Raw genomic sequence first — 266328 nt, forward strand, 5'->3', positions numbered from 1 at the left:
AACACACACACACACACACACACACACACACACACACACACACACACACAGAGAGAGAGAGAGAGAGAGAGAGAGAGAGAGAGAGAGAGAGAGAGAGAGAGAGAGAGAGAGAGAGAGGTGACCTAGCTAAAAAGACTGACTGACATATGGCAATACATTAACATGAAGTTAGGCTTATTCTATATCATGTATCAAGGAGTTTGTCTATAACAGTTGATTGACTAAATGTATCTTCCTTAAGTGCAGGATGAATCCTCAAAACATTTAAACATTGGACAGAGAGAAAAAAGGGATTTTGAGGTATGGATACTCATTCAAAAAGAGGAAACAGAACTTTATAATTACAATTTATATCGACTCAATTTGCTACAAAACAAAGTATAAAAATAGGAAAAGAAGAATGATAAATTGGATGATGTAAGTCAAATCCAGAATGAGCTGTATTAATGCAAGAACGGAGGTGATTGAATCCCTATGAGTCAGTGTGAGTGTGACTAAAGGGCTTGCTGCCATATGCACCACTATCTCCCCTCAGCGTCCAGGTAGCTGGAGGTGGCAGCTCCTCCGCCCCCGAGCGCTGGGCCCGTCTGATCAGCTTCCAGACGCCCACTCCCCCCCCAGGAGCGACGAGTCAGCCTCCGCCACCGCGCCTGATTTAGCCACCGCTAACGCTGGCGTAGTGGGGGAGAGCAGCCGGTCCTCTGGAGCTTTTACAGGCTTTCTCCATCAAAGGCTGGATGACAACCTGAAAGCCACAGAAGAGAGTGTGTGTGTGAATGTGTGCGCGCAGATTGTGGGAGAGGACCAATGTATGTATGGGTGAGAGAGAAGGAGATGGAAATGTGGAGGACAAGGGACTGTGGAGGAAAGTGGGTGAGAGAGATTTGTCTATGCCATTACAAGAGCAAATGTGACTGATGCAGTTTTTAAAGGTAAACAGAACAAGCTGGAATTTTCCCCCAGACTCTGAAAGTGACTGTTTTTACCAGAGATGTGTCACTGTCAATGCAGGGAGGCTTCACAAGTGACATTTGGACACTAAAACTCTTGATTGGAAGTCAAACAAGATTGCTTTTAGGTTGGCAGCCTCCAGATGTGATGATGCATTTTGGGAGACATGTATTTTGTACTTATTAAACATATTTTAGATTTGTACCTAAAGAAACCATTCTTCTGCCACTTTAACATATTTTTTAAGGTGTTCTCTTTGATGTTTTGTAACTCTCCATGACAATTATTTTCACTTTGGTGCAAAACCATAACTGAACTTGCAATTTGATTATTATTGACAAACTCATCAATTTTGAAGCCAGTTGTTACTGCAGCAGAAACACAAAAATTAATCTCGATTAGATCTTTTAGTAAAGATGCAGTTTGATCTGGCCCAAGAGGCAATTCATCTTATGAAAAAGGGCAACTCAGACATATGAAAACTGGTAACTCAAATACAAAAACTCAGAAATAAAAGAAAAGCAGTTACCTGCCATTGCTGACAAGAAAAGAACACAATGTTGCACTTTCCAAGAGAAATGGATTTGTTGAAATTTAATATTTGGTGGTGTAGTGAGTAAAAACGCCAATCTCAGCATCATCACAGATGGAAACATGCAGCTAAGCTGGACGCTTCAAGGACAAATACTCTTGAATAAAGTTTACACCCTGAGGTGGAGTTTGATGCAGCTTTTACAACACCACATTCTGACAGAGACAATATTATAGTTTTGTGGTGGATGAGCTAATAGCTGATAACGCTGAAACCTCATTCGGAGGTAAAATATGTGTAGGAACCTTGTTGTCGCTACAGATTTGTTGTTAACACATCTTAACAACCAACTACGCTATACAGAGGTGTCAACAACTATGACCCTCTTTTACATTCTTTTCAGCTGTGCGAACGCCAATGCGTCCTGGGGTGCTCTCTTCTCTCTCCACTGACACACACACAAACATTGTTATCAGACACATCTGTAAACTCAGACTGGGGGACAAACATCATTTGGTCATCAATAATACATGATGTATGTGATTATTTGCATATAAAGCAGGCCAGTGTGACACATTCAGGACGCATTGAAATGTCAGGTGCCAACAGACAAACTTAGCGTCCACTTGTTATCACATATATCAAGATGGATGTTTATACTAGGTCTGAAAAGGGCCTACGTTACTCTACAGAAGTTAACACCAACAAGCATAGAACATGCAGGGCACAGGACATGGCTCTCCCTGGACTTTGACACTCAGACTGTGGATGTAACCAAACCACCCGGACTATACAACATCTGTGCAGTACAGAAACAAACATTTCTAGGACTGCAACATTGACAGTCTCATTTGTCAGTGAAAATCATTCACACAATTCTTCAACCACTGTTGCACAGGATGTGAGGCATTTCAAATATTCCTGGGTTTATTGACTATTTGAGAATCCACATTTTTTGAAAGGGAAGACATGGATGAAAGCATAAAAACTGTTCTATTATTATCGGTAAGTGCCCTGTGAATAGACAAGTATAGTTCAAAGCTGAAGTTGGATGGAGCTCTGCAATAGATGTGAATAACCACTGTAACACTTCCCTTATTTTCATATACTCATAAGCGCTTAAGATGACTGAAGTGTGGATTTGTGCGGGAAAGTAATATATAAGTCCAACCTGCACTAAATCACATAGACATTTACAGCCAACATTTCTGTCTAGGTTCTGTTGAAATCCCTCCGGCAAACTTGACAAGAGAGACACAGAAAATGTCATTTGAGCCCGAGTACATCCTGCTCTGTGAGAAGTGTTCAGAACAGAATGGGGCCAAAAACAGGATTAAAGTCAAGCAGCTCTAAAGCCGCCATGTCTGAACAGCTAAAAGAAGATGGCATTACAGACATACTGGCATGAGTGGTTATTTCCTAAAGGGATGTTGTCGCTGCTTTTTAGTCATCAACAAACATGACTAGAGCGTAGGAGCAAACAGGTTGGCAGACAATCAAACCAAGGTCCTTTCTCTCCTGACATATACATTTGTTCTACACCTCTCATGGATTTAGAAGCACTGGATCAGTTTGAGTGTGGGCTCCGAACAATGCACCAATCCACCGTTTTTTTTAAAATCCATAATGAACGGACTGAAGGGATTGTGTTAGGTACCCAATTCAGATGGTTGTGTCATTTTAGCTGGCAAATCCAAAGCTGGCATCGTCTGCGAGGGTGTCTGGATAGCAAATTCTTTGATGTCCTTGGTTATCTTCAGCAGGCTGGCGCACTGTGTCAATGTTTGAGAGACATCGGGCATTTGGATGCCAACTGATATCTGCAGGACCCTTCTCCTTTCACCGAAAAACATCCAAGCCCATTTATACATAGTGTAAACACAAGTACTGCTTATTGGATTATTTTGGTTTGCTACAATTTTCAGTTCTATCAGTTGGTTTAACATTGTTAGCTGGTATAACATCTGTCTGATCATCAGACAAGTTATAAACAAGACACTAGCCAACAGCAAAATGATCAGAAACACATAGCCCACCCAAAAAACTATAATTTCCGAGGAAATATTTCCGTCCAAAACTACAGTAGGTACACAAGTTGAAACAGGAAGTGGTAATACAGTGGAAACCATTTATGGTGATCATGTTTGTCCAGAGCCAAAATGATCACTATCCATATTAACTGTTGATCACTATATCTGTGATCACTATAAGCAACTGCAATTGTTTACAGCAACAATTTGGGTAATTTATTTTTAGCTTGTCTTTTCACTCACGTCAATTGGCACCAATTTCCTTTCCATGTGCCACTCTTGGAAACAAATTTGAAAGATGAGTGTCAGCGCAGGGGACATACTATCAGTGCTGTGTCTAAAGAGTCAATGCCTCGTGAGTGTAAGTACTAGGATCCTGTATAAAAGACTGAACAAATGATGTAATCAGACAATATCAGCTCTCTGTGAAGAGCAGAACAAAAACCTCTCACAGTGTTGACTTTAATGAGGTCAAATGTCATCTAGCCAGAGATATCAAGGGAGATTCACATTTGATCATGCCAGAGATCCTGTTCAAAGACAGGGGCTAATATTTCCCCCATGAATGCCCACCTGTCATGTGGCCAAAGTTTTTATTCTCATTGCCCTGACAACTGAACAAATTCCAACTGCTGATAAAGACCATGACATGGGGTTAAGAGTTAGAGGTAAAGTAAGAGGACTTAGAGGTAAAGATTGTATGCAGATTACTCTTCGACAGAATCAAGTAAATCATGGTTTAACATGTTCAGAAGTCATCTGTGGGCTGTAGTATGAAGCAGGGTTTTAACTCAGAGCTTTCAGTCTTACGAAGCTCTTTCACTTTTTATCAGGGTAAATCACCATGGTAACTTATGCTGACCAGCTAACCTGCTCTGGGGCAGGTTAAGGTCCAGATAAGACATCAACCCGTACAAAACCACTGCCCACTGACCAATCAAAGCATGTCATCACCATTCTTAGAGGATCCCGTTTAGCTCAGTGTGGATAGATAAAGGGTCTCTGAGGAGGGCAAGGGTCTTCAGAGACCGACAAAATCATTTTGCCTGCCCCAATTAGTATCTAAATGAAAGGGAATTGTCTACCATCATGTTCAGCTGCTGGAGCTGAACATGATGAACCCAACACATAGGATCAATGCACTCACAGTACCACAGACTAACTTGTTACCTGTTTACTGTGGGGGATGCAGAGAAGCTCAACAAAAACACTGTACGCGTTGAAGTTTTTTCCATTATACACGTTAATAGCAATGTCTTTTCTTTAGTTTAATTTTTTATAGTTATTTTTATTAATTTATTTGTTCCCATTTGGCATCTGACTTGATAAGAAACCTCATTCTGCATTTGTATACTGATATTAATATAGAGTAGAAATTGAACAAAAGTGTTGAAACGGTTGTATTTTAAAGTTATGAAAATCAGCCTAGTTACTTCTTAAGAGTATATTTTTTTGTTTATTTTTTATTTACTCCTATAGGTATCCTTGAACCCACCAGGTTTGCACCTGAAATAATAAAACTTTCATAGTTACAATGAGAATACATATAAATTACACATTAATATAATGGACACATGAGAGAACAGTTTTACTATAAAAACATTGACTTATACACATTCACACACTTTAGCAGCTGTAAATGTGTTTCTTTTAGCCTGGATAATGTGTTTTTACTCCTCGTAATTTTGTAATATAATAATGTGATCCTTGTCGATGTTGGCGATTGGTCAAATGAAGTAAACACCGCCCCTTTGGTTGACTTATCGAGTTGATAACCCACATTTTGTGGCTGCTTAGCCTGATTGCAAGTGTAGGGTTAAGTCAAGCAGGATAACGGAAAGATGTCCAGGGTAAGTGGAACTTGCTTCGTAGTACAGACCCATGGTTGTGTTCTTCTTCTTTTGTATCCATTTCCAATCATCACCCTGCAGACGGGCTTCTCTTTTGTCTGTCACCTGTTGTCTTCCTCTCTTCCTCTGACTGCAGTCGTGCTTCAGCTCCAAATACAGAGTCCTGAATGACCTCCAAGATGTCACCTCCCTCCACCATTACTGATGCGCCACCTGTCATAGACAAACAGAATTCAATGTCTAATCAAGACCATTCACTGTCTCCCCCGTGCCTCATACTGAAAAAAAACACATTTCAAACCCCCTTTTTTCTACACTGACTGTGAATTTCATAAAACTCCTCATTAACAGCCCTCGAGTGCAAGCTGGAAACTCAGCAGATCCAGTCAAAGCATTTGGATGAGAGAAGACAGCTCGCTCTTGCTCTCTCTCTCTCCTTGGCTTTCAGTCAGGGCGCCCTCAAGGTTAGCAGATTAGCATACAACATCAGATGTGGGAATTCAGAGGCGTCCAGGAGACTGCTCGGGTCCCATCTCGTGCATTCACTGTACAGGTGCTATTAGCATGCAAGGCAGTTATCCACCTGACAAAATGGGTTATGTCATGTTGTGTCATGCTGCGGTACGAAGTTATCACATCATGATACACTGTGTAGCTGCCAGTGAGAATCACAGTCAATGTAGTGTCACTCTGTGTCAGGAAGGAAAAATGTATACACTTTATTCAGAGCATTGTTACACATGATGATGAAGCTGAGAGGAAACCCGACAAGCTGTGGAAGGTGACCTTGAGTGCTCTTAAAAAGTGCTTTTAAATTGTGGTTTTCTACCACACAGTCAAATCACAGACTTCAAAGTGGAATTCATGTTTTGGGGGTTTGTGGGAGACCAAAAAGTTTCTTCTAGGGATTTGGTGTGACATGGTGTTAGAGGGTCTGTTGGCGTCACCGTGAATTAAATTGCCATTAAATGTTATTCAGTAATGAAGTCACCTGCAGTGTCAGGTCCTGACTCCACTATAAGAAAGAACTCAGCTGATTGTCAGCTTTAGAGGAAGGAATATTTGCGGTAAAATGTATCAACTGGGAAACAGGTCAGGGGAGCGTGGCTGGGTAATGGTGGGGCTGGGGGTGAATATCTGCTATTGCAAAAAAAAACGTCATCTGTTCAGAGCACATTATCACTGCATTTCATGTGTTCATGTACAGCCTTTGTGGCTGACAAAATCGAGAAGCACAAGTCTTGTAGATCAGCAGAAAAACTATTTGCACGGTGAAGAAAACCTTTTCATGACTGCACAGCAAGGCCAGGCTGCAGTTCACAAAAACACACTTCTCTGTTGCTAGGTTTTATGTTTAGTCTCCACTTTGCCACTTCGCAATTTGAAAAGCATCCTCCCTCTCACACACAAACACATTAAGGCCTCTGTGACAGTCACATTGACCATCGTTACCACCAGCAGAAATCCCGACCATGTTAGTGCCTCATTAAATCGTCTGTAAGGTTTTTAGTGTCCTGGCTATGTCGGTGTGCAGGGTACAAATGGTAAATCTAGAGTGTCTTGCACTGTTCAGGAGACACACAGCTGTATAACCAAAGCATAGCTGGTTCTGCTTGAACAGGATATAATGTCCATACTGTTGTGTACAGTCTTTATAGACTGAGCTCTGTTGTATAGGTCATATTTTGTCACCACCACATCTGTCAAACATGGTGCTGACAGAAACAACAAGATGAATGCAGATGGCTTCAGGAGCATTCTGTGCTCATGTTCAGTCAAATGCATCTCATCATTCAGCAGGACAATGGTCCTCAACATACAACCAAAGCAACCAAGGATCTTTTCATGGTGACAGAGAGGGATATCCATGACTGGCTGAGTCAGTCACCTGATCTAAGTCTGTTTGAGCAGCGTTCCACTTGGTGAAGTCCAGGCTAAAAGGCAGAGAGAGTCCACAACAACAGGGGCTGAAGAAGACTGGGAGAGCATCACAAGGGAAGTTTCTGTATCTGCTGATGTTTGTGGACCAGCAGGTTTATCTTTTTTTATGTTTAAATTAAAGTTATATGAAAACACTGATATTTTCAGTGACAGTATCTCACAGAGACACCTTCATGTCTCACTTCAGTCAGAGAAAAAAAACGGAGATTTCATCATATCTCTATCATACAGGAGCAGGCCCACAATGGAAACTACAGGTTATACTGATTGGTCTTAAGCATAAACCTACAGCTTACATACAGTACACTGATGTCCTATGGGCATACTCATGTTATACTGTTGTTTTTGAAGTACAAGTAACAGCATGAAAAGTCGAGAGTTGATGAAGCTGCAATTTCTCTGCAGTGAGCAGATGAGCACAGGTGCCGCAGACATTAGCACTCATGATAAGCAATGATGATCCGAGGAGGAGACTGTAAAACAATAGGGACTGAAGAAACGAGAGGGAAGATCGATAACCAAGGCATGGGAGGGCCTGGGTTGGGGGGGTTGTGTCCTTGCTGACAGCAGTCATTACCATGAAGCGCCAACAGAATGAAGTGTCAACGGCTGCCAGGAGCCTAATTTGGGCAATTTACACCCTTGTCAAGTCTGTGCAGATTCCAACGAATGAGGCGGTGCAGAACTACCCACCTGACACCTTCCATGTGCACATGTACCCCTAACTGCACAGTGTAGCACATACATATCCATACACACAGAGAAATATATGCTCTATATTAACATACTGTTGGCAGGCAAACACTCTACAATACTGTACTACCCCTATGGGCATACAGCACATGCATGTACCCACAATGCAAACAGTATCCATTCCCCCGATAGCACATATCCTCAGCGGGGAATGAGCACAACTCCTTTTTATAAAGGGTTCACTCATCCATTCTACCGAGGCTGTGGACGAGGCCTGTCCCAGCATGTATTAAGCAGAGGACAGATGGACAGGTTGTTAATCTACAGTAAACATCCCTGATATATTGTACTGTATAGGCCTAACTAGAGGCCACTAGCAGAATGTGGTCCAGGTCCAGGTAAGATGGGCAGCTGGGTCTGGATCCAGACGGTCTGCCTATCAGTGACCGCCATAATAGGTTCCAGTGGTTCATATTCTCAAAATGCTTCCTATCTTATCTCCTTAAGCAAAGGAAACAATGGACCATCCATTACAAAAGTAAAGGAGAATGCTGTCCCATAATTCATTGCAGCAGCAACATTTAAAGCAATACAACATCTTTGTTGCACCTGGGCAGACACATATAAATATATAAAACAGAACAGCTGTTCTATTCTTGTGACAAGATCCAAAACTGATAACCCTCAGATGATCGTCTGATCTACTGATTTCTTCTCTGTCACATCTGTCAAGTCACAATATCATAATCAGAACTAAATATAAATATAAATAAGAATGTTCAAAAGTAAATACAAATATAAATTTCAATCCTGTTTGTTTTTTCGTATTTTTTTTTTCAATAAAATCTATTTAGCTGTTACTTATTGTGAGTAAATGATGGTTAAATGTTCCTTATGTATAAACTGAAAATATATTTTATTAGGATGTGTCATTCTGTTTAAAACAGGAAACTTTTCTTGAATTGCAGACGCACAGCAAAGAGTTCACTTTATCGAAAGCATGGTGCTGGTCTGTATCTTCTCTTATAAATGGAGTTGGTTTTTAAAAAAAAATTACTTCAGGTGAGGATTTGTTGGAGGAGGTTGTTTTGGCTAAAATTAGCTGTGAGCATGATGATGATGATGACGATGATGATGATGATCATCATCATCACAACCATCTGACATCACCAAAGAGAAGCAGTTCCACTCAGCGTATCAAAGAGGTTATTGTGATTTGTGTGTTAAATAACTTGGTATGGCTCCTTAATGTTATAAAAATGTAATTGGACCTTGATAGGGAAAAGGCTCCCCACCCCTAGCATCAACTGGCTTGAGATCTGATATCTGTGAACGCAATGATTTACATTGTTTTCATCTTCATCAAATAAATTATGCACAGCCGGAAGAATCCAAATTCATGTTTCTTTCTCATCCAGGGGTTTCCTTTAATTTTTAATTTCCTCTGTTATGTTATAGATAGAAGAAAGTATAGCATTGTGTCCCTCAGTCTAACCCTATTCTATCACTATCAGTTCATCCACAACCTGCCAAGAAGATGCCACATCAATTGACATCCCAGAGCCCTCCTCCCTCCTCCTCCCATTTACCCACCTGCCCCAGTGTCCTCCAGGGACCTCACCTATCCGCATTAGATTATATCCAAACCTATAGATGTCCCTAGATGTGGATGTCAATGCATAGTGGTTCTACCCAATGCATTCAGGCACTGTGATATCTGTCTCCAGCCACTCCCACCTCCTCCTCCCTGTCCTCCTCCCCCTCGCTGCCACTCTTCACACTTTCATCCCTCCCAGGGGGCCATCAATAATGCAATGTGGAGATTCTTGAGCAGCATATGCACACAGCCAAAGCAAGAAGACGCATAAACAAGGTCCAAATACACAGTCTTGAAAATACATGCACACATATAGAAGGTTCTGTTCGCTTGGTGTCCCCTGGGTGATTCATAGAAGGGCACTATAAGGGGCTCCCCTCCAGTGGAGGCTATTATCATGCAGGCAGGCACATCTGCAGACATCAATAAGTAACGCAGGGGGCCGAGGGGTTCCCAGGGTCAACCCTGTATGGTGCCCCTAGTGTCAGCAGGATCCCCTTTAGACTGTCACATCCTTTCACGAGGGGCTTCAACAACAAACAGCACCTCCTCCTTGTTGTTCCACTGCGCCTGTCAGTCAGACTGCTGGCAGTTGTGGAAAAGAGCAAGGGGCCTCTGTAGGACATGTGTATTAACAGGAGCAAGGCCAAAGAGCAGCAAGACATATGCACAGAGGCTAAGTCCAAGAACATAGTGAGGACCAATCTGTTTCCTGCCATATGACCACAAACCCCACCTTAGAGAAAAGCTGAAAGCCACATGTTTCATGGATCTTCAAGGTGGGAAACAGATTGAGAAAAGTTTAACTTTTCAACTATCAGCAGTCCATGATGTTCAAGCTTGACTTTGAAACCAGCGTTGGCCTGGAATCAAAGAGGTGCTGAGAATGGAGGGATTGAACATCTACAACTCTGATTTAAACAGGCCCAAAATGTTTTATTTAAATAAAACATTTTTTATTCATGTGAAATTCACAATTTTGCCTTTTATAAGATTTTCTGCAGGAATTTGAGGTTTTCATGGGACACAATGGCTCAAAATGTCAACATAGTAGCCAGAGGTGAGATTATCAATAAGAAGGCCACAATAGTAGTCACCCACTGGTTCTGTTTTCAGGCTTAGTAAAGTGTCCACAGGTCCATTCTTTGAATAGGCCTCAATAGGACCATTTTATGATGTGAGTATTGATTGTGAAGTTGTGAATTATGGGTAAATGACATTCACTGCTGCTCTTTATTGGGAGAGAATCAAGCTGCTCCCTATCTACTTTTGTCACTTTTTGCGCATGTGCACACACAAACAAGAACAAATCAGGAATATTGTCCTGAAGTGTGAGCCATTACTCCCTTTTGTACAATTCATCACGTCCTGTCCCTCTTTATAAGAGGAGGCTTTTCTTCCCACCTTTGAGTGTGGCAGTTTGGACCTGCTATAAACACTTGAGCCTTCAGATGTGTTTGGGGACACACATCAAACTAGTTTGTTTCAAGCAGCTCCTCCGTCTTCTGTCTTTGGTTCTCGCCCCTTGTGTTAAAAGAGCGAGCACTCCACTGAAATGTCCTTGAGCAAATCCCTGAATCCCTTTCCAGCTTCAGAGCTGCTGACCTCTAACCTCCCTGTAGAGGAATAAAACCCCATCATCATTATATATGCGCATACCTGCTGAAGATCTAACACAGATCATATTATTCATTTTCATATAAAAATAATATTCTGTGGTTATTAAGAAGCAAAATACCAACTGCACGTCCATTAAGAAGTTTGGAGTCAAAGGGAGTCCATTGAAAAGCAGGAAGCAACTTCCCTGAATGACTAAGTGAGAGCTGTACTTCAGTTAAACTGCTGTAGTCTGCACATCATTTGTACTGTAAGTGAACCATGCGTGTGTGTTCATGCCTTTTTCCGCTCCCGTGTGAAGCAGAGAGTAAAAAATGGGTGTTGCGGAAAGACGAGAAGAAAGAGAATGAGACGGCATGCAGGAAAATGAATGGGGGGGTTAAAAAGAAAGAGACTGTCAAAGTCAAACAAATTCAGAGGGATCAATGTGCAGACTTCGCCTGGCATATCCAAGGGAGCACCAGACTCAAAGCTCTTCAAGCCTGCAGTTCAAAGTGGTGACACGTCCATTAGAATTTATAATTCTGATCGCATCGACAGGCCTACGGCTACAGCGCAGGCAGAGGACGCGCTGAAAGGAATCTAGGCCAGTGCTCAGAGAGAGAGGGAAGGAGAGAGATTACTGTATACTGTTCCTTCTTTATTCCTTTATTATTTAAAAGTCTACACGCTTTATCAGTGAATCCTAAAAAGTTCAAGCATACCCTGGAAATATTATTTTATTATTCCTTAACAGTTCATCAATTATTAATTCATTCACATCTTTTCTGAAACAGCATAAGCCGGTCTATGACCAAATGGACGCTTTCTTGCTTTAGAGTTATATTTAGATTTGTTTCCATTATATTCAACTGTTTTAATTTCAAAGCATCTTAAAACAAAACATGAACAGAGTTTTTCGTCTGGTGGAAACTTTGCTCTTCTACTAATGATAACGAACAGTAGGATATTTATGCATTGAGTTATTCTCAGTGTTACAGTAGATGGTTAAACTTGCATCTCAATGTGGCAAATGAGGAATTCAGATGTATATCACAGATAAAGACAGGCAAGCCATGTAAAAGCAAGGTTTATTGTTTAAATAATTCAAGGCATTGATTGGTAACAAAACATAAGTAATGGTGCGTTCACTCCCAACGCGATGCCAATTTGTCACACCTCCAGATAACATACAAAATCAATGCAAAGACCTGATCAGACGGGAATTTTGCATCTCTTGTCCTGGGCAATGTGAATGATATGTTTGGTATGGCATGTTGGACTTGATTCTCTGCATCTATCGAAAAACTTGAATTTATAAAATTTGCTTTGCGAAAGCCAATCAGCGCTGAGAACGAAGCTTACCGGACTCAGTCCTGGCACTGACCTGCGCTAGAGGAGGATCAAACCAGTCACTGCTCAGCCTCAGGTATGGAATTCATTAAGACACAGCTCCTGGAAGAGCCGGTGAAAGTCCATGAGCTGCGTGCTCCTCTGAATGGGCTTGTGGACCCACACACTTCTCTGTTTCCATAACTCGTACACCACAGCAGTTGTAGTAAATTCAGCCTGTACTTTTCCTCTCTTCCACTGGCTTCCCCCGGTGTTTCCTCGACATGTTTATCACAGCAACTAGTCACTTCAGCCTGTAATCCTCCTCTTTTCCTGAGGAGAACAGGCGATTACTCACCAATAATGCCCAAGTAACACCAGTAAACACAAATGATCCCCCGGCGCGGATCACATATTCATTGATGAACGCAGACTTAGAACAGGCTAAGCAAACAGCGGAGCAAGGCTGATATCAACCAATATTAGCTTGTTGCAGATATATCAATATATGTTTATGTGTTGACCAACAGAGTGCTGCAGGGATGAGGTGGGTGATGACATACGCCAACCTGGAAGTTAGTGTCACCCTGGTTCCCTCGACAAAAAGCGAATGGGATTTTCTGTTGGCTTTTGGAATATTGCAGAAACTAAGTTCTGTGGCCCTAAATATAATCATCTGAAGTAAAAAGCTTAGATCATCTACAAACAACACCACAACTTCACACAACTTCAGCATCTCCATCACCAAGTTTCCAGCCTATAAATGAATTTGTTGCTTTGTGCCGACCTCTTCTACAAAAGCATCACCTCTCAGAAATGTATAAATTTTGTAAGAGCGTTTGTAAAAAACACAACAAGGCTGTAAAGGCGACTTTGCGGACTCTGTAGTCTCCTCCAGCAACTTTTTAGCAACTGTCTTAAAACATAAAATGAAGAGTAATAATTTGAACTCCTTTCCAGGTTTTAGGACCTGTTACAAGAAAATGCAGTACAGAAATACCAGGTCTGAAACACCGTGAGACCCACTGCCGTAAAATATCCTGCTCCCTCTGCAACAGCTGACCAGGCTGAAAATAGGGGAGTGAGAGGAAAGTGCAGGTCTATATGTTGAAGAGCTGTGTGAACAGATGTGCATGTGGAAGTCAACAAACCTTTTCCCCAGCAGACATTTTGACTTGTCACAGCAGGAAAAGCACAGGTGAGACACGTTTTCTATGGCTCAAGAGTCCCAGTGACGCAATTCCTACCACCAACAAGGCCAACGGTGGTCTCAACGTACTTCAAGAAAATGCCATTTTGTGACCTTTGTTCTTTTTATTATCAAACTGTGTAGTAGTGGTGTATTCAGGTCCATAAACGTCAATTGGCTGTCCTGTGTGTTGCCTTTAATGAATTCTAATGAAATTCTCTTTAATACAGGGACACTGTTTGGTACTCAGCGGGGGATCCAGAGAAAATGAACTGAAATTAAACCATTCTCACAACCAACAGCAACCTGTTTTGTTGCTTATTTAAATTGGAACCAAATTCCCTGAATTTCAAGTTTCATCCAGGAATCTAGAGGATACCTGTCCTGATTTAGGAAAAAAAACAGAAGCAAATATTTCAAACTGCAGCTGAATGTGCCCCATCAGGCCTCTGGAAACCCCCCAAAAAACCAACAAAACAAAACCTTTTTGTGTCTTAATATTAGGGTTCAGACTTCACGACTGACTGACTGAATTAATAAACGTCATCCACACCCTCATGTCAGCGTTCAGATACATTAATAAGCTTTTAATTGTGGAGGAGAGACGGTGTGTCTGCTGGTGTGTGGATGGGGTGGAGGGGATACAGAGGCGGGGGGATGTTGCAGGAAATCTGTGGGATATAAAGCCTAATCTGCTTAGGCACTTCCCCGTCGGCCGAGCTGCAGACTGTGGCTGAGAGGAGTATGTGCTGGCTTAGTGCAGCTGTCAGGAGCTGCCTGCCACCAAATCAATACCGGTCTTTTTCTCCTCCACCTTCCTGCGTCTCTCTCATGCCTCCACCCCCTGCCGCCTCAGTCCCAGCCTCAGCCATCAGCTTCTCCTGCCAGGGCTGAAATCAATGACTCCTGAAGCTGATTAGCAGGTTCAAGTACAGGTCGTTTCACACAGTTTTTTTACCAATGAACATACTAATAGTAACTGTTTTGTAGCTGTTACCATGTAGGTTACAAGAATGTGGTGGCTATTTGCTCATTTAAACACGTTACTCACCTTTACAATACAGAACTTCTTGTTTTCCACTGTTCACATCTTTGTGAATATGGGCTATACAAATACAATTTGATTGATTGATTAATTGATAACATTGAAAGACTTCAATAATGAAAAATGCTGCTTCTGGGCTTTTTAGTGGTATAAGAGAAGCGACCACATTACACCAATCCTTGATGCTCCAGTCTATATACGTGACTTGCTAACCCCCCATCAGTCTGAACACTGCCTCAGATCCTCCAACACGGCCCTACCCAAAATCTCGACTGGCTACTAAAGGTGACCGGGCCCTTGCTATCCGGGCCCCACAACTTTGGAAGGTCTATCTTCTTTTAAATCTCTCACATTTATGCTTATATTTTAAAAGTTATTATTATTATTGATTTTGAGAGTGTTGCCTGAAAACTTTCCTCAACCCCACAATCTAGTGTAATCTTCCTAATACTGATGGGGGGACCTTAAAGTCACAGAGAAACGTAAGATCACATTTTTTTTAAATCTTCAGATTTTCAGTAACATGTTGCATTTCCATGTGAAACATTAAACGGAGGTCGGGGTTTAGAAATTACTGTGGAGTGATAAAATATAAAACACATACTGCTTGTTCAAAATAGCAAATTTGCACCTGTCACACCTCACCTGTGATGCTGAATCTCTGCACAAGCCACTGGTCAGTTAGACAGTCACATTTGACAAAATAGAATTATGTGACTCTCAGAGTGCAGCATCAGTCCCTGTAAAAAATACCAGGTTTGCAGGGGGAAAAGAAAAGAGGTAATTTTCTGTTGAATATTTAATATGTAACATAAAATAAAACAGGATTCTACATTAGTAGACAAGACAGGAGATATAAGAGGGCATCTGCCTAAGCACCCTCATCAGTTTATATAACATTGAGCTTTCATGCATTTTCCAAACTGATTTTTTATTAAATCAACTTACTACAAACAAACTCACAGATGAGTCTGGGGGCTTCAGGGCCCCTGAGGGTGAGACCGTGGCATTCTCCTGCGCTCTCTGGATGTCAAGTCAGCCTTGTACTCTTATCTTATTTACTGCACCATCACTGGTGTCAACAACTACTGAATTATATCAGCACAGCAACTTGTATGCAGCAGCCTTTAACTCAAGTATATGTAAATAATTAACCCAATCTAATAATGGAGGTGGTGCAGCTTCTGTTAGTCCACTTGATGCATATGGAGAGGGAAGGTTTACACTCATCATATTATCAATGAAGTGGCCATGGGACACACGATCTTCAGGCCAAAATAAATCCAACAGTACCTCCAAGTGGTCACATGGGTGTATTGCAAGCTGTGCAATGGAATGTGACACATGCATAGTGGAACATACAACAGATGTATATTGAGTGTGTATTCATACAGGAGCGAGTACATTTATATGTGAAAATAATTTATGGACAGCCCAATATCAAAATCACAAGGGGTTTAACAATCTGAACAGCAGCATTATCCTCTCCACTTCAAATCAGACAGAAATGACCCCCTCAAAAACAAATGAAGATATATATGGTAATATTTTGTTTGTTTTTTAAATTTCAGCTGCCATACAGAGGTATTTAAGGACTTTTACCATTAGCACCAGGAAGCCTGGAAACAAAAGGTTACAAAAATCCAGGCTAGAGGACAAAAAGGTGTGAATTGGGTCCTTATACGAAGGACAGACTGAGACTGGGACCACAAACATAACAACTGCGACTTTTAAAGTTGATAGATTGTGTTCTTGAGGCCATAGTAGCCTGTGCCTGCAACATTTGCCCTGACGTATTTACCTGGTCTGACATTTGTAACAAAGGAAAACATCAACCTATGACAAGAATCATGTCAGGGGTGATACCACTGCTACAAGTAGGTCCACACCCTAGGCTGTAAATAAAGATGTAAGAGGCATCTACACTCCCTACCACTAGAAAATTAGGCCAATATATCTCGGATGCAAACAAATCTCTGCTCTCAATCATTACGTTTTACCTCATTTTAAAGAATCAAATAATTAGAGCCAAACTTAGCAGGAAAAAAATGAACACTGTGATAGAATTACCTAAAATGATATAAACTATCTTTGAGAAAAATCAATCCACTAACATGGAGGAGGCAGGGTTTATAACCTATACTGCAGCCAGCCACCAGGGGCTGATGGAGATACTGTGGCTTCCCTTTTGGGGATCGGTCATGTCATCCATCATTATATTCAGTCCATGGTTCACACACAAAGTGGGGAGGGGTATCAGGAGTATCTGTGAACCAAAAAGGTTTCAAGGATCACAGGCTCTAATCATGTAAATAATGAAATCAGAATGAAGTCAATTCTTCAAAACAACTGTGAGTAAAGGCCCAGTGGATTCAAGCAATTCATTGTTACTTTCTACTTAATACAAGAATCACAACAGAAAATACATTTGTAGATTGAGGTAACACTCTCACGTTTTTAGTCATAGTGTGGTCATTGGTTAAAGGTTCAGTGTGAACAGCTGAATACCCCTCACCTCACCCTCCCCTTCCAAACATTAAAGAGAACCTATTCAGTTTTCAGTTGTAATAAAAACTCAAAAGGTGGTTCGGCTTTTTGATTGTCTCACACTGAGAATTTCCGTATTGAGTAGATACCATATATTAAGTACACTTGCAGACTCATGTTCATTCTGGCTTTCTTTTTAGCTTATTTTGTCATCTCAGACTGGCTTTGTCGGAGCTTGATGATTTTGTGAATTCTTGACCGGCAAAACCAAAACCATGTGCAAAATATGCCAAACAGCTAGAAACCAGGGGAATTACAGTTGCTGATAATTCTGTGGGTTCAATGAGCAACACCTTTCACGTTACACAGTATTCCATCAATGCTCATATGAAAATATAGCTTTAGATGTGAAATCTGAGGTTTTGTTTAACGTTTTTTGGGAAATATACCTCATAGCTTGCATATCAGTAATGATGCCGTCTTCTTGTCTTTCATATTGTTGTCTCTGAAGTTTAACTGAAAAGAAAAGGAAACCAAACAATTTTGGAGATTTATTTGTAACATTGAAGCAAATACAAACAGTCAAAGACTCAATCTCAAGAAGAGATGTATGTTTATTAGTCAGTGAGAAGTCGACATCTAACAAGAAGTCTGTTGACTAATATGTAGAGCTGTTAGTTGATAATATGTCCTATGTGGTCACTGAGCCTTTCCAAAAAAGTATAAAACAAACTGAATGGCCGCGCAACATGAAGCTGTTACTTCAGAAAGTCTGCCGCTACCTTATCAAAAGCTAACGTGTACACTTTTCCTTTAAGCTTTGCTTTTGTCAGGGCTGTCATGCTCTGCACTCGCTCCTCCGCTGCCAAACCTCCGGTTCAGCTCTGCTGTCAGCTCCGAGCAGCATGATTTCTGTGAAAGAAAAGGCGAAAAAAGTAAGCAATACAATTAGTCCATGTGTGATCACGCTGTGGGATACCCTTCCCTACCTTGCCATCCTTAGCTTGGTTGCGGGCCCTGGACAAGAGTTCCAGCAGGGCCAGCAATAGCCCCACGCCCAGTCCCAGGCCCAGGAGGAGGAAGACACCTCTCAAATCATGGGGCTGCAGGGCCTCTGAGGTGTGGGCCCTGTCGGCCCCCAAGCAGCTGCTGGCCCACCACTTTTGCCGCAGGAACGTTAATGTGCCGGACTCGCTGAGCATGAGGATAGCCACAGTTAGGTTTTTGACAAGCGAGGAACCTGTGGGAGTAAAGAGTGATGATGTGGTAAAATGTAAGCAGTTGAACAAACTCCCTCCAGAACCATTAACCTGCTGCTCCAACAGCCTCCACTCTTTTGGTTTTTCATCCAATGCTAAACACGCTGCAGGGATTTGCATTCAGCTAAAAGAGCATTAATGCTGTCCAACACAGATGCTGGCGAATAAGGTCGGGCTCACAGTCTGGATTGTTGTTAGTTTTGTTACATTAACTAGGTAACAAAACTTGATTTTCATTTTCTTTTTTGCACTGACTTTTGTCTCTCAGGCAACTTACGAGCTTCTCCTGTTGCTGGTCCTTCGATCTGGATGCAGCCTGTGAGGAAAACCTAAAAAGATCCCAACTCTGGATTGTAAGGTAAATTCTCTTTAGCTTTTTTATGTTTTTACAGAAACCAATAACATGTAGGCAAGATTTTTTTTAGGGCTATTTTTAGTCTCACTGTGATGAAGGTACAAAAGGGGGAAACTGTTACTCTCCTGGAAGCGCTAGTGGTGGTTAAGAATAATACAAAAAAAGAGCTTGAGAAAGAAGTTCAAAGCAGTTTTTAACAATCCATAGAAACTGCCTGAAGCAGCCATACCCCCTGGTTCAAGTAAAGAGTTTTGATGGAGGTGTTTCAGAGGCAATTTGGATTCTGACGAGTGCTTAATTTGAAGCATATAGAAACATCTGCAGAAAATTCAACATGTACATCTGATCTATTTGACCATGGAGCAAAAGGCTGGAAGCAACACATGAGGTGAATCAATTAAATTCACCTCACCCTTATCCCTAGAATCTGCAATGGAAATATAACCCAAAGCACATAACACTTTCAGTGAGGTGACACACATCTTCCCAAATAAAAGAAAACATCCTTATACGGCCAAAGGACTCACCCAGTGGTGCTGCGATGGCGTAGCCTCTCATACCGATGACCTCCTCTGATCGGACCAGTTTACAGTAACGAGCCACTGCCAAGTCCAAGGACACTGCTTCACCAATGAAAGCAAAGTTTCCCTCCTGGGCACGGCGGAGACCTTCCTCCATGTTGGACACGAAGCTCTTCTTACGCTCCATGTTGTGGTAGATACGTTCGAACAGAGGATTCTTGGAACTCTGGGAAAGAAAAGAATGAAAGATCAAACAGAATATTTGTAGAGCACAACAGGATTATTATGAGTGCACAAGATTTCAGCAGCACACGTTATTGGCTGGAATGACAATGGTGCAGCACGACGTCCTGGAATGTTCCTGATGCAGGTGCACCATTAGTCTGTTGAGTGTTGAAGATGCGTCATTGGCTCTCAAAATATTTTTTCTATTATCAGAAACCTTTTGTCAATCAATCAAATTAATTGTGTATAGCCCATATTGACAAATCACAGTTTGTCTTGTAACTCACTTTTAGTACCATAATTACATCTATAAATATCACTCTGATCATTTTCATTATGACAACCAGTCTGAGAGCTAGAATATGATGGCTACAATGGTTCCTGGTCTCTCGCTCTCTTTTCTCCCCACCTCTTCTCTCTCCCCCATTTTTTCATTGCTCACCCCAACCAGTTGCCCATATCGAGTCTGGTTCTAGAGGTTTCTCCTTTTTTCTCTCCACGGTCGTCAGTGTTTGTTTATTGTGGGAACTGTTTGGTTTCTCTTTCATTCTTAAGGTCTCAAACTTAGTATGTAAAGTGCCTTGAGATAATCTATGTTCTGATTTGGCACCGTACAAATTTTATTGAATTGAATTGAATTTTTAAAAAGCATCTGGAGAAAAATCATTCGTCCCCTTAGATTTCACAAACCTTGGCTATTTCATGTAAGACAGTTGCAGCACTGAAAAAGTCCCACCTCCATCTGCATCTACCCAAAAAGAGGTTGTGTGCTGTGACATCTGACATTATGAATATACTAATCAAGGTAATGTGGTTCCACAGCAGTTTTAAACTATTTTGCACATTGACCATACACAGTCCAGCCAAATACTAGGTTTAGACGTGGTCCATTTATCAAACTATCTCAGTGAAGCTGCAATGACTCTGATCATTTGGAAAGTTAAGAGTAACTGAATGTACCTTAAAGAAAAACGTGGTGGATCCAGATTCAATTGTGCCATAATCGATCACATCCTGGTTGGCGAGGTCTTCAAAGCTCCTGATGGAGCCGTGTTTGCTGTTGGAGTGCAACATGGAGTTGAAGTTGCCAAAATAGCAGGCCAGCAGCATTAGAGCAAATAGCCACCAGATGGCGCTGACTACACGTCCAGAGAGGCCTTTAGGGTGAGGACCAGCACCTGAGAGGACACAGGCAGCGGTCGGTGAGAAGAGCCCAATTTGTTAAAGGAATAGTTTGAACTATCCCTTTAAAGCCAAAATATAATATTCATGCTCCGTTCTAAACAATCCAGACAGACATGGTTACGTCATGATAACACCTCCCTGAATGATGTATAATGTCAACAGGATACAGTATTGTATTATTTTAAGATGGCTCAGACTCAGTTCATGATATAGTACTCAGCTCAGCTCATACAGAATTTAAAAAAAAAGACAACTGGATCAAAGGCAGTGAGACACTATGCTTCATCTTTATCAAAGCAACACAACACTGTATATGTTCAGCACTGGATTCCAATTATTGTTGCATCTTTTTTAATAATGTTGTCAAGAAGGTATTTTCTTTTAGATTGCAGCTCTGAAACCAAAATGTATGCAGTTTTATTAATATATACACTACCGTTCAAAAGTTTGGGGTCACCCAGACAATTTTGTGTTTTCCATGAAAACTCACACTTTTATTTATCAAATGAGTTGCAAAATGAATAGAAAATATAGTCAAGACATTGACAAGGTTAGAAATAATGATTTCTATTTGAAATATTAATTTTGTTCTTCAAACTTTGATTTCGTCAAAGAATGCTCCATTTGCAGCAATTACAGCATTGCAGACCTTTGGCATTCTAGCTGTTAATTTGTTGAGGTAATCTGTAGAAATTTCCCCCCCACGCTTCCTGAAGCACCTCCCACAAGTTGGATTGGCTTGATGGGCACTTCTTGCGTACCATACGGTCAAGCTGCTCCCACAACAGCTCAATGGGGTTGAGATCTGGTGACTGCGCTGGCCACTCCATTACAGACAGCATACCAGCTGCCTGCTTCTTCCCTAAATAGTTCTTGCATAATTTGGAGGTGTGCTTTGGGTCATTGTCCTGTTGTAGGAGGAAATTGGCTCCAATCAAGCGCTGTCCACAGGGTATGGCATGGCGTTGCAAAATGGAGTGATAGCCTTCCTTATTTAAAATCCCTTTTACCTTGTACAAATCTCCCACTTTACCAGCACCAAAGCAGCCCCAGACCATCACATTACCTCCACCATGCTTGACAGATGGCGTCAGGCACTCTTCCAGCATCTTTTCACCTGTTCTGCGTCTCACAAATGTTCTTCTGTGTGATCCAAACACCTCAAACTTTGATTTGTCTGTCCATAACACTTTTTTCCAATCTTCCTCTGTCCAATGTCTGTGTTCTTTTGCCCATATCAATCTTTTCTTTTTATTGGCCAGTCTCAGATATGGCTTTTTCTTTGCCACTCTGCCTAGAAGGCCAGCATCCCGGAGTCGCCTCTTCACTGTAGACGTTGACACTGGCGTTTTCGGGTACCATTTAAAGAAGCTGCCAGTTGAGGACCTGTGAGGCGTCTATTTCTCAAACTAGAGACTCTAATATACTTGTCTTCTTGCTGAGTTGTGCACCGGGGCCTCCCACTTCTCTTTCTACTCTGGTTAGAGCCCGTTTGTGCTGTCCTCTGAAGGTAGTACCACACCGTTGTAGGAAATTTTCAGTTTCTTCGCAATTTCTCGCATGGAATAGCCTTCATTTCTAAGAACAAGAATAGACTGGCGAGTTTCACATGAAAGTTCTCTTTTTCTGGCCATTTTGAGAGTATAATCGAACCCACAAATGTGATGCTCCAGATACTCAACTAGCTCAAAGGAAGGCCAGTTTTATAGCTTCTCTCACCAGCAAAACAGTTTTCAGCTGTGCTAACATCATTGCACAAGGGTTTTCAAGGGTTTTCTAATCATCCATTAGTCTTCTAAGGCGATTAGCAAACACAATGTACCATTAGAACACTGGAGTGATAGTTGCTGGAAATGGGCCTCTATACACCTATGTAGATATTTCATTAAAAACCAGACGTTTCCACCTAGAATAGTCATTTACCACATTAACAATGTATAGAGTGTATTTCTGATTAACTTAATGTTATCTTCATTGAAAAAAACAGTGCTTTTCTTTGAAAAATAAGGACATTTCTAAGTGACCCCAAACTTTTGAACGGTAGTGTATATATAGTATGTACTTTAAGGTGAAATTACGTTCTGTACCTCACACAAATAATGAGTTTTTAACCATCTCATCACCACCATTGTAACACTCTGTCCAACAATATGTTAGCAGAGTAGTGTGTGTGTATTCTGACAGTTCAGACAGATGCAGCCAGCAGCAGTGGGTTTCTCAGGCTGTGGATGTGTTGGCTGCTGGGTTACCTTGTAAGGTGAGAGCTCCTGTGATGTACCAGAAGCTGTGCAGCAAAGTGAAGTCGTGCTGCTCTGTGTCCGGCTCGGCCCATTCACTGGGACTGATCCTGCACAATGATAGAAGACATCATAACCAGCACCGTTAAAGCAGCAGGATTCTGTTTACTGAAATATAACTTTATGTGCGAAGAGGGTGGCAGTTAAGGAGCTTTTACCAAAGCCAAGAAATCTTATACATTTGTTGTTATCTAGTCATGATAATAGACAAGGCACGAGAAGACAAGACACAAGAGGGCAAGACATGACTCGACATGAAAGGACACATCAAGACACGACAACACATGACACGAGAAGACAAGACATGACACGTCAAGATAAACAACACATGACATGTGAAGACAAGACATGAGGACACGACAACACATGACATGAGAAGACAAGACATGAGAGGACAAGTCACGACACAAGAAGACATGAGAGAACACGTCAAGACACGTCATTACATGACACAAGAAGACAAGACATAAGGACACGTTAACACATGACATGAGAAGAGAAGACAAGACATGAGGACACGTCAAGATTTGACAACACGTGACATGAGAAGATAAGAAATGAGGACATGACAACACATGACACGAGAAGACAAGACGTGAGGACACGTCATGAAACACAACTTTACATGACACGAGGACGTGTCAAATCACGACAACACGCGACATGAGAAGATAAGAAATGAGGACACGTCAAGACACAACACGCTACATGAGAAGATAAGAAATGAGGACACGTCAAGACACGACAACACGCAACATGAGAAGACAAGAAATGAGGACACGAGATGACAAACTTTATTGTCCCAGTGTAAAATTTGCCTTGAACATGAGCTGTGTGTCCTGGTTTCTACAGCATTTGCAGACATTATATCAGTCAACGGTTTCTGTGTTGACCCTCTGAAACGTACCTGCCCACCAGGAATATGCAGAGACCTGTTAGCAGGAAGGCAACGAGGATGCCTATCCACATGTTGGTGGAGAAGGGCGCCAGCAGGCTGAGGGTGCTCTCCTCAGAGGCCACGTCCTTACGCAGGATGAAGCCGATTCCTGTATGCATGAAGGGGGTGGTCATATCCACATGTTGCTCTCTGACAGCAGTGAGGGTCAGCGGGGCCACAGCCAGGTCAGCGTCCTGATGGACCACGGAGGCACACACACACATTCACATGTACAACAGTGTACTAACATGGTTACACAATACTGTAGTGTTAAGCAGCAGATCCATTTCACTGTTGTTTTGATATAATTTATACATTATTTGTTATATAATAAAAACTAACCCAAAAAGCATGTAATTATTTGATTGTTATACCTCAACTAATTTATTATCTTTATACAAAATATGTGAGACATGGCAATAGTGAGCTAATTTATAAAAGTATAAAAAAATATTGTTTCATTGATAAATTTCACTCCATTTATATATATATATATATATACACATATATATATATATATACATATATACATATAGTTATTTTACAAATAAATGTGTTTTTGAATTTCCAACACTTTGGGTTGGAGCACCTAGATATACAATTTCAGATCTTTGTTTTTACTGATCTCAGCTTCGTTAATATAAAGCGGCTTAAAATTTTGTAACTGTACATTTTATTACCTAATAGTATATCACACAATTTTTACTCTAACATTCTGTACATGAACTGTGATGTGACAGGCCTCTGACTTACCCCTCTGATGATCTCACCGATCATGCCGTTCCAGTTGCTGCTGGCGTCCATGACTCCGTAGCGGTTATCCTTCACCAGGTGCACATTGTACTTGAGGCCCAGTGTCTTCGACAGTTCTGCGAGCAGGTCCATGCAGAAGCCCTCCAGCTCAGAGCCTCTGCTCATGGTGTACGGGTCCTCCTGGACAAACAGCGCAAACAGCCTCATTTTACTGGGTGTAATGGATCACTGAGGGAGAACTGGTGATACAATGGCATCTCTTTGCAAAGCTTTGATTAAAATAAGAAAATCTCAGGATATGAACGATTATTTGAGGATTACTCTGCAGTCTTCAGAGGATGACAGGTGCAACTCATGTGAAGTGATAAGAGGTGAGAAATGTAATTCTGCAACAAATAAGTCAGCAAGGACAAGAAACACAGGGAGTCAGACAACCACTTATAATCAAACCAAGTGTTTATTCACATGATCTGAATCACTTTATTAAGTTATCGAACTGAAAGTGAGCCCACCTAATGTATTGATGATGATGTTACAGTATAGGATGAAAGTAGAATTTGAAAGTCAGACTGTAAACCTTTAGCTGAGGGGGATTAAAAAGTACATCCACTAGACAGGATGTGCATCAGGAAACAGGGAGAGATTGAGATGTACTGTGTGTGTTGGCGGCGGAGTTCGACTTAACCAACCAGACACTGTTTTTAAACTTCCCTTATCCTTCCCTTCAAGGAGAGAGGCCACCGCACAACAGTGTAGTGTCACTGAGGGCTGACTGTTCGAGTCTCAGAGAGAGAGAGGGGAGGGAGGGGTGGAGGCTGTCACAAGGTAAATCTGTAAACTATCTATGCCCCCTTTTCAAGTAAATATTTAATTTCATAGGATAAAGCTACTTAAAGGACAGGATAGAAGTATTAAAATATGTCTGGTTAACCCACCGCTGACACATCCAGTACATCAATATCAGTAACTCCTACACGTAAAGAACAGTATATCAATGTTGACAGTCTGTGGTTCTATTTGGCTCCAGCAGCTGACAAAGGTTTATCATCCCCTCTGATGAGAATCTATATCTTTCAATAAGATAGTAATCGTCTCTGAAGACCCTTGTCCTCCCCAGAGACCCTTTAACAGCTCCACGGGATCCTTTAAGAACGCTGATGTCATGTTTCAAAGGAATTGATTGGTCAGTGGGTGGAAGTTTCGAAGTGAACAAGTCTTATTGGACTGAAACCATGAACTAAACCTGAAGTTACTCCGATAACAGCAAATCCTGCTTCATAGTACAGGCCTTTGGCAAGTTTCACTGAAATCATTTCAACGTTTAAAAAAATGTTCAGGGGTTGAAATATATGTCGCCAAAATAAAAACTGAACCAATTTCAGGTTGAGACGTCAATATCGTGTCAATATGCATTAACTTTTGGACAATTTTACGATGCATGATGCAAACATAACTTTAAGGTTGCATTGTTCTTTATATACAAATTCTGCTAGGACCTCCTACAGCAAGGTCTCTTAGTTCCCATCATCGCTTGGTTTGCTCAAAGTCTTTATTTATTCATTTGTTTGTTTGGTCATTTTTTGTTTATTTGACAGAAACAATGCACTGCTCCTTAGCAGTACCAGGGTTAGCTATAAGCTAATTTTCATCTGTGGTCCCGGGGCAGGAAACAGAGTGTAACATCTCTGCCAAATGTGACCTCATATCCTGATTCTCTGCCCCTATGAACATAACTTTATCTGTACAACAAGTCATGCAGAGCCATCACTCATATTTACTAATATCTACATCAAACCAACCAAAACTAAGTATATCTGAGACTTAAACTCTGAGGATTGTTAATGGTGGAAAATCTGGATAAAAGTTGTAAAGTGTCTATTACTGATAAAAATGCTGTTAAAACTACAAAAGTAAGAGATTGTGGGTAGTAGAGAAGAATGATTCTATTTACATCTGCACAGCCCCACTTTGGCTTTTCTCATCCAGAGAGTACAAGAAAGAAACAATACCTTTATAGTAGTGATGGATAACTCTTTGGCATCTAAATGGAAACAAAAAAAAAAACAAGCAGCACAATAAATTCTGGATTGTAATGAAGCAAGTCAACGTAATCAAGCATCAGCACAGAGATGAGAGAATTTAGTCTGAGCCACTTGTTTGGCTGATTAGTGGTTTGGTTCCATGTCCACAGGCTTATAGGCAGAGCAGCTCCTGATTCTTAATGAGGCATATTGTTGCTTTGAGTCCCCTTCATGTGTTTTTCTCTCAGCCGCGGCAGTGAATAACCAGACAGCCACTGGAGGACAATGGCCGGCTTGTTGTCGGCTGTTTTTCAGGAGATCTGAGAATAGGCCTCCACACTGAGTGGACAGTTGCAAGGTACACCCGGGGAGTATCTGGGCCCCTGGAGGGGGGGATCAAGGATGTTTTTCTTTTGCCGCCGTTTTTTTTACCGTCCACCCCCCACCAGAGTCTCTGACTCTGCCCATGACACTCGGAGTTGTTTTCCTTGTGCGGTAACTGTGACCAATGGCATTCGCAGCGTTCCTAACATGCCCTGCCAGGGTCCATCAGAGAAGGGAGGGGGGGGTGAGCGGAGGTGCCAGGGGTGCTAGTTTTTCATTATTGCATTTGATAACAAAAACAGGGTCCGGTTTGTTCACATAAAGCCAATGACACCACGTCAGTCTCCCCTAGAGACGATGGCAGGACCTACGATCTGCGGAGATGCCTGTCAGTTCAGCGCCTGCCTGCAGAGCCCCCCCATACGATTAATTGATTTATCACAGTGCTTTCTGGACCACAGCAAGGCAGTGGCCCCTCCACTGGTGAGAAATGGTGCGGCTGCCACAGTGGATGATGCCCCCTCTATGGTTTGATAGGACTCCAGCAGTGTAGAGGGCCAAGCGGGGGAAAGTGTCAAGTGTGAGGGATGATTTGGGAGCGTGACCCCCGTCTCATAGGTTGGCCAGAGCTCACAGAGCTGAGCATCAACTTCGCAGACCGAGGCTGGCTCTGGAGGAGGAGATGATCTCATTGGCTGAGTGAAACCTTATTGGCTCCACCCACAAAGCACCCAGCTTTACAGAATGTAATGTAAAAAATGACAGAAACATAATTTAGTCAACACATTGAAATAGAGCATTTCAGGGAGACAGGGTCGACAGAAGCTGCACATTTATACTTCACATTTCGAACAGAAAATACATAAGGAACGCAACCACATTTTTTTCTCAGAATGTGCTGAGGATATATGCTGCTTCAAACATTTGTCAAGTATTTAGCAAATATGTTCATAATGAATATATCACTAAAATGTTGAAAGAGAACATCTTTAATTAGGTTGGGGAAAGGCCGTGTTCTGTTTTGATACAGAAAAGAAAGTTCAGAGTGAATAAGACACAAACTGTTTAAATTTGAAAACTTCTTTCACATCTATCCAAAGATCCATCCACCTATCCATCTATCTTTATCTAACCTGAGCCATCGTGACTCTGGATTTGAACTCTAATATAAAAGTCATGTGCCTTGTACCCTCGCATTGTCCACCGCTGCCATTCATAGAGTTGCCCGTCAGCAAAATCCAGCCACAGTATATGTTTCTTTGCTGTTGCAGTTCAGTTTTTTTTGCATAGAAATGGAATTACATGGAGAGAGGGTTGTGACAGCTGGTGGGATGCAAAAGAAGTAAGATAAGTTTTTTAAAAAGGTAAAAAATCCACTCTGACACTGAACAAGCCCTATGACTGAAACAACCTGCTTGGCACTACTATTAAACGCAACCCACAGAGGTGTCAGCGTACCCGGCCGTCATTGTCATACAAACAATGATAGACCTGTGGTTACGGTTGTGGTAAAGTCACAGGTTTGGTTGGTTTTAGGAAAAGAACTAGGTAAAATACAATTTTTTTTTAAGCATAGAGGTCGTTTGTTTGTGGTAAAAATCATGAACTGGCGACTGAGGTTGTTGAACGACCTTGGATGAAAGAAACAAGGGAAACTGGTTGTCCACAGGTGATACACACACTTAGCAATTATGATCATACGTAATCAAATTTTTCATTTTTAGATCATGAAATTCATATTTGTTACTATTTCAGATCTAGTTTATCTCCATAAAAAAGGTCCACTTTGCCTGGATGGAACAAAGGCAACACAAAGCAAGGGTATGTTTCCCTCATATTCCTTTTAGACCACTCCAAGGCAGCCAGTTCAAATAGGTTCAAGATTTTATTTTTCTCTTTGGCAAACAACACTGAGCAATGCAGTGAACAATGAGCCGTTTTTCCATGACGAGATGAGGAAGAAAAGGTCAACATGAAGAGCATCATGGGCCACTCTTTGGATCTTCATCCATCCCATCAAGTCGGGCAACGACTACTGAATGAGAACTGTGCTCTGCCTCAAAAACATTTATGTCCTGTGACCCTGCTCTAAACTAAACACTACGCCCACTCACATATTCTACCATTACTGGCAATAACTCCTCCATTTCAATTGTCATTGCTGCCCCCTTAATCTTTATCAGACATTTTCTTATGTACAAATACTTCAAACATTGACACACCTTTTCATTATGTTAAAAACAGTTTATTCTAATCAATGTTGTAAATACTCTTATTTTGTTGATGTGTTCAGCTACGTGCTGCATCTATTTCAATTCTGTTTGTTCTGGGATGTGGCTCTCTGAGGTTTCCAGGTTTTTTTCCCCCTGTTAATGGTTTTTTTTGTAGTTTTTCCTTACTCTTGTTGAGGGTTAAGGACAGAGGATGTCACACTTAGTTAAGCCCTGTGAGACAAATTCAAATTTGTGAATATGGGCAACACAAATACAATTTGATGATTGATTGAACACTCCAACATGTTTTGCAGTGCAAGGTTGTGTGTTCAACTCACCTGCAGTGACTGTCCCTGCACTGATGGCTGCCACACAGAGGAGCAAAACTGTGAAGCGTTTCATGTTGCCACAACCTGAAAATGACACAAATTTAAATATTTCTTCAAACACAATTTACCCAAACCATAACATTTATAATGAGAAACGCTTGATATCAAATACATTCTACCTTGAAACACCAATCAGATAATAGAAAAACACCTCTAGACATGTGTGTTAAAAAAAAAAAAAACTCCTTACCCCCGTTATCTGCAGTGTGGAATAAAACCTCGACTTCAACGCAAGGGACGACTCCACGAAAAAACGTGTAAAGAAATTCACAAGTTTTGCAAATGGGCCGTTGGCAGGGTTGTGTGCTGCAGAATGTAGTGGGGGTTTATATGGGGGAGCACAGGCAGGGAGGGAGGAGATATGAGCTCAGAGGGGGAATAGACCTGTGACTGCTGGACTGAGGTTTTGGCAGAATGAAAACTGAAAAAGGGAGGTGGGGTTGTGGGGTGGTGGTTTACTGTAGGGGGGTGTCAGAGGAAGGAGTTTAACTCCTGACCAACCTTGAGGGACTCTTCAACGTGAGCACAATGTCTGCTTTACTACAGTGCTGACAACACCCGATCATGTGAAGTAGCCTTCACACATTTAGAGCTAAAGGTGCTTAAATCAAAAAGGAATTCACACCACCTCTGATATCTAACCCCCCACATTTAAAAAGAACATTGATTCCATCAATATTCATTCAAATTTATATTTTAGTTTCCACAAAACCCCATCCCGTTTCATAGCCTAAAAAACGACACAAACAAGATTCATCTGCACAAAACCTTTTTCAAAAACACTTATCTTGAAAGGAGGAACTGAATCACTCTCAGACAAAAACATTCTCTCCAAGTCTGAAGTGCTAGACAGAGCTCGGAGGTTTCATTTGAGAGGCCAGGCCATGCCAAATTGTGTAGATAAATACAGCTTTAAAAGGAACTGCAGTTTTCTTGGAATCCTAATGAAGCCGTCTTTTGTTTGTGTGCTGGCTGAAGCAGAGTCTGTGGTGCTAAAATGAGCATGTCGCGCTTCACAAAGTCTGACAGAGCTGAGGAAGAGGCCTGGCAGTGTCTGACAGCTCGCCAGAGGTGGCTGTCAGCTTTGGAAACCAGAATTAACAGTGGACAAACCTCTGAGTGAAAAATCTGTGTCCATGGAGGGCTGCATGGATTCTCAGATATGACTTGGGGTTTGGCTTTCAAGCCCAAAGCACTTTTAAGTTTAGGTCAATTTCAGCCAGTCAAAGTTGTCCACATTAGATTGCGTCAATATTGACCAGTATCAAAGAGGTTGTCGAAGTAAATGGATTATAACACATTTTCTTTTGCGCCAGCAAAGGTAGAGAATCTATCCATTTCCTGCATACTGTCAGGGTCTAAATAAAGTTTATTCCATGAACAGCGTCACATTTGTGGGTGAAAAAAGTCTGTGTAATAGTTTTGTAGCCTTAAAAAAATTTGAACTTGTTTGGCAAGTGATACTAAAAAGATGTTTTTCTCTCCTTTAATGTCTGGTTGGGCTTGTAGTCTCTTGTGCCGCCTCAAGTCTTTGTTCTGGAACATTGTCCCTTCCTACAGGGGGTCTGGGGTCTCCGCCAGAGAGGTTGAGAGAGGTGAGGTCTGGTAAACACAGAACCAAGCGGAGTCCATAATTAGAGCAGCAAGCAGACCGTGCCAAAACCAAGGCCAAAGGCTTTTACATGTCAGCTTGGATAAGGCTCAGTTTAAATGGTCTGTTAACAGAGGCAGCTGTTGATGGATAAAGTGTAAATAAAATAAATGAGCTGTGAAACGTTCAATAATATTCATTTGAGATTTATTTGGGTCTTAATTACACAATTGTTTCAATTAAATATTATCCCTAAGATTTTGCACAAAGAACTGTCATGGCAGTGCAAACCATACAGCAGGTCGAAAAATAAACATGCTTTTATACAGATCATTTCCATCTTGTTTTAGTGCTACAGACTGATGAGAACAGGGTTTTGGACACGATGCTCTTGTGACCACCATCATACCATCAAAACAAATGAGTTTGGAATATTACCAAATCTTAAAAAAAACTTTGTAAAATAGTGAAGGGTAACTCCTCTTGCTATATTGTAAGCAGTGTTAAATTTGATCATCATTTCTGATTCCTCACTTGTTTGATTTGCCGCTGAAACGCTGCTCTGCCAGCAATGCACCTGTCACGGCACAAGATGTGCTTTTTAGAAAAGTTGTGCTTTTTTAGGGTTTCAACACTGAATGCTGATGTCACACTCTTTGCAGTAAATGCAAGGAATCGAGTTGCTCGGTTTTTTTCATAGCGCAGCTATGGAAACTGCTCAAGCCATTCCTTTCGAAAGGCATAGTTTTAAATGTTCCTGTTTTTAGTAGGCTCTGGATCATGACCTGGCTCTGAATCGGATGAAGCCATCTCCACGGAAGATGGTAAATCATGATTAGGTGCGGAGGCAGGTGTAACAACTGGAATGACATCCGTCGACAAAAAAATAATCAATTGTTCTCTTGATTGTGAATATATACTCTCTTTTTTTTGTGTTTGTCCTCTCGTTTTGTGTGTTCTGTTTGCCTACAAGGAATGTGCCCTTTAGTAACGCACATTGCGCATGGGCTCACATTAAGCGTGCAATGGCTGTCCGTGTGTGTGTACATAAAATCCCCTCTATACGCTGACAAAATAATCATTATTAATCAATCACTTTAATGTTTGTCAAAGGCAAATGTCCATAGACCCAGTTGTTTTTTATTAAAAACTATTTTGGGGACAAGATCAATTTCAGGCGCACTGGGGCAACCAATTAAAATATTTAGTCTAAAATGGTCGCACTCTGGAGCCCTGTTAGCATCGTGCTCCCATTACTACCCATTGATATCATTATCAGTTTGTGCATTTCAAAAATATGTGAAAATAAAGCAGAAAATGGATTACAAAACCCAACCAAACCCCAGAGGTGTGACGAAGCAGGCTGGTGGGATAAGAAAGAGTGATGGGTGAAGGGAAGGTGTGAAGGTTGTATTTTAAGGCTGCATGCATTCAGCAGTTTACCTGGCTCTGGTCATCCCCTCAATTCTGCACTAGGAACAGAGAGAGCGTGCAAAAGGGACAGAGGAATGGGCTTGTATAGAACAGCTGGTGTTGAGCAGGAACTGAACTCCCCTGAAATATATCATGTGACGGAGGACAAGGAGTTTTCAGCTGGACGCACACCAGTGTTGGGATCGAGCCCAGGACAAAGGAGAGGCCTACATCACATTTGAGAAGCCTGACCTAGAGTTGTTTCTCTGACCATGAGGCCAGAAAACCCCCAGAATTCCCTTGGGGCCTCCATGTTTTTTTGACCGCCGCCCGAGGTCAAACTCGGGCCTTCCATTGGCTGAGAGCCAACAGACCCCACGGCCCCCCCTGGAGGGAGGCCGGACACCTCTCAGGTAATAAATACAGAGAACCCCCTCAATTCATTGCTTTTTCCCGTGCGCTGAAGATAGGACCAGAACCTCTCCCGGTTCCTCCAGATGATCCAGACACTTAAAGGGAGCAACCAATCCAAACGTTTGTATTTTGATTTTTACCTTAAGTTCATTCCCTTTTATTTTTGTGAACTTCCCTTTTTACCTGAGCTTTATTTTTTAAACGACCGTGGCAAAGTCTTCCACTCGCAGGCCGAGTCCACCGACTTTTTCTGGATCCACAACCACAGCTGCTCCTCAGCTGTTCATACCTGCAGAAGGGCAAGAACCATTCACCATGAAGGGCAAGACACATTCGCCAAGGAGAACGAGACGAATTCTCTCCTATCCGGCCCAGCTCAATCCCCGCTGCCACCGCGCGAATCAGCTGTTCTAGAGGCCACGAACACAATTCACTTGTCTTCCCGGAACGCGCCGCTCGCGCATCAACGAACCGTGGACCAGCAACAAGTAAGAGGCTTATGTCTGGGCAGAGACTAGTTTAAACATTAGCGTGTTATTATTTGAGTGTATATTTCTGTAGGACCGCCGAGTCCCTTTGTTTTGTGCCAGCGTCGTGACGAATCTGCATTTCCGGCCACGCTGCCGTACTGTGTGATCGTCAGACCTATTTTGCGGAGATTTTAACCCATTAAAAGATCGGTACACAGCTGGACGGATCCCAGTTCGTCCGCTTGGGTACCGAGTGGTATAGTCCCCGCAAAACTGTCTCTGGCGGTGTTTGAGATCTCCTCTGATCATTCTTTGCATGTTTCCTTTTCTCTCTCTCTCTTTTCTCCTAAACCCGCCTGCACACACGTTCCGACCTGCATCCACATAATTCACGTGTTATACCCGTTCGGGGACTTGGATAGTGCGATCGCATCTCGACGCCATTCGGCGCTTTGAACCACGAGATAAACCAAAGCATCCCTTTGTTCTCCATTTCCTGTTGGTCAAACCACGAGTTTATACCGCCATCTTGAATTCGATCCTACGTCAAATCACGTGGTTAGACCGCCATCTTGAATTCAGTAACACGACACCACGCGGTTAGACCGCCATCTTGAATTCAGTAATATGACGTCATCCCCCGTGACTTCCTACGCCATCTTGACTCCCCCTCCTCTCTCGCACGCACGCACACACACACACACACACACACACACACACACACACACACACACACAGGTATTGCATGTGTGTTATAAATCGTGATGGTGTTTGTGGTTTTATCTTTGATATAGTGGTTCTTGTTAGGATAGTAGTCATTAATTAACATTGATGTTATTATCTTAAATAAATTCTATTGTATTTAAAGTATTTTGTATTTATGTATTTTTTTTGTGATTATTTGTGCATATGTATGTGACTACAGCTGGATTATGATAGCCAGTGCTTGAACTTAAAACCTTCACTGTTCAATATATAATCAATAGTAAATATTGAGATTTCTAATGGAACTTTTTCAGATTATGAGACTGATCTTTACAGATTGATTGTTGGTCCCTGATACCAGGGTGGTGCCCCGTCTTTTGTAAATTATAATTACAGATTTTATTATTCATAATTTATCATTTTATTGTTTTTCATTAATAATTTGTATTCTTAATTGATAACTTTATCGTTTTTAATTAATAATTGTATTATTTTTAATAAATACATTTATTATTTTAATAATCATATTTTATGATTATTAATAATTAGCCAACATCAAGTCTACCTATTATTGCACAACACCAGACATCAGTGCCTTGTGACTTCCAGAGCTAAAGCAGTTTTAGTAGGACAAACAATGTCCAACTGATGTTAAACTACTTATTGATATAACTGATTTGTAATGGTGTAATTGTCATTTAGAGCTAAAGGTGCTTAAATCAAAAAGGAATTCACACCACCTATGATATCTAACCCCCCACATTTAAAAAGAACATTGATTCCATCAATATTCATTCAAATTTATATTTTAGTTTCCACAAAACCCCATCCCGTTTCATAGCCTAAAAAACGACACAAACAAGATTTATCTGCACAAAACCTTTTTCAAAAACACTTATCTTGAAAGGAGGAACTGAATCACTCTCAGACAAAAACATTCTCTCCAAGTCTGAAGTGCTAGACAGAGCTCGGAGGTTTCATTTGAGAGGCCAGGCCATGCCAAATTGTGTAGATAAATACAGCTTTAAAAGGAACTGCAGTTTTCTTGGAATCCTAATGAAGCCGTCTTTTGTTTGTGTGCTGGCTGAAGCAGAGTCTGTGGCGCTAAAATGAGCATGTCGCGCTTCACAAAGTCTGACAGAGCTGAGGAAGAGGCCTGGCAGTGTCTGACAGCTCGCCAGAGGTGGCTGTCAGCTTTGGAAACCAGAATTAACAGTGGACAAACCTCTGAGTGAAAAATCTGTGTCCATGGAGGGCTGCATGGATTCTCAGATATGACTTGGGGTTTGGCTTTCAAGCCCAAAGCACTTTTAAGTTTAGGTCAATTTCAGCCAGTCAAAGTTGTCCACATTAGATTGCGTCAATATTGACCAGTATCAAAGAGGTTGTCGAATAAATGGATTATAACACATTTTCTTTTGCGCCAGCAAGGTAGAGAATCTATCCATTTCCTGCATACTGTCAGGGTCTAAATAAAGTTTATTCCATGAACAGCGTCACATTTGTGGGTGAAAAAAGTCTGTGTAATAGTTTTGTAGCCTTAAAAAAATTTGAACTTGTTTGGCAAGTGATACTAAAAAGATGTTTTTCTCTCCTTTAATGTCTGGTTGGGCTTGTAGTCTCTTGTGCCGCCTCAAGTCTTTGTTCTGGAACATTGTCCCTTCCTACAGGGGGTCTGGGGTCTCCGCCAGAGAGGTTGAGAGAGGTGAGGTCTGGTAAACACAGAACCAAGCGGAGTCCATAATTAGAGCAGCAAGCAGACCGTGCCAAAACCAAGGCCAAAGGCTTTTACATGTCAGCTTGGATAAGGCTCAGTTTAAATGGTCTGTTAACAGAGGCAGCTGTTGATGGATAAAGTGTAAATAAAATAAATGAGCTGTGAAACGTTCAATAATATTCATTTGAGATTTATTTGGGTCTTAATTACACAATTGTTTCAATTAAATATTATCCCTAAGATTTTGCACAAAGAACTGTCATGGCAGTGCAAACCATACAGCAGGTCGAAAAATAAACATGCTTTTATACAGATCATTTCCATCTTGTTTTAGTGCTACAGACTGATGAGAACAGGGTTTTGGACACGATGCTCTTGTGACCACCATCATACCATCAAAACAAATGAGTTTGGAATATTACCAAATCTTAAAAAAAACTTTGTAAAATAAAGCACAGCCTTAGGTTAAACATTACAGTGCATATAAGACATGCAGTCAACTAAAAAAGGGCTAAACTCTGTGCCTACCACTGCTTTAAAGTACAGGAGCTCAGTGCTGTGACATGCCACAGATCAGAAAAGTTAGCAAAATATTGGCAGCTGAGTCAAATTACAATGTAACTACTACACAAAGATACTTAAAAGACTTTCGTCACGATTGTAGGGATGATTCCTTACCATTTTTTCAAAGACATGAGAGAAGCCTCAGCTTTTAGCATCGAACTGTACATTATCTCTTAAATATGATACCATGCCATTATTTTCAAAATATTGCAAGTGGATGCATGGGCTGATAAACTGTTTGACATCAACTATTAATCTTCAGCTTAAAGTATATCATACCATTCGAGTAAATAAAAAAAGTATTTAAAATGGTCTCCTCTGATTATGATCTGTTGGTGCTGGATGTATGTAATGTTAATAAAAAAATCTCCAACATGAGAGTAGATCACAGTCAACATAAACAGACACAAAAACTTCTGGTAGTTTTTCACAAAATACATTCTGACAATTATCTAACATTTGGTGCAAACAGATGAGAGAGCTGCAGTAGTTGCTTGTAAATGAACCCCCCACTATCTTCAAGACAGTGATTTTTGACTGCACAGGTAAAAAAAAAAAAGACGCACAAAGTCAAGGCGAGGGAGTGATGGGTCACTAATATAGGAGATTCCATTTTTCTGTGAGATGCTGAAATGATCTGCATTACCAGTTTTCTGCAAGACATGCTGCAAGAAACGCAACTTTCTCTAAAAAAAGATATTAAAATGAGAAAAACTGGACTGTATTCCCAAAAAGTTTCTAACTGTGTGTCACACTCAGTTCCAAGTCAGCCAGTTCTTAGAGTTTGAGCATAAAAAAGACTTCACTGTTTTCAGGGTTTGGGGAGGACTCGGGCTGTCTTGAAGAGGACGATCCCAGGGGGGTAAGTTGACTCAGCAGGTCCAGGCTGGTGCAGGGACTGCGGGCCACGCAACACGCCCCTTCAGGGTTTCCCCGCTCCTCAATGGGGCTAGCACTACTTCCACTGCCAATGTTACCAGCAAGGCTAAAACTTGCACTTCTGCCCTGGACCAGGCCCTGGAGCCTCTGCCTTTCCTGGGCCTTCTTGGCCCTGTTTGCAATGTACCGCACTCTGCTTTGGCTCCTCGAGGAGGTCCTTCGCACCAAGGTCTCATCCACAGTCTCCTCGTGTGACTCTCTAGGCCTGTTTTCTGAGGCAAAGTCACTTGCAGTCAGTGGCTCCACATCAGTCAATTTCCGTAGTTGCTCTGTCAGGTTGTTGGATGGACGAGACTTCTGTAGGCTGCCCTTGCGCAGCTGGTCCCTAGTTGGCCTAACAATAAAGCTGCGGCTGATGCTTCGGTACTTGCTGTCAAAGTTACAGGAAATGTCATCAGAGGTCAGATCACCAAGGCTTTTGGACATGGAAGTTGTATCTGTTGGGGTTGTGGTTGCAGAGGAAGACCTGTTGGCTGATGACTGCTTGAGCCCTTCCATGTAGAGCCGACTCCAGGTGTGCCTCCTTTGAGTCAGTCTGCTTGGTGAGTCCATACAAGCTTCCTGTGGGGGCTGCAGGGGTCGGGGATTAAGCTCATCTACGGAGCCGTGACTTTGCTGAAGATTGGGGTTTGACTTGCTCTTGCTGACTGGCAGGGTATCATAGGAGAGTAATGCTGAATGACGGCAGTTGACCCAGGGAGGGCTGCAGGTGCTGCTGGCTGTGGGCAGGCTGGTGAGGCTTTTCCTGGCCAGGTTAGGCAGGGACAGGTCAATGACTGTGTCGCTGGAAGAAATGCTAGAAGAGGAGGACATGCTGTCTCGGTGGCTGCTTGGTTCCAGCTTTCTCCAAAGGCGGTCATTCATGGTTGCATCAGTGCAAACCTCTGGTATGGCTGACTGGGCCTGTCCAGCTGCAGCTACATCCACCCGAACATGACCCACGCTTTTTGTTCTTCTTACTGGTGGGTGTGATGGCAGACTATTAAAAAGTGCTCTCCTGGCCTGGGCTTTCTGAGGTGCTGGGACTGCAGGGGTTCCAGTGAACACTGATGCAGCAGGAGCCTTCGCTCTGTGGTCAGACTTGAATTCTGCCCTATCATCTGTCTTCTCTGTCAGAGTTTCTTGGTTGAATGAATAAGTACGTCTGTTGGTCTGGGTGTCTTGACTGCACTGGGACAGGACAGTATTCTCAGCAGGCTTTGTCATGGAGAGTGACAGGGTTCTGGAAAGGGTGGGAAACGTCACGTTGTCACTCATCTTGATGGGGCTGTCCATCAGCCCATTTGAAGCAACAGCCAATGGGGAGTCTGCATTTATTGCTGTGGATGCTGAGTGCAGTAGTCTAGATGAAGCACAATGTGATACAAGCCTCTCTTTTGGAGAACGGATGGAATGTGGGTTCCTGGGGTCTTCAGAGTTCAGCACAGGAAATGGAAGCGGGGGAGCTGGTCTCTGCACTGTAGAACAGACTGTGGAGAGAAAAACAAAAAATAACTCATTACCTTCAATCAATTGTGGCCTTTTGTCTGTAAAGTGAAACATTATGTACCTGGAACTAGGAATGAACTAATCTGATGGTTTGGTATCAGCCCTGATACTGACCTTATTAAACTAATATCTGCAAAATGTGACCAATTCACATAGTTCACTATTTTGTGGTGAGCAAAATTAAATGCTTAAAACAGATACTGCGATGTAGCTTTTATTGATGCGCTTCGTAATCGATGCATTTGATGTGAAGGTCGTGGAAGTCCTGTTACTGTGAAATCAGAGGTGTACACAGCGCCCCCTGGCACAGTAAACAAAGACCTAACTTTTAGGGGTTAATAACAGTCAACATTTAACAGGTTGGTATTTAATTAAAGAATAAACCTTCACTTTGTTACACAAAAAGCAGGAGAAAATAAGTCAATGACAGGATAATAATTGGTCAATGGTACAAAATAAAGGTACACAATGAATCAAAGGTGTTGCAGGACATTTTAGACAGAGATCTGCTGCAAAAAAGTAAATAAATATACCTCATTCTTTTATTCAGCCATTAAACATCTGTGTGGTGCGTATGGGAAATGCAATTCTTAAGCTACCTTTGGCAAATGAGAATCAGTTCTATAGAGAGAACCTTGGAGGATTTAAATTTGGACTTATTCTGATGGAGCTACTTCTAATTCCCAAATTTGACAAAGTAAACTTGAGACCAGGTCCAATTGTTTTCATTTACTGAGGCTTTTACCTGCATCTCATGTCCAGTTGTGCTCTGTATTGTCTTGGTGTGATATTTTGTGTGTAATTTGTTGTCAGGTCTTTACTATCGTGAATTTCTGAATGTATTAATGTATCACACACTTTAATTAGTGTCTTATAATAACACAGTCCTTTCTAGATCTACAACTACTTAAATTAAAGCTGAGACTTTAAAAATAGTGTCCATTATTTAAATTCTAAACGAATGTTTTGAGCCCGATAAAAAGTGAAACTGTCGAAATACTTATTGACTGGATTGTAAGGCGTAAGTTGTAAATCAATCAAATAAACTTTAAGACTGAATACATTGAACACTGAAAAGTGATTCTGTGCAAACTTCAGTTGAATGAATGGCATTTTCCAGTGAGGGTCTCTGTCTGGACATGCACCTCTGTTCAGTGATGTCAACAGAAAAAAAAGCTAGCACAGGGCTCCAGACTAACTTTTTCCTTGGTTGCACTGGTGCGCCTAACCTTTTCATTTAGTTGCACCACCACACGCTCTGTCGTTGGCGTAGGTCGGGTTGACATTTAACCCGTTCTTTTTCATGAGGACTATCACTGATTTTCATTTAGTGAAGGGTAACTCCTCTTGCTATATTGTAAGCAGTGTTAAATTTGATCACACTCTTTGCAGTAAATGCAAGGAATCGAGTTGCTCGTTTTTTTTCATAGCGCAGCTATGGAAACTGCTCAAGCCATTCCTTTCGAAAGGCATAGTTTTAAATGTTCCTGTTTTTAGTAGGCTCTGGATCATGACCTGGCTCTGAATCGGATGAAGCCATCTCCACGGAAGATGGTAAATCATGATTAGGTGCGGAGGCAGGTGTAACAACTGGAATGACATCCGTCGACAAAAAAATAATCAATTGTTCTCTTGATTGTGAATATATACTCTCTTTTTTTTTGTTTGTCCTCTCGTTTTGTGTGTTCTGTTTGCCTACAAGGAATGTGCCCTTTAGTAACGCACATTGCGCATGGGCTCACATTAAGCGTGCAATGGCTGTCCGTGTGTGTGTACATAAAATCCCCTCTATACGCTGACAAAATAATCATTATTAATCAATCACTTTAATGTTTGTCAAAGGCAAATGTCCATAGACCCAGTTGTTTTTATTAAAACTATTTTGGGGACAAGATCAATTTCAGGCGCACTGGGGCAACCAATTAAAATATTTAGTCTAAAATGGTCGCACTCTGGAGCCCTGTTAGCATCGTGCTCCCATTACTACCCATTGATATCATTATCAGTTTGTGCATTTCAAAAATATGTGAAAATAAAGCAGAAAATGGATTACAAAACCCAACCAAACCCCAGAGGTGTGACGAAGCAGGCTGGTGGGATAAGAAAGAGTGATGGGTGAAGGGAAGGTGTGAAGGTTGTATTTTAAGGCTGCATGCATTCAGCAGTTTACCTGGCTCTGGTCATCCCCTCAATTCTGCACTAGGAACAGAGAGAGCGTGCAAAAGGGACAGAGAGGAAAAAGGAGTTAGCAAAAGTGGAAAGAAGAGAGGGGGGAATGGAGGAAAGGAATCAGTTCACAGGACAGAGAAAGCATCTTAACAAGAGATGTTATTGCAGATCAATCACTAAATAAACAAACAGCTTTTGTTTTACACTGGAAAGGAAGAAAGACGAGGTAAAGCTGTGGAGAGAAACCCATCACATGATTTGATAAAAAGTACAGCATCAGCCAGCGATGTACGACTAACAATTGTAAGCACACATCCGCTGTAGACACAGGGCCATAAAACTGACTCCCTAAAGAGGAATGGGCTTGTATAGAACAGCTGGTGTTGAGCAGGAACTGAACTCCCCTGAAATATATCATGTGACGGAGGACAAGGAGTTTTCAGCTGGACGCACACCAGACATCAGTGCCTTGTGACTTCCAGAGCTAAAGCAGTTTTAGTAGGACAAACAATGTCCAACTGATGTTAAACTACTTATTGATATAACTGATTTGTAATGGTGGATTAGACTGCATGCGTTAAAAGGTTTTGGTTTAGCTTCTGCCAACATACTGTAAAAAAGAGACTAAATGTTCAAATTCAATTTTAGTAGGACGTAGTATTAAAAACCTGTGTTACAGTAAAAAGATGATAAGGTCATCAGTAATAAACACAGTTTGATGCAGCAATAAATACTGAACTTTTTCTATTCAAATAAAATCATTTTGCTTTTCTCCTCATTTCAAATAATTAAAGAAAAACACATTATTCAATACATTTGTCACCCCGTACTAAGCGTGATCAGTAATTCAATGCTATAAAAACCGGCTGGGACGTCATGATTCAGACGTCAGACTGACTTGCATGTATCAGCAGGAGCTTGATACTGGGGCTCCATTCTGAGATCACGACTGTGTGGACTCTGGCTCCAAATAACGTTCTCAACACAAGATGGCAGCACCTGTATCAGGGACATTTTGCCTTCTTTTTGTAAAAATGGGAATATAGAGTAATTCGAATAAAGTTTCAGTTTTTGAAAATTGGATTTGTAATTAGTATAGTGTAAATTAGGTTATATATGCTCAGATGAAACCCAATTATGGGTTTAACAAGCGAGGAAAAGATAGTGACAATGTTTTTTTTAGACTAGCGACCTGTCCAGGCTGTGTCCTGCCTATAAGTGGTACATATAGTTAATGGATGATTTTTTTAAGATGTTTCTCTCTAGCAATCACTGTGCATTTATGCCTAAGGAGTTTACAGAGAACCATAGAGTAGCAGGACTTGCTAATCTTAACAGACAACCGTCAACGTTCCATGTGGACCTCACACCTTTGAATAAACAAACACAAGCGTAGGACTGGCCTGAATAAATGTGTTATTGTAAATCAAAACAGCTTGTACGAAAATGTCTGGAACACTGTTGCACCATTAGGAGGGGCAGCCAGCTGCAGCCTGGTGAACGGGAGTAAAAGGGGGAGACGATGTGCTTGGAGCTTTCTGTATTTATGTAACTTTAGACTACATGCATCAAAGTCACTAGATTGAACATAACTACCTCCATTCATTTTAGGTTGTAACTTACCACTTTTCTCATCTGCCAAAAAGGTCGGTGGTATCAGGGAAAGTATTTTAAGGCAAAGAAAGGCAAAAAATGGGAATTAATCAGCCAAAATGTAATTCAGTGAAAATAACCCAAAAATCAACTCTAAATTAGAAAAAAATTCTTCAAACTATCAGGAAAACATGGGCTATCAACGTGAGTCTTACCTACAGGTACACAGCAGGGGTTTCTAACAGGTTTCTAACAACACAATATACCAAACATTTATGCTCTTGGTACGTATGGAGGCTAACCAAAAGTCTACATTACACTGTAGATTCTACAGTATGTAAGAGGTCCACTACAACCACTACACTGAAGCTACTGGGTTATTACCAAGACTGTCTCAGGGACATCTTACCAGCAAAGAACATGGGGGACTTATTGCGCAACTCTTCCATTTTCAGAGCAAAAAGGGCGTTCATCTCACGCTGCAGGGTGCCTACAGCCCTCTTTCGGCTGTCGAGGACCGAACATGGAGGAAGCATCGGAGGAGACTCAAAGCTGCTCACACTGTGCAAGCTGTCACAGCTGCTACTGTCACTGAGCAAGAGAGCTTCATTTGCAGGAAATGGGATGAGCATTGAGCGACAAACCGCACCATAGCTGGGGGGTGTTGCCTGCTGCCAACAGAGATTGGTCCTGCAGTCTGGTGTGAGGCTTTGCGCGGGTGTTACAGTGTTGGCAGGGTGTCTACGGGGAACACTGCAGGACCGGATGTTCCTCTGTGATGAGTGAGGCTGAGGACGGATGTGCTGGGTACCCAGAGTCTGCCTGGCTTTGGACTTGGGAAAGGGGACGGGTTGGAGGAGAGCCTGGGGTAAGTATTGAAACTGGGGCTCCATGCAGGACTTGAGTTCGGGAGAAGACTGCTGTAACTCTGGCTGGGCAGCTAGGGGCTGGGGCTTGGCTACAGGCTCTGGCTTAACCTGTCTCTTGATTGACGAGAAGCCATTACTTCCCTCCTGTCTCTCCCCTGCAGCCATTTTGGATTTGCATCTCGGTCTTTCCTCAACCTGGCCCTTTCTTTCAGCCTCTGGACTCTCCTTGGAGCCGATCACACATGTGATGCAGTTGGAGGACACCCCCACCCGGCCTGAGCTGTTAAGTGCAACACGCGCAAAAACCCCTGGTTTCATGTCCGATGAGTCGTGAAAGCGGAGCCGACTGGCTCGTTTCGGAGGCTCACTCATGGGTCGTCGCTTAGCAAAAAGTGGGCTCTTACCTTTACCCTCCTCAGGGTGAAAAGCCCCATTGGTGTCAGGATGGTCCCTGGGCGCCTTGGTGGCTTGGTGGGATGCCAGTGAATCCCCAGTCTGGTGTTGTGGTGGCGTGGGCTGTTGAGAGGCGGCAGCCGAGGCCTTGTCCCGGTCTTCAGACTCTCGATCCTCACTAGCGCCCTCTGAGCTGTAGTCTTTGGTGTCGATGGTGATCTCTGGGTAGCCCTTCTTGATTTTGGGCTGGCCTTTGGTTGGTGCACTGGCAGTGCGGCGCAGGAGGTGGGCACCAAACGGGTGCTTACGGCTGTGCTGTGCAACAGCATGGCTGTCCAGGGAAGCTTGCTTTGGGTTTCTGTGAAACAGCCCTTTTATGCCGCTGGCTGCTCTGGCCTGAAAAAAACACAATGAAATATTATTGTCAAACAAACAAGAAAGCTTAAAGTAAATCACAGAGAGGTCGTGCAGGAAAACATTTGTTTTAATGCAGGTGGCACTAGTCCACACTGCATTATTTCAAAAGCACATGGATAGTTGTACAGTGAGCATGCGTACAAAAAGGAAATCAATATACTCTGTAATGATCACTAATAGTTTTGAATATGATCATTCAGATACAATCCATGCTGACTAGCTTTGAATTCCACTTAGATTCAAAGTGTTAGGCTGTTATACATTTTGAGCACCACACATCTGTATAAATATAATAACTAAATATTAGTAGACAAACACTTTATTGAAACTACCAGTCAAAACACACAGTGCACCTCAAGCCGTGTTTACCTCTACAACTAAATAGGGTGATGTGAAACTACTGTGTGCTGGGATTCAGTAGTGGGACCACAAAGACTCTGTGGATACATCTGAAAAATACAATACTGCAGTCATGTGTTAGCAGTGGGTACATAGACTGCACCAATGTTCATGTAGGCTGCCTCATTTTTCTATATAGAAATTACACTAATCTAATAAACTGAACTAATTAAAAACGCTCATGAAACTGCCATTATCACAGATTAAACAAATTGTAGCTTTATATAGAAAATTCTGATTCGTAAGATCATTATATTTTGTATAATTAATCAAAAGAGGGAAGTCAAAATGATCAGAAGCAAAGCCTGCCTTCAAGCTATTTTCCTATTTTCTTTACTTGAGATTACACATAATATAAATTATAATTCTGCTCGACACTGGTCAGAAGTCACAATGACGGGGAGTCAAATCCTACAAACATGAAAACATTTAGACAATGAAACCGATGACCGATGTTAAAATCACAGACAGAAATGCCAAACCAAATGGAACAGTATAGGAACAAGACACAGTTAATATGTTATGTAACCTACAGTTGTTGTTATCATTTGTCTTGTTAAAAAAGTTTAGACAACGTGAAAGAAGTAGATCCAAGTAGTCTGACCACGGGTGAAAGAATTACTGAACATCTGACAACGGGAAAGCGACAAAAAAGACAAAAAGACAAGACAATATAGAAAAAAGCTTTTGGCTGAGAGAAAAACAGGAAATGTAGACTGAGCTGCACATGATGATTATCTAGCTACCAGGAGAGAAAATCATGCCAGAGGAGCCTTTGACCTGAATTTCTGCAAATAATAATATATAGTATACATATTATACAGTACTCCAACATGATGTGGTTATTGTTATTATACCAATTTTCATCTAGTACTGAGAAAAGTCCAGACATGCTTTACTTTCTCAAAATGTTAAAAGCTGGAAGCAGGGTGTCAACAGCTCCAGTGAATACTTTGTACCAAATTTTTGAGCAATCTCTCCAAACTTTGTGAAAATATTTGATTTGATTTTTTTTTTGTTACATGTTGGCCCAAGAGACTCAAGGACCACATCTAGTGCCACACAGTTTAACATAAAATCACAGTCATCTTGGGGTTTCAGAGCCATTTCCAAGCAAATATCTATCATCAACCAATTACATTTCCATCTACTGTATTTGTTGCCAGGCATTCTCTAAAGTTGCTTTCAGACATGTACCAAACTCAAGAGTTCAGTACATGTGAGTTCTAAAAAAATGTAATGTATACAATTACAAAAGAGAAGTGCCCTCAAAGGCAGTGGAACTGTATACCCCTGCAGTGCACCACTCTGAAAAACTCCTGAGATAAGAGGAAAAAATGCTCTCTGCAAAACACAGCACAGAGAAGTCACTGCAGCCTGGCAGATTCCTGACTTACATCTTTGGCCGCTCTATGCAGCCTTTTAACTGGGCAGCTTGATGACATTGGATCTACTTGAGGGTCAATGAAGATGCAGGCAGGTCAAGCCATCATAACTCATGTGAGACATGAGTTAGCCTAATATTTTCAATGCTTAAAATTGGCTGATAAAAGGGGGTGTGAACGGGGGGGTGTCACTTAGGTGGCAAGAGGGTGGAGTGCGGCTCATGCAAGATGCTGACTGGGTCTCACTACACCTGAGTTCTGAGCGGCAGCTTCAGGGCTCCTAAAAATGTCTTGCCTCTAAATGGTGCATTTGGAAAAAGAGGGGTCCACTGGAATCACAAACAGACACAGGAAGAGAGCGAAAATCAGAGACGGGGATGATGAAAGAAAGAAAGAAAATAATGGGTGGGGGGGGGAATAAGAGAGAAATCACAACAGGAGGCACATGGCAACAGCTGAGAAAGAGGAAGTTCAAAGCAAGGACAATGAACAACAGAGAGGTAATTTACATTTGTCTGGAGACACGGCTGAGTGCAGTGAAACTAAAGGGTTAACAGGAGATAGTGACACCTACATTATTTATAACCTAAGAATAAAACTTTAAAAAAGAAACAGGGTATTATTCATGTGACCAGAAACTGCCGCAGCACCACTTTCAATGTAGTGAAAGTAAATGGTTCAGCTGAAATTATGAATATTTTACAATAAAGCTTTGTATTCTACCTGCATGAATATAATGACTGCAGGAGACTGCAAGCTGAAAAATATCATATAATGTGAGGCAGTAAGGTCTCATAGTGGGTGGTACTTTGCATCTTGAAGCTGTTGGATGGGGTTTAGGTCATCCACAGCTGAGTGGGAAAAACGTTTTATGGAGCAGGCTTTGTGTATGGGGGCACTTTCATGTTCAACAGAAAATAAACAAAATATTGACACAAAGATGACAGGAAACCATCGTCTAAAATATCACTATATGCTAGCTGTCTGAAGGAGTTCCTTTCCACTGGACGTAAAGAGCAAAATAAAACTGGCCCAAAAGATACACTTCAGTAAGGGCAAAGGGGGGCACATTTTTTGGGCATACAAATCAGAAAAATATCAATATTTTCATATAAGTCCATCACACCATGTATGACATCAGTGGTAATGGTTGTTTACAATGTGCGGAGTTTGACTATGTCTGGGGTTGTTTTAACTGTGCGTGTTCAGTTTTTCACCAAAGCTGCACAGCACTTTTTTCTAAATAATGTTAATCTATTTCAGCCAGCAATAAGGTTTGACTTTAATGTTATTGTTAATCTTAATAAATATGATATAATATAATAATAAAAGCTCTCTAAATATTATGAAAATACAAATCTGTTTAAACATATAGCAGCAATGGAAACAAATTCTTAAAGTATGACCAACATCGTTCTGAAGATCAAACAATAGCCCTGCAGCAACCAGTGAACATGTCCCACACACACAATGCAACTGGTCTGCTGATCATTCTTGAACAATTCTGAATTATTATTAATATCATCATCCTTTTTCTAAGTTTGCCTTTGATTGAGGATCCCCCTTCAAAAAGGTTTTGTTGTTAAGTTATTGGCTGAAATATTATAAATCTCAACATAAAATATTGATAAAATATGCATACACAAATCTATTGTGATTGGTTTTCTGCATTAAACTCTTACACAGGGAGTCTCACAAATTGGAGATGAGTCAATGTAACAGATAATACATTTTTTATTGTTTTCAGCTGGTTTTCATTGAAGTACTTACCTTACCAGTGATGTCATTCACAGCTACATGAACAAAGATTGACGCCTCCTCCATACCTTCCAAGTACACATGGCGATAACCTAATACAGACACATCGGAGAAACAGGCACATTATCAGTCAGTCAAACACATGGCTTTAGATAAATGTGTGTCGTATCAATCACATTTATGTGCCACAAAGGCCAATCCACATGATACTTTTTTTCTGATGTTTATGTTCTACTTCTAGCCAATGATTTGAATCAAACTCCTCACTAGCATCATGGATCAGATACATTTACTGGATTTTGAGAGGCCATAACATAGTATATTGAGGTATAGATCTTATCTAACAAAATCAATAACAGATACCCTCAATACTTTATGGTATGGTGTCCCTCTAGAACCTATACTTGGCCCAGTACCATTCTGTTTATATGCTTCTGCTGGATGGTCAAATTTGCGGCTTCCAGCATTAAGTTCCACATAGGTCTGGGCGATAAAAGGATAGAGATAATTATTGCGATATAACTTTTATATCGCAATAATCGACATGGTCACTTAAAGTTTTATATACGACATGGTCGATATAACGTCGATAGAACTCTACCATCTATGTTTTAGCAGACAACACGAACAGCCAATGATAATGAGAATAGCGCTGTGCTGAACCAATCACGTGAAAGGAATAGAGTTACAGCCACGTCATGTTAGGTTGACACACATACTAATGTTTGGGCTCCTGCATTGAGGTCGACGACTCTGCATCCATGCAGTGACTGATCAAAATCGATTAATGTTTTCATTCATTGTTTTAGCGAGTTTAACACCGCTGCTTCAGGACAGACGCTCACTAAAGGTCCGGTCGTCCTGTGTCTCTGTCGGAGTCGGTTTCCTTATCACTCCCTCTCTGACCTGCACTCACTTCACACTTTAACAATAAACACCATCACTGATCAGAAGTTATTAGGTCACATTTTTTTATTAATATCGCGATATACATCGATATCCACTAATATGAAAAAAATTATTGTGATAAGATGTTTTTCCATATCGCCCAACCCTAGTTCCACCTCTACGTAGATGACACTGAGCTCTCTGTTTCCAATCATGCTAATAAGGTCTCCAACTACACCTGCTGTTTAGTCTGGTCTTCTAGTTGTAAAAACCTTTTATAAGAAAAATATGCTATTAATGTATTTGATCAGTAAATTATATTGTGCCATCTCATCATTGAGCCAGTTCTTGACAGTGATCACAGTTTTTTGGCTGCTCCCTTCACCAAGTCGTAGCTGGGAACTCTACTATAGTTGGAGATGCTACAAAAGAGTGCCGGGCAGATTTATAAAATGTTTTACTTTTACTTTAATCTTTCTGTTTATGAATTAGGGAAGTCCTGGGTTTTCTGTCCACAGTTTCCATTCCTTAATATTGACTATTTGCAAAAATGTGTCCAATTAAATACATCTATTAGCCCATATGAAACAGCTGCCTATGGTGCATTTAAGTTAATGTAATCTGTGCAATGATTATCAGTTGAGTCGGCATGCGACATCTCTTGTATGGGTTAAATAATTGAAAAAGAGACATTATTTTCAGTGGTTTTGTCAGGTGTATTTTCTAACCTTTGGCATAGCCAGCTAGCCTCTAATCTTTATGCTAAGCTAGCCTAACCACATTCATTCTCCAGCAATGTACTTAATATCCCTCTTCCCATCTCATTCTCTCAAAGAACCAGAATTCGCTAATTTTACAAAATGTCAATCTATTCTGTTAATAAACTCTGCTAAAGTGATTCTTAACAACATAGTATACCAAACAGCAATTGGCAGAATCAGTACAAAAGACCAGAGTAGCACTGATCATTTTAAATACATATATTATTTCAAAATGTCATGATATGAGAGCGCAGCCATGCTCATGCCTGATTTTCACATCTTTACCATAACAGCTAATTTCTTTAATGAAATAGAATTTCCATGTAAACATGAGAAACAAAAACTAAATCAAAGCTTTTAGAGGTCAGCATAGAAACATGATCTGCATAAGCAGTTCCATCTTAAATGAGGTGCTGCATCATGTCTTACCTGGCATCATGCTGTTGAAGGCGATGGTGCGCTGGCCGATGAAGTCCTGGCCAATGGGGTCATGATCCCACACAAGGAAACGCACCAGGGCCAGCTCTGGCATGTTGATCGTAAACACCAGAGTCTCCTCCCACATTGGGTTGAACCCTTCATGAGACCGCCCCGAGGAAGCAAGGGTGCAGGAGGACGATGGAGGGGCGGAGGGGAATGGAAAAGATGGAAGAAAAAAATGAGACAGGACATAAAAAGAGTGTGAGCAAATAAAAAAATCAGAGAGAAAGTAATAGAGATGGAGGACAGAGAGAATGGATGGTTCAGGACAAAGTTAGAGAGCGAGCTCAGCACTCATCAATTATTCAGTGTGTGTGTGTGTGTGTGTGTGTGTGTGTGTGTGTGTTTGTGTGTGTGTGTGTGTTGACAGAGAGGTGCTGGCTGTGCATGTCTCCACTCTTGCTGAGCTAATCAATTACAGATCAGAACGCATTCAGACAGCTCCAACCGCACATACACTAACAGTAATCGTATGACAAAGGTATACTACACCAAACCACAGATCCCCTCAAACAAACACCGGGGCATCATGTGTGGCTCAGTTCACAAATCCCAGCAGTGAGAAGCACTGTAGTAGAACAGAGCATCCACAGGAAACTGGTCAGTAGTTAATGACTTATCTTGAACTATATCGGGGGGGGGGGGGCAATTTATCCAGCCTGTGAGTCAATTCATGTACAAAAAAGCAACTCAGATAAGAAGAAAAAGATCAGGACAGCAATTAATTGTATGGTGCAGTGTAAAATGGCCAATTCTCAGCTAATTAAAGGCGTATTTCAACTCTGATTGTATGATTTAAATCAAAACCGGGATTTTGGGCATGAAGGCTGCAGCTCAGTTTGCTCTTGTTGTTCCTTTCATGTTTCATTGCCGACAAGCATTATGACGACTGTACTGTCAAGTTGTTCCTTTTTTTCCAATTCAGCACCACATTAAACTCCTTTATCAGCCTGTATCACATGTTCCACCTGCACTGTCAGCAGCTGCAGGAGTGACATAGTGAACTATATGAGCAGGACACACACTTTAGCTTTCTCTGACTGGGTGGAAATCTGATGTTTTCACATGACAGATAGATGATGAAGAAAGGCATTAATAAGAGAGAAAGGAGAAATGTGCATGCTGTTCATCAGACAGACCACTCGTGATAGAATCCCCCACAATAAACACGTACATCACCCCGTTTGCAAAGATGAAAGGTGAGTTGATCTTGGTCTATTACTCCACAGTTTCACAGAGTAACTTAACAACAGGATGAAAAGCAATGTTTCACTGCCCTCTGGTTCAAAACTTCACAGCCGTTTGGCCTCTGGCAAGTGTGGTCAGAAATGTTATGTATAAAGATTTAATAGGGTTTACCCAACAACTGTGTATTTATTGACAAGTCGCAATAATTCAAGATATCGGCAATTCCACTGCAGCCATTAAAGGTAACAATTCAAGATTCATCCAAACAGATTTTGATATTTAATGAAATCATAACATTATTGATATCCATTCTACCTCTATGACCAGTCAAATTGTTATTTTAAGATATCTTTAATAATAGTTTGACAAGTAAGAAATCAGCATCTGCTTGGATTGGCAACAATGATTTTCATATTGGTGTTATAATATCATTATCAGTGATCTTTTTAAATAGTTAGGCTGTCATTTAGGTCGGAACAGGATCAGGAGCAAATTAATTTAAAATGCAGGTAATGTTCAATATCACCCTCTGACTCACATTGTTGAGAGTTTTAACTTTCCAAGTTGAAGAAAATATTTGTATCCTAAGAATGGAGGACCCTGTATGCTCAGCTTAAAAAAGGGAAAACAAACTGCCACACAACCATTGTGTGACAAAGTAACTCTAATTTAAGTCCACTTGCAAGTAGAGCTGGCACATCAGGTCAGGTTGACGCACACAGCACGTGTTAATGGTTGGGCTCCTGCAGAAAGGTGGACGACTGCAGAGACTGAATATAAACATGTTCCGCAACATAGTTTTAGCGGGTTTCCACCGCTGAATAATTATAACACTGCTGCTTCAGGAAAGACTCTCTTTAAAAAGGACGTTCTTTGACAAAGGCTCGGCCGGAGTCTGCTTCCTCCTCAGTCCCCCTCTGACCTGCACTCACTTTACACTTTAACAATAAACACCAACACTGATCATGAGTTATTAGGACACGTACAGGGCCGATGTTTACTTTGTCTTAGTTTGATTCGCTCTAGAGTTTATGAGACACATGTTTAAACCTGCTACACAACACGAGACGTAACGTGACGCGCACAGTCAGGTCATCAGGGTTAAAGTGAGAGGAACGATCCGGAGACATCATCGAATAATTAATTTATACTGACTTATTATTTTGCTGCTTTCGAGTTTGTACTGTAACATGCAGAGAAGGGGTGGTATGGTCGAAGCTGCCTCTGAGCACACTAGGTTTAGCTTTAGATTATTGTAGACTTACATATAAAATCATATAGGAACATCACAAGTTTAAAAAAGGTATATAGTATCAAATAGTTTGGAAAGATGGATGAACCAGAAAAATTCAACTGTTCATCTACTCACCATTATCATCCACCACTCTGGTCTGCTCCTTGCAGCAGTCCACTGGAAGGCCAATGATCTCCACCTCCACGAAGGGATCAATGATCTGACAGAAAGACGTTTCACAGCATTAAGGTTGCAGAGTTCCAAGAACGTTCAAAGACGAGGTAAATTCCACCGTGTTTTAAGCCTAAAAGTACACCAGAGGTGGCTAAGCTAGCGGACGTTAGCATTTCTGATGCTCCCTGAATGCACCTTTTCATTTCTGGGTGAACTATCCCTTTAAGTATACTTAACCAATAAAAAGTATTGGTTCTGGCACCAATTAGGCCCCGGACCTGCTTTAAAAAGGTATTAATTTATCAGGTATCAGGTAAAACCAGAATAATACCTAACCCTATTTATCACAGGCAAGAATCCATCTTTCCAGTCTCACAGCTGTTTGCTTGTGGCCAAACCATGGAAGTTTGGACCAATTATCGTCCTATGAGGCAGGAACTTAAGGCAGAGACAGGCATGGTGTGATGACAGCAAGAAGCGATTGTTTTATTAACAACATTTTCGAGGATGTTAGCGTCGATGCTGCTGGAGCATAAGTTATATCAGAATTGGAGATTATTGCTTCATTGAAAGAAGAACAAAGAACGACACTGAACATTTTTCTCCTGACTGACTTTGACAGCAGTGATATATAGTGATAAACAGAAACTTCATCCTATCGCCTACCAGACATTTTTTAAAAGTGTCTTTTGCCTCAGTTTTTAAAGAAACGTTCACAGATGGTTCTGTATAACAAGCCATCTGGCTTGTCAATTTAGCTTTCCCTAGAGAGAGTACTCACCTGAGTTATCACCACACTCTTCTAACACTGTCTAACTCACAACTGACATTTAAAAAAAATGGGGAAATAAGTCAGCAGTGGTGCACAAAGCTGTATGGTACATTGGTGGTGTTACTTTTTAACCGCATTGATAAACAAAAGAATTATTTAACAGCAAAAATCAAACCTATTGATTTGAGATTATTTAAAACAGGGAACATTTTACAGGCATATACTGACTGAAATGCTTTCAGCAAACAAATATATTTTTTGGGCATTTATATATTTGAGTGTATGTGTAATTAACTTAGAACAAAGGAGACTAGATGTGTACAGGTGTCCTACCTCTCCCCTGTCCCCTAACATAGAGTCTTTGGGTTTGGGCAGCTGTTGTCCGCTGATGATCTTCAACACCAGCTGTTTCTTCATCTGACCTGGCAGCGGGTCCTCCAGGTTGGGGTTAAAGGCACCTGCAGAGCATAGAAGGAAGTACACAGGTTATTCGTAATGATTCACTTACTCAATTTAACAGGTCATTCCAAAATTAAATATTTTAACATTTTGAATTGAAAAATCTTATAGAATTGAAAAATCTTATAGAACAATAAATGATTCACTGAAATGTAAAATTTGGGATTTAAGAAAGGCCTTTGAAACAAACTGTAAAGCATAAAAAACATTTCAAACCAATTCTTAATAAAACTTATTTAAACATCTCTTTAACATAATTGTGTTTTTGTCTGAAATATAAACTACAGATTATATGTGCTACAAATTACACAAGCCCCACAGCATGGTGTATGTATTCAGAATTACTCTTCTTATGATTCATAATGACAACTCTGACTGTTGTATTAATGCTCCTAATGCTCACATATAACCAAAATGAGCAGTGACAGTGCAAAGATGAAATTACAGAATGAAGAAACCCATGAGGTCTAGTTTTTATCTACTGACCTTCACACATGCAGACAGGCTTTAGGATGTAGCCACAGTTGCCGTTGCTATAGAACTTGGCTCTGTTGAGCTGCAGGACCCGGCCCTCTGACTGGTAGTTGAGTGCAACTGAAATCAAAGTAGTTCTCGTATTTATTGTTGGGTATTTTACTTCCATGCGCAGGCTAACAGTCATTTTCTGTTGAGCAGCTGCAGTGTTGGTGACCCTTTTGCTCTTACCACAGCAGCTGCTCAACAGAAAACGACTGTTCACCAAAGTCTTGACAAACAGCCTGAATATATAATGACAGTGGGAGCAGTGTTTGAATCTTGAAAACACGGTGCACATGGGGAGTCGGGTTAAGCTCATACCGAGCTGGCAGCCTGCGTTCCAGAAGGGCTGAGGGTTGAAGTTGGAGGAGTCCACACGATAAGAGGACGGGTAGATGCGGGAGAGCTGCCGCTGGTTGAAGTGGATGAAGGACGTAGCTTTCTGCTGCATCACCTGATGGGCTTTGGTCTCACTGAGCGACGACACCTGCCAGGTGCAGTTGGCTGCCAGGAACACAAAGACATCTTTGGTTTCTGCATTAGGCTCATACATTTCCATTCAGTTCAAACGTAGGATTCAACAAACAGGGATTTCATATGAAGTTTGAAAAGTTTGAATATCATCACAATGGACCCCATGAGCTCATTTATTTGAGTAAGTAAAGTGAACAACTGTTCAGAGAGCTGCTCACCTTCTGCTTCAATGTCATAGAGACCAACCGACCTCGTGTATTTAACCAGATCAGACAGAGCTCTAGATAACTTCATGGTCTTCTTCTTTCTGTGAGGGAAACATAGAAATTACAACAGATTACAAAAGTGCACACACACACACGGCTAGTGGGCTAGTAGCATTAAGGGCCTTGCCTAAAGGCCCACTCTGAATATGCCACATCCTGACCACCAAAAGAATCCCGGAGTCGAAATGTTTATATTAAAGCTGATGACAACTCATTTATGTTGTTTAAGCCATTTAGAGCGGATGTAACATATGTGTGTATAAGACTGGGTGCTTCTCCCTTTAGTGCATCCCTACACGAGTCTCATTCACGATGTCATTGTTTTCAGGACAAATTAAATACAATATGATTTGCTAAAAATACTTGCGGTGAAGGCGGGGCTCATTATGGGATATGTAGTGTTTTTGTAAGGCTTTAGCCTGCAAAAAAGTTTTTAATGTTTCAGACAATTTCAGACGGCAGCGATATTGAAGCCGATAACAGCAGAGTTTCATTAACGAAAACATCAATTAAAATCACAATGACATGGGAGTGGTTGTTTTCAAATGGTCCTGAGGTTTAAGAGTTTTTATTCTGTGCCCTTAGTCTTAATGGGTTAATGGATGATCTACCGCACTGCAAGATGTTTGTGTGTGTGTCTGTGTGTAGCATACTTGCTGTGGTGCAGGGGGACACGGGAAGCACTACTTGTGCTCTCTTGATCAGTATCTGTGTCTTCAAAACTCGATGTCTTCTTCAGCTTGGTCATTTTTTTCTGCAGAAACAATAAAAAAAGGGCTAAACAAAATGAGGGACCAAAGAAAATTTGTGAGTCCCTTTTTTATGTGTATCAGGTTTTGATTATAAGTGAAGGTTAAAGTTTAAAGCTGTCAATGTATATGGGCGTATCCCATGTGGGAGCATATGCCTTAAGCAGCAGGTTCCTAGTTTAGCTACCTGCTGGCTGGACCATTCACTAAAGGTCATTTCCATGCTCTCTTACAGTTTCCTCTCTCTTTTTCACTGACTCTATAAAATAAACACCAAAGGCCAAAACATATTTTTTAAAAAGTCAATGTATCCCTTCTGAAAAGATTCAAAAGGGAAAATAAAAGTGTTGGGGTTAGGTGTATATTTTTGAAACACTAAAATTGGAGACCCAGGTCTGATGGGAACCTGAGAAAAGCAATTAGAGCACAGACACAAAATTAAGTCAAGTTAAAGCCTTTGATACATTTTTTTTAGTTTATACATTTGTATATAGTTTTTGAAAAAATACAAAAAGATGTGATTTTAGATGAATTTAACATTGTTTTCTGACCATATAAATGTGTCAGATAACAAGGAGACAGTTTCTTCACATCGCAGAAGATGGAGGATTGAGGAGATATACAGGAGGAGGATTATGCAGAAAACAGAACATGGCAGAGAGAGAAGTAAAAAAGAAAAAAGCCAACCTTGCGTTTTGAAAAGCTCCCGATGAAGGAACGGCTTGAATGCTTGTTGCTGCTGGGATTAGCCTCGTCCGCTGTGTCCGTCCCATCCTCACTTTTACCCTGACAGCAGAGGATAACCTTAGCATGATGTGTAAGGAAACATTTTTTAAAATGGTAACTGAAAATGGGAAAAGGGTATTTGTTTATCTTTAAGATTATGCCACATTTTTCGCACGTATTCTACTAAACTAAGACTTGTTTGGGAGGATTAAGTCTACTGAATTCAAACTGGTTGCTCCGAGAAAGAAATCAGTCCAAGTGCTCTGGAACACTTGTCTTTGATTCCCCACTTAATCTGAATTCAAAACAAGACAATAGTCATCACAAACATGACAGCAATAAGAATTTCAACAAACACGGAAGCAACAGTAGAAATGATTCTACTTGCATGTCAACAATTCTATTTGAGCATGAGCGATTTTTCTAAAAGGTTGAGGACTGAAAATGATAGAAATATAACTAGGTGTAATAGTTATTGAAGGAAATACTCCACTGTCATTCTATTGATATTTTTCAGCTGCTCACAAAACATGTTTTAACCTTGCAATCAAACAATAATCGAGGATCTGTATTTCAACTCTATTTCCAAATAAAAGCTGTGGAAGTTGGATGGGGAGATACAAGTCAGAACAAATCACTGGGCAGTGAGCCTTGATTTCCTCTCTCTGAATACTGGAGAAGAGTTGGTTCCAAGTGTATGTGATAACAATAAGATTCTAAAAAGCTCTCTTGGTCAATTGGTGTGCACATTTGAGATACCACTCAGTGTGCTAAGCTTAAATATCTGATCATGAGTGAAAACTATAGTGAGTAAACGAGTCAAACTACTGCATCTGCAAACTTATTTTTCTCAAGTTACACTACCATGGCAGAAGAACAATGGGTCAGTGGGTCAGTAATACTGTGAAAGGATGTTTTCATGTTAAAACAACATGAAAACTTATCACATTATGTCCCCCCTATACCTACAGATCCAGGGCTGAATGTATTCTCCAGTCCGCCCTGTACAGTAGATATATGCATACTATACATGCTATTGTTGGGACATGGAATTTGTGAATAAAGTTCAGCCTATATGTGCAGTCAAAAGCCTGAAGCCGCATGTCCCTTTGTTCTGGAGAAAACCAGACCCTCAAGAACTCAGTCTCCCAGGGGGCCTCAACGTCACACAGAAGTGTGAAAACCCCCCAGGGACAAAAGTTTCAACTCCTATTGGTCACTCTGGGCCCCATGACCTGTGAGGTCACTGGGCCAATATAAGGCCTGTTCCCCCTCTCTTCTCTCTTTTCTACAATCCCTCCGAGGGGAGAAGGCTGTCCAGCCTCTTTCCATTCACCTCTTCGAGAGGAGCACACCGGCCTTCCACGAATCCTCTCAGAGGAGAAGGGCGACGGTCCAGCTCACTCTTTCAACTCAAATCAACTTCATGGAGGAGAGTTGCAGCTTCCAGCTCATCTCACCAAGGAAACCTCCTCGCAATCCAAGCTCTACCAACCTTTAAAGGGGACATAGCATGCCCATTTTACCACAAGTTGATATGGTTCCTTGGGGTCTTAATGAAATGTCTGTAACATACTTTGGTCAAAATACCACAAGGATCATTTAAAACAGCACCCTTTTTACCCTGTATAAAACAGCCCTCCACAGAGTGACCTGTTTTGAGTGCCTGTTCCTTTAAATGCTAATGAGCCCCCCCTCCCCCTCTCCCCCAGGATTTTAAACGATATAAATTACATATTTTATATGATATAAATTATCAAATATGCATCCCATACTTTGTATCCCCTTCTGTTGTCCTGGGATTTTAATTTTCCCAATCACATAATTAAATGTCCCCTCTGCCCATCCACTACAAGCACACAAGCAGACAGACAGAGAGAAAGAGAGGGGGGCTATGAAGACCATCATTTACCCCGAACCCGACATTCAACGGGTACAACAACAAGCGGAGAAAGCAGAATCGCGGGCTGACCTTATATATACAGTCTATGGGGCTGACCAGCGGAGAAATGCTCGTCCCGTGTGAACAGCCAGGCGGCTGCGTGCTGGAGAACGGCGCTGCGCTGCCTCGCAGCCTCGCTGCGTCCGGTGTAAACCCGGCGTAACGAGTGGGGGGGCTCTGTTTGTTTGTGCCAGTGTAACAGTAGTGCTGAACACCGCGGAAGTCTTCCACACTGCTGGCTGTGTGGCGTTGACACAAATTCCAGCTCACGCATGCAGTGGGGCTGACCAGCGGAGAAATGCTCGTCCCGTGTGAACAGCCAGGCGGCTGCGTGCTTGGGAACGGCGCAGGAGCCACAAACCAGCAAGACGACTTCACAGAACTGCGAACTGCACAGCAACTTCTTTTTTCCCCTTTCCACGGACGGGTAACACAACTGGGCTTAATACTTATACTAGGCTAAGCAAAGACTGTTTATTCGATTCTGTGTGATGTTTATAAGTTTGATTTGTGTTGCTGTGATATTGTGGTTACAAGTTATTTGAAAGTTAATGTTAGTTATGCTCTTCAGTCTTTCCTTGCATGCATCTAGTAACTTTCTCTAATTTGGCACACACACAGACACACGAATATCGCAGCACCTAATTATCTCTGACCCCTGCTACATGTCATAAAACATTCCAAAGGGGGGAGGGTGTTATCTCTTTGGCCAGCCGCCATTTTGGAAGCACGCTGACTCACACAGACACACACACATGCATACTCACATACCTATCTTTGTTTAGTAAGTACACCGTTAGTAATTTGTGTTTTTTTTATACTTTATTATATTCATAATAAATGTTTTTCTTTCACAAATGTTTTTTCATTAATGTTGCATAAGTGAATTTTGCCAACCTCTACACTGCCAAGAGCTCCAGATCCTTCGACTTAGCTAACTATCTATATGGTAATTTTGGTTATAGTTATTAATTTAATTGTTAAAGAGTTCCAAATTTGTAGTTAGTACTTTATGAGACTTAATCAATAAATTGGCTATCTTTTCCCTTCCTTTGAAGGGTGGTGCCCCGAGGTAACTTTAATCAATTAAAGTTATTATTTAATATGAATATTTTTAATATTAATATTCAATATTTTATTTTGATAACCAAATTTATTGAATGCCGAAAGGCACACCATTTTATGGTATCACGTTTAATGCATTATTGCACCACATTATATACTTCTATACTTTTTCACCCCATTTCATGTTTTTTTACAGACAGAGCAGCTGTAGAACCTCAGCCATTCACAGCATCAGTTACAGTAAAGTCCTCAAACTACAATAAAGAACTTCATGCCATTTTCTATTGTTTACATTTTTTTTGTCTGTTCCTACTGTAGAGGTTTTTTTGGGAAAAGTCTCAGGTCTCAAGAGGTCAAGAGATAAAAAACATTGAGCAAGATCCTGAACTCAAGTTCACTGAGGTTCAAACAGGATGCAGTACATTATGTTGAATAAACCTCCCACTACATTCAAGGAATGGCTGCTTCAGTCCTGTAGCCCATCCCACATGTGAGAGTATGACAGTGTATGATGTATATGTTACATGCCAGGCACTGAAGTGCCTCTTCCTCATTGAAACAAACTGCCTTATTAATTGATATATATATATAGACAATTAATGAGGCAGTTTAACCATATCACCTCTACTTAAAAAATCATTCAAATGAAAACTGTTTGCGTTCTGTGGATTATTCCGATTTTTCCAGTCCGCACTGGGCAGTACAGAGGGTTCACTCTTAAAGATAATTATATTTTATTTATATAACATAATCGTTCATTAATTGTAATCAAGGTAAAAGTTTGAAATAATTATATACTGATTTTAAGTCATATTGCTCAATCCTAATACAAGCTGGTTAAAATGATATATGTTATATACATTATCATTAGGAACGAGACTTGGACTAATTTTCCTTTTTAGAAAACTAATTTTTCTCACAATATCATCCGCCATGTTAAGAATATGAAAGAGCCATATTCCTTGATTTAGCATTTGCACATCTCTTCATATTTCACACATGGTTAACGTGAGACATATTTTCACTACAATTTAATATTGCAAATTATCACAATATGCTATATATTGTTACAAGAAAGGTTTCTTCTGAAAATATCTTGCTATTGAGTGAAATATGACAATAGATTTTTCCCGTTATACTGGTCTGTTTTTGTTTTTCTGGTGTGGCTGTGATATGCTTTCACAGAGGATAACCCACCCTGAATGTACGAATATTTAACTTTTTAAGCTTATCATACATATCATTCAGTGAAACTGCACCATGAAAGTCTGCATTAGATATGAGCAGCTTCACTTTTCACTGTAACCATGTGTGACACTGACTGGCTGAGGGTGAAGTCTCAATCAGATCATCTGAGTTCTCCTGGTTCACTCTAATGCCTTACAGGCAGCAATGGAGAACCCTGGAGGGGAGACTGGGAGGAACTGAAATGCATTTATATAACCACCATTCACACACAGTCAGCAGTTCGGGGATCAGTGTCTATCCCAAGAACACTAAGATGATGAGAAGCCAGTTTGAGCGTGGTGTGGTTGGTACCAAAACAAACCAGGGCCTGAGATGGATAACTGCACTGTAGTCGGATCATGGGATCTGCAGCCGAATGCCTGGGACACTTGGGTGAAGAGAGGAGCAGAGCTGTCAAGTGATGACTACTGGAGTTTTTTTACTTTTTATGGCAGAGAGAGAGAGAGCGAGAGATTAGTGTTACTAATCCATCAGTCAGTGTCACAGCTCGCTCAGGGATTTGAACTGGCATCTGTCTGGTGCAGACCCTGTTTCTGTCAAATGGGGATTTCAGGAGAAAGTTTGTTTTAATGAGGAAGAGACAGTTGAGTGCTTTGCTCACTTTTACCCCCTGCAGCAGTCCAAACCTGAAATGTATTTAAATATATAAATTTGTTTTTTCCGTGTGTTTGCAGTACCTTTGAATTAAAGCATGGTGTTTTTCCTCCAGCTACAATTCTATCAAATTCTGTCATTCCTCTTTTCCGTCTCCATGCTGTGTGCTTTTGACTTGAACTTGTGTTTACCTTCGAGCCAGTCTTCTCCGAGGGCTTCCCAGCTGGAGGGAGGGCTGTGATGGTGAAGCTGTCTGGGTCTTCTCTGTCTCGAATCTTTGACTCCTTCATCAGGTTGTCAAGCTTTTTCTTGGCCATGTTCTCCACCTGCTTTCTGTTGGCAGATGTCTGGAGGATGAACAGTTACACAGAGACAGTTACACACATGATAAAGGAGGGTAACCTCAACAGCTCCTATATACACAAACTGCTCCAAAAAAAGGGAACACTTAAATCACAAATCGGATCTTGGTGAACAAATTATTCAAGTTGAAAATCTTTACTGAGGTCCCACTAGAGGACGTCGGGCCCTCATACCAGTCTCATGGAGTCTATTTCTGACAGTTTGGTCAGGCACATGCACACCAGTAGCCTGCTGGAGGTCATTCTGTAGGGCTCTGGCAGTGCTCCTCCTGTCCCCTCTGTTCCTGTCCTTGAGACTGTGCTGGGAGACACAGCAAACCTTCTTCCTGTTTAACTGACTGGGTGTTATACTGTGACGATTTAATGTTCCCTTAATTTTTTTGACCAGTGTGTATATATATATATATATTTATAAGCGTACAATGTTGATTAACAGTTATTAGTTTGTAAAAGTGGACATATTAAGATGACATCATGACATTAGTTGAGGCGAGGAAGGATGGAGGCCTACTACAATGTTTGACAAAAAATGGATAATCTAATAATCATTGATGTCATTATTAAGCCAATATGCCCAAAAGTATTAGTTTCCTGAGAACAAGATTGTTTTTCTCAGACGTCACATGAGATTGCAATGGTCCTTTTCCACCCCATTTCCTGATGTTTTGTAAGCTCAAAATGACCAAAAGACTGATGAACTGATGAATGCTGGATCCATGAAATTTTTACTTTGAATAATGACAGTGGATATGTCAGTGTGATAATGCTCAAAAAGTATTCAAAGTAAGGAATGCAAAGATAAATGTGCAAAACCCTCAGTCACACTGGAAATGAAGCAGAATTACCGGCAGAGCAGCTGTAGAACCTCAGCTAGTCCACCTTGGTAGTAACAATAAAGAACTTCATGCCATTTGCTATTGTTTACTGTCTTGGCAATTTTCTATTAATCAAACACAAAGTCATACAGTTGTCTTTCGGTAAGTTTAATTCTACATCTGCAGATGGACTCAATGTACAATCATCAGAAGGACATTATACAAAGAGCCAAGAACACTCCTCAGCGCTGTGTTCTTATAGCTCATAGCCCCCTCCCACTAGCTAAAGAGAAGTTACTCATCAGCTTCTTTGATGTTTCATTACGGTGGGGGACGTCCTGGCTTCATCTCTGGCCCAGACCCCTGGAGTGACCCCTGGGGTGAAATCCCAACACCAGATGTCCGAGACACCATCAACTTTCAGGCCTTCCGAGGCAATAAAAGTAAAGTCCCTCGAGTGATAATCGCAAACCTAACATTAACTCACCGCTGACCTTTTAGATAAACACATCTGTTTATCACATCCTATACATACATGTCTGTTCTTCCATTAAACATTACCCAAATGCAGAAATTTGCATCACATTACAATTGCTTTTTCTGTTCCCACTGTAGAGGATTTTTGAAAAAGTCTCTGGTCCCACGAGACAAAGAGAGAAAACACATTGAGCAAGATCCTGAAGTCAAGCTCACTGAGGTTGAAACCGGATACAGTACATTATGTTGAATAAACTTCCCACACCATTGAAGGAATGGCTGCTTCAGTCCCGTAACTCATCCCACATGTGAGAGTATGACAGTGTATGATGTATATGTACGGTATCCTAACAATATATATATATATCCTAACAATATATATAATTTTTTTTTTTGGAATTAATAAGGCAGTTTACCCACATCACCTCTAATTAAAAAATCATTCAAATGAAAACTGTTCGCAGTGTGTTCTGCGGATTATTCAGAGGAAATACTCGTCCTGAGGTGGAAGAAGACCAAAACACAAATGATTAGCATGGTGCAGACCACTAGAGATAGAAGAGGAAAACATATGTCATGTGTATTTATAATCTAGGTAAACTAGCCCTTTGAGTCCACAGGCTTCACCAGAGCTCTTACTGTAAAGTTATGTTCTTTTACATCAAGCAGAATCCAAAAAGAATATACATTTCATAAGGAGCAAAGATGAAGCAATACCACCCCAGAGGGGTTGATCAATGGAAACTTCAGAAATGTAAGCATTTCCAGATGTTACAGCATGACATCCTTTATGTTATCCTTTATGCACATGCTCAATTCAGCCACATGGTGGCAGAGTGAATCCAAAAACCTCCCTGATTTGTATCAGACCACAGGCAGCATTTCTTGATCCACAGAGGGATTAAGTATTTTGAGTGTTGTCCAATAAGTGCTGTCTATATATGATGAATGTAATTGGGGCTATATTCTGTATCTTTTACATAAACCTTTTTCAAACATTGCTGAATTTTGTTGAACTATAATAATAAAATTATATTTTTTAACATCTTTTTTTTAACATACTTACTTTTCTCTTTTAAATAAAAACCTATATTTGAAAAATACTGTAATGGTACTGTGCAAATGTTTTTGGCACTGAACCTTAAGAGAGAATGCTTTTAAAATAAGCACGATGATGGGTTTCTATCAATGCAAAGAAAAAAAACAACAACACTATTTTCCTATAAAGCAGCAGCAGCAGTTCTCCTCAGTTCACCTGCACAGTGCTTAAGGTTATTGTCAAGTTGCTTGTTCAGAGCATCTTGGAGACGTTTCCACAGTTGTTCAGTGGATTCAGTCTGTCTCAGTGTTTCTGTGTCTTCATGTGATCACACACTGACTCCATGATGCTGAGATAAGGTCTCTGTAGGGACCAGGCCATCTGCTGCATGACTCCTTGTTCTTCATGTCTATGAGGATAATTAACTGAGCCAAGAAGATTATGTTTTAATTGCTATTTAACTTAACAATTATGCAAAAAAAAAATTGGTGGAAGGGTGTGGTATATGCCATGAAAGTTGTGAATGTTGGTGTCTATCTGGACAAAGGGACAGATGCAGTATTTTTTTTAATCACTTTCTTTAACATTAATTGACATTTTCATAAATTATTCAGAGAATCATGTATTTTACTGAAAAAAATCTACCATATTTAGGGGACAGCTATATGACTGTGTGCAATTTGGTGCAACTTGATTTCAACTGAAGGTGACTTTGGGGCTTGGGCCGGACTATGCATCTCTGCCAAGGAGGTTATGTTTTTGACTGCATTTGTTTATTAGTTTTAAATAATCCCATTAAAATTTGGTGCAGACGTGGATAAGGAAGTGGATCCAGGATTTGCTTTTCCACTTTCTTTATATATATATATATATATATATATATATATATATATAGCGCAGTACTGTTATCACAGCCATTGAATACTATTTTTTTCAAAGATTTTATTAAAGTTTGAACTTAAATATTATTTTCCATTGCATTTGTTGAGTAAAGTTAGTAGAATATTTACACAGGCTGCCAACATTTGAAGTAAACATAAATAATGTTGTGTCTTGAAATAACCAAGTCCTAGTATTCCTGATGTGTTATTCACTAGCTTCATCGGCCCATCAGAGAATATCAGAATATCGATATGATTATTTTCAGAACTATCTCTGTTCTCACAAATCGGAGACTATTCCAATTCTTAAAAAAATGTCCAAGCATTGCTTCAGATAAAGACTCCTTCCACAACACATGTGGATATACCTATTTAAACTTTCACAGAAAGGATGAATAAGAAAATATGGCACATGACTTGGTGAGATTTCTGAGGTGGTTGAGAATGAGCTTTTATACAGTACCTTCCACTTTGAAAGAAGCAAGCAATAGTTGAAGAGAAGAAAAAGAAGAAGAGACAAACAGGGAAAGAGAAGAGCAGGAAATGAGAACAATAGCCACACAGAGAGAAAGACAGGAGCAAACAGCACAGATACAGGAGATCAACAAAAGGAACAAGGACCAGGTAGGAGAGGAGAGCACTCCATTACCACTGCTTAAAGTTTTAACATGAACCATCAAGTACAAACAAAATAGACGCACATATCACATTTAATCTGCTGGAAACAAGTATACAAGCCCACAAGTAACTGTTAGAAAGAAGAATTAAATGTGGTGCATGGAGGAAAACAAAGAGGGAACATACATCTCCGTTCATCAGCTTGCAGTCGTCCTCCATCTCATCAGCACTGTCCTCGTCTGACACGTCTCCTTCCTCTGCGTTCTCATCAATGTTGGGAGGCAGTTTCTTCCCCTGGAGGAGCAAAGAACAAGTCAGAGCTTCACACTATAATTACAAACAGCACCATTCATTTAATCATTGTATCCAGCGAGGGACCGCCCTCCCAGTCCGCCCTCCTTGGCACTGTGTAATCAAGGCTAAGTGCGCTGCAAAAACATGAGCTGAGATTTGAACTTTGCCCACAAAAGGAGCAACTGTTATTAAGTGGCTGAAACTGAAATATGAATCTGTGTAGCTTTTGCTTTCAGTATTGATGTTGTGCTATGAATTAGCCAGTGCTAATCAATGTGTCTAATGTATAAAATACTACAAATGTCCATTAAAGTTGATAAATTGTTTTTGATTAGTGAGCTACGGTATGACTCTGGATGACATGTAATTTGTTGTTAGTACATTGTCAAGCATTCTTTATCAAATGATCTGATTTATTTATCAGGGAATTGTTTCTAACATAGTCAGCGTTCATGTTTTATCTGCCTAGCCCTCTTTACTTGGTCAATCGTCCTGAACATCAGTTTGGCAAAGTCTCAGAGGATTTAGTGTCTGATAAAGCTGTGGGTCAACAACGTCCATTCAGAGTATATTTGGACTTTCTATTATTGTCATTGACAGGCCTCAAGGGGGGAGATTTGTAGCAGAGATTCGACAGTGAAGAATGTACGGGTTCAAAAGGTACAGGTATCTCTCTAATTCACTCTCACTGCCTGCTCCATGGATTTTTCATTAACAAGTGAGGTCTTTGTCCTGTGGTTTCGCAATCATTCTCCATCCCAGTTTCATAGATGTGGAGGCCTGCAGCAGCACTATGTGGGTGATAAGAGTCTGACCCACAGTGAGTGCTGGGGGCTGCAGGCTGGGAAAGCCAAAGTGCTACATATCAGTGGTCCTCGCAGTGCTCGTACACTGGTGCCATCACCAGATAGTAATGCTGCTGTAACAGCTGGCAGAGCAGCACTTAGTGTGCCAGGTATTGGCTAAGTGCCTCATCTTTAGTGAAAGCATCTGGTGTCAATACAGACTCATTAACCTGAATACTGTTCCCTCCCCTGCTAACAGACGGCTGCTGCTGCTCCTCAACATGCTCCCCTGCTTCTGTTGGTTAAAGCCAGGTGTGAAGCCAACTGTGCTGCAACCCTTTATACAGATTGCAGTTACCACATTATGCCGTGCTCTTTATCACAACTATAACTGCACTGAGACCAAGGGAAGTTGAGGTTTTAGCAGTGATCACAGTGAGGCTGGGGGTGTTTATGTATAGTAAAACTTTAGAGCCATGTCCTGCTTGAGCTTTCACAGATTTTCACCTGTAGTATCTTAACAAACTCCACCAGTCGCTCTGTGGACAAGTTTGTGGAAGTAAATTTGGCTGCTACCTAGAGTAGATCACACACATCGACTGTGACCTATGGGTTCCATGGTGTAATGGTCAGCACTCTGGACATTGAATCCAGTGATCCGAGTTCAAGTCTTGGTGGAACCTCAGGCTGCGGAGGCTCAACATGGATGCCAGGATTCTCTGCAACTTCTACAGGTGCACCATAGAGAGCATCCTGACTGGCTGCATCACCGCCTGGTACGGCAGCTGCACCGCCCTCAACCGTAAGGCTTTACAGAGGGTGGTGAAGTCTGAATCCGTGAAGTCTGGTGAAGAAGGACGGAGCTACCATCCATGGAGGACCTCTACACCCAGTGGTGTAGAAAGATCATTAAAGACCCCCATCACCCCAGCCATAAACTGTTCTGCCTGCTGCCGTCTGGCCGACGGTACCGCACCATCCGGGCCCGCACCACCAGGCTCAGAGACAGTTTCATCCCCCAGGCCATAAGACTTTTAATCTGCACCTTAGCATATTTGCACTATTGTTTTTCTTTTTTCTTTAGGTGTATATATATATTTTAAATCTTAAATTTTGATTGAGCATTGTTATAAGAGAGCCTGTGACCCAAGCATTTCATTGCAAGCGACTGCTTAATGTTATCGTTGTGCATATGACAATAAACTCTTGAATCTTGAGATGTTTGTTCACCAGTCAGGTTTGTCCAGGCCCTCACTGGTATTTGAGGAGAGGAATCTTTTCAGAGACTCCCACCACACACTCACACAAATAATGCAATCAACCCTGTCCAACATTCAACAACCGGATAAAACATTCAACACACAGACTCACACTACAAGTGCAATCTTAATAACTGGGCAATATTTCACAAGTATTCCACCTTTGACTGTTTTCTGTATTTATTTGTTCTTATGAACTGAGTATTCTGAGTTCATTATTGTATACTCGGTTTTTTCTCATTATTGGTTCAATCTTTATAACTTAACTACCCTTTACTGAATGATGCTTCCCAGAAAACGTTTTTCACACAGTTGTACTGGTATGATCGGTGTGACAGTAAACATCTTGAGCTTGAGTGGTCAGTGTGTTTTAAAATTGTTAATATTAAACAAGATAACAAAAAATAATAATAATGCAGACTAAACTGACAAACAACCACCAGAAAATCGAACCAAAAAATAACTTTGGGAAAAGGAGGTAGATTGGGCATGAGTCGGATAAGGAGTAACAATGGCACTAAAAAAGATGTTGCTAAAATTTCCATAACATCAGACCAGTGTATCCAGATAATGGGCCTGCAGTCAGCTCTTACTGCACACAAATAGTCCAAAAAAATCTTAAGCTTTTTATTCAATCTTTCAATCAACATATTTTTCCTGCTCTTCTCCTGCACTTGTCATATTCAAACACTCTAATCACATCTCTTCAATCTGTCGAATAGCTCCTGCCTTTGATGTCATTTCTTTGAGCCTCAAACTCCAGGTAATAAAACGGTGAGTTGAGATAATCGCCTGAGGACAGACTTCTCTCAGACTGTTCTCCTGAACACTTCACGCTGCACCCACACTTTGACGATACCTTAACGAGGATCTTGCCCTTGAGCATTTCTGGTGACGGCAGTCGTCCAGACTCATCTGCTTTGATGTGGGCCAGGTCCAGTTTGTCCCCCAGGATCTCAACAAGGTACTGGGCCATCTTCTTTTGCTGAGGGACACTGCAGTGGTTCTCGATGGACAGGATGACTGGGTAGCTGAGGGATAATCACACACAACAGATTGGAGTTACAGGGATGAAAGGTCGAGGAGGACACACAGTTTCTTTTCTCTGTGAATATCGTCAGACGCTTCTCACAGCAGAGGGGAAAGTGTATGAAGTCATGACTTAAGATTCAGTGTCAGCTCTTTTCTTCACTAGAACAGACAGCATACACTGTTCAGTCCAGTAATGGCATCACACCTAAAGCACCAACACAGGATAACAACTAAAATCAAGGTGAAACATTTTCCAAGAAGGCCACAAATAAAAATGTCTCGTCTTAAATGTTGTAATTTGGCAGTTTTTCTTTTTGCTATTAACTGTGCATTTTTACATTTAAAACTTTGTTGTGTCTGAAGTCATATCATCTCTGGTTTGACGGAATTGTTTGGATTTGTTAATGAGCTGATTGGATCTTTATTAACCAGTAGCTTATATTTTATCTACTAATTTAGCAGCTGACTAGGTAGGCATCGGAGACTCATCTCACAGTGAGCAGCTACTTTAAGGGATACAATTATTTGTGAATTATTCTCAGATCCCTGACTCCTCTTAATTTTTTACCACGCTTATGCAGTGGCTCTAAATCAAATTAATATTTTTTTGGGGGGGCCTTTCATTCAAAGCTGCAATACAATGTGACTATTAGTATAATGGAAATGGAAAATATACAAAGAAGATACATGAGGAAATGATAAATAATTAAGATTGAATTAAATGAAATAATAATAAATCAATCAAACAAAAAATTCTATAGATTCAGAGAATAAGCTAAATATGTTAAGGTAGAGCCTATTTTAAAATTTACTATAAAAAGGTGTAAAATATTGGGATGAGGCTGTTGCACTAAATGTGTATTTCATTGTCCTCACCCTGGGAGGAGCTGGGTGATCCACAGGGAGAGAACATGAAAATCATGTCTGACAAGTGTGCAGGTGCTCGTCTCCTGATGGATTTGTACACCAATACAAGCATATATTTATAAACTGACAGGCAGCTACTGGGTGGGGCTTTAAAACAAAATTAACTCTAACTAAAATAGGACTCAGAGGGATGGTAATATTGGTCTGTTGCTCAGACATCCACCAATTTGGAGAAGAAATATCCCAACACCTATCAGATGAATTGCCATAAAATTTTATGTGCAGACATTTATGTTTCCTACAGGATGAATTACATTTGGTAGAATCATCCATTCCCCCCAGAGGATCTCATTCCAAAGCTTCTCAGCTGGACTTTGCCAAGTCAAGTGCTAATTAGTAATCATTTTATCTGCAAAGAATAAGAATGTTATCATGCCAGCAATGCTTATTAGTGTAAGCTTTTCATATGTGAGCTCAGATACAGTCTCACAGAGAATATGGCACACAACAGCAGTGACTGGTGGAAAATCCAATGATATTTTTTTAAATGTTTATTTTACACTTAGTATTAGTTTAAGTGTTTAAATTTAAAAATAAGATTTTTGGCAGTTTGAGTTGTGATGTGCTGCTCTGCTCTTATTTTACCACCACAACTCACATTTATCTCTTGCCGGTCATAAAAAAAAACAAATACACCATCTGATATATTAGGGACGTATGCTAAAACGGGCAGCTTTAAAATCGGCCTCTGAAAATGACTGCAAATTTAAACCTGTCTGACTTTATCCTCACAATAATTCAGATATTACTGACAGGAGTAATAAGGAGTAGAATTGCCAGAGAGGGGAGGCTGAGACATACTGCCCTCTCTCTTCTCATCCATCTGCCATTTTTCTTCCTGTCAATGCCGCAAGCGCAAAGCATGATGGTAGATATTGCTGAGTTAATGACCATTGTTTGTACACTACTTTTCATGATGTACCCTACCCATGATACAATGAGTTCATGGGTAGGGTATAAAAATTGTACTTAACATTCGGACAGCACTACAAAATTCTGTTAGCTCGAGTAAGATGTTTCATTACATTCGGCATTTGGTGTTGAGAAATGTCACATTAATTAGTAACCCAAGACACTTTGCATGGAATTTAAAAAACAACAAAGATAAAACCTAACATAATTTTACACTGAGAGAAAGAGTTCCAGGGGTAGGGGGCAGTTATAGAGAAGGGTCTGTCAACATTTACATCCATACAGACACTTATTTCATTTATTTTTATTACTTAGAAATAATTTGCAACATGTTTTAGGACATGTTCGGCATGAACACAACAACTTTCCCAGGTATATTTAAGGCACACTTATATCCTATCAGGTCACATGTCAGTGGGATTTCAATAAACCTTTTCTAAAGGTTTTCCCTGTGGTTCAGCTCCACTGAATAAAATAAACAACAACCTACAAACTTAAGTGTCTGCTGCTCTAAAAGAGGACTCCTCAGAGCCAACCGTTTTTATGATTTTTATCATCACTTTTAACACCTAAAAAGACTCATGACCATGAAGGTTGTTCTATCTGTGGATAAAAATAAAGAAATCTTCCACAGCATCTGTGGTGTAGCATGTAAAACAAGCCTTAAAAATCAGCTTCATTCAGAAGCGGATTCCTCATCCCAACATATTGACTGTGTTGATTCCCATTGAAGCCTTTCATCCCAATTTTGTCCCCGTCAGCCGTCTACAGAGCCTGATTTTATTCAGCGTCCTGGAAAATCTGATTGCTCTTTGATGTTGAACGCAGCCTTTCACCCTGCTCCTTCGCAGCCAATTATCTCTGGAATATGGTGGCCATGATTGTGTTTTCTAAATCACACACTGAAGGTGAACATGCACACAAAGCAAGTGTTTCTCCTTCATTTTACTTGAAGAGATGGGATCTAAAAATAGAGATTTTCTCTGCATCCTCTAATGTGATGCGTGTCGATGGGGTTATCACCCTCTGATGCTGTGAGGAGGAAGGTGTCTGTGTGTAAGCTCTCTTTTCTCTATGTGCTGCACAGGTTGCTTTATATACCTGTGTATTGTCTGTAGATACAATTAAAAGGAAATTAAAGGTTCTATGCAGGACAAGGACTAACTGAATGGTGACGTGAATCACATGCTGTTGCCTTCACAGTTACCAGATCTCAACTCAACTTATCATCTATGAGAAACTGTTGGCTGACGTGTTACAGATTGTTCGCACATACAGAGGAAGTTGGAACAGCCTTAGGCAGCTATTCATTTTGAATGGGACCTGGATCTGTGACCCTGCGATGCCCCTGAGCAACAGAGATTTATAAAGGAGCTCAGCTGAATTACAGGGGAGAGTTAAGGTAAGCTTAAATGTCCTATTATGCAATTTAAGCGCCAAACAAGGGAGAGCACTTGTGCTCATTTGCTGCATTTTGGTAGACAATCGTGGAAGACAGGCACAATGTGGTTTCCTTCCACATTTTACAAGAGGAGGGACCTAGTACTATTGTACTAGAAAACAAATTGTGCAACTTGAGAATATAAATATAAAGGACACATTAATCAAAAGATCTTGTTGCAGCTACAATATCAACCCTGTGTTTTTTCTCCATGTGCATATATTCTACATTCTAGCCTATGCTTAAATGATAGAAATCACATCAAGATTTTACTCAAACAAAGATATAAAATCCATCCCATCTGGAAATTGTATTCAAGCCTCTCTTTCTCTAATTGTCTCCATGTTTTACAATCCAACAGCCCGGGTAATGCAACGCTGCCACATGTACTTCAGTATACATGTCCATATGCTGCTGGAGCTATTTGCACAGTTACACATGCTTTATGGTTTGACAGCTACCATTATAGCATAACAATGAAACATGGAAGTAATCCATGGAAGCATGTGATTCATAGAATTAAACATATGAATGGAAAACTGAGAACATATTAAAAGGGAAAATGTGTGTGTGTGTGTGAGTAAACATACTCATTCTTGACGAAGGCGTACTTGTTGATGGTCTCAATGACATCTTTGAAAAGAATCTTGGAAGTGAGGGTGTAGCCGTGATGGACGATGGGCTCACCATCTTGACCATCCCAGCAGTCCACTGTAGACACAAGAGAAAAAGACAACAGGATCAGAATGCCGTCTAAACTTAAAAATATATATATTGTCAAAGCCAAATCTCACGTGTAGACCCAAACCAGGAACTAAAGCATCATAGCAGGTGCTGCGTGTGTATCCAAAGATCCTATTCCTCTTTGTCATAGAACTACATTCTGCTACACAAAGGCAAAACACTATAGTTGACTTATAATAGGTATCTGACTTCATCAGATCGGTTTTTCCATGAAAACAGCTTTTGATATTTGCACTAATTACCAGACACAGTATGTCCACTTTGGCTGTGTAATTTGTGCTTTGTGCACCATGAGAACTAAACATGCAGCTTTAACAAATCTCTCAGCAGTTGACCTTCATTCAAGCCTACATGCACTATATGTTGCATTGAGCTCAGTGCACATAGATTTCTGCTGGCCTCAGTCCTCGGGCAGAGACAGCAGTGGAGTGGGTGGTGACCTTTTTACAGAAGATAATGCCAGACTTCCCCCACCATGTTTTCCTCTATTCTTAATTCACCACAACATTTATTATATTAAATTGTGTGGCACGCAAAGACATGTCTGAACATATTTAATTAAATGATTTTATGTTTTTATTTCAAAGCTCCACTATTTTCACATTTTAAACATAAATGCAAGACAATGAAGATAGACACAAAAGCTAGAGAGTGTAGTTATTTCCTCCTGATGGACGAAGAATTAGCAATACACACTAACAAGGTACATTAATACTGTAGGAACACGGAGCCTGGGACCATTCAGCCACTAGTGGTGTCATGTCATGGGCTACACCTATGATGTAGCAGGTGTCGTGGAGAAAAAGAAACGTGCACGCACTGAGGAATCATGCAGTTAAATAGATTGCCAATGAGAATGGCACAGGATCATAATGTTTTTGTACTGGACAACATTACCTGACACCTGTGTTCAGTGTTCTAAATGTATGTATCAGTATAACTCTAATGAACTATAGGTAGTAACTATGAAACGTCAGTCAGTCACTTCCCTATTTAACTATGTGGTGACTAAGAACCTGGTTAAAGAGACAAGTTGTGTGTGTGTGTGTGCGTGTGTGTTGTTCCACAGTGTTCTGTGACCCCCTCAGATTCTGTGACATGTAGTCCGAGAACATGTTGCCTCAAGATAACATTCGGGCCATCACTCCAAACAGAATTTAAAAAGATTTGATGAGGGATTTGTAAGAATTTAGATTTAATTTAAAGACACCAAAGCAGATTCCTGATGGAGAGGGGATGTCGATTATTTGTTTTATCAGGCAGAATACTGCACGTCACCCAAACAAGTGAGCTACACACATATGATCATATATCAGCGCTGCTTCTTACCTTTATTCCATTGTTAAACTGAGCCTATACACTGGAAGTGTATGCACCTTGTGTGTATATGTTTCATATGTCTAAGCTGACCTTCTACACAGCGACAGCCCGCCTGCAGCACCCAGGCATACATGTCCACCCGAGACTGTGACATCAGCTGGTCACCCATCAGATATGTGTTGTGTGAGGAGGCGATGAAGTAGTTGCACAACGGCTGGTTCATGTCCTGGTTCAGATTGTAGTGTTCTGGGTTGAAGATGTCCCCTGCTGGGCTGCGCGTGTAATTTGTAAAACCTGAAAGAAAGATCAAACAGACAGCTCTTTACAGCAGGTGTGGGGTTGATCCCATGTGTGAATCCAGTGTGAAAATGGAATAAGACTATTTAAACCCAACAATGATTCTATGTTCACTTTCATCAAAGACTCAAACTGCAACATTTCACCCACATTTGTTGATTTATTGAAATGTAACTGTCAAGGTAAGAACTTATTCAGTTTTATCTTTTAGGTGGTGTTGTTATTATTTTAAAATATATTTAATGTGAATATAATTTGTTACAAAGCAAACTTTACAATTACATTTTCTATTTGTGTCAACAGGAGGCAGTGTCTCAATTCTCATTGCAACACAGGAGTGAGGAAAAATAAGGTCAGGTTTACTATACAAGCAGTAGATGGATATTGTCAATACTTCAAACCACCTTAATTTTATTTACACTGTAAATTTACATCATTATGGAATGCATACTAGAGCTTTTGTTGAATGTTACCTACACACAAACAGTACTAATACTACTCCATGAGTACTACATCGCTATACATTACAGATTGTACTCTTTTCAATGACACTTCAAGAAGTATGACAACACTGCACTGTGCCAGTGATCATGCTATTATTGTGAGTGCCTCTCTACAAAAGCATCTGCCCTTATGAATCTGGGAAAATGATCTGATTCTTCAAAACAGAACTGATGAGTCCAGTTGTTGCCGACTGACAACTGGCAGCAACCGATTGGACTGGCTACACTTTCAACACAAACACTGTAATTCTGTACTAATGGGAAACTCTTTGTGGCACGACATATCACAGCATTTGATATGTGTTAAACATTTCTCCAGAAAAAAATGAACAATGTTCAGTTAGATGCAAACACAAGAGAACTGGATGATGACTTGAAATCAAAGTGGACTTACCATCAATTCCCAAAACGCCTTCTCTCTGGTTTTCAGAACACGGCTCAAATTTGTTGACGATTTCCAGACAGTGGTCCTTGGGCGCCTTGGTCATCTACAAAGTATGGAAATGTGGGTCAAGCAACAATATTTAGCATGTGCTAAAAACAGAAGAATACCCAGCATCAGGAGGGATGTAGGATGACTGAACTCCCTACATGACATTTCTCTCCCCATCCTGACAGCAGAATCCAGCTGTGTGTCTGGTGGCTGCCCCTGTATGCCATCTGATTGGTCAATCACATTCCCATTAATGTTAATCATTGAAATGGGGTGTGACATACCACGTCTCTCCCCACAGCAGGGACTGTATGCGTGACACTTTAAAGTGTGAGAGAACAAGGCTTCAGCTCTGTGAAATGGTGGGACATCATTTCCTCAGGGTTATTTCCATAACAGAAAAAGTGTTTCTCCTCCCCACTTCTGCAGCTCTAAGCCGAGTGAGTGCCCAGCACTGTGTTAAATTGGGTACACTTGAGAATGCTGTGGAGAGTAAATACTCAGCAGTGGTACGTCCATAAGCATTGTTGCTGAGCACGCACGCACGCACAGTAAATCGACAGATACAGATGAAGTATAATATTCATTCTTTCGACTCTACCTGACTTTAAATGCCAACGCTTGACTCTCAACTGGGCTAATACGTTCATGAACAATCACTAAATCATCTAGTAGTGAAATGTTCAATAACTTATTGAATTGTGTGCACTATGTATTAAAATGTCTGTCTCCAACAAAGTTGTATTAATAATGATGTTAACTGACTCAACTCAAAACTGAGACATTAACTTCCTGAGAATTGGCTCCAGACTTTCTGCAGAGTTTCCCTTTCACACGTTAACAACACAGCAGGAGATTTGCTCTTGACATCGTTGTCCGTAACTTCTACGTGGGCAACACCATTTTTCCATCCTGAGATATTTGTACTCTTAGTTTTTTTTCCATTGTTGGATCTGTCGCTTGGTAGAAACATGATCGACATTAGCGCTCTCACATTCAGTCTCTCCGTTACAGGGGGTTCTGCAGAGTACACATGTGAAAGCAGCTTTGGTTTTGCATCATGGCAGGCCAACATTTGCTCATTTGCCTAATGTACAGGTGAGGATGATGCTTATGTCATTAGTTTTGAAATGATTTGGTCATAAACCAAATAAGGTACAACATGAATGTCTAAAGAGCAATCAGCATGGAATGACCCTGCTGTTGCACTAGTTGTTTCACCAGGTCAGCCATCAGAGCAAAATCGTGTCCTCTTACAACCCCACAATCATTTTTGACAGGCCTTTAACAGGCTTGAGGGTGTATTACTAAAGTTGCTGTCTTGACTCAATACCAGCTTTTATTTCAAAATTCATACTTGTGTGTAAGCCTAATTAAATCTAACACAAGTGAAATCTGATATTTTGTAGGGTTTGTCAAATAAAAACAAATTTACAGGATTTATTGTGGATATAGTCGATTTTCACTAATAATGAAAGATAGTAATGTATAATGGATCTAATCATCTGCACGTTGCAATACTGTCATTAGTCGATGGAAAAATGTTGGCCAATTAACTTCATTGTTTGCTCTGCACCACTGAAACCAAACCTTCAGCTTTGGGAACACAGTTTACTTTGGGCTGTGTGCGAACAGATGCTGGCTGTTTGCTGAGAAATACAGTAAGATATGTAGTTGATAACAACAGTCAAACAAACACATGGTCTTATTTTTCTATTTTGAGTACAAAGAAACAGATGCCAACAGTTTGTAGCAACACATCTTGGCATCATGTTAAACAACCCGCTTTACAATACCAGGAGGAATAAAGCTGTCTTATTCACAGCACCAGGACTAAACACTGGATATAACTCAAATAGACTAAACCTCTGAGTGGAGCTGATATCAAGCTATCCAAACAGAGCCTTTGCTTTTGAAATATTGGTATCAGCAGATTCAAATACCCTGGTGGAGACATAATTGGCCATAGGAGCACACACGTTTTTATAAAAAAAATTAAATATGAGCTGTTTTTAACATTAGCTGATTTCCCTTTACCAGGCAATGGTATCATTGCCTGGTAAAGATGTTCTTCATCCTAAAACCCTTTACCACTGCATCTTAGGTACTATGACGATACTAAAGCCAATACTCCCGTAGGGTGCTCAATGTCAGTATTGTTTATTGCAACACAGGGGCCCAATCTGGACTCGGTTCATCTTTTGACCTCTCCTATCCCTGGTTCACTTTTCAGAAAACACCTTTTTAGGACCTTGTAGAGTATTCATCCACAACTGAATAGATCTATTTGATAAATCTGGACAACAACCGGAATATCAACATTTGGGTGGATAATAATGTCAGATAGACGAATATATCTCACAGTTATGTTTTGAAGCAATTTCTTCACGAATAATAGTGCCTCAATCAACCCAGTGCCTTTGATTGTAGCCTATTGCCAGATACAGTCGATGAGTTTTCTGGTCTTTGGGAGGTTATGATGGCACCAAAGCTCTCAACCTGACAACAAGACAAGCATGGCAACACTTCACCATCTGCCAACTAAGTCAAAGCATAGTTCCAACATATAACTGAAACCAGAAACTGCTTTGCCATCCTGTTTGTATATGGATTAAACACACTTGGTAAAAACCTATCCCTTCCATGTGGGGTATAGTGTATGCTGACATTTGTCTCATCTTAAGGACCCCTACAGATTAACATCATCCTGATGGCACGCTCTATAACCAGTGTCTCTACAAGGTCAGAATTCAGCAGAAACCAGTCACCGCCATAATGACATGCGAGTGGATGCAGAAAGCACTGGCAGACAGGTGAAGAGAAAATAATGGGATACGTTGCAGAGTAAAACAATGGAAAGAGTCTGCATCACACATGACATTCATTTCTTGTGTGGACTTTACAATTTCCCCAGTCTGGGCAGGTAATGCTCTCATAGATGAGGACAATAGCCCAGTGAATAAGGCAGCACCAGTCATCAGATTGTAATCAGCATCATAAAGGGGGTAATAATTTTCAGCAGATTTGGCATACAGTCCGTTGAACACTATTCAGTAAACTGTGCCAGAACAACTTACCATTGCTCTGATTGCTGACGGTTTTGGAACAGCTCCAGACAAGCAACTACAGATTTTACAGGCCCACTTGGCCGCTGATCCAAATTAACTGTAGGTTGTAAAAATAATGCAGTAGAAATGAACATTAACAACAATACATTTCCCATCATGTCCCATCACACTACCTCATTCTGTGTACCAGTTGATACTGCTCCCAGTGATGAGTGATCCAGCCTAGGCTACATCGCTTCAAGGCCGGAACAACACACCTACCTACCTCTCAAACTAAACAGCCAGTTGTCGAGTTGCATCGTGGGTAATGTAGGTTAAAGGTTTTGACAAGGAATACAAACAAAGATAACTGTGGTGCATCGATTTTGATTCACTGTTGAAGGAGCACAATGTTAAATCAGTGGAGTCACTTCTAGCTGCAGATCTGACAAGACACTGAATAAGAAAAATGCACACACACTGTGTACCTTTTGCTCAGTCTCCAGGTAACGGGCCAGGTCATCGGTGTTGAGGTGGTCTTTGTGATTGCTGTAGGTGAGCATGAGGAGGTACAGGTCCCTGCGGGTTGACATCATCTTGTAGAAGGAGCAGAACTCCTCAAAGCCAAGTGTCCCCTGGTTGTCATCTGTGTCAGCCTCCTACACACCAGGTACAAGAGATTTAGGTTTGGTTCATTTTCTGAACACAGCTATAATATAAAATTCCCAGATTCTTCACAGACTTTCAACACAAGCACAAACTAAAAACATGAATTGCAGTTGATTCAGGGTGTACTGTCTGTTTTGTGGGGAGATACTTTCTGTTATACTGTATCCATTTAAAAATGATTTGTAAAAATTAGGGCTTCATGATATTAGAAAAACGTGCGATAACGTCACTGGCTACGGACACAGACACCACGGGCAGCTCCACAGCCGGGAGATGGCACACAGCCCGGCTACAGTGCCACCAAGGCCAGGACAGACACCAGGGAGCCATGCACAGCTCCACGAAGTCCACTTACAGTGTTAATGTGGGGTCTTTTCATACATGTTTGTATGAATGCATATACTAAGTTTACCAGACTGTACCCGATCACACTGTGTGTGTGTGTGTGTGTGTGTGTGTGTGTGTGTGTGTGTGTGTGTGTGTGTGTGTGTGTGTGTGTGTGTGTGTGTGAGAGAGAGCGAGAGAAAAGAGCGAGCAAGCGGCTGATGATGCGCGCTGCTCTGAAGAAAGACTTAACTCATTAATAAAAGTATCGATCAGCTGTTATTTTGAAGTGGGTACGCTTCAGGAAGTGTTGCAAACATTTATTGGACAGATTGTTTTGTGCTGAAAGATCATTTGCTGTGTCTACTCTCATGTGAACTGCGAGCAGAGCCCAGAAAAAAATCTGCACGACCTAGAATCTCTAGAAGTATGACAGCTCCAATCTGTTAACATAGGCGTGGAAATGAAGAGGAAGCCGTTGGCATGGGGATTAGACCTCACAGTTTCAGCTGCAGTTGTGGCAATAATGCAGTTCCATCTTTCACATGAGAACTTATCTTTCACTCTCTAGTCTGTGTACCTGTCACTCAGAATCTATTGCACATGAGTGACCTTTTTCCACATGCACCAGTGTGAACACCATAGATTCAATTGATTCTGTGGGAAACAGTGATTTATTTGACATTAATAATATGTACTCTGTGATGTTCAATGTCTACTTTAAGATTGGAATTGAAAAAAAGTCTGTACTTTTATGTTTTCTTTATAAGTCACTGAAATTGTATTCAATTATATGTCTATTCATTTAGTCGACCCTTATTTCTTGTTAACATCTTACAAAGTCCTTCAATCACAAATTATGATATTTTGACAACATTGTCATTGGAAACACTAGTTTGGAGATTAGATTTTAACCATGATCTTTACATTGCAGCAACTCTTCTCAGCTCATATTTCAACAATAGGTGTGGTTTTAGACAGGCAATGTGCTTAAAACCCACACGGGTTGCTACACTCTGGTTGTGTACTGGAACAAGGCTAACTAGACCACTGCAGTATGTCACACCATGACCTGTGTAATCCTTGCCTCAGTTGAATGAGGCCGTCTGTGAGCGGCACCATATGCCAAGCAGCACCGGAGGCAGCCACTCACTGTAGGGCGATGACGTCTGTGCTAGTCGGATCTTGGCCTCTGAGCAGCTCAGTTCACACTGGCCTTTTAAAAAAGTATCGTAGATCTAAAATGAGTTTCTCTTTTGACAGTAGGTAAATACAATTCTAAAGGCACTTTATTTTTTGACTGTGGATGTCTTTACAGATAATTTGAGCATGGTTTTACTTTAACAAAGATCGTCAAATGAAAATGTCTTGATTTCAGTTTAATTTTGTTTCATCATGCTTTTGGGAGGAGATGCATCTCTGAGTTCTCTGATAGATTAAGTGTTGTATTGGATCCCTAGCTTGTAGAGTTACCTACCTTCCCAATGACAAATCATTTCATTAGTTTAGCTTTTAAAGCAAAGGATTTACCCATAAAGTAAATCACCAGGAATTTAATGGAAGACAACTTTGGGGCGGTGCCCTGCCATGACGAAAAAAATAAAAGGTAATTTAAGTGGACCCTGTTTTGAATTTGGCAAGGTTTAAATTCTATTGAATGTGGAACAGTCACATCTGGTTGACACTTACTGAGGTGAATATCAGTACAAATACTAATTCACTGAAATTGATCTGTACATCTCGAGAAAAGAATTCACAGGTTTACAGTTTTAAAGAGTCTCAAGAGAGCTTCTCTGGTCTTCTTGTTGTAGATTTGTCTACAGTGCAAATCGCAGAGGTGCAACTTTTTCTGGGAAAAGGTCCAAGCAGAACATATCATCAATAGCTGCCACAGAGAAGAAGCTGTGCAGTCGAGAGCACAGACCACACTAAAGCCATTGATCTCATCTGCTAACCTGCAGACTTGGTGGTAAAAGTACTTTAGCCTCCAAACTTTCACCACCACGATCAATTGACAGAGTTCCTAATGACTCAGACACACAAGGCAAACACTTCACATGACCAGACTCAACAGTTGGTTTTGCGTAGATGTCACTTAGTTGCCAGTGACGTTGTGACAATTAAGAGACAGGCACAGATGAATGCAGAGAGTATTACTCATAAGACCAGAGTTATTAAACATTGAGCTCTGCTCTAAGCAGCCGGCACTGTGCTGTGGCAAGGCTGCACTGCTACAGATCAATTTTTGCAGTTATATTTTGTTACTATAAAAATCACAATGACAAGATGAAAACATATCTAAAAACACAGCACCAGTTAACTAGCAGCATCATTCATTCTTTAGGTGAAAGTATTCTTTTCCAAAGCAAGCTTCTTATTCAGGACACATCATTGCCCCAGGAGGAAAACATAACAGCAGCAGAGCTGGAGAGCTGTGTTTTGTTTTTTGGAAAAGAACAAAAAACAAAAACATATCAAATTCTATTTATTCCTATTCATTATGAATGAATCTAGGACCTTAAGTTGTTAGCAAGCATATGCTCTGCGTTTTTAACTCAACAGCTATGGATTAATTAATCTAAAAGCATGGCAGTTACTGCTTTCTTCAAAGCTTTTTGTCAATGTATATATATATGCAAGTATCCACATTGAACAAAGCCTCTGCTGGAGAAGCCTGCACAAAAATCTAATCTCAGTGACTCTCATTGGATTCAGTCAACAGAAACTTTGGGGTGCTTTTATTTTGAAACAGGTAGGCTACAGGAAGTGTTGCAAACATTAATGTTAGTTACATATTGGACAAATAAACAGTGAAATTGCGCTGAAAGATCATTTTCTCTGTCTATTCTGCTGTGAACCACGTGGGTGTGGAAAAAAATCATCAAGACCTGCTGCTGAACCACAATACTTTTTTGAACCGCATTACTATTTTCAAGAAAATTCTTTATTATCTGAGGTATTAGAGAAAAGCTTCTCAGCTGATTATATATGAGTACCAACAGCATTTTTCATAAATTTCACTCTGGCCTTGGTGCTCTACATACTAAAACACGGCCTCACGATAGTGTCTTTTTGGATTTTTGATTTTCAAATGATAGTTTAACACAGTCTTCCTGTCCAATGAGGGATTATATAGTGGCAAAACAAGCTAGGCTTTAATCGGTAAAAAAATATTACATCTTAGGTCATTTAAGTTACCAGTAAGCTTAAGACAATGACACAAATTCTGTTGCATCTTCAAACTTTTGGTCAGTGATTCCTATTGAATAACATTGTCATATTTGCTTGGTATCTCTTCAGTGTCTATTAGCTGTATACCTGCACAGCCCAAAAAATATTAATGGGAAATAAAGACAACAAAAACACTAGTCCAGCAAATCCTCAACAGGGGGGGGTGCTCGTGAATAAGACTTTGGCTCAGATTAGTAACGGGCTCCAACACCGATTTAAATATTGATGTTAGCTACCACTGATGTTGGTAAAGTTGTGGAAAATGTCATTAAGTCTTTATTATATCATTACATTTGTTGTAAGGCCCCTGGTATATATAGGATTTAACACCATTAAAAGTACGTCAGCATTCTGATGGTACTGTGTAAGTTTAGCTTCAGAGAAGTTATGATGGCTGTAGACTCAGACTGGTTTAGATGTGCATAAACATGTTTTATTCACCTTGGGATCAATGTGTGAGACAACATGCTAACTGGAGGTCTACTTGCCAACTTTGAGATTGCTAATGATCTTCAATTGTAATTATCAAAAGCTATGCAATTATATGCCTTATATTTGGGTAGACGAAGAAATCAAGGACAAATTAAATCAAGATTATATATTTGTTTCTAATTCTGTTAAACCAAACCTGATTTGCATTAACTACTGAATAACTCATCTGTTTATTACTTTCACTATTTGGTTGAAAACTCCACTTTGCTTAATCGTTGAACAGTTCTAAAACAACTACAACTTAGTCTTTCTTTCTAGCTAACCCCAGAGCACAGAGGCTGTAGTGTGTCCACTTGGCTTGCCATCAAAAGTAAATGCCTGGAGAAGTTGCTCTCTGACTGCCCAGACACTCAGTGAAAAGCAGAGGAAACTAAGCTCTAAAGGAGCTCGTTTTAATGTGGAAAATGTAGACATGGGTTTTATGTAGATGGGAAAGCAAAGTATTTTCAGGTTTACTCAACCCGTCAGTCACTCAGTGAAAAAAATGCAGAAGGGTTATTGTCACAAACCTCAAAATCCTGTGATGCTTAGTCCAGATTAGGGAATGTTAGTATTTTTGTATTGAACTGGAGATATTCTGTGACGTAGGCATAGGCACATCCTTCGGATATGGTTTTCAACAGAAATACAAGACTTGACACTTGACACCTGTGAATAATGTACCATTTACAAAATTCTACAGTGCAAGTGCTGCCTCCTGGCCCTAAACAATTGATTGGATGTTTTCCAGTCAGGACTTCAACCACACCACATCTTCAATGACATGCACTTACTTCAAATTGTCTTGTTATTAAAAATGATAATAAATGTGTGCTTTGTTATGGGTTGGTGAGTATCAATTTCTGATGCTTTTACTTAGTTTTTCACTGGAACTGATCTGATAACCACTGAACTTCCGTTGATCCATCCATCTCTGCTGCCTTTCAGCTAGTTCATTCTATTTAATATGCAAAGACCTTACTGTACAACATACAGCAATACCTGTAGTGCTTGACTTGCATTATAAATTTACAGGGACATTACTGGGGACAAATAATTCAAGAAATATTTAAAGGGTTATTATCTTTTCAGTTTCCAGTTTCTGTTTTGTTTGTGTTTATTTTCTATTATTTGTCTTTTTGTCAGTCAATTATCTTTCTTCCTATCTCATTTGTTTATGATTTATGTGACTGGACTGCTGTGACACTGCAATTTCCCTTTGGGATCAAACTACTCCATCTTTCTCTCTATGTTATACTAAGATGATCGCATCATTTTTGTTTTGCTCATTTATATGTTTTGCTCATTATTTTTTGTCTCATGTGGAAAATTATTTAAATCTTGCAGCTGCATTGCATTGAATGTTGATAGTTATGAAAACATGTTTAACTAGCCAGGTATAGCTACAGATCTGTAATTATCACTGATTTGATTAATCTTGAACTATGGAGGGTGTCATAAAAATTAAATCTTCACAGTAGTTAAACAGCAGCAGCATTGAACAGACTTATTCTGGTGAAAGAACCAATTTTTCTTACTTATTTCACAGTAATTGTACATAATGTCTATATACTTACTGTATCCTTACAAAAAACAGTAACTAGTTTACATTCTAATACAGCAACAATGCAATAAATCCAGCCTTTATTAAAGTTCTAATGTTGAATTTTGTTTAATTTAGTTGACTGTTGTGGTGTGATTATTAGATTACTATTGTCTTGTTTTATACAGAAAACTGTTACTATTATTTGCATGTGATAAAAATATTGGAAATTCACGATTAATATCGAGTAGTAATTCATCCTCTAATAATTAATTAATTAATTAATATGCAGACACATGCATGGACAGCAGTGCGATTCGATTATTAACACCACCAGTGAAGACTGATCAGTTAAGTTATTCAGACAGGGAAAGAGGTCAGGTCCGCAGGTTTTTCCTCTTCACTAAGTAGGTTAAGCCAAGAAACTAGCAGAGAGATTGTACACACACACACACACACACACGCACACACACACACGCACGCACGCACGATCAGTCCCTGGTGTATTTATCCTGCATTACACCAGAGGCCATCTGTGACCCAGCAGCACCATATGGGTGACCATCAACAGGCCACTGGACTTAGTGTTAACAAACAGGCTAGCTACTTTATAGATGGAGGACTAGAACAACACAGTCAAGTTGGCAGAATGATAATCCCTGTGGTGTGTAACAGAGTTAGTGGCTGTGCTGTGTGTTAGCTAACATCTGTAGCAATCCCAATCAGTCAGTGTCTTGACTGTTCATTCACAGGAACTACTGCAGTCTCAACTGATAAGCCCGATAAGCCAATTTACTCACTTAATGAGCTGTACAACACTGTACTCTGGCAAATAGCGGCTGTAGTTTTATTTTTTAAAGTACTACTTTGAACATGAATTAGCAATGAAGGTTTAAGGCAGCCTTCGGCCCTGCTTAGTGAGTAGTGAGGTGACTTAAACTGTAGATGTCCCCGTGTTTCTCCGAAAATCTGAATGACCAATCATGGTCACTAAAATCTAAGTATGATCTACATGTTCTAAACAAGAGCCCAAAGGAAGTTCCAGTTTTCCACAGATCGTTTATGCAAAAACTGTTTTCCTCTCCAAAAACAGAGCTTTTCCAAAATGGCCTTTACTACAGAGTGTGAACTGCGAAAATTGAAAATTTGACCAGAAAGCAAAAGATGCAAGATGCAAAGCTTTTTTTTTCTTGCAGAAATTACATCCAAAGTCAATGCAAAGAAACAAATAAATGTGCACGATTTGAAGTGTAAAGAGAAGAACACTAAAGAACATGTTGGACTTCACTTCACATTAAACTACATTAGCAATAAATAACCAAAGAATAGGAAAGCGATGAGGATGTGTGTGTGTGTGTGTGTGTGTGTGTGTGTGTGTGTGTGTGTGTGTGTGTGTGTGTGTGTGTGTCTCCCACCGTCTCAATGTCCAGAGTTAAATCCGTATATTTATAAATTCAGTTTCAGTCTCCCCCACAAGCCAAACATAGTTCAGTTCAAGCCCCAAAAGAAACAGGGATCTCCAGGCAAACTCCACAGAGAATAAACAATCCACCTGTTGATTTCCTCCTGACTCCGACTTCAGAGATGAGGCGTCTGCTCCCGAGCGGCGACAACACACAGACTTTACAACGCACTTTTGTTTTTTTGAAAGGTAAAACAGACGATCCTCTCTGACCTTCACACTCGTTGCTCTGAAGCTACTCGTCACTTCTGATTACGCTGGGCTGTGATTGGATTGGAGTGTGATTGGACACATATGCACACATGCAACAGGCTGCACCTGCTGCTGTGCCAGCTTGTGGGATTGGACAGGGAGACGTGTCACGGTTTTTGTCTTCCTGTATCATTAATCGAAACTGCGGACGTTTGGACAGCGATTTCGGTTTTAGAATTGTTACAGCCCTACCTGAGTGATATTGTGTTTGTGCTTTATGTGGTTCTGGCCTTGTTGTTTCTGTACCTTAAACATCTGTTTGACCTTCTGTCGGGGGAGGTTGACGTTGAGTTTGTGCAGGAGTTGCAGGACCTCGCTGATGCTTAAGCTGCCGTCGCCATTCTTATCAGCCTCAGTGAAGGTCTGCTTCAGCCATGTGATGCCATGGTGGGTTAAGGAAAGTTGACATGAAGATTCAGGACATTTGCTCTTGGATTTATTCACTCAGAGCACACAAGTGTCAATGTAAAGAATATTATTACTATTCTACTCATCATGCGTTAGACTTTATCTCAATTTGCTAAACCCTCCAATGGTAATAACAATTTTCCTTATTATTCAATGGATAAAGTTGGACCCTACAATCACCAGGCCATTAATTAGGCAACCTGCCTCCTGTGTAAATAAATAAATGAAGGATATTGGTCACGAGTGCGTTGTCTCTTGGCCAGGCTGTCCTCATCACTGATGCCTGCCATCAGATATTTCAGGCCTGTGATCCAGGTTCTCGCCTCCTCTCCAGTGCCAGACACCAGGTCCAGAGATTCCACATGTTCTCCGTAGTACAGGCTGAAGCAGCAGTTGGGGTCGAAGGTGCCCTCTGCGTAGCGCTGGAAGATCTCGGACTGTTTACCCTCACAAACCTCACGAATGGAGTCGATGGAGACTATTGGGGCAAATAGAAAATCAACAAGTCAGTGATGAAATAATACATTTGCTTAAGTACGATTAAGGTTAGGGATGGGCACTATGGTAAAAGTCAGGAGGGGCATTGATCATTAAGTTGTGATCAGTGTGAATAATGTGGAGGAGTCTACAAACAAATCAACAGTTAAACTGTTGAGGGTCCAGAAAGAGAGTGTGAAGAGTGAGCGAGTCAGGATGAAGTACATGAATGAAAATATACAATATCATATAATATATGATGAGTGCCAGTTCGTAGGTTCATTTATACAGTTGAAGGAATTCTCTGATGCAGACCATTATATTTGCAAATAAAATCTAAATCTCGCCCCCCCCACACCTGGCCTTAAAATATGTCTCCTGTGACCACTGTGATCAGATCTCACTTCCCTGCTCTATATGCAAACAATCATGTACGTGATTTGTGTTCATGAAGACCAACTGATGTTGTCTTTACCCAGTCTGAGTTTGTCTGATGACACTGTGTGTATGTGTGTTTCTGTCTGTGTATTCTGTGCAAGCAAGAGAGATAGAAAGAGAGCAAGAGGAGTCAGGATGGATTGGGGGAATCAATGCATGCGGCTGTGGAGAAAGATTAGTCTAATTTAAGAAAAGTATCAGTCATTATGGTCAGGGTTGTTATTGTGGTTGAAAACAAGCAAGTGTTTGGACACTGAAATGTGTAAAAACGTGTTTAAACTGTAGCGGGTCAGACATAGTTTGGTGCTTGTGATCATACATCTCAGGACAGATCTACCAGGTCTGTACAGGGTCTTACAAACATTCTGCTGCTTACTCCGCAAGGGAAAAAAAATCTAATTTCAGGAATTTTAGCAATATCTTTAAATTGTGATACTTTTACTTGAATAAACCTTCTTGTGGAGTGTAAAAGAACAATAGAGCAAAACTGAGTTTATTAAACCCAACTCAAACCTTCAGCATGTTTTGGTATTCCCCTGGTTATGCACATTTCTTATGCATTAGTGAATCAATTGATGTGGATAGTTTAATGAGGAAATTCTTGTGTCTGATTTCAGGCTTCTTGATACAGAGGATACAATGTACTCAACTCAATAAGCAGTGCACAGAGAACTCTGTTTATCAAGATCCAGCATTTATGAGATGGTAATCACATTTTACTGGAAGAAACTGCCTTGAGTCATTCATTAAATTTCTCCATGAGATCATCGCCATGGAAAGTAGTTTTTGCTAGTTTGAAATTTTTGTCACTATCAATATCCACAAGAGATGTCCATTACACATGACCTGCTCTGTCTCCCTCTGTCCTTTAGTCATACAATACTACATGGATAAAACATTATTTACATACACATTCATAAAACATGAACTTTCCTTATGAACACACACACACACACACACACACACACACACACACACACACACACACACACACACACACACACACACACACACACACACACACACACACACACACACACACACACACACACACACACACACACACACACACAGGCTGTAGAACCTGTGGTATTGTGGCAAAGATGGGTTTAACATGACAGTGGATGTGCTGGTGCTGTGTTGTGTGTGTTCCCATGTGGCTGCCAGTGATCTCCACAATCCCTGCAGCTGCTACATGGGTACATGTGCTTTCCCGGATTGCAGCACTTCTATAAATAATGCAAGAGTGTACACCAGGTATCTGCTACATAAGACAATCCACTACTACTACTGTCTGGAATATTTGATAAGCTGCTGGCAGTAGAGCCTGAGGCTGATGTTGTCAGTTTGTTTGTCCTCAGAGAATGATGCTGTTGGGGCTTTTGCTGACCTTCTGACATTTTGTGTTCATTCATGATCACATGCACATTCACGATTGACAGCTAGTAGCCATGAGAAACATGGCTGTCCATAAACCTGACATTGACATTTTGTATTACCATGTAAAACTTACTAACCTACCCTTGATCATAAACGCGTTTTGTTTGGTTTTATGGGCAATTAAATTGTATGTCCTCTTCTTGTAAGTGAAGTGCCTTAATGAGAAGCATACCCATTTTTAAACAGCCTCAACCGTTTGGCTGGTATTGTTTTCATTTTGTGAGTCAGTGTACATCTCATCACAATATGGAGACACCTACCGTAAGATGAACTACCACAGAGGCAGTTTTGAGTAGGTGTTTGTATGTCTGTGAACAGATTTCCTCAGTTATGCTGGCACAACCATGCAAGATGCAGTCACCTTTATAGGCGTGTAAGCCAGTACCAAGACGTAACTTGTAACGAATACTAGTAACTACAGAGTATTCATGTAATAATTTAGTAATATTTACAGAGGACCCATGTAAGTCATGATGTAAGATTGGTAACATTGTCTCTAGTTGAAGATGCTGATTTGAAATCTTTTTTAATAGTATGTCTGACGTGTTTTAAGAAATGTATATAAGAAGCAGAGGTGTAACATGTGACTAATGTCACACATTCATTTGTAATAAAAAAAAAAAACAGGCTTAGCATCTAACTGAGGAGGTTTCTGTGTGTGATAGTGACGGGGAGGCAGGAAACGGAGTGGGAGAGTACGGAGTAGGAACTCAGTAAATGCTTCAGCCAGTTGGGAGTGGAACTAGGGACCTGAGCCCATAAGGTATTCACTAACTGTTACTATTTCAAATGACTCAGATAGTACAACAATTTATTAAGGAACTTTTTCCTTGATTCCTATGATTTTGTCTGAATGCTTAAAAAACAATAAATGATTTTACTGGCCTTACTGCATTTGTAAATGTTAGTTTTTGGTTGATTTTCTTATCAGTGATGTAGGGACGTTAAAGTAACATCAGGAAGTAACATAAGATAAGACAGTAAAGGAAAACTGATAAAACATAATCACAAATCAGACTTCATGATGGAAAATCACATAATTAGATCAAAAATCAACATACTCTTTGAATGAGGCTGGTTCAATTGTAAGACTTTCTTTCTGATTCGTAATACTAGATCTAATTATTTATTTGAATATCAGAATATGCTCCATATCTAGATGTGCGTGGCTCTGTGACCGGACTGTGCGCCTTCTCCCCTGGGGCTGTAGAGCTGTCCATGGTACCCGCGTCCATTGCCATGGACTGTTCGTTTCCTTATCAGTCATATTGTCATTGTGCAGTTGTTGCTTATTTTTTTGTCAAGAAGGCTCAATGTGGTTCCTGGAAAACAAGGCCTGCTGTATTTCTGTCTGTCAGTCTGTCTTGGTGGCTGCACTCTGATAAGCCCCTTGACGCTGGTAGCATAGAATACTAAAATGCAAAGGACTATCCTCCCAGTAAAGGCTACAGTGGCCAATCTGTTGTATCCTGATCCAGTGACTATGACCTGTCAAAGTATCACACGGAAGAGGGAGGGAAACACACAGGTGGGGTGTGACCAATATCTGGGACCATACATTTGCCTTAAGAAAGGAAGTTATGGCTCCAAGAGCTAAGAGAAGGCAGTGTATTCAAATATGGCATATTCGGTATATCTGATGTGGGAGGATTAAGAGAAAAGATGGTCTCTGTTGTGATGTGTGAAAGCAGCTTACTGTATACTGTCTTCACATAAAATTGATGTTATTTCTCAAAAGTAATCAGAGTCAGGATTTCCTTCATCGATCATTTTTGTCCCAGTTTTACTCATTCCACTGTGAAAGGTTTGATTTAGCATAAAGGATAAATGCCATGATTTAGTTTTCAATGTCTTTATTATAAAGCCTTAACTTTACTGAACTGAGGTTGGGTGTTATTTATGCTGTGTGGCAGCCAAGGTAGAGGAAACCAATTTATTTTGTATATTTTGTATAGTGACCAAAAAAATTTGATCACGAATATGAGCTTATAAAAGAGATGGGGTAGAATAGGGTAAAGAGCTCAGGCATCTGGAGGGAGCTCTGAGTCACTGCCCCGTCGAGTCAAAAGAAGCCAGTCAATGTGATTTAGACATATGATCAGAATTATTCATCTGCACCTTCAATTGGGGGATATCTGAGCATGTCCTACTGGCAAGAGACCCCCCAGGGAAGACTCAGAACTTGCTGGCGAAACTAAATACCTTATCTGGGAGGAGCTGGAAAGTGTTGCTGGGGGAGGTGCGTCTGGATTACCTTGTTTAACCTGCTGCACCACGGTTTGAAGCAGAATAAGTAGCAGAAGATGAACGGGTCAATGGATGGAAGTTCTGATCTGCCAGTGAAGTGTGTGTATCATTTTTTATTTAGCGGCATGTGTGCAGAAGACACTGTTTGGGCAGATTAAATCTGATGAATAATTAAGACGACTTAAGGAGCTTATTAAATCCAGGGCTACAGAGGAGGGAGAGGAACAGGAAACTGAGCCCCTAAGCCCCCATGAGAGAACCAACCGTCCTGAGAGCTGCTGCTTATAAGTCCCTTAGACCTATTTTATTCTAAAACACTGCAGGTAACAGTTTTGTTTGCCTGTTGCAGATACTGTGCACTGAAAATAAATATCCAATTCTAAATAAAATAACATGTGGAAGTAGGTACTGGTGAATAATAGTGACGAATGCATGCCCTGAATATAGTTATTAACAATATGGGATAATCCAGATGATCTTTACTTTAAATCAAGGCTATGCATATTTTCCTGTGTGACTCTTCTCTGGCTTCCTCCCACAGTTCAAAGACATGCGCCTTAGGTTTACTGGTTACTCTGAATTGCCCGTAGTTGCGAATGGGAGCATGGATGGTTATTTGTCTCTATTTGTTGGCTCTGTGATGGATGGATGTGCATTTATTGCTCAACCGCTTCCACTGTGGCCATTAGTAATTATTACAGGAAAACAGCAACCTCAATCTAATGTCTCAAGATCCTGTGAAGCCAGAAACTCAAAGGAAATCACCTCTAGTTGACTAGACAGAGAGCAATTGTTCTAGCAGGCTCTAGCAGTGGTATATCTGAAACTCTGAATATTTTAAATCCAGCTACCAACTGATTTGATATATATCTTAATAAAAACTATATTTATCTTTTTTAACCAATTAATTTAATTTGCTTTGTTATGGGTAAGTGTGCAGTAGAACAGATGGTGTACCAGGTATAATAATTTTATCTTATGTTGATGTACACCGTAGCCAAAATAATACATTTATAATTATTTTATGACATTTGAACGATTTATTTGATAGTAAATAACAAGTAGCTAATATTACTAGTCTAGTAGGTCCAAAAATGAAATGCACTTAATTCTCTATCTGTTTACAAAAACAGATGTGGCTGTTGTTTTTCTGAATTATCAACTGTGGCAAGGAGCCTCTCAGAAGGACGACATATGGAGATTCAGAGTGAAAATATGCTGGTGGGATGCCTGGTAACATTAGAGGACACTCACTCTTGGCCTTTTCATTCTTGCGCGACGGTCTCCAGCGGATGCAGGACTTGTGTTCGTCCAGATAGAAGAACCGCACCAGTCCCTTGGAGCCACCACGGAGCTTCACCATCTGGGTTCCCATCTGCATGGAGCTCATACATTTCTCCACTGGAGGCAAGAAGACAAGGCAGACAGAAAAAAAGAATGGAAAGTTGTCAAAAGGAAGCCAAAAGTGTGCACTGCAACTGACAGAACGTGAATGACAGACAGGCAGAAATCTGTATACAGTACATTATGTCCATCATTTCATTCCAGAGATTGTTTGTGTGCGCATGTATTTACACACACATACATTCTTGTACTTCTTCTCAGTGAGGACACTCATTGGCATAATGGATTTGCCAGCCCCTTACCCTAACCATCGAACTAAATGCCTAACCCTTACCATAACCTAAACCCAATTCTGACCCTAACCCTAAAACCAAGTCTCAACACTCAAACAAGCCTTTGAAAAAATGATGACTGGCCAAAATGTTCTCACTTTCCAAAAATGTCCTCACTCAATAAGGTCTATGCTTAAAATGGTCCTCACAAATATATCAGTTCACACACACACACACACACACACACACACACACGATATGCTGTCACTACGGACAGGGCTTCGCTTTGCTTCAAGAAAGAGACAGAAGAAGAGACGGCAGCGAGAAGCAATTTCCCCATGAAAAAACCCTTTAACAAGATCTCTCCTTTACACTGTAGTTGGAACAACAACCCCCAAAAAAACAGGAAAGCCAGAACCTCCTTTTAAATGTGATCATATTGAGGCCTAAACTTAACAAGAGTAGTTCCACACCATCCAGTAAACAGACACACAGAGCATTAGATGAGACATGCCCAAATCCCAAATGGTGACACTGAAAATACAGACAAGTCTATGACCTTGCTAATATTTTGGCAGAGAATTGGTAATTTCCTCCACAGGAAGCTAATGGTGTGGTAATCCGGCCTGGTCCGGCTGGTATGGACAGCCACATGCCCCTAGGATGCAGTCACACCCCATGTGGTCATACTATCAATTATCCCTTCCTATCAAACACCCACAACATGCAGGAAATTAGGACCTCAGCGCGCACACACACACACACACACACACATTTCTTAATAAGGTTAGCACATCACTGACACACATTGACATTCACCATGCCTGCTGGGAGGGTAATGCTGCGCCTAAGTCATTTAAAAAAATTCAAAGACAAGTCTCTTACCAGGTCATTCTGTAAAAAAGGGTTGAAGCTGCATTTCTGATCAGCAAGTAAACACATTTAATTACTAATGGTGGCCATGTAGCAATGGCAAACATTTTCATACAGCTGCTTTGATCTAAAAGCTGTAATTAATAAATATTAACCCTACCCTCACAAAGCTTTGTAGGATGGAAGCCAAACATGTTCACAAAATAAGATTTAGAGAGTAGTGTAGGGAACTCTAATTTTTGCACCAATATAATACAAAATGTTATCCTTATAATTTTATTTCTTCTTTAAATACGAATGTGTGGTCAGTTAGTAAAACAGATTTGGAACAAGAAAACACTATTTTAACTTGGACCACATTTTGTCCTCTTGGACCTGTATGCAACATCCACTTCATCCAAAACCTCCAAGTGAGCAATGCAAACCAGCAGTGATGGATTATACCAAGTGAGCATTGATTTGACGGGGCTGTGGTCTCACTGCAAAGTGCCCACCCCCAGGGCATTGTTAATGCAGTTCAGTCCTGTTCGCCAAACCACTGCTATTGGATTCCTGCTCAGGACTATATGAGCACAGTGCACAGCTCCACAGCACCTCGGCCAGGGCAGTGTTTACAGTACACACCATCAGCTCTTCTAATCTTTTAAAAAGGCAAGCATTGTTCTCTGTGGGGATCTGTAAAGCTTTTAAAAAGGCACAATAATTCGGTTTGTTTCCAGAGCAAATCATTTCAATTTAACATGCTTTACATTATGCATTACACACAAGTAAGGTTGATTACTGAAATCCAGCCAGTACATACTGGACTGAATCAAGCAGACACCGGTGCCTGAGCTCTGTACTGCAGTAGTTGCCCTTCTTACAGGCAACATAAACATCTCTGCAGGTGCCTAGTTCACATTACACTTCACTGTGGAGGCAACACGCTCTCTACATGGATCCGACACGACAACAAAATACCTAAAGCTAAACGGTCGGAAGTGTGGCTATATTTCACTCAAAGTGATTCAGATACTGGGACATGCAGAAAATATTTGAAAACAATTCTATGTAAAGGAAGAAACACGCAAAATTGAATAAAGCTCCTGGGTTTATTTCTGTCTGAACCTTATCGCGTCCATGAAAATACAAACTGACCCTAACTAGAACCTGACAAGCGTTTTTTTGTGTCTAAACCCGACCTGATCCCGATGCAGTTAATGAAAGCTGTATTGAATTTGTGGCGCCCTGCCCCTGGGTGAGATGGTTATTGCTTGTTTTCCCAAATTACAGACATGTGTAGTATATAAAAAACTAAATTATCAGCCCAGCCAATGTGTCCACCACAACCGCAATGTCATTTCAAAATTGTGTTTAAACCCGGGCTGACCTTTCGGGTTTGGTATCCACAATTGATGATGAGTGTGGAGCTGGAGTGTTTTTGCTGTATTATGCCTTATGACTTAAGATTAAACCTTTAACCTTTAATATAATTAATAAATATACTTAACATAATTTTAACTTCCAATTTGCCTTCATTTTGTGCTTTTTAAGAGAAAAAGTATCATCAAGACACAGGTACTATTTAAAAGTATCAATTTACCACTGGTATCTGAAAAAAACCAAACAATACCCCACCCTACGAAGAAGACATACAGTAATATAACTATTATAACTACTAGAAAATTGATGGAAAACATTTTAAAAGAAATTAATAAAAAAAAGAAGTAATTAATTCTAGACGCGTTAAAGACGTAAAGGTAAGTTGCACGATCCTGTTTATGTCTGTAGGCCTTGAAATTCCTTGCAATTCATTAAAGATCGAACAGTACAAGAAGCTGCTGTATGAGATATGCGGAACCTTAATCTTTTACCACCAATTGCCTCACCTGGAGGATGTATCACTGCATATTAAACTTTCACTCACTGCTAGTAATGTGGAGTATCATTAATATGTGCAGGCAATATGACATTTTTTATGATCCAGACGATGCAGGGCATATCATATTACAAAAAGTTTTAAATATGGCGACTCCTTAGCCCCTGAAAAATGTTTCCAATGTTAACTAGATTTCCAAAGTCATTACAGGGATCTAAAAAATATTTTATAATGTCATTATTTCAAGACATCTTGTATAAAGCGACTTTATACTCATCGATTTTGTGTTCTTCACTCACAGCTGACAGAACTGGCTCAACAAAGAAACCCACAAACTATGAGGGAGGGAAATGTGTGTTATCAAGATGCCAATATATCTATGTAGGGTTTGATACATTGTAATAATGTAATTCAAGCTGAACGTTGGAACAATAGCCCTAACATATCAGAGGTACTGTGATAACGAAAAGGTCATTGTGCAGACAGAACAGTGATCATAGTGGGCCTGCACACTTTCAGTCATTGAACATTCTGTGGTTACATGTAGGTCACACAGCCACCACTCCGGGGTCCCATCAATCCCATGTGCAAGCTGGATCACTCAAACCACATACACACTGCACTGTAGCTTTCATTTGTACTGCATGCATGTTCACAATAATTAACCCTGCCTCACCAGAGAAATCAAAAGCTGGGGACTTAACTGTCATTACGAACAAACACGCCAAATCATTGGCAATGTATTGTTCTCAATTCATTCACACATTCACACACCAACCCTCCGGTTAGTGGACGACCCTCTCTACCACCAGAGTCACAGCCGCACCTTCAGTAGAGTTGTGACCAAGGAGCCCCCACTTCATTATTAGATGTAGTCTCCTTATATCAATGTTGATGCACCAAATCCAAAAATCTTTCATAACTATACTATGAACCCTTGTTATGCATCAGTGCTTTTGTACATGAACCATTACACATAAGACCCAAACAAACCCGTTATCAGTCTTATTTCAATTTAATGTTGGAGAATAAAGAAACGTATCGTTGATATATTCAATTGACCCGTAATGATTTTAAAGCTTTGACTCTGGGCCATAAATGCAACATGGCTGCAGAGCAGCTATTTATTGATTTCAAGAGAGAGGTTATTTCTATCGCTGCTGGCTGATTGCAGCGCCTGATGCCACTGGCTGTTATAGAGCTAAGCATTTGCACTCCTTCAGTCCGAGAGGGGGCAGTAATCCATGAAATGAGCTGCTGTCAAAGTTTGGCTGGTATGAGAGCATGCAGACTCTGTAGGCCTCTCAGGATGGCACCCGGCTGAAAACCATCTCCTGTCAGTGATCTAAGTGGCTCATCCTCCTCCTCCTGTCAAAGATGAGCTGCACACACTAACAGCCATCACAGTCTTCTGGCCAATATTTCCATCTGCTACTATCGCTGCCTACAAAACTCAGCCCCACTGTCAACCCACCATGTGTTTGTTTTACTGATATTAAAAGGAAAGTGATGGATTATCCGATTGTCTAAACTAAATGGAGTGAGGAGTGTTGTCACATTGCATTTGCAAATTTGATTTCACCGCTGCAGTGAGCGGTTAAATCTCATTAAATTGAATCCAAAGTGAATCGTTTCAACATGGAACACACTCTTATAGTTGCCTTGAACACAATGAACTCACGGATGAAAAGGCACAGAAGGAGGCCATGCTTTGCTCACACTCCCCTGGCAGTCTGCTAAGAAGAGAATGTGTTTGCCCATGTGATGTAGCTGGCTGTGCGTGGGAAACCCCTTGGGAAGTCAAGTAAATCTTTGAAATATCTTCCTACTGTACTTTACTGATGTAAAAGTAGCATGTTTTTTGGGCTTTGCCCCAGGGTGAGTAAAAGTCTGGGGATGCTGTAGGTTTCCAAACTTTGGAAACCTAGAGCTCCAGGAGGTGGTACACTTTCCCTCTGAGTTCTGTGGAAACAATATGAAGTTCCACAGTACCTGAAATAACAGCTACCTATGCCCGCAGTTTGTTCTGAGTTTTGTCCCAGAAGTCCAATCACCGGGACAGTGTGTGTTCCAGTTATATGCAATCAAAGTCAGGAGGACTGCAGAAACAACAAGGCTGGGCAATAAAAGGATAAAGATAATTATCGCGATATAACTTTTCCTCAATAGAAATATAAGACAGTCAATACGTCGATAGAACTCATTCCATTTATGTTTTGACAGAAAGCACGAACAACCAATTACAATGGAAGAGCACCGCCTTTGCACAAAATATAAAGGGCACATTCTAGGGCAACCAACAATTCGTACAATTTAGATGAAACACTAGTGAGAACATCACTAGGATTATTATATAAATAAAACCCTTTCACCTAAATCTTGCACACTGGACCTTTAAAAGGACAAACTCTGATTATAGCCTTCACTGTATCAAGGTGGCCCCACCTGGCCCCCCTGAGCAGTGGATCCTTCCAGTCACTTTAACCCTGATGTCCTGACTGTGCGAGTCAAGTCTCGTGTTGTGTAGCAGGTTTAAACGTGTGTCTCATAAAGTCTGGAGCGAATCAAACAAACAAAGTAAACGTCAGTCCTGTACGTGTCCTAATAACTTGTGATCAGTGATGGTTTTTAATTGTTAAAGTGTAAAGTGAGCGCAGGTCAGAGGGGAGTGAGGAGGAAACGGATTGAGCGGTGGGACAAAGCTTAAACAATGAACGTGATGGAAAACCTGAATCGATTACGTTCTGCATCGATGCAGAGTCGTCCATGTCGGTATCGCGATGCATCTATAAGGATCGACAAATTTCCACACCTCTATACACAACATGAGACGTCAAGTGACGCTCATAGACAGGACATCAGGGTCAAAGTGACCGGAACGATCCGGAGTCAAGATCCGACATCATCGATTAATAACCTTATATATGTAATTATCAGTTCATGTGTGAAGAGTTACAGATGTGTGATGAAATTAGTCCATGTATGGGGTCACTTGTGCCTTCCTTGATCCAACCAACTGTCAGGAAGCTGCACTTTTAAAACAACACACTAGTCAGTGTCCACATTCTAAACAACAACATAGTGGAAGCCAATAGTGTAGGAAGGAAAGAGAAATAGAAGAAAACAGAAAATGCTGTAGAGACACATTAGACAGGGACAAAGACAGGGGGACTGTTGTAGAGTTTGACAGCAACCTTACAGACCGTCTTTGAGAGAACAAAAATACAGCAGCATCTTGTAGAGATAAGGAAAGAGAGAGAGAAAAAAGTGGAACACTAGACACAAAAACCGAACACTATACTAGTCGGGGCCTGGGCCTGTTGCCATGGTTACAACATCAGATCTAAAGTCTGTTGATGTGGAGCCGTTGCATTTTGGAGGAACACTGGATGTTCAAACGGGTGAAAACAAGCTGGGATTCTATCTGCACGCTTGATTAATGGGAGCACACAACACCCTTTATCAGGGCGACAACAACTAAGCTAATCTTAGTCCTGTTTTCTCCACCTGAACATGTTGTAGACGCCTCAGGGAAAAAAAATCTACTGCACAGTTGGAAAGTTTTTAATTAGGACTTAACACATGAAAATGTAAATGCTAGAAACTATAAATTTAAGTGGTTCATATACAATATTGTGTCAACACTTTCCTTTAAAGCCAATGGTTAGTCAGTAAAGGCAACACTATCATCAGATAACAATGCTGATTAAACCCCAGATAACATTTCATCACAATTTTGAAATTGTGACTTTCTCCAAAATCTGCTCATGGCAACTACACAATAGTAAATGTTAAGGGAAGAGAATTAAAATAACAAATAAACTATGGTTAAGAAATTGAAAACACTTTAAATGTACAGACACAAGTTTTTATAATCTTCTCCAGAAAAATCTCTTCGAACACTGGTGAATACGAAAAAGTCACGATAACGATAAACAGCTCAGCCCGCATTTGTCTCTTTCAGGTTATGATGAGTTTCTAACTAACATTATACTGAAGAACATGGCTGCTGTGTAATGGGAGGACCTACATCAACACAGTGTATTTTACAGGGATAAGCGTTCCTGCTGGGGGCCACAGCTGCTCAGGTTGGTTAACTGGGTTAAAGCAGGAAGCAGACAACAGGTGACAGGCGAGTGAGCGCTTCTCCACCACAACAAGGCTGATGAGGCCAGGTTAGAGGAGTGGGTGTCACCTCATTGACATGGCAGAGTGGCCTGGGTGGCTGCTGCCAATGTTTCAATATGGGGCAAGTAGACGGAGTTAGTTACTGTCATCTGTCAGGGCACCAGGTTAAGCCCTTAGGGATTGTCTGGTGGCCATATGTTGTGCACGAGTGCGTGCGTGACAGTGAAGAGGCAACCCTGATGAGAACTGACAGGAGGTTAAACACACACACAGCCTCTGTGACTGAAGGATGACAAAATAATAACACTCTGAGATGCTACTAAGACAAACAATGAACAGTGTTTCCCATTAATTACCTGAGTTTGACAATCACAGTTTCATATTGACATGAAAATCTCTTTGCACGTCTCAAAGTTTCCTATATAGAGATTTTTTGTATCGGCCTGCCACAATATGAACCTCGACCACCACACAATGATTTTGTTTTCACAATATCAAATCTAGAGCAGTGCACAGGGCACGGGCACGCACACGCACACACGCGCACACACACACACACACACAGTGTCTGACAGTCATTTGTGGTCTACATGCACACCTGTTCATGTTTCATGTCTACTATTTATAAAGAAATTCCACCATATATTCTATATGGTTCAGGCAATAGTAAAGATGTGTTCAGAGCAACAAAGCTAATTTTAGAATGTGCTCTGGGCAGCAAGATTTTGAACTTGTTTTAATAAAAAAGAGGGAGCTGAGATCAATCAGACTAATGTTTCACACACATACACGAGTACAAAATGCCCACATTACTGTCATACACCTGTATGTTTGGTAAATCAGCCATCACATGAACAGATAACATCAAAATATCAAGATTCTATTCAATGTAATTATATGTATCAGTTACATATAAGTATACTAATATACAAGTATACTTATGTTAGTATACTTATATGTAACTGATACATATAAGTATACAAAGAAATCTGTTACACACATCTGAGTTTTCACTGTCAGAAATTGATGATTGATCAAATCAAAACATCAAGGAAGAAGAATTGGTTTGTCCTATTAAGTCCAAGTTGCCTTTACAATTGACCTGATGAATAACAGGAACAAGAATCACTCATTCACTCAAAATGTTCCTGTGGAACAAATTAAAACTTTATGATCTCACCCCAAACCCTATGCCAGTCAGGTGAACCCTCTGTCCTCCCAGCATTTTGTTCTATACCCAAAACTTTGATGAAACCTTTCTTAAGAGCCAATCTCATCACATGACTGACCAGTTAGTCAAATCCAGACCACACAATAGAGCAAAACTAAATCCTGTTCATGGTGCGCAGTTTTAATGAAGGGTATTTTGGTGATGGATCCAACCAGCCTCACTCTGTGTATCTGTCTTAGCTTACCCATGTAGCCAAGCCTCCACTTAGAGAAGGCCACCATGCTGCTGCCTATCCAGAAGAACTCCTCCACCACATTGGACACAGATGCCTGCTGCAGGCTCTTCAGCTTGTCCTGGTCCTCCTCTGAGCAGAAAGCCCCTTTAGCCTGAGGTCCCGGTTTGTCTCCTGTGGCTGCCGTGCCAGTGGAACACATCAGGGCTGACGACACAGGGCCAATGGAGAAAAGGCTGTTCTTCTTGGATGTGCTCATTTGGAATAACGTGATAAGTTGCTGCTTAAAAGTTGAGGGGATGTCCCCACGGATATTTGATTAGAGAGCAAATGTTGGTGTAGATTGATTAGCTCCAGTGCTTTAAAAAAAAAAAGAAGAGCTCTATTTAGATGAGGTTCTGTATCATTTATTACTCCACCAGTTTAAAAACTCACAGTATGACTTGTCGGTAATTTCCTTCCTAGAGTCAAAGCAGAATCCGAAGAGAAAAGATCAGAAGAAAAATCCCTCCGTCTGGGATCAACAGTTGGTCAATAATCTTGTGATGTTATTGCCCAAGCAATCCTGCTTATTGCAGTGCCGTCTTTTCAATATTCTTCAATCTCAAAATTCAAAAAGTCCCAGCAGTATGTCTCCAAAGCTACAATTTGTCTTCATGCTGCGCCATCATTTCTTCATTTCTTCCCTCAGCAAGCATCTATCAGTAGTGCTGAAAACGGCTGTTTCCTTATGAAAGAGAGATTGCGGCTGCATTGATAGAAAGCACAAAAGACATGCAAGCAAGAGACAAACAGTAACATGTGTTGGGCGGGGAGAAATCCTAAATCCCTAGGAAGCAGTAATCCTGGTCTAGGAGATTTGCTAAATGTGTGGAGTGAAATGCAGTGACCCGCAGGAAAAGCCAGAGAGGGAGGATGATAGGACACCACAGACCTCTAGTAAAGAGGGAGCTTCTTTTATGCTCCAGGACCAATTAAAGAGTCAGTTCAATGTCAGAAGGTGTTTCCTGGATAGACGAGGCTCTGATATTTCCCACACCTGTCTGCAGACATCACACAAACCCAGCCCCGCTTTACCTGAAACAAGCCTTCTGTCAATTACCTTACTCTCACTCTGCCTTACTGAGGCTCCGCATCAGATCACACTGAAAACTACATTTCCTTCTTTCACATTTCAGTAAACAATTTAATCATGCAAAACTGAGCAATTTCAAGTGTTCTTATTAAATTACCATGTGCTTGAATTAACACGATGCCAGTTTTCACAACCATTCAAAACATTCAGCCCATTTGCTCTGGCTGCTGAGACTCCATATTAACAGCACCTTCAACACAACGTGAAACTGTGGACTGAACTAGGTCATGTGTCAGACTGACTTCTGACAGTGGGGTGCAGCAGTGCGAGCACACCGAGTGGTGTCCAATGTCGTCAGATCTCTCTCCACCCACACTACTTGACAAACAGGTGCCGGGTAATGAATATGGAAGTGTTTCATTCAGAGAGCTGACACAGTCTGACAACACTGCGAAGAGATGGACAGGCTGTTGTACCCTCGAGATGTTTTGGAAGGGAACACTCCATTTGTTTATTTGCCATTTGTCTAATTCGGACTGTTAAAATAGTGTAAGTGGAATTTTTTTTATCTTGCACTCTGGTTCACAAACCACAAAACTTCAATTCAGACAACACTATCAAATTTACTTAGAAGTCGGGTTAGTACGTTTTTTATGAAAAACTGTCTGTGTGATTTCATTTGGAACGGCTAAAATGAATGGTCGGCGTGACTGTCTGTCACTAACCAACCCGCCTGACCGGAGTCTTCAGCCGGAGAGACATGCACCACTGAAGCGGAGAAGATAGCCAGAGGTTAGCGAGCAAGTCACGGAAATGTGAGACACTTTGTTTGTTCTTGAAGTGAACGTTATGATTTCAAAAGAAGACTACTTAGAGGTCTTAGCCCAAGTATGTCACCAGCTAATTCCTCAGGTCAGGATCAAAAGTAATCAGATTGTCTTCGACAGAATACTGCGATCCTTTAGTGTGAGGATGTAACGTTTGTGAAACCAAAGCTGAAACCATGTTTCAAAACAGAACCAACCTGTCGCTCTCATTGCTAATCTGGCAAAACTCAAACCCATTGGACAACTGAAACTTTAACACAATCACAAAATGATTTGTCAGGCCATTTAATTTTTTTTAATTCAAATCAGGATAAGATATACAAGCATATAAAAGGTCTACTTTTTGATTCCATAGTTTAACATTACACATCTCCTGCCAGTTTGAAAATAATAATTAATGAAAAATGTATTCACATTCAATTTCATTACCCCGAAGTCCAATGGTCAGTGAAGCTTTCACTGTAATACCAGTAATTCCATTGCCAAAGATCATACAAAAATGTTCATTAATGTTGACAGCCTCTGGCCTCCATAGACCACAGGTTACTTTATCAAGCAGATCCAGAAACAGGACAACATTCATTTATTGACTCCGCCACATGAACAATCCTTTAACTCCAACTTCTCAGATCATCACAAGCAGAACTGTGCTCAGCCCGCTGCTGAGGCCAAAAGCAATTCTACTTAATATTATTCCACTGTTATCTAGAATTAAATAGAGAGCATGACCGCCAACTGCCTTGCCGAAATCCAATCATCCATACACGAAAATGTCCTCAAACTCAACTGTGAAAAATGTGACGTTATCATCATTGGTCCTAAATCCGCCATCAACTTCTACCTCACCATTAAAAACTCCACCCTGTTTCCCTCCACAACGGCCGTTTTTCCCCTAAAAAACAAACAAACGTAGCTTGTCTCGCTCAATCACTCACTTTCTCTGCCGCTGAAACCCTGATCCACGCCTACATAACATCCAGAATCTACTATTGCAATAGCATCCTCTATGTAACGTCCTCCAAACTCCTCCATAAACTTCAGTCCATCCAGAACTCTGCTGCTCGTCTGCTCACCCACACCCGCTCCTATGACCACATCACCCCTGTCCTCCCTCTGGAACTCTCCCCCTGTACACACCAGAAACTGCACCGACCTGGCCACTCTCAAATCTCTTCTCAAAACCCAACTATTCAGATCTGCTTTCAATGGATATAAAGTTCTATTTAAAGCTAAATGTATTATTATTAGTGCTCATCCACTGGAGTCCATTAGTGAATTGTTGGGCTGATCTCTCCAACATAGTTATCTGGAAAACATACAAATCTGAAGTTTCATGGATAATCTTTTTGTCAAATTCATCAGAGGACCCATAACACCCAGTGCATTACCATATATTGTTTCAGATTCATGTGATATTAAGAAGGAATCCTGTGGGAGACAGTGCGGTTCTGTTATTGCCAAGCATCGTATTTTTTAGGAGGGTAATGAAATTCCTCCTTTTTGGCAGAATATTCACAAGATCATTGAAAGTGTATTAGATATTAAGATCCCATTCAGGTTCGATATATACCATACCTTGCCCATTAACCCGCAAATATGACACCAACTAGGCACAAATATATATTTTAAATGATTTTTACTGCATGTAAGAAAAATGGATCAAGAAAATGGTTACAGCCAGAATCGCCCTTCCAGGACCTCTATAGAAACCATGAAGGACATTTATGAAACTGAGCTTTTCAGTAAAGCTGCAATAAAATGGATTTCAGTCATATTGCAACAAGTGGTTATTAGTGACATCGAACCTGGGTATTTAAATTCATGAATTTAGTTTAAAATGTTGTTACCATTGTCAGGTGAAGGAAATACGTGAATTAAATGCTTTTGAACAAAACAGGTTGTCAAATGTCCTGGGAAGATACAAAGGAACTTTCACCTATATATTATATATATTTTTTCTCTCTATTTGATTTTACTGCTTTGTCCTTATTTCCAGGTATTGTTTTGTTGTAGGGTTAATTTGATCATATGTATCTGTAAAACACAATAGGGACAATCAAGATACCTTTGAACGTCTCTCAATAAAAACATGTAAATGTAAAACGACTGGTATAAATGTTAAAAGAGGTTTATAAGCAGCAGAGGACAGCACGTGTGTGGAGTGAGCTGATGTGTGGTCACTGGAGTCAAACCAGTGGGATGAGACTCACCGTGGCCGCGGGGCCGGCCCTTCTCCAAACTGCTGCCGGCCAAACATTTAGAAAAGCCGTTGACTGACCGTAAGCTCGCTTTGCTGTGTCGCTTGCGCACCTTGGACCAGGTGGCGTAAATATGAGCTGTGGACGGCTTGTCATTGAGATACCAGAGGTGAGCGGTGTCCAGGAAACGCGCGGTCTGTGGCATAACAACTCGCACACGAGCAGACTCATGGAAACAGAGCCGCGGGTTCCTTCACTAACACCCGCACGTCGGGAAACACGCACATCACGGGAGGACATCACGGCTCATTACTCAGGTAGCTCCCGCACGTGCACACACCTGTGGCGCATTCGGGCGCATGTTGGAAAATGGGAAATGTGGGGATCAGCCCTCAGGGTTCGGCAAAACTGACAAGTAAAGAGTTGGACACTTCTCATTTTAACAAAGATAAAAGACCAATTCTTTTTGTATTCCTGAACTACAGCCACCCGGAGAGAATACCTTAGCAGCGCTTCTAAGGCAAAGACTAATGGGATATGTTGACATAACGTTGATGTCCCAGGGTCAGTGTCAAGGTTTTATTGATCTGACTTCATGAGGACCTAATCCTCCCACTCCCAGAAACCTAACTGATGAATAAACCCCACTACTGAAATCTTTTATTTTGGGTATTTCCTCACATTTTAAGACACTTTTTTTGTGAACTATGTGTATCGAAATGATTTTGGATGTAGGTGGCCCAACTTGTGAAACACTGGTGTTCACTCTGTCAACAACAATAAACAGTGACAACTTGGAAATGCACACAAATGCTAATTCCTCGTACTGTAGCCTATTGTTTGTTTAATGTGATTAAGTTTTTGGTTTGTTTGTTTTCCCTTGCATGAACACAACCCTGCCTGAACCTGTATAAGATAAGTATATATAATATAATAAAAAAATGTAAAAGGCTGTTGGGTCTCAATTCAATAAATCAATTCATAAGTTGCAGAACAAAGTGGAACCTATGCCAATTAGGTAAGTCGGCTAGAGGAAAGTAGGCCAAAGGTCAGGTTGCTCATTTTACTGGGAGAAACTTGGCCTACATTGTGTTGTCGGTTTGTGACAGTAATAATGCCTCAGGAGTCAGGAAAGCTCTGAGAGGTCACAAGCACTTAAATTGGTCACACAGGTGACCTTCAGAACTGACTATTGTTGACATGCAGTGACAACGCTCCCTGGGGGATTGTGGGAGCACATTGTCATTTAATTACTACTCCCTTCCAGAAAGGAAGTCATCATACATGTGTGAGCCTCTGCTACAGACGGGCACTGTCCATGGTGCTGAAAAGCTCCAACCACACCAGACTGCTGTTTATGAAAGATTCTGCTCTTAAAGATGCTCTCAGACCTTGAAATCATTGTAAGCCACTGATGCTGGCTTATTAGAGCAGAGGTAAGTCATAGTGTCCATTGTAATTCTGTTGTCAATCTAAGAAATTTAGTTTTGTTGACTTAATTTAGTTTGTAAGTACTACAGCATATGTGGGGAAAAGAGTTTCCAGAAGTAGCTATTTGAAATCTAATGCATTCCCCTAAGTGCAATATTACCATTGTTATATCTCCCACTCTAATATCTGCTGCAGGTTACATTCTCTAGACTACATTAGCCGCTACTAGCATGACATAACGCAATCCCTGACATGTCTGTTGACAAAAGTGGCTAGATAAAGACCAATAAAACACTTGATTCAGACCTAAATAAATATTGTAAAATGGAAAAAGGCAAAGGTACAAGACTGTGTATGTAATTCTTTTAAGAGTGAAGGAACTACGTATCCCATAAACCACTGCAAATGATGCCTTTCCAATGAATACCAGTATGCTTCTTCTTGAATTTAACCTTGTTTACAATATAGTATTGCAATATTTTTTTTTTTTTTAGTTTTCAACCTAGTGAAGTATACTGAACAATCTGATGGTAGCAGACATGAATTTCGCGGTTGTGGTAAAACATTTCTGGTAACAGCGAGCTCTAGCAAGGTAAAGTCAACAGGTCTGCCGTAATTTGGATTATTTACTTGTGAAATGATCCAATAAGAGGAAGTTGGGAGCTCATTTGTGTCTAGGTCAGCTGCCATGCAGTCAGTCAAATGACACTCAGGTAGAGGTGTGCCTGCAAAGGGAAAGCTTGAATGCACTATGTTGTTTGTGAAAAAAAGTTGCTTAAAGCGACTAAAAGTCAGTGACTCTAGTGATCAATGCATTAAACTGACCCCCTCCTGCACATAAACACAGAAATAATCCAGTCATGATTTTGTGTAAAAATGTTGTATGATATCTTGTGTGCTTTCTGATATTTTTTAATATTGTGGGGTCACTTCCTGAATGTGTTTGGCTGTTACTTTCTAAAAGAAGTTTGACATGCAAAAATTAATAAAATTGCTCATTTTAATGAGGCCATCAAATGGTTAAAGCTGTTTGTCTCACAAAGAACAGCAAGTGGAGATTGTAACTTTTTGTTACTAAAAAAGTGCATTTAACTGCAATAAGCATGCAGGGCTTCAAACTAGGCAGACTAATGGGCAACAAGAGGATAAAATGAAAATAAAATAATGATGAGAGCAGTTTGGTTTTTGTTTCCTGCAAAGGACAGACCTGCTACATTCATGGACTCACTTTTGGGACAAGAAGATACAGGTATATCCACTTAATGATGCCTCACTGTGTATCTCTGCACTCACCTGCTTTGTTCTGTCATTTGGCCTGATTTTTGGATCCTGCAGGCTACATAACTAATGAAATCCCACATGGTAGAAGAAATAATGGAATGATATAATGGGGGACCATTTGCAGGGGGCATAAAACCCTGCCTTTGATTCCAAAGTGATGCAGCACAGAGAGAAATCCACTTCTTTTTGACAGTTGCTGTGAGGGATTACTCCAGAAAGCACTGTCCTGGAATATAATAAAAATAATAATGAGGGTAGAACCAGGCAAGAACTTCACTCCAAACTGGGATTCCAATCCAAGGTGAAAGCCTGCCCAGAGACATAGGCACCAATAGTCTGATGAAATTTAGCCTTAAAAAACGAATTCCCGAAGCAAAGAGAGAAAGATGGAAAGAGAAGCTTTGTGTGTGTGTGTGTGTGTGTGTGTGTGTGTGTGTGTGTGTGTGTGTGTGTGTGTGTGTGTGTGTGTGTGTGTGTGTGTGTGTGTGTGTGTGTGTGTGTGTGTGTGTGTGTGTGTGTGTGTGTGAGAGAGAGAGAGAGGAAGAATCAACTCCCCTCTCGGTGGCTAAAAATAACAGGAACAGGATATTACATGAACCTCTACATGGGCACAGGACATATTAGGGCCAGAGCAGCTCTGTCTGTGGAGTTTATAATGCTCTTTTGCACTTAGCATTATGACGATCATTGCATGAAAGGGTTCAGCAGACACAATGTGGATCTGTTTCAAAGTGCATGCACCCTGTGCACCATTCACCCTTTGATATTTCGATTTCCTAATGGGATGACACCTACATTCAACACAACATTGTGGTCTACATTTTGTCATGTATTCCTTGATGTTGTAAAAGTGACAAATGTTTTAAATTGGTCCCTGTACGTTTAAAAATAAATGTGCGCTGTCCTCCCTGCCAGCAGCCCCAAGAGGCTACAGCAGTTATTACACCCCTAAATATGAAAGTGATGACAGCATAAGGCAGTGAGAGAGGAAACGGTTGAGAGAAAGATCAAACTCATTCATTTCATACGAACTTGGCCAGTCACTTTAAAATTTACAAGGAAGATGTTGAACAGGCAACTGAACCCAAATACCAACATATTCATTACAAACACTTGATGAATCCTCATAATGTATTATCGATACTGCTACAATGTTAGAATTAAAAAAAATGTTTTTATCTTAATGTAGTCCACACAGAACTAAATAAACATTACGGGTGTCCGAATACTGAAATCTATTTTAAAAGGTGAAAGAATGAGTGGCTGCAAATTCACAAACTGAAGCGTTTAATTTTTTATAGGAATGCACTGAACTCCAGGACCTACAGAGATTCTCCGTAGGAGCTGTATGAGTGAATGCAAATATCCGAGTGAGAGCCTCTAGAGTTTCTGCAGACTTTCTCAAGCCAGTCCCCTAGTAACGATTCTGCAGAATGCCTGAAGGAGCCTATGTGAGCCCACAACAGGAGATCCCCAGTGTGAAAGGTAAACTCTGCTGGAAGTCCGGACTCAATTCTACAGAAATCCTCTGGTCCTGTCTGAAAACGGCTCAAGAGTAATACTGGCAAGGGCTGAGTGTAATGTGAGGACAAATAAATAAAAGTTACAAGTGAGTAAGCTGAAGCTTTAATCATCCATTCTGAATGGTTTAGGCAGAAGGAAACAGAACACAAGGAAACATCCACCACTATTATCCAGTGAGGAAATAGGATTTTGGAAGAAGGTGATTCATCCCTTCATCAGAATTCCACACAACAGTGTAGCCCTAACTCTAACTTCTAGGACTTCTGAGCAGAACTTATTGACACAATGCAAGCTGCGTCTTGTTTTCATTTGTTTGTGAGACATTCAAACCCCAGGCAACGGTTTTAATGGATGCATCATTCCATTATAAAGAGCAATTTTCACGTGCACCATTTCATACACACACAACTCTGAGTAAAAATATACACACTCACCCTCCAGAATGTCTCACTCTCTTTGTGTGTGTGTGTGTGTGTGTGTGTGTGTGTGTGTGTGTGTGTGTGTGTTCCGCGAGCCAACATGTAATAGACAAAAAGCAGAGGGGACACTTGGGCTGCTGCCCACACTTGATCAAGAAAAGAGACAGAATCTCAGTCCTGCCTCTTCTTTAATTTCTCGTCCTCTCTGCCAGATTCAAAAGAAAGAACATATTAACCATCTACTAATAGAAGGAGTGGGAACCTGCATGGCCACGCATATTTCATCTGTATATTTTATTTATATAAACAAAAGAAAATGAATCAAAATATTACTTACTCTATGTAAAATACTGTATGTACTCCATTTTGTATCCATATTTGGACAAATGTCTGATTTATAACAATATACAGTTGTTCATTTTGTATGCCATATCCAAATTTGTAACCCATACTGTATAAGACCATTATTTAATATATACATTAATATATATTGTGTATGTGGGTCTCTATAGCTGTAGTTATCTCAGATGTATGTTCCTAAATATTTTCTATGAAAAACCTGAGGATAATCAACAAGAGAATTCTGAATGTACTAACATTAAAAACCACTAAATGATTCCTCCATGTGGTGTCTGGACAGTGAGGAGCCATTTGTTTCTGTTGGTTGACTTGACTTGGTTCAGTTGGATGAAAGTGCAGGAGCCTGGTGCGGAGCTACCGAACCATCTGAGGCTGCCAGATGGCACAGTGGCACAGGGGAAGCCGACGCCTGCTGCTAAACTCTGCAGGGGCACGACAACCATCGCAGCATGTGTGTGATGGTGTGTTAGTGTGTGTGTTACTAAGGAGTCAATACACAGGATTAACTGCAGCAGAATCCCCTTGATAACTTCTTATGTGCATGCAAACACACAACCTGCACACGCTCACACATGCACGGACTTTGCTTTGAAATCCTGCGTAATTCTGGAAAATGCAACCCCACACACACACACACACACACACACACACACACACACACACACACACACACACACACACACACACACACAGGCAGCTATGAACCTCTTATTAACACAGATTAACATAATTCACAATACCAGTAATACACTTAATACTTTTTTACTCATGGATCAGATGGGGAAATAATTAAACATGAGCAAAATGTATTAATATGTGTTTATTAATAATAATTACACATATAAGAATATCAGTTTATCCTGGAAGCTTATGTTGAGGTTTGGAACATATATTCCAACATTTTTAGTTTTGGCAATGTGACAATACAAATCTGAGCTCACAAACCCTCTGGCAGAGCTTGAGATAGAACGCATGGTGTGTATGTGAACACAACATTCACATACACTCTAGGCTAATACACAAGGATGCTGAGAGGGTGGGACGTGATGAACACATTACTCTATTATAATGGCAAAAGGGCCTTCATGACTGGTGATGGACGTACTTGATTGATTGGTGCAGTGGCATCTTATCCTCTCCCTTCACAATAGTTCAATTTGATAAAAACCTGCATTATTTTAACATTTTACTTTCAATTTGCTTTCGTGGATTTGGATTGAGTCCTAAATACTGGACCAGTTTAGACCTCTGGTGAAGGGATATATGCCAATGAATATTTTTTAACTTGTCAATTTAGTATTCTAGATGACAGCTAGCACATAGATCCTAATCCTTACTGCTTCCAGCTGCTCATATGTGCCTATTTTCTACTTTTATCTGTTTTATATTATTTTATAATGAATATCTCAGGTGCAGATTATTTATTGGACAATTATGTAATCCTGGTTTCTGATATTTATACAAACATTCTTAAGATTTAACAGTTAATTAAACTAACCAAGTGATCAATTACTGTAATCCCAGATGCAGCCTACTAAATAAATAATTTACCTCAAGTATGTTACTGTGTGAGTCAGGAGCTAAGGAAAGCTAACATCTAATCAAAGCATTGTGTCTGTACAGGTGAAAGGTGAAGCGAGGGAGTACAAGCAGAGAGAGCAGCATCCAGCAGGTGGTGAACCTAAGAGCAGCAGGGTTATCAAAGAGCCGAGGATTTAAAAGATTTATCAGAGATTCCTCTGGGGAGGGATTGTGTAGAGCCACAGATCACTTTCTCAGAAGGAGAGGATTGCGGACAGAGCTGCGGAAAGAGGAGGCAGGAGGAGCGAGATGGAAGAGACGGCGGCACAAATCAGCCCCACAGGTTCTCCTTTGAAGTCTGCCTGTTATCATCGACTGTCTTTACTCCCTCTGACTTTTATTTTTAGAGCCTCCCTTCCTGCCTGACACCTGCAGAAGCTGTCAGCACTGTATTCAAATCAACTCAGAGAGATACAATGATAAAACACAAGTCTCACTCGTTACAGTAGCAAATTATACAGTGTCTGTGGTCCAAAAACACTGAATAAATCATGAAGATGCTCTCACAGCATTTCAACACTCCATTCAGCTTTTTAATTCAAACAAAAACCACAGTGAACGCCCAGAGGCGGCTCAGACCTTCTGCTGACTGTCTCATTACTATCATTACAATGACGCACCAAAGAGAAACACACTAAATAACACTTGCACTCATTTTTGTAGCTTCACTAATGCGGTCTCTGCTGCAGTGTGCAACACAGCAGTGGGGTTTTTAATGCTCGCAAATTTCACACAACCCGTGGTGACTCCATATTGAAGTCATGGAGTTGGCATTATTGTGCAATGCCATGAACCTCCAGGAGACTGTGAGCTATTTAGGCTTTAGCTGTCTGTATCCATGAAAGCCACCAGACTTATATGACTCAATATCTATATTTTATACACCGGGTTACTCAATTCTGAGACTACTCTCCCATTCTGCAATGCATATATGTCGGTGCAGTGACAACAGAACTCAAATATATCATAATCATTCAAATATACTCAGTTCTATAATTAGTTCCACCCAGCTAAAACTAAACCAGTGTATTGTAACAGCCCTGCGGTAAATCCTTCTTCATGAAGGTTATAATGCTTTATTGTAATCTCAGTTATTGTATTTGAAGTATTAAATCTGCATGATTATAAACTGTTTGATCATGTTGGAGGATGAGGTGTGTGCTGCTGTTGAGCTGTATATCATTATACAAAGAGGTGTGTATGTGACTAACCTTCATTAATATCAAGGGGGTGAAGGAAATATAGAAACACATGGACACCACATAGCTGTAGTTTTGTGTTAAGATTGGCTTGGATGTTTGCTATGTGTGTATTGTTGAGCCTTGTTTTTAATTATGTACTGAGAATGTTTTCTTTTCTGTCAAAATTGTTTGTCACTTTGGGACAGAAAATAAAGTTTATCTATCTGTCTAGTGTTATTCTAAATTATGATACCAGGATTTTCATTTTGGAGATCGGTTCCAAATATTGGTTATCACTCCCCTGATACATATCATAAACGTTATGTGCACAAATGTCAATAAAGATGTCACCTAAGATCCAAACACATCATCAGATCCAAATTCCTTTATAAATGACTGAATGTTTAAGGCCTGAATATTCAATTTTAGAATCCATATTTATGCCATGCATGCACAATCACATTGTACAACAATAGGATCTGAGTAGTCAAGGTGAAGTGAATGGTCACCCAATGGTGCTCAAACATGTGCTGCAAAAATACAAGAAGCAGCAACATGGTCATCTAGAATCTATCCTTTTCTGACTAATTTATAGAGATCCAAAGTAATGTATGGATAATTAGATCTACAGATGTCTAGAGAGCCGAGGCTATCATCTGAGATACCTTCTGTTTCTAAACCCAGCTTTATATTTGTGTCAATCCTAAATTCATTGCAACTACTTTCAAACTTGTGACTAACTAAATCCGGTTGTAGCAATAAAATATAACTTATCTATTGAATACTGATAGGTCACAGGGCAAGTATATTTAACATTTTAAAGCTAAAATGTTTGGCTTCTCACTGCAACCCACACACAAACAGCAGCCGTGGTGCAGCGCAGTGCAGTGCTGAGAGATGAGCTGGTATAACTGGCTCCATTCGCACCTGACTCACAACTGGCGACACACAATCAGGGCCAGAGATGAGGCCAAATGGACGGCTGAGTTTGGAAGCTATCATTATTTACTGAGATGCAGCTCACCCAGACTAAATACACTTTGGCCGGACAGCAATCACACAACAAACTCTTGTCTTATTGTTCTGCAAAGAGAGTAAAACACTCTTCTGAGGCTAGAGGCTTGTGTTGTCTACTGGAGCAACATTTATCACTGTCACACAATAAAACCAATCCAAGCATTGAGGAGTAGTTTCTCTGTCAGAGAGTAACAGAAAGAGAAAACATGCTCAACAGCTGACAAGACCCCCGATGTCTCCAAGCAGGTCACAGCAGAAACTAGTGGTGGGGGGTCTGTGTTGTGTTCCCATAACATGAATAACAGATACTTGATTTTATCTCCACAGTGACCAGGGATCTGCAGCTCCATGAGGGTGTCATCATTTTTACTTCAAGCAAAGTTTAAAGGTTCAGTGTGAAGAATTTAATGACATCTAGTGGTGAAGGTGAATGCTGCAGCTGAATACCCCTCACCTCACCTTCCCCTTCCAAACACGAAAGAGAACCTGTGGTAACCTTCAGTTGTCATAAAGACTCAAAAGGTGTTTAGTTTGTCCAGACTGGGCTACTGTAAAAAACATGGCGGCCTATGTAAAGAGGACCCACTCCTGATGTAAATATATAGTATTTGAATATAAAGGTCCTATTCTGGTGTAAAGAAAAAAATAATTTGTACAATTTAGATGAAACACACTAGTGAAAACATCACTGGGATTATTTTATATATATTATTATTATTATTATTATTATAATTTCTGCCAATAGATTCCTTTCACATACATCTTACACACTGGACCTTTAAGTGACTGCCCATGTGGGACTCTAATGCTAACATCAGGACATTTTCACTACACATGGTTTTCTATTGGTTGGGAGATTTTAATGGAATTGTTGCACAAAGAAAGGACTTGATGATGGTTGTGTGTAAGTATTTGGGCTCTGAACAGTCAGATATTTCTCAGTCCAAAGTTGCATGTTAACTCTGTAAGGGAAGGGTTAGCACTGCTGGAGGTGTCACGACCAAACTGTTTAAACACCCTAACCCTTACATAATGTTCATATCCTTTTCCTTCACAGTATGGTTGGGGTCAATTTGAACCCAGCCCAAGAAAGTGATTCATTCTTTGTTAGTGTTTCAGAGAGCAAGGAGATTGTTTTTTTTAGGATTTATATCAGTTGTTTTTCGAGAAGAAACATCTACCATCACAAAATATCACGTTCTACTTATTTAATCTCAGAAATTAGAAACATAAAAGCCATAATGATTGTTATTATTATAACTAAAAATATGAAGATGATTTTGGAAACTGCGAGGTTTAATATGTAGCCTTACGATTAAAACCAGTACAAATATCAAATACTGTCCTCAATCCTAAAAAGATCTCATATCCATACAACCATCTGTCTGTCTGTATGTGTAATGCATATTTCATATTATGTAATCAGCTTCACATTTGGCATGTCTTTTGTAAATTGGCTCACTGGCTGGCTAAATAGGTTTGGTGTTCAATATATATGAAGATTGAATAAACAGGCGACCAGTGCTCTGTAGAGGTTAGTGGGGGCTGGGCAGTACACCTTGAGTTTGAGAGGTTGGGAACTTGGGACTGAATTGGTTGTTTAACAAACCTCTGAAATAGCCTCCGTATAATGTATGAAATAGTTATAAAATAAATCCATTTCATTTTATGAAAAACACTGATTATAAAATCTTCACTGCACATATATCAGGTAGGATGAACACACAGTTTTCTAGCTTCACTCTGCACCATAGACAGTAAATAAAAAGCTCTGCACACAAACAATAAAAAGTGACAGTATATTGTAGAACTGTGCAGCAAATGCATGCTATGATCTTCCAGTTTCTATGATGCAATATTGTGTTTTAAACCACACAAATACACAAGTCCAGAGGTTGCTTTGAGTCAATTAAGCAGTTTTGGATAGAAAGACATCCAAACACAAAAACCCAACACTTTTAGGTCTAATCGACCACTCAAAGCAATTTAAACTACATATGATTGACCCACCTACACACACCTTCATACATACACCGATAGTTCAGCCATCAGGGACAAATTGGGGTTCAGTATCTTGCCCAAGGAAACTGTAAAATTGGTCCTAAAGGAGCCAGAGATTGATCCACCGACCTTGCAATTAGTAAATGATCTTGCTCTCCCTCCTGAGTTGCCCCCTGGGGACCAGACTGTATTTGGCATTCTGTTCAACTGGTAAGAGACTGCCATAAAGAACGACAGAGTTTTTATGTGCATCAGTTTGACTTTCAATTTGAGTCACTTTTAGTTTAGATTGTTTAAAGTACACACTAAGAAACCATGAAGTTTATTTCAGCATGAACTTAACAAGGTTCAGCTCAGTGCATATTAACAGTTCTTACATACACCAATAAAATCGCTGTATGGGAAGTGAAGAAGAGCCTATTAGAGAGACGGAAGCTGCAGAGCGGAGTCGTCTGGCAGGTCACTGTGATGTGTCAGAAGCTGGGAACAGTCAGTCATCTGTGAGAAGTGTCCCTGTGGTCTGATAGTTTCCATGCACTCACAGGGCTAATGACGTGGCTTGGCAATTTCAATTCACCATTGCATGAATCAGCTTGCAGTTCCTCACCAGTAAGCATCGCTTTATGCTGCCTTAAGGCACTGGAGGCAGTTTCTCTATTGGCAAAATAAATGTTTTAACATTAGCTTCTATGAGGGACCTCATGACACTTGAAAGTGGAGGCTGGAAGTAGCTTTTTCTCTAAAGAAAAACAACAACCTGCTAGTTGACAGCTGTCTCTGTACAATGGGATGTCCTGCAGGATGCCATAAAGCCATGTGGTATCCTGTATCATGGTTGTTGTTAGGATCTCCCACTAGTTTACAACTGCATGTATTTACTCCTGAGCTGAACAAAGAAAATCCATGAGATGGTTGAAGAGCACTTCGAGCAGTGATTAAATCCTACTGAAGCCCACTGATTTTCTCAGCCACTAATACACACTCACACACTATACACAGTGTGTGTATGTGTATGTGTGTGTGTGTGTGTGTGTGTGTGTGTGTGTGTGTGTGTGTGTGTGTGTGTGTGTGCACGCTCTAATGCTCTCCCTCTTCTTGTACAAGCACCCATTTCAAATCATTTCAGACACCCTCTAAACACAAGACTGCATTTCCCCCCCACAACGCTATCGACCATGAAGAAGCCCTCATTCCCCTTGTGTTTAAGCGGTGCTCCAGATAAAGAGAGTGTGGGCAGCACCAAGCCTCCTTATCAGCTAGATAAGGTGCTCTCAAGAATTCCCCCATATCATCAGTGTAACGCTCATTAAATCTATTAGCATAACAACCAACAGCCAGCGGTTATAACTCCCCAAAAATAGCAAGAGCAGAGCCTGATCACATGACCACAGCTGTTAGGCTGCGGTTCATCACGGCTTTGACACCGCAAAACATGTTTTCTCCATGAGTGGGGAATTATTTTGTAGCTGTTTGCAGATGTAATCTTCAGCACATAACAATTAAACACAAGGAAAAATATTGTGATAATGTGCCGAGCTGAAGGGTGCACAGCCTCGAGAAAGGCTTCATTCCAAAATACATTATCCATACGCTGCCTTTTCAGAGTGAACTCTCTAATCATTCCTTTTCGTGCCTGCTGGGGGACTGAGCAGCGTTTACAGGCCTCCTGCAGCGGAGCAACTGTACAGCCGAGCAAAGCTACAGGGTTAAGTAGAAGTGATGGAAGCCTGTGAAGTTGGAACATTTCATTTGAAATAACTCCTGCAGGATTGTGCGTTGCTTTGTGTTACCAAAAGCACTTGATGTTGCTTGTCTTGAGTGGTGATGTTTTTTGGGGGCTGAGTTATGTGGAGCAAGTGGTAATGCGTGCATTAGTTAGATGTGCCCACATCTCACAGAAAATAATTCACGATCATAATTTATGACCACATTTCAACATACAGAAGCATTTTTCTGCTTTGACAGCCCCTTCACAAAATGTTACAAATTACTGTCACAAGAAGATTCACAGGAGGACCTTCCAAACTGACCCTTGTGTGGTTTAAGTTTATCTGACAATCACGGGGGCGTTCTGAGGCCAGACAGCTCTGATTGTCTGCCCGAATAATCCTGAAGTGTGATGGGTTTACAAAATAAACAGGGAGCCTCACCAACCAGATGTGGTATAATTATATAGCTGCAACTAAAAACAACAATAGGTTTCCAACTCACCTCCAGCTCGCGCTGCAAAATGTATACGCAAATCTTATTCCACGTTCTCAGCCACGACGACCTCAATAATTTGTTTTCTCTTTTTTAGTTTTTCACTGCAAAATAGAACACATGCAAGTGCAGCAAGCTGACAGGCTCCCTCGTGTTAGTTTTTCCTCTGAAGTCACGTTGAATCACGCAAGTTTTCCACACTCCAGCTCAGAAGGTGGTGGTATATGCAGCTACAAGTTATTCACCAACCACTATAAAAAAAACGGAAGAATCACGCGTGTTTCCGTGAGATCCCAAGTCTCTGGCATTGCCACCGTAAAATGGTCTTCTACAAACGGCAAGTGTGTGGTGTAACGTTCTGGCTAAATCATCTAGTGTGTGCGATCTGACAATATTAAAATAAATAAATTGGCTAAATGTCATTATGTCTGACGGTGGTCCGACGGTTAAAATCAGTTAAGAGTTGAAAAAACTGTGGTGTGCACCAGGCCTTAGAAACCACCACCCTGACATCTCCTGTCTCACACTAATACAATGGCTTTGGAATATAATGTTTCTCCAATCCAAACAACATAAACTGTTGAGGAAAACCCTGCAGGCTTAAAAGAGGTAAAAGTACTTGGTTCATGTTGAGGCTGTGCAGTATGTTTAAAACTAGCTAGATTTTGAGTAATAGTTGTACACAACAGTTTCTTCAGAAGTGCAAAGTAACACACAGGAAATGGATGAAAGTGGCTTTGGAAGGTTTTCTGTCAGCTGCGGACACCTGGCCTGTCACTGCATTGAAGTGTCTGATTGTTGGCTTCAGGACGTTTTGGAGGCATCTCGGAGACACTGTCAGACAAAGCCGCTCCTCACTTCAGTAAAAGCTTGGGAATCCTGACACTTTGTCTCACTGCGATGCCTTCAGGGTAAAATCATGGCTACAGTCTGGATAAACCAATATCGATTGTCTCAACCCATCCTCCAGTTTCTCTGTCTTAATGATGGCCGACAGGATCCAGGTTAATCCTGCCATTGCTCTTTCCCCCGCTCAACTTTCTGTAAGTATGAAGCATGAACTTCACCTGTGAATGTATTTGCTGGCTGTTAACTTGAATTCATTTTTTAAATGATGCATTTCACATCTACACAGACAAAGAGAGGGTGGAACGAGACAGTCTGTCAAACCAGCCAGTTCTCAAACACTCGAATAAAGACTTAACTAGTACCTGAGCAAAGTCTGTTTGTCATCTCCTAATCCTCCCAATATTGACACTGCTCCGACACCTTCGCGGCAGCTCCTTTCAAATCCCGAGCTTTCTTCGATTTAACTCGAAGACGATCCTCTTCTGAGTCAACATCTGTGGCCAAAGACAGAAGAGAAGCCAGGGCTGCAGACGCTGTCCCGGTGTTTATCCCGACAGCCAGAAAGGGCCAGTTTTAATAATAGCTCTTTGCTGTTGCTTGGTTATAATCCCTTTCAATGAGGCCACGCACAAGGCCACAAAGACATCTCATATTCTGCTGGGGCATTCTTCTCACACAGCTGCTAATGAAACACCAGAGTGTGCAGAGGCTTACGGAGCTATTCCACCCTGGAGTCAACTCAGCCCTGCCTGCTCACTGAGGTGAGACCCATCTGCTGCCACATGGATTCATTTTCCTCCTCATTCTTTCGGCAGCAGTCCCTGAATGCATCCTCAACTGTGATATTTAATACACGTTTCCCTAATGGATTTGGGTGATGATGCTGGAAACAGAGACAGGGACACTGTGTACTCTTGCACATGTCACCTGTGGGTGTTTTCCATGGTGTTGCCCATGAAGTTGAAAGTTGTGGGTGCGAACACATGACACATGACACATTAGCAGGACAGAGCAAGTAGGAGGTGACGAGTGGCAAAGAAGACGCAAACAGCTCAGTGAATGTTTGTGCATCAACCTCACTCTGTTTCCTACGGTCACAATGATGAGAGAAATGAATACAATTGAGTGGACATTTAATCCTTGAACTTCTAGTCCCAGGAACCTTTTTCAAGGTTCTTTCAAAAATGTTTTCACTGTGGATTAGAGACCAGGGCAGAAGAGGCAAATCAGTCCGTTGTGGTATGAACAACCAGTGACGACAACAAGCTGTTCCTAGTTCAGTAACAAAATATACCCACAGCACAAAATGCTGGACTCTCAGGCTCTCTGTTCCCCCAGATGTCAGGTTTGCAAATGTGCAAGGCAGAGTTAAGTTGAACGTAATAAAATAGACTTGACTATTTGAATTATTATGTCTGTCCTGCTGTTTGGAGCAACGTCCAGCCATGAGCAATACATGGGCTGTTTACAAGCATATGTGTTCGTGGGAAGCTGTGGAGGTGGTAGAGCGGTCGTCCTCTAACCAGAAGATCGGCAGTTCAATTCCTGCCTTTCCCATCCCGCATGCTGAAGTGTCCTTGGGCAAGATACTGAACCCAAATATTGCCCCTTCTGATAGAGAAATAACATCTCATAGATGCACTGTATGAATGTGTGTAAACTGCACTGTAAAGAGCTTTGAGTGGTTATCAAGACTAGAAAACCGATACAAAATGATACAAGGATTTGAAAAACCTGACCATGGTAATAAATCCATCAATACATAAATACATGGATCATAGAAAATTGTACATGAAGGCAATCTTTACTGCAGGAGTGAAAATACATTACACCTTGAAAGTTAAAAACAAGTCCCTCAGGTGTTGATGACAAAGGCAGTGCAGTAACAAACTGTGTGTTCCTACAATCTTCGATGCACTATACGACAACACTGTGCTGCAGGAAGTAATCCTCATATTGCCATCAGAACTGTGAGAAAAAGACAAAAGAGGACAGATGATGGAGAGCAGCACAGTCTCCAGACTAAAGCCTCATGGAGCTGGTTTGAGATTAACTGGACCCTTGGTGAAAGTTTGGAAACAATGTTTCACTTCCAAAGTTAGAAAGGACTTCACAAATGTGTGCAGCTGCTGGATCAGTGAAAAAATTGGATTAAATCCGAGATTTGTAAGATTATCATTTTTATTCAGCTGTGAAAATGTCTTTAACAATTGGAAAAAAAAACATCTATCCAGTGTAGCTGTTCCCAAGTGTAAACCTTGTGATTTTATAGGATCAATAATATTTACTATCACCTGAGTGATATAATCACTGTATTGGCCATAATTCCTATTTGTAATAGCACTGCACGCTGTTTCTGTACCTTCTGCACTTGTATGGTTTCATTTGGTAATGTGGAATGATCACTTTCAGACTTTGATCTTCGGTTTATTTTGGACAATGGAAGAAACCAATATTGATTTAGAGTATTTAAAAAAATTAAAATCAAAACATCCACTTTTCAACATGACCAGTCCCTGAATTTTAATATGTGACAGCGAGGAATACAAGACGTACCAGCGAACGACAAGCTTGTCAATAAAATGCTCCATTGCCTCTCTTTGGGAGCTGCCTGCTGGCCGTTCTGCCTTCTGACCCGAGATCTAATGTGACATTTTCACAATGGCAATTTTCAGCAGACAAACACACACACACACACACACACACACACACACACACACACACACACACACACACACACACACACACACACACACAAGCAAAGACTCATGCGTGATTGCACATAGAAAAGGGTCAAATTACAATTCAACCAATAGGGAAATTTGAACATCAGCGTCAGTGGCTGCTGCTGATGACTGAGACTTTGTGCCACGATTCATAACCTTTATCATTTTATATGCAACATGTTAACAACATTATAGACCATCACACATGATGGTAAAAGCTGATCAACAGGTTTAATTAGAGGCAGTTGAGTTTAAAGGTTTCCAATAGACATCCTGTAAACACATCAGTAAATCTCTAATTAAACAGATTGCTGGTGTTGAATAAACCCAATGGGGACCACAGTAATTTCACCACTTCACTTTACTTACAGGACAATATCAGTAAAGTGACAGTGATCTTCCAGTGGATCACACACACATGTTTTACTATCACTGTGAAAACACACGTATTGGTGAATATTTTGTCAGTATTACAGTCAAAGTACTGGGTACTAACATGGTGGAAAACAATAATGGAAAACATAAACTGAAGGCTGGGAAATAGTGGTGTTCATAAAAGTGCTAGCTATACTGTAACTGTCAATAAAAGCTTAGCAGTCTTCTCTACAACAACTGCTGTATATCTCGACTGCAGTTTCTGTCAGATGAGCATCACGTATTATGTTGTGGTAAACAAACAGCAGCCAGAAAAACAAGGAATTTGTATTTATTACCTATAAAGAACAGCAAATACACTGTAGTCAATGCAAAGAATATCAACTGTATTACCTATGCACTGCACTCACACATAACCTGTTAACATGTTTGGCATGTTGCTGCATGTTCACCTTAAATTAACTACTTTTATAAAAAGGTTTGTTTCAGTCTGGTCAATATTTGTATTGTTGGTGTAGCAAACAGCAGAATCACCTTGGGGTAGTTGGTGGTACAGTTCACATGTCTTCACTGATATTGTTACTCTGAAATAAAGGTTCTGCAGAACATCAGCATTGTAAACAACTTCTAAACTTCATTTTTATTTCTCAGAGATATACACTGTCAACTCAGGATCTACAAAGTTCACTAAAATATCCAGATTAGTGTGTATCAGGTTTCTATAAATCAACACAAATCAGTATGAAAGTATACATATGCACTCATGTGTGTGTGTGTGTGTGTGTGTGTGTGTGTGTGTGTGTGTGTGTGTGTGTGTGTGTGTGTGTGTGTGTGTGTGTGTGCGTGTGTGTGCGTGTGTGTGTGTGCGTGTGTGTGTGTGTGTGTGTGTGTGTGTGTGTGTGTGTGAACAATTATAGTCTCTATTTTAGAGATTATTATTATAATCTATATTAATATTTATAATAGTTCAAATTTGTTATTGAGAAAAAAACAACTTAGATTGATGAAAACAGCAGGAAGATATTTAGATGTGATGTAGTGTTAAAGATGTTTATGAATTCAAAATTACTATGACATGCTATGTAGATTTTAAACTGTTACATAAATGTTATGATTATTTTAATATACTGTCATATTGATCAAATTTAGTGAGATGGGTGAGATGTACGAAAGGATGTGATTTTATCATAGTTCTCTCCTGCAGTGTAAACGGACAAATGTGCCACCAGAAACGAGCCAACATGAGAATGTCAGGCTGAATGCAGGATGAGACACAGGTGTCTAGTTATTTCTGAATGTTAGACTGTACCCAAGCTAAATAATGTTCTAAATTAGCCAGCAGAGTCTGCAATGATCATCACACAGCACACCAGGATATTTGCTTTAGCAGTAGTGGAGCACAATATGTAAAGTTTCCTGGTATGAAAATGAAAAGCGTTCCTTCTCTGGAGAGCATGATTGTGTCCAGTTATGCTGCGTTCACTCCAAATGTGAAAACATTTGCGTTTCGTTTATTTGTGCAGCAGGATCATTTATCGACTTAACATTAACATTACTTGCACAGATTGCACAAGTAACACGATTTAACACAACCAGGGAGTATTTATCTGTTCTCCTCCTGAAGAGAAGAGGAGGACTACTGGCTGAAGTGATGACAGTTGCTGCGTTGTGCATGTTGTGGTCACGCCGGTGAAGGCAGCGCTGTTGTGTGAGGGTCCACATGACCATCGCTACCTGAGATGGGTTTGATCACACTCTAGCTCAGATCAGTGCAAGGACCTGAGTCTGGTGAGATTCATTCTCTGCGCTGACTGGCTTTCACAACATTGTGTCACGCACATTTTTCACCTGAGTTGAAATATTTTAACTATTTCACATTGCTTAGGTCGAGAGAGACTTTGGCTATTTGCGTCTTTGCATTGACTCTGTATGTAATCTCATCACATTTGGTGTGAACGCACCTGTAGTGTTAGATTCTAATATATTTAAACATGAGTAAATTGTGGAGATAACTCTGTTGACAGATTATGAGGATGGAGCACTGAAGTGTGTCTGTGATGTGACAGTCAGCACAGATAATAACCACTATTCATCTGGGATCACAAAAGATGCCATCACTTGTCATTGTCATATTTGTGAAATAAGTCTGTCGTCAAATATGATGAGCTCCCCCAGTGTTTCTCTCAGAGGAGATAACACAGTGAAATATGCATTCAGAACAAACACTATTATTACATTTCATTCAATATGCGCCAGTTTATGTGAACTCTTTCGAACAGTTCTGCCTAAAGAACTGTTCTGCCAGATGAAGACACTGATACACAGTGTTCCTTTCAGTAGTTAGTACTTTGCATCAAGAAGGGCTTCTAAACGTTAGTGCCCTAAAATCATGGTCTCATCTGCTCAGAGACAGAGACAATGTGCTTTTGCTCTTGAAAAGCATAAACTCGTGGAGATGCTTTGATGATTGGGACCATTTGTACTCTCTTTTTTTGCTGCAGAGCCAAAGAATGGTATGACTGCTGAGACAGTTCAAAGACAACCACCGTCTCGCTGTATCTATAATGGTGCGTTCCGCCAAACGTGAAATCTTTGGCCAGATAAGATTGAAAACAAAGTCAATGCAGAGATGCGAATAGATGCAAATCTCTCGCCCCTGGGCGACCACAATTGGTATGACCACAAATTTGCATCATTCACATCTATTGGTCAATGTTAAAATATTTAATTTCGAGCGATAGACATGAATATCGTGAATTTTTCACCTGCATGAAAATATTCGCGATATTGCGAAAGCAAATAAATCTGAGAATTACACTCACTGGACTCAGCTGACCAAAGCTAGAGGGTGAGGTGGGCCTCAGACAGAGCTGAAGACAGTCTCTCAGACACAGCTCCTGGAGAAGAAATTCCCTGAGCTGTGTGCTCCTCCTGATGGTCTTGTAGACACACACACACATAATGGCACTGGCTTCCTCCAGTGTTTCCATAGCAGGTAGAATGCAGTAACTGTAATTACTTCAGCCAGTAGTCCCCCTCTCCTCTTTTCCTGAGGAGAACAGGCAAATAAACACAAATGATCCCGCAGAACACATCGCGTGAGTAACCTCATTGTAATTTGGTGTGATGTGAACACAACAATAGCGTTGTTTCTTGTTGAATTACAGTGAAGGTGGCGCTATTTGTCAAAAGGACTGTACTAATAAGCTCATAGAGCCATCACTGTTGACGCATGGATCCACTCTGCCCCCAAAGTGTTTATGCTCCATAACAATGTTGTGCTGTTTCTGGCTTTGTTCTGACCGGGAAGATGTGGGGGGAACGGTGTCATGTAGAGGTGTACATTAGGTTTTAACTTTGGCGGAGGCCATTTTGTTGGACAACTAATTTGCAAGTCTGTAAATTTGTGCTTCAACTCTTTCCACATGCACCCATTCACACACCGATAGCTTGACTTTATTGTCTATAATTCATGTATTTTAACACAACATATTTTATGAATAGATAGAGAGTGATGCTCTGTAACGTCAACCCTTTCATCCGAAAAACTTTCACTTGTATTTATTTTTTATCAGCGTATGAACAATCATTAAATATGCTATATACCAGAGGAATCAAAATCCATCAACCTCAAACTCAAATATTGAAACATCAATCAGAATATTGTTCAGGCAGTTCCCAGTGATGTTAAGTTGACACATGTTCCTCGCCGCCACAAACCTCCCTACCTCATGTATTTTAAAAATCAAATGGCAGCATATTTCCCTGATAGTGAAGAGTTAATTCAACTTCTGCCCTTGTGCCTATTTGTCAAAATACCTCTGATGTGTCCAAAAAAAAGTCGCAATCATCCCTGTCAAAAAGCTTCATCTTTCAAACCTCAGCTTTATAAAAGAGACTGGAGAATTTCATTCATGGCAGCAGGGAAGCCCCTTACTGACAGACGACATGAAAGCACGCTCATCAAACAGCAGCATCCTCCCATGTGGTCTGAAAGTACAATATAACACTTAACATCTTCTCCATGATATGTAACACAGTCTGCATGACATTCTCTGCTATGCAGCTTCAGCAATACATGTAACAGTAATGAAATTCAGACCATATGGCTGATCAATGGTCATAAAACCGATCAATATTCCTGCAGGCGAGCTGCTCAATGGCCTGTGAATGGGATTCTCATGAAATTAGGCAGGGGAGGTTCACGAGCACTCGAACCAGCTCTAATGGTACTGGCTCCTTTACTCCACTAATATTCCATTAGCAACAATAGAACCACCATTTAAAGTTTAAGTATGTTGATATTACATTTGTCTTATTGTCAGCAAATCCAATGAAAGACCCAAACCAACAGTGAAAGTATTATAATCATCCAGAGCCTGATATGTCCTGTTCCTCTGAGAGCTCCACAGACACTGTGAAAAACCCTTCTTTACCATTAACACACATACACACACACTGTAGTTTATTTCTGCCCTACACACACACACACACACACACACACACACACACACACACACGCACACACACACACCCTCCTGCTTCCATAAATATAGCATCAAATGTGAATCACACTACCACTGTGACAGAGCAGCTGTTGTGTTTTGCAATAAGTGAAATGCACAAGTGCACAAACTTTGGTCTTTTGCATCTTGTCCAGTATGTGCATGCATCATTTATTGTGTGAACTCCATAAGCAACAATACAACCATAATATAAAGTAGGGCAATGAAGAAATTCCTATCATGCATTAAAAGGACATATGTTAACTTTGAAAAGTTGAGAGTTACCATAAAAAAAACTCCCTTCAGAGCACATGTTAAGGTTTTCCAAGAGAAAGAAAGTGTTAATCAGTTATTTAATTTGTAATTAATTCCATTTGACATATTAGTGGGGAACCAGGTCAGTCTGGGTCCAGAATGAAATGTGTTAAGGTGAGCTCAGGGAGAAGCTGGCAAGGCTACAAGCCGGCACACTCAAGCATGGAGCAGCATGAGAGCTGCTCTGTGTGGCTTTGTGAAAGTCTGATCGTAGTAGCGCTCGGCACTGCGTCTCTGGCTGCTCTGCTCCTCTGGGCCGAGGTGATCCAACACTAATGACTCGCTCTATGGTTACTGGGACTTGGGGGAATGCTGGCAGGGCTGGGAGGGGGGGAGGAGCGGGTGCAGCCCTGATGGGGGAGCTGTCACCGATAGATGACTTCATTTTGCCTGCTTTTCCTTTCATTTCCCCTCCATTCGGATTCCATCTATGTCACTGAGGCTGATGAACCCACATTGGGATTTTGGCAATCGTACTTTATCAGGAGCTTGTTTGCATGGTGCCTCCCTGCCTACCTTTACTACAGGTTGGGCTGGTGCTGTCTGTGAAAGTGCTTAATAATTGCCAACTTGTGACCAATGAAAGAAAAATAAACACGAAGGGACATTTCATGTCAAACAGACCCATGTAGTCCAGCGCCCCCTTCACATTTCTTCCTTTTAGAAGCGTCCTTTTAAAGATTTATCTCCCAGCACCATAAAGAGCAGTAAATATTGATAGCAGCATGGGCAGGGAGGGAGGGACCCGAGGACAAAAACTGAGATCAAGTGAAAAGAGGCACAAGACAGAGCTGACAGGCTGAATTAGTTTACACAAGAGATGTGGAAAAGGATGAGTTGGGAGGGTGAAGCAGGTAGGAACAACACTCGCGTCACTCCTCCTCTTTCACCAGCACGAGGAGCTCCTCGTCCTGAGCTGGCCTACTTCTCCAAAGCCGCATGCAAGTGAAGTGTGAATTCTGGACTGCTTGGTTATCTTACCTTGCTCTGGACTCAGGCTGCGGATATTGCTGGAAATGTCCATGGGTGTAATCCCAAAAGAGACAGAGCTCCACGTGCTGCTAAAACAGGGATGGAGGTGCTGGCTTTACCCTAACTACCATCTGGAAGGCAATCTACTGTCACAAGCACGCCTCGCCCCATGGGTGTCATCATCCGGAGTGTGACAGAAAATGCTTTGGAAGAACTTAGCTATCCTCTACTATTTTGATTCTACCTTTGTTGCACTGTGTTCCCTCGCTTCTCCCTCTGTGTCCTCCTGAAGCCCATCCTCTGTCTCTATGTGCTCATGTGTCGGGTAGCTGCAAAGACAATAGTGTGGTCTTGCACACTTCTTCTTCTTCTTCTGCCTTTACTGTACAGACTGGAGGGAGGGGGGGGTGTAGCCTGGAGAGCACTGGGAGCGCGCTACTTGCAGTCAACCACTCACGGTTCTTGTAGGAGAGGGGGGGAAGCGCTCAGCTCAACGCGATCACCTGGGAGAACGAGTGCTATTAGATGGAGGAGGGAGGGAGAAGTGGGAGAGAAGAAAGATAAAGGAGGGAGGGAGAAGTGGGAGAGAAGAAAGATAAAGGAGGGAGGGAAAACTGAAAGGGAGGAGGAGCAGGAAGAGAAAGCAGAGAGAGAACCAAAATGCATCTGCTGAGATAAAGGGGAGGAGTGTGAAGAGAAAGAGGGAAGAGAGGGATGTGAGAGGCGTGAAGGAGGCAAGGTGGCTGTGATTTGCAAGAGCCGCAGCGTGTGGCACGCATGTTTTATTCAACGTGGAGCTTCTGAGGGAGAGGAGCAGCCAGGCGTGGACGGGTGAGCAAGAGAGGGAGAGACAGACAGAAAGAAGGGAAGAAAAGGGGGTGAAAATGAACTTCTCTCCACCTCTTTGATTTGGGTCTGACACAAGCGGGGAGAGCAAGCAGCCTCCAACAAACGTCTGGCCTAAGTCTGACTGTGGAGCGAATCGTGGATCACAATTTTATTATTTATTCATTTAAAAGCAATATGTTGGAAAATCTATTTTCTTAGCATAAAGACAAAAAAACTACACAAAAAGTTGAGGTCTCCAAACGATTCCTTCAGATTCATCCTTTAGATTTTGGCAAATATTTGATTAATCACCCTAATGTAGCATGTAAATTAGCCCTAAAGAACATATAAAATGTCTGAGACAATTATATTATGATGTGTCTTAAATAATACAGCGTTAACATACGGATACGAGGGAATAAACTCTTCCAGTTCTTCAACAGTGACCATTCTTGCCTCTTGCAAGTCTTCAAACTTTATGTACATGCAACAAGAAAGCAATGGAAAACTTCATTAATTTGATTGAGACCTTATGAACATGAAAAAATGTCATTTTGTTTTTCCAATCAAATAACATTAAATTAAAAGACAGCTTTAATCTAGAACTCTTGGGCTGTGTCCAAAATCCCTCTCTCATTCACCAACCCCTACTCACTATGTAGCGACTTCTATGTAGAGCACTATGTATCGAGCTCATCGGCAAAAGGAATAAAAAAGCTTTCAGACTCTACTCTGCCCACTTTCTCTGCGCCGGTAATTATGTCATTATTTTAGGATTACAATGTACAACAACAACAACGTCAACTGATGAAAAATCCCATAATACATTTTTTTATATTTATTTTACACTTATTATTAATACTTTTAGTTAAAAGAACACATTGAATGACAATTATTTAAATGTAGAAATCAACCTGTTTCAGTTTGTGCTGTGATGTGTTGCATTGTTCTCATTCACATGTGTACAACAGGTCAGGCTGTTGCTGCTGCCCTCGCTCCTCTTGTCTCTCCACCGTGAGCGTAATGCATGGCTGCTCTGTTAGTGACCGTTGGTTGTACACTACTTTTCACGATGCATTGTGGGAGACAATGAGTGCACTGTATAGCGATTGGTGAGTGATTTCAAACTCAGCCTTGGTGTGAGTCTACATGTTGACCCACACTGGCTCCACCATATGTTGGGTGGCACCAGTAGGTGGAATGTAATGGCAGGGCTCATGAATGCCAAAGCTTGTGTACGATTGCACCTTGTAATCTGTGCAGGGGTTGCTGGAGACTGACTGAAGCTATTTTAAGTCCTGGTACATCATCATCAAATGCGGAACACAATTTATAATATTTCCAGCAACTTTCAGCTATTGCATGAATAATACACGTTGCGAGTTGTCTCACCTCATGCATGTTTCATGAGGCAGGCACGACAAACCTCCGCTCTTTTGTACATGGATTTTCAAAGGCCCTGTACGCTGCTCTGCTCTCAGCCTGCACCAAATCATAATCCAGCACCCCGGGAGCTTCACCCGCACCTGCGCCTCAACCAAAAGTCAAGCTTCATTTGTCTGCCGGTGTCTTCTTTGTACATTAGCGTGCAACACCTCCTGCTGCTTGAATGAGCTTTGGGCATGCTACAGTAGCTGTCCACTGAGTCACAGTATAGTATAGCGGGAGAACCTGTCTCACATGTCCGGGGCTTTAGGCCGTCTCTGACACAGCGAGAAGTTAGCTAAGAGCATGCATCCACAAGGAATTGTGTAATGGTCGCTTTGGTGTGTGTGCATGCATTTGGGTTGAGTGGGGGCTGGGCAGTAGGGCCCTGAGGGATGTTAAAGGGCTCTACAGTAGTCAGGGGGGTTGGGGCCTTTTCCGTATACCTTTTACTATCATACACTCTAAGTAGAACAGACAGATTACGTAAAAATGTGATCATTGCTGATGAATAACAACAAGTACACATTATATCAGTGTGACTGTGCTGATGAAACTGTGAAATCCTCTGATACTCGAATTCAGATCAAGATATGAGAACTAAGCATTTCACTTTTACGTCTTGAGCTCAACCAAGATGTTTCTCTCAGTTTTTCTCAGTTTTTTCAGTCCCCAACACTATAAATATATATGCATATATACATATATGTATATATATAAACATCACAAATTTGTTTTCACACCTGATTGGAAAAAGAGTCATTTTTTGCTTTTGGACTAAAAGTAAAGCTGAAGGTTAGCAAACTGCTCTAAAACTACAGAGAAACATGGTCTCAGCTCTTGGACACTTTGAATCTCCACCTGCTAACTAAGAGGTAGATGGAAGCAGCGCTGTCACAATGTTTCACATCAGAGTTGCATATGAGAGAAGACTGTTACACTTTCTATCAGCACAAAAAACTCATTGATCATCAAAAGTTCAGAAGTCCTTCAAAATCATTTTGAACCAATGTGTGACACAGTATAGCACAATCTCCCCAGGCTGCCAGCCAAGCCCACCCATTCCATTAGGGGTATATCGCCCTGATGTGAAGCACATGCAGAGATTGGTTGGTGCTGTGCAGCCTGGCAGTGTCTTTACCCACGACAATATCTGGATAAAGTTATTGGTGAAATACTGTATTTACATACTATAACCAGATGTTTCAAAACATCCATAACTGTAGGTTGTAGTTATAACGACGTGTCAGAGAAACAAAATATGAATCAAAAGATAATACAAACAAAACATAATTTAGTTGCATTACCCTCTAAATGTATTTTGTGATGTGGATTAATCTGTATTTCATTAAAGACATGAAATCTCCTTACTGTCGTGGTCGGTACCGTGGCTGCACCCCCCCCCCCTCCTCTGTGTGTGTGTAAATGAAATGTGATTGGTGCTGCATTCTTGGATAAATGAGTGTGTGTGTGATTGATAGGCAGGTTTAGGCATGCACGTGCTCATCTCCACTAATCATCTGTGCAGTATAAGAACCATGGTCTACACTCCACTTGTCACCAGATTACACAGTCCTACATATTATGTGGTATTTGCCTGCCTGCCTGTTACCTGTCGGGAAATCGTCTGCCAGTTGGTTCAGTAAACCGGCACACTTTAGCTGTTCAAAGATCGGCTTCCTGTTTCCCGTCAGTCATTGGCCGATCGCTCAGTTTGAGTCCACAGGGCTCCACCCACGTTCTGAGTCGCTGCTATTTATGAGCAAAATTTGATCCAAACTGTATTTTCACTTGGAGCTCTTGTCTGAGTCTCGCGCTTGGGTCCAGTTTCTGTTCCAATCCATAACAACGTTTATATCGGTATGGAGCATCTGCACATATCACAGTGTCACAACAGGTGAACAGCTGGTGATGCACATTTACATATCTGTGCAGTCTGTATATTTTCTACACGTACTGCAGCACCATCAACTACTTACACTCACATTCACACTTATGGTCAATTTACATTCTCCAATAGACGTAACTGCAATCTGCATGTCTTTGGACTGTGGGAGGAAGCTGGAGTACCTGGAGAACACCCACGCAGACGTGGAGAGAACATGCAACCATGGAACCTGGAACCTTCTTGCTGTGAGCTTACAATGCTAACCACTGTACCACCGTGCCACCCGACATGTAGGCATGCTCTTCATAAATGAGATATTGATGGTGTGATAATGTTTCTGACAGTAACATTGTGTACAAATGTTGAGGTGAGGTATAAAGTATAAAGTATAAGTTTGTGGTAAATTCCAGCAGCAGGACACCACTGTTACTATTTGAAGGCTGTAGGAATGTGCAGAAACAAGAAAGATTAGATTCGATTAATGTGTGAGCCTTATGGTGGCCCTTTGTGTTACTTCTAGGTCACCAGGTGCCACCTTATCCATTATCCTGCAGCACAGCAGGTTATCTTCTGCAGCTCTTATAAAAGCAGAGGATTGGTAAAGTCAGCAACAATGATCAATAGCCTACAGGCCATGGGAGAACCCAAAGCGCAAACACTGAATGACACAGTCTCCGAGACGAAACCAAGCACAATATTGATTGATTTGACTCTCAAGTGAAGTCATGCTTCAGTGAAGGGAAGAAAAAAATATATATATATATATATATATATGCATATATAATTTTAATATGTAATATATTAATAACATCAGCTCAGACAATCTTTTCTGGCCCTAAATGTCTCTGTCTTCACCTTAAGTGAGCATGAAATTATTTTGGCAATGCTGATGACATTTCACTGAAATGTCATCAGCAATACATCTGAGTCTGAGTCTTTATTATATGTTGCATTGAAAACACGTTGTGGATGGTGACCCAGCTCAGTGGACTGATCATGACTCTTTCACATGCTATGGCTTTGTCATGTTCAGCAGACGGATGCTGCCGTGTTATAAGTGTGGACGGAGGAGAAAGAGGAAGTTAATAACCTCAGCTGGATGAATGCAGGGGTCTGCACCCTGCATCCATGGATTTCTTATTAAATATGGGTGTGTGTGTGTGTGTGTGTGTGTGTGTGTGTGTGTGTGTGTGTGTGTGTGTGTGTGTGTGTGTGTGTGTGTGTGTGTGTGTGTGTGTGTGTGTGTGTGTGTGTGTGTGTGTGTGTGTGTGTGTATTCGCACACAGGTGACCTGAAGCAAATGGAAAAAGGTAAAAATGCATTTTCCAGGCTGTGTCACGATGCGAATGATTTCACTGAGGAAATAATGTCAGGGGAATGGATTTTTGCTGTTAGAGATATAAGCATTGACAATGAGACAATCATCGGATACAGCAGGAAGCAACTGAGCTGCCATGTATCATGTGGTATCATGTTGGCAGGAACTCTGATACAAGAACCGTGTCCCAGAACAATTCAAGAAATAATTTAGTATTATTGGGCTTAATGATTCACACTTGGCCACACTTGTGTCTGGTGGATAGACTGAATATTGCTCAGAATCTTCTCATTCTTTAGTTAAGTTAAGTGATCAATACTGTCTATAATAATTCTCTAATATAATTTAAAAGTAGGATCATATACTCAAACAAATAATTATGGCTTAAACTGTGACTTTATGTATTTGAATTACATATTAAATTAATTAAAGGTAGTTAAATATACAAAAAATCCACTTGATAGAAAACACTTCATATAATGTGACCCTTTACATTGGCCTTTTATCATAAAATTACTTGGCAATTTAATATGTAATTGCAATACATTGAGTCAATAATAATTTTGGGAGTAAATTGAAAGACAGTTAGTGGACGACCCATTCTCTTGAGCCACAGCTGTTCCTAATAGACTTCATGGACACATTACACACTTCAAAAAGCCTCCAAAGGATGCAGTTAATGGTGTCCTCTTTAGTAGCAGAGAACCCTAAAGAGAAGACTGCAGCGGCTGGATGGATACATTTGGATGAGGGGCGGAGCTCTATATGATGACTCATAAGTCACTATCAATGGTCCAAGCAGATGGGTTACACAAAGCCTAAAATAAGGTTCCCTACAAATTTGGGAGTGAGTGTGTCTGTTGAGCTTGCTGACACACAAAGTCTTCGCATTGCGCCAATGGCACACCTGTGGTGGATGCACCTTCTCCTCTTGTTTCCTGTTTCCCCTTCCCCCTGCGTCACCTCTCCTCTGTCTGTGAGTGTAGCTGTGTCCCAATTCAGGGGCTGCATCCTTTAGAGGCTGCATTTGAAGTCTGATTGCGTCACGGCGGTGCAACGAGACTGTCCCAATGCCGCCGACAAATGCGTCCTTCAATCTCAGAGCAACGCCTCTTTGTGTGTGTCAGGTTCAAACCCCCCCGTCTGTTTCATCTGCTGCCTGTGTCTGTCTGGTTTGTGTAATATTCCGTCTGGATTGGATTTATCACCTGCCTCTCCGCTCTCCCCCCGTTCACCTACAAACTGTTAGATCTGTTGCTCATTCTAATATTCAGTAAATCTCTATAGTAACTTTCACTCGGCCTTCATGTCTGAGTTTAGTGTTTGGGTCCAATTCTTGTGCTAAACTTGGCACACAGACCAAAATGAAGGGAGGCGTCGTATTACTCCGACCTTACCATCCAGTTTATAATCCTCTTCTTTTTTTTCCCTTTAAAAAAATTTTTCATGGGTTTATTGAACACACCCATCAAATATTAAGTGAACCCTTGGATTTAATGGCTGGTCCAACCTCCTTTTGACGCAATAGCCTCAAGCCAGCGCCCTAACAAGCTGCGGATTAGACCTGCTCACAATCAGGAGGAATTTTTACCATTCTTCTTTACAGAACTGCTTCAACTCAGCAAAAACAGCGAGTGCAGGCCAGTTAACAAAATGGAATGACAAAGCAGTGTGTGCGTGTGTGTTTTCTATATAATAATAATATTTATAATCACACAGATATGAATAATTACTACAATAATATCTTGTTATCATAACAGAAATGCGACCACTGTGATAATAAATATGTTAATTACAACAATAAACTTGTTTATAAATCAATAATAATAATGATAATCCTCTTCTGTCAAAGTGTACACTGTGTAGTCATCAGTCAATCCTCACACAGCAGTTCATGGTACACATCAAACACTTTAAAGCCTTTAGCACTGGGACACAAATTGTAGACGGTATGTATTCAAATGAACATTTTGTGTTTCTACACACAGAATAGCGGATGGACGTCCTTGCATGGGACTGAATGAATGTAGCTGTATGACCTTTCACGGATTTTTCCACAGACCAGGAATATGTGTGAGCTCTAATATTTCTTTACTCTTGTTTATTACTGCAGTTATTTGTAACATCTTCCTTTATGTAATGAATTATTCATACACGTCGAAAATCTTCTTTGAAAACACTATAGGATACAGTAGCGCTGCTCTTCATATGCCTCCCATCATGTGTGCATGTGAGCGTACACTCATGTGAGTGTCCTGGAAAATCAATCACCAGTCTTGATAGAATACGACCTCAGGGCCTTGGAGAACAAACCATCCCGCCCTCTTTAAATGCCTGAGCGCTGGTGTGTGTGTGTGTGTGTGTTGCCCACTGAGGCCAAATAACTGGCTGATAAGCAAAACTGTCAAATTCATTTCATGCGTGCTGTGCTAGAACGTTGACAGCTGCATTTTCTTTTTCTAATGTGTTTGGACAGCAACTTAAAAGTATTGTGCCCCTAACGACGGGCCGTGTGTAAAGCACATTTGTGAGCTGCCCACATTAGCTTGGATAGTTATTTATGAATCTGTAGACTGCTGTTCTCATTAAGTTAGTGTTTGTGCAAGAGACAGCTGTGGTGACTGGCAGCTGGGAGAGCAGATGCCTTGTGATGCATTCAGTATTATTTTGTTATATTATGAGTTAATTCGCTGGTTTTCATGCTGTCCTTTAATGTGATGTGACACCGAAAAACATCCTCCAGTTTTGAACTGTCACCTCCTCTAAAATGACGGGTCAGTTTCTAAAAAGTGGCAGTCTTAAGTGCAAGACATCACTCAGAAAATGGCCCTGGAGATGATGTTTTCAAGCAGGGAACTGGGCAGTGAAAGCAGATGAATGACAGTTCATATTTAGTCTGGAGTGTTTGAGTGAGTTGGCTGTTATTCAGCCAGACGCACACATGCAGATGTGGGCTAAAGTTTGGGCATTCCTTGGGAAAATTGCATATTTTGTGGACTTTTGAAGAGAAAAGAAGTAAAACTCCAACCCCTGCAGTCGCATTCAAAATAAACCTTTAGATGTTAATGCACTGAACAATTTTATTTCATGAATTTTCATGAAGAACAAACCCGACTGTTTCATGTGGAAAGCTTGGGCCCCCTGCAGTACTAGGACAGTGGGAAGCTCTATATCCAGAAGACATGACTTTTGCTGGATATTTTCTTATTTCCCTTTATTTTTATCACCGAAATAGTGTCTCATATTTATCATCTGTGTCTGCATGAGTACAGCAACATTCACGGCAACATCGATCTGAACTATTTCCAGACCTACTACACAGAGACACCCAGTCCATCACATTCAAACACAGTCTCACCTTAGTCTTCATGCGTTACATGTCTTTGGACAAGGAGATAAACCCTCAGTAATTCTGGGTGATCAGAGTTTATCAGGGCCTGGGGAACATGGCAGGGATTACAGAGATCAGTCTCACAGCCCGTGCTTAGCAGTTGCCTGCGGCCCCGACTGCTTACACATAACGAATGCACAGACTGTTTCACCTGCTCGGTGTCGAGGAAGCAGAATTAAATGTGTCCAAACAGTGTAAATTGGTGTAGTGATAGAGGGGCAGTGATTTACAACTGTATGCATCCTGCGCCGAATGAACGCCAGCACTTTGACAAATGACTCCATCTGTAAATCGCCAGTCTTATGAGGATAACACTCCCACATCACAATGCTTTGCAAATGAAGCCGCTGTGATTGGCCATTCTGAGAGCAACCATTATCTTGCTTTACCCTCAGCAGAGAGGCCTCTCATTATTTCCCTCCCGGTGAAAAAGCAGTGTTAGCTACATCCTGACTCACAACAGCTAATTGGACTGGTTGGAGCTGGAGCAGCATCACTCATTAGACCGTGTCAGCTGACTAGCTAGGTCAAATCCACAGGGTGGATCTGTTCTATTAATCGATGTAGATAGTTAATATGGGTCGTGAAGACAATCTAGACTCTAATCAGATGTAGAGGGGAACCTGAAGACCTGGGAGGGCTCTAGAATATGAGGGGTGGCAAGATATATACATTTACCACAAATCTACATCGTCATGATGATTAATCATGTGTAGTGATTTTCTTTTAGTATGAGTGCACCTTTAAGAAAGTGTAGCACGTTGACCCCTGATGAGTCCGTCCACTAAACTGAGATAGCTTAGTTATAACTAGTTATATTTCCAATGCATCCAGATTCATTGAAGAGTGCCCTATGTAGCTGAATACATTACTAAAAATACCAAAATACTTCCTAGACTGGTGATTAAACCCATACATCTCTATGTGATTTGAAAAAATCATAAATATCAATTAAAATTCAATTATTTATATTCATGCTGACTTTATTCAGTTTCCATATGTATTTAATGCACCCTGCTGGTATTACCACTATATTGCAACCCCTTGCTCAGTCCTGAAATATGATCATTTTGATCTCCCATCATGCTCTGGGTCTAATCATAGAAACAACCAAATAGCCCTACTTCTCCAACCCATTTTCTCTTGGAGTGACCTGTTTAACCAGCCATTCTTTATGCCACAGCTCTCCATGCAATAAGACTTGAGATGCTACATGTTGTCCATCTTCTCTATGGACCATTTGCCTCCATCAATTCTTTAGATCAACTGGAGGTTGTCAGAGAACAGCTGTACTGAAAATAAACATTAAGAGCAATACAGAGCCATAATACATGATTATTGTTAGTATAAACCTGGTTCTGTTGCCATAAATCTGCACCAATCACTATTATTTTCATTGCAGGTGAAAGCAATGTCTCATCGAGAGAAAGAAGTTCTACGTTTGAGCTCCTTGTTTTAATTTATCAGCCTGCAAACGTTTCTCTTATCAACCTCATCAATAAAAAAGCCTCTAATAAACCCTGTTAACCAGGACCTTCAAATTTGATATAATTGTAAAACACATTTTGGTCATGAGGTCAGATTGAACTTCTACACTCATAATCATTAAACTTAAATTTAATTTGTTCTTTTGAATATTAATTTAAGGAATGTCACAGTATCCTCATCACTTCACACCCTTGATGTTTTCGTCTGAGTACAGTTTTCATCTCTTCAGTGGTATGGAAGCTTCAGAAGACGTGTAGGTCACATTTCATGAAAGTCATGATTTATTAAATAAGTATGTCCTTGCATTAATACGCAAAATATTAACACTTAAGCCAATGGCTTTTTCTTGAATTTTTAATATTTACTCGAATGCAAGTTAAAAATAGAATATAAGCATAAAAAAGGTGAATGAACATTCACTCTATGATTCTAGCGACATGGTAACAGGTCTGTGAGGCAGGGATACTGAACTTAAAGATAAATATTAATGACAGCATACTGATATTCACAATCACAATGCTAGCATGCAGATGCTAACAATTTGTTATGTTAACCATGTTCCACAAGGTTGTTTGGTTTGCCATTAGTCTAGAGTCAGGGGACAAAGTCATTACAGTTCCCCCTGAAGGAGACATGAATGTGTGAACCAAATTTCATTACTGGTGCCAGAAGTGAGAGATTCAGCAGAGTCATTAGGATTCATTCTCTGGAGACCATGAATGTCTGCACATAATCTCATGGCAATCCATCAACAGTAGTTGAGATTTCTCCAAAGTGGTGAGGAGACTGACCAACATACTGACCAACAAACAGACTAACCCATTAAGTAACATTTTCATGTCCCAAAAATGGGAAAAATCTATGTATTCAATGAATAAGCCTACAGATCTGGGTAGAAATCCTCTGTGGATTTCTAATTGATGGCTGGATCTGTCTATTCTCTGGTGTCTTCCATGCAGAACAACATTGTTTCTCATCTCACTGCCCGTAGAACATTGCATTATATCATAGAAATATTTCAGAAATGTAAGCATGGTCACACACACACACACACACACACACACACACACACACACACACACACACAAACACACACTTACAAACTGAGCGTGGTGCTGAACCCTGATCATGCATGTGATTTAGTCTAAAGGTAATTCTAGAGGAAATAATGAAAATGTTCTCTTTAGGGACAGACTTCATTTGACTGTCCCAGAAAGGCCTTCTGTCTCATTGCTGTCTGGCTCTGAGGGTCTGGATTTGAGGGTTTTCTTCCCAGGTCCCATTAGTTATATAACAGCTTCAAAAACAGAAGCATATGCTAATGTGTGTATGTGTGTGTGTGTGTTATTTTAGACGAAAACTGAGACAAGTGTATCTTGGGAGTAAAATTTAATGAAAGCACCACATAGAAGGAAAAAAGGAATCTATATTTCCCTCCATAATTTAGTATCTAGAGAGGACATTTGCTTTTCTCACAATACAGTGAAGAGAGGCAATGTCTTTCAAGTTTAAAAAGGTTTAAAGCAGTTGTTACCAACCTTTTTAAGCCCAAGATCACTTTTAAATCCCAGGAGCCTCTGGGTTTCCATATGCTAGATCAACACCTAGGATTGTGGGAAAATCTAATTCTTAGCTCCTGTTTGATAAGACAAATAGATGAAAGTCAGAGCTATAGCAAAGTTTAGTAATATCTGTGATTAGTATAGTTTCTTAATGAAATGTACATTGGGAGTTGTAGATATCTTTTTTCCCTATGTTTTTATGTCCACAGTAGTGTTGGGAACTATGGCTCTTTGATGGGAGTTGTTAAAAAAATGTATTAACATTCTTTAAGGGGACAGGGGTCACTCAGGTAATCCGCAAAATAACAACTAGTGTAATGATGATATAATAGATTTGAATCAGAATCAAACTAGATATCCCAACAATACAATTTCTTCTTGTATGTGTGGTTTAGCAACACTAAACTACTGGTGTCAATAATCTGCATTGTAAACATTACACAAGGTCACACCATATCCCTCTGCTTTGTCAGTGAATTTACCGTACCTTGATTTTACCTTCTGTGTGAAATGTGTGCAAATAATGTTGCCCTACCTTGAATCCTATTCATGCACATGTCTGTCTAACTGCGGGTGGGGCTAAGCCAAACACACACACACACACACACGCACACACACACACGCACACACACACACACACACACACACACACACACACACACACACACACACACACACACACACACACACACGCACACACGCACACACACACACACACAGGTATACAAGAGGAGGAACCTTGAGCTTCAGCAGTCTTAACAGAATTAAGGAGACTACCGTCTCTATAACTAGTTATCATGCATACTCTGCCATTTAGACAGTTATTGGTTATTTAAAAGTTATCACAACCATTTCTTATTCTTATTATGTTAAATGGCTTCACATATACATTAAACAATCCTGACAATGGGACAATATTATTGGACAATTGCTTACTCTGTACAATGTAGTGCATGAAAGGTGAGCAGTCCCCCCTCCCCCTTGTCCTTCTCAAAGAGGTGAATGTTCTCACTGTTCACATAAAGGAGGGCAACATCACTGGCGTGGATTTTATTAGTTTAGGGCAGGCAGTGATGAAATTTGGGCACACTGATAAAAGAACGGCTCCCAGACAAGTATGACGACAAGTATAACTTGGCTCCCTTTGTTCACATCAAAGAGCCGTTGAATGTCTCAACACTAGTCCACAGTGGAGGGAAACTTTTCACCACATGGAGCAACAGAGACTCAGACCATAGGTTAATTTGGTTATCAGTCAAACTAGAACTATCTTTACTGCTGTTCTCCGTTAATGTGGTTTTATCTGCAATCAGTTTGCTGTTAAGCAAGCTAGTCATTAGCCTCCTGCTTGAGGCTCATGTGTTGCTAACAACATTCTAACTTAATTTACTGTCGACCAAACTGTCGCTATTTTTCTTGCCGTTGTGGTTTCAGTGAATGGTTACAGGATTAATTACTGTGGCCTCCTCTGACCGTCTTCTCTGAGGGAAGGTCTTACAGGTCACACCAAGTTTTACTGACACTTTTTGAATACTGTGAGCACACAAAAAAAACCTTCTGGTGTCTTGGACCGGTAAGACATCATCCTCTCTCAAACAGGGCCACTTCAAGTTTTATAACTTTCACCAACCAAAATTAGTGAACACATGTATCACACAAACCTCTCTAATGGGATGGCTGAACATGATGATGCTACTCACACCTGGTTTAAGCCAAACAACTTGCTCAAACCAATCTTCACCAGAGAGCCATGCATGACCTTTAAAGACACAGTGGCTTAGGAGGTAGAGCAGGTCGTACACTAACCAAAGGGTAGATAGTTTGATACCCGGCTCCATTCGGAATGTCGAAGTGTCGAAGTGTCGAGGCCGAGAAGCGTAATAAAGGTGCTGGAGACTCCAGTATTTAGCTCAGCTATGTGAAGGCCAGTCAGCAGTGAAATGTAGACCTAAGTGTCATCAGCACTGGGCTTTACAGAGGAGAGATAGCAGCTCTCTGAAGTCATTAACCTCACATGGCTTGCACACCCACTCACAGACTCCAGCCTTTGCCGTGTAATTATAACATTACAGCAGCGACTTGTAATATCCAGACATTTGCTCTCTGTACACTCAGCCTGACATAATAGCAATTCACATTCAAGGTTGTATGTGCAGGGGGAAAAAAAGAAGAACTACAATTTCTAATTCACATGGGCGTGTGGATGCTCTGTGAAAGAATAACTGACTTTATTTCTAGAATCATCCATCAACCTGAAACAGACTAACTTGCATTGCTCATGTTAAAGTCCTGCACCAGAGTCCACAGGGCATTATCACAGCCTTTTCTGGTGGACTTCTAATGTGAAGTTTCAGAGACGGTACCTCAAGAGTGGAAGAAAATTGCTAATTAAATTGGCTGGAAATAATTATTGAATGAAAACAGCTTTCCTGTTTAAACAAGTAAACATAAAGAAAGCTTTGGGATTAAAAAAGAAAAAGCAAACATGTAGACAGTCCCTCTTTTCACTTTGGACAGAAAGTCTAATATCAATCCATTTAAAATAAAGCTCAGTTTCCCACTGCTCTGAGTTGTTTTAGTTTGTTGTGTTAAGGTAATTTGTGGTTGTTAATTTCAAGGAGAACTCATTAATTCAATGATGAATTAATGATGTTCAAATTCATTTTTTATATATATATATAGTGATGTGAGTCCGCTGAAGACACTGAAGACTATGTGTACATGTGGGGTGTGTGGACATGTGGATATGCACATACTGCATTGCATTTAAGGCACTGCATTTATATATACAACCAATCAAAGCACAATACGCTAGCCTATACGTCACATTCTCATTCATTCTGTGTTTCTATATGCCATGCTGTCACATGTCATTCACACTGTGATATTTACTTGCCCATTGATAACCCAAACATGCCCTACATGCATGTTACACACGTTAGCAGTGAATAAACACACTCAGATGGGACACATTGAGTTGTTGGTTTGATTCCTTGAGGTTTTTCATCATAGCTCTCGTTGGTTGGTACGACTGCAGTCAACACACAACAGTAAGAAACATTTGACCAAAGGATATTTATAACTATACATAAATCGTATCAAAAAGTCACTGTTATGGATTAACTGTATTATCTTGCACATTAGCCGTATCCCCACAGTCACAGTGAGGACAATGACTCTAATGCAAGCACATTGTCATATTCTTATCTTTCATTTCTCTTATATCTGTTCGTACAGTGAATTTGTGCAAACACAACAGAGTCAACAAACGACATGATGAACGTCACCTGTGTGTATCTGAGCGAACATGAACGAGGATAGCGAATTAGCATAATTAACGTCACAGTAAAGCCATATGAGGCTTCACTTCCTGCCCCATATGTCAGAAGCAGAGACAGCCTCTCACTGGTAACACTCTTTATTACATGCATGTCGTAATCTCAAAGCAATATGAACATAAATTGTCCTGTGGCACAGCCCGGTTTCTGTCATGCACACAGGTTCATCCTCACTAAACAGCGTGGCATGTCTGTCTGTGTCCAGTTCTCTGCCACATTAAAGCAGTGTCACATATTGTTCACTACAGCTGAAAACAGAATACTTCTTCTTGATTGAACAACATTTGGTAAAAACAAGAGTGACCAGCTGCTTTAAAGGTTGAGTGTGTAGAATGTAGTGACATCTAATGGTGAAGTTGCATGTTGCAGCCGAATACCCCTCTCCTCAACATCCACTTACAAACATAAAGGAGAAACTCTGGTAGCCTCCTGTTGTCATAAAATATTCATAATATGTTAAGTTTGTCCAGTCTAGGCTACTGTAAAAAACATGGCGGCCTCCGTAGAGAGGACCCGCTCCTGTTGTAAATATAAGTATCGAAATATAAAGGGCCCATTTTAGGGTAAAGAAAGCAACAATTTGTATAATTTAGATGAAACACACAAGTGAAAACTTCACTAGGATTTATTTTATATTCAATTTCTGCCAAAAGATCCGTTTCATCTAAATCTTACACACTGGAACTTTAAGGAATCAATGAGCCTTTTATTACCTCCATCAAAAAGGTCATGTATGATATATATCATGTATTTAGCCATTAAATGCATTTTTACAGGGTTCTGATCTCAGAACAGATTTAATCAGTTGTTATGAGCCTCTCACAGACAAACTGGTATCAGTGTTTATGTTACAATTTACATAAAGGAATTGTCTTCATTTCATTAATTAGTTTTATGTACTATAGTTTAATATGTATAATATAATAATATAAACAATGAAATACTTCATCTTTTGGCACATTCACACCAAACACGAAGAAAATGTTCGCCTTGCATTACTCTCATGATTCGCGCTACGGGATCATTCGTGTTTACAGCTAAACACAACCCAAATATTTGCCTGTTCTTCTGTGGAAAGAGGAAAGGAGGACGACTGGATGAAGCGACTACAGATGTTGCATCGGACCAGTTCAGCACCATTCTGTGTGTCCACATCACCATCCAGAGGCGCACACAGCTTGGAGAATTTCACCGTCTTCTTCAGGAGCTGTGTCTGATATGATATCTTTTCCAGTGCCAGCTGAGGCTTACCAGTGGGCAGTCTAATGACCTTCGAACTCAGGTCGCTGTGAGTAACGTTCACCACATCGCATCATGCACACTCTATTGCGTCATGCCATTTGTGCCATGTGCGTCGCGCAGTGCAAGAGATGCAGAGTATTTTTCTATTCATGTCTATCATGTTCATTTGGTGTGAATGCATTATAAGACAATGTCTTTTCCACAGATGAGAAACTACCAACAACTTTTACATTTTTTACCACCAGTTTCCCTTTAATCCAACTGTGTGTGTATGTGTATGTGTATGTGTATGTGTATGTGTGTGTGTGAGTGTGTGTGTGTGTGTGTGTGTGTGTGTGTGTGTGTGTGTGTGTGTGTGTGTGTGTGTGTGTGTGTGTGTGGGTGTGTGGGCAGTGGTTTTTCTGTTGAGATTGATCACCGTCATTAGAATGATGTCATGATGCTCATTAGCAGCTCAATTTGCTTTCTCAGCTCAGTCAATGGTAACAGATTAGCAGCCGATTCCAGCGCAGGTTTCAGCTGCGTCCCACTAATTACTAACTTCAGTAGACAGTGTGTGTGTGTGTGTGTGTGTGTGTGTGTGTGTGTGTGTGTGTGTGTGTGTGTGTGTGTGTGTGTGTGTGTGTGTGTGTGTGTGTGTGTGTGATGAGAGGTGGGAACAAAGACATTTACAGCAAGTAGTGTTTGTGCAGTGCATCCTAAAAATTCAATCAGAGGGATGGAGGGAGATAAAATGAACCTGTGGGAGGGTGTGGAGCTCAATTATAACAGCACGGTTATCATGGCAGTAATGTTGTTTTCAGGTACATCATGTTATGCATGAACATAGTACCAGCAGCACCTCCGCAGCTAATGTAAAGCTCTTTTAATTATAAATCTCATACTCTACAGAAATACACTTGAAATGTTGAGGAAAAATAAATAGTTTTGGGAAAAATTAATATGAAATATATATAAATATAAATGTATCAGATAGCATGTGGATGTGGGCCACTTCAGGCAATGATGTGGCACTTCTGGCCTTCTTGTGGCCCAGACAAAATGGACGTGAGACGAAAGTTGCCCACTTGTAAAATAGCAAATAGGGCCCACTTTTGGCAAACATGCAGTGCTCTAGGCAAGCTGTAATCTGAATGTACACCTAAAGTGGCCCAAGTGGTAAATGGCGAATATGTTCCTAACAGCACAAAACTAATCCGGGCACATTTGGCACCTTTGGTTGACATGTGATATTGCTATGGCTTACTTGTGGCCCAGATCTGGCAAAAAGAAGCAGACTGCCCAAGTGCCATCATCCCCGGGTGTGGGGTGTAGGCCAAATCTGAGTTTCTTTTTAATACCCTGACCACAATGCAAGTCAACCACTAAGCAGTCCAGGTGTATTATGCTCTTAGCAGCAAATATGTGAGGTAATATGTGCATCTAAGAAACCAAGGATACAGGGTTGGAGTGCTTCCTATATTAACTCTAACTGTAATTCTCTGTCAACAAATTATTTACATATATCTTTTTGTGCTTGATCCTTACCCCCAATGCAGACTGCTGGTTTCGAATACTTTGACCTTTTCTACTCTAATTCAAGCACCTTCAGATTAATGCAGGGACAAAAAATGATTTGACAAGGTCAGCCTCTCATTTTCATTTTATAACGTGACGATCTCTGTTTCACTCTCCACCATGCACTCTTCACAGCACAGGCCTGTACAAACTGTCCCCACTGCTGAATGCTAATGGTACACGGGGAGCTATAAATCACACAAAGCTGAGAGAAATATTCAGTTCACATTCTCTTCAAGGACTCCCACCTTAGAATCTAATCTGTCCTTCAAGCCTAGCCAATGTTCTATTGATACTTGCTTTATAAAGGGAATCAAGGCATGAAGTCATCTGACATGGTCTGAGGGAATGAGCATTTGTGTACTGTGTGTCTATGTGAATTTCATACCATATACTTTGTGTGTGTGTGTGTGTGTGTGTGTGTGTGTGTGTGTGTGTGTGTGTGTGTGTGTGTGTGTGTGTGTGTGTGTGTGTGTGTGTGTGTGTGTGTGTGTGTGGTGAGTGCACTAGCCTGACTGACTTTGATGCATTCTGCCTATATGACTTCATTCTAGGGGATTAAAGCAATGTGTGACAAGCAGTGGAAGACAGCAATTAAACACACACACACACACACACACACACACACACACACACACACACACATTTGTATCTCCAGAGGACGTTACATTGATTTATATAGATTTTCTGGAGACTTACTCTATCCTTAACCAGTTACTTTAGGCATAACCTTAACCTGGCCTAAACCTAACCTTAGAGGTCCAGTGTGTAAGATTTAGGTGAGAGGGATCTATTGGCAGAAATTAAATATAAAACAATCCTTGTGATGTTTTCACTAGTCTTAATCATCTAAATTTGTACGACCACTCTCACTTTCCCTGCATCTTCATCTCCCTCTCTCTCTTCTCTCCCATGGGTGAAAACTCAATCGGACACGGTTCAGTCCAGTGCTGGAGATGAACAATGTATTAGACACAGAGAGAGCAGTGGAGATCGCTGACCTCCTCACCCCAATATTCTGCCTCCATTACATTCCTGGAATAGTAACCCTCAGCTGATACCTGCCCTTTCTCTCCATGGCCACTGCTCAGGGCCACCTGACCTGTCTGAGTGGAGGTGAGAAGGACATATAAACACTTCAGTGGCAGACCACTCTTGATTTAAAGGTGAACCAGTGGATTAACAGACTGTATAAAAGTTTTGCTCATTGTATTGGTGCCATTAGATTACAGTGAATATCGCACTTACATTTATTGGGTAGCTGTTCGATGTGTTAAGATCTTAACCATTTCAATCTCTATAAAGTGTTGATAAGTCAGATGTATGGAAGCCCTGAGAGGCTATTTTATATCTTTTTGTCAGGATTTGGTTCATTTTCACGATATTCACTTCGGCCACAGGGGGCTGAATAGTACTGTGTTTACTTGACAAAGGCTCTCTGCCAGAGAATTGACATGTCCACTGATAGCAGGTGATGGATGAATGGGTCAGACACACGAGGGGTTCTAAATCCTGCTTTATTGTTTAGGTGACCTTTACTTCTTCTTATTTTTTTCATCTTGCAGAAAAACAAAAAAACTCCCAAATATATTTTTGATCAAAACAGAAACACGACCTTGAGCGCACAACAAAAAGAAAAACCCTTTGTCAGAAAACATGAATCCTTCTTTTCTCATTTTGACACAGGGGTTTTGTTAGGTGGTATGAAATGAACTGTAGTTTTGGTCAGGGCGGATTTTTTCTCTCAAATCCCTTCCCCTTACTCCACTGATTAGTATTAGTAATATTAAGTGCACATCCAGAAAGTCCAAAAAAACGGGACTTTCTGGACCGCTCTCATCTTAATGGGAACAGTGCTGCCTACTACTGCCACTCAGAGGCGAAAGGCCAGAGTTTAGAGCTCTCAAAACAGAAACATGACATACGTTAACACACTAATTCAAGTAGCTAATTTCTAATTCATTAAATCCAAACAGTTCATCCCTGTACATTTCATCTGGCTGTAGATGAAGAGAAATATGTTTAATGTTGGGATTAGAGCCTTTGCACCACAGGAGGGCTCAGCCTTTGGAAGTTCGACCTTTGCTCACCTGAGTTGACATAAAGCTGCTCAGTAAACGTCACCCTAATCAGCTGATCAGATCCCATTGGTGGACCCATTTTGACTCATCATAATACCATCAACTCTTAAAAGAATTGGACACTTGATTCCTTTCCATAAAATTATGTTGTCTGCAAATGGAATAGATACAATCAGCATTCACTCCCGCATCAAATGACTCTGCAGTAGACATTGGCTTTAATTGGCATTGGCTCCGATTGGCAATGATGAAAACATGACACCCGGGTGCATGTGCTAATTTGGTAAGACAGTGAGGTGAGAGAGCGACTCCGTCAATGTGCTTGTGATGTCAGACATGATGTGAGGGAGAAACAAAACACAAAAGCTATTTTCTCTAAAAACGGAAAGGATCACCTTTTTTAAGCTACCTGTACTAAAGAAAACCTGCATATTCCTACAAATTTCTTGTGTAAAAGATGTATAAACCACTGGATACTTGCAACTTTCTGCAGATCACTGCAGTTAAGTCTTACATTAGGCCACTGACTCAGTGGGGAATCATACCGATCCAGGAGGACCAGCAGAGCAGCTCTCCACTGCTCAAACGGCAGTTATTAATTTCTGTTTTATAAATGCACCAAGAGCTTTTATTATTATTATCATTATTATTTTGGACTGCTTGTTTCTCTAACCGGTCCCTTTGTAAAAAGTGTAAAACGAATGTCCAAGAAGCCGATGTGAGAAGACAGCAGGGGATCCTCTGCAGGATTCACAGCGAGGGAGAGGGTGTGTTGATGACGTTTCTACAACAGACGCAAAAATGAAAAAGGCTAAAATAATACAAATATCTCAGGACAAAAAAGCAGGGCCACACACGTAGAAGACACACGTATAACTCACTAAGTTCTGTCTCCATAGGTTGAAAGCAACATTCATGTTAACTCTTCTTTTTCTTCTATTTCTTTCACTTATTTGCTTCTGCTGAAGTTAGCAGGCCAGTTACGTGGGGCCTGTCTGCGTGGCTTTTCTCCAGGTACTCTGTCTTCCACAGTCCAAAGACATGCAGATTGGGGGTCGGGTTTACAGGAGACACTAAATGTCTAGTGTCCAGTGTAAATGTGAGCATGAATGGTTGTTTGTCTCCTGTATGTTGGCCCTGTGACACTCTGGTGGCCTGTGCAGGGTGAACTTCACTTCTCACCCCCTGCCTTATGCAGTGGCCAGTAGCTGCTGTATGTTGCTTCACGTGCACTGCATTAAACCCAACAATAACACAACTGGCATGGTGGAAGATGGTGAAAGAATCAGAATCAGTCAATCTGTGAACAGTGACTGTTGCCTATTGACTGCAGAGCAGACTGAGAGGATCGAACACTGCAAACACCTGAACCCTGGCACTAAGGCCCCGATCAGACCTGGTGTTAACGTCCATCCTGAGAGATCTGATCACAAGGGCTCAGCTCAATTTGTCTGTTCACTCCGAGCATTAACATGTGTCCTGAATGTAATCACTTGTGATTAGATCTCACATCCCTGCTCAAAATGCAAGTGTTTGTTAGAGTTTACAGATATGCCCACTGTCACTGTGTTTGAATTTGAGTTTGTTGGTGTGTGAGTCCGTAAGTGTAGGAGCCAGAGAGGTAGAGAGAGGAGCCATGAGCTGCCTGCTTGATGTTGATTCCAGGTTTGAGCAGGGTCAAAGATCACCTTGCATAGAAAACGTAAGAGCAGAGATTTTGCAGGTGGAATAAGTTCTTTGCTTGACATTGATATTTACATACAAATGACTCCTGTATTAAATGATAATTGCAAATATAAACATTACAAGTTTCGGAATAGTTTAATTGTAATTTACAGTTCACTGCAACTGCTTTCTGCCCGTGTCTGAACCTTGAACAACTTTCGACTACTTTAGGACTTTTGGAAAGTTCAGAAATAATTAGGAGGTAAAATGGAAGAATGCACTCTCTTCTGCAGTAAACATCAAAGAGGATGTCAGACATTTTTGAATTCTTTTTCATCCCATAATCGCTTCCTTTTCTTCTTTTCTGCCAGTGGACCAAATGTTCTTGTTTGTTGTGGAGTAAACAGATGATTGATTTACATAATGCAGCAGCAGGATGACTGTGAGTTAGAAGATGTGTGCAGTTAAAATGAACATCCGGATGAAGACATGTTGTGTTATTAGAATTACATTACCTTTTGCATGAAAAGATCACACAGTTGTTATCACTGTAGCTGGGACATTTCAGGTGGATAGTCGAGGTCCCCAGATGCTGAATCCTACATTTAGATAGCCCATTCAACATTTTCCTTGGGGACACCATCAGACCGAATTGTTCAGTTGTATGCAAATCGACATAGAATTAACAAATCACATTCATGCCTTCCATGAAACCAACTTGAAATAAAATGTCCTTCAGGGTGTATAATCATCATTACATCATGCAGTTGAATAGGATGAATTTTGAGTATAAATGCTTAGATAAAGGTTCTCCTCCACAAAGTCTGGCTCCCAACTAGCAGCTTAAAGCTAAGAAGCTGAAATCTAATTCAGGTTCAGGGAGAATAAGAGGAGTTGCTGCTGTGGAGCTGCTGGAAGCAACCATCTGATATCTATATCGCTTATCCTTTTGAGGGTTTCAGGGGGAGCTGGAGCCAATCGCAGCTGGCATTGAGAGAGAGGCGGGGTACAACCTGGACAGTTTACCAGTGAATCAACGGGCCAACATACAGAGACACACAACCTTCACACTCACTCCATCATTCAATTAAGTCTATAAATAACCCAACCCAAACCTGCATGTCTTTGGACTGTGGGAGGAAGCTGGAGTACCTGGAGAAAACCCAGGTAAACATGGGGTGAACATGCAAAACAGATTTAACAGAGATGACACACACGACATTTAAAAAACACTGAAGGACACCAAAAGAAATGGCCTGTGATGAATGAACAGACTTAACAAATACAGGGGCACCTCTCCATCTTAATGTGTGGGAATCACTGAGTTTGATATGAGCAGTTACTGTCTTTACAAGTCATGCCTGAAACTACCAACGGTGAGGATTTGTTTGCGGAAATTGTTTAGATTAAAACCAAACCATCATCAGTACCATCCGACATCAGATGCCTTGCCAAAGAGAAGTATTTCCAACCATCATAGTGTGATACTATGTGTTCACTTATTTACTATGGTCTTTGAAGTTGTTATGGAAATTTTATTGGCAGTAAAGGAATAACGGTTAAAAATGGTAAATGGTTTGAAGTGCTTTTCTAGTCTTGATGACCACTCAAAGCAGTTTACAGTACAGTTTGCCATTCACCCATTTACAGTGCATCTATTAGCAGCACTTTATTTTTCTATGAGGGGCAATTCGAGGTTCAGCATCCTTCCCAAGGACACTTGCATGCAGATGGACAAGACTGGGATCGAACTGCCAACCTTCTGTTTGGAGGACGGCCGCTCTACCACTCACCCCTGCTCTGTGTTATTCAATGGCTGAGGCCTGAAGCTGAGGTCGATTCTTATTCTGTGCATCCCACAGGGAAACAGATAATATCCACAAACAACAAGAGCCGTCAGCGGATGTTGTGTTTGTTGCTGTGTTGACACTTCAAATATCCTGTGGGCAAAGGACACTAATGTACCGTTGCTTCTTATTTGCCCTGGGCTTTGAAGTGATTAAACAAATCTCTGCAGGCTCAAAGGTAATTTGCTCCACTCTCCATTCATTGAATTCACAGCAGGGGTAATGCACTGAGTAGCTGAATGAAGGAAGTTTAATTTTAATTTCCATTACCAACTGTATCCTGTGAACCACTTCTCTCCCACACGCTTCAACCCTGCTTTTAAAATGGCTAGGTAGACCCTGTGTACTGGAATATGGTATTTAAACTTAATGACTCCTCACACACAGTGAGGGGGCCACCGACGCTGACAACCCATTTTATACACAAGCCAGACCACATTTACATTAGTCATTGCAATCCCCTGTTACTGCAGTCACAAAGGGGCTCCATTAATTGGCCCTCTGCTGCACTGTGCATAACCTGATAGCACCATCAAAAGCTCCAGTGCAGGCCTCATTACTCAGCAGTTCAAGAGACGAGCAGCACACAGAGACTTAATATCTCACTTTTGTACAGGTTCATCTTCTGGCCCACGTACGCATACCTCGGTATAAATTGCTGATCCATCAAAACTGACCAAACTGGTCAGTTCCACACTTCTAGTTTCAAAAGCTGACAGAAAATGTCAAATTAAAAGATAAGTCCAGTTAATAAACTCAGTTTTATTCCTATAGCCCCAAATCCCACATTACTGTACTGCCTGGAAGGCTTATGATGGGACAGACATGAAATAGATGTGAAATCTATACCAAAAGTAACATTTCTTAATGTAGAAATTGAAGTGTCAGGTCAATTTATACTTGGGTCTTCTTCTAGTTCTGGTAATTATTTCTGTCTCTTATAATAAATAAAGTGTTGACATCTGTGAACACAGAGTCTCTCAAAAGTTACATTTATACTCTACTAATTGGTTGTGGGTTAAATGTTAGTGGGCAAAAAAGTACTTTCTTATGTTTCCCTGTACCTTAAACTAGTGTTTTGAATTGCCTCAACAGAACTGCAGTCACAAGGTTATTGCAGGAATTGTTTGAAAAAACAGTGTTGTCAACAAATGTTGTCAACAATTCTGTAAATAAAGAGAATGTTAACTTATTGTGACTCTGTCGGGATGGCTCTTTATTTTGTTGACAAAATATGTAATCATGGCAATAACAAGATACTCCCACAATGTTGTTGTTTGCTGTTGAAGATTAGTAGCATCTTAATGGTGTGTGTCTACACAGAATAGGTTCAGGTACAGGACTGAGTAAATGGTTTGAGCAAAACTCAAAAACAATGCACAACCCTTTTGGTTATGGGCATTAACAGAGCAATAAAAACACAGTGTGCCTCAGGTCGCCTGTACTGCGTGAGTGATGCATAAACCGTTATGTGGCCCACGCAGAAAGCTGTGTTGCTTACAACAGAACGGTAGACAGATTGCTATGAAAAAGTTCAAAGGGGCAAAAAGCAAGTCAGACAACAAGACGAGTTTTAATAAGGTGTCAGTTTATCCAGATTTTCTGAACCAAAGCAAACTGAAAATTAGCACCCCTGAAATGTCAATTACAATCTTTGTGCGGCACTTTAGGTACATTAAGTACAGTACGTCCGAGCTGAAGGGGGAGGGGTGCTAGCTGTGGTGGATCTCTGCTGCATTCTCAGCCTTCATAACTTGATAACAGATTTGATATGAACCTTGGAAACTATTGACACCAAATCTGTGACAAATGTTTCCATGGCTCTGGTCTGGAGTGATGTCCTCATGTAAGAGCTGATTCTTTCCAGACAGTAAGGACTTTATAAAGGTTAAACCTCAGACTTATTCAAAGCCTTGACTTCTTTGTCTGTGATTTGTCCGTGTTTGTTATGTGTTGGAGGACATTTACTCTTTCAGCTCTCCCTCTGAGGCATTAGATTTAAATACCTTGAGCCTTTTATTCTGTTTCAAAAGATTCCCCTTACCCTGAGGACAGGCAGGGGGGGGTGGACACAATAACGGGAACACTGAACAATATGAAGGGAACTGATACAGCACAGCACAATCCAAAGCCTCACAAATAACCATAGCAATACTGAACCAAGAGAGGTTCTGATGCAGTACTAACAACAAATAAATGCTATAAGCTTCATTAATGTAGGGTTTATTGCAATACTGTTGTATTGTGTATTATATTATACAGGGTGATTTTTATGTGTCCAGTATTTAAAGATGCACTAATCGTATTTTTTAAATGTTGGCAGCTTTTAGTTATGCTGCTGTAGGCCTAGATTGTCAGAGGACACACGAAACATGGAGCTTCTCTTTCCTCCTCTTCCTCTTCATCACATTAATGTCTCATCAATACATGTTTCTGGGTTAACTCCTTCTCTAAAGTCGCTGTGATTTACTGTTGCAGATCCAGGATCACGTCTGAGGCCACATTGTGGAACATGGATGGTGATAGTGGATCCTGAAACTGATGATTCATCATGGATCCTCGATCACAAACTGTGGATGGTAGATCATGAATTGTGAATCTATACAAATCAAATATTATTGATTGATTGATTCATTTAACAATGAGTAATATTACTATGTGTACTCTGGAAGGATCACTATTTGTCAGCTCTGTGAAGCTTTTTAGTTTTTTATAATGAATTGTCTTGAGTGGCACATTTACCTGATTTACTTTGAGCCTCATCGTTCTCATCAGTCAGCTGTAAGACCCAGTTTTGGAGCACTCCATGTGCTGGAACCTTCAATGGAATTGCTGCTCATTCCTGTTAAATGTGGGGACGCCATGTTTTACCAAACTATGTGGCATTTTGTGGTTCAGATGCTTAGAGAGGAGGCAGGGACAGCTAGTGGACCTGCTGTTCATCAGTTTCCCATGCTATTCCCTTTAGCACAGCATGGGCTATTAGCATGGCACCTTAGCATGATAGCAGATTATGCCATGTGTCCAGAGTGGGAAAGTTGTTGTTGTTATGGCAATAGTGCCAGCACCACATGTAAGGCACGCCCACGTCATGCATTAATGAACCACGTATTTGTGAGTGCACAATTAGTGAACATAGTGGTGCATTTAGCAGAGACACCTATTCTTCTAAGGAGTAGGAAGAGACCAAAAACAGAGCTTGCAGATCGTGAAAATTGAGTTTACATTCCTAATTCACATTGCATTTCATAAACAAATGAATGCTAATGCTGCTCTGCGTTTGCTGGATATGTAAAACAATTATTTAGACTTGAAACTTACTGCCGAGATGGATGATAAGTTTTGGTTGGATTGTCACAAAGAGCAAAATTGGTTAGGATTTAATTGTGTGATCTAATGTTTTTGAACTGCTAATCAGAGTTTAACTCCACATGTACATTTCTGTTGACATTTTCAATTGGAAAATAAAACAGAGGCTTCTGTGCTAATCATTAATGATAGCACCACGCCTTTGTCAACATTGAGCCTGCTGAAATGGGATTGATTACTGTCGACACTGAGAAGTCTCGCTCCGTTTCGATTTTGGCTGCCTTTGTAGTTTCCCTGCATACTGTGACATTGACAAATGAATCATTCTTCCTTTGCACTCTATAGATTCAGGCCCTGCAGTTCCATCCTTGTGTGAATAACAGGGAATTACCTGAAAGATGGTGTCATTCAATAACTCCTGGTCACAGGACCATGCACTGATGAAGTGGAATGACAGTCTTGAGTAAATGTTGGCTCATCAATCCTCAGGTGGAGGAGAATATTCCAGCAGTCTGGAATAATTTACAAACATCCTTACTGCTAAACACCATGTCCATCCATCACAGCCCATATCTCACAGACCAGTGACGTGACTGCATCTCAACCATTCGCATTTTGAACTTTTCTGCGGTAGCTCAGGGCAGCACTTAAATTGACAAATTGGTTACAGATGGGAAGCATTTCCTTTATTTTCTAATGTGAACTAACTGATTAAACCTTTGAAAGACAATGACTCCCAAAAGGTCAGTGCACAGTTTTGAAGTCTTTTACAGTTGACAAACAGTTTTTCAGTTGCTGAGAGAACTCAATGCAGTGTGCCTTATGCAAATAGATAAATAACATGCACACTTTTCTTCTCTCACCCCAGCCGGTCTAGGGGATGGCCACCCCCACTGGGTCTGTCAAAGGTTTCTTCCAGTTAATGAGGCAGTTTTTTTCCGCTCCACGGTCACTGCTAAGTTAATAAAGTGAAAGAAAGTCTCAATAATCTTCTTTTCTTGATCAACACACAACAGTTTGGCACCACCACTGCTCTCTATCTCGGTGAATGTTTGGCAGTTAATTAGAGAGGAGGTAAAGCAAGATGGAGGTCGTCTTGTCTAAAGCACTTATCAGCCTTGTGTAGTAGCAGTATTGATGGGTGAAATCCAGTTTGAACAGTAGAAAAAACATATGCTGTATTTATCTAAAGTGGGGCTGCTGCTAATCTCCTAATGCTGTAAATTGGATACAACAAATGAACAGAACCTGATTTTCCAATATCAGTAGTAGGTGGTCTGAATGGCCACATTGTCCTAAACCTTCATCATGCTCATAATAGCAGAGTTTCAGTTTGTAGCTTGGGATGTGCAGTATATGTTCTCCCACTATAGTTAAAGGGATAGTTCACCCAAAAATTCACTCATGATCCACTCACCACTATGCCGATGTAGGGAAGGGGTGAAGTGTTTGAATCCACCAAACAGTGCGTTGCAGCCAAATCCAATACAATTGAAGTATCTGAGGACCACTTCTTTAAAACGTAAACAGACAACAGGCACCAGGCCTCCAGACTGCTCTGCTGTGTCATTCAAGTGTTCGCAAGACCCGACATTTAAGTCGACTCGAAACGGCGTCATTCACACCATGTTTTTAGTCTAAATGCTGTTACTCTCCTAGCCCATTCACTTTCACGCACACACCGCAAAAGCTCTCGCCTCTATGCTCTCGCCCAAGGGACGTGAGACAAGATCAGTGAGAACTCTGTGTGTGAAGACATGGCTCACGGCTAGGAGGATAACAGCGGACATTTAGGCTAAAAGCATGGTGTAAATGACGCCGTTTCGAGTTGAATTTTAATGTCGGGTCTTAGGATTCCCTTTGATGACTCCAATAGCGTTTATCGAGTAATGCTATTAATGCAAAAAAAACACAACTGGCGAGTATTCGACTGTTCTCCAGAAAAGAGGACTAATGGCTAAAGTGACAACATTTGCTGCGGTGTACGAGTAGCCAGCACCTACTTTCTTTTCTTTTATCTTTTTGTCCCTACTGACACATGTAAAGCGTCCTTGCGTCACTTGAAAGCCGCTATATGAATTCAAGTTATTATTATTATCCAGAGGAGCGCACATTGTCCGCAATTTGTGTTGAGTTGCTCTTTTCGTGTCTTTGCATTGACTTTGTATGTAATCTCATGATAGGAAAGAAATTGCATCGTGTTTAGTATGACCTGTTAATTTTTATGAATTTCCTCAACATGTGTGATTTTCACACTGTTTGGTTCTGAAATAGTGACTTAGGAAAAAAAACAGGACAGTATGTTTCATAACATGTGCTATAAAATATGCTTTAGTCAAAACTGTAATTCATCTTTGATACTTCACCCATATAAAAGTCCAGGGGAGAGAGTAGCCTTCAGCTCCTGGGCTGTTCAAACATCCTAACTTACCCAGTATTTACTTTGACATGACTTCATTTAACACAGGGATATACTGTGGCAGAAGATACGGACTTCTTCGAGTTTTTAAGGAAACAGAAAGTCATTCAATGTTGTGAAACTAAAGGTTATTCAGCATAAACCCTGGATAATGATATTCAACCTGTCTAGTATAATTAGTAGGATTCTACAAAAGCAACTTCTGCACAGGGAAAAAGACCCAGGAAACTCAACACTTATGAATATATGGTATATTGCTGAAAATAACCATTGCCTCTACATTCTGACGTTGCTTTAGGCAGGTCTGTTCACTCACTTCAGTGTGACATGTGCTTTTAATTTCAGTCCTGAAGCTCCTGCTCCTGCTGCAGGAAACCTTGAGATGATGGAACAGTAAATCAAATCATGTCCAGTTTAGGGTAAGGATACAGATATGTGCAGAAATGTGCTCTCTTTCACTACACTGCCCAAAATACTACAAAATGTTTATATATTGTGTAGAAGAAGTATTTGCGGGGAAGCTTCAGTGGCATGTATAACTTCTGTTGGGTAACTTTTGTTCTTAACTACTGTAACTAAGTGTATGATGTCATTCCAACATTTATTATGTATTATCGATCAGAGAAATTATTGGTGTTGAGATCTATGAGCTAGTACAACTTGGTTCAGATGATCGGACTACTTTATTTTTTACTTTTATTTTTCTGTTACAAGAGCTGGGCAGACTTGGCCCTGGTGAAGATATGTGCTCTATTGAGTGCAATACTTTTTATATAATCTATAAAATCTTATTATATACAGTAGTATAGGATAAACCCATAAACCTCTGTGACAACTGAGCAGATGCCATGCTCTGAGGAAAATCTACAGATCTTTGGTAATGTTCTATAGCACAATGTAAGTTTGTTGTCAGCAGACATAAAGACCTTTTGCTGTATATTTGAAGGGAGGCACGGTGGTGCAGTGGTAAGCACTTCTCTTATTCGGAGTCGCTCCTCTCACTGTTACTCGCCCAATGTCCCCTTTGAGTAGCTTCATCTCCCCAGATGATGGATGGGATGGACAAAAATAACTTAATCAATCAATCATACCTGCCACATAATCAGCTAATGAATGCATAGTCATACAAAACACAGTAGGAATTCATTGATTAAGACTTAAAGGGGCCTTCATATCAGCTTGAAACAAAATCATGTTGTTTTAATGGTTTAGATGCTGAACTTTGAGCTGATTAGAAAATATTTTTGTGCCAGTTATTCACAGGTGGATTTCAAACAGTTCTTAAATCTGTTTGAAACTACAGAGGTTGCTTTACATTCTATATGAGCATAGTGGTGACATAACATCATTTAAATAGATGATAGTAAAGCAATTCTTCATCAGTGGACTTGTAGTTATAAATCATATGATACCCCTTCATAAACAGTGAATACTATACTGTATTGTAATAGCTATGTGTGTTTTAACTATTTATGCATGAAGAAATATTACACTTACATTGGTCATATGCCTATGAATGTGTTGATGAAGAAACCAGTGAAAATTCTTTCTGCTCCTGCATTTTGAACCTTTCAGGGTTGTTTGCACAACCCTGAAAGGTTCAAAATGCACATTTACACATTCAAAGATGTTTTTCACTTCTTGAAAGCTCAACTCTCAAATATGAATGTCAGAGCATCCTTGAATTCCCTAGGTTTCAAAACAGCCTGTGCTCATTACTGCAGGGACACACAATGACTTTTGCAGAAAAAGTTAATAACAATAAGTTTTAATTTAATTAAAACTCCCCGAGTATAGGAAATTAGCCAAATCATACAGTTTTGTGTTATTTTTCCCCTCCTATAGTTTGTGCTCTCTGTATCATCTTAAATATAACAACCACTCAGACCTTAAATATGCTGGACAATTTTGTTCTAATCTCTGTCTTCCCCTTTCTTCCCCCTCCCCCAATTTCTCTCTCTTCTCTCCCTTCTTTTCTGTCCATCTCTCCTCTCCTCCCACATTTTTCTCTGCTCACCCCAACCGGTCGAGGCAGATGGCTGCCCACATTGAGTCTCGTTCAAGAGGTCTCTTCCAGTTAATGAGGGAGTTTTGTTTCTCTCCACAGTTGCCAAAGTGTTGCTCATTTGAAATGAACTGTTGGGTTTCTCTATAATATTGTAATCACCTTACCATGTAAAGTGCCTTGAGATAAAGTATGTTATGATTTGGCGCTATACAAATAAAATTGAATTGAAGTAAAGTATTCAGGATTTGTAGTTATTGGTCTTAAACATGCCATTCGTGCAACCCATTAAATACAGGCCACTAACTCTCCAGCTTAAAGGATGGGGCAACTGAAACATAAATCAAAACTAATAACACAAGCAAGACGATGGAGCACAGAGCTATAGAGTGAAGGCTGCTGTCTGCAGGTCTTCTCATTAACAATATTCTTCTTTTATATATGTTATATGCCAGGCAGGTGTATGTAGTATTGACTAGTATGCACTGTTGTAAGTGGTATTGACTTTATTCTATACAAAACGTCGATGTGGGACTGCAGAGTGAAGGTCTCATTCATGAGGCTGAAACCAGAGCTTGCCTCACAACCATTCTACTGCTGATACAACATGGGGAAAACACACACACACACACATTGTGAAGATTAAACCTGCAAGCACACACCAATGACTGTTTTCTGTCATTGATAATTCATAGCAATGTAGCTTCAGCTACTACTGGAATTCTCCAAGGGAAACAAAAAGCCATGAAGATGTGTTCGTATGTTGTCACCATCACTTTCAGTTACTCATGTCCTACTATCAACATGACAAGTAACTCCCTTAAGATAACTAATGATTTACCAAGGTGAACAGTCAATTATGTGTTTAACTACATATATGATACCAAGCAACATACTGATCACAAAATGGTAAATGGTCTGTACTTATACAGCATTTTTCCAGTCTTGATGACCAAGTGCTTCACAAAACAGTTTTTTCATTCCCCCATGTGAATATGTGCAGCACTTTCTCGATCACACATCACTCATACACTGCCAGCACAGCCGTCAGGGGCAATTTGGGGTCCAGTATCTTGCCCAAGGACACTTCAGCACGCATAATGGATGAGACGGGGCTCAAACAGCAGACCTTCTGGTTAGTGGATGACCCACTCTATCTCCTGAGACACAGGAGCCCCACTTCAATGGCACTACTGCATATCTACAAGTTTATTTAAGTATAAATATTAGTATTCACAAAGTATCTTATCTTACCACCACGAGTCCTTCATGTGTATCCTCCCACAACGGCCATGAAACCAGCTGATGATGCTGTCATGCACTTCATATGCGCAACAACAAAAGTGGGGTAGTGTCTAGTTTGAGGAAGACTTCAATGCAAACAGATGTGTTCCAGTCACAGTAGTGAAGAGTTGTTCCACACTGTCTCTAGTGTTATTGGATAGTTCTGAGTTGCTGGTGAGCCGGGCGGCTCAGGGGGAAGAGCGGTCGTCCTCTAACCAGAAAGTTGGCAGTCCAATCACAGTCTTTCCCATTCAGAATGCCTGTCCATGCATGTCCTTGGGCAAGATACTGATCCCCAAATTGCCAAAAAGTCTGGCGCTCCCAGAAGCACTGTTTGTATGTGTCTGTGTGTGAATGGGTGGGTGTCAAAAAACTGTACTGTAAAGTCATCAAGACTAGAAAGGTGTTATATAAACACAGACCATTTACCAACAACTTAAATAGCTTGCCACTATCACAGCAGCTGACTGACTGTGGGCAGGTCTTTGTATCTCAGGTGTTTTGTAGGAAATATTTCAGGTTTTAATCATAACGATGACATTTTGCTAATGTACGTATTCAGCAGATACGTTGACACTGAACGCAACAGGAAAATCTGCACAGATGTATTTGTTTCCTGATCTTGCAGCAGTCGTAGTGACGTCAGCATCATTATAAGTGATGGTATTTGGAAAAGTTTGTGTGGGTCAGTGGTTTATTTAGAGTTAATCAACATGACAAAAGTGCTCACTGCCATTCATTACCTACTGACTTATAAAGTATGTCCCAGCCTGTTCTCTAGTAGGCTAACTCATCATCTACCCTATATACACTTGCATCAAAATGTGTTATGGGTGATTAGATTACAATGGGATAGTGTTTGACCACACAAGGAAGTACAAGTATAAATGAGTCCAAGACACATTGAGGACAGACTGTGAACTAATCACTCACGTCCTGTCTGGAGGACGTCAGGGTCACTTTGCGACCACATTGAACCCTACTATAAATGTGTTGTCAGTCTAAATACGACGACTACGTGGGTGGAGATAATAATCCCACATGACTTTTCCAAACCAGCGAGGTCGCAGCAGCTAGACAGCTCACAGCCATTAGCCAGTGAACACAGGGAGCTGACTCTCGTGGAAGGAGACCGGTCGTCAAGTGAAAACAACACAACTCAATGCATGGCTATCATCTTCTTCTATTCTTCTTTTTCTATCTGTCTTTGGACCCACGCAAATGAGAGGAGAATGGGATCTGAACCTTCACCACAGATGGGACGAACCCTAGTCTCTGGAAAGACAGTTTCCACCACAGCCACCTCTTAGCAACTCCACTACTGTCAATAATGTCACTCTTTCCTACAAATACATACATGAATACCTTGTAATATCATGTCAGACATTTATTTGTATAAACAATTGCCTCTTCTTTTCTTCTTCACTAAAACGTAGTTTAAATAGTTTCCATTGGCCGACTGCATGTTTTGTGTTGACCTGAGGCTCTATAGGTTTGCCTTTTGGTTTTGATTGATTTCGATTTTTTTGTGTCTTTTTTCTAAAGTGGATAATCATAAAGGAGGATAAAAATATTTTTACTCATGAATATTTTAGTTACAGTACAACTACTGAGCTAGAAAACCAGTTTTCACAAAGTATAATTGATACCTGATGCTGCACAAGTGTTCCTGGTCTCCCTCTCCTCTCTCTCCCCCTCTCCTCCCCCTCCCTCTCCCCCTATCTCTGTCTCTCTTCTCTCCTCTCTTTTCCACCCATCTCTCCTCTCCTCCCCATTTTTCCCTGCTCACCCCAACCGGTTGAGGCCGATGGCCGCCCACACTGAGTCTGGTTCTAGGGGTCTCTTCCAGTTAATGAGGGAGTTTTTCCTCTCCTCAGTTGCCAAAGTGCTGCTCATTGTCGGAATTGTTGGGTTTCTCTAAAAAAAAAAAATGTTACGATCTTGACCTTCTATGTAAAGTGCCTTGATATAATGTTTATTTGGCGCTATGCAAATAAAATTGAATTGAATTGAATTTGTTTAAGCTGGAATGAGAACTGTTTTTAATTCAATGTATTGAATTAGCACCATTTTATTTATGAGAAGGTGCTTTTACATTGGTCATTGACAGTGTCAGTACCATCATTTGCACTTATGAAGAGTTGATTACACTCTTACTGCAGTTTACTGATCTTATTTCAACTTGTATGAAAACTCCAAAAACACCAAATACAATTTGATGGTGTCAAGTGTAATCCTTCTCGCCTGGTAACTTCCGACAGGCTCCAAGTTCAAACTGAAAAACTAGATGTCTCTGATGTTATTCTGATTTGACAAAGCTCCTCTGGGATCTCAGAGGACTCGAGCTGTTTACACAAGTGGTGACATGTAAACTCAGCAGAGTACCCCTTTAATGTTTGTAGCAGAGTGCTTTTATCTGGCTACATTTGCCTTTTTAAAGATTTTTGTTAGATCTACATTAATTAATCAGATCATTTAGTGAACAAAACAAGAGAGAAACTAAATTGAGGCTGAGTTATAATTGTCCTGATGGCTTGCTTTGGGAATTTGATGCCTCCAATTCAGGTCAATTTAAGGAGGGTTTAATAACAGTCCACCCTCGGCTGTGGCCTGTTTAAATCACTACATCACGAAGCCATCAGGAAAACTGATGCTTACATATTCCAATTAACCAAACACCAATCTTTGTACTGTGAGAGGAAGCTGAAGTACTCAGAAAGAATGCACACAGACATGGCTGAGAACATGCAAACTCCACACAGAAAGACCAAGCTGGGATTCGAACAGGACAATTTGAAAGGTTGTTATCATCGTAATTTGCTGCTTTAACATTTCATCTAATTTACAGTAGTCTACACTTGATTGATTACATCAGGGCGTGCCACAAACCAGTAAAAACACAGAAAATGATTTAACATTTAACACTTTTCAATACAGCTATAGTTGGAGCATTAGTGTACTAGTCATTGGAGAGTTTACAACAGAATGGAGATACATAAACTGTATGTGCAATGTAAACAGCCACTATTGTATTATGTATGAGGGCCAAATTTAGGGGGGGGGGGAAATCTGGCATTTTGAGAATAAAGTCATAATATTACAAGAAAAAAGTCGTAATATTTCTAGAATAAAGACGTAGGTTAATATTACGAGAATAAAGTCTTACTTTTATGAGAAAAAAGTCATAATATTAAGTGAATGAAGTCACAACATAACAAGAATAATGTCGTACTTTTATGAGAATAAAGTCGCAATATTTCTAGAACAAAGACGTAAGCTAATATTATAGCATTATGCAGTCCACAGTGCCACACTTTTGCTGTCCCCCTTTTTCAATGAAAAACAACTGGTCAACTTTGCAATCTAACTACTGTAGATTCAAATGATGTGCAGTCTTTTCTAAATAACATTTTGCATATTTAATCATATTCAAAATGTCCCTCAAACTTGTCAGTGTGTTGCAGGTCTAACTGTTGTCTCTAACATATCGCTCCACGAGGCTCTCTGAATAACTGCTGTCTGCAGGGTTAACACAGGTTGCCTTACCTCAAACACAGAGACACCTATTTTTCAGTGCCAGCTTAATGAACCGCAGTCCGTCCCTTGAGTTTGTGTTGGCTGAGGCCTGGAGTCTGAACAAGACAAATGACTGAGAGGAAGCAGAGAAATGAAGATGACTCAATCAGGGACGCTGTCAGAGGCACAGCTGATGTTACAACATCATTTATCGTTAAATTGGGTTTGGGATTTAATTTAAAAAACAATAACCCCTCCGTCTGCCTTATTACATTGCATACATTTCACTTGTTTCACCCATAGGGGGTGTTATGTAATTATGGACATTCTGCACATGTGGAAAGTGATGTGTCCATAATTCATAGTGTTTGTAATTGTAAAATAAGAGCATTGTTATGTAAGATTAGTGCCGGCTTGCCAGCTTGAACGGCCCGTAATGTGAAAGAGCATGGAAAGTTATATCCCATGAGGCTGCTAAATGTGGGGCATGGTTGCACGTTGCCAGCTGAGGCAGCCACAACTGCAGAGACGAATGTCTGTCTGTGTGGATGTCTGTCTGTGTGGATGTCTGTGGTCTGACTGACTGACTGTCTGCTTTAAGGTCTGTCTGTCTCTCTGAATGTCTGCCTTCCTGTCTGTCTGTCTCCTGCTGGGCGAGCCCGTCCCTGCTTCTTGGCATACCTTAACCTAATAAAGATCTTGGCTGGATCAAGCATTCACTACATTATTTATGGTGATCCCCACCACTGTGCGCGCACACACACACACACACACACACACACACACACACACACACACACACACACACACACACACACACACACACACACACACACACACACACTGGCACCAGCTTTCCAGTGGACGGTTCCTCATTGAATTTTGATGAGACAGCCTGCTGGGTAGAGAATCCCACAGTAAACTAAATGACTTGTATTTCTTACACTTCTCTTTATCACTTTACACCTTTTCCTGTCCCCTTGTATTCTATGTCATCTCCACCTTGGAGCAGCGGTTAAAGGAACTAGCAGATATTGAAAATAAATGCAAAAAACCACAAAATAATATCACAATAAAAAGGAAATAAAAAGAACATAAAAGCTGTTCCTAAATTTGATATAGATTTAGATAAAATAAAAACTGACTATCTGAATCACTCGTTCATGATGACATACAGTTGATTTTCTTTCCTGTATTGACTTGTTTATCAGGAGATCAAACTCAACAAGGAATATTTGTAATTATACATTTTCAGTTTAATAATTAAAATTACGAAAAGCTTTGAACATGTGTGTACAATAATGTTATTGTTTAATCCAAATTTAATTTTAATTTCCATCATTTAAACAAAATTTGACTGACAATTTTAAAATGTATCCTCTTTCTACTTAGTCGTAAACATTGTTTAATGTAGGGTAGGTGGACAAGCATGGCTGCCATCTCTGCAGGGCAGGGCTTAGTGAATCATGGCTATTACTCACTGAAAATATGTCCAATTATCATAGATTTTGTTAGATATCTTCAGGTTTACCAAAATCCCTAACCCTTTTATAATTGTCAAGTTATAATAATTTGACAGTTCGTCAATCAATAAAATTCACCCGTATATAAAAGTTATATCTTTTGATTCTTGAACATTTTATGATTGGCACACATTGAATATTTAAGACTGCATGTTAAATACATTTCTAGTTCAGATTTGATCAAGCACTTCTTTGCTACAGTTAAGAAACACAATGAAGGAACATGTTGTGTTATTGATCAGTCGGTCCACACCTTCACTTAACAAGATGAACCTAAAGCACTTTACAGTCCAGTTTAATTGCCATTCACCCATTCACACATATTCATTCACTGCATCTATGTGCAGCAGAAGGGGCAATTCTGGGTTCAGTATCTTGTCCAAGGAAACTTCGGCAAGTTCGTTCTAGGGAAACAGATCTCCATCAATACGACGTTCACCCCTCTCTTACCAACACAAAAGCAATGTCTGCAAAGCTGACACAATCAACTACCCTACGACACAAGAAAGAGTAAACAAACATAAAGAGAGAGCAGGAGAGAGAGAGAGGGAGAAGGTAACATACAATGTGAATGGATTCATTTTTGCCTCTTCTCTGTGGATGGAAAATAAAGAAGCAAACAGCCTGAAGTGTAATTCTGCTGCAGCTGTCAGCATCCAACAGCCAAACTAGCAGTTTTTAAAATCACATACACAAACATTTCTGGGCACATGTGCATGTTTGCCTATCTCTGCTTGGAAGGACTTCAAGTTGACTGAATTAACTTTATTATACTCTTCAACTCAAAGAAGTTGATAAATATAAACAGGAACCTTATGAATCCCAAAGGAAATGTCCAACATGCTCAATGCAGCAAAAAAAAAAACGAAAAGTCAAATCTAAAAATGATGTACAATAAAATTAATCTCAGAATTCTACCTTGACATTACAGGTTTGCATTTCACTGGGAGCTGTTGCTAAGGTCACTACAAATGACAGACTCATTTAGAAATCATGTAGATCAGCATCAACAATGCCCACAGTTTAATATACAGTATAAGCTTTTACTTCCTCTTGTATATTTGGCTGAGTCATTAGCGCTTCATTGTCAGCCCTATGTTAGCTGCCATCAACTGCAACAGCATGTGAAGAAACCTGATGCTTGAGTGTTTGTGTCTTGTTTTTGGATAAGAAAAGACTCTGTGATAAGCTGCGACACACGAGTCTGGTATATGGAGCAACGCCTTGTGTGTGTATTTAATTGCCCTCTAACTGGGTTATATTTAGAGTGCTGCTCATTAACATAGTAGCATCAAAGTGTCTGTAGTTGCAGATGTTCACAGTGTAGATGCAGTCAGCCAAGTGAAAAATGGACTCAGAGTGTAATTGGATTGCATTGTTTTCCACTCATACGTGGATTAAGTCCAACATGGACCCACATTGACTGATCATGCAGAGTTCAGTGATATCCTGCAGAAAACTATGCAGCCACTCTGTTTCATGTATGCAAATGAGAGTATAGCTTGTTTGCAGCATGCAGGGTAGTTGGTATTAAAGCCACAACCATTTGCCTCACAGAGCAGAGGAAATAATAATGTATCCCCCATGCAGGAATAACATGGTAAATGGTCTGTATTTAAATAGAACTTTTCTGGTCTTGATGACCACTCAAAGCACTTTACATTACAGTTTGCCATTCACCCATTCACACACACATTCATACAGTGCATCTATGTGCAGCACCTTCTATATAAAACATCATGTATACACAGCTGTCAGGGCTGAACTCAAATCTGTCAGTCATTGCCAGAATCTATAGAGCAATATGTTTTGACAGTACACCAAAAAATGAGAGTCAAAGTCATATCAACATGCAGATGTGGGAAGGCTTAACTGCAGTAAGATCTTGACTTGGAAATCCAGTCCTTGGTTGTCCAATTTGGGGACGCAGTGTGTGTACATGGGGGGCTTAAACCCAAACCCTACCACACACCCATAAAACAACTAACAACAAACAGTGTGAACACATGACAGACTGGATAAAAGGGTAAAAGTGAATGGCAGTTCCCTCTGATTATCAGGCTACTTAGTTATTAAAATAGAAATGGTTTGTATTGGGTGAACATCATTGAAACTCTGCCCATTGGATTTTAAGATTTCTTGAGAACAAGAGCAAAGATTCCGCCTCCGCAATGGCTTGATGCTTTGGTAACAACTCATACAGACTAATGAGATTATGTTACGGAACAGTGAAGATTTCATGGAATCATTCAGGAAGCAACATCCCACAATAAATAGATCCAGAGGTTCTGTTTAGATTAGGCTAACAGGCACAAGGGTTTAAGGAACATACAGCTGCAAAGTATGGAATTTAAGATTTCAAGATTAACAGTCTTCAAGTCAGCTGTAGCAATACTGCATGTCAATCAAAGGTGGCCTGAATTAGTTTTGTGCTATTTGGGACATATTCACATTTACCACATGGGCCACTTTTGGTTCACATCCAGATTACAGCTTGCCTAGAGCAACGCATGTTTGCAAAAAGTGACCCACATTTGTTTTGGATGTTTGGGCCATATTTGCCATTTTACAAGTGGCCAGCTTTTGGCTCACATCTATTTCGATCAGACCACAGGAAGGCCAGAGGTGTCGCATCATTGCCTGAAGTGGCCCACATCCATATGCTGTCTGGGTTGGTTTACTTTAATGCAGCTCTCTGATAAATACGTACGATATCATAATCTTTCCCCAACACAGCAGTCTCATGGTAAAAGTGAGGGGTGTCTGAATTCAGAGTGAATTCAGTGTACCTACTGCAGGAGAAACCCGAATTCTGATTGGGTGGCTTGTTATCCAGCTTAGTAAAATCAAACCAAAGGCAGTTGTTTGATACATGGCTTCAAGTGGACTCACTATGTCTTTGGTCCTCCCTCACCCGTCCACCAGCAGGATAAGTGACAGGTCCACAGGTCTAAAAACAACTTCAAGTCACATACATGAATAAAAACACTGAATGGTCAAATAAATACAACATGTAAAGTGGGTTCGATACCACAAACAAACCAAAGCCAGAAAGCCACTTTGAATAAAAAGGGATCTGCGCAAACGTCACCTGCTGATTAAATGAGACACTTTTATAATTACTGATTTGTAAAGCCTCATTATGCCCAATCTGTGTAATGAGAACAGTGCAAATAATGAGTAATTCATTTCCTCGTCTCAACCACTTACCTTTGCTTTAAGACGAAGTAAGGTGGGGGGGAAGTTCATTTGAATAACTGTTTTTCTGTCCCAAATGTCAGTTGGGGACCGTTAATGCATGAGTGATGGGAAAGACAAAATGAACCACAAATGATTTACACAGAAGCAATATGAAGTGATTTTACTCACTGATCTGAAAGGTTTTGTCACAATGTTTTCTTAATGTCTTAAGAGTCATCCACCTTTTTTACATTAATCTGGCTATGGTGCAGTGGTTAGTGCTGCTGGCTCACGCCGGGCTCTGGGTCGGAACCTGCCGTCTAGCTGGGGCCTCTCTGTGTGGAGCTTGCTTGTTCTCCCTGAATGGGTTTGCACTGGGTTCTCCAACTTCCTCCAAAAGGATGGAGCAGATCTTAGGTTGGATAAGCTAGGGTAAGATTTGGTTAACTGGTGAATGTGAATTGGCTGTCAGAGTGCATGTGAGTGTCAGTGGTTGCTTGTGGCAAAAATAGCACTTCAATTTCTGTGGGTTGAAGTGCAACAGTCACTATTAAAAAAAACTGTATAAAAGCAGTTAAAACAGTTAAAAGTGCAATTTGGTGTTAAGGGGAAAAGCGCAACAATCACAGAGCTGAGGCAGTTTATGAACAGTTAAGTTATTAAGTTATTATCTTATATTAATTACTGAGCTCATCAAAGACGAAACAAAAACGTGAAACCTCCCATTCCCATTGAAGACTTTTGAACATTACAATGAGACAATTTGAAAGCTTTGGGATTATTTTTGCTTAAATGTGACACGACACTAATGACTTGCTGTAAAAAATTTGCTTTTCTACTCTTCCTGTGTCTATTCTTATAAACAAGTCTCTCCAGTCATCTACAGATGACAAACATTGACCCATCCTCCTCGTACTAACAGTACTGGGAAACAGTCTCAGTCTTCCACCTCTTCTCTGCACTGCTCTGGTTCAAAGTGTGCCACATCACACAGTTCGACACTAACCTGAACCTTGCTGTTCGACACCTCCACTGATGTGAATACAGTGTAACCTTGCGAGGCAGCTACACCACCTTTCCCACTCCCACAGCACATGTCCTCGTCCCCCGGCCGTGCAGGCTGACAGACGCTCTCTTATCTCAGCAATTGGAGCAAAACGGAAAAACCATGTGAGGGCACAGCAATGAGAGGATGCTAGATTTAAGGTCGTGCTGGTGGTGGGGTGTTGGCTGAGAGTTAGAATTAAAAGACATTTCGTGGTGAAGCTAAGTGAGGCACATTCTGGCACAGGACACTTCCCTCTCCAACAGCCAACTTCCCACATTCTGGACTGGAGTGCACACATATGTCTGGATCATTTTATAGACTCTTAAATTGAGATTTGCTCTTTTAAACGTCTGTTCGCATTTAGGCTTTCCCCTAAGTGCTGGATCAGCCTCCCCAAGGGCCTGACATGTGTTCAGCTTTATTTCTGAAACTGTAAAAGTGAACTGCAGTAATTGAGCCACAGTAAGTAAAGACCTGCTTCAGAACTCACTGGAGTCCACAGAACCCTGAAGCCTCACTACATCTGCTGCACAAAGAGCTGTTCACCTGTTTATTCCAAGTTTGGTGAAGTTTGACTCAGTTAACAGAACCCTAAACTGGAAAATCAGTAATCGTGAACGTGCTATTGTTGTCATTGACGATGTCAAGTTCGACACTGCACTTCCTTGGGCCCTTATCATTACACATGCCAAGTGTGAAGCTAAAAAAGTGAATGGTTCCTAACAGCCACATAGGGACAGACATACACAGATAGAGACAGAGATTTTTTCAATTATTGGATTGATATAATGCATTTAGTATCACTTCCAATTACAGCCTGCACGATGCAGTGGAATTAATCCAGAGTTACAGTGCAATCTTTACCATCGCAGTACTTAACAAGTTGACTGTATGTAGTTATTGGGGAACATTGAGTTACATAAAGGGAGGTAACAAATGAACTTTGAAGGATGTCCATGGGTCCAGACTTTCTCCAGAGTTTGCTTTTCACACATGAACAATGTAACAGGACATTCTGTGTTCAAAGGGTTTTGTTTACACCACATCGACACCGGCGTTGACCCTTCACCCGTCACCAAAAACTCTCTTGATATTTTTTCATGTATTCTTCTATGTGTGTGGCATCCGCTTTTTCATGTTGAGATATTCATTTTCTTTCTGTTTTTTCACGTTTGTGTCCGTCTTAATCAACACACCCACTTGCTCACTGTGAATCCTGCGGAGGCTGTGTTCTCGTCTCTGAAGAAAGGCTCTCAGTCAGACATTGGCGATCTCACACACAGGCCCTCCAGAGAATGTGTCGAGTTTTTCCAGAGATCAGTGCCTGTCTAACAGCAGCTTTAGTATGTCATGGCATTGGCTGCCACCGTGTTAGGGATTGTGCCAATGCAAACTGTGCGCTGGAGATTTCAGGGTTTCAGGTTTTTCGTCTTCTTCAGCTTCACGTAAACCATACTGTGTTTCCTCAGCACTTGATACACATATTGCTGTCCCTTATGTTTCTGTCCCTCCCCCACATCTATTAAATGCAGAGCTGCTCACTAAGCTCAGCCCACATCACAGTGGATGATTTGATTTAATTTATCGGTTCTCAAAGGATATAGTGACATTTTCTATACCACTGACTCTGTCCTGACCTTTATGCTGGTTCAGGGGGTAACAGGGGGTCAGCTCACCTACAAGGCCTGAAGGCCGGCAGAAAGGGTGGAGAGTAGATATTATGGCGATAGTATGGGATAGTATTTGTAAAATAGCAATTGTCTTCCTTTGTTGTTGTTTTTTAAATCACAGAAACATTAAGTGAAGAAAAGAGCGAGTGACACATTTCTAATTCATCGGGTGCTTGCTCTTTTCAAACATGACACATTGACTTAAGTGTATCTGAGCCGACACAGGATTTGTCATCACCATCATGGAAGCAGGAAAACGACCCCCGCTGACCTTTGACCCTCAGTGTTTTTAACCTGTTGACGTTTTTTATTTGTTGGGCGGCTGTGGCTGAGGGGTAGAGCAGTCGGCAGTTCGATCCCCAGTCTTCCCCATCTGCATGCCGAAGTGTCCTTGGGCAAGATGCTGAACCCCGAATTGCCCCTCATAGAACAACAAAGTGCTGCTAATAGATGCACTGTATGAATGTGTGTGTGAATGTAAAACTGTGCTGTAAAGAGCTTTGAGTGGTCATCAAGACTAGAAAAGCACTATATAAATACAAAACCATTTACCATCTTCCCTGTAAGTTGCTGACGTTGTAAGGAAACTGGATTTCCGACAATCGTCCCATGAGGGAGGAACTACTGGCAGCTGAGGGCGTGGTTAAGATGAGACGACAGTGAGAAGCAAAGGCGGCTCCTGAAGAGGTTAGCATGGAAAAGGCCTTCTCACAACTGACTACGGAAATTATGATAGACAGTGATAAATAGATGCTTCATCCAATCACATGCCAATAATTATTAAATTTGTTCCCACCCAAGCCTTCACATCTGAGTCTGAGTAACAAACTATTCTGTGTATCATGTTAGTAGTTTATGCTTTTCCTCTCTGTCCTTATCTCTGACCACATTTGACACTACCACTCGAAAAGTATTATAAGTAGTAGCATCATCACCTTGGACCATTACATTTTCTATATCTTAATGATGTAGTTTGATGTGTAAATCTTAAAGGAGTGCTCTATTGTGATGGTGCACAGCTGCAGACGAGTAAAGTAGTTAGATGATGTACTGATGCTCTTATATATATATATGTGAAGGGGACTTGTGTGCAGGAACTTTCGGTTTGTTGGCACTGAATCAACCCTGACCACCCTGGACTCTACATGAGACAGACTTCCCAATTAAGTCTTCCTGCTCGTCGCCTGGGGAGAGCCACACTTCTCTGACTATCAGATCTCTGCCTGAATTCATTTGGGACCTTAGCGAGGTGTTTGCTCCGCCAGTGGAGCGGCCCTCCATCCGGCTGCGGCCTCGGCAATTAAGGCTGTGACACGGAATGTGGACTGAGCCCACCATGAATTCTCTCTCGTCAATTTGCCGTGATGTTTGGATCATTGCACACGCCGCAGGTCACATATCACAAGTTGGCAATTAAGAAGCAGAGAGAGAAAAGGCACTGCAGAAATGTAACAGACTTGGCAAGGCAGTTTTGTTTTGTATAGAGACATATTAAGCTCATTACAGTGTATTTTTAGCCGGATCATTGTACTGCACTGGCAGATAATTTTGGTAACTACAGTTTTTTTCCAGGGTTCTTTGTTTAAAAGCATTTGCTTGAAAAAAGGAAAGATGATCTCTCGTTTAAGTTCTTGTTTCTTGTTTTTCCTACTGACAGAGTTTTAGCATCTTAGCTAATCTTATCATATCTTGGATACAGTTTGAGATACTTGAATTGAGTAATTCCATTTTCTGTTACTTTATACTTGTACACCATATATCAGAGTCTACAAATGTATCATATAATCCAGTGTATTCGTCCCGATGCATTTTCCATCCATCCTTCCATATAGACATATAGACATACAATCATTTTTAGAAAAAGCTGATAATGAGCTTCAAAGTGCATGCCTGATAACAGACCCTCTGTGCCTGCTGGGCTCCATGAACTGGATCAAAGAAATAAATCGGTGATAACAACCTCCGGAACCTATTAGTGGGTTTAGTAGGCCCCTACTAGCCCATGTGTATGGGACAGATGTGTGTTGATAACCCTTGTTCATTGGCTCTGTCACAGTCAAATGGGGGGGTCATTCTGTGAGCAGGATGAGGAAGATTCTTCTGATTCACCGTGTCACATCTTGCTTGTGTTTATGTCGCAAATTGTGATTTGTGAATATGGGCTCAACAAATAAAATTTGATTGATTGATTGATTCTATTTCTATCACTTGCTGACCCACTAGCCCCGACCCAACCAGCCCTTCTTGTCAGTGTAGTATCCATTATGATCTTAAGAAGTAGCACTGCTCAGAGCACCTGTTCCTTTAAATGCTACTGTGGCCGAAGCTCTTAGTGAGTGACCATCACCTCAACCTGCTCCGACAAAAAATAACTCAATTTGGAGGCAGAGAAAATGTAAAAAACAAACAGCACCTTTCAACAGGTCTTGATGAAGGTAATTGTTTGAGTAAAAGAAAGAAGCATAGGAAGATGTGAGATTAAATTGTGGGTTATCAAAGTTACCTCAGGATCACCTTATAGTGTTCCTTCTATATAACAACAATTATAACTTACTGACAAACATCTTTGGGTTAGGGTTATGAATCCATATTTACTTTTGTCTATATTTGTTTGTTCTTTCCAGAGGCCTGAAGGGGCAGAGAGGGACACTGTATGAAATACTGCCGCCACCACTGAATTGGATTTTGATGAAAATTGGGGGAATAATGCACCTCGCTGTTGCACTGTCACATTTGGTGTGGAACACTGGAGCATTATGGGTCAGAATTAAGTGAAACTGATTGGCCGATCCAGTTTCATGTCACGTACAGTGTTAGTTAGATGCTGAGATGTGTTGTGTTGAGGGGGGAGGTGCACTGCTTTTTTGCCTGTAAGCCCAATTCCCCTGCCTACTGGGTTTGTCACTCACTCGCTGCACTGTTTCTGTTTTCTCTCCCACAAATTGTCTCTTCCCCTGACACATCGAGCACACTGTGGGAGAGCCTCCCACAGTGACAGAACTTCAGTAATGACAAACAGTCTGATGGGAGTTTGGAGATGTTCGGATTGGTGTGATTGCTCCCACTTTTATTTATCATTATAGTAACAGCAGGAGTCCCAGAGGAGAATCATTAGCTCAACACTATAAAATTCCCATAGTCTTATAGCGGATTTCCACTGATGATAGTTATTGATCCAACATGAGAGCAGATCCTAAGAAACTATAGCTGCTATTAGACATGCACTGAACTCTGGAGATCCTCCGCAGTTTCTCCAGAGGACGTTTATCTGTGAACACTCTTATGTGCAAGTGAGAGCCGACAGAGTTGCTGCAGCCTTTCTCTGCCTGGCCCCCTCGTAAAACGTTCGCAGAAGTCAATGTGAGAACACAGCAGGAGATTGGTTGATGGCGCTTCTAACGCAGGACAGATGCAAAAATGGAAAACAACAAAAGAATACAAATATCAAAAAAGCGGGGCCACACATGTAGAGGACACAGACAAAGATGTCAAGAGAGTTTGTGCTGATAAGAGCCGTCACTGGAGTTGATGTGCTGTGAACAATAACATGTGATCTATGCAGCAGAATTAATATGTTACATCCTGCCCCTGCCTGGTGCACCACTCTCACCTGAATCCTCCGGAGGATGCATTGCTGTTGTGAACACCTCTGAGCAGAGAACCCCCCGATGTGTTGTACATGTGTGAGAGGCAAACTCTGCAGAAAGTGCACAGATTCTCCGCAGGACACTGAAAAGGGCTTACGTAAGTTCCAATTCAAGAAATGATACAGTAGTCCATTTACAAATGTAAAGTGTACCGGTGATGTTGTGCTAGAGCCTCAATTATGTGGTTGGTCAAATGGAAAATGGATTGTGTTTATATTATGCTGGTAAAATCGTAACAAGCACTTTACGACCATAAGCACTTTACATTACATTCACCCATTCACACACACCTTCAGACAGTGCTCCTTTATAGCTAATGCTTGGTAACGGACGTGAGGATATGGACACGTTGGATATGTTGTTGTGTAACAGTCACTGAGTCCTCAATATTTATTTTCTATAAACATAAGGTGAGATTATTTTACTTGTATCAACATTGTGTGTGTGTGTGTGTGTGTGTGTGTGTGTGTGTGTGTGTGTGTGTGTGTGTGTGTGTGTGTGTGTGTGTGTGTGTGTGAGTGTGTGCGCATGTGTGTGTGTGTGTGTGCGCATGTGTGTAGATGATGATGATGATGATGAAATTCTCATGTCTGCCATAAACAAGAGAAAAACTGGAAGAAAGGAAAGGGATAAAACAATGGATGAACAAAGGAATACACAAAGAAGGAATAAAACATGATATAAACATGTCAGCTGTGCAGAGAACATCCAGATGTTACAAAAACAACTCAAGTAGAATTGTGCGTGTGTGTTATGTAAGAGCAGGAACAAAAAGCTGAAGAGGCAGATTTTGTCTGCCAGTGTTCCCCCAAACAGGAGAATCTACTTTTCCACTTCATTAGAATCTCTCCGCAGAGAGAGGAACAAAGAGTAAAGCAAAGTGCCTGGGCTCAGCATCTGTTGGCCAGTTGAGCATTTCTTACAATATGCATGAGGGAGAGAAAATGACCCCCAGCCTCTGCGTTTTGGCAGCTTCTGAGGCATCACGGTTAAACTCGGTGCAGGGAGCAGAGGGAAACGGATGGAGCTGGTCTTCATGAGAGTTTTCTTCACCAGTGCATGTTTTCTTTTCTTTTTTCCAAACTGCAGTATAAATGAATCTCAGACGAACTTCAGAACGAGCTCTCCCTCTGTCCCCCAGACACATGCTGATTGCACATTTACAAACATCCCTGCAGCCATCCCTCCAGTCACAAAATGACAGGCAACAGAGTTTTTATACCATGTGGCAGCTCCCTCCCACAAGGCCTTCTGCTGTTAGAAGATGGTGCCATTATTTCCCCACCAATCACAATATTGCAAAATCCTTCGTCTTCATCTGCCTCCCACAGCAGTTATTCCTCATGTAAGGATTTTTAAATGCCTGAAAAGCTTGTGTTGGAGGCTGAGCAGGCTGTCTGTGAGTCTGTTGTAGGAAGCACTGTGACTCGTGCCACCTGTCAAGGATTTTGTTGGTGTGTCAACAGAGCTGCCGTCAGCAGTCAGATCCCTGACTCTACTCTTCCTATCTCGCAGCCAGCAAACGCAACCTCCATCTCTATTTGCTAACTTCTCTCAGGAGTCGCTGCAAGGCTGGTTGTGGGAACACACGCTGCTGCCAAGAGAGACGTGTTACACGGCACCAAATCCAACCCAATTCAGTCACAAAAGACAACACTCAGCAGAAGGTGGAGGGAATGCGTGGATTTTGTGTTTTCCCGTTTGTAACACAAAATGCAGTCCCTCTTTACTCTAGTGTGGAATCTGTGGAATGTTATCAGGCCTCAAAGTGCCTCCTTTTCATACCACTGTGCTGTTCACTACAGTGCAGCTTTGTACAAGACAAAAAGATCCAAGAAGGTAAGAATAGGGCTCAGGAATACTGAGGCAAAAACAACAAATAAACTACTGACCTGAAGGGGGCACTCTACCCCACCACCATTTAGAGGGGAATTATCATGGTTCTGAAATGTATGTTTCTGCCACTTCTTTGTTTGCCTCATATCATTTCAGACCCTGCCTGCTGCTTTACCCAATCCTCCCCTCTACATATACACCTCTAAGACAGACATAGTGGTGTTATTATATAATACATATTCCAGTGGCTATCAAAAATAATTTGTGTTTCATTCCACCTTGATTCAGTAGTTTTAAAGCTGGTTTCCACCTGCCATAAAATGAAAAGAAAAGACAATAGAAGTTTGCTGTAACTACCTAGCAAGCTACTACCACAGCGTGTGGCTGCTGCTGCTGCGGCTGCACAAAATCATGTGGAAGAAGATGACAGATGTGATTGAGCCTTTCTGCCTGCACTTGAAAAAAGTTTTCTGACCACTGTGGGAGTCTCTGAGTTGGCTGCTCGAGCTCGCCCACCTTCACCTCCAACATCCTGCAGATTTTAACACGGGAGAGAAAGTAAGTTGCAGTTCGTTTGCTTTAACTCAAATTTGAAATGAAATTAAGGTGTAAGTTGTGTAATTAAAGCTCAGTCATATTTTCTCTCTCCTTGTTATTTTGTTAGCTAGTGGATTAGAAAAGACAAGGATACGTGTCTAGTGCATGTGAGGATGAAGCTATCAGTAAATCTTCGACCACAACTTCACAGCAAAGAACATGGTGCTCTTTAGGAGTGCAGCAAGTCCAGGGTTTCAAGCACAGATGAAAACAGTAAACGGCTTAGCTCTGACAAACTCTTTGCATTTACATATGATCTCTGGAGCCAGTAATATTGAACACGCTGATATGCGCTTCACAGCTCATCAAACCAGCATGAGAAATGAAAGCTGCACGGCTACTGAACACTCGAGTGAAAGCATTTAACTGAAGAGTGGGGAAACTGACCACAGAGCAGTTGGGTGTGTCACCAGCATGACGACTGCATTCAAATCCCTTCTCCCAACTACCTGGATCAGCTGCTTTGAACGTAACAGAAATGTTCCATTTGGAAAGGCCCTGAAGACGAAGTGGATTCTGTCCTGTGGGCTTGTAGGAGAATCGTCCAAGGATTCAACCACTTATAGAAGAGAAGGAAGGAGCCAGCAAATAAAAACAAACAAGCAAGCCCAATCTTCCTCAACATGCTTATGACTACATGCAGATCCATGTATGACATGAGCTCAAGTTTGAATATCTATGTAATATATGAACATGACAATATCCTGTCCTTGGAAACTATTCTGCTAGAGTCAACACAGGCCTTCTCAAATTAATAGGTACTGAGGGCATACATGGACAATAAGCCTGTTCTCCTGTGCAGACTTATGAGATGTGCAGAAAAGGATGACGACAGCAGTTTGGTGAGGAGCATGACATGTGCCATCTGCTAGTATTAACAAGAGCAATATTGAAGATTCAAGAAATTCCCAAATCTACAGAGGAAGCATGTGTAACATTAAAAGAAAGCTTTGGGCTACACACAGGGGAGGAGAAAGCTGGGTCTACTTTCATCTTGAAAGAGACTGAACCAAACTACCAAAGTCAGCAGACCAAACGGCCGTTGGAGCATAGAGTGAGTGCATTAGCAACCTTGTTTTGTTACCAGCATGCAAATGCCAATCACCTCCAATATTTATTCCAGATCATAGTACATAACTACTTGTATTTATTGTAACTTTAATGATTAGACCATAACAGCATGCAACCCCTCTATGTTGATTTATCACATTGGTATAATGATTATAATGTAATATCAATAATTGTATTAAAAGTGTATTAGTATTAGCATGTGTGAGAATGTCTCTATTATTGCCCCTGGACTGCTTGACCAAAATCTGTAGTGCCAAACCAAAGCAATCTATGTGTGTGTGTGTGTGTGTGTGTGTGTGTGTGTGTGTGTGTGTGTGTGTGTGTGTGTGTGTGTGTGTGTGTGTGTGTGTGTGTGTGTGTGTGTGTGTGTGTGTGTGTGTGTGTACTGAGCTGGCTGCATGGAATTTGAAAGCCTCAGGAGCTGTCCATAAATGGTGGTGCTGAAACCCTCCCAGCAGTTCTACCCTGTAGATTTTTTCCTTCCTCCAATGTGCGCATAATGTTGACAGGCTGATGATTATCAATCTTGGTTATGCTAATCAGCTCTGAACAAAAGGTGTGTTGAAGGGGACATGAAAATCTCAAAGAAAATTCACAGCAATCCAGCTGATATCACAACTCTATAACAAGGCTTAAAGAGTGCACGCAAACATGTGGCACAAAGGAAAGGGATGTCAGACACAGCCTGTGTGTGTGTGTGTGTGTGTGTGTGTGTGTGTGTGTGTGTGTGTGTGTGTGTGTGTGTGTGTGTGTGTGTATATGTGCGTGCATGCATTTGCATGTGTGTGTGTGTATACATGTGTTAATATACTGTATTTGCATGCAAAGAAGCATGCATGCTTTGCTAAATGTAAATATTTTCTGCAACAACTTATATACTGTGCATTAAATACATGGGAATTAATAGTATCCACAGGCTTAAGAATATAAAAGCAAACCAGACTGAAGTCTGTAATACAACATAGTATGGTTATTATCAAACCAAAAGCAAGACATGCAGCAACCAATAATAGCCTGGCAAACACTCCACAGGGAGACAGTTCATTTTTGTTTTTCTTTCCTATGTTGTGTAAAGAGAGGTGCTGTCATGGTCAGGAGCTCAGGGCAGACTGCTGGCACAGCAGAGAAAGACAAAGAGAACTGAATTCCAGACAGTTCTGCACAAAGAAATATTCTCCAGCTTCATGAAAATCTTGTTGGGACTGATGTATGTTCTGGTGGGTATACATGGAGCAGGTGTGGGTGTTCTGTAGGACTCACCTGGGACAATGTTGCCAGCTGGCATGAAGCATATGACACAAACTGATTTATTGAATGACTGCTCAGTGCTACAGTAACTCTCTGTAGCAAGCTCCACAGAAGTATTAATCTGAGATCTGTCAAAGCGATTATACATTCTGTCTGCTTTATTGTGTGTTAACAGCATGTCCCGAAGCAATATTTCAGTTAAATATGATGTAACGTCCGGCCAAGTGTCACAGAGGTTTCAGTGTGGATTTCTCACAGTTCTCTGGCTATGTCTGACAAACATAAAAAGGGAATTAGAAAACACAGATCAATGATTCAATAAATTACCAAAATAAAATATTCTTTTCAGTTTCTCCTGTCTGTACATTAATCAGAAGATCAGAGTGAGAGAGTGGTTCATGACACAGAACATAGTGCCCTTACTGTGAAGCTGAAGTCATGATTTCAGCTCAGAGCAGTGAGCCACTGTCCCCTTCAAGCCTCTACATCAGCGCAATGTCTTATTTCTTTCATGGGTGTATCTGAAAATCCTGGGGTTTATTTCCCATATTCTGAGACCCATCAGCTCCACTACAGCAGTTGCTATTAGTAACTGAAACCTGTCTGATACAACCACATTTACAAACTGTGCACATAAAAGGATAAACTACAGCTTCTATAAAATAAAATCTACAATCTATCACAGCAGTTCCACCCATGAATTTACATTTAGAAGTTACATGATTACAAATGTGTGAGACTTTGAATTGACTTTTATTTCGTCTGGAGCCGAACCAAGAAAGTTTGGGTTTGAATCTGGGCTCTCTGTTATGGGATGGCGACGAAACTAGACAACCATCAACAACGCCACAATTGCGACCCACCCTTCAGTACAGGAGTGGGCTGTATACTAAGTTTGTTGCTATTTAGCTAGTCCACCTTAACACTCAACACAGCTAACACACCGCAGTTAGCAGCACTTGTTTCTTTTCATTCTGCCTCCATGCCCTTCCACCTCGGCTGTGAATGAGAAGCATCAAGACGCATTTCTGATTTGCCGCCAAAGACTCAGTTAATAAAAACATAGTGACGGTCTGTCGGCTGGAAATTTAAATTTTTATAATACTAAACTAATGCTTCATAGTGTGTAGTTATTGTAGAGTGCTACGAATATTTTTAGTCGCACTTCTTAGATTTTTGGTCCAAAATGGTCGTACTCTGGAGCCCTGACATGCTTTAATTGAATTACTATATTCATTTGTAAAAGAATGTAGGTTACATATATGTTCACAGAAATCCATGTAACAATCCGATGAGCCTTTTTTTATTTCTTTGGAGTCTTTGAGGATTAAATTCTGATAGACAACTATGAGATGTGTTTTATAGTATAGTATAGTATTCTCTCTGCAAGATCCTTGTGGAATAAAGAGTGGGAGAACAGATTTAGCTGGATTCCCACAGCAGTCTTTGCTTTTAGATGCTTCTATTCACACCTGCCAGTATGGCTACAATCACTGTGGAAAGAGACAAGCACATTTGTGCATTTCACAAATTTCTGTTCTATAGTTAGCTTCACTGCTCTTTTCCAACCCACAGAAGTGTGATAAATCACTGCCATGACAACTCAAGCTGCCATTTCCTGACACCCCCCAATATCTAAAATATATCCACATATCTTTCCATTAATCCATAAATTTCTTTCATTTGTTCACTTATCCTTAAATTCTGCCATCATTAGAATTTCTCTTTGCTGGTTCAAGATCTACAGACAACCTTTATCTGTTTCTCCCACTCCCTGTTCCTCCCATCATCTCATCAAAGAGCTTTGGTCTGATCTAATATTACAGCACTCTTATGTCATATTAAATAAAGCTTCATGGTCAAAACTCATCACTCAATCTCTATAACTGCCATCTTCTTCTTGCCCTCTGCCTCTGTGCTCTCATATGGGAGTCAAGCAGCCACGTGGAAAAAACTCCATCAGCCCGAATTAAAATATGTCCTGTAACTTTCAAAGGCAGAGCTCTAGTTCATTCCCTTTTCTTTAAGGAATCACACTCCATGGGGGAGCGCTTGTTGTATGGGTTTCACACACCAGTGAAAATGAATTTCACCAGCAATGCTTTTCTGTCACTCAGAAAACATTTGCTTTTAACCGTAAAGTTTTTCAGCCTCTGAAAGTCCTTTTGAAAAATGATGAGACCAGTCATGGAGCTGAGATGAACCACTTTTAGAAGTGGTGTTCATTCGTTTTAAACACAGAGAGAAATGATCATCGATCACTTGTCTCCCTGTAATTATGAGACACAAAACCACAGGAAGCACGGCTGACATGATAACCCAATATTGAGGAATTACTAATATGATGGAAATATCACTCATACAATAATATCATATCTATCAATCAATCCAGCACCTCTTATATCTTTTCGGTTTCTTCCCATTTTGATGCAGTATCTTTGTGGTTTACACTCCAACATGGTAAGTATATTTTTTCAGGGTAAAATCTATAATAATAACCATGTGCCATGCAAAACATAATGGAGCAAAGCTGATTGATGCAGCTTCAAGTACAATACAAACACAAGAACACTGGGTGCAGTGAAAATAGTCAAATGCATTCTGAATATTGAGAAATATAATTATGAGGAGCCACAATGGCGAATATAACTGTGAAAAGAACGTTAGTTTCCCTCAGGTCACAAGCAGTGTTTGTTTTTTAAGCTTTCTTTTCTGCAATTCTACAGTCATTTAGAACAACCTGATATTTACCAGGCAGTGTGAAAGCACAGATGGTTTTATGATATAAAACTATATCCAAACAAAGTACGTTCAAGAAGGTCAACACACACACACACACACACACACACACACGCACACACAGCCAAATGTCACAGAACAACTCCACTGAGGACTGTATAGGGACACCAGTTGTCATGAGACAGACAATCTCGGGCAGTGCTTGTACTGAGTGCACTGATGGGTGCATTCTAGCATTACCTTCTCTCCACCACCATCTGACCTTTAAAAGTCTGAGCAGGAAAAACCTGGGAATTTAAACATTGGAGATAAAATAAATCTCATCTCACAAAATACATCCAAAAAAGCTGCTGTGGGAATTTTTGAGGGAACAACATAATCCAGAATCTTGAATCCTTTGTTCAGACAGAAGGTGAGGTGAAGTGAAAGGAGAATCTTCCTGTGATGTTGCAAACTGGGGCAGAACTGAAGCATGAGCAGAAAGTGTGTGTTTATCATGTGGCTTTATGAATTTACGTCATAAATGTGCATGGTCATGGGCATGTGCGTGTTTGTGTTAACCAGTGTCCAGTGTCCAGTGTCTGTGGCCCTCAAAAGACTCTAACAAGCACGATTTGGTCCCAATTACATAATTGGTCGGCATGCTTGTCTGTCACTAACACACCTGCCTAGCGCTGAAGAAGAGATGACAGCCAGAAGTCAGCGAGCGAGTCAGGGAACAGTTGTCTTCTAGCAGTGCATCCACACACACACACACACACACACACACACACACACACACACACACACACACACACACACACCACGACAATGTTGGTGGTGCAGATGAGGGACCCAATTTGGAGACATTATCCCCCTGTCATGAGTCCTAAAGGCTGACAACACTATTGAAGTGGCTAATTGAGGCTATTTGAAACAATGTGTGAACACTCAAACGTGAAAAGCTGTTTTTTTTCATTCGTCTAATGTGCGCATAATATTGACTTGCTGATGATTATGAATCTTGGTTTTGCTAATCAGCTCTGAACATAAGGTGTGTGTTGCAGGGGACATGGAAATCTCAAAGAAACAGATTTCACAACTCTATAACAAGGATTAAAGAGTGCACGCAAACATGTGGCACAAAGGAAAGGGATGTCAGACACAGCCAAGGTGTGTGAGTGTGTGTGTGTGTGTGTGTGTGTGAGGGTAAAAGCACATGCAGCCCCAAACAGCAGCTCATTTCACTCGAAGGTACATGTTCCGATCCTGTTCTGTTATTCTGAAACTCCCTATATCTGGGTCCTAAGGGCGACAGAGGGTGAGGAGACATCAAAAAAGGTGACGTTAAGGAGAGGCTTGCCCACATACAGGCGTACTGGAGTGTATTAAGGTTGTCTGTGTAATGCATCCTGCTCTCTCTCATATATATTTATTCTTATTTATATATATTTGGATCTTGGGAACTACAAGTGGGATGAATTGCATCCCTCATGTGTAGGCTACTTTCACATAAGAGCACAGACGTGCATTATTTAGTTCTGTTCTCTTAAACTGGACCCTTGTGAGCTGAGCCTTCCACTCTTCCTGCTGCATTAATAATTTGAAATAATGCCAGATTTTCCATCTAATTAAATTTACATATCAGCATTTTTTTTCTAAAAGGGTAAATATAAGATATAACTTACTGAAATACATCTTTGCATTCAGATAAAAATTCAAACGTAATCAAAATGCACAAAGGGCAAACGCAACAATCATTGCAACCAGCCAAATACTGCACCCCTAAACTGACAAGCAGACTGACTGCTCAACTTCATGCTACAACACACTGCAGGAAAATGATCGTGATGTGAAATAAAGCCCTGCAGGATGATAGACAACGACAACACACATTCTCAACAGGTTTCATGACCTATATTCATGGGTCATTGTTTTTAAATTGGAGAAATTTCAATATCTTCAATTTTGCATATTTTCAGTAAAAACAGCAATTTATAATGATTAAAGTCAAAGCAATAATTTAGACCTTGAGACACTGAAACTCAGATGATGATATTAACACAGACATGAATGAACATGGATAATCATGAATGAATAAGAACACCCAGCCAATCAAAATGTATCACCAGAACCAGCTCAGGTTAAAAAATGTCCACTGGACAGCCAGTTTAATGTTGTTAAAATCCATAATAATCACACATCATATCCATCATATCACAGGTGGAGCGTATTGATGATCTAACTTTTAATAAAACGCCAAATCTCAGTGCAGCAGTGAAACCATAATTGAAACTACTCTAATCAAACAACTTTCAATCACATAAAAAAGGACATTTGTCAGTTTGATGAGGAATGAAAAAAAACAGCAGTTGCAAACAAAAGGCAGGGGTAGTAAGAGAGGAGTAAAGGATTACGTACTGAATCGCTGAGGCTCCAGCTCCATGCTGCTTGCTGCTGAGTCGCTGAAGCAACTGACACCAAAGAGACAGAGAGCAGGGAGTAATACGATGCCAAGATCTCTCTCTCGCCCTATCTCTCTCTCGCCCTCTCTCTCTCCCTGTCTGTCTCTGCTGTCTCTGGATGTCTCTCTGCTGTGATGGCTCTAACCTAATTTTTCTCTTTTTCCCCTCTTTCTCATTTTCCATCTCTCCCTGTAATGAGTCTTCTTCATCTAAACTGACTCTCTGCCTGCTCTCTCTCTCTCTCTCTCTCTCTCTCTCTCTCTCTCTCTCTCTCTCTCTCTCTCTCTCTCTCTCTCTTCCCCAGCTTTGGTTGCCATGCACACCAGTTGTGTGTAAAGACGACATACTACGCATGTTTAAAGTCGACAGATTATGAGTTTGCCTGGTGTCCTCAGATATTCAGTCAGTCAGGTGTAGAATTGTGATGAAATCGGCACAGCTGATGTTTACCTGAGCTCTCAGCATCACACTAATCTCAGTTTAGTTGAACAGAATTTATCCAGATGTCGCCCTGTCTGGCCTCAGATCAAACCCAGCTAAGATGTCCGTTCTGTGGGAAGTTAAACAGTATCACACGGCCTGTGTTACTATCCAGTTGCTTAAGAGATGGTTCAGGTTTTTGTTTCCGTCCCTGATGATGTATAGGAAAGTACAATGGTCTAAGGACACCCGAGGAAAATGACACCGAATCCAACTCACCTCAGACAGACCCAAGGAGAGAGAACACCAACACTGACAGCAACACCAGTGGTGTTCCACCAATCAGTGAACAGCAATGATCGGAAATACCAAAAGATAACAGAGAACACAGACTATATGCTTTTTTTCTGGCAATTTGCATATTAAAATATCTAGTTGCCAGAAAAAATCACTATAATCACTATACTAATCACTATACATCAATTATATAGTGAATTTGTCATTTTGTAGTAATGTCCCAATAACAGTTTGTATACCCTATGTAGTGGACTCATTGTATCCTATGGTTTATCATGAAAAGTAGTGTGCATGTGATGGTCACTAAGCGAGCAATATCTACCATCATGCATTGAGCTTGCGGTGTTGAGAGGAAGAAAAATGGCGGAGAGACGAGAGCAGCACGTCTCAGCCTTCTCTCTCTCTGGTGATTCTACTCCTTCTTTCTCTTAATAAAAATATCTGAATTATCTCGAGTATGAGGACAGACAGGTTTATATGTTTCAGCATTTTCATGGACCAATTTAAACTTTTTATTAAATTTATATCCCTAGTATTTCCGATGGAGTAGTCTTTTATTGTTTTTTTACAAGCGGCACGAGACAAATCTGTGAGTTGTGGTAGTTTAATATGTAATAGATTTCTACATATAAACATGGTCATTCAACATGATTCTTACCTAAAAGTAAATTATAATATCATTGTGGGATTTTCCATCAGCCAATGTTGTTGTTGCGACAATGCTGTTCTCTATATAGAAGTCACTACAAAGTGAGTAGGAGGTAGTGAAATAGCGGGTGATTTCTGACACATCCAACATCTACAGTATTAGATGGACTAAGAATACATTTTGTTCTGACATTTATGGTCCCCAACTTCCTGGAATTTCCCACTAGCGCCGCCGCGCATGTTAACATGATTTGAGTGACATAGCTAAAAAGTTATTGAAAAGGTTTCTCAATAACTTCACTGAAAACATCATGACCCCCTGCAGAATGAATTGTAATTACATGATCTGTGACCCTGTGACTTTTCATCTTGCACCATCATCAGGTCAAAATGTATCCAGATTATCCAAGGACCAATCAGAACTGGGCTCTGCTCAATCTCCACCAGACATTTAAATATCTGTTCCGATGAGTTTGGAAAGGCAGTGATTCATATTATCATAAAATGTCCCCACCTTATTCACAGACAGAGAGGCAGTGTGCTGCTGGGCTGAATCAATCCTCAGAGGACATTTTTCAGAGCTAAATGTCATCATTAAAGCTCAGAGCTCACAAACATTTTTGAAACAAATAACATCCTGTTTTCCTCTGCAAATACATCACAGCTTTTCTACTTTGATAGGACTCAGATGGAAGGATGTGATAACACAGAGTCATGACAATGCTGCATTCACTGCCCATGGGACGCTAAGACAACCATTGTGCAAGTATAGAAACAGCACATGGTTTTAAACTCAGTCAGTACCAGACAATGTCACAAGTGGTAAGGACATTTCTTTACACCTGAGGCTGTCGGCGTCGGACAGAGATGGATTGAAGAGAAAACGGGCAGATGGTGAAGAAAAGGGCACGGTGAGTCCAAAGCCATGCTATCAGCCAGACAATTATTCATAACGACAACACTGCATCTGTTCTGGAGAGTCGACTCGTGTTCATACTGAGAAACAGGAGAGTATCTACATACTGTAACAGTTAAGAGTTACATTGTGACACAGAGCTGGGGGGGAAATATTTTCTGTTAAATGATCCAATATATCCAGCAGGTTAGTCATTATTTCCTTTTTTTGCTGCTGTTACATAACTTTCACAATTCTCTACATTGATAAATGCTTTGATTCATGCATTTTTCTGCACATGTCTAAGTGTTTGTTTTACTTTTTTTATTCCCATTGCCACGTTCTTATTTCTATTCTTTTAGTGTATTATTTATGTTTTTTTTTAGATATATTGTGTAATGACCCAGTTACCAACAAACAGCATAAAACCATCTCCCTCAATTGCCCGTTCTACAGCCCCTCAGTTGAGCCTCTGACTGAAACAGACAATGTTATCTCTGGGCTCATAAATGCCCCCTTCCCAAAATGCCCACTTTCTTCTGACTGGTCAACTTCTGGGAACATGCTGAGGGAGTGCACAGCTTCATCTTCTTACCAAACTGAAAACTAATTAAACCAGGCTGCAAGATTTTCTAAAACTGAGTAACAACATCATTGATTTGAAATGGCAGCTTCTAAAATCTCTCCCGAATCTGATTCTGTGAACTGAATGAACACCGATGATGTACTGTAAATATAACACCTGCTTGTTGTGTGACACGGTGGATTTATTCTTTCACTCTATGCTTAAATTTTGTCTGTTAAAAGTTGAGCATAAACTTGCTAAATATTTCACTACGGAAAACGTATGTTGTCAGACTAAATATTATTCTGCCATCCCCAAATGACTGGAGGTGAACCATACCGTGTATTTGTATGTTTGACAAGTAGTGTGCGATAAACAATGGTATATTTTCTGAGTAATTCATCTGGAGAGCTAATAACATTCTCTGTTTATTACAGTTATATGGTAATTCATGTTCAGAACATGTAATTTCAGTTTGGGTTCTATATTGTATTATTAGTAGTATTGTGTGCATAAGTACCGATCACTGCAAAACACTACATATGCAGCCAGTGATATGATCACTCCATACAGATAAATGAAGGCGAGAGCTAAGTGTGGCTGTCTCCCTTCCTATTACCCTTTATTTATTTATTTAATTACCATTCAGCAAGCACTTTAAACTTATGAACACATGTTGGATAAAGTGGTTTTATATTGAAGATAAATCGCAAGTACTGAAGAAAGGGTTTAGGGCTTATTATGTTGTGATGAGTGAAGGCGAGAGTGGGTGTGGTTGTCTTCCACATAAGTCTGGTCTCATTTAATGTGATCCTCCAACACTGTATTATACGAAGATCCCCATTCTTTATATTGTTTTTCATAAAAAGATAAAGAAAAATGTCTTTGCAAGAGCAGGCAAAATAATGCCACTTATGGAATTGAGGGCCATTTTAGGTGAAAGTATACACAGACATCTACTCACACACACACACACACACACACACACACACACACACACACACACACACACACACACACACACCTGCATGAACACTGAGGGTGCTGGGGTATGAAATGAGACTGTTTCCATGGCAGGATGTCACACGGGCATGACAACAGAGCTCACTCTCCCAAGACGCTTCAATTATACTGTTTTCCTGTGTAATTCATATCCCAGTGCTTTATTCTTCACAACACACATCTGCAGTTACCCAGGGGGAGCCACATAAACCCCGAACACCAACTAAATCCGACACAACTCCCATTTGTGCTCCTCAGTTAAGCCGCATCCAGTCACAACGCTGTGTTCTGCTGTTGTAACGCACGGCGAGCACAGGGCACATAAATCAGCTGCAAATTCAGCTTAATCCGCCAAACAAAACCTCCAATTGGCTCCCGGTGTCATTGCTGTCACATGGAGCGGAAACTTCAAATTAACTTCAAATTGGCGTCGGCTGTCACTGTAATTGGTGTAAATCAGGTGCATAGATGTGACGTCAACCTGAGTCTAACTTATGTGTCCAGCTGTACAGGTGAGTGGCTGTTTCTTTTGGTTTGCCAAGTGACAAACACTTAGACGACTGTGTAGTGATGTATGAACAGTAACACAAGCAGACCATATAGCATCAGATTGGTTCTGCTATCATTGGCATCACTATTCATATCGTCACCATAATCAGACATAATCAGTCCGACAGTGATTAAATACAACAGCTACGTAACGTTTCCTGGTTTGTCCTCTCAAGGGTTGGGTGCTGAAATCTGGTGCAAATCAGACTCCACACAGCCATTACCTACCGACCGTATCACGACAAAGATTTGGGCGTGCCATTTTGGTGCCTAAGCTATATGTACTACAATAGTTGTCCTGCTAACAGTTAACAAAAACATCCCTGTCCATGCTTAACCAACATTATAATTAACTCTAGTGGCAACACTCCCTCGACATGTAATGTTAGCTTACACGTAGCTAGTAACCACCTCAAACTCGAGTCGACGCGACAACATAATGTCTATAACTAAGTGTGTCTGTATTTCACATGAAGTTATTCCAACGCCAGGACGTGCAGCAAATGTTTGAAAACAATTCAGCATAAGGGGGAAACCGTCGAACTTAATGAAGCACTTGGCGACGCACAGATACATTTGAAAGCAGAGATGCTCTGTGTTTGACAGCCCCATGCCAGGCACGTCAGCCAGCAGTGTGGGCGTCCCTGGTTCCAGCAGTGGATTGCTGAATTAAGCACTAAAACTGCTACTTAACATTAAGTTATTGTAGATGGGTTAGTCAGTAGAATTACTATGTGATTTCGTTATAGAAATGAGTTTAGGGTTTATTTAAATCAAGCATACTTTAAAGTCATATAAATATGTTAAGTTTCAACTTCTAATTTGCTTTGGGCATTAAATAAATGGTATTCTCATTAACCATAGTTTTGTGCATTTTAAAGAAATAAGACTCGGTTCTGGCACAGTGAGGCACCAGTAATGTTTAAAAGTATCAATTTAGCACGGGTAGCAGAAAAGACCCACAAGATACCCAAGCTTAATCCTCTCTGCCCCATTTCTCTGAGACAGATGATCCAACCAGATGCCCCATAGCTACTATGCTATTATTCTGATGTTTAGCATGTTCACCTAATAAGAGATATAAAGATATAAACATACACTGAAACATTGGGTTACACTGTGTATATCAAGTTTTTATTACAATTCACTGCTCGAAGCAGAAAACATTTTGCACTGGAGTTTCCCACTGTTATGAATAAAACTGTCAGCTCAGCATGTTCCCTCCTGTCTGAATGTTTGTCTACAGGAGAAACAAGACAGGCGTGAAGGCAGCTGAGTTATTAAGCCAATAAACTAGATGAGTTCATTCTGAAATGAACATGAGTTCAAACCAGCAACAGATTGAACTTACAAGTGAAACATTCAGTGTTGTCAACAGCACTGATGTGGATTTGTGGTGTGATGGCTTGTTGCCTGAACACACATGACAGAACAACATGGCAATACATCCTCTGGTTGTAGAAATATGTCACTCTGGAGCAGAACTCTCAACCCCATAGTGGTGCTAGAGTCAAATTAAGGGGATCACCAAAATCACACGTCTTTACAAATGTTTTGTCAAACCGTGAAGTGCATGTTAAAGTTAGAGAAAAACTCAGAGTCAGGGGATCAATAAATTACTACTGGTAAGGGATTAATCTGGTGACCATGCATATGTGCACCAAACATCATGTTACTCTGTGCAATAGCTGCTGAGCCATTTCATAAAAAATCTCATGGTGACACCATATGAATAGCAGGGGATCACTAATGTCTTTAGGATTCATCCTCTAGAGAATTCAATTCTAACAGTTGAGTGTTAATCACACAACAAACCATCGTTCACCTTAAAGAAGCGCTCCATCTTTCCACCACTCCTCATATGAGGATGTGTCAAGGTGATAGAGCAAGCGTTAATGAAACTTCAAGTCTAAACTGGCAGCATCAGTATCATTCAACAGTTTGGCAGAGTGACCTTGGCTTTCACTGATATTTACTCCAGCCAATAAACAGCAGCTCATTTTCTCTAATTAATCCCCATCTGGTTAAAGTTGTGCTAATTTGTCTAATCAGCTTCCTTCAGTGATTCTTGGCCATCACTTAACTTAATCTTGGCCACTGAAGACACACAGTTAAGAACCACCGTCTCACTATGCCAGTCCTTTGAAGGCCATGCCCATGGAATCCAGTGTCGTGAACGAATGCAATCAGGTTGTAGCAGATTTCAAGCCTTTACTGATCAGTATCTTCCTGAAGAAAAGCAGCACTCTTGTGCTAATGCTGAGAATTTATCTAAATCTAAATAGCTGCTTTCAGACATGCACTGAACTCAGGAGATCCTTCACAGTTTCTCCAGAGGAGAAGTATGTGTGAACGCAAATGTCCGAGTAAGAGCCTCCGGAGTGTCTGTGTACTTTCTCCGCCTGGCCCCCTTAGATAAAGTCAGCAGAAAATGTGTTGGAGTTGATGTGAGAACACAACAGGAGATCCCCATCTCCCATTTACAGCGAGCGAGTGTGAGTGGTGATGACGTTTCTAACCTGCAACTGAAGTAAAAAGGAAAAAAATATATATATATCTCAGGGTGAAAAAGTGGAGCCATACATGTAGAAGACACTGAGAAGAGCTGACACCGGTTTCAATGTGCTGTAAACAAAATCACGCGATCTCCACAGCAGAATTAATATGTGACATCCTGCCTCTGCCTGCTGCACCACCCCTCACCTGAATCCTGCAGAGGATTTGCTGCTGTTGTGAACGCATCTGAGTGGAGAACCCCCGCTGTGTTGTTCATGTGTGAACGGTCTGGAACCAATTCTCTGAGATCCTCCACAGGACATAAAAACGGCTACGAATAAAATACATCATTTAAATCAGATTTGCGCCAGGATTTTTTCTCTACCTGTGCTATGGGGGAACTGGACTAAGATGTGGAGGGACTAAGAAGATAGTCAATTACATAATTACTTTCAAAGAAATTCTCCTTTTCCCTATAAGAGCACAGATGGCAGACAGATTATTCAAGATTGATATTGTTTTTAATTGAATATGGCAAAAGAATGTTTTTTTTCACAATTAATGACCACAAGAAAATGACAAGTTCATCTGTCAGCACCAGACAGCGCCCATGCAGCCACAATTCATTACCCAAATGAAAACAAGTGCATTTATTCCATATGCATAACAAGACAACTGTGCAATAGTAATAATGTAAAATCTGAAATTACATGAAGAATATCCAAAGTGCAGCCATAACAACAACTGTGCACACACGCTTTTAACATACTGGTAAACTGGTATTTGCAAACAACTTTCACCACTGACTATATACAATGCCTTGGTTACAATGTTACAGAATGAGTGTCACAACCTCAGATAAAAACCATGAATATCCACAGTGCAGCCAAAGGAAGAAGAGCATTACGTGTGTGTAATCGAGGCATTAGCATGCAGCCTGGGATCGAGTTGGGAGAAAGTCACTGTATGGTTATTGACTTTTAAGTACTCTTTATTATCTATATATTTATTATTAAAAGAATATAGCCCAATAAAGTGTTTGGGGGGGCTTTACTGGGGCTGCATAGGTTTGTGACATGGCTTTATCCCACCCTTGCCACAATGTAGCACTGTTCTTGTCTACAATTGACTGCTCCAATGGGCCACTTCCACACAGTGACTAATGAAGCCAGCACACCTTATAGGTTGTTCAGCATCTAATGAACCACCTCATACCAGCCACTATTTTCAGCCAATAACACTTTATCTCCACTAAGAGCAGGCTGAATGATAGATGACCACCCAGTGGGTTGATGTTGCAGAGAGCACACCCCAGCGAGCTGTGAAGCTGTGTGAAGCTGTGTGATGAACAGAAATGCAAATGTAGGTGCCATCAAGCTGTTTTCAGCCAATCTCACCTTTGAGTCATTACCAGTGAGGGGTGTAATCTGAAACGATTTGAGTGAAGCATTTGAGAAGATTCGGTTTGTTTTACAAGCAGGATTTTATGGTCTAATGCCGCTTCCTGGGTTGTTTATGAAGATTCTCACTCATCCATGTCACCCTGATAAGAACTACAAGTTGGGGAAATGACATCTCAGTTGCTCTCATATAAACATCTGAAAGATCCAATATTTAAAGAAGAGCATCACCCAGATTTACATTTGAACCTTTAAATCGTTTTAATGTGTTCCGCACAGAGATGGATCCAGAGAGGATGTAGACTAGCTTAGTACACAGCGGCACGGCGAAACCGTTCACCTGGAGTGGAAAACACTGCACGGAACAACCTTTAAACGATATGCTTGGTAGTTCCTACAAAATGTTGTAGGATCAATCATCATCAGCACAAGAGGCTCGAGGCCAATTCAAACAGTGCAACCCTTTCCTTCATTGTGATCTCAGAGGGGTTTCTGTATGAGCATTTTGTTGCTCTTTGTTTAAATGCATATTCGTCCACAAAGATATATTGAGTCTTTCTAGAAATCAACAAACGACATTTACATTAGGTCACGGTGGATGGTTTTCTTTTCTTTTCTCTTATTTGATGTGATCAAGTACTTCCTTCTTTGACTGTGTTCGAGCTGCTCTTCATATATCCCCTAAATTAGCTTTGATGCAGTTCAGTGGTCCGGAGGGGGGTTGGGAGTGGCAGGGGCATATATTAGTTCATAGTTAGCTCTGGCTCTGACTGAGTAGCCAGATGTAACCTGAGTGAGGAGGGTGGAGAACGGCATTAAGGCATTGATTTATTCATTTGAGTTTTCAGGAGGCTTTTCTGGCAGGAGCCCAGACATACTTTCCTTTTGAGGCTGCAAACTCATTTTTAGCTCTACTCATCAAAATTCGATCAAGATTTGCTCCAATTTCTTACAATATCATTCACTAGTTTCAACTCTCTTTTTTTTCAGATTCACCCTGTTTGGGTAACTGAAATCAGGGTGTAGAATAACTTTCACTTCTCAAAGGTGCTGTTTCTGCAACAACTTCCTAATGCCTCATTCTGGATGCCTGTCCTCAGTTCCACAGGTGTCTTTTCCTGTACGTTTATTGGAAAGGATTATCATCTGACCTGGAAACCAGAACTGTCCGCCAGCTCATCTTTATTTGCTGACATCCCCCTTCCATTACGGCCGATTTCCCTCCATCCTGAAACTGGCTGGGCCAATGAAAGCCATTTCTGACTGACACAGGAGCGCCCAACAGGAGCACCCAACGGGAGCCCAACGGGAGCGCCAACGGGAGCGCCCAACGGGAGCGCCCAACGGGAGCGCCCAACGGGAGCGCCCAACGGGAGCGCCCAACGGGAGCACTTTTCTCAACAACAAAGATGGCTGCTGTGGGGAGATGTGTCGAAGCCTCAATCGCAACTGTATTGAATTAAAGCGGGAGGGATTTTAAAATAAAGAACAAACAACAGCTGCATTATTAATTTCTTTAAATTTTTCTTTCTGTGCAGTATTGTGCAGTTCCTGTTCCTAGGATGTGACAGTAACTTATGCTCCTACTACCAGATGGTATTCATTTTCAAATGTATGGTGTTATGTCATAGTTTTCCAGTCTCGAGGTATTGACAGCACCTGGATTGACTGTTCAAAGAAGTGTCTTGGATGAGTGGTGCAAATCCAGTTCCATTCAGTTCTTCTAGATATCTCTCGACAGCTTTTCTCCATTGATTTGATGCATTTAAGCCAACTCTGTTGAAGACTACAACTACACTGATGGTAGGTGACCCCGGAGACACAGAGAGAGACACAAGGAGAGACATGAAGAGAGACACAAGTAGAGACAGGAAGAGAGACACAGAGACACATGGGAGGAAAGCACTAAAAGAGACTTTACAGAGCTGAGCAGCCAAGCTAGATGCCAGCATAAACTACTGTACCCTTTAAGTTGAGTTTGAATTTATGGTCGCTCACGAGTTGGAGAAAACAAAGAATGTTAAAAAGTGAATGGTTCGTCTCTGGCTGCTGTGGGGAGACCCCAGTGGCAACGCATATTGCCACAGGTTTAAATCTTGGTTTTGATTGACAAGTCCTTCGACAGGTCCACCAGAGATGGGCTGTGATCTCCTGTGTAAGTCCCCCTTACATGCACTTTGTCACTTCCTCCTTTGTTACTGTAAGACTTATTATGGCCACTAGAGGTCGCCTAACAAAAAAACGTAACCATCACTTGGTTCAATAGACAAACTTATTTTTACAGGAAACGTATTAATTCACTGAGTAGAAAAATATGGTCGCCGTCCTTTTTCCTCTGTCTTGAGTTCGCAGATTTTTCTGTTGCAAAAATGTCTTTTTAGACGTAGATTAGAGGGAAACAGCGTGGAAGTGAAGATGAAGACACTTCCTATCTGCTCTCTGAAAGTGTTTAATGTGACAGAGAACCAGCAAAATGTTACATTCTGTAGCAATCAAGCTGGGACACAGTGGGACACAACATAGTGATACTCCCAATGTGATCAGTTGCCAGAACTTACTGCACTGAAATGAGTAGACAAACTCAACTGTGCATAGTGAGTGTAACTCTGCATCTGAACACACTGAGGGCCTCAGCCACAAGCACATTAGAGTCAGTGGGGTCTGGAGAGAGGAGATACTAGAAGTCTAGAAGTCTGTTTTTCCTCATCATCTTCTGTTTCCACAAAACCAACATTAGATTGTCACACCTGTCATTGTTACATTGTCAGCCTCCAGTGGAAGTGGACGAGCCACAACTGATATCATGCGAGGGACGTGATTTAGTTACCACATGACAACAACACATACATAAAGCATGAGCTTATCTGGAAGAGCAGATGTGGCCTGATGTGTTTCACATAAAGGACAGTGTGCAGTGTGTATGTGAGTGGGCGTTGTTGTTATGTGAGGGTGGTATGTAGGTCTCATGAGGAGGTCTGTGCAAGTCAAACTGATGCACACATCTTTTGGGACTAACCTGCCAAAACTCAATTTTCAAGTTTTACATTGTAATATTTAAGAAGATATTTAGCAACAAACACACAAACACATGTTACTTCTGTTAGGAGGTGGATAGAGAGCTGCAGTTATTTCAAGCATCCAGGGTTAATAAGTAAGAATTTACTTTATTTTCATGATGTGAGAGCTGGATCAATTCCAAGATTGTCATTGAATCTTCAACTCAAAGGACATCTGGTAAATTAAATTTAAAGCTGCACTTTCTCCTTTTTGCCTCATCGGGGAAGTGGAATAAATAGTAAGTTTGTCGTATTGTCATTTTTATTTTTGCACTGATTTGCTGTGCTTATCCTTTGAAGGGCACAGCCAATCCCAGCTCACAGTGGAGGCAGGGTGCACTCTGGACAGGTCACCAGTCCAACACAGGGCTTTTGACATATTGAGACAAACAACCATTCACATTCACACACACAGGCAATTTAAGCCATTTTCAGACAGTGTCCGGACCCAATTTGTCTTTGGCTTTCACATATGAAGACAGACACATTCAAAACAACAGAAAAATTGTCCTCAGGTGAGGAGTAGTGCCTGAGTAGAGCATACAAGAGTCAGGACATTACAATAAACTCTTCTAATAAATCATTTTTGCTCCCAGCACATCAGCCCCGGCGTCAGTCCTTATCACCAAAAGCTCTTAAATCTCTCTCCAAGTTGACATCTTCTTTAGTGTCTTCTACGTGTATGGCTCCTTTTTTTCATCCTTAGATATTTGTATTATTTGGGGCTTTTTTCAGTTTTGCATCTGGTGCATGTTAGAAACCTCATCATTACGCCCACTGGCTCATTGTGGATTCTCCGGACAATATTCTGCTGTGTTCTCACATGGGCTCACAGAGTTTTAAAGGAGGAGTTGCAGGAAGTCCACAGGAACTGACTTGAACATTTGTTCACACATACAGTCCCTCTGGATAATCTCAAGGGAATATCCAGGGTTCACTGTATGATAGTCAGCCGCTTTAGAGTTGCCAGTTAACCTAAATGTCCAGACTTTTGGAGAAAGTGAGAGTATCCAAAGAAAACCAAGCACAGTGAGAAAATAAAATCTCCTCAACAAAAAGTCCTGATCAGCCCCCAGGTTTGAATCCAGAACCTTCTTGCTTTTTACAGTTGACTTATAAAGTTGATATGGCTAACGTGTTAGCAAACACAACCTATTTTTGATTCGGGAGACACAGATATAATGAATTTGGAGTTTGTTCACTAATGAATAAGTAAGTGCACATCCTCTATTACAGCTCTTATAGATGGGCTTCCACCAACTGCTGAGAAAAACGTCTGTCTCCTTAGCTGCTAAGTGCTTTTATGTTCTTCAGCTTGTCACTAACTATGGCTGTTGGCTGTATGCTGCAGAGCAGGTAGTAAAAAGAGTAAGAAACAAGGTTGATGAGAACAGTCTTCCGCCTTGAAAACTAAAACAAAGAGATATAATTCTTTCAATTGCTGAGGGGAAGTGTAGAGGTGGTGAGAATTCTCCACTTCGCATATTCTCATTTGATCCTCTGTAAACATACAAATCAATTAGTGCAAGGAGAAAAGGAAACCTGTCAAAATAAAAGGTTGGACTTTGTTCCTGTTGCAATAGTGAAGCATTTTGAATTTGCTCCAACTCTGAATTGCTGCTATAAATGGCCTTTTCATTCCAATGGCTGAGGTTCAGGTATTTAAAGCCATTTGCAATATACAGCTTTTAAAATCAAAGCTGAAAGAGGTTATAAAATAACTGATGGCCAATCAAATAAACCCATAGTGATACATTATCCAGAAAAGACCTGGAATGACCAACTTGAAAAATTAATGCAGAGTTAAATATTAAAGATCTGAAGAAAATGGGAGCAAATTGTGTTAATATCAGCAGCTCATCCTCTTTAGCTGCTCTATTTCCACACTGCTACACTTCTTCTAAATCATTTATTAGTATTTTTCATTCAATGTATTTTATATGTATATATTATATGTCAGTTAGGTTTAGTTTTCATGTTATTTTATTCTATTCTAATGTTATCAACAAGGGGGGTATGGTATTTAAAGCTGTTTGATTAATTATTCTATGTCTTATCATGTGAAACTCATGTGCAGAGATAGCAATGTGAGGAGAGCTGCAGGACATGTATGAAAGCTGCTATTAAATAGTTATTATTAATATTATTATTACCACCAAATGTCCATCTAAGAAGGTAAACAGAGGACAGAGTGATCAACCCCTGCCACTGTGTGATTGTGCTGTAATAACTGAGCCCTCATTTTATGTTTCCCAGTGGAGCATTGGTTTAAATCACTGTGCAGAACCCAGTGGAGACTGCCAGCCTATTTGGCTGTAGCCTAATTTGTTGATGTTCAGTTTGCTGAAATCTCTGAATGATTTTGATAATGTTGTCGGGATATAATGAGTCATGTAGTACCATTAGACTATGTCCTGTTCTACGCTCGCTTCTCCATTTCTAAAGCACACACTCCACATAATAGTATGCTGCTTGTAAATGTAATGTACTCTATTCCCTTGTGCATAGTGTGTATATATTCACAAACATGCTCACTGAGAGGGTTAGGAACATATCCAAGGGTTCCCGTCCCATTCACTAACTGAGGCCTCAAAAAGCCACGGTGCAGCTGAGGACACATTTCTTTTCTCTGCTCCAGCTGCAGATGCTGCGCATCCCCTCAAGCTCTTCAGAGAACACTGCAGAGCTGCTTCCCTGTCTCCTGCTGCAAAACATTTCTTTCTTTATACTCTTTTCCTATTTTACATATCTTGTCTGACCTTGCTTTCCTCCTGTTAACATTTGCCATGGCTGTGTGTTCACTTCCTTCCTCCTGGGGGTGTCATTCTCATTGCATCTCTGTCCCTTTGGATCTGTCTTCATTTCTTTATTCCTTCTTATTTCTAGTTATGAACAACTAGTCACTGCTCTCTATAAATTTGCCTGAAGGACCATCAGTGTACCGCAGGGATTTTCAGCCACTTGGTGATGTTTGAACAGTATATCCTGAGGTGATTTTATTTTTTACCATTAGTAAAAGGAAATTGTATGCACTAGGTAGCAGATTAAATTTGCTTCAAATCCAATAACAATTAAATACCATGGGAAAAGTCACCGGTAATGATACTGATAGAGGATGAGAGGATGTGGCAATTTATGAGGGGAATTCATCTCCTCCTCTGCACATACAACATACTCATTGTTTTTCTCTAAAGCCTTACATTTAAAAAAAAAAAAATGGAAAAATTCCTAAACAAGAGTCATATTGAAGGGATTGTACCAATGTGATATTAACGATTTTTTTATTTGATATCTGTACCACGAATGGAAATGAAAATATTCAGAACAAAAGAAAGTGTTCTTGCATTTTTTGGGGTAATTTTTACAAGGACCAAAATGTAATAGAAGGATCATGAAAACGTATGTGGATATAATTCATGAATGGTCATTTAGTTTCCTTATATGTTCACTTCATAGATGAATGCACATAGTTAAGGGAGTTTTTTTAACTCCAGGGACAAAAATGCCCATAATGAAGAAACCTGGGTCTTTCCTTATTACCACTGCTTATCTGTGTCCCAGCCTCTGAAATATTGATCAGAGTAAGAAACACAATTTCTTTGTTAATGCAAGCATTTGTATATTCCTTACAGTCAGGACCTCATTACAGAAAGCTACATTAAATGTGATTGATGCACTATGGTTGGTTAAATGTTATATTCCTTATTCAAAGAAAGAATACAACTATCAATACAAAATTCAAATGCTGTTCCAGTTACATACCAGAATGATTTCACTTTCACAGAAGATTTCCATGTATAGCTTTCTAACATGTACACTGTAAAATTACATTTATAAACACATATAGATCTTTTAACTGGCGCTTGAGGAGGTCGTTTTGGATACCGCTCCTCATGCCAGAGGTTTTATCAAAACAATTTTTAATATTGCTCCTGATTATTTTCAATATCTAGGGCCAGGAGACAGAATCTAATCTCAAATGACCTCTATTCCAATGAACACACTGTTTTTCCTTCAATTCTTAAGATCTGTAATACACAGGAAATGTAATAATCATGGAGATACAAAGGCAAAAACAAATGTTATCCTGATATTGACATCTTTCTGTAATAAGTCAAATATCTCTCAAATCTGTGGGAAAAAAGTAGGTGAGTAGCACTGGTACCCTTAATAACATCCATCAAGCTATACTTGTTGTGTTCTTTACGGGCTGTTCCTAGTGATGGCTTTACAGAAAATATGTTTTTCCTGCTACAATGCTTGATGAAACAGGAACAACACTAGAGAAGATATTACCACACAAATATAGCTTCCCAGATATAGGCTGTATTGAGGTTACAAAAATCAAATAAATCAAAGGAGATGATTTCTATCTATATCTGAGATGATGCTGAGCAGCATAATTTGACACAGAATGACCCAAATACATTTTCATTGCTAATGAGTGATCCCCCAAACATTATGCAATTCATTTGACTATTACCATTTATTACATGTTGGATTTTTTTTTTCTATTACACAATGTTTTATTTAGAGCTGTATGTAGGGCATTGACAAAACATTAACAACAGACCAGTCTGTCATTGTCAGACTGGTCATAAGGCGTAGGATTGGTGGGCCGGTGGACCATCAAAGAAAAAAGTTTATGAATATATTTTCTGCCCTTTCTGTCTGTTCTCCAGCTGAGCCTGTTCACCATGTGCTGGGACTGGGCTCCCTGACATGACTCGAGTCAGTGAGGGATGTTATTTGATTGACAGAATATCAAGCAATGGAGCTGTATATATTGTTCAGTTATGTATTTATTACTTGAAGAATCGTATACCTTGTACTGTACTATATTGTACTGTACTATTTAGTTAATAATTGATTTAAGAAGTGTTTTGTTAAAATATTTTGATTTCAATCACTTTTTTGTAACAGTGGCCCTGATGGTCACTAATGGGCTATATATGAATATCACTGAACTGATTGTCTCATGCATCCTCATCATCTGCATCATTGTGTTCTCTTGTTGTATAAGTTGATCGTCTTGTCTAGAAGTAATGTTAACAATCCCTTCCTCCTGTGGCTCTGTACAACAGTGGCCCCATGACCCACTGGGCCCTGATGAACACACAATTCCCAGAGCTCTGCTGGTTGTGGAAATAAGCTGTTCACCACTAACAGGGCTTATAGGTAGTCCTGACCAAATTTGACTGGTTGGGTTGGGCTGACTGGGATCCCAGGTTGGCCTCCTAGATACATGGAACCCATTAAGTGTGGTAAAAACACTATGGTATATTAGTTTTTCTGCCTGGTCCTCCATCAGGTTTGTTTGATTCATATACAATATTTTTGTATCCCCAGCTGAGGTTGCATTTTTTTTATTTTGTCAGACAACTACACATTGTGTCTGCGTGTGTGTCCGTCACAAATATCACACTAAGCTTGTGGGTGTGTTTGTGTTTGTTTGTGTGTGTGTGTGTGTGTGTGTGTGTGTGTGTGTGTGTGTGTGTGTGTGTGTGTGTGTGTGTGTGTGTGTGTGTGTGTGTGCGTATGTGTTCAGGCAGCTCGAATGCCTCTTAAATTTGCCATTAGGACTGACATTAATCCAATGTGACCAACTCTTTGATATGTTTGTGCACAATTTAAGAATAGAATGAACTTTCTTCCGTGAGTTGGGGCTTAAAAAAATAAAAAAGGGTCTCAAATGTTTAATAACATGGCAATCATGGCCTGGGGACCAGGCATGAGAGGAATACCAATGAATCAGCAGAGTAAAAGGGAGGTTTTGCAACAGGGCTTCAGTGGAGGATTTAGATGGTGGTGATACTGATCTGGTACTCTGCACACAATAGTTAAGTGGAAAAAAAGACTCCCTCAGAGAGATGATTAATCGACAAAACTTTCCTTTATAGCAAAAGGCAGGAGTCCTCTGGTAGCATTTCACAGAGGTTGATATGATTAATGGTTTGCTCATATATGAGGTTAACACTGGTCTTTTATTAAACCCTCCATATCAAAGCATCACTGTCATCCAACTACGATATGAAGAAATATTTCACGCAGATAAATGGCTCGAGGGCTGTGAGTCCACCCCATCTTTGTTTGTTGGTTTGGGTTATTGTCCCTAAAAAACATAAACCGAATGCAGTGCAGTGTGCAGCCAAATCGAGCTTCCTCATAAAATGCTTCCCATAAAATGAGCTCTACGCAGAAGGGCCAGTCAGTCCTGTAGAATTTGAGTTCTACATCCACTGTTTAAAGAGTTTGTGTTTCTTCCCTCTGGCCACAGATTCACTTGGCCTATATCCAGAACAAACAGATTCGAAAGCTCAATTGTACCTGCTGTCACAGGCCTTTAAATGAGTCTATGTGATTTTTATATTGTATTTATTTACATTTTGTCTGTTTTGTCATGCAATGATTGCTGGCTGCTCAACATATTGCCCCTCAGGGAGAATAAAGATTTCTTAATTTGACTTTTTGAGCGGAACTAGACGTCTCTTTTAAAGTGACATCGTGGTAGTTCGGAGGCACACATGGTCTGTCATGGTCATACATGGTCTATTTGTATAGCATAGCAATTTGCTAGTCTTGATGACCACTCAAAGCTCTTCACAGTACAATCTTGCCATTCATCCATTCACACACACATTAGTACAGCATCTTCAGCACTTTTTTCTATCACACATCAGTGACACACTGCCGGTATAGCCGTCAGGGGCAATTCAGGGCTCAGTATCTTGCCCAAGGATACTTTGGCACGTAGAATGGGAGGAAGGGACCGAAACTCTAGTGAATGGGCGACCCGCTCTACCCCCTGAGACACAGCCGCTCATGAGCGATGACAGGAAAGGAGGGAAAGAGATGCAAGAATGGTCCGGCTAAACTGGTGACATTGTGTTTCAGGGTCAGCTCCTTAACCTTAATGGTAGATTTAGGCTCAAGGTTAGATACGTATGGATCCGGCCAGAGCCTTGTTATATGGACGGAGCCTGTTCTTAGTACGCTGCCTTCATTTTGTTTGTACTGGTCATGGAGCAGTACCACCTGAAATCAGGGGGCAGTGTAAGCCACTTTTTAAAAAATGTCTGAGAATATTGATTCTTGTAAAGCAGAGTGTATACTTTAGTCTAATGACATGATCTCGGTTATTTTTTCAGATCTGACGAAGCTCCCAACGATGAGTGCACTGATCTTAACATGTAGAATTGGTGGAGTTCCCCCCTGAGCTTAATGAATAATAGCTTTGGGTTCAAGCTTATCCTTATAATTACAGCTCTACACATTTCAGCACTTCATACACAAACACACATTACCATAGTGCTGTGGCAAAACTTCCCTGGAGCCTTTGATGTTGTGTATATGCACTGTCGGTTAGCTCAACCCCTGCCTCATCCAACATGCTCTTAAATATTGCATGATATCATCTTCATTATCCCTCTCTATCGCCTCAGTATCGGCGCACACATCCTGCACCATTATACACTGGCAGTGTGCTTTATTATTCATCAGCCTAGCATGTGGCAGTTGGTAAATGGCAGCAGTTGGGCCTGAGCAAGCCAGAGGTGCCATTGGTGCTAATTACTTTGGATAGATAATGACAGTAGATGTAAGCAGAACCATCTTTTGGACACACACACACACACACACACACACACACACACACACACACACACACACACACACACACACACACACACACACACACACACACACACACACACACACACACACACACACACACACACACACACAGGGAATGTGTTTTTGATGAAGCCATACAATCTCACTACGGATCCATAACGATCATGTATTGCACACAGTCATGGCATACACTGTCAAAGGACACAACTTAATTTAGTGGAAGACATCTGCGCTGATGAATGTTGTGGTATGAGGACACCAGAAAATAAATGTTTAAGAACCATTAAGTCCATGTAACTTAATATGATCAATTAGAAAATGATATCATATATGATCTAATACATATATCATTTTATAATAACTTTTTTATATTATACCTTTCTATATACATGTAAATAGTCTATATGGACATCTCCTTGTACTAATGCACAAATACAGTTTACATCCTCGTGCCATCATCCTCTGCCCTTACACTTTACTCAAGAATATTCTAAACAAAACAATATTTCTGTAGTGAAATTTTTGTATTATGTACATATTCTGTATAATTATTAATTGAATTGAATTGAATTTCCATCTTTATTCTATTACCTGTTTTGGTTTTCTTTTCTCTTCCTTATCTTGACTTGTGTACTGCTGTAACAAGTGTGAGTTTCCGTGGTGTGGCATCAATAAAATGTTACCTTCTCTTATCTTATCTTCTTCAATTGGATATCCTTGTCTGCTTTTAAGCCCCTAAAATGAAAATGTTTCTATACCTGCAGAGAAATGAACAACTCTGCCTCCATTAACCACCATTTCTCTCACTCCCCACACACTTATTTCTTCTCTGTGATGCAGGTTTGCTGTGTGGTAAAAGACATTGAGGGAAATGCAGGGGGTTCTGAGACCTTTGTTCATGTCAGTGCTTCCTGTTTCATTTTGAAATCACCCATCTTCCGTATAATTTCATCTGCAGTTACCTGTGACCTCCTGTTATCTAATCTGTGTTCCCCTCACTCTTTGTCAGTTTGCTTGTGTACGTTCCCTGTGGATTACTTTTTGTTGCTGGTTATGTTCCCTCGTGTGTAGAATTCTGACGTTCATTCCTGTCAGTTTTCCTTTCAGCTCACCCACCTGTTCTTCCATCTGTTTCTATGTAAGCCAGATTCCGTTATATTAAAGCACCTTCACTGCATTACCCTGTCTTACATCTGCATTTGGGAAAGTGCTCTCACCCTCTCGGAACCCAATGTATCTTCACAAAACTGATCAATGTGGACACAGGAACCCTCTTTAATACACAGCCTGAAAGTAGGGCCAACCTTAATGACCCTGTCATGTTTGTTAATATTGCAGTTTAGTGGTAATTACTCCAAACAGATCTTCCTCCAGACTTTCAAATGTGAACAACGCAGCAGGAAACTCTCCGCTCAGACACGTCCAAAACAACACAGAAATGTCCCACGTGTTCAGGTGAGGGGTGGAACATCAGACAGAGGGAAAACATAACATATTGATTCTGCTGCAGAGTTCATGTGTTTTTGTTTACAGCACTACAACACTGGCGCCGACTCTTATAACCAAAAGCTCTCTTGATATCTTTGTTGGTGTCTTCTACATGTGTCGCTCCGCCTTTTCATCCTGAAATACTTGCTTGTCGCATGTTAGAAATGTCATCGGGAGACTTCCGGTGTCATGGCGGAGTGAGGACGTCTTCTGGAAACTCTCCTCACCTATTTCATATTTTATTTGTTAAAAACACGTATTTAGTTTAAAGTCGCGTCGCATTCCTTTACTTAAACCTCCTACTCCATTAATCGTTTCTGTTTGACCGGTAAATATGTCAAACAAAGCCGGTAGAGGTAAACAAGCTGGCAAGAATGATCAGGCCATGGGCTATGGTGGTGCGCATGCATTACTACCAGACGAAGGAGCAGATTCTGCGGATGTTGTGGGAGAAAGGGCAGCTGAAATACCGAGGAGCAAAGATCAGCTTTTACCCCGATTTCAGCGCGGACCTACTACGTAGAAGAACCGTGTTCCTCCCAGTCAAGAAACAGCTTCGGGAGGCGGGAGTGAAATACTCTCTGCTACACCTAGCAAGGCTCCGGTTCTTTTTCAACGGAAAGAAGTACGAGCTTGAAACCCCAACGGAGGCAGCTGCTTTTGTCAAGGCCAAGATTCTACCAGCGGTGACATCAGAAAACGACGGACAGTGATGGTATGTAGGCTCACTACAGCCAGTACAAGACTGTGACAATGTAACCCAATCTATAGCGTGAGGACACACTCCGTGAGACAAATGTAGGCTAACGTTACATCAAAATGCACAGTTGTCTACGTTAATGCTACTTCAGAATTTCTACTGCCCTGTGTTCTATTATTTCTATTTTTCCTTATTTATTTTTTTATTTGTATTTTTTTTTAACAGGCCAATTTAGGAATAGTAGCCTGCCCTAATTATATTGGAATATTAACGCTCAATGGCCTGTTTGTAGAAGGTGGGATGTTTGATGGCAAAATGTGTCAGGCAGAATATAGCCTCGTGACAAATACCAGACAGATAAGCACAAATTATTGGCTATGCCTCAAATACCAAAAAGGCGAGGAGTCAAAATGTCACAGCTGGACAGTCAGTATGCCTCGACACCTACTCCAGAACTTTATCAAAAGCGGATTCACCTACAGACTGAGTTTGATCTAGCCTCTACCTCAGCAGCAGAGCAGCTGTTATTAAAGTCCCGACATTCGTTTTATGAGTTTGGCGACAAAGCAGGCCGGCTTCTCGCTCACCAAGCCCGCCAAACTGCAGCCTCACGCCAGATAACTCAAATCAAGACCACCTCGGGTTCAGTGACCACCGACCACAAGGAGATTAATGATGCTTTTGTAGCGTTTTATACAAAATTATACTCATCTGACCCTTGAGGACTCTCAGAAAGATGCCCTTGATTCCCCCCTGACGCTGGAGGAGGTTTGTGATGCCATTAAATATATGCAATCTGGCAAATCCCCTGGACCAGACGGGTTCCCAGTGGAGTTCTTTAAGAAATTTGCAGAAGACTTATCCCCAATACTACTATCAATGTTTAATGAATCATTTTCAATTGGCCATCTCCCTGAAACCCTGAACCAAGCCTCCATCTGTCTCCTACCTAAAAAGGGCAAAGACCCCTTGTTGTGCGGGTCTCACAGACCGATTTCCCTTCTAAATGTGGACTGTAAACTTCTCGCTAAGTCCCTTGCTCTGCGGCTTGAAAATACTCTTCCCAAGCTGGTGCTACCTGACCAAACCGGATTTATTCGAAGCAGACATTCCTATTCTAATATCCGTAGGCTGTTCGATATTATTTATACTACCACCGGTTCGGATGATCCTGAGCTTGTAATATCCTTAGATGCAGAGAAGGCATTCGACCGGGTGGAGTGGGAATATTTATTTATGACCATGAGGAAATTTGGCTTTGGTGATGATTTTATCTCCTGGGTTAAATTGTTGTACGCCTCTCCCTTAGCCTCTGTCCATACTAATGACTCTCACTCAAAATATTTCCCACTACATAGAGGCACGAGACAGGGCTGTCCTATGAGTCCCCTGCTTTTTGCTCTGGCGATTGAACTGCTTGCGGCTTCTATTCGTCAATGCCAGGCAATCGAAGGGATAACTAGAGGGGACATAACACACAAGCTCTTGCTTTATGCCGATGATTTACTTTTGTACATTCCTAACCCAGTATATTCTTTGCCGCACATCCTGTCTACCTTGGAACGTTTTGGAAAAACATTTTTTTACACTGGACCAAATACTATTTGCATTTATATGGGATGGCAAGGCCCCCCGTATTCGCAGAACTTTTTTACAAAGGCCGAAAAAGTTAGGAGGAATGTCAATGCCTAATTTTCTTCACTATTACTGGGCCTGCAATGTTCAAAAGGTCATAATGTGGGCTAATAGTGGTGCAGATGTGGAAGCTCCCGCTTGGGTTAAATTGGAATCTTTTAAATTGCAACTCCATTCACTGGTCACAGCTCCTTGAACTCTTAACTCTGGTTCTTTCAAAAACCCTGTAGTTGCCCATACTTTGAAGATCTGGGTACAATTTCGGAAGCATTTTGGCTTTCAGAGCGCATCAATACAGGCTCCTATTCTTGCAAATCATCTTTTCACCCCTTCCAAGTCAGATCTGGCCTTTCGGGCCTGGCATGGTAATGGCATTAGACTTGTTAAGGATCTATATGTTAACAAGGTGTTTGCTTCATTTGATCAATTGTCAGGGAAGTATGCGTTGCCCCGTTCCCATTTTTTTTCGATACCTACAGATTAGGCACTTTGTACAAAGGGGTTACCATCCTTTCCCTGAGCAACCCCCAAGCACGCCCTTGGATAGTCTCCTAGGATTTATTGCTGGTCTCAAGGGGCGCCATCTCCTGGATTTATGGGGAAATTGACGCGATAAACCCACAGTCTCTGAATAACTTAAGGACACTTTGGGAACAAGACCTAGGCCTGTTATTTGCTGATGGTCAGTGGGCTTCAATCCTTGGCCGGGTTCATTCCTCCTCCCCCTGTGCCAGGCACGGTCTAATACAGTTTAAGATAGTTCATCGTCTCCATTTCACCAAGGAGAAATTAGCAAGAATATACCCTAATATTGATCCTACATGTGACCGATGTAAGCTAGCCACGGCGACCTGGCTACACATGTTTTGGCTGTGCTCGAGCCTCCAAACATATTGGGAGAAAATCTTTGGATCGTTAGTGACATCTATGGCATGATGATTGAACCTCAACCTGTAATTGCACTCTTTGGGGTGATGCCCGAAGGCACAGTATGGCCGGTTGGCATGCATGTTGTGATCGCCTTTACCACTCTGTTAGCTCGGCGCCTTATCCTCCTTAACTGGAAGAGGCCGGTGCCACCATCTCATACAAGATGGCTTAAAGAGATCACGTTCTATTTGAAGCTTGAAAAGATTAAATATACACTGAGGGGAGTTACAGATACATTTGAAAGGGTATGGAGGCCTTTTCTTGCATACTATGACAATTTAACCCAAATAACAGACTGGGAGGATTCATAATTCCTTTTGTATAGCACAGTGCTGATGTACTCAGTTTTATAAGGAGTGTACATTACGTGTTTATTTATTTATTGTTTTTGTTTTGTGTGTTATTTACTCAATATTGTATACAGACGTTTATTTAAATATTTGGTGGTGTGTCTGTCAAGGGGATGCTGGGTTGGGGTGGGGGGAGGGCACATGGGAAAGGAGTTATGTAGGATGTATTTCAAATGTTGACTCTGTGAATTATCCATGTAAAATTCCAATAAACAGAAGTTGAAAAAAAAAAAATAAGAAATGTCATCAACAAACCCATTCGCTCTGGGTGAATCCTGCAGAGGATCACTTCCACCATCTCCTCCGGACTTTCTGCAGACCTTATACTTGAGAACTGGTGGGAGAAGGTCTGCAGAAAGTCCAGAGGCTTTCACTCTGACATTTGTGTTCACACGTACAGCGTGCATGTCTGAGTTCAGTGCATGTCTGAAAGCAGCTTAAATGAACACAGACCAAGTGACAGTAAGCAACAGAAACTACAGCCCTGGGTTAAAACATTGTAGAGGCCTGAGTTGGTGTGTTGCTTCAGATACTGAAAGACCAGACTAAGTGACCAAAATATTGGCTTGGCTCTTTGTCTTCTTGTGACCCTTCTCCACAGGACTTCAACATGCTGGGTTAAGGGTATGATGTCATAACCCCCTTCCAACCAAGAAACATGTCTTTTCTATGTTTTTACTAAATGGATTGACCAAATGGAGATAACAATGCAAACATTCTGATGCATTGTTGCAGGCTACCAAATATAGAAAACAATTTAAATACACCTCAAATAAATGAAAATGTTGTAGCGAGAAACCCTGGCTTACACAAAACACTTTTCTTTGTCTTTTTCTCTCTTTCTTCTTACACACACACACATTGTGTATCGCTGCATTACCAGATCAGGGTTTTTCAGAAACTCTCTGCCCTTCACAGCACGGGTCAAGCAGTGAGGAAATTACCTCATTAACCCTGGATCTCTATAAGTTGCCTACACAGAGGAAACAGATAGTTGAATGAGGCCACCCTCCTAAGTAACAGCCTTCCATTACAAAGAGTCTGATGCCAGGACAAAGACTGAAACAAGGTTCTGCCTTTCTTTTGTGGAAAACAGTATTGGGTGGTTCTGAATAGAAGAAGAGAGATAAGCTACTGAGTTTACAAAGGAGGGAGCTGCACTGCCCCCACCTGGTTGTGTCTATAGAGTGGAAAGAAATCACTCAACATACTTGACCAGAATGAAAATAATACAAACTCTACTCTGAGGTAAGTTCAGCAAATGAAGAGGGTATTATTAAAACTCCAAAATGTGAAGTACTGATAACTGATCAGATCTGTTTTAAACACACATTTACACAGTTTGAATTTCTACATTTGGGGATTATACCATATACTATGATACCATGGTAACTTGTCAGTGATAAAAATATTTATCATGTATTGTGGTGATGTGGTATGCACCAAAAATCTTTAGGGCACCTGCAGGCACACCTGAGACTAGGTTTTGGTCAATTTATACAAATTCTGAGTTAAACTACTGAGCAGCAGCTGTTTGAGTCATTCATCCCAAAGGCCGTTTAGACACATATTTTTTCAGGAAAGAATAAAACTGCGTCTGTTTTAACTATGCATTTTCAGCAAAAGACATTAAATAGGTAGTTCTCACTTTAAACCCCATTGTTTCTTACTGAAGACTTAAATCTTTCAAAGTCCATTTTCTGCAGCTTATCTGGAGTCTTGTCACAGAGGCAGCTTGTATACTCCAGACATCCCTCAACTTTCTCTAGCTCATCCCTCAAGAGCAGCTTCCCAGTTGAGATGAGATACGTAGCCTACTGGTGTGTTCTGGGTCTATGTCTAAATCACTTCCAATGGAAGGCCTTAGGGAAAGCAAATTGTTTAGATGCCCAAACAACAAGGAACTGTAGTTTATACTCTAGGCATTGGTCGGGGACTATTTTCAGGGGCAGATAAATCCACAGTTGGTTCTCCAGTCAGTAATTCAAATCCAGTGTGTGTTCATGCTTATAAGGGACAATGTCAGCCAATAAAACAGAGTGGCTCACTGATGTGTTTCTAATAGTTTTTGTGAAAAGATTCATCTCTGTAGCTCAGAGCAGTATGATGCACCAGGCTTTTACACAGTAGATACTTGTTTGTATGTTTGCAGGATGCTTTCAAATGACTCGTCTATCCTTTATTATGCTTATAAGAGGAATATTTAGAAATGTAATGAAGAACTCGATTAAAGCATGTTTTCTATGTTAGTTCGAGTCACAATGAGCATGTAAGCAGGTGATGACATATAGTAACATGATTATATACAGTGGTAAGAAAAGATATGGTGTCTTCTCAGATCCAGTCTGCGATCATCTCCACACCACCTATCTGAACACTTGCTGTTTTGGAGTATCTTCATTAGTTTGATGAATATTGCATTGAGCTTCACATCATGAACTTCTGTGATTTCAGCATGAAAACCAGAGAAAAACTCTGTGACATTAATATTGAAGGGATAGGAGTGGGTCATCCTTTCCTATATTACCCAAAATGAATCACAAATATTACAGTCAACTCCTGCTGGGTGTATGTATGGAGGCCATTTGGAGATCATTGTAGCTCTGCAATAAAACCTCCAGTTGTCAGCTGACGGGGAATTTCTCAGTGATTCACCATCATCAGAGATTTCAAAACAGTACATTTGTCTTGTACCAGGAATACAGGGAAGAGTAAAAACTCTAACAAAGCCTTGGGAGCAGAAACATTGAGAGAGCTGGAATCTTCTCTCAGAATCAACAGACATACTGCAACCTTCATCAGTGTGATGGATGAGTGACTAAAATCACTAAAAGACAGCTGTTAATAAATCATGCTCATACATTATTTCTGGTGAACAGTGAACTGAACGGATCAGTTGGTGGATGTGAGCGTCGTTCAATCTCGCGGGACTGAATTTGACATTTTACTTCACATAAAATTAAATACATTTTTCGCCAAAAATGTTTACACCTCAACCCATACCACAACATGTGAAATGTATCTTTCCCACATTTTTCTGCGATAAAGTGAAGCAGAGAATAGGTTTTAGTCGGGATCGCAAGTAAACAGAGAGAAGAGAAATAGGACTGTAGGGGGCGGTATGCACCTTGGAGTTGTTTCAAAATAACACAGAGATGTTGGATCAGCTGCTTTACCAGAGTTCTAGACTAAAACAAAACTTGTGACTTAAATCTAAGGTAAGATGTAAATTGTTGCTCTCTGATGTGAACTTGTTCTTGTTCGGCTGCTGGTTCAGTGAGTGTCGGTCGTAGAAAGATGCGAACGATACCATTGAAATTTGTGGAATCTGGGCTTGTGCTTCTAACATGAAGTAGCATATTCCGCTTTTGTGGTGATGTTTATGTTTGGTTTTCTTGACGTGCTGATTTAGTTGCTTGGTGTTTGAATTGTGATTGGTTCAGGTGAAAATGGTTGTGATGGGCGTTCTAACGAGGTATAGCAGGTCTATATTGTACCTCATCAATGCAATATACCTCATCAAGAGGTTAAAAAAACGAAAGATATGAGTGTGAACTAGTTCATTTGAATCTGTACGAGCTGATCTTTGATTTGTTTATTAGGATTTTTGGATTTGTCTTCATTTGCACTTTGAGTGCTTTGTTTCCTTCCATGTGTGTCTCTCCTTATTTACACCCTGTCTCAGTCCAATTTCCTCTGTTCCTCTGTTTCACCTGCGTTCAACTATCTGTCTCCCTCATGTATAAAGTCTGTGTGTTTCCCTTTGTCTTTGTCAGGGTCGTTTGTTCATGTTTGCGGTTTTCTGCTCCTATAGTGCGTTGTTATCATACTTTGCCTACCTGCCTTTTAGTTAATGTATCCTGTTTATTTAATTAAACATTTTTCTTCGCCGCAATTCCTGCTTACTCAGTCATCTGCATTTGGGTCCTCATCTGTCTTTAATGTAACAGTCACCAGTCACAGCAGCAAATAGCTGATTTAGACAAATTCCTGACCTGATTTTCCTCATATATATATTATTTGATGTATTTATGGTTCAAAACCTAAAAGCTCCCTGCCTCTCTACTCATCAGCTTTATTTTTTATGAGTATCCTCCATCCTTGAATATCCTCCATCCACCCTGGGATTTAGCAGCCACTATCTGATGCTACTGAAGGTAGCATCCGGCTGCAGATGAAGCTAGATTAGAGGACTTGGACATTTGGTAAACACCAACTGTTTTCCAGCCCACTTCAAACACCTGAACCTTTCACTCCATCCGTCATTCACACATTCATTCACTCCATCTGCTTGAGTCAGCTTACTGCCCGCTGCATACTGTTCGGGACATATATGGAATTCAAGACACTGACTTTTTGATATGTCCTTTTGCACGGTATTGCACTGTATCCTGTGATCGTGGTTAGCGTGGACACATGGTCAAATCTGGCGTCATTCGCAGTTTATTAGCTGAGTTGAGCAACGGCTGTAGAACATGTCATGGCAAGTTATCTCAACAAAGCACTGCAGCTCCACAAGTATAAGAATAAACCTGCATAATGCAGCACGTGCAGGCAGCTGGACTGCTCCGTGTATTAGTTTCATCAGACAGGTGTGAGATATTTTTAATTACTAACAATAATAATAATACAAATTTAAACTAAATTATGAAATGGGTAATAAAACAGAGTTAAGATTACACAATGCAAAAAATCCAAATCAGAAGCACCCTACTTCAAGCAATGAATACAAATGAATACTTCTAGGCATCGTATGCTCCTCCTAGACTTGAGCTGTAAAATGATTAAACAGTTCAAATCCAACTTTTTTAATTTAAAGGCAGAAATTTGTGGTGCACAAAATAATGTCATTCAAGAGCTCAAAATAACTAACTAGAGCGCGAACATTACTTATTTGTGAGTCACAAATTTCTAAATTAAGAAATAAATTACACACAAATGAAGTTTTATGTTCACAAATGTAACTAAATAGACAACAAACTCTTTTGATGCCACAGTTTGCTCCCGACACCTGAGTAGCTCTCTAGAAGCTAATATGAGAGCGATGCCTGACATGCAGTCCTCAGTCCACAGCATAAGATTCCTATAGTGTTCCATGACTCTGTGCTTCACTGGTCTGCTTGGCTCTCACCAATAATTATTTGAGGTAACTGTGTTTAAGACTAGAGGAAAACAAATAACTGACTACTCATTGATCAGACATTGACTTACAGCACTTGGTTCGGTTTCAGTACTTTCCTCTTCACCTTTGACAATTAAGACCAAAACACAACTCCGCTCAGCACTGACAACAACTGTAAACCTCCACACTGCAGGTATTTTACACATTCATGGAAACGATCAAATCTGCCCCTACAGCAAGGCCTTGAATTTCCTCCCAGTGGTGGGTGTAATCACCCAACTCGTTCACCCTACAAATCAAGGACCACACGCCTGGAGGAATAAATACAGGCTGCAGAATAATATTGTAGAAAACAGGGATGTACAATTAATAGCCACACTTCCTCCAATCCACTCAAGAGGTGAATCTTAATATATCACAATCTGTAGAATGTTCTCATTTGTTCATCATTGTTACAGCATTTACATAATTATCGGTGTATGTCCGCTCCTGCTAACCCCCTCACATGGTTTATGCTATCTCTCCTCATCAACACACCCTCTACCCCTCAGTATGCTTTACATCTGCATCAGCTACTGATGAGTTATTAGTCGTCTCCCTGAGGCATAAAATGAGCAAAATTTTAAATGTTCAGAAAGGAGCTACTATATTTATTTGGTTTATTTCCTCAATTTTTCCATTGCGCAAATGTGTAAATTAAAGTTATCATTGTGGCAAAACAACAAACACCCTTTGATGGTTTGATTCCTCATATGTGTGTTTGGTAACAACACAAAGCTATGGAGGGAACCGACCTGCATATTGATTGGCATTAACAGTAGCCAATAGCACTGAAAATGCGTCACACAGCCATGGCAGAGTTTACAGTAATCTCTATTTAATTATTCTGCCTGTGAATGTGCAGAATCTGTAGGCGTGACCTTCTGGTTTCTGTTTCCAGTTTGACCAATCATGTTTGAGAAGGCTTTGGTTGCCCGTAATTATACAGTCTATGTGGAGAGCAAAAGAGGCAGAACACATTGACTGAAATGCATCGGCTATCTGCATCTTAATTTATCTATATTCGAATCACTGTTAGGGTTTTGTGTGGAGAAGCGTTCAACTCGTGTGTTGACAGGAACTAGTGGGACTGTTAACAGTGTGTGACGAACTGAAGACGGAGACTTGGCCCACATGTCCACTGTCTACAACGGAAGCCCCAAAATATCTGTTGCCCCAGAGGCGAATTCAGCGTTGGATGATAGCAGCTCAACATGAGAAGTCATGATGACATCCTGCTCTCTGTTGTTGAGGACTTCTCGCTACCACCTTCACGGCATAGTTAAAACCTCAACAAAAAAATGTGTTCAGTTGAAACCAATTAAATGTATAAATACTATGATTTTAAAAACAATAATAAGAGATAAATGAAAAATGGAAATGGAAAAACTAATATTTAATTTCATGGAGCCTTTAAGAATACGAACAGTTCCTCTTTGGAATCAGTCCAATCCTTGTTAATAGCAGATACCTAACGTCTGATTTCTGTTTCGTCATCACGTTTGGTGATTTGTGAGTTGTTGACATGTGATATGCTTTTGTGTTGTTTTTATGTTTGTGTTTTCCCATTTTTTTGTTTAATTTGCACCATACTATGTCCTATGCATTATATTATAATCAAGCGATAATTGCTTTTTCAAATGATCAAACATTTAATACTTGAATCGCAGTCTTTAGCTTTTTATCTAACTTTTCTCAATTTCAGCCAATATTTGTAAAAAATAAATAAAATGATTGTCAAACCCTGCCTTAGAGTTTCTTCACCACAGAGGACAGAGAGAAATATGTGGAGAACACATTCAGTTTCATACAGATCACACTACGCTTTCACAGAAATAAGATACTCAGTGACCGGAGAAGAGCTTTGTTAGAACTAGAGTTCATGAGCCACTCAAAAGGAAGTACAAGTGTTATTAGTGGAAGTGGTGGAGGCCACAGCAGCAGAATTTACAGGTAATACACAGCCAAACATGTAAACAAAGCCATTTTCAAGGTAAAAAATGATGAACCAAAACAACTGCAAAAGCACTTTTCTATGAAATAGAATAATTCTGGAGTCTTTGTCCAGCATCTGCCCTCATGGTTTGGTTCATAGTACAAAACCCCTGCCTCTGACATATTATCTTATGTAGGACATGTTTCCTCTGGGTTTTCCCAAACACAAGTTCGTTATTTGGAAATGCACAGAAAATACACACACATGAAAAACACCTAAATTCTAAAGCCACACTATGTGTCCCTGGTTTGTCTCCAGGTTGAAACAATTTACCACAAATTGTTACATGCTCCCACCTTCCTGTTCTTCCCTCCCCTTTACTCTTTGCTCTGCTCTCGTCCTTGATCTCTCCTCACAGGTGCTGTGGATCTACTCATTGTGGCCCTGCCCCTGTATTTAACGGAGGGTGCAGGAGAGGCTCACTCTCTCCCAGCAGTAGCAGCAGCAGCACGTTCGATAGTGTGGTTTCTGTTTCTTTCTGTTTGAGGCTGTAGGTCTGGTAGCCTAGTTTTCGGGCTTTATTTCTAGTTTAGTTTTACCGTTGTGTTTAGTTTAGGAGAGGAAGTTCTTGGTCCTACGGTCCCTGTGGGCTGGCCCACACTAACCTCTCATCTTTTTGTTATTTTTGGCCAGACCTCCAGGCTCCCATAGTTTGGTAAACCTTGATGACTAGTTTATTTTCCATTTTGTAAATAAACTGTATCTTCTGTTGGAACTCAGTACTTGGTTGGCGTCTTCATTTTATGTTGTGGCTACAAGGTTGAGCCAGATTTTACATTTTCTGTTTGTGGCCGTAACAAAACATAAAAGCTCTTCTTCAGTGTCAAGCAATGATAGTCATCTATATATAACTTTAGAATTAGAATAAACTAGAAATCTATTCTGACTTCTCCAGTATCAGAGTAATCCAGGTGATACCTGGCAGCAGTGTAAATAGGAACTGCTATAGCATCCAAGGCAGCATGACATTTTATTATATGTCCAAATTTAAAAAGATTATAGATTAAAGAGGTTATAAGCTAAAAATACTGAAAATGCTCATCCTCAATAATTTTTACCGAATAAGTTGAATAAAGTTTGACATATGATGTTTTGTTTGGGAGGTTTTCGCAGTGAAAACAGGAAAACTTAGGGGCTGAAATTTGGGCCCATGTTAAAAAATGGTTGCTAACTTGTCAAGGAAGCACACCACACTAGCAGTAATGATTTCATGCTGCATGTGTCTTGAACAGGTGAATGAATCTCCCCATTTTGAACATGAAATTCCTCTGTAGCCATAAAACAACTCTGGCAACTGAAATTCAGTCTCTCCGACGAGACTTGGGTACATTAACATTCCAACATTTTACACACAATCAGCTCCTCCTGTACTAGTCAGCCTTCAGTCCATGACCTCTATAACATCTATGTGTATTTGCATCCGACCCCAGACAGCGATACCACATCAAGAGGTCTTCCTTCATATTTGAAACAAGAAATCTTTGCCAGTTTGTCTCATGTTAACTACTCAGATAATGAATTCTTCCACCATCCTCAGTTATTGACATAAACCCAGTCAAAGCTCCAGAAAAGCAGCAATATGCATGAAGTTAAACAGTTCTGCACACCATGAGGCAGCAGAGACAACTCATCACAAGCTGAAACCTCCAACATTAACACTTACAGGCAGATTCCTGGCACATTGTCACTGTTCATCACTGAAACAAGCACTTCATCACCATGTACAGGTAACTTTCAAGTAGAAGAAGTAAACACTTACCAACATTGATGACGTTGGCCGACAGGAAGTGGCAGCAGGGAAGACTGGCAGTGCTCACAAAAGAGTCACGGTCTGTCGTCACAGTAGTCCTCGACCTCAATGACAGGTTGGGGGAGTCCGTCACCATGGCCATTCTAGCTGCCACAGACTCCATGACTGCTGATGTATGACGGGCAAGTGTAAAGTGCCAGGGGTTCCCACCGTTATCAGATTTTCAGAAGTAGCTCCCGAGACCGTCCATTTAGAAAGTGTGATATGATCCAATAATAAAAACCAAAGGTGGAGCTCAAGAAATGTTGTACCTCACTGTCAAAAAATACTCTGTGAAGTCACGAGTAAAAAAGACAGTAAAGATGGGATGAAGGAGCAAAGGCAGCCTCCTCACAATGATGTTCAGTGGTAGAGGAAAGGTGCAGGTATCATGAAACATGGGGAGTCTGGAACTCAGTAACTGCTCTCTAAAGTTGTCAAACTGTCCAATCCCATGTCAAATATTCGCAAAGCAACAGTTAAAAATACTTCAGTCCAAGACAGTTTTCGAAAGTGATTTAAAGAAGTATTTGATTAAAACTCTTGACACATTCCAAAAAGGATGCTTGACGAAATCATCAAAGGTCCATTTGAGAAGCTACAGGGCCCAAAGGGACTTGTGGTCTTCTAGTCTCTGTGAAGAGAGGTTTATGATGACTGACATATGTCAGTGTCCTCGAACCAAAACTTTATGGTCCTCCTGGTCCAAACCATAATCCCATATAGCCCAAGATGCTACAGTCACCTACGAGGAGAAGAGAGACAAAGATGAGGGGAGTGGGGAATATGGAAGACACATAAGACAAATATGAGATAGGAGGAGACGGTGCACAAATACAATACAGTACTGTAGCATGTACATATTTCAGTCAAAGTGTCAGCTTAAAGGTTCAGTGTGTAAGATTTATGTGAAAGGGATCTATAGGCAGAAATTGAATATAAAATAATCCTATATGTTTTTACTAGTGTTTCATCTAAATTGTACAAATTGTTGTTTTCTTTACTCTAGAATGAGTCCTTTATATTTAAATACTTTATATTTACATCTGGAGCGGGTCCTCTCTACGGAGGCCGCCATGTTTTTTACAGTAACTCAAACTGCACAAACTAAACACCTTTTGAGTTCTTATAACAACTGCAGGCTACCACAGGTTCTCTTTCATGTTTAGAGGGGGAGAGTGAGGTGAGGGATATTCAGCTGCAACATGCAACTCCACCAGTAGACGTCACTAAATTCTACACACTGAACCTTTAAATGAATTAAGAATTTTTGTTGGTTTGTATTTTACTGTTAGAGATTAGAAGAATAGACTTCAGGCTCTTATATAAACCATGGCAAGGTCATTTTATTTCTAAAGCACATTTCATACGCAGTGCTAGATTCGAAGTGCTGTACTTGGACATTAGTAAACATGCCTGTGTAGAATAATAGAATAAAATAAGAATTTTGATAAAAAGATGTTATGACATTGTAAAATTGTTTAGTTAAAAGCAGAAGTTTTCAACCTGGTTTTAAGGTGAAATTAAAGACATTTTATTCCCCTTCTATATTCATGCACCATGCATGGATGAGCAGAGCCGAGTGTCTTCAATTCGACTATCTGATAAAATGTGATTATTACTTTTCTGTGAGCCGTAACAGAGGGGGCCAGCTACACACAACAGGACTGACAGTGAGCTGGTAGCCACCACACACTCTGATAAAATGGATCTGTCACATTTCATCTGTAGGTGATGCTCCTGTCAGTGTTGGTGCCTCCATGTGAGTGTGTGTGAGCAAGAGTCGAGAGTATAGCCTTTTTCCAATGAAAACAAAAGTAATATGTTTTGTGTTTGTTGGTGGGTTTGTTGTCCACTGTGAAATGGGTTTTACTACAACACGTTGTCTGCTCACAGCGCAGGCCTTCCATTGAAATATTTGAAAAGAGTTAACATTTAAAAGGCTCAACAAGTGGGATGTGGCAACATTTGGAATCTCAGCATGAAATTATTGAGTGAGAGTTGACAAAAGCCCTCAAGAACACATTCTGCAGACTTTCACGATCACTCGTACACTCACACATAGAGTCCAGAGGTTCTCTGGAGTTCAGGACATGCCTGAAAGCTGCGACAGGAGGGAATGTAATTAATGGCAATGAAGACCAAGACCAATCAGAAATAGCACCAGGATCTATTAACAAACAGCTAATTACAGATATCAAGAAATATCAGTTTACAGATTGTTGTGTCTTCCCCATTAAGATTACGCACATGACCAGCTCTGTTTACTGAAGGATGCCTGGGGTCATTATAGGTCACACCCAGTGACTTTTGGGCGCTCTCACATTTCATCTGACCTCAGATTCCATTAGTGTTGTTATAGTTTGATGTCCCAACATAATGATTCAAATAGCTATGTAAAAAATAGACCTCGAGACAATGGCAACCTGAAATGAAACTATACACAGAGAAAGAAAAGACTGAATGTGAAGATGTGTAAAACTGGTGTTGGATTGAAACGGAAGATTGAAACTGTTAAGTACCTCTAAAGGATTTCAACACACAAATCTACCCTCGTGTGAGACAAAACTTCAGTGTGCATACAAAGCAACGTGACAGCTGCCGGCTTGTTAGAACGCACCTCAGACTCACTTCACCTCTCCTACCTAAACTTCCTTTGTTTACCTACCTTGCTGCCTTCCGCCACACATCCCTCTTCACAGAAACCCACTCACGTAAAGACCGGATAAACCTCAGCTCAGATGGAAAGACTCCTTCAAATCAGCTTTTAAAGTTGAAAGCTTTAATGTTGTGGAGCCTATGATCCGCCGCCCAGCTAAGGACTGAAAAATCTGTGCGTGAGTAATGTGTGGTGGGGGAGTCATTCATGGTTTGCTAGACGAGGTGGGCTGGCTGACTGGCTGGTGGACGTGTTGAGAACTGTTTTTGAAAGGTTGGCGGTCAGATTGCCTGAGCTGCAGGTCTGGGCACGTTCCGGTTACCATCAAACATGAATATACACACTCCACCTGGACACAGGAGTGTGTGTGTGTGTGTGTGTGTGTGTGTGTGTGTGTGTGTGTGTGTGTGTGTGTGTGTGTGTGTGTGTGTGTGTGTGTGTGTGTGTGTGTGTGTGTGTGTGTGTGTGTGTGTGTGTGTGTGTGTGTGTGTGTGTGTCAATAGCCGGAATGTTAAGTAGTAATTCCAACACCCACATGCTGACGGATGTTTGTCGTCCTTTCATTCATTCAACTCTAGCAGAGGGATTTTGGAATGGCATTAAATTAAGGTTAATGTTTTTGTTGACTTCATGAAGGGAAGTGAAGTGAAGTACAATCTGAAGCAGGTTCAAGGTTACTTTATTTGTCTATCTTGGGAGAAAGTTGTTTTGGATACAGGGAATTGCTGCCTGAACACAAAACACACAATTTCTGCAACATGTTTGCTCCTGTTTGGAAAAGATTGCAGTGGAAATCCAAACCTCTATGGGAGAAAAGATACATAGGAAAACTACCAGGTTGCAAACAACTGAGTGTAATACCTTACATGAAACATTAAATAAAACCTTTGTTTTCAAATTTGTGAGAGTGATTCATGAATGAGCTACACTCACTCAGTGTTGTGGGGACCACAGGCTCTTCAGCGTACCCCTGATTCTCTTTAACTAATATTGCGACACAGTTTAACACATGCCTGGTGCCTTTGTTGACAACCAAAAATAAAATAGGTTATCACATTTTGTTCTTACAAGTTACATTACATATTGTATTTTGTAGATAACAGGGTAGAGTGACATAGATATTACTCAGAACTCATGATTAGGACCTTCCTAATGTTGACGTGTGTCATTCATTAAAAGATCCAAGTTAATTATTAACACGGGGAGTTTAGTCAACTTTTATTTGGGACAATGTGACTGTCACAATGGAGCTGCACCATTACATAATTAATAACAATGGGTCATAGGGTGTCACTTGCGATGATCAACTCAATTTAGCTGGTTCTTGTGTTCAGGTGAGTGATTGAGTGAATCACTCCATGTTTCCACCAGTTCTTAATTAACAGTGTTTCATCAACCAGTAGACCCCCAACCTGTGTAACCTGTATGTATGAATATTAAACAATTCCCAATGGTTCGCACTTGAAAGCCTCTTAGTTTTTTTGGGGACAATTTTTGTGGTTCTAAAGCATTTTAGTTGTGGTTGAATTGTTTTGAATTATTCCAAATTAGGCGCATTAACCACTTTGGAACCTATTCCATGATGGGGGTAAGGGGTAACAGAGAATTAGCACCAACTGAGCAGTTACGACCTGGCAACCTTCTTTTTTTCTTTAGGCAGCATCTTTGTCTTAGCAAAAAAGCTCGGACCCCCTGTGCTTACTTGTCCAACAGCGAAAAGTAGCTGCAGAGAATTAACGCTTACAAATTTGACATTTTCCAGTTGGTGGATGCCAAACAATAAGGAATATTGAATATTGGAGGTGGAAACAAAGTAGAGAACATACCTCCACCAATGCCCAGTAGTCCTTTTAAATTAATTCTAGCTGCACCAAATAATATATATATTAAATATATATATCAGTCCCCAAAAACATTTTTAATCAGTTTATTATTCCCTGGGAAATCTTGCAACGATCCTGAATCTGCCCCTTTATTTGAATGACACCAAAACTTAATGGCTTATTCCCTTAGCCATGCTGCATCCTTCCACCAAGTTCCGTGGTCCTCTGGCCAGTATTTTGTGCGTAATTCTTGTTTATATAAACATATGAACCAACCAACAAAGAAACAGACGGGGGAAAACATAACATTCTCTTCCCATCATCATATTCAAGGGTAACAATATATCAGTCCATTTGCTTGCTCCACTGCTCCTAAGTGGCCAAAAAAACAACTTCAGCACGTTTAGTGTGAGATTAATGTCATGAAAGGTGTCTGATTCAGTAATGTTAGTAAAACAGCTACATCTATCTGATGTTTGCTACCATTAGCTGACCACAGCTGTATAAAGTGAGACGAAATTAGCATAGTTTAGTTTTCTGGTTATGAATTAAGCTTTCATTTGTAAGATGAAGACTTTACTCATTATTAATCAGAATTTCTTTCAATTTTGTGTTTCTGGAAGTGATACAGTTTCCATATGCTGCCATCAAAACAAAAGATAAGCCCGAGTCGAGATAGTGTCCATGAAAGCCTCGTAGTGGTGATGTGTGACAAGGATCTAGTCAGTCCACTTCTCTTTGACTTGTCCTGACATGTACACATGGTGACTTTCCCTGCACAAGCCACACCAAGTGAAGTAATGTGAAGAAACAGAGACTCAGGAGCAGTATGAGGATTGGTACCATCAGAACTGTACATATCTGTTTATATGAGTGTTTGAGGGAACCAACCCACATACAATGATGGCATTTCTCTGAGGACCAGGACATTTCAAAAGGTTTTACACACTGTTGGTAGCAAACATTAATGTGAACATTGTCGCATACCAAGTTTCATTCCCACATAAGGTATATGACAAAAAATAAACAGAACTTTGCTGTGCCTTTCTTTATGCGCCCACATCATATGCACCGTTTGTCTGTATGTCCCACTAAATATGCAATATCTCAGGAACACCTTCAGGGAATGTCCTCAAATTTGGCAGTTAGTCAGTTAATGGTGGTAAAAGGTCACTGTGACCTCGCAACACACGTTTTTGACCTTTTACACATAATACATTTCGTTGAATTCAATCAATGTCTTCACTGCCTATATTATTTGCTTCTGGACAGACATGGATGTAGGCCACTTGACTGGTTGGTGGAGGTGGTCATTTTAGTATTTGATCATTTTAAAGATCCATACCTTCAGTGGGAACCAGTAGGAACCAGTGGGCTTGAGACAAACATTTTGTGATTTTCGGCTAATAAATGATTTATTAAGACATTTAAACATTTTTCCCATCCCATCATTATTCTGTGCTTTTTGCTTCAGTCAATACACTAGTTCTATGTGGTCTAACAAATCTGTAATTTGTGTTGTATACAGATACCTACACCAGCACCACATGTTGAGCAAGACTATTATTAAGTGTATGACTGTAATGGAACAAAAGCTGTTCCTGAAAGCAGTAAAATTAAACTGTAGGTAACACCCTTTCTGTTGCTAAGTGCAGCGAGTCAGATACAAGCTCAGTCGTGCATTTAACCTTCATTACCCAACACCAATCCTGACTACACTGACTGAGAGAGAAAGAGAGAGCTTTCACATTAGGTCTTGGTGACTCTCAGGACTGAAATCTAACGGCCACAATGAAAGCTGGGGAGTCAGTCTTCTTCAGCTCTTTGTAAAGTGTGTTTCATCTTGAGGCTTAGACTACAGAGTGTTGTTTTGACTACCTTACACACTCTCCTCTGTGGTACTAGCTGCTTTCCTCTCTGAGTGAGAGAGGGAGACATGTAGAGACACAACCACACAAGGGCTATTATCTCTCTTTTGTAAGAGCTCTATATGCTATCACATCTATTATGAGCTAAGGAAGCAAGTACATTGATTTGTATGCTTATGGCATTTAGCATGTGCACATGTAGTGTGTCTGCCAGTAGGCAAATGTCTCAGGCCAGCAGTCAAAGGCAAAACTAACACAATGGCCCTTTCTTCCACATTCCCCACCTATCTGAACCCTGAAAACACAATAAATACACAATAGGATCCATTCAGTGCACTTAGCATTTAGAAGTTTCATGACAATGTAGGTGGTAGCCAAGACAACAAAACACGTGCTGCTGAAAGGAAGAAATTATGTCTAATCACTGTAGTTTATGACAATATTTGGTTCAAAAACTAATGTTTATCCTTTTCTTCAACGTGCTAGGCTTGCTTGGTGATTTAAATACACTTAAATTTTGTATGAGTTTTCTGCAGTTTAAGCATACAATTGAAAGGTCTAAATGTTAGTAAATTAGTAAAACATTGACACACCTTTCCATTATGTTAAAATCTTCTTCTTCTAATCAATATTTTGTTGATGTGTTCAGCTACATGCTTTATCTATTGCACGTCTGTTCATCCTGGGAGAGGGATCCCTCACATGAGGCTCTCTCTGAGGAGTCTACCTGTTAATAGTTTTTTTGGGGTATTTTTTCCTTACTCTTGTTGAGGGTTAAGGACAGAGGATGTAAAACCTTGTTAAGCCCTATGAGACAAATTTGTGACATTTGTGAATATGTGCTATACATGGATTTATTGATCAATTTAGTAGAGTAGATTTACTGACTTGCAGCATTTTCTAAATACAGTCCACCCTACAGAAGAGAAAAATGGGTTAGATTACAATTAACTGTGTTGTGGATAATCATGGGTGGTCAAAAGAGGATAAATCCCAACACAAATCCCCTAAAATCCACTTTTAGCTACCCCTAGCCTCTCGAGTGCTATCATGTAGTCAAAATTATCATTTGCACTCAAGACCTATCACAATCTAATGTAAAGATTGTTGTGAAATTAAGTTTCTTTCATGCTCCATAAGGGACAGAAAAGTTTCAGTTTTATATCATATAGTTTCTTATTATTTCAGCCAACATTTGAATAAATGCATGTACACCGACACACAGCAGCCACACCAGCAGCTACCCACTTTCCCAGGAGGTTGGATTGATTTCATTCTCTCAGGTCTTTATTCCAGGTAAGGTGCTGGGTTTCAGCGCTGGTAAATCCCCCATGACTGAGCTGAAAGAGGCTGAAAACCAACACCCTGCTGAAAAGCAAGTCTCCACAAAGGGTTAGAGAACCGGCTTTTCCCATAAGCCACACTCGCGTTCATACTGCAGCTGCCAAGACTGGAGGATACAGTTGGCCGGCAGCATGTCACAGAGACTGGTGTATGTGGTGAGTTCATCGCAGGAAAGTCAAGAAGTCACACATGCACAGTTCCTGTAAAGGGGATCTAGCTAAGACAAAAACTGGATCAGGAAAAATCTGAAATCTATTTTTTTCAAAACGGGTGCCAATGCCAGTGTTCTCTGTCATGATGCCAAGCAAGGGGTCGTGAGGTATTTTTGCTTCGTTACCGAGACAAGAAAGAATGAAAGAAATATTACAGACAAAAATAAATAGCACTGTTCACCATTTGCTCCACTGAAAGGCCTGGCAGCAGCTTTAGATGTTGCTTCATGAGGGGCAAACCATGATAGTACAGACAGTTCAGCGTTGGGAGCAGTGGACCGGAAATTCAACAAAGTACTGTACTGTTCTTCAGATGGTGAAACTGCCTGATTAAAATTGCAGTGCTTCCCACATCTCTAATCTTTTACTGACTGATGTACCAGAAATAACACTCATGTAATTTTTAAACAAGTCCTTCTTGAGAAAGAATAGGGAGGTAGTCCAGGGTAGTTTAATGGGTATTATAAAGTTGTGTGTATTGTTATGCCCATGTGCTTGGACAAATACAGTCATGCCATCAGAAACTGTCTCCAGACACACACTTCAGGGTGTTTTTTGCCACTCTCGCCGTGTGGCTACATCGTCGGTAACCTTGTAAGTGAATCCACTTTGATCCAGAGTCAAATATCCCAACTGTTGGATGAAATGCCACAATATAGGAGATTAAGTCTTCCAATTTCTTTGGTGATAATCAAAATTTTTCATCTATCATGAAGTTTGGTACTTGATTGTTTGTATTGATGTTCCCCTCAGGATTTACTGTGATAACTCAAATTTTGAAAACATTTTTTGTGGTTCTTAGTTTATGATTAAATATTTGCAAAACTATTGATATTCCTGTCAACCCTGGCTGTACTTGCCATTAGGCGCTAATTGGCAAGTTACAACATGCTAATATGCTGAACTGAGATGGTCAACATAGTGAACATAAACTGCAATGAGCATGAAAATGTAGAAAAAGAATCACTTTGTGTATGTACATCTACAGTTATGTTTCCGTAGACCCTTGGGTTTTTGTCACAAACCGCAAAATACAATTGTTAAAAGGAGAAAATTGACACAGTTCCATTTCCTCCAGTTCACAAATATTAATTAGAAATATGGTTTACTTGGCTTTATCAGCCAATCACAAGTATAGGGAGACTATAAATAGTAGTAGCTGTCTTCTGAGCTCTCCCCTGACCTTTTCCGGACCGTTCAACTTCCGGCACTGTCTTAGGTATGACAGCGGTGGCTGAAAGGTTTGTAACGGATCTTTCCTCATTGTAGCCTCAGACTTTGTGGGTGTTTAGGGTGGATCCCCCCCTCACCAGAAGTGATCCTCAAGACGCTGATGGTGAGTTCACCCTTCCTTTGCCCCGTGATTACTTATCAGACTGTATATTAAATGGGTGCTAGTACAGCTGCCACCATAGAACTGCTCTCCTCCTCCCTCCCCTGAACTAAGGGACAGTACTGACTAATTGGTATTTAGCCCGCTGTGGTATCAGTTTTACTGTGTTTCAAACATCATTTTTGTATTTAACTTCAGGTCCATGATCCTAGGGATTGTGAGCCCTGGTAGGTGTTTGGCAGCTTCACTGGGAAGCTGCGTCGGCTCACACACGCTGCAAGAGCACCGCTGCTTTGCTACTCTACTTTGCTTTACGCTGTTTTGCCTTACTTTGTTTTATTTTCCTTTACTTAGATTTACTTTGCTGATTTGCTTTAGTTTTCCTAAAGTGTCACATCAGAGTGCGTTTGCCATTTTGAGCGTGAGCCTTTTTAAAACGTGAATACGAGTGGGCTTTGACATATTGCCTTTTGTTTCTCTCCTTTGTTACTCTCGTGGTGGATCATCTCACTAGCTGCTCCTGTGTGAGGTGTTTATTTCATTTATTCATTTGTTTTGATTTGGGTTGCAAACATGGCTACCAAAGTTATTTTATTTTGCATTGGTTTTTTGTGTGTATTTTGTTTAAACTCACAACTACAAGGTCGCCTAATCTATGTGGGTCTATATTATTTCCTGTTTATTTTTTTATTGCATTTAATCTGCAGCCACAGATAATCCCAGTAGATTATAACAGATAATCTACTGTTTAGTTATTTATACTTTACTTTATTTTGATGGTGTTACATTGCCTGTCAATGGCTGCTTACTCTATGCAAATAATATTGTTTCTTTGGTAGCTTATTTTGGTTGTTTTGTCTACAATTGCAAATTTCATTTTATTATGATTAATTGTGTAACTTAGGTTGTTTTGGTTGCTAATTTGATGATTAGATAATATTTTTTACCCAATATAAATGAATATTGCTTTGGTGTCTTTATTGAATTAGTTTCTGACGCAGCGTGCATGTCTTCCGTATTTTGCAGGAGTTGAGAGGTGGTGGCGGCTGGTGTCTTTGGGTGGCGGTGTCTCCTTCCTGTGTGCTGTGCCTTACACCCACGGGTTTTCACAATTGCATGTGTGTTAGGACGTGTGGATGCACGTGTGATCGAGGTGACTCTCCCTGGGATCCCTCTCCTACCTCGCTAGCCCAACTCTCCACTGGTAAGCCTCAGCGCTGGATCATTCCCCCCCACCTATATGTCTGCATGGTGTGTGGCAGCTCCATTAATAGTTTACATTGTTGTCATTATTAATAAAGTATTATTTTGGGATGGAACCACATCTTCTGCCTTTCAGTATCATTGACCTGAATGCCTTATGGTTATAAGTATTGGTCTGAGGAAATACATTTTCCCTGGGTTATTAACCCGGGTTGGAGTTGTTGGATTTTCTTTGATAACACTGGTTAATGCTCATCTAACAACTCACAACTATCCTACGTTGCCACACTATGAAGAAATTGAGTGTTGACCCAGCTTAGCAAATGTTCCATTTTCTTGCACATGCCCCTTAGTCACAGGCACAGGTTCCAGCTATCTCAGAGTTCCACCAACGAGCTCTGGTCTTTATCCAACCAATGTATAGTGTACTTATGGACTGCCACTGAGGGGTTGCACTACATTTCAGCTGTGTGATGATAATAAAATAATCAAGATTAACATAGCACCAAAAAGACGCAAAAACATTTGAAGGTAAATCAAACGTCAAAGAATACAAAATACACACATTCAGCTTAGAACAGCTGTATTTTGCGATTGTTATGGTTTGCTGCAAAGTGATTTACGAAATCAACCAAGTCCAGGGACTAAGCTCGACGAGACTCCACACTTAAAACACCTAGATTGCTCAGTCTATCATCACCCATGGTGGATCTCAAATACGTTTTAACAAGCTTGAGTGTGGAAAAGCTGCGTTCACAGGAGGCAGTACTCACAGGTATGACAATAGCAATTTTGCATAATCAGAAGAGCTCATGGAATACCTCTTTAAAATGTTAAATTCTTTTAGTGAGTTGTTAGAGGGCTTATGTATGCCAGATGTTAGTATGAGTCTTTTCATTTGGCATAGCTCATGTCTGAGTTCATCTTAGTTGCATTTATAAATAGAAGCAAATGAAAAAAACGACTCCTCTTGACAAAATGTAGCACTTGCAGGATTTGAGGCTTGGATCCCCATCAATATTTCATAATTTGGTTTTGAGAATTGTCTATTTAACTCACTGAGCATGTTATCAAGCACAGGGTAGAATTATGCTGGCACGAAAAGTGTCCTTGGTCTGCTCAAAACGCTCAACTATTGAGGACATGTCCATCTAGCCTTCTGCTCTGTTTTGTCTTTCTTTTTGGAGCAGGCTCTGTCTCAACATTGCATTTTTCAGCAGTATTTAAGACTTCTTTTCAGAGTCCCTCAAAGTAGGATTCATCCCTGTAATCTTGAAAACATTTGCACAAGGGCTTCAACTAGATCCATAGCTGAACATGAGAGAGGGAGACTGTAGAAAGTCAGACAGACATCTTGCATCACAAAAAACCTTTGTGCATGTCACCAAAAGGCCAATGTACTGAAGGTCCATTTTAGCGAACAGGCCCTGTGCATCAATACTTCTATCTCCACCGTTTTCTGGAGCTACCTCCTCAAGGACACGAATAATAGTAGGAAGTCTATCAAGTAAGGTACGACAAGCAATATGCCGACAAGCCAACCTTGTTTCACTCAATCCTTGAAGCTCTCTGCGTGCTCCGGCATACGTTTATTTCTGTTTGTTGCCCAACCAGGTTACTTTTGTACTCCAGGCCTCAAGTATCTGGATAATTTGTTTTGTTGGTCCTGCAGCATCGAGGTGGTCTGCAGATTCAAAGTGCAAGAAGCTTTCTTTTACAGCTCCTCTATAATGATACCTAAGCACTGAAGACATCTGTTCTTTTCTTTTTTTGTGTCTTTCGTTTCATCTGCCATTAGTGAAAAGATCTCACTTTCCTTGACCTAGTTTATGATGCTCTTGTATTTTGCATTGCGAGGCCCTTTTAACAACTGATGGTGGTGATTACCAATCGCCCCCAATATAGTCAAGAAGTTTCCCCTGTTGTCTGCATCGCTTGTCTCCCTATGACCTCTCTGTGAAATATTTTGGGTTGCAGTTAACAGCAAGACTTTAGCTACAGTTTTTATATAGGCACGGTTTTTCTTGTATCTGCTTACTGTGCTCTTTAGTTAGCGTACTGCCTGCATGCATAACAGTATGCAGAGTCCTGAGTCTGTTTGTACTCCAGCCACGAGTGAATATTGTACCAGGAGGCTTGAAAGTTTCTCCGCCTGTCGCCCTGGAGCGTCCTGGGAATGAGTTTCAATCTTGGCTGGATTGGCCCATCATGTCTTGATTTTGAGTGTCTGTTTAATTAAGTTGAACTATTTTTCCCATTCTACATAATGGATGATCCAGGCCTGGGAGGGCTCCTCTCTCCAGCTCTCTGAGTCTGTCTGCTGTGATGTTTAGGGTCTTGGAGAAACACCTACAAAATAATTTGTGTCAGACATTAAGGTACGGAAAATATTTACTCAAAGGTTTTATAATGCATTTTCAACATGATCTGTATTTAAATAGAACACACTGATGGACAATATCAAGGAACTGTAGCTAAGCGTATGTGTGAGAGTCTGGAGGTCCACTTGGGCCAGTGCTCACTGGGGACTCCTCTTTCTCGCTCTCTGCTCCTGCCTTTTCTTTCTCCGTCTCACCCTGTCTGTCATTCTGCTGTGCCTCAGCTGGCATATTTCTAATCTTATTGAAGAGGATGCTATGTCCGCTGTCTTTCTCTTCATATTTACATCTCTGACATAATAAACAAAGCAAAATGCAATATATATCAATCTTACAACCAACATTATAACTAACCCCTGCGAAGTTAACTAAATCAATGCATTCATGAAATTGCCTGCTCAACTTTTAGCCATGACATATGTTTCTGTGGACAAAAAATGACTGTATGCTTTAGCAGAGCTTAGAACGTGTTGTTTTGTTAAAACATGCCCCTACTGTGATGGCAATCAAATTCCCCGATAACAAGTATTCAAAACATAATTAGACTAAAGTTTAAGACTAAGCTACAGTCATTCTGAGGTTTCTGGTGTAACTGCTGTATTTCCTTGTATAAAAGTAGTCCCGTGTAATCAAATAAAAACCAAGCCCAACCTTTCCACATAACTGTGGACATGTTAGGGCTTTGCTTGCCTGAAAAAAGTCAGTCAGATGAAAAGTAAAGGCATGATTTTGTCAGTATTGCATCATCACTATTACAGTTCTCTCTCCCCCATTCTTCTCAAACAGCCCAACAGGTCGAGGCAGATGACTGCCCACACCAAATATGGTTCTGGGAGTTTCTTCCTGTTTTTTTGCTCCACTGTCACCAAATGCTTGCTTGTTGTCGGAACTGTTGCATTTCTCAACACAATAAAGTCATGCCTTAAGAATCATACAGCGCCTGTAGAGACAATGTATGTTGTGATTTGGCACTATACAAAGAAATTAAATTGAACTGCATTTAATTGAATTGGATCACCACCCACACTTAAGTAAACCTGAATGAGAAGAATTAATTAACAATCCAACTAAAAAATGAAACAATATCAAGCAACTAAACAGATGAACCATGAAAACATGCGGACCAACCTTTTGGACAAGCTAACCTACCATTGTCACTTTAACTTTCCTTCCTCTTTGGTTTCTTTTGTGGCAGGGTTATTATTTCATGATAACCTATTATTCATAACTGCAATATTACACAAGTGCTCAGTAGTTATTGCTACTTAATGACATGACTATTCATTAGTCATTCATTATTACATGGGTATTTAGTACTAACGGGCTGGACTCACCCATCTTTGAACTCATCCCTCATCTCAACTACACACCTTCATTTTCTAATAGTTCTAATGATGCATCTTACATGGTTTGCAGGGACAACATCTGTCCACAGACAGAAACAAAGTACCAAAGTACTCGAAAGCAGTCCTGAGTTCCCACTACAGTATCTCCTGGAACACACACAACTTTATATTGGAATCACATAATACTTTGCAAAGTTATCTTGGTTCTAAAATGTAGGAAAAAATCCTTCAACGTGAGGATTTACCCTTCAACAGATATTTTACAGTCAAACGGCAAGTTATCTAACAGCATCTCATTTCCAAGTCAGATGTGGTTTTCCTTTGTGCACGGTGAGCCGCATGGGCCAGAGCAGTCAGCATGTGGACAACATATTTGAAAAGGTCATAGCTATTCACAGCCAGATGCACAAGAAACTCTGAAAAGGTCAGGAGGTGTGTTCCAAACTTGGAGAGACTCTTGGTTTAGGTTTGTAGTTTTTTGTATTTTGGCATAGGTGAACGATATTCCCTCCAAAACACATTCAAAGAACGAACGTAATGTGTGGTCTGATTGTCTCAGTGTTTGAAGTGTCACTTTCATCTAGATGAGCAGCACAATTACACACTTCAGGGGTTTCAATTGCTATTTCAAGTGCTCACTATTTAACCTTTGATAGTTTGGCTAATGGCTGGATTGTCCCACTGTACAGCAGTTGCAATCTACACAACAAACCCAACACACACACACCCTTTCCACAAGAGGAAAGGAAGGTTGAGAGGGGCAGCTGTTAAAGCTGTTCAGTTGTTAAGATGTGTTGAAAATTGTTTGACGATGTTAAGTGAAAATGACATAAAGAAGAGAAGGGTAACCCTAATCTATAATTCAATTTATTTTCTAAAATCAAGCATTTTTTTAATACTTGTTTTTTTAAACATTTTTAGTTGACATGAGAAAATAGCATTTATTTGTTTACCCAAAATTTGTAATCCACCAATACAGTGTGAAAACTGAGAATAACTACTGTTAAATATTATTTCATTATACTTTCTTTAATTTGATGACTTGTTGACTGCACACAGACGTTGATACATTTAATATTCCATTATATATTGCACTGATCAATATTATGATGTTCTGGACCTTTGCTTGAAATTTTCTCTGTCTGGACCTGCATTTTAAAAGTAACAAATATAACACCACTAAATATTCAAATCAATTCACAAAAAGTTAGTGGCTGCACACAAAACAATTCTTAAAGGTTATGCAGCTATATCAAGAAAACCCACACTGGTGATTTCCCTTTTGTTGGTTACAATTCTTCTCAGGTCTATGAAAGTGTGTACAGCTCTTTCTCACTCTACTGTTTCTTATTATCTTGTTGGTTCAAGGAATCCAGTGATCGATCCCAACCCCCCAAATCATCCCTAAAACATTTGTGGTGGTCTACAAGGTTTTCCACATGTTGTGTTGACATTAAAGATATCTAACATGTCAGCCTTTTATCATTTTTACTAATATTTTACATGTAATAATTGTGATTGTGAGATTCATGGCACATATATGTTTGTATTACAACTGAAATATAAATTGTCTACTGTTTAATATTCATTGGAATTAAATGGGGCACATAGTGTGTTACACCACTGAGAAAGATGTAAAAGAAATGCCAAACTATGAATAAGTAAATAACTGAAAAAAATGAGGTCTCACACACAGTCAGAGCGGACATAAGTATGAAAGTGTTTCCAATAAATAAAAATGAGTGTATTCCACAGTTATGTACTGTCTGGATCAAAGTGGACCAAAGTCTGATACATATAAAATGAAAAATATTTTAAATTTGTGAGGTGTTTTTTAAAGATTCACATCTACAGTCAAGAAGCCAGTGAGTATTGAGAAGTAGACTAACAGGTTGGTTTTGCCCTGTGCCCCCAGTTTGTAATGCATGTTAAACATTGGTGACATCATGAGACCTGATAAAGCTCCTTCAGAGCCACTGAAGACAGTTTACAACTACAGTGTAGCCGGAATAGTACACGCTACTCTTCCTGAGAAGTCAATTGACCTTGACATGTAAATGTTTCCCCTAAACAACAAAATGTCTACATGTAAATGAAATATAGCCCAGATGGGTAATCTATTATCTGAAGCAGACCAATGTTGGGCTATGAGCCATTTGTTCCTACAGTAACACTGAGTTTGCATAGTCCTATCAGCACCTAACAAACTCATGTTTGTTTTACCTCATGGCCTCATAAAAAGTCATATGGTACAATACCTGTCCTCTGACTTCAAACCAGCTGTGTGGAGAATGTGGCGGAGCTGCTTACAACCCACTCAGGTATGAGAACAGCTACATTAAGCTGAGGGACAAATGAGATTTACTGTGAGTGTGGGTACTCTCTGTACAGTACCAGGTACTGTAGATGAGGAAATCAGGAGTTAACTAAATTAATTCATAAATAAGTTAAGTTGTTTTTAAAAAAATGAAGTGTGCCTCACTGTGCCTGCATTCCCACGTTCCACTAGCAAGAACCACACTACAACAATAGGGAGTTTAAAGGATTTCATTGGAATTGATGATTGGAAGATGAATGGATGGAGGTGAGGATGGGTCTGATGAGGGAAAAAAGGATTAGGGGATGTGGGTATAGGGATGAGGGCAGGAGATGGAAGAGGATGAAGAAATGTGATCTGTTCGGTTCATCGTACAGATCTAAATCAGGCAAGCTGATGGGCAGTTCGGGGTCCATGATGAGTTTAGCTTTGATAAGCAATTGATATTGTTTTAGTAAATGAAATCGTGCATAAACACTTGTACCAAAGTTTGTCTGCAAGAAATCTGAGACAAAAGCTATTTGCACTTTCTCCAGGAGTGTATGTGTGAACGCAAATGTCTGAGTGAGAGCCTCTGGATTATCTCCAAGTGGCCCCAAGTATAAAGTCAGCAGAATCCAATGTGAGAACACAGGAGGACTTCCCCCACTGGATTTACCTCGAGCAACTGGGTCGACGTTTCCAACATGCGCCAGTGGTGGTCGACTTTTAGGCTTAAAACAATGTGTAAATGACGCTGTTTATAGTTGAATGTGAATGTCGGGGCTTGTGGACACTTGGATGACACCACAGGAGAAGTATGGAGGCATGGTATTTTTTTTTCTTTTGCCTCACCATTGACTTCAATTGTATTGGATTCTGCTCTAACACTGTTTACCCCTGAGACTCCTTGTGGACTCAAACACTTCACCCACCCCTCCATTGGCATAGTGGTGAGTAGATAATGAAAACAATACCAACAATACCACTCTTCTTCTGAAGAAAGCTCTCTTCAGACAATTGAAAAAGGCTTGATGATTTTCTATCGTGTGGCTGTGGTGCGCATCCTTGTCATTGTAATAGCTGTCTGGTTTGGACATGTGAATGTAAAGGAGGGGAGAACATTGAACATGGTGGTGTGTACTGCATAGAACATTACAGGGTGGGATCTCTCACCACTAAAGGAAATCTACAAGGCCAGACTACAAAAAAAGGAAAGAAAAGAAAGGCTTAAAGATCTTAAAGGACTCCTTCCACCCAGCTAACTGCCTTTTTAAATGTCTCCCCTCTCATAAGAGACTAAAAAGTGTTGAGACAAGAACAACCAGATCCCACCTCCTCAATACTTTTATAGGAACATGGTCTGTAAAATGTACAGTAAAAAATATACCTTATGACAGCTGATTTAACAATGTGCGATTACTTCTATAAGCTCACTGAATGAAAAGTATTAATTTGAAAGTCTCAGACAAGTTTGCCTGAAAAGAAAATCCAAAAATATAAAAGGAAACTGCCATCCAAAACAGCCCATACAAGAATTTTAATCGAAAGCCTCTATCAAAAGGATGATATCATTTATCTGTGCCCTCCAATCCTAAAGTCATCTTTCACTGCAACAATGGCCATATAAACAGTAAAAAATCTTTGTTTATGTTACAGGGTAACAAAACAAAAAACACATGAGAAGTGACGTGGTAAGTCTCTGTGATTCTCCTGCTCCTCTGTGTGTCACCCTAAGTCACATCAGTGGACATAACAGTGGCAAATCATGATTATCTTAAACTTTTACAAAATGTAATAAGTTTTTTAATAACTTAGGGGAAATAATATATAAATGATTTATTATATTTCAATAATGTAATAGTTTTTTTTATATATATATTTTACCTTAATAATGTACACTTACATTTTTTTCTTTTTACATACTCAAACTTAGCTTACTACAAACTGTATTTCAGTAGTACTTCATATAAAGGCAAAATACAATAATCAGGGGCTACAACATGCACCTCTACCACATTCACCCACCAATTCATTTAAATAGTTAGCCTAATAAAAATCTTGCCATAGCAGGTACATTTTCAGTGATTGAAGAGCTCATACATAGCAATTAGCACCTGCCGATTGAAGGCCAATTTAGCTCTGATCTCTGGCTTTTGTTGGTGACTTCCAAAACTTGTTGGCAAGGGGAAAATCTGGCTAAAAATCATGTGGTAAACTAGGAGGAAAGGCAGGAGGAAAGTATATGCATATCAGTGTGCGTGATCGTGTGCATGCATGTCTGTGTGTGTGTTTGTGTGTTTGTGTGTTTGTGTGTGTTTGTGTAAGGCCGGGTTCACACCGGACACGGAAGCGCCGCGAAGCGCCGCGCAGCGCTAAGAAAAGCTGACCGCTTCCTTTCCGCCCCCGTGTTAATCAATTGGGCTATTCAGATCGAAGCGTCGCGCAGCGCTGAGGACGGTTCGCGCTCTGCAGCGATGGTTTTCCGCATCTGGTCTAAATCGATTTTAAACAATATAAATTACATATTATATAAGATATAAATGATCAAATATGCACCCCATACTTTGGATTTCCCTGCTGTTCTCCTGGAGTTTCAATTTCCCAGATTTTTCCCCCACATGATTACATTTCCCCCTCTGCCCCTCCACTACAAGCACACAAGCAGACAGACAGACAAAGAGAGGGGGGGGGGCTATGAAGACCATCAACCCTTTGTGTTTGTAAGTGTCTGTTGTTCAGGGTGAATCCCAGACATAATGTGTTTGATCCTGTAGCTGAAGCGGATGTTGTCTGAGGTAGCTATGAAAGTAACATACTCCATGTCTCAGCAGGTGTGACCTCAGTTCCCCTGCTTCCTTCCACTTGTGTGTGTGTGTGTGTGTGTGTGTGTGTGTGTGTGTGTGTGTGTGTGTGTGTGTGTGTGTGTGTGTGTGTGTGTGTGTGTGTGCGTGTGTGCGTGTGCGTGTGTGCGTGCTGTATGTCATTTGGGACCTTCAAGGATGTCCTCTTGCAAACAACCTGCCACCTACGCAGCTCCTGTGTCCTCTATGGTTATTTTGTTGTTGTGGATTCAGTTTAGCTTCACTAACACATTAAATTCACATTAGCCAAATACAAGCAACACATTTTAGACATGAGATCACTAATTTCCTTTGTGATATATTCATTGTATTGTATTACATTAATATCAAATGGTGTGAAAAAGCATTTCATACATTACAGTTGATTTTATTTATTTACTACTATTTGTGCTATTTTACCTTCCTTCTAAATGTTGTTTCACAAGTTCAAAGAATATGAACCGTAGGGTAATACTGAATAAAAGACTTAATTACAAAAACAATCCATTTCAAAGTATAAAAATTCAGTGTTTGACATTTATGTCTACACGCAGTAGAAATATTCTACCACAGTTTATTACAAGCTGTAACTGTGCTTTTATATTGTTGTGATAAATCACAGGAAGGCAAGGCGATGCTTATCTGTCACATCTGCTCTGCTTACTCATCAAGCTAAAATGCGGTGAATATTATTTACCTGAATGGTTTCATGTAGAATCCATTAATACAACAGAGCAACAGAAACTTTTTCATGAACTGACTGATGCATAAACTGAGTTTATTGTCAAATCACTGCACCTTCATGTGAAGACTGAACTTTTTAGCACACCCAAAGGTCCGACTTAGCTGTGTGTAATGACTTCTTATCAGACTTCCAATTCCTGTCTGGACTGATGCCTTGAAACAATATTAGTCAACAAATAAAGCAGCTGATGTTGAACGCCTGAAACCGGCAGGTAGATAAACACGAGGTGCATGCAGCAAGTATGCGTCTTACCTTTGCGCTCCAGTGATTTAATCCAAACAGCTTATTCCAAGTGCTTCTCACATCATCCACCTTTACTCTGCAACAGGCTACAATTAGCTCCCATGTTAAAGGGAGGAGGGAAAGCAAGCCCCCAGCTCCTCCCCTCACACTGAGAGCAAAGTGCAACTTCCTGGTGTGCAGGATGGCGGGGCAGACTTTCTGAGGGATAATACAAGTGCTGCCAACATTCACAGTCAAGGGATAGGAGTGGGATTATTACTAGAGGTTATAGTACACCCAGCTGGCTCAGGGAGCAGCAGTGAGGAGACAAAGAAACTGGTTCTGCAACTTCTCAGGCAGATCACAGCAGAGCTGTCTGAGGTTTGAATGAATGTACTTCACCTACTTCCCCAGATAGAAGACAGATCAAATTATACTGACTATGCTAAAACATTGTGTCTGTGGCAGATACTCCAACACTGCAGTACATACAACACACATTTATAAGCATAGCTATTAGCAAACATTTTATTGTTTGATAATATTGTTCATGTGTTTGGATTTAAATAAAGGATTGTTTTCTTGTATTATCTGTACATTTTCAATCTACTAGTGCAGTGGCCATTCTAAACCTGCCTGTTTGGAATTTTCTCGTCTCTTAGCCTGTGGTAATGCTCCAGAGCTACTTCCCAATTATTCCTTGTCATCTGTGCTCCCTAATCCCAGGAAATAATTAAAACATAACAGGCCTCCAATATAATGTAACAGTGCTTTCTATAAACAGTGAATAGTGCAGAGTGAAGTTAAACATTTTGAGTTCATCCTACCTGGTTTAACGGTCATGAAGATTCTGTCATCAAATGAAACCGAATTGCCTTTATTACTCTGGTTTATATAAAATTTGAATTATTTACTGAACAGTTGTTAATTTTTCATACATTACATGTCACTATTTCAGAGTCTGTTAAGCAACGGACACAATCTTCAGACCCAAGTTCACTTTTCAGAATAAAAGCTCTAATTCAACTAAATATAAAGCAATACAACAGCTAGACAAACATTGTGATTTTACTTTGAAGACAAGTGAATTGGTCAAACCACTGCTAGGTGATCAGAGTTCGTAGAAGAAGACATGTTCAACTTGGTCCCCAGACTGAGGGGACTACTGCCGTGCCCCCACTGACCGAAGAAACTGGCGACCAGCTCTCTGTAGCAAAGTTTATTAATAATGAGCCTATTGTCCAAATTGCACCAAATGTGTAACTGCACTTCGCTGGTGCGAGTATGAAGCCAATTAGATGAATCTTGAGATGTGCGTTCTTCATACAGACTAGAGTCTGATACATTTTCAAGTCCACTATGAGCCAGTATTAATTTATCCATTTATCAATGGATAATTATGAGGAATCAACCTAGAGGGGAATTTACATTATGCAAGAAAAAGGTATATATTTTGTGTATGTTGTTGGCTAAGTTGATTCCAGTATTTGTTAACTCAATGTTTGAATTTGCCTTCTACAGCATATTAAATGATTACAGGGTTAGTATATACTAAAGTATCACATGTTTTCCTAAAAAAAATCAAGAAGGCCCATATTTCCAGGGTCTATAAATAATGAAAATAAATGTAACAAAGCAGAAAAAGCTATGATTTTGGTTTGGTGTCATTTCAATTTTTTTAATTTTCCCTTGCAAAGATGACAGGTGACACAAATCAATGGAGTAAATTCAGTCTTTGTTCAAGAATCTCAAGCCTAAATGTTTATTCTATGAGACTGAGAGTGGGCGGAGAGAATTACCTGTCAGGAGACTAGAGAAGGGGAGGCTATATAAAGGCTGGGTGAATGTGCACACCAGCTAGAGGATCTATGGTCCAGTAATACGGCACAAACGAATCAAATATAATTTATATTCTTTTTTTCAGCTTCTTTGTGAACTGTGAATCAATTAATTATCTGTAGCTTCAGATTTAGCTTAAAATACATTGTTATCGTATTATTTTAACTTGTTTGTTCATTTTGTTATTAATTTTGTTATTAACGCTGAACTGCAAGAAATATCTGCTTTATTAAAAAGCAATAAATTAAATACACCAATGCCATACCAGTTGTGACCTGGATGCTTGGAAGTCAATACAATGAAATAAACTGTTGTATTTGTTTAATAGGGGTTTTATTATGATTCTGGCAGAACTCTCACACAATCAAATAACAGGTTGTGCTTTACTTCTAATATCATAGCAGGCGCAATATGTTACATTACATTACATATCATTTGGCGGATGCTTTTATCCAAAGTGACTTACAATTAGTGCATTCTATGAGGGGACATTTAGGGGTTCAGTATCGTGCCCAAGGACACTTCGGGATGCAGGTAAGGATTGAACCGCCCACCTTCGCCCACTCTACCCCTCAGCCACAGCCGCCCAATGTGACCACAGCATTAGATAATATGCAATAAACATGAACATATCAACAAAGTACATTTTCTCTGCTCTAACATACATCTCAGTGAGGCTACAGGCAACACATTCATTCACCAAGTGCTGTCCTTATGACAGTCAAGTTCTCACACACCTTACCTTTTATTTGACAGTTTGATTATAGTTGGTTTGTCAATCGTGGTCCACAGTTTATCAGAAGAACAATGAACAATTGAAATTACACCCCCAAAAAAGCAATATATTCTACTTTGTTGCACTTGACTTTTAATGTCAATGGACTTGACAGGAAAACAGATTATACTTCACAATATGAGTATGTATTTACTAAAAATACAGACTGATTATGAAAAGGAAGGTTCATAGTTTATAGACCTTTTTCACAGCAGACATGAAGTAGTTGTTAAATGCAGCTGCAGGCTCATTTGTATTGAGTTAGAGTCTTACTTAATGTGATTAGTAACGCTTCAGTTCATCTATTGTAATTTAATGTCAAAATGTCTGCTGTGAAAATGGTCTATTCCTTATCACAGAAAGTGAGCTTGTAATGCTCCCTCCGGCCGGTGAGTGGCGCTGTTGGTGATGAGGTTTATCATCAGCCTTCCTCGTTTGTTTACCGAGCAGCAACTTCCCCTGTGTGCCTTGGATGAAGTTTCGCTAAACAAGTATTTTGGAGAATATTGGTGTAATATAACGGCATAATCCGACAGATGACCACTGGATAGCAGTTAGCCTAGCCTAGTGGCGGTGCTGTGGACTCTTTAGCTTTAGCTCGGTAGCTTTGTGAATGTGTTTGACAGGACTGATTGGCAGCTGCTGCTTGGATACACCGGTAGAGACGCAGGGTTCAGAGTGAAACTCTCCGGTCAGTGGACATGAATATTTCACCGTGAACTGCAACTTAACTGCGTTTGCAAGCGTCGGACATCGGCTTCTGTCTGTTGCGAGCTAACGATGCCCCTCGGCCCTGCTAACCATTCTCAGTTGATTCGCTCCATCCAGAAGGACGAATACTATCAAACCTTCCTGAAAAACAACAGCAACGAAGCTTTTCAAACACTTGCTGGTGAGTTTGTTCTGGTTTAAAAACTGGAAAGTTACGTCTCCTTTAGCTAGCTTACTCTACTTTAGTATGTAGCTTTAGGTAGGTTTAGCAAATGTAGGCAAAGTAAGAGCGTCCTATCCTCTAGTCTGGATTGAAGACTGAATTAATTATTGTGTTTAGTCACCGATTATAAAATATAACCGACTGACAGCCCAAATTTCAAAACGGAATCGTTGTGATGGAAATGCTGATGTTTGTGGGTTAAATTCAGTGTTGAAGTTTATGAGCTTTTATTTCCTAACACAACTCATTGTATATCGACACTGTGTTTAGATGTTTGAGAGAACCATACTTCTCTCAACACTTTCCCATGTGTAGTTTATTCTAATCACAAGTCTCTCTCCACCATTAACACAAAAGGTCTAATAGTGTTTTTAATAATGTTAATAGAACAATTTCAATGTCATGGCTGTTTCATGTTTCGGGTAAAAGCTGAGCTGGTGATTCTCAGAATGACGATTGTGGTCTGTGCAGAGCTTAAGCATTTGTGTAGTATTAAAGTGTGTTATTGTTTGTTGTTTATTTCCTGTAGGTTCCAAACGATGGCTGGACTGGAGGAAAGAGATAGAGCTGCTGTCAGATCTAGTCTACTATGGTTTAACAACATTCTCCGGTAGTCACCTACCACACCATCCGACTTTACTCACTTCATGTTTCACTATTTCAATTATTGTAGGCAGCATTTGATTTGATTCACCCTCTGCCTCAGGTTACCAAACTCTTGGTGAAGAGTATGTCAGCATCGTGCAGGTGGATCCCACTAAACGGCAGATCCCCTCCCGGGCAAGACGAGGCTTCTTTGTCCTCTGTCATGCCCTCTTGCCGTATCTCCTGGACAAGGTCCTGGTGTGCCTGGAGAACGAGCTGGATGGTGGGCAGGAGAGCCTCAGCGGTGTCAGGCGGCGGCAGACAGCTGCCGGGACATGGAGCCTGGAGGCTTGGCTGAGGAGGTGGGTGCAGAAGGCAGTGGGGCTGTTGTCAGAGCCCCAGAGGAAAGCGTGCCTGCCGGCCATTTTTGTCCTCCGACAGGGTCTGACCCTCCTGCACCGATTCCATGTGGCTCTGTTCTACCTCAGTGGCTCTTTTTATCACCTATCCAAGAGGATGGCCGGTATCAGCTATGTAGGTGACTTTTATTTTTTCTACATGTCTTACATGTATTTCTGACATTAGACAAAATAGAAAAATACTGTTTTATTACTACTATTTTCGAAGTTGGCCCAACCAAAGAGTGACGTAAACTTCTTCCACATTAGTGGGTGTGTTGATGAAAAGTCTTAATGTCAAAAGAAAGTCTGGAGGCTCTGCCTTGGACATTTGCGTTCACACATACTGAAGAACGTCCACAGATTCTCCGGAGTTCAGTGCATGTCTGGAAGCAGCTTCAGCCCATTCTGACACTTCCCTGGTCCTCTCACACTCGTGCTCACTAGACACACAGCCTCTCTCTCTCTCTCTCTCTCTCTCTCTCTCTCTCTCTCTCTCTCTCTCTCTCTCTCTCTCTCTCTCTCTCTCCACACAATAGACACATCTGCAAATAGAAACTTGGTAAATACAATATAATTGAGTTGTTGTGAACAGAATTTATGTATGTGTGTATTTGCATTTAGAGCAAGGACATTAAATCTACTCACAGGAGTAAAATATGTATTTCAATGTCAGGAGTGAACAGACAAACTTAGCGCCGTCCGTGGGTGTCGCCTGGCTTGGGCATCCGGGGCAGTTTTTTCTTAAGCCCCGAATAATTTGCCATTTGCTACTTTCACCGGTAAATACCTTCGCAACTGAACATCCACTAGAGGTGTATAAATGTCTAGATTCTTTAATGCAACGTGATGCGGACGTGGAAGACTCTGCATCGATGCAGTGAAAGACCATAATCGATTCATGTTTTCCGCTACATTCATTGTTTTATCGATGTCCCACCGCTGCATAATTATAACCACCGCTGCTTCAGGATCAGGACAGACACTCATTAAAGGTCCGGTCGTCCTGTGTCAGAGTCTCTGTCTGAGTCTGCTTTCTCGTTACTCGACCTCTGACACTTTAACATTAAACACCATCACTGATCACAAGTTATTAGGACACATACAGGACTGACGTTTACTTTGTGTTTGTTTGATTCACTCCAGAGTTTATGAGACACATGTTTACACCTGCTACACAACACGAGACGTAATGACGAGCACAGTCAGGACATCAGGGTTAAAGTGACCGGAATGATCTGGAGTCATAATCCGACATCATCGATTAATTACTTGATTTGAAGAGTAAGATACCAGCGGACACACAGACTCCTGCAAACAGAAGTTCCTGTCACAGACATTGAAAAATTGGTGCGGCATTTGGAATACCTATTTAGTCTTGAACAATGTCTTAACTGCTTTGTTACTATTATCTGTTTAGTATCTTGGTACAGAAAGAGACAAACGAAGAATAAATGTAATGCAGTATAAAATACAACAATTCTCTCTGACATGTATATACTCACAGAGTAGAAATATAAAGTTGAAATACTTTAGTACAATTGCTTACATGTTGTGAAATAAAAAAATAAATATTTACAGTATTTGTGACATTGTGTAGAAGTTATGTAAATATTGGGGTGCATATGTTCTCTTTACTAGGGAACAAAATAGGCTTGTTTCATATATAAAGAAGTTTATTAATACAATAACAACCCCCCACTCTGGGCTCAGCCCCAGATGTTTTACTGTACAGCTGTCTACTTGTCTACTCTTGGGACAGATGTTAATACCAGGACTGAACAGGGCTTCGGACACTTGGTCACACACCCTGCTGAGCCACTCTGACCTTGTTAGATGTAGCTAACCGTTGCTGTACATGTGGTACCGGATTGTAAACCAGTTTGATCTAAATCACTGCCTCACTGATTTATTTCACCATGTTTTATCTACATTCATTTCTCTGTGTGTGTAGCTGCATGTGATGGGGCGATACAGCAGTGACGGGACCATCAGGAGCAGCTACAGGCTGCTAGGTGCCGTGTCCCTCCTTCAGCTGGTCATCACTGTTTGTCTCCAGCTCAACAATTTCAGACAGAGACAGAGAGCCAGGACGGAGTGGAAGCTCTACAGAAAGCTCAGGTACAGAACAGACCAAAGGACACAGCCCACATACTCTTCCTCTGGTCTTGATGTCAGGGCAGAATGTTGGATCAAAAGGATGGATCCTTTTCTACAGAAATTATTTCAGTGTTGAAGTGAAATGAAATTGTGGCCTGTAGCAATAATTACTATATTGATATATAGTGCGACATTTAAATATGAACTTGATAATTCTGCTGACCTTCATAAATTGCCCATTGTGTTTACATGCGTGTTTGTTTAAATTAAAATGTCATCAACATTTTAGCCAATCTCATCACCTATGTCTCCGGGAGTGATCGGGTAATAATAACAATAATAATATCTTTATTTATATAGCACTTCTCAAAACACACACATGCCCTGTTCCAGCCACAACCAGCTGGAGATGAAGTGACAACATTTTTGGTTAAAGCCGAATTAGAGAGGAGAGTTAACATGAACAAGGTGGTATATCGAATTTGTTTAAGAACAGTGGCAACAAAATGTATTTAATTAGGACATATTACTATCTTTAATTATAATTCCAATGTTGGACTGAATATTCTTAAGAATTATGTACCTGTATTATAATGCTATTATATTTCCACATTATATCAGTGGTATAAAATGGTCTGAAAATTAGGATAAAAAATATAATTTATCCTGATAATTTCTGGGGAAATATCTTGTCCAACAAAAGTTGTTATGACAGGCTCAAGTAGAAGTCATCCAATTGGAACCGTTGGGAAACTTTGGTCTGGTCATTCTTTTTGACTTGCTAGCTCTCAGCAGCTGAACCATACAGAAAGTCTTGGATGCTGATTGTACCCAGTCAATATTTCCATTCATCACAAGCTATTGAGACACGCCAGGCCAGTGCAAATACTACACCACTTTGTGTTGTAGAAAAGACCTACATTCAACACATGACATGAACTCTGTCTGTGCAGTCCTCAGCGCACAAAGAGCTCGAGCTCCAGAGTCGCCCGCTGCATCCTCTGTCTGGAGGAGAGGAGACACTCCACCTCCACCCCCTGTGGACACCTCTTCTGCTGGGAGTGCATCACAGAGTGGTGCAACACCAAGGTCAGTTACACAAGTTACACCTGGATATGTGCAAACAGTACTCATGATGGAAGGGAATCAAAAGCAGCTCTGTTTATTCAGAGACTTTTGACTGTTTTGTAACACAAACATCTTAAGATCAGATGTTTTGAGGGATTATTTCCTAACAGAGACATACATGTCTTGAAACCTAAGCCTTTTGTCAAAGACATAATTACCTCCCTCAACCACACTGGAGTTTTAATGGTTCTCTTTGGAGTTATTGACCTCTAGTGCTTAAAGGCCTGCATTAAATACAAACTCCTCCTTCTCACCTACAAATCCCTCCACGCCCTAGCCCCACTATATTTAACCGACCACCTCCACCCCTACACTCCACTCAGAATGCTGCGGTCCTCGAATTCAGGTTTGCCCTCTATCCCCAACACCAAACTGCAAACCTTTGAAGACAGAGCCTTCTGTATCACAGCCCCCACCCTCTGGAACTTTCTCCCTTCCGAAATACGCAACGCTGCATCTCTGGACAGCTTCAAAAAACACCACCGGTTCACTAGGGCTTTTAGCCTCAGTTAATGCTCCACTCTGCTCTTTATTTCTATCCTGTTTTGTGTTATTACTTTTTTTCTTTTCTGTTCTGTCCTCACAGACATATGTAAAGCATCCTTGGGTCTCTTGAAAGACGCTATATAAATGCAAGCTATTTTTATTATTATTATACAGACACAGAACGTTCCCCCATGTGATGACACATGGTGACAGTGGTGAGAACAACTTTCCCACTCAGTAGAACTATTGAACAGAACCTGACTCCTGGTGGGAGGTCATCTGCCTCAATCAGGCTCCAACAAATGCAGACAGAGCTAGAACTTGAGCTAGTAAACATGGATGTCAATCAGGTTTCAAACTGAATGGAGGAAAAATGGCTTTGAAATGATTTAATGAGGGAAGTATTGGTCAAGTTGTTCCACAGTGAACTCTCTTCAAACCAGGGTACCACTGCTCGTAGCTGACCAGTGTAAATTCATTCTCTGGATAATTTTTTCTAAACAAGCTGACCCCACCAAGCCCTCAAGTGTGAAAATAATACAGACACTTGCTGACCCTGGGTGTGTAAATGTAACATTGGCATGTGTGTTTGTGTGATGCTTCTTATAGGCAGAGTGCCCCCTTTGTCGGGAGAAGTTCCAGCCTCACAGACTGGTGTACCTCAGGAACTACAGCTAGATCTACAGAGCCAGACAAAACACACACACACCCCCTCTGGAACACAAGAAGACAGAAATAGTGTTTTACAACTTTAACTTGGTGTTCCAACATATTGTTGCTTCTTCAGGTTTAACCTTTATGTTCTTTTTTTTTTTTTTATTAAGAGAAGATGTTGAATTAAAGTGAAACTTTGAATTGTCTCAATTAAATTGTGTAAATATCACTTCTATATAAAACTTTACAAAGATGATAATAAATTGCAGTTCATTTACAGATTACTGTTGCTTTTGGTTTTTAACAGTTTGTTAGGAAAAAACAGTGTGACTCTATTACACGATGGGACATGAACAGTAAGTATATTAAAAATGGATCAAGGCTCCTCTGCAGGACATCAGAGCAGTTAGTCTGTGCTTCATCCACAAAGCTGTCATGTCCAATCCAACAAGGAGCTGTTGAACTCTTTTTGGACAAATACAAACCTGCATAGGACTGAGACAGGTTTATCATGGGTGGCTCCAAATGTCTGTGGAGACCTTCGAACCCCTCAAACAACCACAGCAGCTCATGTTCTCATGATGTATATTGTTGTGCCAAGATCTTTCCTTTTTCACTGTGTCTGTAAAGAAAACCCATCAGCTCCCAGGAAGTTGCATGATCAGCAGCGCACATGGCTAATGGTGATGGAGAAAATCTGCTTGATGATTTCCAAACCTGCAGATAATCACCATCACCTCATGCAATCACTTGTGGCCTTTTTCAGCCTTCAGTCACTTTGCTGCCCCGCAGAGGCAGAGAGCTGTAACTACAGACAGGGATGCAGAGAGAAACTGTTAAGTTTCATGTAGGCTGTGGAGACGCAGAGCGATGTGCTTGGCACAGATAAAGCTCTCAGAACCTTTCATTCAAACTGAGGAGGAATGTCAGATAAACTTGTCCTCATAGCCCAGTCACAATCTGAAGCCACATTTAAACAATGAACTTTTCATCCATTTGTGTTCACAAACTGCAGAGGTTACCCTTTAGCAGGACTAGTGTATCTGCTGGTTTATTTCTGTAATAGGTGGAATTACTGTAGGACAACAAACTACTAATTCAGTGGTGGATCATCAGGATGAAACTTCTTAGTTGAACTATTTTCTGTATAGCAGAGTTAGATGATAAAATGGGTTTTGTGATAGCACAGTGTCAGAGTGAGCCACACATACGGTGACTATGGTCTGTAACCTATTTCCACAAACTATAATCTGATAAGCGTTAGGGAGATTTTTGTGACAACGCACTTAATTACAATTTAGAATTACGTAGTTGTTTTAATTATGGATAACAATATTTTAAAAAAAATTCTGTTTTAAGGCTGCGGTGTTGAATGTTTTTATCAACACATTAACATTCTATCAATTTGTACAGCTTTTTCTCCAAAGCAACTTACAATAGATGTACAACATATGGTACACAGTGAAAATTAATATTCTAAGGTTTTAAATGTTTTAGGGCGGGTTTAGAGGTGGTTTTCGGACCGCTGTCAAGTGAACTCTGGAGCAGTTAAGTTCTAGTGTGACCTCCCTTCGAACCAATAACAGGAAGCATACCAGTTTATCTGTCATTTAATTGGTTTAATAAGGTTTTCTCTTCCTGTTTTGATGACCGGAGGGCTACCACACCGTTTGCGGCCAAAATGATGACTGGCAGGGGTCAAACATGGACTCAGGATGAAGTGAGATGCCTCCTGGATATTTGGGCTGAAGAGAACATATCTCGAATACTAGAGAAGGTGCATAGGAACACACAGAGGTATTCAAAATACTTAGCGAGAAAATGAAGGAGAGGATTCCAGCGAACTGTTGAGCAGTGTCGAGTTAAAGTAAAAAAACTACATCAACAGTAGATCAAAGTATGCAACGCTTTGCAGAAAAGTGGTAGCTCTGCAGATGTAAAGGACAAATTTGTGTGGTATGACGACATGATTCTTAACTCAAGACCCACTGTGAGCCCAGTAGATGTGGAGTCGTACGTGGAGGAGCCCGGAGGAGCATGCACCTAATCATTGTCGTCTGCTGTGGATAGTCACAGTAACGGGAGGAAGTGATGTATGGTGAATATTCAATTATTTAATGCTCGCTGTCTCATCAGATGTTCATATGCGCGGTCCTCTAATGTTTGATTATATGCACTCCAGGTCAACAGAACCTGACGGTGTTCCATGATGTACCATATTCAAGTAGAAATTGAGATTGTTGTGTTTTTACCGGCACGATTGAATGACAATAATAGAGCGACATTTCCATCACATGGCTCTTGTTTACACTTTCTGAGCTGTTGGCGCTTTGCCTTTGTGAACACGAACTGGATCATTTGGAAAATTCAAACAATATATGACTGACACTGATTCAAACCAGGAACCGGACCTTTTGGTGTGATGTGAACCCATCCCCAAATCAGGGTCTTTATGCTTTTACTGTTATTTGGTTGAAGGAATTCTAACACTGTTGTTACTGAGACATTGGGTGGAGGGTCTATGTATGTTATCATTCAGTAATATTATCTACAATATAAATAGTAATAACTCTGGGGAAGGTTTCTTCAAAAGGTTCCACAATAATTGGTCATATAGAACCTCGATATGACATTTTCTAATATAATGTGAATCTAAAATGGAATATAGCCCTGCCGTAAAATATAAAACATGTGAGCTGCACACTGCAGACAGACAAGAAAGAAATGAAGCAGGGCAACACATCTGGTTTCTCAGGTGCTAAAAGAGGTTTAGGAAGAAGAAGAGCTACATCATCATCTCCTGAGCTGCTGGGACATGTCAGATAAAACCCAGCTGCTGATGGGAGCAGCTATTCAGGGGCTGAGGGGAAGCATTCTGCTGATTTCCCTGCAGAAAGAGGAGATGGATGAGTGGGAATCCTGTTTGAATGTCCTCACAGTAGATTCAATGTAGTGGTTGGTGCTCCCTTTTAACCACGTGTTTTATATAATTGAGTTCTGCCAGAATTTTCACTTTTGTGTGTCTGGTGACTGTCACAGAGGCCTTTCATTCCTAGCAAAAGAAAATATAAAAATCATCGTAATGAATATCAGTCAAACCCAATACAATCAAATATTTGTGCTTGTGTGTGTGTGTGTGTTTTCTTTAAAGCAGCAGAACAATCTGTTAACAAAGTCAAAATCGACTTTATTGTCAATTCTGCTTATGTAAAGGACATATACGGGTTTGTCTCTCCCTAATCCCCAGTGTAAACATATTAGTAGACATATAGGTACTCAATGTATAAGTAACAGTCAACATATACGTAATAAGCTTTTGAACATATAAGTGCATAACATTAAGTACTAAAGTGACATGCAAGTACACAACACAGTAGGTAGTCTACAGACACAGGGTAGATAGTATATCAGTAGTGCAAACCAGAATAGAGCAAAAATAGCTTTAGGAGTGCAAAATAGGGAGAGCAATAATCACATCTATATATAATGAAGTTCACTGCTGTTGTCTGATATGTACAAAGCATTCAAATCCATCCCATAATGTAAGACTTGTAAGATGAAGGTATCTCTACATGCAGAAAGAATAGTTTAACAGCACTGGGTCTGTATTTTTTCTTTCTGTCAGTATTTACACCAAACACAGTCTAATCATATGAGACATGGTGACAAAGCTTCTCAGTCTCCATCTGTCACTGTGAGGTTATTGGTCCCTTAAATTGTTTCCTTTTCAGATGAGTGAGGAGATGCAAATGCTGGTTCCCCTTCATTAAATTAGACTTACAACACACCCAGCCTCTACTACTACTTCCACACTGCTACTTTCCACTTCACCACCCAAAACCTCACACTGCCAGGCATTAAATTAACATTCTGCCAGGGTGTAAATCTGGAGGCCCAAAGTCGCTTATCAGGGACATAACTGTCAGATACTGAGCCTCTGGTCAGTTTGATGAACCATCTTGCTCTGGACCAAAGAGCTGGACAGTTAAACTGTCCTAACTAGTAAAATAACAGCATTGGGAATGTTACCAACAATGTTCTGTTAATGTTTTCAGCTGGTTGTCTTTTTTTGGTTCCCAGAAAATAAAGATAGTAAAATGTCCTCTAAAAACTTTCAAAACAATTTTATCTTAACCTTCTTAAAATGTTTAATGATAACAGTATTAGAACCTTTAGCACCAACAATCAGAACATGTTACTGAAAAGGATAACATGTTTGTTGTAAAAAGGTTCTGGGAATGTTACTATGCAATGTTATACTGTTTTCAGTGGGTAGTTTTATTTGGTTCCCAGAATATTCCTGTTTAAGTTCTCTAAAACATTATAAAAATGTTCATAATAACCATTTTAAAATGTTTACGGATAACATTATTAGAACATTAATTTCTAACAACCTTAAAACATGTTCTGAAAGTAGTAAGTTTTGTCAAAAAAAGGTTCTGAGAATGTTACCATGCATTCAAATGGTTCAAAATAAGTGCCGGATTCATGACACGTGGAATTAAATATGTATACTACCGTTCAAAAGTTTGGGGTCACTTAGAAATTTCCTTGTTTTTCAAAGAAAAGCACTGTTTTTTCAATGAAGATAACATTAAGTTAATCAGAAATACACTCTATACATTGTTAATGTGGTAAATGACTATTCTAGGTGGAAACGTCTGGTTTTTAATGAAATATCTACATAGGTGTATAGAGGCCCATTTCCAGCAACTATCACTCCAGTGTTCTAATGGTACATTGTGTTTGCTAATCGCCTTAGAAGACTAATGGATGATTAGGAAACCCTTGAAAACCCTTGTGCAATGATGTTAGCACAGCTGAAAACTGTTTTGCTGGTGAGAGAAGCTATAAAACTGGCCTTCCTTTGAGCTAGTTGAGTATCTGGAGCATCACATTTGTGGGGTCGATTATACTCTCAAAATGGCCAGAAAAGAGAACTTTCATGTGAAACTCGCCAGTCTATTCTTGTTCTTAGAAATGAAGGCTATTCCATGCGAGAAATTGCGAAGAAACTGAAAATTTCCTACAACGGTGTGTACTACTCCCTTCAGAGAACAGCACAAACGGGCTCTAACCAGAGTAGAAAGAGAAGTGGGAGGCCTCGTGCACAACTCAGCAAGAAGACAAGTATATTAGAGTCTCTAGTTTGAGAAATAGACGCCTCACAGGTCCTCAACTGGCAGCTTCTTTAAATGGTCCTGAAACGCCAGTGTCAACGTCTACAGTGAAGAGGCGACTCCGGGATGCTGGCCTTCTAGGCAGAGTGGCAAAGAAAAAGCCATATCTGAGACTGGCCAATAAAAAGAAAAGATTGATATGGGCAAAAGAACACAGACATTGGACAGAGGAAGATTGGAAAAAAGTGTTATGGACAGACGAATCAAAGTTTGAGGTGTTTGGATCACACAGAAGAACATTTGTGAGACGCAGAACAGGTGAAAAGATGCTGGAAGAGTGCCTGACGCCATCTGTCAAGCATGGTGGAGGTAATGTGATGGTCTGGGGCTGCTTTGGTGCTGGTAAAGTGGGAGATTTGTACAAGGTAAAAGGGATTTTAAATAAGGAAGGCTATCACTCCATTTTGCAACGCCATGCCATACCCTGTGGACAGCGCTTGATTGGAGCCAATTTCCTCCTACAACAGGACAATGACCCAAAGCACACCTCCACATTATGCAAGAACTATTTAGGGAAGAAGCAGGCAGCTGGTATGCTGTCTGTAATGGAGTGGCCAGCGCAGTCACCAGATCTCAACCCCATTGAGCTGTTGTGGGAGCAGCTTGACCGTATGGTACGCAAGAAGTGCCCATCAAGCCAATCCAACTTGTGGGAGGTGCTTCAGGAAGCGTGGGGTGACATTTCTACAGATTACCTCAACAAATTAACAGCTAGAATGCCAAAGGTCTGCAATGCTGTAATTGCTGCAAATGGAGCATTCTTTGACGAAAGCAAAGTTTGAAGAACAAAATTAATATTTCAAATAAAAATCATTATTTCTAACCTTGTCAATGTCTTGACTATATTTTCTATTCATTTTGCAACTCATTTGATAAATAAAAGTGTGAGTTTTCATGGAAAACACGAAATTGTCTGGGTGACCCCAAACTTTTGAACGGTGGTGTATATTTAAACATTCTGCTTAAAAAGTATTTAGAGAATTGACCGCTGTCACATCAGTTTGAAGTGGGTCATAGTGAATGAAAGAAGACTCCAAACTTAAGATGAGCAGTAGGGACCAACAATTAGATACTTTTGGGTCATTCGAGTGCTCTGTTTTCACTATAATTATTTCGCTAAGATAGGGATGAAGACCATGAAGACATTTAAAACTAAAAGAGGATCCTGAGGAACTGATAACCAATAGTTATTTCTATCTCATTTGGTCATTTACATATGCTACAGCATATAGGTAGTTATAAATCTTTATAGCAATTATACGGCTGATCACCTTTAAATGCACAAACCATGAGCTATACTGTACATACATACACATGCTGTAAAGGCATTTAGTACTACATGAGTAGCTGTATACTCACCACAAATGTCCAGTGCACATTTCTTATATTGACAAATCCAATGGCTCCATCATAGTCATCAAATGTAACCTGACAAAAATGAAAAAAGACCTGTATTTTTTCAGTAATATACAGAAGCAAAACGATTTCACATTAAACCTCATGTATTTTCCTTCACAGTACCAACCAAAAACAGGGAAGCTGCTATTTCACATGTACAGGTTAAAAACATTTTCCAGTATCACATCAAGGATTATAATAACACTAATACTAATACTAATAACACCCCTTCAGACTACAATACTAAAATAATAACTTATATTATTATAAATTATTACAGTTGTAATCACCTTCTTTAACCCTTGCCTGGCCATCTGCTCTCTTGTGCCGTGTAAAATTACACCACAGATTTAGTGATTCATGTGGTATAGTCGGCCAGCAGTTTCCTCAGAAGTAAGGATGGCTCTAATGTAACATTCCTTTACCTTTTGGATAAATTGTAGGGAAATTAATCATACAAAAATGTCAGGAATGAAGAGGCTAAGATTAAGTCATGTTAAATTACATTGCTGTCAAGATGTTTAAGAAGTCCCACTCCAGACCTTCTGGATCTACTTGGATATCCTTTTATGCAGCACAACTCATGACATTTCACGCAAACTTCTTTAAGGATTGATGCATCAACAGATGAATTCATCTGAGATAAACAATCTGGTACAACAACGGTTTTAAACCGGGGTGAAGTTAATTTAATATTTGACATTCACCGGTTTTCGTGGCTGTTACCTTCAATAGCTTTGAGTCAAAGCCTTGATGTCTCCCAGTTTTGGAATATGTTGGAGAGTTGATTTAGGAAGAGGTTTCACTTTTTAACCAAGTGAAAAAAGATGACGATGTAGTTGAGAGCGCAAAGAACTGAATCTCAGTCCCACAGCCCGTCACTACAGGTGTAGTTAGGGACCGTCATCAAAGTGCAATACATCCTATTTCAATCTTCAATCACTTTTGGGTTTTTCAACATAGAAATCTCAAATGACTGCCATTATATGTAGTGACAACCCTGAAACATGTCACACCTAAATAATAACAAATCATCTGCAAATCATGGGTATCATTAATATTTTTCCTAAATTATGCACATTTCAAGTTTGTAGCTTCAATAGCTTGCTCATTTTTCAAACCACCTCTCATGGGTCTTGGACATCATCTCACAACTTTAGCAGCTGTTAGTTTGTGAAAAAAAAATCCCTTACCGCAGTAACTAGTGACGTATTCACAATCAAGTTAAACATTTTTATTAAAAAAAACTACGGTGGCCCTGAGAGCTCAACGCACTGCAACTTAAGAAAACACAATTACATTACAGAAACGAAATTACATTACAGAAACGAAATTACATTACAGAGCAATTACATTACAGAAAATGACATCGGAAGTGTTTCCAGAGGACACCTAAAAGTGATGGACACGTCCGGATGTTGTTGCTGCCGCAGTTTGGAGTTTTTAAAGCCGGTGTCCATCCGAGATTGGAAAATTAACTAAACTGTAAGTTTTTTTTGTTTATTTTCATCAAATCAGTTTATTATCATAAATAATCAACTTTATTACTGCAGATGTATCCTGTTAACCCTCTGAGAGCCACTGGGCTGTATACGATCTCAAATATCATGTCTTTCGAGCGTAATGACTCAATGGTTTGAGCTAGACACGTTTTTTTTCCTGTTAAACTGAAGAAACAGCGCTAACAAGCAAGCCCCTGTTTGTGAGTAATTTACAGCACTTAGCATTCACATTCTTCCTTTTCTCCAAGAAATGTATTGTCCATAATGTGGAACCAAATTTGTTGGACGTTTTTGTGGCTCCTGTGGCAGCAACATTGAGTTTTTGGCACCTTTTGTAGAAGATGGTATGTGATATTCTGTGTTTGGTTGTTTTGGTTTTCTCTCTCTCTCCCCCTCCCCTTTCTGTTCTTCCGCTGCAGGTCGTGTGTGTGTGGCAGGGGGTGTGGCTGGCTTCCCCGCTGCAGCAGACAAGGCACACCTGCTCTCACTCATTCATCAACCTCTCCATAAAAGCCTGGTCTTGACTCCACTACGCCGCCAGATAATTCCGTCTTGTTCGGTAGCTTTTGTTTGACAAACTACTAACCCGTGTTTTCCCCTTTTTTGTTATGCAGACCTCCCGTGTGCCTTGCTGCTCTGCTGCGTTTTGTTTTCCCGTGCCGTGTCCTCCCCATTCCTGTTCAGTGTTCGTGTCTTCTTGTGGATATTCCAGCCAGCCAGCACCCTGCCTCCACAGCCTGCCTTCTCTGCCTATTCGTACAATAAACTCTGCCTTAGTTCCAAATCTGTTTCCAGTCTCTGCTTTGGGGTCCAACAATCCATAACACAATTATCTGGCCAAAATGGACCCCACGGATGCTGATAAGATCAGACAGGCTCTGTCCAACCAAGGAACTCGTGTTGGGCAGCACGAGAAGGCTCTTCAAGAGGTTATGGAAGTTCTCCGTAGCCTGTCCTCAAATATGGCACAGATCGGTGGCCGCATTGGACCAGCTTTCCACTCACCTAACCACGCTGACGGCTCCTGTCCAGCTCCGGCTCCGGCTCCGGCTCCAGCTCCGGCACTCCCACTACCAGCTCCCTCTGTCTCTCATCCGACAACCCCGGGAACCCTTCATCCCCACACCCGCCAGGTATTCAGGAGTGTTAGGGTCATGTAGACAGCTCCTTCACCAATGTTCACTCGTATTTGACCAGCAGCCGTTCACGTATTCTTCAGACAAGTCGCGGATTGCCTTTGTTATGAGTCTCCTGTCGGAGAGAGCCGCGGCTTGGGCTGTAGCCGTTTCCCACAGTAATTCACCTATTTGCTACTCTTTTCAATCCTTCACAGCCGAATTCCTCAAAGTTTTTGATCACCCCCTGCAAGGAAAGGAAGCCGGTAGCCGGCTCCTCTCCTTACGTCAGGGCTATAACTCGGTGGCAACATACTCTATTGACTTACGCATTCTCGCAGTCGAGAGTGGGTGGGATGATAGAGCACTGCAAGGGTTTTTTCTCCGCGGTCTTAGAGACCAGCTAAAGGATGAGCTAGCGGCTCGGGATGAAACAACTTCCCTAGATGAGTTGATTTCTTTGGCCGTCCAATTAGATAACCGCCTCCGTGAGAGACGCAGGGAGAGATCAGGTAGGGATAGCCACACCCCTCCCTTGGATCTGACAAAGAACCCACACCATCGGGGACCTGCAGCTCCTCCTTTTCCATCTTCCTCCTCCTGCGGGGGCCCTCCGCAGACAGCCTCTTCACCCCTCTGCAGCTGGGGAGGATGAGGCTCACTCCTACAGAACGTCAACGTCGCCATCTCTTGAAGCTCTGCAGTTACCATGGCCAGGACGGTCATCTGATAGCCCACTGTCCGGCCTTGCCAAAAGGGCGGGCTCATCAGCCACAGGAGGAGCGCTGGTGAGCCATTCCTCAGTTGTTTCGTCTCCTCCTCGCCTGCAACTCAAAGGTACTGTCTCATGGTCTCAGGTCTCTCTACCTCTTTTAGTCCTTGTTGACTCCGGTGTGGATGACAATTTCATTGACTCTGACTACATTTCTCAGTCAAATCTTCCCTCTGAGCCCCTTCCTGAACCCAAGAATGTGTTTGCCCTCGATGGGAGGCTTCTTGCCCGTGTCACTCACCGTACAGTTCCAGTGTCTCTACAACTTTCTGGTAACCATCACAAAACAATATCACTTTACATCATCCCATCTCCTGTATCTCCGCTAGTGCTAGTTCTCCCTTGGCTTAAACTCCACAATCCACACATAGACTGGCTTCCGGTTAAATCTAGAATAGAATTTAAAATTCTCCTCCTCACCTTCAAGGCCCTTAATAATATGGCACCATTATACCTCAAAGAGCTGATAGTACCTTATCAACCCACTAGAGCACTGCGCTCCCAGAATTCAGGCTTACTTGTCATCCCTAAAGTCTCTAAAAGTAGAGTAGGAGCCAGAGCTTTCAGCTATCAAGCTCCTCTCCTGTGGAATCATCTCCCACTTTCAGTTCAGGAGGCAGACACCATCTGTACGTTTAAGAGTAGGATTAAAACCTTCCTTTACGATAAAGCTTATAGTTAGAGCCGGTCCAGGCTTGTCTTAGACCTGCTCTTAGTTATGCTGCTATAGGTCTAGAAGGTCGGGGGACACATGACACTTGGAGCTTCTCTTTCCAGCTTCTCCTTCCTCTTCTCAATCGTTATCACATCAAAGTAATTCATATCTCATCAATACATGTTACTGACTTGACTTCTTCCCCGGAGTCCCTTTGCCTTATCATCCGCAGATCCAGGGCCGCGGCTGTGGCCACATCATGGATTATGATCTGTGGATCGCGTATCAGAGATCGTAATGGTGGATCCAGTATGACAGATTCTGTATCGTGCTGGCTGATCGTGATAATAATGGCGGATCCTTTATCGTGTTGGCATCTGATAATGGGGGTGGACCACGATCGAGGTGGCAGCTGATGATGGATCCTAATGGCGGCAGTGGACAATGACTGTGGACTATAGTGGCAACCGATCTTGATGGTGGATCATGATCTTGCTGGTTGCTGACCATAGACTATGATTGCAGCAGAACTGCTCGATACATAGTATTTCTCCTCAGATACTTGACCATTACTGACAATAATCCATCAATTCATTGACCTTCAGTTATGCTTAAAAATGTTTACCCTTATCAATGCTGCTAAAACCTTTATCTTGATGATGTTCTACTTGACATCTATTGCACTTCTGTCCGTCCTGGGAGAGGGATCCCTCACATGTGGCTCTCTCTGAGGTTTCTACGTTCTTTTTACCCTGTTAAAAGGTTTTTTTTGTAGCTTTTCCAAACTCTTGTTGAGGGTTAAGGGCAGAGGATGTCACACCTTGTTAAAGCCCTATGAGACAAATTGTGATTTGTGAATATGGGCTATACAAATACAATTTGATTGATTGATTGAGGGAAGGCAGGGGCAATTGGACACAGGTGAAACACATGAGGACTGGTGCAGACAATCACAGACTGGAAGTAAACTAGACACTAGACACACAAACCCAGACAACAAAATAAAACAGGAAGTGAAGAGAAAAAACACACTATGAACAGAGACTACAAAATAAAACAGGAAACAGAACACGGACACCGAAACAACTCAGACAAACATAAACACAAGGAAGTCAAGAAACACAAGGTAATGAAAAAACAGAAAACAATCTTAATAAAGAAGAGGACAAAATAAACACTCAGAATACCAAAACCCTTACATTGCGTGCATCAGCACAGACTGGCCTTCTTTTCAGTTCCTTCACATTATGGCAAACATCTAGATAGAAGTATAGAAAACAACTGTTGCCTTCAGGGTGGTTTCATCCTTGAGTTGAACATCCACAGTAACTGGGCAATCCTCGAAACAACAGTGGCCACTGCACTTGAAAATTTCTGCCTGGGTCTTAGACAACAGGGTTTTCACAGAGTGTCTTTTGAAGCCAAAGCTGCAGTACGGATGAATTGTCCTGAGTCCTTTGGCAATTACGTTTGTCCACTGCAGTCCTTGGAAAAGACTGCCCTTCTGACTTTCCCTTAACCCTTGCCATTCATTTCTGTCAATAAAAAAGACACAGGGCTGCTGTGGCAAACCACATCAGAAGAATTTCTCCTCTGTCTCGCTGCTGTCTGTGGAGTAACCTGGTTCCTTGTCACTAACCTGTTAAATGGGAAAAAATATTATAGCAAGCATCAGTGATCGAATTCTAGGTGTTTTTGCTCAAAAGAACAAAGTAGGTCTGGCTGCCAGGCATGAGCATGATCAACAAGTGGGTTACAGACCAAAGCAAAGTCACCTCATCTAGTTGGATTCAGTTTGAGACTGAACCCCCGCAAGGCAGCTGGACCAGACGCTGTCTCCCCCTCCACACTCAGGTACTGTGCGGACCAGCTGTCTCCAGTGTTCACAGACATCTTCAACACCTCACTGGCTGAATGCGTGGTACCTGCCTGCCTCAAAACATCCACCATCATCCCCGTTCCCAAAAAGCAGAGGATCACAGACCTTAATGACTACAGACCAGTCGCCCTGACCTCTGTAGTAATGAAGACCTTTGAGCGCCTCGTGCTGACCCACCTCAAGGCCATAACCAACCACCTCCTCGACCCACTGCAGTTTGCCTACAGAGCCAACAGGTCTGTAGACGACGCAGTCAACATGGGACTCCACTTCATCCTCCAGCACCTTGACTCCCCCGGCACCTACGCCAGGATCCTGTTTGTGGACTTCAGCTCCGCATTCAACACTATTGCCCCAGCTCTTCTCCGAGACAAGTTGACACAGCTGAGCGTGCCTGAGCCCACCTGCAGGTGGATCACTGACTTCCTGACAGACAGGAAGCAGCGCGTGAGGCTGGGCAAGCTTGTCTCTGAGCCCCGGACCATCAGCACTGGAGCCCCACAAGGTTGTGTGCTCTCCCCTCTACTCTTCTCCCTCTACACCAACAACTGCATCTCCAGCCACCCTCTGTCAAACTCCTGAAGTTTGCAGACGACACAACCCTAATTGGATTAATCTCCAATGGGGACGAGGCCGCCTACAGAGAGGAAGTTGACAGCCTGGCTTCCTGGTGCAGCCAGAACTTCCTGGAGCTGAACGCTTGAAAACTGTAGAGATGATAGCAGACTTCAGGAGGAGCCCAGCCCAAACCGCCCCCCTGACCATGTGCGACTCCCCAGTTAAAACAGTGGAGTCTTTCAGATTCCTGGGGACTATAATTGCACAGGACCTGAGGTGGGCTGAGAACATCACCACCATCATCAAGAAGGCCCAGCAGAGGATGTTCTTCCTGCGGCAACTGAAGAAATTCAACATGCCGCAGGAAGTGATGGTCGAGTTCTACACGGCCATCATTGAGTCCATCCTCACCTCATCAATTTGCCTGGTTCGCTGCCTCCACTGCCAAGGACAAGGGCAGACTGCAGCGGATCATTCGGTCAGCTGAGAAGGTCATCGGCTGTGACCTGCCGGCTCTCCTACACCTGTTCCACTCCAGGACCAGTAAGAGAGCAGGCAAGATCATTGCTGATCCTTCCCATCCCGGCCACCACCTATTCCAGAGACTTCCATCTGGAAAAAGGTTCTGGGCCATCAAGCCCAAAACCTCGCGCCACCTGAACAGTTTTTTCCCCATGGCAGTGGGGCTCACAAACAAGCCCCCTGCATCACACTGACTCTGCCCCCCCGCACATAACTTATAACTTATATATTATTGGCACTATCCCCGAACCAATCACTGCACCTTAGCACCGCACGTGCCCATAACATAACCTATTGTTTTTTTCTGTATATATTGTTGTTTTATGTCCGATTGTTGTTTTTATGTCCAAAGGCACCAACCACACCAAGGCAATTTCCTGTATGTGTAAATATACTTTTTTGATTGTCACAAAGCCTTCAGCATTTCAATATTTGCACTCAAAGTTACAACCTGTGTACCACGTTCATTGGATGTGAAGAAAACTGAGGATAGTTCAAGTCACTTTAATCATGATTGCTAAAAGATATCTTGAGTTGAGCGAAATATGTCTGAACCATTCACTTTCACTGATCAATATGACAATATTGACCAATCATGAAAATATTGATTGGCACAAGTGATTGTGCAATTACCTGATTCAGACTCACGATATGTACTGAGATTAATGATTAGATGGGATAAATTAGATAAATGGTCAGCCAACTTCCTGCTATGCCCTGCCCCAAAGTGATGTTTCTTTGAGGACCATTGTTTTCGACCACTGATTATATATAATGGTAATGTGTATCACAGTGTAGTGTGTATGAGGTCAAAAATTGAAAAAAGTCCATTAACCTTACTGTTTTTGATAGAGTTGAAAAATGGGGGTAAATGTATCACAGTAGACTTTAATGATCCAAGGATCTTTTTTGTAGATCACATAGAGATGAACTTGTGTTTGAAAATTCAAGTCAATTGGACTTATTTGTGAATGGCTTGGTTTTTTTTAATTTGAATTTCTAGGCCTTGATTACAGCGCTACCATGTAGTCATTTGCAGGCATATTTCCTAGAAAGCATATGGACACTATTTGCAGTTGCTTGGCTGATTTTCATGTTTTTATGGTGGTGTGGATTGGCTCTTGTGACGACTCTGGCAGGTGTGAGAAAACTCTGACTGCGCATAATTACCTGTGATGCACTGTACATGTGAGTCTGCTCTGCTTCAGTGGTGCCTGAACATGGGTCACTACGAGAAGAGTGGGTGCACAGTGTGCAACTTTGGAGGCTGGATGTAGACTACCCATCCAATCAGTATTTAGACATGGTAATAGTATTTTCTGTGCTTTCTTCCATTGGCTGAACATTTTACTATTGAATCCATTAATTGTATGGGCAAGACACCCGTGTGCTGGGGCTCATTCGGACTGCCACTATGTAAGGTTAACATTGCACGTTATTTACAAAATAGATGAAATTACCTTTGTACAGGTGGACTGCAGCGAATGTCTGTCATCACTCTCCTGTGTCACCAATGATGCAACATCAGTGGGAATGTCATCATCTAGGTCTTTCTCCACCACATCCTGGAAAGACAGATGGGGTGGGATCATTAATTAAAAGACCACAAGAGTGCACAGGAATGAAACACATTAGAAAGTTGAATGAAAAGTACAGTTTCATCATCTTACAGTTCTTATCTCTCAATCAATTTAAGTGCATATCAATCATACACTAATTACGTAATAGACCTGCCAACATGATTCAGTTTGCGTGTTACAAAGTTCTCTGTAAAACATCACTGGATAGACCTATTTTTTAAAAAGCACCACCAAACACAACAGTAATAACTGTGCATACTGCACTAGATGAAATGTAGCAATACGTACCAAAGGGATGTGCGTATAGAGATGGCAATGACATAATGAATTCTATAAAAATGACATGTAACACATCACAGTTATTGTTAATATGTATTAGGTACTTCATTACAAAAAGGATTTGTTAAATCAATTTCTATCAATAAATTTAAAAGTGTTGCATTCACTTGGGCCAAAAAAATTATCTTTTTGAAATAGAGTAAAAAATAAGAAATTACCTTCTGGTGATCAAGTATTGCCCGTACGGAGCTTCACGCGTTAATAGTGTATTGGAAGCCTCCAATACCTTGTAGACATTTTTCAAACCAGCTGGACTGTACCTGTAGTCCTTTATGTTGCACCGGGTTCAGGAAAATGCCTTGATAGTTGATACTATTTCTTCCAGGCGTCGTGTACGAAATTAAATAGGCAATAAAGCATTTGCATGACCAAATGTTTTGAAGCAGTAAGAGATGTTGTGTCAGTGAAATATAAACTATTTATAATATATATAATGACTAGTAATGCTATAAGTATTGTAAAAGTGAGTCTCAAGTAAATACTTTTATATTGTGTGAATGTATTGTCTATGTGCTTTCCTTTCCAAAAGGTGTTAAAGTGCAGAATCTGAAAACAAAATAAATAAGTAAACATTAAATATTTCAAAAAACAGGAGAAAAAAAAACATGATGCAGTGAGCATGTTTAGGACTGTAGCTCATGTGTAATTTGATATATTATTCTAAGAGATATATTACACACAAATCAAAGAAACAAAATCATATAAGTATGACAAACAGGAATGAACCTGAATCTCCAGAAAAAACATCCTCCACATTTATTTACATGTACCAAAATAACTACAAGGTTAAAAATCTTGAACTGGCATATCAAATCTACCAGACAATAATCACAGTCAGCTAAGCAGATGATTTTATATTCTTCCACTAGACCTACCATTTCTCACAATCACAGACAAAAATAGGGTGAATCATCCACAAAAGCTATGTATGAATCTAGACTCTAGAGCGTCATCCGAATCCTGGGTAGCATTTGGAAAACTAATGGCTCACTTGTTTCATTGCTAAATTCATTAAAGCGTTACTTTTGCTCCGCACCTGAGGAGCAAGAGCTACCATGTACAACGTCAGTATATCACCTAATGGCGTCCACCATTACCCAATGGTGATAGGTAGTGGGCGCTGTTATTGTGGCTACAAACTGAAACTTCGAAGTGAAATAGCGACATTGTTTTCCAATGTCGACTCTGCTCTCCCTTCACATAAACTTTTTCTGTGACAGAAAAAAGTTTTTTAAAAGTTTTTTTCAAAAGACATGGCTGATTGGATTCTTACCTGTCCTTTTCAGTTGGCCTACTCATCTTTTCAGAATGATAGTAGCCTACCTGCTCAACAATAACTTGAAACGTTAATTGTCTCGATGCATATACTGTATTAATCCCTCACTATCCAAGTCCACTGTCTTTTTCTCAATGTATCCGCCCGACGAGTCCTCACCACTAATCACTCGGGGTCAGCAGACTGTCGCGAGAAGCGATTGCGTTAGCCAATCCCATTGTGCAAAAGACCATCACCTGCAAAATTGGGCTGGTCCACTACCCTAATTATTTTTTTTAAATCAAACTTTTATCAAATTTGTGCAGGGAGGGGCGAGCGGAGCTGTTCAGCAACAAGGTGCTGAAACATTACAAAATCACGCTAACTGTATATCAGTGCAAGCCCAGGAGAAATATCACGATCCTGAGCACGCAGTACCATCTCCAAGGAAAGCAATAGAAAGCCAGTGACAGTGACATACTACAATAAAACAAAGTCGGGGTTGACGTGCGTGAATAGCTCGCCATTACTCCGTGGAAAGGTTATTATTATTATTTAATTCAACTGTTCAGTGGGTGCTTTATTGGCGCAGAAAGTTTTCAAAAGCATCAAAATTAATTAATCTATCATCTCTCTCCTCAATTGGCACCGTAGGCGGCCTGTTATGATATTTCTGCCCATGCTGGATTTTGCTGTCATCAATTCCCATGCCCATCAATACTGCTGTATCTATGAGCTGCATGCGTGACAAATCCCTATAGGACTTCATGCTTCATGGCCCAAGAACTGCGCACAGGTGGATGGCACCACTCGTGTCCTGCCCTCGCTGAGTACAGAGGAGTGGAGAGGGGCCTGCATGAGTGAGGCACAATGCATCAAAACACCACTTAAAATATGCTAATATCTTCTTTTAACGAGCCTTCAAGGCCCAGAAAAAAGTCTGTTTCCGATTTTCGTTTTTTTAGAAAACTTCAAAAGCACTGGACAACACAACAGGATAAGCCACAAATTACAAAAGCAGACATTAACTATCAGCTGGGCATGTGGTGGGCACTCAACTCTCATGGAATCTTGCAATCCAGCTTCCAAATATGACTACATTATTAATACATTGGGCCACTTTCACAGATTTGCCCTTGAATTTTCTCAGTTATTCTGCAGTGAAAATTCATGAAATCTTATATGACCATAGTCAGAGACACCACGAACAGGAATCCACTGGAAATGACAAAAATTCAAGGGGAGGCTGGCTTCACACATGACGGCTCACTTTACTGCAGTCATGACAGAGAGACAGAGAGAGAGAGAGAGAGACTACCACTGGTGTAACTAAATACCCCGCGCCCGTGTCCTATAGGCATCGCCGTTCTGTCAAGCTGTGATCTTTTATCAATCATGACATAAATAAATGAAGGAAATAAATATAATAAAATATTAATTCTAGCTTCTATTTAGAATCCATGTATTGTCTACTTACCAACCGTATGTCTGAAATGATTGCGACCAGCCATACTAACACTCTGGATAAAGAAAATCAAAAGCACATTTTCAAATGCATATCAATCTGTCTATTAAGTATATACTGTTATATTTCGAGTTTTATTATGTTGGTCTAGTGGATTAGAAGGGTAGTGATACAAATATGATTTTTATTCAAAAAGTAACAAAGGAAAAGTTAAAATAAGGAATTGTGTTGATCAAAAACAAGTTCATTGGGGAATACCTGAAATACTGAATGATCACTTTTGATCTATGTTGTGTATCAAAGGGTTAAAATCACGTCTGCTGACTTTAACCAGCAGCGACAGGAGGACATTGTT

General features: G+C 40.7%; 3 protein-coding genes and 1 non-coding gene across 19 annotated transcripts; 2 read left to right on the plus strand and 2 right to left on the minus strand.

Moving 5' to 3' along the window:
- Positions 1 to 17781: 17781 nt before the first annotated feature.
- On the minus strand, positions 17782 to 30114 carry LOC118110936 (probable glutamate receptor). Of its 2 annotated transcripts, XM_035159106.2 has the most exons (10): positions 29913 to 30113; positions 29672 to 29746; positions 26785 to 26816; positions 24776 to 24955; positions 23993 to 24216; positions 23038 to 23135; positions 20564 to 20781; positions 19385 to 19604; positions 18233 to 18483; positions 17782 to 18155 (listed from the first exon to the last, which is right to left on the minus strand). In XM_035159106.2, the coding sequence occupies exons 2-10, from the start codon at positions 29733 to 29735 to the stop codon at positions 18057 to 18059; spliced, it is 1386 nt and encodes a 461-aa protein (XP_035014997.2). In that variant the 5' UTR covers positions 29736 to 29746; positions 29913 to 30113; the 3' UTR covers positions 17782 to 18056. The 2 variants fall into 2 exon arrangements, with proteins under 2 accessions (XP_035014997.2, XP_035014998.2); XM_035159107.2 differs by lacking the exon at positions 26785 to 26816 and having other exon boundaries at positions 29913 to 30114.
- Positions 30115 to 36206: 6092 nt separating this feature from the next.
- plch2a (phospholipase C, eta 2a) lies at positions 36207 to 185815 on the minus strand. Of its 15 annotated transcripts, none has more exons than XM_047340341.1 (26): positions 101581 to 102360; positions 92945 to 93091; positions 87323 to 87566; positions 86927 to 87056; positions 79217 to 79387; positions 75643 to 75736; positions 74539 to 74742; positions 72975 to 73095; positions 68932 to 69103; positions 65921 to 66028; positions 65580 to 65585; positions 61734 to 61889; positions 56655 to 56771; positions 55872 to 55972; positions 55171 to 55259; positions 54800 to 54982; positions 54449 to 54556; positions 53837 to 53961; positions 52693 to 52777; positions 50085 to 50231; positions 48019 to 48098; positions 46500 to 46577; positions 44059 to 44443; positions 42816 to 42827; positions 41194 to 41217; positions 38868 to 39004 (listed from the first exon to the last, which is right to left on the minus strand). In XM_047340341.1, the coding sequence occupies exons 1-25, from the start codon at positions 101825 to 101827 to the stop codon at positions 41204 to 41206; spliced, it is 3324 nt and encodes a 1107-aa protein (XP_047196297.1). In that variant the 5' UTR covers positions 101828 to 102360; the 3' UTR covers positions 38868 to 39004; positions 41194 to 41203. The 15 variants fall into 15 exon arrangements, with proteins under 15 accessions (XP_047196295.1, XP_047196292.1, XP_047196290.1 ...); XM_047340342.1 differs by having other exon boundaries at positions 38884 to 39004; positions 41194 to 41222; XM_047340343.1 differs by lacking the exon at positions 42816 to 42827.
- trnaq-uug lies at positions 67425 to 67496 on the plus strand. The gene has a single exon. It is a non-coding gene; the product is annotated as a tRNA-Gln (tRNA).
- Positions 185816 to 241882: 56067 nt separating the features above from the next.
- Positions 241883 to 248032, plus strand: pex10 (peroxisomal biogenesis factor 10). The gene is made up of 6 exons (XM_035160228.2): positions 241883 to 242360; positions 242932 to 243012; positions 243109 to 243521; positions 245340 to 245506; positions 246439 to 246574; positions 247709 to 248032. Exons 1-6 carry the CDS (start codon positions 242249 to 242251, stop codon positions 247775 to 247777), a joined length of 978 nt encoding a protein of 325 aa, XP_035016119.1. The 5' UTR covers positions 241883 to 242248; the 3' UTR covers positions 247778 to 248032.
- Positions 248033 to 266328: the final 18296 nt, after the last annotated feature.

The sequence above is a fragment of the Hippoglossus stenolepis genome, chromosome 6 (genome assembly GCF_022539355.2).
Source record: "Hippoglossus stenolepis isolate QCI-W04-F060 chromosome 6, HSTE1.2, whole genome shotgun sequence".
Lineage (NCBI taxonomy): Eukaryota > Metazoa > Chordata > Actinopteri > Pleuronectiformes > Pleuronectidae > Hippoglossus > Hippoglossus stenolepis.

Excerpts from the sequence above, each read along its gene's own strand:
- LOC118110936 (XM_035159106.2), bottom strand. The coding sequence starts at position 29,735 with ATGAAACGCTTCACAGTTTTGCTCCTCTGTGTGGCAGCCATCAGTGCA. Across the intron at positions 24,956-26,784 it reads TATCCATCACTACTATAAAG|GAGGACCCGTACACCATGAG; the intron begins GTATTGTTTCTT and ends CTGTTTGTCCAG. Across the intron at positions 18,484-19,384 it reads CGCCATCGCAGCACCACTGG|GTTCCTCGCTTGTCAAAAAC; the intron begins GTGAGTCCTTTG and ends TTACTCCCACAG.
- plch2a (XM_047340332.1), bottom strand. The coding sequence starts at position 101,827 with ATGAGCACATCCAAGAAGAACAGCCTTTTCTCCATTGGCCCTGTGTCG. Across the intron at positions 93,092-101,580 it reads GTGGAGGCTTGGCTACATGG|TGGAGAAATGTATGAGCTCC; the intron begins GTAAGCTAAGAC and ends TCTTGCCTCCAG. Across the intron at positions 52,778-53,836 it reads TGTTAGGGGACAGGGGAGAG|ATCATTGATCCCTTCGTGGA; the intron begins GTAGGACACCTG and ends TCTTTCTGTCAG.
- pex10 (XM_035160228.2), top strand. The coding sequence starts at position 242,249 with ATGCCCCTCGGCCCTGCTAACCATTCTCAGTTGATTCGCTCCATCCAG. Across the intron at positions 242,361-242,931 it reads AGCTTTTCAAACACTTGCTG|GTTCCAAACGATGGCTGGAC; the intron begins GTGAGTTTGTTC and ends TATTTCCTGTAG. Across the intron at positions 246,575-247,708 it reads CAGAGTGGTGCAACACCAAG|GCAGAGTGCCCCCTTTGTCG; the intron begins GTCAGTTACACA and ends TGCTTCTTATAG.